General features: G+C 39.8%; 5 protein-coding genes and 1 long non-coding RNA gene across 14 annotated transcripts; 5 read left to right on the forward strand and 1 right to left on the reverse strand.

Moving 5' to 3' along the window:
- The first annotated feature begins 44,490 nt into the window (after nt 1-44,490).
- VIRMA (vir like m6A methyltransferase associated) lies at nt 44,491-100,625 on the forward strand. The gene is made up of 24 exons (XM_037504118.1): nt 44,491-44,614; nt 54,781-54,896; nt 57,020-57,106; nt 57,482-57,530; nt 59,436-59,604; nt 63,019-63,141; nt 65,141-65,413; nt 68,632-69,772; nt 75,236-75,727; nt 78,151-78,305; nt 80,566-80,648; nt 82,184-82,277; nt 82,405-82,949; nt 83,475-83,710; nt 84,168-84,420; nt 86,776-86,993; nt 90,232-90,364; nt 92,826-92,978; nt 93,450-93,610; nt 94,269-94,365; nt 97,148-97,314; nt 97,733-98,064; nt 98,907-99,050; nt 100,286-100,625. The coding sequence occupies exons 1-24, from the start codon at nt 44,552-44,554 to the stop codon at nt 100,438-100,440; spliced, it is 5,439 nt and encodes a 1,812-aa protein (XP_037360015.1). The 5' UTR covers nt 44,491-44,551; the 3' UTR covers nt 100,441-100,625.
- LOC119239499 (small nuclear ribonucleoprotein G-like) lies at nt 85,266-85,729 on the forward strand. The gene has a single exon (XM_037504121.2). It carries the CDS (start codon nt 85,345-85,347, stop codon nt 85,573-85,575), a length of 231 nt encoding a protein of 76 aa, XP_037360018.1. The 5' UTR covers nt 85,266-85,344; the 3' UTR covers nt 85,576-85,729.
- LOC119239510 (uncharacterized) lies at nt 99,050-104,049 on the reverse strand. The gene is made up of 3 exons (XR_005123864.1): nt 103,976-104,049; nt 103,243-103,343; nt 99,050-99,134 (listed from the first exon to the last, which is right to left on the reverse strand). It is a non-coding gene; the product is annotated as an uncharacterized LOC119239510 (long non-coding RNA).
- Nucleotides 104,050-104,107: 58 nt separating this feature from the next.
- On the forward strand, nt 104,108-165,312 carry RAD54B (RAD54 homolog B). 8 transcript variants are annotated; one of them, XM_037504128.2, is made up of 16 exons: nt 104,108-104,232; nt 105,323-105,382; nt 110,761-110,911; nt 114,421-114,565; nt 140,657-140,851; nt 145,403-145,681; nt 149,467-149,629; nt 150,916-151,141; nt 151,665-151,872; nt 155,337-155,476; nt 158,308-158,598; nt 160,199-160,374; nt 161,754-162,015; nt 163,002-163,068; nt 163,252-163,452; nt 164,880-165,186. In XM_037504128.2, exons 3-16 carry the CDS (start codon nt 110,777-110,779, stop codon nt 165,095-165,097), a joined length of 2,706 nt encoding a protein of 901 aa, XP_037360025.1. In that variant the 5' UTR covers nt 104,108-104,232; nt 105,323-105,382; nt 110,761-110,776; the 3' UTR covers nt 165,098-165,186. The 8 variants fall into 8 exon arrangements, with proteins under 8 accessions (XP_037360025.1, XP_037360029.1, XP_037360021.1 ...); XM_037504132.2 differs by having other exon boundaries at nt 104,108-104,210; XM_037504124.1 differs by lacking the exon at nt 105,323-105,382 and having other exon boundaries at nt 164,880-165,312.
- FSBP (fibrinogen silencer binding protein) lies at nt 123,182-132,700 on the forward strand. Its single transcript, XM_037504150.2, has 2 exons — nt 123,182-124,436; nt 128,323-132,700. Exons 1-2 carry the CDS (start codon nt 124,063-124,065, stop codon nt 128,846-128,848), a joined length of 900 nt encoding a protein of 299 aa, XP_037360047.1. The 5' UTR covers nt 123,182-124,062; the 3' UTR covers nt 128,849-132,700.
- A 66,744-nt stretch (nt 165,313-232,056) lies between the features above and the next one.
- Nucleotides 232,057-245,036, forward strand: GEM (GTP binding protein overexpressed in skeletal muscle). 2 transcript variants are annotated; one of them, XM_037504156.1, is made up of 5 exons: nt 232,057-232,120; nt 233,435-233,780; nt 240,457-240,533; nt 241,955-242,159; nt 243,686-245,036. In XM_037504156.1, the coding sequence occupies exons 2-5, from the start codon at nt 233,450-233,452 to the stop codon at nt 243,961-243,963; spliced, it is 891 nt and encodes a 296-aa protein (XP_037360053.1). In that variant the 5' UTR covers nt 232,057-232,120; nt 233,435-233,449; the 3' UTR covers nt 243,964-245,036. The 2 variants fall into 2 exon arrangements, with proteins under 2 accessions (XP_037360053.1, XP_054548083.1); XM_054692108.1 differs by having other exon boundaries at nt 240,460-240,533.
- The last annotated feature ends 30,677 nt before the right edge of the window (nt 245,037-275,713 follow it).

Genomic DNA, 275,713 nt, shown 5'->3' on the forward strand with positions numbered 1-275,713 from the left:
ATAAAGCAATCTGCAGCTACTGCAGCAGTAGTTCAATCCCTGGCCAGGAAGGTGACCCAGATAGCGCAGCAGACCTCTCCTGCTCGCCCACTGCTCCTTTCAGCAGTTTATATCAGTCAATCCACCTGTTCTACTCTCTACTCTGTCTCTGGTGAATCCTCTCACCATCCCCACCCCTGCACCTCTGCCCGGTACCCCAGCTCTTATATGCATAAGTAAATAAATCTTTAAAATATATACATATGCCATGGTATCCCACACTGGGCTAAATCATTTCTCTAGGACTATATAGTACCAGTGTTTTACAAAAGACTTTAAAAACACTCTTTCTAGTTAATGAGTGAGATTATTATCTTATATTTGACTAGAATGTATATCACATAAAATATTCATAAATATTATAATGTATATCACATAAAATATTCATTTAATATTCAAATCTATTGAAAAGAAAAAGGGTAAGGCAAGTATTATCTTCCTCTTATAAGTAAGACAAATAAAACTTGTGTAGGTTAAGTGATTCCTTTAAGCTACATGGCTAGTAAATAGCAAAGTCAACAGGGAACCCAACTTGACTACCAAATTGTTCTTTTCTCTATCTTATCAAAGAATGTTTGACTTCTTAGGGGGTTGCTTCTGTCTGTGTGTGAATAAAGCAGCAGAGAATATTATGTTTGTTCTTTTTAAAATTTTATAAAACATCAAGTGATGGGGCCTCCCTGGTAGCCTAGGGGTTAAGTCTCAGCTCTATTACTGATACTACCTGAGTTCAATCATAGGCCAGGGAGATGAGGCACATGGCACAGCAGACCTCTCCTATCTTACCTGCTGCTACCCTTAGCAGTGTATTTCAGCAAATTTGCCAGCTCTACTCCCCTCTGTCTCTGGTGAATCCTCTCACCCCCTGCACCTCTGGCATATACACCAATTCTTCTACATAAAAAAGAAATAAATACATATTTAAAAAAAAAAAACTGTGCTTATTATCAATTTGAAACTGGCAGTCAGGGCCTCCCCTAGTGGCGCAGCAGTTGAGCGCTGGGCTGCGAAGCTGCACACAGCCTCTGCAGTGCCAGTTTGATCCCCAGCCACCAGCAAGGGTCCCACATGGCACGCAGACCTCTCCTGCTGCACCGGCTTCTCCCCTCAGCAGTGTATTTTGTCCGTCTACCTGTTTCTGTTCCCCGCTCTGGCTCTGGTGAATCCTCTCACCCTCCCACTCTTCTGACTGTACCAGTGCTTGTGTAAATAAATAAATAAATCTTTAAAAAAAAAAAGGAATGTAGCTATGTAAAATCTTTATTAAAAAAATAATAAATAAAACTGGCAATCATCGGGCCTCCCTGGTGGCACAGGGGGTTAAGCACCGCACTATGAAGCAATCCGCAGCAACTGCAGCACGAGTTCCATCCCGGCCGATCAGGGAGATTCCCACATGGCGCAGCAGACCTCTACTGTTGTGTCTGCTTCTCCCCTCAGCAGTGTGTTTCAGTCAGTTTGTCTATTCTGTTCCCCACTCTGTCTCTGGTGAATCCTCTCACCCCCCACATCTCTGGCCTGTACCCCACCTGTTGTATGCACAAATAAATAAATCTTTAAAAAAAAAAAAAACAACTGACAGTCATCAAGAAGCAAAGTAATGAGCTCAGCAATTGGGACATTGGGAAAATATCTTTCTGGGAGACCTGTAAGTAAGTGCACAGTTAATGAGAAAAAAATAAAATCTTTACACTGTTAGTCTCTAGCCAAGTGTGTAGTCCCTGACCTAAGTTCTCCACTGCCAGTCTTTCTGATTGGCCTCTGCTATTGGCCTCTAGATGAATGACTTCCAAATTTAATTCAACAAATGTACAACTTATGGTCCACAAAACACCTGATGCACAAAGATCATAAATAACAGTGAAGGCCTCCATGGTGGGGTTAAGTCTCAGCGTTTTCAAGCTAAGTGCAGCACCAGTTCTATCCCCAGCCAGGGAGATAACCCACATGACTCAGTAGACCTCTCCTGTCTTGCCCACTGCTCCCCTCAGCAGTGTATTTCAGTAGATCCACCTGTTCCCTCCCCACTCTGTCTCTGATGAATCCTCTCATACACCACCAATACCAACACCCACCTCCCCCTCCCACCCCTGCACCTCTGGCCTACAACCCAGCTCTTGTATGCATAAATAAATCTTTAAAAATAAATAAATAAGAATGAGGTTTCACCCTAGTTTTCAGGGCCCCTAATCTACACTAGGAAAATAATCGAAACATAAAAATGACTACATGCTATCACAGGCAAGTGCTGTAATGATAGGAAAGTTTCCCTCAGAACCAAAATCAAGGCCTCCCTGGTGACCCTGGGTTAAGTCTCAGTGCTACCACCACAAAGACCACCTGAACTGGGTCCAGGCCAGGGAGCTAACCCACATATAGCACAGCAGATCTCTCTTATCTCGCCTGCTGCTCCCCTTAGTAGTGTGTTTCAGTAAATAGACATGCTCTGCTCCCCACTCTGTCTCTGGTGAATCCTCTCACCCCCAGCACTGCTGACCAGTACCCCAGTGCTTGTATGCATAAATAAATAAATCTTTAAAAAAAAGAAATTACAAAACTGGAAAAATTCATAGTGGACTTTACATGTGAAAAGATATTATGGGTAAAATGTGCAGTTGTAACATTCATATAATTTGACCTTGTATTATAGCACAAAGATATACACCCTTAATACCTCTAGATATTCATTCCTAGACAATAACAAAACAAAATCCCAAATTTTTAAAAATATTTATTTATTTATGCATGCAAGAGCTGGGATACAGGCCAGAGGTGCCAGGGCCGGGGTAGGGGGCATATAGGGGATGAGAAGATTCACCAGAGACAGAGTGGGGAACAGAACAGGCAGATTGACCTAAACACACTGCTGAGGGGAGCAGCGGGCGAGTCAGGAGAGGTCTGCTACGCTGTGTGGGTTTCTCCCTGGCCAGGGATCGAACTCGTGCTTCAGAGGTTGCAGACAGCTTCATTGGTTGCGTCTTAACCCCTTAAAATCCTAGTATTTTTAATGCAATGCCTTTAAAAATAAATTCATATATATATATGTATAAATATATATATTTGTGTGTTTATATGTAACCATATATTCTCTTAAATAAAACCTAAGACATAAAGCAAATCCCATTTTCTAGACAACAAAACTGAAATTAAAAGATACATACCATGATGCTGTGAAGTCAATATTTGGAGGAAAAACTGTGCTTAAAATCTTGTAGTAGTAAACTTTTTAAAAAAGAAATGCGATTATCACTTAATTCAAGTCTAAGACTACAAAAGGAAACAAAGTTTCTGTTTCCTTTACAAATTAGTTCTGCCATATTTTAATATTTTGCCACATTTTATACCAAATTGGAAATTTGAGAAATTCCTTTTGTTAATTTTAATTTTTTTAAAGTCTTTTTTTTTAAATTAATTTATTTACACAAGCACTGGGCACAGTCAGAAGTGCGGGAGGGTGAGAGAATTCACCAGAGCCAGAGCGGGGAGCAGAGCAGGCAGAAGGACTGAAGTACACTGCTGAGGGGAGCAGCAGGTGGCAGGAGAGGTCTGCGCGCCATGTGGGACCCTCCTCCGGTGGCCAGGGAACAGCCAGGGATCGAACCGGCGCTGCAGAGGCTGGGGGCAGCTTCGCAACCCAGCGCTCAACCGCTGCGCCACCGGGGAGGCCCACTTTTGTTAATTTTTAAAGAATGATATTGGTTGGCTTATCAGTTCCGTTTTATGGTTTAATCGATGACAGATCAAGTTTGGCTTGGGAAAAAATCAAGAAGCCACTAATTTAGTTAATAAAATAAAAAAGAAAATTCAAGTCAACAAACTCATTGACAGGAACAAACCCTGATATATCTCAAACATAGTTTTTAATGATAGGAATGCTATTTTAAGCCACAAACTTATAAAATGTACTTAGAAAAATGGAAAAGGATAACTACCTATAAAGTCTGATACCAAGCTCTAAGTTAACAGTAGCTTAAAAGAGATACTGTGAATATGTATACAACAGAAAAAATAGGTACTTATCAAATGATTAATAGAACAACAAGCAGAAAAGTCATCATTTCACAAACTATTGCTGGAAGGCTAAAATAGAACTTTTCTCATTTTTTTGTGGTTACCATTTGACTCAGCAATTTTACTTCAATATTCTTACTAAAGAATTGTTTAAATATGTTTTAAAAAATATATAGTTCACCTGGGGGCCTCCCAGGTGGTGCAAGGGGTTAAGCACAGCTCTGTGAAGATATCTGCCCCCTCTGCAGCACCAGTTCGATCCCTGGCCAGCCAGGGAGCTATCCACATGGCGCAGCAAACCTCTCCAGTCTTGCTGGCTCCTAACCTCAGCGATGTATTTCAGTCAGTCTGCCTGTTCTGTTCCCCACTCTGTCTCTGGTGAATCCTCTCACACACACACCGCCCCCCCCCATCTCTGGCATGTACCCCAGTTCTTGTATGCATAAATAAATATTTTAAAATATATATATATATATAGTTCACCAGATTGTTTTTAATAATAAATACTTAGAGGCAGCTCTTCTGCCTGTGACTGTGCAGGAGTTTCCTTCCACAAACCTTTCCCTTTATAAAGCAGCAGCTCTTTTTGCTAGTGTGTCTATGTAAAGTCTTCTCCTTTCCTTTTCCAAATAAATCTGTCTTCTTACAATGTAAAGGAATTTAGAAACTTACTTCAATATAGCATAGAAAGAATACAATTTTCTATTTGTTGACACAGTGATGACCAAAATCTATTGATTTTAAAAAATATAGGTCAATAAAAATGTATGGATAATCCAATTAAGAAAAGTGGAGGTGGGGTTAGACCAGAGGTTGTGAAACTGTTAACATAATTGTTTATGTCTAGTGTGAGATGTAAGGTTTTCTTTTTCTTTAAACCTAGCTAATTGATTGTTTACAGTGACTGATGTTGATAAAAATAAATATATGCCTGTTGGAGAAAATTGGTTAGTTGACTCAGACTCCCTCATATAATGCATTTTCAAAATTTCAAAAGTATATAATTCCCATATTACATTACAGTACATAATCCCCATATTACATTACAGTGCTGTATTAAAATTGTTTTGCAATTCATTTTGAGACTAATGGGTTTTTAAAATTTTTTTCAGCTGTATTGATATATGACTGATAAAATTTATAAACAGATGTTATTATTAACTTATTTACCATGGTATAAAGTATGTCCACAGAATTTATTCATCTTACAGCTGAAATCTTATACCCTTTGATAATTATGAAGCTAGTATGGTTTTGATTCTAAAAACTTGACAAGGGCCTCCCTGGTGGCACAAGGGGTTAAGACGCAACCTCTGAAGCTATCTGCAGCCACTGCAGTATGAGTTCAATCCCCAGCCAGAGAGGTGACCCATATGGTGCAGCAGAACTCTCCTGACTCGCCCACTGCGTCCCTCAACAGTGTCTTTCAGTCAATCGGCCTGTTCTGTTCCCCACTCTTTCTCTGGTGAATCCTTTCAGCCCCCACACCTCTAGCCTGTACCCCAGTCCTTATATGTATAAATGAATGAATCTTAAAAAAAAAAAAAGTTGCTAAATGTTACAGCCCTTCCTACACAGTATTTCCATGATGCATCACTTCCTACTGCATTATTTTTTAATTTTAGTATATGTGCTGCCGAAGCAAGCACATGCATTATTTTTTAAGAGAACAGTTTATCCTATTCCTCCTTCTATCTCTCTGACATACCTTTTCCATGGACTTTGTAGGTTTCTCCTCCTCTGAATACCTTCTTTCTCTCCTCCATCGCCATGGCTCCCTCCACATTTTATTTGTGTTCAAGTCCAAGTCTTAGGTCTTCTGTGCAGACTTTGCCTCCCATGCTAATATCCTTCTCTTTCAGAGCCTGGGTTTCAGTCCTAACTCTACCACCTACTTTAGACCATTTGTGGATTAATTCTTTGTCTCACCTGAAAATAATATACCTCTCCAAACGAGTAGAGAAGTCCATAAAGCAATTATAACAGTATCTATCACATTCAATCAATGTTATTTACTTGATAGATAAATCCACTCAGCTGTTCCAAACACAAAGAAACAATCCCATATATCCCAAATGAAGTTTGTTATTTTTTTCTATCTGAAAACCCACACATCTTTCCAAGCCCCCTTCTGGTCCATGCAGGATAGAATCCTGCCAAGTATTATTGTTACAGGGCAGGGAGAGGTGCACCCCAGACCCCCCAAAACCTGCCTGCTCTAAATGGGTTCTGCCATCCGCTGCATCAACACAAAACATGAGACTTCAATGGGAAGGAACTTTAATACAATTAGGAAACAGTACAGGAAAGGCAAAGAATCTAGTTTCTAAATCAAGCACCCAATGTTACCTGTCCCCTCGTGGATAAAAGTCCACCCAAGCAGGATTGGTCCAGAGCAAGGCCCCAAAGCCTGCCCCAAGTCTAAAGCATCTTCCAGTGGGGACCCACAGAAAAGGATCAGAAACTACCAGACAAGCCTGGAAGGAAAAGAGCAAAATCAAAATCAAGACAAAAACCACCATGGTCACCTCCCCATGGGTCTCTCACCCACATCGTGTCACCCAGTCCATGACCAAAAGGCAAGCGCAGTTTCTTCACATGTCTCTCCATTCCATGTGCCTCCTCCAGGTCTCCTCCTGGCTCTCCATTCTGCTTCCTTCCTTCCTCAGTCTTCTCTGCTCAGCTCCACCCTCCTTTTGGGTGGGGCAGGAAACCTGGAAACTCCCCCTTTCCTGGGGACCACCCTGTTACACTATCTCCTCCTTTCTTGTGACCCTTCACATTCATGTTTCACAAGGACCTGAAGATTCTGTTCCCTGTAACTCATGCTGTTATTGGGCAGAGAGAGGGGCAGCCCAAACCCTGCAAACCTGTCTGTTCTAAATGGGTTCTGCCATCCGCTGCATCAACACAAAACATATGAGACATTAATGGGAAGGAACTTTAATACAATTAGGAAACAATACAGGAAAGGCAAAGAATATAGTTTCTAAATCAAGCACCCAAAGTTACCCGTCCCCTCGTGGGTAAAACTCCATCCAAATGGGATTAGTCCAGAGCAAGGCCCCAAAGCCTGCCACAAATCTAAAGCACCTTCCAGTGGGGACCCACAGAAAAGGGTCAGAAACAACCAGACAAGCCCAGAAGGAAAAAAGCAAACTCAAAATCAAGATAAAAGCTGCCATTGTCACCTCCCCACGGGTCTCACCCACATCTGTGTCACCCAGTCCACGACCAAAAGACAAGTGCAGTTTCTTCACGTGTCTCTAGGCTCCATGCGCCTCCTCCAGGTCTCCTGGCTCCATCCTGCTTCCTTCCTCAGTCTCCTCTGCAGCTTCTCCTCTCCCTGCTCAGCTCCACCCTCCCTTGGGTGGGGCAGGGAACCTCCCCCTTTCCTGGGGGCCACCCTGTTACAATGCCAGTGCTTCCTCTCTGCTTCCTCTAGCTGGGTTTGGGACTCATAGGCACCCCCCCTGTAATTTACCCCCTCTTTTCACTTAACCACACTTATATCCTCTGAGCATGTCTCCCTGGCTCCAGGCTTGCTCTCTTATTTTTTTTAAAGGATTTATTTATTTATATATTTATGCAAGCACTGGGTACAGTCAGAAGCGCCAGAGGGTGAGAGAATTCACCAGAGCCAGAGCAGGGAGCAGAGCAGGCAGAAGGACCGAAGTACACTGCTGAGGGGAGCAGCGGGCGGCAGGAGAGGTCTGCGAGCCATGCAGGACCCTCCTCCAGTGCCCGGGGAGCAGCCGGGGATTGAACCAGCGCTGCAGAGGCTGCGGGCAGCTTCGCAACCCAGTGCTCAACCGCTGCGCCACCGGGGAGGCCCCAGGCTTGCTCTCTTAAATTCATCAGGCACCCACCTCTAGTAGCCTCACGAACAAACTATTCAGACTGGGTCAGTTCCTGCTTTATAAACCACACACTGCTTCTGGGTTAACAAGGAAACAGGAAAGGGAAGGAACTTGTGGGGTGGTACTTGTTGGGTGGCTCCTTGCAGAGCTCTTTCTCCATACTAAAAGGCATTTTGATTAGTCTAGATAGTTCCTTGTAATGGCAATTCAGTTCTTTGTGATTAACTTCACACTTCTATCAATCTCCTTTAAATTGCAAATATTTCAGGTAGGGCTAACTGTGCAGACTCATCTGCTTTGTTGTGCAGAGTTCAGGAGACAAAGCAGATCTTATGGGATGTCCTGAATGAGAGCCACAGAGGAAAGCTTCCCAAAGGCAGTTTTTGATTGGACTACCTCTTCTAAACATTTGGGGGCAAGGTGCTGCTTCCCGTTGGATGCCCACACAGTACCACTTGCCAGACCCTAGGCATTTTAACCATGCCTCCCAAAAACTCTGAACCAATTTATTCAACAGGTGAGAAAACCTTATTCTGCTCTTGGAAGCTAGTGGTTTGTGAATGACTCAAGGCTTAACTAAGATTCTTGAGTGTGGGATTACATATTTTTGTAAATATTTATTTATTTGTTTGTTTGTTTCTTTGTTTATGCTTATAAGAGCTGGGGTGCAGACCAGAGGTGTGGGGGGTGAGAGGATTCACCAGAGACAGAGTGGGACACAGAACAGGCAGATGGACCAAAGTACGCTGCTAAGAAGAGCAGTGGGTGAGTCAGGAGAGGTCTGCTGAGCCATGTGGGTTGCTCCCTGGCTGGCTGGGAATTGAACGTGCTGCAGTGGCTGTGGATAGCGACATAGGTTGCATTAACCCTTTCACCACCAGGGAGGCCCCTTTACACTAATGTAATTTAATAGCTATCATTTATTAGGCAGTATCATGTGCTAAGCATTGAATTTTTCATTTACATCCACAGATAATCTCCACAACAAATCTAGAACTTTAGTATTATAGATCCTACTTTAAAGAAATTAATACTGAGACTGAATGAAATTTGCACCCTACTCAGCCACCAAAATAAGTAGCAGAGCCAGTATTCAAATGCAGGACTCTCTGGGCCTCCCTGGTGGCACAAGGGGTTAAGATGCAACCTATGAAGCTAGCAGCAGCCAATGCAGCACAAGTTTGATCTCATGCCAGGGAGCCACCCACATGGCACAGCAGACCTCTCCTGACTCACCTGCTGCTCCCTGTAGCAGTGTATTTCAGTCAATCTGCCTGTTCTGTTCCCCACTCTGTCTCTGGTGAATCCTCTCACCTCCCACAACTCTGGCCTGTACCCCAAATCTTGTATGTATAAATAAATAAATCTTAATTAAAAAAACCAAATTCAGGACTTTTTGATGGATTCTGAGTCAAATTCAGGATTTTCTGACTGATTCTGAGCCACAGCTCCCTGCCCCCTGCCAGAAAATGCAGCTTTCATCAAGCTGTCATTAGCATATGTGCAGGTATAATCTGTGGCCAGGTGAGCTAGAGGTTCAGGGTACCTGGTAGCTCAGCAGCTGCTAAAAAGAACCTAAAAAGTAGACTTCTGCTCTCCTGGTGGAATTCAGGTTTAGGACACAGACAAACCCAGCTTTAATGCTGACTCTGCCCAAGGTGCTAAGCTGTGACTTAAACTCCGTGGGCATCCACTTCCTCAGGTAAAACATGGAATGATTAATACTTTATAGAATTGCTGAGATGAAATGAGGTAACACTCATGAAAGTGCTAGGCCCATATTAAGAACATAATAATTGTTTGTACATCTCACCCCAAAAGAAATTCTTTCTCTACTTTGACCCTCACCTGTTAGGGCCTAGGGATTGGGGCTCGTTATTGACGGGAGAATCAAACTTGCCATTTGAATCAACCTAGCAATTTCTCTTGATGTGTTCCACTAGTTGACTCTATTTACATTTTCAGTCATTGAATGTTTTGTTTACATTTTCTATTCTTCACTCAGGCCCTAATGAGAAGGAATTCTTCTTCCCTGCCACACCCAGACCTTTGCCTAGATGCGTGAAATGAATCACCATTCTTTTCTGGTCTGACAGATTCTGCCTAGGTCAGATGGCTCCTCTCCTGACTAACCACCCCCCTCCTTGTGGGCTGATGCCTGGAGGCCTGTCCTGTGATGAGGTCTAAAGGTAATGACAGTGTGGGCCCACACAGTCCTGGGGTGATGGCCCACAGTTGGATGATGACCTCCTGGACATCCAGCCTCTTGAAAAGGCTCCAAATGGGTGACCTTCTTATTCTTCATTCTCAGTCTCCACCTAAATTCACTGTCTTTTCCCAACATTCTACACTCCTGGCCAGAAAGATATATTTTTCTAGATACAGACAAAACTTACAGGTGTTTTAGAGAGGAAAATTTCATTTTGTTCCTTCTGTCTTTTAGTAAAGAAGCAATCTGTTCTCCATCAAGTGGCAAGTTGGTGGAGACCAGTCTGTCTTCTAGGGATTTTCTTAGATTCAACAAAGCCCTCTAGCCTCAGGAAGCTCTTTCCAGGTGGACACTGCTCTAGACTAGAGCTTTAGTCATGTGACCCTACAACAAGAAATACATGAGGGTTCAGCACATAGACATAATGGCTGTCACTTGATTAACATTTTAAATGTGCATGTTAATTAAAATGCAGTCATTAGGGCCCCTCTGGTGGCACAAGGGTTAAAGCCTCAGCACTATCAAGCCCTCCCCAACCACTGTGGCTTGAATTGGATCCTGCTCCCTCCCCTGCCAGGGTACTGACCCACCTGGCTCAGCAGACCCCTCCTGTCTCACCTCTGCTCCCAGCAGTGTTTTCCAGTAGATCTGCCTGTTCTGCTCCCCACTCTGTCTCTGATGAATCCTCTTACCCCACCTGCGCCTGCACCTCTGGCCGACACCCCTGTTCTTGTATGCATAAATAAATAAATAAAGAAAAATTGTTTTAAAAAATAAATAAAATGTGGTAATTAGAGGAAAATGTAGGAAAAAAGAAAATAAAAAAGACAAAGACAGAAAGAAGCTGGAGATAGGAAGGGGCAGGAGAGAAACAACCAAAAGAATGTGGCAGGAAAGAAGAGGAGAAAGGAAAGGACAAATAAAACTCGAGGCATGGAATAGGTGAGCATCCTGAACTGGTTTCTGGTTCTGTGGCCCACATCACTTAGAGAACATCCTTCTGCCAACCCCAATTGCCCTGCCCTACAGATCTAAGGTTCTGTTGCTCATCCCTTCTCTCCCTTCCCTTCACATTGTCTCCCTGAAGTAGCAGATCGCAAAAAAAAGTCAAGGAAAATTCAGGGTGTGTGTGTATGTGTTGCATAATTCACTCAAAAATATTAAAATGTAATGCTCACCACAGAATTTAGGTTCTCTTAGCTGTCAATATGGGGAACATTCTGAAAGCTTAATTGCTCTGGGAAACCTATTTCCATGCTTGATTTATTTTATTGTCCTTAAAGATTTATTTATTTATGTATACAAGAACTGGGGTACAGGCCAGATATGCAGGGAATGAGAGGAATCACCAGAGACTGAGTGGGGAACAGAACAGGCAGATTGACCAAAGTATACTGCTGAGGGGAGCAGCGGGTGAGACAGGAGAGGTCTGCTGCACCATGTGGGTAGCTCCCTGGCCTGGGATCAAACTCATACTTCAGTGGCTGTGGATAGTTTCATAGGATGCATCTTAACCCTTGCGCCACCAGGGAGGCCCTCCATGCCTGATTTAATAAAACCATCCAAGGTCAAAGTTAGATCTACCCCCATCTCAAGATCACTGTCTCAGAGGACATTGAGTCAAACTGGGGGTCCTAAGAGCAAGGTCACACATTTCATTCCATTCCACCTTGGTGAGATAAATGATGACTGCACAGGCAAGAATCGGGAGCCACACACACACACACCTTGATTCATTTTTTTAACTGAAGTTTTTATTGAGATGATTATAGATTCATATGCAGACAAAGAATTATACAGAGAAATCCACTGTACTCTATACAGTTTCTTCCAGTGGTAATATTTCACAAAACTAGAGTACAGTATTATAACCAGGGTGATGATGTTGATGTCATTCATTATTCACATTTCTCCAGTTTTACTTGTAGTTATTTGTGTGTGTATATATATTTACAACCACGGACTTCTGTCACATGTGGAGGTTCCTCAATCTATCATCACAGTACAGATACTGAATAGTTCCATCACTACAAAATCCCTTGTGCCTCCCTCCTGCCTCACCACCTTTTACCATACTGGCTCCTGGCTACCATTACTATGTTTCTAAAATGCCATCATTCAAAAATTTTATATACATGGAATCATAAAGTAAGTAATATTAGGGGGTTGACTTTTTTATTCCTTGGAGGGTCGATCTAATTGAGGCATGTATCATTTGTTCCTTTTCATTGTTGAGTTCATTCATTTTTAATTTTGTGATTGTGAGCAAATTTAGATGTTTGTACTTTTCTACCTGAAGGACCCTGGAGATTGTCTTAATTCTTCTAAGCCTCCATTTATTCATCTGTTATGTGTTTGTGTTTTTTTAAAAGACAGGGTGTTGATCATGCAATTTGCAGCAACATGGATGGCGCTGGAAGGGATCATGCTCAGCGAAATAAGCCAAAAAGAAAAAGAAAAATTCCGGATGGTCTCACTCATAGCAGGAATCTAGAAAACTTAAATAAGGGACCAGGAAAATGAATAACTATAAGAAAGTGAAAATCAGAATCAACAAAAAACTATGAAACAGAGACACTTTTGGGGGGTGGGGGGGCAGGAGGGGAGGGATTGGGATCAGAAAGGGGGGTTGCAATTGTATGGGGAATATAAAAATAAAATTTATTATTTAAAAAAAAAAAGACAGGGTGTTGATAAGAGGATAGTTTCTTCCAGGATTAATATAAAGATCAATTGAGTTAATAGACATAAGTATTATGAACTGTCAAGTGATGCACACACTTAAGATATTATTAAAATTGGCTTTTGAGGGAAGCACCTATTTAAAATTTTGTTTTCCTGCTTATTCCAGACATATCAAATTACTCCCATTTTGGGATTTTCTTTCAGTCAGTCGAACTCTGGGGGCACAAAGGATTTAACTTTCAAGCTTCCCTTGAGGAAATTGTTTACCAGAGCAGAGACTGGGGGGAGGGGTGGGTAGAGGGAAAGAAAAGGAGATGATGGAAGGAAATAGAAGGAGGAAGGTTGAACCACCAAAGTTTATCTTTTCACCAACCTTTTTATTATCTGTTTTCCAGTGGGTTTTCAGCCTCCTCACTCCCTGGAACTACCCTTGTCAAGGTCATCAACGCCTCTTTTTCTTTTCTTACTCAACAGCTCAGTAGCATTTGACAGGGTAGCACACCCTCTTGGCTTGAAATACTTTCAACTCTTAGTTCCACAGTATTGGACTGTCTTGCCTATTAGATCCTTTCGTCTCGGCCCTTTGCTGGCTCCACCTTCCCTGGCTTCTTCCTCAAGATCCCAAGCCTAGAGCTCTGACTAGGCTCCCTTTTCTACTGGGTCTGCAATCTGTCCTTCTGTGATTTCATTTAGCAGTTGACTTTTAATACTTTTAATATTCATATGTGAATGGCATTTATAGTTTCATGCTTACATGACATTGCAATTGGATAGCTAATAAGCATACTAAATGTAATATGTCCAAAATACAACTTTTTTTTTTTTTAAAGATTTATTTATTTATTTATACAAGCACTGGATACAGTCAGAAGCTCAGGAGGGTGAGAGAATTCACCAGAGCCAGAGCAGGGAACAGAACAGGCAGACTGACGAAATACACTGCTGAGGGGAGCAGTGGGCGTTGCAGGAGAGGTCTGCGCGCCATGTGGGACCCTCACCGGTGGCTGGGGATCGAACCGGCTGCTGTAGAGGCTGTGGGCACTGCTGAGCCACCAGGGGAGGCCCCAAAATATAACTCTTGATCCCTCATTACCAATACGACCGGCAGCTTCTGCAGTCTTTCTCCTTTTAGTTAACAGCAACAGGATTCATATAGTTGGGTTTTTTTTTTTTTTGTTTGTTTGTTTTTTGTGGGACCCTCACTGGTGGCCGGGGATTGAACTGGCCCTGCAGAGGCTGGGCAGCCTAGCAACCCAGTGCTCAACTGCTGGGCCACCAGGGGAGGCCCTGTTTTGTTTTGTTTTGAAGATTTATTTATTTATGCATACAAGAGCTGGGGCACAGGCCAGAGGTGTGGTGGGGGGTGAGAGGATTCACCAGAGACAGAGTGGGGAACAAAACAGGCAGATTGACTGAAGTACACTGCTGAGGGGAGCAGTGAGCAAGGCAGGAGAGGTCTGCTGTGCCATGTGGGTTGCTCCCTGGCTGGCCGGGCGTCGAGCTTGTGCTACAGAGGCTGTGGACAGCTTCATGGGTTGCATCTTAACCCCTTGTACCACCAGGGAGGTCCCTATATAGTTGTTTGAACTAAACATCTGGCAGTCATCTGTTATTCCCCCACCTTTACCTACAAGACATTTAAGATCCCCCCCCACCTCTCACCAACCCTCAGTTACTTCTCTAGTCCATGTCACTGTCATCTCTCATCAAAATGACTGCAGTCACTCCCAGATTGTTGTCTCAGTTTCCAATCTTGTCTCCTTAGAATTGATGTACCAGGGGGCTTCCCTGGTGGCACAAGTGGTTAAGTCATAGCACTATGAAGCTGTCTTCAGACACTGAAGCATGAGTTCAATCCCCAGCCAGAGAGCTAACCCACATGGCACGGCAGACCTCTTCTGGCTTGCCTGCTACTCCCCTCAGCAGAGTACTTCGGTCAGTCTGCCTGTTCTGTTCCCCACTCTGTCTCTGGCGAATCTTCCCACCCCCAGTACCTCTGGCCTGTATCCCAGCTCTTGTATACATAAATAAATAAATCTTTTTTTAAAAAAAGAATTGATGTACCAGTGAGTACCTTGGAAATGTAAATTAAGTGAGACTACTCTCCTCTTTGAAACTAACAACTTTAAGTAGGATAAAATCTAACTCCTTATTTTGGCGCTTACACATTCTACACAACATAGTCCTGCTCTCTCCTCTGCCTGGAATTCTTTACACAGAACTTTGCATTGCAAATTGTTAGCATTTAGGCCTTAGCTGGAATACCACCCTTTAGAGAGACTTTTCTTGAGTACCTTAGCTGAATATTAGCCCAACCTGCCCGCCCAGTCTTTCTCTTTCTCATCATCTGATTTATTTTCTCAGTTGCCCTTTCACTATCTGTAATGTTTCTGTATTTATTTTTTTGCTTATTGCTGATCTGGCTTCACTAGAATGCAAGTTGCTACTCTACAAAGCTGATGCTTCATTAACATTTGTTCAATAAATCACTCATTGACATCATAGTATAAATAACTGACAGGTACCCCACGTGTTAATTTTTTTTTGCACACTGCATTTTAATGGGGGTGAAAGCTTTAAGATCAGGAAAAAGCAAGCTGGTAAGATTTCAATCATCAATTTACTGACGAAGGAGAATTTCTTCACCACTCCCCTGAAAAATCATACCTCTATTTTAATATGCCACCCCCATTTTCTGTCTGTACTTGCTTCTGGATCCCCTCCAACTTTCCTGGGTGGGTCCCTCAGAAAACTGTTCTTACTTAGCAGGACCCCTTCCCTGTAATAATTGTTAAAGTGTCTGAGCTTACAGATTCTTGTTTGCCATCGCTACACCTTGGGTACACTTGTCAGAGGCAATGCCAGGTTCTGGGGGTGGTGGGAAAACTGTTGAGTCCTCACTCTGCATCTCAGCAGTTTTCAGCAGCCTGCTGCCACCTCAGCATTATGCTCCTGGTCTGTCCACACCCTCATACCCGCCTACCCACTCTGCTGAGACTATGTTTCCTGTACCTATTCTGGCCTATACCTTTACTTGCTTTTTTTACTGGCTGGATGCCTCATTCAGCCTCCAACTTCTCCATTTCTGGAAACATTCCACCATTACAGATGCCGCAATTCTTCCCCCTAGTGGCTGAAACTGGAGCACTCGTCTTTCTGCGTTGGTCCCTTACAGATTGTGGTCTGCCCTTCCCAGAAGGAACCTATTGCTTGTACTCAAGGGGGTTCAGAAGAACTAACCTTTCTCTGTGGCATGGTGAAGGTCAAAGTGTTAGGGGGAAAAGGATGTCCAAACCTCCATATATTCGATCTTCATCACCATGGAAATGGTGGCAAAAAGTGAAAGGGGGGAATTGTTAGGGGGAAAAGGATGTCCCAAAGCTATTTCCATATAGGCTTTGTGGACTCCATCCCCACCCCAGGTCAAAGCCAAAGACACTGGGAACTCCAAATCCCATCACCACCAAAGGGAAGGTGGCTGGGACCTGAGGGTGGGGTTAAGCAGCCAGGTGGATATAAAAGGCAGACACGTGGGCTTTGGGGATCCCCCATTTTGGTTCTCCACCAGCTCACAGCGTCCGGCCAGCTCTGAGAGTGACTTTGGGTTTCCAGGTCATCGGATCGGGTAGGACGCATTAAAGACTTTACTTCCCTATTTTCTCCCTGAGTTGTACATTTTCCTTATTTCCTTTCCTCTTGTAAATAAACCTTTTATTAACCTTTTTGTGTGTGTCTGTAGTAGAGTATTCATAAGTCCCTTTAAAGCGCGCGGGTGAGGACCCACAGCCAGGAACCCGTTTAATATCGGGGTTGCTCTATAACAAAAGTACTTCTGTAGACTAGTCACACTCTCTGTCTCTCCCCTTGAACGCCTCCCTTTCTTTTCTGTGTCCTTGTTTATGACAGGGATAGTAGTTATTTCCAGGGCTGGGTTGAGAATTGGTACCCCTTCAAATTAATAGATATTCTGTAAATATTCAACATTTATTTAGCGAAGGTGGAGAAAAACTAGTTTTTTATTAATGAAAATAATTCTAACTAAAGGACGTATAGTATATTTGTGTGTGTGTGTGTGTGTGTGTGTAGAAGAACAGGGATACAGGCCAATGGTGTGGCTGGGGTTGGGGATGTCAGAAGATTCACCAGAGACAGAGTGGGGAGCAGAACAGGTGGATTTGGATTTACTAAAATACACTGGTAAGGGGAGCAGCAGACAAGAGAGGAGAGGTCTGCTGCAGCCATGTGTGGGTTAGCTCCCTGGCCAGGGATTCAACTCAGGTTGTAGAGATGATAGCACTGAGACTTAACCCCTAGGCCACCAGGGAGGCCCCTAATATACAGTTTAATAAATTATAAAGCAAACAACCTGTAATACATCTGTACCTTATTTTCTCCTCACCAAAAATCCTAGTTCTCAGGGACACTGGCGATAAGAGAACTAGAATATTACATAATTTCTCATTTGCTTTATATTGCTTTATATTTTTAAAAGCCAGGTTTATCAAAGCATAATTGACATGCAATAAAAGTCACCCTTTTTTAGGTATAGAGTTTGACAAGTTTTGGCAAATGTTTATAGCTTTATAGTCATTGACACAATCAAGATAGAGAATATTGCAGCTCACACAAGGGAATGAATAATGGGGTCATCTTCAGACACTTGTTTCACATCAAGCTTCCATGTGGGACTCTTCCTTCCTGCTCATTCTGCATACTCTCCCAGGCAGTTTCATCTACTTCCATTCCCTTAATTACTGACTCAAGATGACTCCCACATGCTGTCTCCTGAATTGACACCTAATAGGCAGACATAGCTTGCTGGAGGTGCCACATTATCTTTTCCCAAACCTACTCCTCCTCTGTGCATCTTATCTTATTATTACCGATAACCCAGTGATCTTATTTTTTTTGAAAGATTTATTTATTTATGCATACAAGAGCTAGGTTGTAGGCCAGAGGTGTAGGGGAGTGAGAGTATTCACCAGAGACAGAGTGGGAAGCTGAACAGGCAGATCTACTGAAATACACTGCTGAGGGGAGCAGCGGGTGAGACAGGAAATGTGGGCAGCTCCCTGGAAGGCCGTGGATCAAACCTGTGCTGCAAAGACTGCAGAAAACTTCGCAGTGCTGTGTTCAACCCCTTGTGCCACCAGGGAGGCCCAGATAACCCAGTGATATATACTTAATTTTGTTTTATTTTATTTTACTTTATTTTTAAAGATTTATTTTTTATTATGCATACAAGAACTGGGGTACAGGCCAATGGGAGGGGTGAGAGGATTCACCAGAGACAGAGTGGGGAACAGAACAGGTGGATTTTGACTGACATACACTACTGAAGAGAACAGCGGGTGAGTCAGGAGAGGTCTGCTGCGCCAAGTGGGTTGCTCCCTGGCTGGGGATTGAACTTGTGCTGCAGTGGCTGCAGATAGCTTCATAGGTTGCATCTTAACCCCTTGCACCACCAGGGAGGCCTTATACTTCATTTTAGAACATGCCACCTTTCACCTCTCCCTCTACATGGGTAGCCAATAGATTTCAAGCCCATCAACTACTTTTTGAATTATCTCTGGACTCAGTCATTTCCACTAAACTTTTTAATCTCTGCCCTTGTCATCTCTCATGGAAGTAATTCCCTCTCTTCCCCCTCACACCTCAATTCCTTCCTTTCCATTGCTTGTCTTCTGTCTCTCTTCTATAGTCCACTGTTCCATTTCTTTCTTTTGTTTTTAAGATTGATTTATTTATGCATACAAGAGCTGGGGTACAGGCCAGAGGTGAGGGGAAGGGGTGAGAGGATTCACCAGAGACAGAGTGGGGAGTAGAACAAGCAGTTCTTTTTTTTTTTTTTTTAATAGAGGCATGTTTTATTTATTTATTTATTTATTCATTAGTTTGTTTTGTTTATACATGCACTGGGTACAGTCAGAAGCGCGGGAGGGTGAGAGAATTCACCAGAGCCAGAGCGGGGAGCAGAGCAGGCAGAAGGACCGAAGGACACTGCTGAGGGGAGCACCGGGCGGCAGGAGAGGTCTGCGCGCCATGTGGGACCCTCCTCCGGTGGCTGGGGAGCAGCCGGGGATCGAACCGGCGCTACAGAGGCTGCTGGCAGCTTCGCAACCCAGCGCTCAACCGCTGCGCCACCGGGGAGGCCCAGAACAAGCAGTTCTAATGAAATACACTGCTAGGGGGAGCAGCGCCCAAGACAGGAGAGAGGTCAGCTGCGCCATACGTGGGTTATCTCCCTGGCCGGGGATTGAACTCAGGCTGTAGTGGTGATAGCACTAAAATTTAACATCTTAGGCCACCAGGGAGACCCTAGGAAAACTTCTATTTAAATCTAGCAGTTTTAGGGCCTCCTTGGTGTCACAAGGGGTTAAGCACAGCTCTGTGAAGCTATCTGCCCCCTCTGCAGCACCAGTTCGATCCCTGGCCAGCCAGGGAGCTACCCACATGGTGCAGCAGACCTCTCCTGTCTCGCCTGCTGCTCCCCTCCGCAGTGTTTTTCAGTCAGTCTGCCTGTTCTGCTCCCCACTCTGTCTCTGGTGAATCCTCTCACCCCCCACACCTCTGGCCTGTACCCCAGATCTTGTATGCATAAATAAATAAATCTAGCAGTTTTAGCATAAATTAGGAAAATAGTTTTTAAAATTTCTTAAAAAAATTTCTTAAAAATGGAAAATATGTGGTTGGGCCACCAAAGGCTGTTGTGCCATGCAATGGCCTAGGAGACAAGCAAGTGTGGTAATTACCTGATTGCACACACCCAGACATCTACTTTCAAAAACTAGCGAAAGGCATTTCATTGCAGATGCCTGAATAATTTTGTGATTACGTAATGCCCAGGTTAATTTTAAAAAATCACTTAAAGCAGGGTGGGGATTAGCAAAGTAACCAGAAAAGATCAAAACGTAAAAGGGTCATGTCCAGATATGTTTTTTAACGCTTAAATCAGAAGCTTTGATTTTTACCCTCTCCTTTCTCCAAGCTGCCAAACTGGCTTTTCTGGAGGCAGGCTTGGGGTGGGTGAGTGACAGTTAGTGATATTTCTGTTTGAGTAAAGTCTCCTTTGAATTGTTAGTCTCTTACTCCTTTCTCTTAATTCTTTAATCTTTCTCTTTTTCCTTCTTTTATCTCCTTGTTGTGTCTTGTTGGCTTTGCTTGGCTTCCTCTGTGCTCTGTGCCCTAGTTTCTCCCAAAGTCTTCCTGCCCTCACTTGTCATGCTCTCCTAGGGCTGTCTCGTTCCGGGCCTTTTTTTTCTGCACAAACTGTTTGGGTGTCCTGAGGTGGGCAAGTAAACAGAGCAAACTTTGCTTTTCAGCTGCTCTGGGTCAAATATTAATTAGAGTGATAAATCTTAACAAACAAGTCTAATTGTTGGTAGTGTGCTTGCTAAGAATACATAAGACATAAAAAATGTGGGTGGCTCTCACAGCTAGTAGGGTGACTATTAGAAAACAAAACAAAACAGAAAACAAATGGCAACAGTGTGGAGAAATTGGTACACCAGCATAAAATGGTGTAGCTGGAAAACAGTTTGGCAGATCCTCAGAAAGTTAAACAGAATTATCGTGTGACCCAGCAATTTCACTTCTAGGTATCTACTCAAAAGAATTAAAATCAGGGCCTCCCTGGTGGCTCAAGGGGTTAAGCACCGCACTATGAAGCAATTCGCAGCCTCTGCAGTGCAGGCTCAATGCCCTGCCAGCCAGAGAGAAATTCACATGGCGCAGCAGTCCTCTCCTGTCTTGCCCGCTGCTGCCCTCAGCAGTGTATTTCAGTCAGTCTGCCTGTTCTGTTCCCCACTCTGTCTCTGGTGAATCCTCTCACCCCGCTGCATCTCTGGCCTGTACCCCAGCTCTTGTATGCATAAATAAATAAATTAAAAAAAAAAGAATTGAGAGCAGGGATTTGAACAGATACTTGTATACCAGTGTCCATAATTGCATGTTCACTGTGTCCCAAAAGAGGAAACAACCCATATGTGTGGCATAGTAACATATTCATATAAAAAGGAATGAAATTCTGACACATGCTGCAATGTGGATAATCTTGACACATTATGCCAAGTGAAAAATACTAGCCAGGACAAATATTGTAAGCTTCCACTTATCCAAGAGACCTGGAGTAGTTAAATTTGTGGAGGCAAAAAGTAGGAAACTGGTTGCCAGGGGCTTCAGGTAAGGGGAAATGAGGAGTTACTGTTTCATGGAAAAAGAATTTGTTTGAGATTATGAAAAAGTTCTGGAAATGAATGATGGTGATGTTTGTATTACATTGTTAATATACTTATTTAATGTCACTGAATTATATACTTAAAAATTGTTACAGGGGTCTCCCTGGTGGCACAGGGTTTAAAGTCTCAGCAGTGCCAAGCTATAACCAGCCACTGAGGCATGAGTTTGATCCCTGGCCATGGAGCCACCCACATGGCACAGCAGACCTCTCCTGTCTCACCCACTGGTCCCCTCATCAGTGTATTTCAGTAGCTTTGCCTGTTCTGTGCCCCACTCTGTCTCTGGTGAGTCTTCTCATCCCCCACCCCTGCACCAATGGCCTACACCCCAGTTCTTATATGCATAAATAAATAAAAATAAAATATTTGATAAAAGATTTTTGCAACAGTTTAATTTCCTGTTGTGTACATCATGTAACTACACGTGTAGACTATACTGTGTATATATATATATATTTTTTTTTTTAGGATTTATTTTTTTATTTATGCATACAAGAACCAGGATGTAGCCAGAGGTGCGGGGCAGTGACAGGATTCACCAGAGAGAGTGGGGAGTGGAGCAGGCAGATCTACTGAAATACGCTGCTGAGGGAAGCAACGGGCGAGGCAGGAGAGGTGTGCTGTGCCATGTGGGTTTCTCCCTGGCTGGTTGGGGCTCGAACTCATGTTGCAGTGGGGGTGATAGTTTGATGGCGCTGTCTTTAACCCCTGTGCCACCAGCGAGGCCCTATACCATGTATATTTTGCTACATACAATGTGTAGGTATGGCCAGCCCAGACTAGGTTCCACTAAAAGGACTTTTCTCTTTCTTTCTTTCTTTTTTTTAAGATTTATTTATTTATTTATTTATACAAGCACTGGGTACAGTCAGAAGCGCGGGAGGGTGAGAGAATTCACCAGACCTAGAGCAGGGAGCAGAACAGGCAGACGGACGAAGCACACTGCTGAGGGGAGCAGTGGGCGGCAGAAGAGGTCTGCGCGCCATGTGCGACCCTCGCCCAGGGGTCAGGGGATCGAACCAGCGCTGCAGAGGCTGCGGGCAGCTTCACAGCCCAGCACTCAACTGCTATGCCACCGGGGAGGCCCTATTTATTTATTTTTAAAGATTTGTTTATTTATGCATACAGAAGCTGGGATACAGGCTGGAGTTGTGTGTGTGTGTGTTGGGGTGTGTGTGTGTGTGTGTGTGTGTGAGAGAGAGAGAGGATTCACCAGTGACAGAGTGGGGAACAGAACAGGCAGATTGACTGAAGTACACTGCTGAGGAGAGCAGTGGCGAGTCAGGAGAGCTCTTCTGTGCCATGTGGGATTCTCCCTGGCTGGCCAGGGGATCGAACTTGTGCTGCAATGGCTGTGGACAGCTTCATATGTTGCGTCTTAACCCCTTGCACCACCAGGGAGGTCCTTCTTTATTTATTTGAAAAATTTATTTATTTATGCATACAAGAGCTGGGGTACAGGCCAGAGGTGCAGGGGGTGAGTGGATTCACCAGAGAAAGAGTGGGGAACAGAACAGGCAGACTGACTGAAATACACTGCTGAGGGGAGCAGTGGGAGAGACTGGAGAGCTCTGCCTCACCTGTGGGTATTTCCCTAGCAGGCTGGGGATTGAACTCGTGCTGCAGAGGCTGTGGATTGCTTCATAGTGTGGTGCTTAACCCCTTGCGCCACCAGGGAGGCCCGGGTCCCCTAATTTAGATACAGGTTTAGATAGCACCAAGTCAAAGGCAGATTAGCCTACAGAGAAAAACTGGGTGGCTGGGCTGATAAAGCATAGCTGGGCTGTTTAGAGTCCTCCTAGTGGTCACAGGGACTCAGTACTGTAATTTGGGGAATTAAATTGCTGCCCTCTTACCTGCCCTTTGTTCATTAAAGTTCCTTTAAGTAGACATTCCTGTTGAGGAATTCTTTATATCTAGAGAGACTAAAACTGTGGTTTTTAAAAAGATTTATTTTTATTAATTTATGCATACAAGAGCTGGGGTGTAGGCCAGAGGTGGGGGGGGAGGGTTGAGAGGATTCACCAGAGACAGAATAGGGAGCAGAACAGGCTGATTGATTAAAATACACTGCTGAGGGAAGCAGCAGGTGAGACAGGAGAGGTCTGCTCCAACATGTGGGTTAGCTCTCTGGCTGGGGATCAAACTGATGCTGCATACTGATAGCTTGATGGCTGCTGATAGCTTCATAGTGCTAAGACTTAAACCCTCGTGCCACCAGGGAGGCCCAAGAATAAAACTGTTTTGAAGTTTTTGTGTTCACATTAAATTCTTTCCTAAATCAAAACTAATACTGTATGATTTCACTTATATGTGGAATCTTTTTTTAAGATTTATTTATTTATGCATGTAAGAACTGGGGTACAAGCCAGAGGTGTGGGGGGTGAGAGGATTTACCAGAGAGAGCAGTGAATCAACCTAAAAAACACCTGCACTGTGAAGAAAACCATAAAATTCATCAAAATGAAAAGGCAACTGATCTTATATCAATATAGGATAACATATCTCCCTAACAGAACAGGCAGACTCACTGAAATACACTGCTGAGGGAAGTAGTGGGAGAGGCAGTAAAGGTCTGCTGAGCCACATGGGTCACCTCTCTGGTCGGGGATAGAACTTGTGCTTCTGTGGCTGCGAATTGCTTCATAGTGCTGTGTCTTAACCCAGCAGTGGCTGCTGATAGCTTCATAGGTTGCGTCTTAACCCCTTGTGTCACCAGGGAGGCCCTGTTACTTTCATTTTAAAAGCGCAGTTGGCATCCAGTCTGCCCAAGAATTTGTTAAATACATTGACGCTAGATTCATGGAGATTACTAGTTAAAAGGGCAACATTTAACACAGAAGCACTTTAACTGAGTAAAAAGGGCACAATTTGACCTGTTTGAAAGTATTGGAAAATGTGATAGCAGTAGCATTTCTGCCAGAATTGCTGTTTCTATTTTGGTTCATGTTTCATGTTTGATTAATATTGCATTATTCTTAAATGCACCAATGTCAACTACATTTTATTTAGTGGCGCTTATAATTTGTCTTTTATTATTGTCTTTTCTGCTTTCAAGTCAAGGTGTTGGGGCCTCCCTGGTGGTGCAATGGGTTAAGACACAGCTCTATGAAGCAGTTCTCAGCCACATGCATTTCGCCTATGCATTTCGCCCTGTCCTAGAGTTTTCCCACACATGGTTCATTCTCCATTACCATTTTTTTCTCACTCTTCACCTCACTGGTCTTCTATCCTTCTATCCTTCAACCAGGGCTTTCCTGTCTAAAGGACCTGAATATCATATGAAAACTGTTTTCTTCCCAGCATACCTCTTAATTTTTAATTGTATTTATTGGTTTATTTATCTGGTTAGTGTTTCTCTTCCTCCATCAATGCCGAACTCCATTAGGGTAGAATCTGTACCCATTTCCTTCAGTATTTGTCCAGCACAATACATGGCTCATAAAAAAACTTTATGTGTTGAATGATTGCATAATTTTATCATTGGCTGAGGGTATGAATATAGGTTTTAATTCCTATACTGACTCAGAGTTATTGCTATGGAGTGTTGGGAGTGAGTCTGAGACCAAGTTTGTACTCATTGAGAGTTTGAAGATTGATCATTATGGAAGGCTGAAAAATTGTTCCATGAAAATGTTCACAACCTAATTCTAGGAAGTTGTGTGTTACCTCAAGTGGCAAAATTGACTTTGTTGATGTGATTAAGTTAGGGATTTAGAGAAAGAAATATTATCCTGGATTATAAGAAAAGGAGATGTGATGATAGAAGCCGAGTTCAGAAAGAGTGAGAGAATAGAACTGAAGGTGCTATGCTGCTGGCTCTTAAGATGCGGGAAGGTAATTCCTTCTCCAGTATGTCCAGGGAATGTCAACAGTCTCCAGAAGCTAGAAAAAGCAATGAAACACATTTTCCCCTAGAGTCTTCAGAAGGAATGCATTCCTGACAACCAATTTTAGATATAACACCTGTAGAGCTGTAACATGATAATGGTGTTGTTTTTTTTTTTTTTTATAGAGGCATGTTATTTATTTATTTATTTGTTTGTTCTGTTTATACAAGCACTGGGTATAGTCAGAAGCGCGGGAGGGTGAGAGAATTCACCAGAGGCAGAGCGGGGAGCAGAGCAGGCAGAAGGACCGAAGTACACTGCTGAGGGGAGCAGCGGGCGGCAGGAGAGGTCTGCGTGCCATGTGGGACCCTCCTCCGGGGGCCGGGGAGCAGCCGGGGATCGAACTGGTGCTGCAGAGGCCGCGGGCAGCTTCGCAACCCAGCGCTCAGCCACTGCACCACCGGGGAGGCCCGATAATGGTGTTGTTTTAAAGCACTCAGCTTGTGGCAATTTTTCACAGCAGCTATAAGAAGTTAATATACTCATTGTTGCCACAATACTCTCACAATAGTCCTGAATATTAACAACAAACTTTCATGAGCTAGTACAAGCTGAGTCTAACATATCACTGTAACTGAAGTAACTTATTACTTTATTACTTATTTATTATTTTATTACTAACTCAGGCCATCTCAGGTAGACCTTCATGGTGGTAATGCTGAGACTTAACCTCTAGGACACCAGGGAGGTCCCTATCAAGTGTAAATAATGCTGTAGTTATTATAAGGGTGCATGTCTCTCTCTTTCTCTCTCTCTCTTTTTTTAAAGATTTATTTATTTATTTATACAAGCACTGGGTATAGTCAGAAGCAAGGGAGGGTGAGAGAAATCACCAGAGCCAGAGTGGGGAACAGAACAGGCAGACTGACGAAACACACTGCTGAGGGGAACAGTGGGTGTGGTTGGAGAGGTCTGCGCACCATGTGGGACCCTCCAGGTGGCTGGGGATTGAACCGGCGCTGCAGAGGCTGCGGGCAGCTTCGCAGCCAGCACTCAACAGCTGTGCCACCAGGGGAGGCCCTCTCTCTTTCTTTTGAAGGTTTACTTATCTATGGATATAAGAACTTGGGTACAGGCCAGAGGTGCAGGGGGGTTGAGAGGATTCACCAGAGACAGGGTGGGGAACAGAACAGGCAGATGACAGAAATACACTGCTAAGGGAAGTAGCGGGAGAGACAGGAGAGGTAGGCTGTGCCACATGTGGGTTACTTCCCTGGCTGGGGATCTAACTCATGTTTTTGGGGCTGCTGATAGCTTCATAGTGTTGATGCTTAACCCCTTGCACCACCAGGGAGGCCAAATCTTGTGATTTTAGATTCTAAAATTTACACTGCCACAGTGCCAGTAACAATTTGCATTCCCAGGGTAACAATTTAATGTTGATGCATTTCTTTCTAACCACAGTATTGTAGAGGAGATAGAAAAAGATTTGGCATGGCAGTCTTTGGCAGATAAAAGGCTCATGAAATTATGAAACAATAATCTCGTATTACTGAAACATTGTAAAACAGCACTAAATCTTATGGTTGCTAAATCACTCCTGGCTCTGTAATTGTTGACTTGGCAACTAAATACAAACCAGTTGCAGCCACGAAAGACAGAGCCAAGTCTGAAGATGTCAGACATTTGCATTGACAGTCTTTTCAATATGTTCCAGTGTTCCATCGTTGTTCATCAGGATTACTCAGAGTTTTCTTGGGGCCTCCCTGGTGGCACAAGGGGTTAAGATGCAGCACTCTGAAGCTACCCGCAGCCACTGCAGCATGAGTTTGATCCCTGACCAGGGAGGTGACCTACATGGAGCAGCAGACCTCTCCTGTCTCACCCGCTGCTCCCCTCAGCAGTGTATTTCAGTCAATCCACCTCTTCTGCTCCCCACTCTGTCTCTGGTAAATCTTCTCACCCTACCCCACCCCCACACCTCTGGCCTACACCCCAGCTCTTGTATGCATAAATAAATAAATCTTTTTTAAAAAATGACGTTTCTTGAGTCAAAGAAGTTTCTTAAACAATTGACTAGACAATATCCAACAGCCTCTCTGTTCAAGTATTTCTCAAAGGCATCACTGTACTAATGTAAATTGGGAATCTCTAAGAGGTTGGTGTAGTATACTATTGGCCAAATGTATTTCATTAAAGGAGCTTTTCATTTGAGGAGCATCCTCTAGGTTTAATATTAAGTATACCTGAATTTGGGATTTAGACTACAAAAATTAAGATGGATTTTATATTGTGGATCTGAGATAGATTATGTAGTAGACTTTTGTCAGTTGTTTTCCCACAACATTCCCCTTCTTTTTCTTCCTCCTGTCCTGTTTTCACTTCAGGATCCCAAAGTTCTAAAGAGGCTGATTCCATTCTTGAATCCAGGGATGAAGCCTATGAGCTAAAAACTACGTCATTCATTATGTTTCAACTAACAGGCTACAGTGATTGGATCAGAAGTAACAGAGACAGTCCAGTTAAAATTTTTCCTGGGCATGCTGATAAGAGAACTGTTTGTTTTTTTTTTCCTGCTGAATAAGAAATAATAAGAAAGTCATCTCAGAAACTTAAGGTTACCATATTGGTAGTGCCAAGAGAGCCAGATTTATTATTATTTTTTAAAGATTTATTTATTTATGCATGTAAGAGCTGGGATACAGGCCAGAGGTGTGGGAAGGGGACGGTGGGTGAGAGGATCCACCAGAGAGAGAGAGCAGGGAACAGAACAGACAGACTGACTGAAAAACTGCGGAGGGGAGCAGCAGGCGAGACAGGAGAGGTCTGCCCAGCCATGTGGGTATCTCCCTGGCCCGCCGGAGATCGAACTCATGCTGCAGAGGATGCGGACTGGTTCATAGTGCGGTGCTTAACTCCTTGCACCACCAGGGAGGCCCGAGAGCCAGATTTATAAGGAAGGCAATAACAAAGAAGGCAGTGTATAAAAATCAAGAAAATTGTCCTCAGTGGTAAACTTAGAACTAGTCCTACCTCTGGACATTTTATGTACTATCCATCAAATTCCCTATATTAAGCTAGCTGAGTTCACTTTTCTATTATTTATGAGGTTGCTTACTATAGTAAGGCATATGCTATGTAGGACTGCCTAAATATTGATTTAACCATAAAAAGATGTATTCCTCTTTTCCCTACTCTTCCAAGTGGAGTCTCATTTTTCTTGGGATCTGGTTATTTACAATTGCTATGACAATGATGTTCCAAAAGTGTGCTGGGGCCTCCCCGGTGGCGCAGCGGTTGAGCGCTGGGTTACGAAGCTGCCCACAGCCTCTGCAGCGCAGGTTTGATCCCTGGCCACCTGCGAGGGTCCCACATAGCGCGCACAAATGTCATTCTGTTACTGAAACCAGCCCCCTCAGAGGCAGGAACAGGTAGCAGCAGTTCACCCTGCTGCTCCACCTCTAGTCAGTTGTGGCAGTTGCTCCTCAGAGCCTAGCAACTGCCCTTTTACTTCTTGGATCATGAAGTGGGCCAATCAGCTCTGAGCTATTGGCTGATTGGTGCTGAAGGGTCCAGTCAGCCATAGGATTGAAAGTTGGTCCAATCAGACTTGTGAGTGTGGCACCCTGAACGAGGATATAAGCCACAGTCAGCAGGCGCTCAAAGACTGTTCCAGCCTCTGAAGAGAGAAAGTGAAGACTCCGTTTCTGGCCTCTGAAGAAAGAGGAAAGAAGGACCAGAAGCCACATGCAGTAGCCAACTTCCGAGGAGGAAAGAGAAGCCAAAGACTGTCAGAGACTGCGCCTCTGTTTCTGTCTCTGACATCACCTGAAAGGAGCACCAAAGGCTCCGGGCCTGGTGTCACAAAGAGCTGAAACACTGGGTGTCTCTGACATCACCTCAGGGCACTAGCAGTGACCATCACTACTGGGCAGTGCAAACTGGCACGCCTGGTGACAGGTGACTGGCTCTCTGCTTGTACTTCTGGTGGATACTATTTGGGTGAGATAGCCAGCCGCTTGTGGCTACAGTGAGCTCTTTGTTTCCCCTTGTTTGTAAAATAAACCCGATAGTTGTTCCCAGAGTTTGAGTTCTTTTGCAATTTCACGCACAAGGGAGAACACACAGACAGTGACTTGTCCTCTTATCAGGCCCTGTCGCTTGATTGGCTATAGCCCATAGGCCCCTATTGTATGGATGTTTTATTGCTATAGTCCTTGGTTTTGGTTTTTGACATTTTGGGTTTTGTTTTTTTTGTTTTTTTTTTTTTTGGCAGTTCTCTTGTCTTAGAGCCTGGGCAGGTGGGTAGTATTTTGGTCTATCCTGGTGTCCCATCCTCCTGCCCTTCCTGTTTCAATACAAGTCTCATGCTCCAATTTCATCTAATCAGCATTTTTTTTAATTTAAATTTATTTATTTATTTATTTATTTATTTATACAAGCACTGGGTACAGTCAGAAGCGCAGGAGGGTGAGAGAATTCACCAGAGCCAGAGCGGGAGCAGAGCAGGCAGAAGGACCGAGGTACAGTGCTGAGGGGAGCAGCGGGCGGCAGGAGAGGTCTGTGCGCCATGCGGGACCCTCCTCCAGTGCCCGGGGAGCAGCCGGGGATCGAACCAGCACTGCAGAGGCTCCGGGCAGCTTCGCAACCCAGCGCTCAACCACTGCGCCACCGGGGAGGCCCCAATCAGCATTTTCTTACCTTAAATATATTTTTCATTAATTTTTAAAAAAGATTTATTTATGCATACAAGAACTGGGGTACAGGCCAGAGGTGTGGGGGTGAGAGGGTTCACTGGAGACAGTGTGGGGAGCAGAATAGGTGGATTGACTGAAATACACTGCTGAGGGGAGCAGCGAGCGAGTCAGGAAAGGTCTGCTGCGTCATGTGGGTGGCTCCATGGCTGGGGAGGACACTTGAGCTGCAGTGGCTGTGGAGAGCTTTGTAGGTTGCATCTTAACCCCTTGCACCATCAGGGAGGCCCTCATTAAAATTTTTTTATTAAGACCTGCCTGGTGGCGCAGGGATTAAAGCCTCAGCACTATCAAGCTATTTCCAGCCACTGTGATATGAATTTGATCCCTGGGCTACACCCCAGTTCTTTTATGCATAAATAAATAAAATCTTTAAAATTTTTTTTTTTATTAAACTTAAAAAACAAACACCACTCTTCATTAGACCCCCTCAACCCATACTCTCACCTCCCCACCCTCATCCCCTTTGGTAAACTCAGTTCTGTTGTCAAAGTTTCCTTTGAAAAGAATTATCTCTTTCAGTATAGGTATTTTTCATTACTGTTGATAATTTAAACATTCTTTGAGTATATATAAAGTCACACATTTCTTGGTGTGTTCTAGGAATTCTAATTTACTGTAGGTTGAAAAGTTGATGGCTCTGTCCAATGTGTGAAGTTGTAGAACTAAGGCCTAAAAGAAGGGCTCCCCTCACCCACAACCTCATGTACCTCAGGTGGTGAGTGACTAGCCTGCAGCAGAAGGCCTGAGTGGAAGGGAGGGCACAGGGCTGCTTTAAGACCCAGGTCCAGTCCCAGGGGAGACAACTTCAGAGTTTGGCTCTTTGCTTTCTGAAAGGTTGGAAAGGCTCCTTGTGATTTGATGATTCTCATGAGCTCTTCCAGGGACTTGAGGTCTGTCAGCATCTGCATCATCTCTTCTTGTTGCTTTGAAGATGTAACTCCCTCTTCTTTTAGTTCCTGAATCAGGGCACTGAGTTCGTCCACCACAAGTGAGTTGGCTCTCATCATCATCCTGTAAGCATCTACAAGGCCGATTATACTGAATGAGACTTTCTCTAGTCTGGCATTCTCTAAAGACGTCTCGATCCCTGCATATTCCTTTTTAGCAGCATAAACCTTATCAATGAGTTGGCATTCTTCCTCGATCCGTGCGGCTAGGGTTTTTGTGAGCTGCTTTTCAAGTCTTACATAAAGTCGACTTCTAACAGACTGAACAAGTCTGAATATCAATAAGAGACCCACTATTAAGCTGATGAAGAGTGGGCACACCACTGCCTCCCACTGGAGGTGCTGGAGAATGAGCCGTGGACTCAAGTCAGTGGGCAGAAGCTCCAGTACCACCTTACTGAACTTCCCAAGAATCAGCCCAAAGCCAAGACCCACAGAGGATGGCAGCTCCTCATGGCACTGACTCACCACAGGGTTCTACCTGGTAACTGTGCATGCACCAGCCACAACAAACCCCAACATTCCACCTAGAACCCAGCCAGCAACTGGCATCCTGGATTGGTCAGTTTTACAGGGGTTGTGGGGGGAGGAGGCTTGTAAATAAAATGTAGTTCTTTCATTAATATCTAATGGTCATACATCCCCTGCTCATGGATTGGAAGAATAAACATTATTAAAATGGCCATCCTACCAAAAGCAATATACAGATTCAATGCTATTCCAATCAAAATTTCAATGTCATTCTTCAAAGAAATAGAACAATTATTGATGAAATTCATATGGAATCACAAAAAACCCCGAATAGCCAAAGCTCTACTTCAAACTATACTACAAAGCCATAATCATCAAAACTGCATGGTATTGGAACAAGAACAGACATACAGACCAATGGAATGGAATAGAAAATCCAGAAATAGGGCCTCCCCGGTGGCGCAGCGGTTGAGCGCTGGGTTGCGAAGCTGCCCGCGGCCTCTGCGGCGCCGGTTCGATCCCCGGCTGCTCCCCGGCCACCAGAGGAGGGTCCCACATGGCGTGCAGACCTCTCCTGCCGCCCGCTGCTCCCCTCAGCAGTGTACTTCGGTCCTTCTGCCTGCTCTGCTCCCCGCTCTGGCTCTGGTGAATTCTCTCACCCTCCCGCGCTTCTGACTGTACCCAGTGCATGTATAAACAAAACAAACAAACAAACCAGCAAACAAATAAATAAAGCATGCCTCTATAAAAAAAAAAAAAGAAAATCCAGAAATAAACCCACAGATTTATGGTCAACTAATCTTTGACAAAGGAGCAAAGACTATGTAATGGAGCAAAGAAAGTTTGTTCAATAAATGGTGCTGGGAAAACTGGGTTGCTACATGCAAAAGAATGAGGCTTGACCACTACCTCACACCATACACAAAAATCAACTCAAAATGGATTAAAGAACTAGACATAAGACCTGAAACCATAAAATACATAGAAGGAAATATAGGCGAAACACTACGTGATATTCACATCAAAGACATCTTTACAGACACATCACCCAAAGCAGTGATAGTGAAGGCAAAGATAAACAGCTGGGACTACATCAAATTAAAGAGCTTCTGCACAGCAAAAGAGACAATAACAAAAACAAAGAGAAACCCCACTGACTGGGAGAACATTTTTGCACACAACACTAATGATAAAGGACTGATCACAAAAATCTGCAAAGAGCTGATGAGACTCAGCAACAACAAAGAAAATAATCCAGTCAAAAAATGGGCAGAAGAGCTAAAAAGAAACTTCTCTGAAGAGGAAATGCAAATGGCCAACAGACATATGAAAAAATGTTCAACATCACTTGTCATCAGGGAAATGCAAATCAAAACTACCATGAGATACCATCTTACACCAGTGAGAATGGCACATATTAAAAAAACTAGCAACAGCAAATGTTGGCGAGGTTGTGGAGAAAAAGGAACTCTTCTACACTGTTGGTGGGAGTGCAAACTGGTCCAACCACTATGGAGAGCTGTGTGGAGATTTCTGGACCTACTAAACATTGAGCTTCCATATGATCCAGCAATTCCACTCCTAGGTATTTACCCAAAGGACACAGAAACATCAATTCCAAAGAACACCTGCACCCCTATGTTTATAGCAGCACTATTTACAATAGCTAAGCTTTGGAAACAGCCCAAATGCCCAAAAATAGATGACTGGATCAAGAAGATGTGGTACATATACACCATGGAATATTACTCAGCATTCAAAAAAGATAAACACATGCAATTTGCAGCAACATGGATGGCGCTGGAAGGGATCATGCTCAGCGAAATAAGCCAGAAAGAAAAAGAAAAATACCGGATGGTCTCACTCACAGCAGGAATCTAGAAAACTTAAATAAGGGACCAGGAAAATGAATAACTATAAGAAAGTAAAAATCAAAATCAACATAAAACTATGAACCAGAGACACTTTTTGGGGGTGGGGGGCGGCAGAGGAGGGATTCGGGTCAGAATGGGGGGTTTGCAATTGTATGGGGGAATATAAAAATAAAATTTATTATTTAAAAAAAAAAAAAAGAGAAAACTAATTAGTATGATGTTAGGTTGCTAAAATACACCAAACATACAGGAAATCAAACTCTAGGTGAATTAAAGAATTAAACTGAGTAAGTTTATAAAATAGAGGAAAAAAAAATCTAATGGTCATACTTTACCTCTTATTGTGCTTATATCAATATAAATTAAATATATTAAAATGTGATAATATGTGTATGACTTGAAAAATCTTTTAATGTTTATCAACCCTACAGAAACTAAGACCATTTTCAAATTGGAGATGATAAAAGAAATACTAACCAGGGCCTCCCCGGTGGAGCAGCGGTTGAACGCTGGGTTGCAAAGCTGCCCGCGGCCTCTGCAGCGCTGGTTCGATCCCCGGCTGCTCCCCGGCCACCAGAGGAGGGTCCCACATGGCGCGCATACCTCTCCTGCCACCTGTTGCTCCCCTCAGCAGTGTACTTTGGTCCTTCTGCCTGCTCTGCTCCCTGCTCTGGCTTTGGTGAATTCTCTCACCCTCCTGTGCTTCTGACTGTACCCAGTGCTTGTATAAATAAATAAATACATCTTAAAAAAAAAAAAATACTAACCAGCGTTGTCAAGAATGTAGTTAGGAAATTTGTTAGGTTTATTTTATCACAATAAAAAAAAGAATGTAGAATTAAGCACTCAAAGGTTAGGCTACAAAGATAATTACCAATATAATCACACAAAAATAGTGTCTAACATATAAGATTGTTTAAATTATGCCACATCCTGGAGCACCTCACTGCTGCTCCCCTCAGCAGTGTATTTCAGGAGATCCACTTGTTCTGCTCCCTACTCTGTTTCTGCTGAGTCCTCTTACCCTCTGCGCCTCTGGCCTATATCCCAGTTGTTCTCTGCATAAATAAATAAATATTCTTAAAAAATAAAGTAATTTTTGCCATATCCATTAAACAGGAGATTACATTATTCAGTCACTAGAAATATTTAGATATTTTCACTCTAGTTCCAAAGAGTTGGCCAAGATAGACTTGCCCAGGTCCCTTACCTCCTGTTTTTTTTTCTCTCCATGGAAGAAACAATTATTTTGGTTTCCTTAACATTTTTTTATTGAGGTAAGATTCACATAAGATCAATCATTTTAAGTGAACAATTCAGTGACTTGTAGTACATTCACAGTGCTGTGCAAACACATTTTCATCTCTCTCCTAAACATTTTCATCACTTCCAAAAAACCCTGTACCCATTATACAGTCATTCCCCTTCCCACTCTCCCTTCAGTCCATGGTGACTACCAATCTGCTTTCTAACTTGATGGATTTACCTATTCTGAATATTCAATATAAATAGGGTAATACAATATGTGGTCTTTTGCTCTATGACTTCTTTCACTTTAGCAGAATGCTTTCCAGGTTCACTCAAGTTGCAGTATACTCTAGTATTTTGTATGGCATACACTTTGTATTGTGTGTATGTGTATATGTGTATACCACTATTTATCATATTTCATTAATTGATGGACATTTGGGTTGTTTCCACTTTTGAATTATTGGAATAGTGCTGCTTTGAATATGTGTGTGTAAGTATTTGAACGTCTGTTTCCATTTCTTTGGAGGTATTAGGTATATCTAGAATTTCTGAGTCATATGGTAATTCTGTGTTTAACTTTTGAAGAACCACTAAACTGTTTCAGGGGAATGGTAGATTAGAATATTAAAAGTAAAAAAAAAAAGGATATCCATAGTCACACAACCATGATCCTTGGTATATTTCTTTCTATGCTTTTAATTTTTTTGTTTTTTTAAAGATTTAATTATTTATGCATGAAAGAACTGGGGTACAGGCCAGAGGTGTAGGGGGTGAGAGAATTCACCAGAGACAGTGAAGAACAGAGCACGCAGATTGACTGAAATACACTGCTGAAGGGAGCAGCTTGTGAGACAGGGGAGGTCTGCAGCAACATGTGGGTCACCTCCCTGCCCAGAGATCAAACTCTTGCTGTGGTGGCTGAGGATAGCTTGATAGTGCTGTCTTTAACCCTTGCGCCACTAGGGAGGCCCTTCTTCCAATCTTTCTTACAACATTCTTGTAAAAGCAACTGGCAAAGTATTACTGTTTCAATCTTAGAAGTGAGGAAACTGTTAACTTAAGGATGTCTTAAAACTGCTCTCTAATAGTGGAATTAAAATAGGATAAGGCAACAAGCTTGATCAACTGGTAGCAAGTCTATAGGTTCCTTTATCTGGTAGTGATACATTAATTAGAGTATATAATAAAGACTAGGACCCCCTATTACTATCCAGGTGATTGACATGTGGATGGCTACATACCATTGACCATAATTTAAATTTGTAGGTTTTGCAGTAAAAAGACTAGAGTTATTCCCCTTTTGCCAGCAGAGGGCAGTAAATATCACATCTGGGACCTCAGAGTTCAAAACAAAACCTTTGCCTGAGATTTTAATTTTCAACATGACTTTTTACATTTAAATAAAAATAAAAATTGAAAACTTTATTTTTCATTATTTTTAAAAAGGATTTATTTATTTATGCATACAAGAGCTGAGGTACAGGCCAGAGATGAGGGAGAGAGTGGGGTAAGAGGATTCACCAGAGACAGAGCGGGGAATAGAACAGGCAAACTGACTGAAATACACTGCTGAGGGTAGCAGCAGGTGAGACAGGAGAGGTCTGCCTTGCCATGTGGGTTTCTCCCTGGCCGGCTGGGGATCGAACTCGTGCTGCAGAGGCTGTGGATTGCTTCATAGTGCGGTGCCTAACCCCTTGCGCCACCAGGGAGGCCCCGAAAACTTTATTAAAACAGCTGAATTTGTTAATTCATCTTGTCCCCTCTCATCTCTGTCATTGGTATAGATCAGAACTTTAGTGTCAATAGTACATGTTGAGTTCTAGGAGCTCATGCCAGTCATTAGAAACTTTTTTTTTTTTCATAGAAGAACTAGGGTTCAAAACAAACTAGGGTGTAAGCCAGAGGTGCAGGGGTTGATAGGATTCACCAGAGACAGAGTGGTGGGGAGCAGAACAGGCAGATTTACTGAGATATACTGCTAAAGGAAGCAGCGGGTGAGATAGGAGAGGTCTACTACACCACATGTGGGTTAGCTCCCTGGCCGAGCATCTGAGAATTCAGGCCCTAGTGGTGATAGTGCTGAGAATTAAACCCTAGGCTATTAGGGAGGCCCCTGTGAATTATTTCAATAACTTTTTTCGTGACCTTTTTGCTTTTAGTCCCTATTTCAATTAACAGTAACACCACAGTGATGTCGTTTTTGGGGTTTGGAGTGTGGGAAGAAAAATCTGACACTTTTTAAAAAGATTTACTTATTTATGTATACAAGAACTGGGTACAGGCAGAGGTGTGCAGGGTGAGAGGATTCACCAGAGACAGAGTGGGTAACAGAAGAGGCAGATTGACTGAAATACAACTGCTGAGGGGAGCAGTGGGGAGACAGTAGAGATCTGCTGCACCATGTGGGTCACCTCCCTGGCGGGGATCAAACTTGTGCTGCATTTGCTACAGATAGTGCTGTGACTTAATCCCTTGAGCCACCAATGAGGGCCCCTATGCTTTCACTTTTTTTTTTTAAACTTTTTTTTTAAAGATTTTTATTTTATTTTATTTATTTATTTATACAAGCACTGGGTACAGTCAGAATCGCGGGAGGGTGAGAGAATTCACCAGAGCCAGAGCGGGGAGCAGAGCAGGCAGAAGGACCAAAGTACACTGCTGAGGGGAGCAGCGGGCGGCAGGAGAGGTCTGCGCGCCATGTGGGACCCTCCTCTGGTGGCCGGGGAGCAGTTGGGGATCGAACCGGCGCTGCAGAGGCTGCGGGCAGCTTCGCAACCCAGCGCTCAACCGCTGCGCCACGGGGGAGGCCCCTATGCTTTCATTTTTAAAGTGCTGAAAGAGTAATCCATAAGGTTTGTGTCATTAGCCCTACATAGTATAGAAATAGTAAAGTATAGAAACAAGGTTGTTAAAAGCATGTTTAGATTAAGTTACAATTGCTAGCAGTTAATTCTAAAAAGTTAAAGCTTCTATTCTATGTCTCAGAACTTATAATATGCATAGTGAAGCTCTAAGAGTGAGATAGGGTATATAGGAATCCTCACATTAATTATTATTATTTTTTAAAGATTTATTTATTTTATATAAGAACTGGGGTACAGGCCAGACGTACGGGAGGGTGTGAGGATTCACCAGAGACAGCGGGAAGTAGAACAGGCAGACAAACCAAAAACACTGCTGAGGGGAGCAGCAGGTGAGTCAGGAGAGGTCTGCTGCACCATGTGGTAGCTCCCTGGCTGGCTGGGAATCGAACCCATACTGCAGAGGCTGCAGAAAGCTTCACAGCTCTGTGCTCAACCCCCTGCACCAATGGGGAGGCCCTCCTCAAATTATTTTTGATCACAAAATCCTTTTTCCATGGGGCTGCTTGAGGGAATATGCTTTGATAGATTTGGGATCTGCTAAATACAGTAAAGCAATTACCAAATGGGAAGTACCAAATGTAAGCCTTACATAAAGTGTACGGTCTACATAGTCCAAGTTCTGTATCTGAGAGTAATACTAAGTCACAGAGTTTTGGCTGTTTGCCTCTTTAAACAGGATCGCAGAGAGGCTGGGAAAAAGCTGGGGTCATTCAATCTTTCAGAACAAGTGACACTAATTGGTGTGCTTATTTCAGGATAGATTGTGTAGGTAATACTTTTTTACATTTCTCAAATCATTTGGTTATCTCTGGACCACATTTTGAAGAATAATATTGCATGAGAACACGGAGCAGGTTTTCTATGATCCAAGCAGATGGGGTAAAAAAGGAGTACTGGAGCCCTCAGTGACTTTTGCAGGCTTTCTTTGGGATTTTACTGGGTACAGAGCAGGCAGGGGTGCTGGGGGGCCGGGAGGCTGGCAGGCCTCCCAGTCCCCAGCAAGTCTTCAGTCTGTCTGGGCTCTCCGGCATTCTCTGGTGGCCTTGTTCTCTGCTGCTCTCGTGGTTTTTCTGGTGTCCCTGTGACATCGCCCTTTTAAGTAAGTCCAGTCTCTCAGCACAGGTGTATCCACTTATTTATGCCCACATCCTCCTCCAGATGCCCACCATCAGGCATGCATTCAGGACCTCAGGTATCCATCATCAATCCTAATGGCGGGAGGGCAGAAAAGACTGATGCTTTTTTACTTATCCTACAGATGTGGAAATATTGCAGCAAACTCTTGGCCTAGGGAGTTACAATCAAGTGTCATGGAGGGAGGGTGGCAGCTGTTACTTTTAATAAGTGTGCTCAGAGAGGAAGGAAAAGGAAGGCCCTTTGTGTTCTTGCTGGTGGAAGGAACTCTTGTAGTTGGCAGTTTGCCAGGCTCCCAAACATGTTGTTTTTGACAGTACTTGGTCTCTGGAGAGGGTGAAATGCTTGGCAGTTCACTCAGACCCTCCTCCTGTTCTGTGTACTTGAATGCATGTCAGTCACCTTGGAAAGGAGCTCATCTGTTACCAAATAATTGCAACATTGCGTTGCTAGCCACTTAGCTCTCTCCCACCATCTTTGCCTTGTTATCAAATTGCTCCTGGCAAGCATTCAGATTTGCATAAATTGCTTTTCACAGTAGAGACTTTTGTTTTCTTCAAATTGCTCTTTTTATTGCAAGGTGGAGCAAATCAAAGAAGGAAAGATACTCCAGCTGAAAAAGCAGGAATACCTACTTTGTTTCTGTTTACAGATTACTGATCTGGGGGAGTTTGCAATCCAATGAGCAAAATGGACAGAAAGAAAGGCTAACAGTATAATCCAACCATCTGATACATAAAACATTCACACATATGTAATTCTTATATAAATTATTTGTCTATTATATATTGTTCTATATATTATTGGAAATAGTGGAAAAATAATTCATTCGATAAACATTTTTGAGTGTTTGTCAGTGTAACAGCGGGAAGCACAGTGCAGAGTGCAGGATCTCTATGATCCCAGGAGACAGGGTAAAGAAGGGGAGTCCTGGAGCCCTCCGGGGCTTTTCAGGGTTTTATTTGTGTTTACCAGGTACACAGCAGGGTGGGGGGGGGCAGCTTCAGGAGGCTGGTAGGCCTCCTAGCCAAACCCCCCCCCCCCCCCCCCCCCCCCCCCCGCCAATCTTTACTCTTTCTGGGCTCTCGGGCATTCTCTCGTGGCTTCTGCTTCTCTGCTGTTCTCTTCTATGGTTCTGCTCCTCTGGCATCCCGTGACACCGCTGTTATGAGCCCAGTCTCTCAGCTCAGGTGAATCCAACTGACATATGCGCACACCCTACATCAGGTGCCTGCCATCAGGCATGCATTCAGGACCACAGGGATCCATCATCAATCCTAATGGCAGGAGAGCAGAAAAGCCTGATACTTTTTTACCTTACCTTACAGTCAGGTACTGGGGAACTATTGGTGTACAAGATATAATCACCACATTGGAAGAAGCTCAAAGGCTAGAAAGGGGATACTGACAGTTAATAAATGAGGGCAATAAATTGGTTGGACACTGGAGCTTAACCTCTGCACCACTCTGAAGTCACAAATGGTAGAATATCAAAGCTACTGAGGGGTAGGCAGAGCAGGAAATATGTATTATTGACCCTTAAACAAGATGGGTTTGAACCGTGCAGGTCCACTTAAACTTGACTTTTTATCAGTATAGTTGGCTCTCTATCTTCTCAGTTCCACATTCAAGAATTCAACTGAACTCGGGATTTTGGAACCCAGAGGGCCAACTCTAAAGAATTGGTGCATCCTGGCAATTTGGTTTGGGGGAGGTGTTAGAGCCCCTAACTCTCACATTGTTCAAAGGTCAACTGTACTTACTTATCTGAAGTTGTTAGTGTGTACACTGAAGGATATTCCGGGAACCCCAGTGTGGAGGCAGGAATGGACACAGTGCAGGTTTTCTGATCCCATGCAGACCGGGTAAAGGAGGAGTCAGAGTCCTCAGTGACTTTAGCAGGTCTTTTATTGGGGTTACCAGGTACACGGCAGGCAGGGGTGCTGGGTGGCCGGGAGGCTGGCAGGTCTCCCAGCCCCCAGCAGGTCTTCACTCTGGGCTCTCAGGCCTTCTCCCGGCTTCTTTTTCTCTTGCTTCTCTCTCTCGGCTTCTCTTTCAGCTTCTCTTTCGGCTTCTCTTTCGACTTCTCATGGCTTTTTCTGGCGTCCCTGTGACACCGCCCTTAAAAGCACAGTCTTGGCCCAGGTGTACCCACTTCAGGTGCCCGCCATCAGGCATGCATTCAGGATCACAGGGTTCCCTCATCTATTCCTGATGGCGGGAGGGCAGAAAAGCCTGATTTTACCTTACCCTACACCCAGACTTGCACACTACAGGGATTCTGCCATCCACCACAAAAAGATAAAGCATATATGTTTTAAAGATTTATTTTTATTTATTTATGCATATAAGAACTGGGGTGTAGGCCAGAGGTGTGGGGCGGTAAGAAGATTGACCAGAGACAGAATGGGGTACAGAACAGGCGAATCTACTCAAATACACTGCTGAGGGGAGCAGTGGGCGAGACAGGAGAGGTCTGCTGCACCATATGTGGGTCACCTCCCTGGTGGGGGATTAAACTCAGACCATAGCAGTTATAGCATGATAGTGCTGCGACTTAACCCCTATGTCACTAGGAAAGCCTGACAGTTCAATAGGATTAGTGTGCATAGAGAGGGAAAAGAAAGGTTTATAGTTTCCCCATTAAACTCCCCCAAATTACCCATCCCCTTGTGGATAAATGTCCGGTCAGTTTGCCTGAAGCGTGACCGTTGAGGTCCGGAAGTTTGCCATAAGTCTAAAGCAACTTCTGGCAGGGAATCATAGAAAAGGGGAAAAAAGTATCAGACATGTCTAGGTAGAAAGAAGCAAAATCAAAAATCAAGATAAAGGGTTTCCATTGTCAGCCACCCCATGAGTCTCTCCCCAATGTACGAGCTCACACAGGCTCAGGTGGCAGCAGCAACCCCTCTCCTCCCCTTCCCACTCCCACCTATTTTCTGTGCCCCTCGTCTCCCCTTCCGTCTTCCTGTTCTTTTCCTGATGCTGTCCCAGTCCCCCCTTTAAGGACCTCAAATGATTAAACAAACACCCAAATTTCAAGGGGCTCAAACCCAGCTCTATGGGATTCAGTCTCATGCTCTACCAGCTATACTAAACCGCTGGCCATGATGGCAGTATTCCTGCTGAATCTGAGTAAAGCCAAGCCTCAGATCAGGGCCATACCAGGATCCAGACCAGATTATGGGCAATGGGTTTCAATAGCACATATTAAATTCCCTTTCTTTTTTTTTTTTTAATAGAGGCATGTTTTTATTTGTTTGTTTGGTTTATACATGCACTGGGTACAGTCAGAAGCACTGGAGGGAGAGAGAATTCACCAGAGCCAGAGCGGGGAGCAGAGCAGGCAGAAGGACCGAAGGACACTGCTGAGGGGAGCAGTGGGCGGCAGGAGAGGTCTGCGCACCATGTGGGACCCTCCTCCGGAGGCCGGGGAGCAGCCGGGGATCGAGCCAGTGCTGCAGAGGCTGCGGGCAGCTTCGCAACCCAGCGCTCAACCGCTGCGCCACCAGGGAGGCCCCTTAAATTCCCTTTCTTTCCTCCCTCCCCTCCCTTCCTCTGCTACACCCTCTACTGGCAATACACTGCCCAACATCAGACTCAAATCCACAACCCTGGATTAGAGTTTCATACTCTTCCAGGGAAGGTGGTCAGGAACTTCCTCATCAGAGACCCTGGCTGCCTTGCCCTGTGTCTTCATCAAATAGTTTGTGGTCACTCCTTATTTTTGAATTTATGTTTGTGTGTCCATCTGGAATTGGAATTTAAAAAATGTGTGTTCAACTGCTTTTCTCTGACAATTGAGGAAAAGAAGTTGTTGCCCTGATTTTCCCACAAGCAAGGTGATACTTCCCATTTAGTTTTCTCCATGTTTGGCCAATCTGTGTGCTAATGAGCATGATTACAAAAGTTTCCAGTCATTTGTCACGTGGCCAAAGAGTCAGCTGTAAAGTGTCCCAGAAGCTGATTTGCAGATACATTTTGTAGGGTAAATGAAGATTGGTCAGGCTTTTATGCTGCTGGCCTCTGTGGCTATCACCTGCAGCCTTGAATGCAGGAGGCATTTGGGAGCGTGGCTCCGGGTATGTATGCCTAATGGTGGACACCTGGAGTATGGTGTGGGCATGTGTAAGTATGCACACCTGTGCCTAGGAGGTCAGTGATATAAGGGCAGCATCACTCAAGAGACTGCGCAGAAAAAAAAATGGCTATTGGTGGTGTGGTGTGGGGTTTGGGGGGTGGGAGGAGCAGCTATGCGATGAAGAGACCAGTCGAGAACATCAGAGTGAGCCCAGAGAGAGTAAAGATTTTGCAGGGACTGGAGGCCTGCCAGCCTCTGGCCCAGCCCAGCTGTCTGCCCTGCACCTAGTTGCCTCTCTACAAATGATGTAGAAATGTTGGTGGGATGAAGGATGTCTTGACTAACTCCACAAACAGGTTTTAAAGACCGCCCCCAACCCAGACAGATCATTAAAAGCCTGAAAAAGCAACTGAGGGTTCCAGTGTTATAGGACAGGGAGAGGGGCACCCCAGACTCCCACAAACCTGCCTATTCTAAATGGGTTCTGCCATCCGCCGCATCAACACAAAACATATGACACTTTAATGGGAAGGAACTTTAATAAAACTAGAAAACAATACAGGTAAGGCAAAGAGTCTAGTTTTTAAATGAAGCACCCAAAGTTACCCATCCCCTCGTGGGTAAAACTCCATCCATATGGGGTCGGCCAGAGCAAGGCCCCAAAGCCTGCCACAAGTCTAAAACATCTTCCAGTGGGGACCCACAGAAAAGGGTCACAAACAACCAGACAAGCCCGGAAGGAAAAGAGCAAAATCAACATCAAGATAAAAGCTGCCATTGTCACCTCCCCACGGGTCTCACCCACATCTGTGTCACCTAGTCCACGACCAAAAGACAAGCGCAGTTTCTTCACGTGTCTCTAGGCTCCATGTGCCTCCTCCAGGTCTCCTTGCTCCATCCTGCTTCCTTCCTTAGTCTCTTCTGCAGCTTCTCCTCTTACTGCTCAGCTCCACCCTCCCTTGGGTGGGCAGGGAACTCCCCCTTTCCTGGGGACCACCCTGTTGCACCAGGACTCTCCTTTACTGATCTCTGAAATCTCCTGAATCCAGAGACTTGTCGCATGCCTTGCTGGCACTACACCTTTAAATTGCCTTCTAAAGAAATGCTACTAATACTCTGGTCTCAAATCTCATCTACCTCTTCTGCTGTCACCAATTTTAAGTGATTCAGTATGTAGAAGTATTTATGCTCCAGAGTCCCAAATTTCAGAACAAGGCATGGGAATGCCTTTGGGTATACACAATCCCAAATAGGTGCTTAAAGTAGTGACAATACCATGAAGTCCAACGTGTACTGTGTGTGGGTTGGTGGGGTACCACTCAGTCATAAATTCATCTAATCATCTTGACTCATCTGGAAAAAGGATAGGATAAACAATAGGACTTGAGCTGAACAGATGCAAAGTTTACTTAGGACTTGAGCTGAACAGATGCAAAGTTTACTTACCGCTTCCTGTTAATGACAAATGTTTAGATTTGTTTTCAACTAGAAAATGTTGCTATGAATCTATTTCTTTGAACACATGTGCAAGAATTTTTCCTAGAAACGTTGTAGGCACATTTAATTTTACAAGATATTTCATAATTGTTTTCCCAAGTGCTTATTCCAACTTGGATTACCAAATCAGCTGTGTATTATTACAGTTGCTCCAGTGCTCATCAACAAACTCACTTTTCACGCTACATTTTTACTGTTCATGGCATTCCACGTTACACCATTTCTCCAATTTGTTTTCAAATAACTCTCAAACAGACGTGTGGGCTAGGTATTACTATTGACACTTTGCAGAGAGAAACCAAAATATACCCTTGATTTAAGACAAGTTTTCTTTTTTCTTTTAAAAATATTAAAAAACGTCTTTTCAATTTTGCTCATTGCACTTATTCCTCTGCAGCCCTCGAAAGGCTGCTAACGGGAAGGTTCTCTGGGCGGGATATCCAGACTTGGCAGCGTTTTCCACCCCTCCTCCACCCTCTCCAAAGCCAGCTCAGTGCTAAGCCCCCCTGAGGCCATCGTGGCTCAGTAACGCGGGGAAACCACATGATTTGGACCCCTGGGGACTCCGTAGTCCCCCCCTGCTCTCCCTCCGCCCCTTTCCACGCTCTGAGGGCGCCCTCCGCCGCGCTGGAGAAGGCGGGGCCCGGGATTCCGGACCGCAAGACGCGTCCGGATTGGTCGAATCTTGAGGCGCATGCGCCCTGGTCACCGGAAGTGCTGTCGTCGCTCCCTTTCTCAAGCCCCTGGAGCCCAGGTTGGAGGGCTGCCCCGGAAGTCTTCCCCTGTCCCCCGCCCGCGGCAAACATGGCGGTGGACTCGGCCATGGAGCTGCTATTTTTAGATACTTTTAAACACCCGAGCGCTGAGGTAAGGCTTCCCGGTTAAGGTTCCCACTCTGCTGCTTGACTTGGGGATCCTTACAAAAATATCGCTTGGCGTGCATCGACTTTACCTTCTGCTGATTGTCTCTTTCATTCCTCTTATACACGCCCCCTCCCCCAGCTTGGGTACGGGGACGCGTCTGAGGGCAGGCGGCGGTGGCCCCCCTCCTTTTCCGACTTTCCCTGAGGTCCCTTGTTTTTGGTCGAGTTGGCTGCCGTGCTAGCATTACTTTTGTTGTTGTGATTCCTTTCATTTGAAAAGGATCAGAGTTCCAAGGTTTACTTCAGGGGGTGTTGGGGAGGAGTCTTGGGCAGGTAGTGTTTGACAGCAGTGCAGCTGACAGAGCAGCTACGTTGGTTTCGTGATGCCTGACTCTCTCTCCTTTTCTGATGGGATTTAAATTGCCAAGCTGTGACTTTTATTGGATTTGGGATTTCGGCGTTCCCTGGTTTCCCCAGAAACTTTAATGCTTACGTTTTGGAAAAGGTCTCACACATTAGGACATGCACTGCTTACACGGAACGGTCTTTGCGTGGAGTATATTTGCGAGCAGGGGAGACTAAAGAGAACTGTAGTTCAAACTGTGGTCAGAAAAGACAGATGTATCGTCGTTTTGAGGGCCAGGGGTAGGGTGTTAATAATCGTGCTGTGATAATTTGAGCGGCCCTGACCGTGTGACTGGTTCTGCTATACGTGAATTGAATAGCTAGTGATTTAGAGGTTTCCCAAAGCCGACCAAAAATGAACATGAGAAGTTCATAGAGAAATTAAAAAAAAAAAACAACAAAAACAAACCCTAACAGAATTCACACTTCTCTTTCATTGTAAGCTTAATCAGTTTAGACAACTATTTTTTTTTAAAGATTTATTTATTTATTTCTGCATATAAGAGCTGGGGTACAGACCCGAGATGGTGGAGGGTGAGAGGATTCACCAGAGACAGAATGGGGAACAGAACAGGCAGACTGAAATACACTCCTGAGGGGAGCAGCGGGAGAGTCAGGAGAGGTCTGCTTGCCATGTGGGTTGCTCCCTGGCTGGCTGGGGATCGAACTTGTGCTGCAGAGGCTGTGGATTGATTCCCAGTGCGGTGCTCAACCCCTTGCGCCACCAGGGAAGCCCTAGAGAACTATTCTTTATTCCAAGAAAGCGATGCTGTTGGATAGATAGTGGCTGTATCTTAATGACAATCTTGGTCTTGTAATTATTTTAACAAATGGTCTATATGTTTGTAAAAGTCAAAAATTCGGAAACTTTAGCATGTCTTACTAACTGAATTAATTTATGGTCTCTCATTTCATGTGAGTCAATTAGCTCTGTGTAATTACTATATTTTGTCATTCCAGCTAGGTTTTAGATAATACATAATGCAGGCAGTAGTTGGGTCAGAAGTAACCTGTGATGAATTAGTTAAATAGTATTAGTTTAGGAAAATTGGCATTCGTTCACTTATTGTATACTTAAGAATCTGGTATTTCTTAATCCATTCTTAGACAAATATTGAGGAGGAGGAGAGTAAATACCTTCTGGCAATGATTGGAGAAGACTCAAGTAGAGATGACATTTGAACTGAGACTTGGAGGAGGAGGATTAGGGGCTTCTGGGGCATTTGGAATATGGGTATGCTTTTTCTCAAGGAGTTTATAGCTAAGTATTGGAGATTGGGCCCACAAAATAATGATTTGAGTTAGGAGGTGATGAGCTTGGAGGTGGTTTCTTGGAGTTTGTCCCTTTGTTTCCAAAAATGCCCACCAGTGTCTGACATTAGGACCCCAATCAATGTTTACCACTCCTTGGTGGTACAACTGAAGACTGTGATTTCAGATGAGGGAGAGCTCACTTTTCATTTTAGGCTATCAGGGAAAACTTTAACAAGGTAGGCAGCATATGAATTGGTCTTTGGTGGAAGAAGAAATATTACACTATAGTAAACAGGAATACTACAGGTATTCTTTGGTATGCTTTCCACACCTTCAGGCTATGCCAAAACTAGGAGTGCGAAGTGGCATCCGAAGAGCAGTTTGAAGCCAAATCATGGAGTTCCTTGAATGTATAGTAAAGGCATATATACTGGGTAGTTTTTGAGCAGGCATTATATGATTTGTAAAATTTATTAAGTTGATTAATTGAGCAATAATAGCTAAAATGGTTCAGAAAAGTTTGACGTGGCAAGTCAAGAAGAAATAGTGAGACATAATGAGAAAACGGGCCTCCCTGTGGTGCAAGGAGTTAAGTGTCAGCACTGTGAAGCTGTCAGCAGCCACTGCAGCACAAGTTCAATCCCTGGCCAGGGAGCTAAGCTACATGGTACAGCAGACCTCTCCTGTCTCGTCCAATGCTCCCCTCAGCAGTATATTTCAGTTAGTCTGCCTGTTCTGTTCCCCACTCTTGTTTATGGTGAATCCTCTCACCCCCGTACAACTCTGGCCTACACCCCAGCTCTTGTATGCATAAATCAATAGAATAAATCTTAAAAAAAAAGCAAAAACCAACTCAGGTTAGCAGATGGGCAGTCATCTTTTTAGCCCTTTTTGAATGATTATTTGGTGCAAAGCACAGAGCTTTGGTAAATTAAATACATTGTCTCTAGTACTTCCATGATTTTTGAAAGATTTTTCTCCTTTTAATAGAAAAGTGAAAGGGGCATGAGAGACTAACTTTCCTAAAGTGGCAGTTGAATTAAGACTCGCCAAAACACATTGTCTAGCTCTAAAGCTGTGTCATGCCATGTTCCAGTGGGATTAAGTAGGATGGGGTAGGTATAAGGTAAACTTTGGATATAGTATTGATAGGACGACAGTTGATTGTGCCAGAAGCAGGTTTGATGGGAACAAGATAATTTTAATTTTTGATGTGTAGAGTGATACATGCTTGTGCTAAGAAGCTGGGAATGTTTTTAACATTTACGTATAAAAAATACTTTTGAAGGTGAGGTATATAGCTCTAGAGGGGCAGTACAAGTATCAGGACCAAAAAACCAAAACCCACTGTCCTTACTTTTGAAGGAATTTGTAAGCTGATGGGAAAGACAGACTTTTATTCAGCTTTCACAAGGAGAATATTTAAAGGGGCTTAAGTCGTACTAAATGAATTTTAAATTATGTTTGTGGTTTGTATGCCACTTCTTTAAAAATATAAACTAAGGAGCCTCCCCTGGTGGCGCAGGCGGTTGAGTGCAGCACTGTGAAGCTGTTGGCAGCCTTTGCAGTGCTGGGTCGATCCTAGCCGGCTGGGGAGGGTCCCACATGTCGCGGCAGACTCTCCTGTCTTGCCGGCTGCTCCCCTCAGCAGTGTTTTCAGTCTGTCTGCCTGTTCTGTTCCCCACCCTGTCTCTGGTGAATCCTCTCACCCTCCCGTGCATCTGGCTGTACTCTGGTTCTTGTATAAATAAATAAATCTTTAAAAATATATATCTATATAAACTAAGTTATTTTATTAAATTTTAAATTCATTGTAGAAAAATCAGAAAATGTTATGCAGAAAAGCAAAGGCTTTACCAGTTCCACTTTTCTTTATCTCAGCAGTCCCTAACAGCTTTCTTTAAAAAAAGTCCTTTAGGGCCTCCCTGGTGGTGCAGGGATTAAAGTCTCAGTGCTATCAAGCTAACACAAGCCACTGTAGCATGAGTTCAATCCCCAGCCAGGGAGCTAACCCATGTGGTACAGCAGACCTCTCTGTCTTGCCCCGCTGCTCCCCTCAGTGGTGTATTTCAGTAGATCTGTTCTGCTCCCCACTCTGTCTCTGGTGAATCCTCTCACACCCCCACACCTCTGGGAAAAAATCCTTTAGTACATATCTCTATCTGTTTGAATGTATACACTCATCACCACACAAATATACCCATACTGTTTTGTGATTTATTTTCTCACCTAACAATGTCTTGTACATCTTTATAAATTGGGAAGTACATTTATATACCATTTAAAAATTATGTTTCATTTTTAAACATTATCTTTTTTTTTTTGATTAGGTAAAACATGTATGAGGTACAAATTCAAAAAGTACAAAAGTGTATACAGTAAAAAGTAAGTCTGTCTCCCCTCCCTGATCATACTTTTCCTTCCCTAAATATTTTATTTAATATCATTTTATTGACTGTATAATGTTTAAGTGTGTTATATGTTGAATTCTATTTATTTAGGTTTGTGACTTTTTGCAGTGATGTGATATTCTTTTCTTTTTTTTTTAAAGACTTACTTGTTTATGCATACAAGAACTGGGGTACAGGCCAGAGGTGTGGGGGGTGAGAGGATTCACCAGAGACCATCAGGAACAGAACAGGCAGAGTAACTGAAATACACTGCTGAGGGGAGCAGCGGGCGGGCGAGTCAGGAGAGGTCTGCTGTGCCATGTGAGTAGCTCACGGGCCGGCCAGGGATAGAACTCATGCTGCAGAGGCTGAGGATAGCTTCATAGTGCTGTGCTTAACCCCTTGCACCCTCAGGGAGGCCCTTCTTTTTTTTATTTTTTCTTTTAAGATTTATTTATTTATGCATTTAAGAACTGGAATGTAGGCAGTGAGAGGATTCACCAGAGTCAGAGTGGGGAACAGAACAGGCAGACTGACCGAAACACACTGCTGAGGGGAGCAGCAGGCAAGACAGGAGAGGTCTGCTGCACCATGTGGGTTAGCTCCTTGGCCAGGGATTGAACTCTTGTTACAGCGGCAGCTGATAGCTTCATAGTGCTGAGACTTAACCCCGTGCATCACCAGCGAGGCCCGAAGATCTCTTGCATCTCAAGATAAATGTGGCTTAGTGTCCTGGAATCTGACCAGTCTATTCTTTTTATTCCTATTACTTTCTTAATCTTGATTTCCAATGATCAGTTTTGCTTCCTAGGTTTATATATTCCTTAAGCCCCACTTTCATAGTATTATGTTTAACTCTCCGAAAATACAGTTCAATCAAAAATTTTTTTTAAAAGATTTATTTATTTATGCATACAAGAGCTGGAGTGCAGGCCAGAGATGCAAGGGGTAAGAGGATTCACCAGAGACAGAGTGGGTAACAGAACAGGCAGACTGACTGAAATACACTGCTGAGGGGAGCAGCGGACGAGACAGGAGACTTCTGCCTCACCATGTGGGTTGCTCCCTGGCCGGCCGGGGATTGAACTCGTGCTGCCGAGGCTTCGGATTGCTTCATAGCGTGGTGCTTTAACCCCTTGCGCCACCAGGGAAGCCCTCAATCAACTTTTATTAAGCATCTATTACAAGTTTTTCATTCCTAAAACGAATATGCTTTGCACTCTTAACAGTAAACCGAGATTTTTGGTTTTGGTTCTCTTGAAATGCCACTCTACTGGAAGAGAGAACAGAAGCAATCACAATTTAATTGATAAGAGGTTTTGGACCCAAGGGAAAGGCACCTCTTTCAATTGATCTAATTCAGCTTTCCAGAGAAAGTTGACATGAAAAGGTGTTGGGGGCAAATGAGTGTGGGAGCAGAAACAATAGCTTGAGTTGAGGGCTTGATATGGGGTAATAAGAAGAGACAATACTTTTCGATAAGACCAAGGAATTTGGCCTGCAAACAGTAAGAAACAAGATCATTTACGTTCTAGAAAGAGACTACACTGCAATAGAATGGACTGGAGGGAGAGAGAAAGAAACATAAAAAAAACAGGAACTTACTGCTATTACTCTAATGAGAGAGAGTGCATGAGTGATACGCGGCAATACTGAGTGGTGCCCAGGGATCCCAAATTATTAAGGGTGAAAACCTATATTAGCTATTTGAAGGGTTTGTGCCTGCCTGTGTGCATAAAAGCAGTGTAATCAAACTTTGGTATGTCAGAAGATTTTTAATCAGTGAGAGATTCAAAGCAAATAGAGAGGGAAGAGTAGGGATGTAGGGGAACAGTAAAAATTCAAAATATGCATTCCTGCTCAAATCTGAAATCAGCTGTTCCTTCGTGGGCAGACATTCAACCAAACAGGCAGGGCTCAAACTGGAGCAGCCAAGGCCCAAGAATAGAGCTGCCAGGAGAACGAATCCAAGGCAACCTCTGGCAAGAAGTATAAGCAGGAGGTTGAGCAGGACCCAAAAAGCTGCAAGAGGAGGACAGAAACAAAGTTCAAAATGTACCTTTCAAGCTGAATCCACTGCAAGGTCAAGATGGCAGCTGCCATAGTTTCTGAAGAGAGCAGGATGGTGTCACCTGCTCTGAAGTGCTGAAGTTGGTGAAAGAACTGTAGGTGGGAGCCAGCTAAAGGGTAGTGCCTGGTACCTGAGCAAAAACAGGAGACACAAACACACACACATGCAAACACACATGTGCACACACATGTCCTCAGGGGCAATGAAACTGAAATGTGAGCAAGAGGGCCTGGTGAAGCAGAAGACCCATTCTGGCCCAGTAGCTCTGTCTTTTAATAGCTGCTCCATTCTTCCGTTCCAGCTGTCCTCATTCAAGAAGTAAGGGTAGAGTGACAGGACTCACAGCTCTCCTACATATTGTTTAAACTAGAGGAACTAGAGAAGTGGCTGCAGGGATGGAGGAAATACACAGATTTCAGAGCTATTTAGAGGTTTAATCAACAACTTGATATTTTGGATGAGTGATTAATTTAGGTTAGAGAGAATAAGAAGGAACCAGACCATTGTGTGGGATAGTGGTGTGATTGCTAATAATGAAAGTTCAGTTTTAGACTTGTTGAGTTCATGGTGCTGGAGAGACGTTCAAGTGGAGTTGTCCAAGGAACAGTTGGCTATAGTGGCTTGAGACTTAAGAGAGGTGCTAGACAGAGTTGAAGATTTGAAGTTGACGTCTGGCGGTATATGAAAATCTTCAACTCCATTTAATTCTGTTAATAATTGTGCTTAGTTATGTTGTTTTACTTCCCTCCCCCTTTTTACCTTCTAGCCATGGTGAACTGTACTTGCAGTTTCTTGGCCCTTCATAGTTTTGTGCCTGTTCTTCCCTTTTCCTGGAAAGTTCTTAATTCCACTGATTTTGTTTTCCCTGAAGACTTACTTAACTCTGGTACCAATTTTGGGAAACCTTCCACAGCACTCTTCTCCCACCCCCAAATATTTGCCCATAATTTGAGTTAGGTAAGTACCCTTCTGACTTTTGATAACATCATGTGTAGTCTATTTATAACATTTTATCTGGGGTATAGGCCAGAGGTGTGGAGAGTGAGAGGATTTACCAGAGACAGAGTGGAGAACAGGACATGTGGACTGACTGAAATACACTGCTGAGGGGAGCAGTGGTGAGACAGGAGAGGTTTGCAGGGCCATGTGGGTCACCTCCCTGGTCAGGGATCAAACTCATGCTGCAGTGACTGCGCATAGCTTTATAGTGCTGCGTCTTAACCCCTTGTGCCACCAGGGAGGCCTCTAAAGCTAGAAATTATGTCTGACATTTGCATCCTTAACACCTAGCGTAACTTGGAATATAAGAGACATTTAATAAATGTTTATAAATATAGACCAAAAATGGTAGCAAGTCATTGAGAAACTCTTCTACTTACAAACAAAATAGATATTGAGGGACAGTTTATAAAAAGAGTTCATTACTTAGTGTTTATAGCCTAACTACTACTAGTACCATTCATTAATTACTAGAGGATAGGATGGAAGAGGATAGACTTGATAAACTTCTGTTATAAGCTTTTTTTTTCAGATTGATTTATTTATGCATAAAAGAGCTAGGGTACAGGCCAGAGGTGTGGAAGTGTGAAAGGATTCACCAGAGACCGAGTGGGGAGCAGAACAGGCAGATCTACTGAAATACACTGCTGAGGGGAGCAGTGGGCAAGTCAGGAGAGGTCTGTTGCGCTGTGTGGGTAGCTCCTTGGACGGGGATCGAACTTGTGCTGCAGTGGCTGCGGCTAGCTTCATAGGTTGCGTCTTAACCCCTTGTGCCAACAGGGAGACCTTAAGCTTTTGTTTTCAATGAGAATTTATTACCATGTAAACTAAGGAGCTTCTATACAGAGACTTGAGTAGAAGAATTCCTTACAAGAAGGAAATATAGCACCAAAGAGTGAGGCAAAATGCTTTCATTTATGTAAATTTATTGTAGTATTTGTTGAATACCAATGGTATATTTGTAATAATTAGGATTCCAATTTGGCTGCTATAAGAAAAGTCAAAATAACATGTTAGATAAGATAGGACTTTAATAATCTGGCTGTAATATTCTTGAGCTAGTAGGACAGTTCCATAAAGTCAGAGACCCAGCTTCCTCTGTATTGTTTCCCTGCCATCTTTTGGATCTGTCCTGCATCATCGGAGAGCTCACCATAACATTGATCTTCTAGAAAGGCAGCAGAATTTTAGAATAAGAGGTAGAAGTTTCTGAAGTCTGAATCGTAAAGATATGAACTGAGAATTATGTACATCATTTCCACTTACATCCCACTGATTAGCATTTAGTAATCACATGTGCATGTTGGCTGCCTAGGAGTCTGGGAGTACAGTCTTTAGCGCATTTGTGCCCAGCTCAAACTTTTCCAGGTAGAAATGGAAAATGGGTGTTGGAAGATTGCTAGTAATGATTTTTTTTTAAAGATTTATTTATTTATTTTTACAAGCACTGGGTACAGTCAGAAGCGCGGGAGGGTGAGAGAATTCTCCAGAGCCAGAGCGGGGAACAGAACTGGCAGATGGACCGAAATACACTGCTGAGGGGAGCATTGGGCGCAGCAGGAGAGGTCTGTTGCGCCATGTGGGACCCTCTCTGGGGGCCAGGGGCGGAACCGGCGCTGCAGAGGCTGTGGATAGCTCCACAGCGCTGTGCTTAACCTGTTGCGCCACGGGGGAGGCCATGATGTTCTTTTTAAAAAAGATTTATTTATCTATGCATACAAGAACTGGGGTGTAGGCCAGAGGTGTGTGTGTCGGGGGATAAGAGGATTCACCAGAGAGCAGAGCAGGCGGGGTGATTGAAATACACTGTTTAGGGGAGCAGCGGGGTAAGGCAGGAGAGGTCTGCTGTGCCATGTGGGTGAGCTCCCTGGCCAGCGATTGAACTCATGCCGCAGTGACTGGAGATATCGTCATAATGCTGAGACTTAACCCTTTGCGCCACCAGGGAGGCCCAGGCCCCCTATTTTTAAAAGATTAATTTATACAACACTGTAAATCATATGATAACTCTTTTTTTAAAAAAAAGATTTATTGGGCCTCCCCGGTGGCGCAGCGGTTGAGCGCTGGTTTGCGAAGCTGCCCGCGGCCTCTGCGGTGCCGGTTCGATCCCCGGCTGCTCCCCGGCCACCAGAGGAGGGTCCCACATGGTGCGCAGACCTCTCCTGCCGCCCGCTGCTCCCCTCAGCAGTGTACTTCGGTCCTTCTGCCTGCTCTGCTCCCCACTCTGGCTCTGGTGAATTCTCTCACCCTCCCGCGCTTCTGACTGTACCCAGTGCATGTGTAAACAGAACAAACAAACAAACAAATAAATAAATAAACATGCCTCTATTTAAAAAAAAAAAAAAAAAAAGATTTATTTAGGGCCTTCCCGGTGGCGCAGCAGTTGAGCGCTGGGTTGCGAAGCTGCCCGCAGCCTCTGCAGTGCCGGTTTGATCCCTGGCTGTTCCCTGGTCACCAAAGGAGGGTCCCACATGGCGCGCAGACCTCTCCTGCCGCCCGCTGCTCCCCTCAGCAGTGTACTTCGGTCCTTCTGCCTGCTCTGCTCCCCGCTCTGGCTCTGGTGAATTCTCTCACCCTCCTGTGCTTCTGACTGCACCCAGTGCTTGTATAAATAAATAAATAAACAAATCTTTAAAAAAAAAAAAAAGACTTTAAATAAAAAAAAAAGATTTATTTTTATGCATACAAGAACTGGGGTACAGGTCAGAGGTGTGGGGGATGAGAGGATTCACCAGAGACAGAGTGGGGAACAGAACAGGTAGACTGACTGAAATACACTGCTGAGGGAAGCAGTGGGTGAGGCAGGAGAGGTCTGCTGTGCCACGTGGGTAGCTCCCTGGCCAGGGATCAAACTCGTGCTGCAGTGGCTGCAGGTAGCTTTATAGGTTGCATCTTAACCCCTTGCACCACCAGGGAAGCCCTGATAACACTCCTTTAATGATGTTTAATTTATTTTAAGATTGTGATTTTCTGAATAAAATGAATTAAACTGAAGATGAATAAATTTTGAATACAGTATGTCTCTCTCTTCCCCTTCCCTCCACCTTAAAGCAAAGTTCTCATATAGATGTGGTCCGTTTTCCATGCGTGGTGTATATCAATGAAGTTCGAGTCATACCCCCAGGAGTAAGGGCCCATAGCAGCCTGCCAGACAACAGAGCTTATGGGTGAGTCAACTTCCTTTTCAAAAGTATTCTTGGGTAAAGAGTTTTCTAGAAACATTCTTATGTACAAAAATTAAGGTACCTTTTTTTAAAAAAAAGATTTATGTATCTATACAAGAAGTGGGGTGTAAGCCAGAGTTGTGGGGGTGGTGAGAGGATTCACTGGAGACAGAGTGGGGAGCAGAACAGGCACATCAACTGAAATACACTGCTGAGGGGAGCTGCTGGTGAGGCAGGAGAGGTCTACTGCGCCATGTGGGAAGCTACCTGGCCAGCTGGGGCTTGAACTCATTCTGCAATGGTAAGAGATAGCTTGATGGTGTGGTCTTTAGCCCCTGAGCCACCAGGGAGGCCCCTATTTTGTTTGTTAAAAAATAAATTAAAATGTCACTCATTTATGGTTATGTTCTGTTACATTGTAATTGATGGCGATAGTTTTCTGCTTTCCACAATATTCTAGAGTGGCAACATCTAGTAGGAGTATTTTTAATCTGGCTTCCTCCTTTGAAATAAGTAAGAATGTCTGAATATTTAGAAATGATATCTGTTGTTATCATATTTTCTAATGTGTTATAGTATAAGTTTTTTTTTTTAAAGATATATTTATTTGTACAAGAGTCGCGGCAGGGTGAGAGAATTCATTAGAGACAGAGCAGGGAGCAGAACAGTCAGATGAACCAAGAACACTGCTGAGGGGAGCAGCGGGGGAGACAGGAGAGGTCTGCCACGCCATGTGGGTTTCTCCCTGGCTGGATGGGAATCGAACTTGTGCTGCAGAGGCTGTGGACAGTTTCACAGCACTGTGCTTAACCCGCTGCGCAACTGGGGAGGCCCTATACTATTAATTTCTTTTTTTTTTTTAAAGATTTATTTATTTATGCATACAGGAGCTGGGGTACAGGCCAGAGATGCTGGGGGTGAGTGGATTCACCAGAGACAGAGTGGGGAACAGAACAGGCCGACTGATTGAAATACACTGCTGAGGGGAGCAGCAGGAGCAACAGGAGAGGTCTGCTGCGCCATGTTGGATCCTCGCGGGCCGGCAGGGATCAAACACGTGCTGCAGACGCTGCGGACAGCTTCATAGTGCAGCAGATCTTTACTGTCTCATCCACTGCTCCCTTCAGCAGTGTATTTCAGTCAATCTGCCTGTTTTGTACCCAACTCTGTCTCTGGTGAATCCTCTCACACCGCGCATCTCTGGCCTACACCCCAGCTTTTGTATGCATGGTTTTTAGTTTTCGAATTACAATTAATAATATGATGAACATCCTCTTAGAGAAATTTTTTTGTTTGCATATCAGTGTTTACATAGAAAAAATATTTCTACATCTGATGATGTGAACATTTTCTCAATCTCTGGAATTTTATTGCCATATTGCCTTTGAAAATGTAACTGTTTGCACTTCTAGCAGTGCCTGAGTTAGCAAACCTCTTTTATAGTTTTCTGGACATTGTACTTTATATCACTTGGAATTTTTGTAAATAACCGAGCATATGGTGTCACAAATCAAGATTTGGTTGAGCCTAAAGAAATTAGCTAAAGGTGAAATATATATCAAGTGTAGTGAGATTTCATTCCAGTGCAAATTAAGTAAGATTTACTCTTAACTGTAAAAATGCACAAAATCGAAATATTTATGTGAATTGCTGCTATACAGCTCTAAGTCACAATTTAGGGCTCTGGTTGCTAAAATTATTACAATCTTGTTGATTAAGTTGAAATCAACTTTAGTTAACTCAATTCTCCTTGATAGTAAAAGAAAATAATAGAAAAAATTATAAAATCAGATGTCACAATTGATTAATATTTTCCTTTAAAATACATCAATGATTTAAATGTTTAGAATGTTTTTCAGAATGATCCAAGTAGCAGGGGCAGGATATTTCATGATTAATATTTGCTTTTCAGTAAAACTCAGAGTGAAAAGGTGGCTATTTGAGAATTATGTGTGAATAAAATTAAAGAAAATACTACAATTCACTATAATTTTGTTACTTAAGTCTTAGGAATATTGTATCTTGATTCTAAAATTGCTCTTAAATTTCTATTCACTTTGTTTCATGTTTTAATTTAGCAATTGATTTTTGCAAAGATTGACATTTCAACTTTGTTTCATTCACAGGGAGACTTCGCCACACACATTTCAATTAGACTTATTCTTTAACAATGTAAGCAAACCAAGTGCCCCAGTTTTCGATAGGTTGGGAAGGTATGTACCTACTACACAATTTTTCCAGAAGCTCATGCATTAGTAAGCAAAACCTTTTTAGTTTTCAGCTAAAATAACAGGATAACATAATGGTTCTCTACGTTGTCTATACATTAGAATTACTTAGGGTGCTTTAAAAAACATAATATGTTATAGATTAGTATATCTAATTAACCAATTAGAATCTCTGGACAGTTTGTTTTATACCTGTCTTGGTAACATTTGGGTGGGGACAGTAAATTAAACTCATTTTTTTGTTGTTGATCTGAACGAAAATCTACGATTTGATTTTATTAAACTATATTAACTCAGAAAAGGTCTTTTTGACCTGTGATATTCAGTGTTTGAACCTTTTTATTCCTGCTCTTTTGGCAGCCTTGAATATGATGAGAATACGTCCATCATTTTTAGACCCAACTCAAAGGTAATTGTGGAAATCAGTTTTTAAGTTGTTACTACTGTTTGTTTTCACCTCTATTTAGTGTTTTGGGTACAAATAAACAAATAAACCAATGATGTAGAATATCAGTTATATGGTTCTGGTGCTTCAGGATGTCATCATTTCTTGTCTGATTCCTTTGGTATCCAGAAACTATTTTAAGATGGTGCAAAGACATGGTAATGTCATTCTCTATCTATAAAGTCTTTTTACCCATTATTTTATATGGGAATCATCAAGAGAGAAGCATCTGTGCTTAACCTTTTTTCGTTTTCATGGGCAAGTTCAGGAGAACACAGGTAAATTATTATTAGACATCACTGTGCCTTTATTAAAGGTTTTTTTAAAAATCATTTCAAGTTTCTTTTTGTATCAGAAGTATGCTTTTTTTCTCGATAAAACAATTGCCATTCTAGATGTCTAAGGTCCAAATTATGAAAGATCTGAAATGCAAAAATTGTGTTCTGAATGAGATTTCTTAACCTCCTGTTTTGTTTTTTGAGGGGGGGAAGGAGGTGGGATGGAAGAGTGACAAATATTTAATCCTCCTTGTCCTGTTTAGACTAAAAATTATCTTGCCTCTTTTATCTTCCTTCCAATGGTACTTCTGTTAAGAGTCTTATCATATCAATCCCTGGGCATGGTTTTTGTGTGTTCTGGTCTCCAGTTTCCCTTCCCTAGAGTTTGCTAGAGTTAAAAGGGGAGGAATGTGATCCTTCCTTATTGTGCCTCTTGAAGGAACCCTATTATTACTTCATTTCTATTTCATTATAGAGTGGAAGTGGAACTCAGAAGTCCAAGGGCTTTGGTTTCTAATCCAGGTTCTTCTATTGATATTCAGGCTCTATCATAGTTTCTGTGAAGATATAGTGATTAATGTAGATAAATTCTGGAAAAAAGTTTTTATATATAAGGAAGTATTGAGGATTAATGCCATTCATAAAGTCTTTCATCTTTTTAGGAGAAAGTTTCTTTGCAAAAATAATTTCTTTTGGGGCAACTCTTCCTGCCCGCTTATGCCTGTGCAAGTGTCCTTTATTCTTCTGGCCCCTTTCCTAATAAACCCACTCTTTAAATATAAACAAACAAAAAACCAATTTTTTTGTGCTTTTGGTTACCCTTACATTTCAGGTAAAATATAGGTATATAACATACCTGAATATATGAGTTTAGATATGCCAGAATGATGTACATTCTTAGGGACAATATAATTCTTGAGATTGGTCACAATGTGTACTTTTGTGTACCTCTGTAGCCCTGATAACAATTTATTTATTTATTTATTTGTTCGTTCGTTTGTTCGTTTATTTATTTATACATACATACATACATACATACATACATACATACAAGCACTGGGTACAGTCAGAAGCTTGGGAGGGTGAGAGAATTCACCAGAGTCAGAGTGGGGAGCAGAGCAGGCAGAAGGACCAAGTACACTGCTGAGGGGAGCAGCGGGCGACAAGAGAGGTCTGCATGCCATTTGGGACCCTCGCCCAGCGGCTGGGGATCAAACCGGCGCTGTGGAGGCTGCGGGCAGCTTCGCAACCCAGCGCTCAACTGCTGCGCAACCGGGGAGGCCCCCGATAACAATTTATTACTTGGCAGTAGCTCCCACTTAATTTCATTCTCATTTCTCTTAGTTGTGCTTTATAAGAGGGTTGACATAAAGTATAGAACTGGATGGATAAAGTATTGAGTCAGGCTAGGTATAGTAACTCTGGAGGTCCATATAGAAACTATGTCTTTGGGTGACTTTCCACCAACATTGACTTTTACATTTTCAGCCTATTTTGAAATACCTTACATGAACCACAAGTAATTTGTTATCAGTTTACTTCTGGCATATTAAAACATTTATTTGAAAGATTTTTTTCCTCTAACAAATAGGTGAATACTGATGGTTTGGTATTAAGAGGCTGGTATAATTGTCTGACCCTGGCAATATATGGATCAGTGGATAGAGTGATAAGTCATGACAGAGAGTCTCCACCACCACCACCTCCACCTCCACCACCTCCGCAACCACAACCGAATTTGAAAAGGAATCCAAAACATGGTAAGAATTTTAAATTTGCCTTTGTTGTTTATTATAGTGGAAAAGTCTACTCTATAGTCCTTCTACCTTCTGAACCTTATGATCTGCCCGTCTCCTGGTTCTTGCCTATGGAGTTTCATTTTTTTTTCACCCCATGGCTTTCCTATGATTTCTTTTTATATTGATGAAGTGGTTACATTTTATTTTCTCCTGCCACTTCCTAGAATGCTTTTTAATTGACCTAAGGGTATTTTTTAATTTAAAATATGTAAATGATAATGTAATCCAGTGGTTGTCTGTGGTTTACTATCAAATTTATCTTTGAAAGAATAAATAGGAAATGAGTTTGATTTGTACTTAAAATACTCATGTTAATGGCATTTGTTTGAGAACCTTTAGCTGTTAAGTGAAGATAAGAAAAACACTTCAGTAAACTTCAGTGAGTGTTCTTTTTTTTTAAGATTTATTTATTCGTGCATACAAGAACCAGGGTACAGGCCAGATGTGTGAGAGGGTGAGAGGATTCACCAGAAACAGAGCAGGGAACAGAACAGGCAGACTGACTGAAATACACGGCTGAGGGGAGCAGCGGGACAGACAGGAGAGGTCTGCCACGCCATATGGGTATCTCGCTGGCTGGCCGAGATTGAACCTGCTCTGCAGGGGCTGCGGACAGCTTCACAGTGCTGCTCTCAACCGCCTGTGCCACCAGCGATGCCCTTCAGTGACTGTTCTTATAAGACAGGATCCATGTGTTCTAGGGTCTTTTCTCACTGCAGTATTTCTGACTGAAGGCTGTTGAAATAAGGGCTTTTAGGAATACATTTTGAAATTATAATTGAGGTGACTAGGGAAATTATTTTGCTTTTTTTTCCCCCTTCAAATTTTATTGATTTACTATTCATTTACAAAACTATAATTTTGGGAGTACAGCTTCATACCTCAACATGTGCACATGCTTTACTCTCCCTCTACCAGAGTTCCAGTGTCAGTACACTTGATCATGTTACCTCCCTTACTCTCTCTTCTTTTCCCCCACCCCTCTGGTAAACACTGTATTTTTCACAGTCTAAGAGTTATTTTTGTTGTGTTTTGCCAGTTTGTTTTCTTTGGTTATCTGTATTCCCTAAATGAGCGAAACTATCCATAAATTGTCTTTCATTTTCTGACTCAATTTCACTTAGCATAATCACTTCCAGATCCATTCATTTTGTCCCAAAATGTACTATTTCATCTTTTTAAACAGCTGAGCAGTATCTTACTGACTATGAATACCACAATTTCTTCATCCATTCAGCTTTCAGTCATCATTTAGGTAGTTTCCATGTCTTGGATATTATGACTAATGCTGCTGTAAACATAGGCATGCATAAATCTTTTCATATTAGTGTTTTCATATTTTTTGAGTAAATATTTAGGACTGTTATTGTGCATCTTACGGTGTTTCCGTCTTTATTTTTTTGTGGACTCTCTGTACCATTTTCCATAAAGACTCTAACAATTTATATTCCTACTAACAGTATATGAGGATCCCTTTTTCTCTACCTCCTTGCCAACATTTGTTGCCTCTAGTCTTTTTTTAACAATTTATATTCTACCAACGGTATATGAGGGTTCCTTTTTCTCCACCTCCTTGCCAACATTTGTTGTTTCTAGTCTTTTTTTTTTTAAAAGATTTTATTTTATTTATACAATAGCTGGGGTACAAACCAGAGGCGTGGGAGGGTGAGAGGATTCATCAGAGACAGAGCTGGGAGCAGAACAGGCAGATCTACTGAAATACACTGCTGAAGGGAGCAGCGGGCAAGACAGGAGAGGACTGCCATACCATGTGAGTCTCTTCTTGGCCAGTCGGGAATTGAACCTGCATTGCAGAGGCTGCAGACATCTTCACAGCATTGTGCTCAACTGACTGTGTAACCGAGGAGGCCCTGTTTCTAGTCTTTTTGAATAGATCATATAATGAGCAGTTTTGGGGCACAAATAAAATGAACTTTGTTTTTCTGAGTCCTGATACAATGGTATGGTGTGAACTCTTTGTCTCTGATGGTTAAACACTGTATTTTCATCTCTCATATCTTACCTACTAAGCATATTTAATCTTTTTTTTTTTTTTAAGATTTACTAATTTATTTATACAAGCACTGGGTACAGTCAGAAGCACGGGAGGGTGAGAGAATTCACCAGAGCCAGAGTGGGGAGCAGAGCAGGCAGACTGAAGTACACTGCTGAGGGGAGCAGCGGGCGGCAGGAGAGGTCTGCGCGCTATGTGGGACCCTTCTCCGGTGGCCCGGGAACAGCCGGGGATCGAACCGGCGCTGCAGAGGCTGTGGGCAGCTTTGCAACCCAGCGCTCAACCGCTGCACCACCGGGGAGGCCCTAAGCATATTTAATCTTTTACCTTTTTTATTTCCCTTTTCATTTTTCTGTGCTCATTTGTCTTTTTTTTTTTTTTTTAATGACTCTGAACTCCTTGTGGGAGTATGTTTTACTTATATTTGTGTCCCTGTTCTCTTTATAGTGCCTGCATATATGGTGGCTAATCAAAAATTTTGCTAAATTTACTGACTTGTATTAAAATCGACACTTGTACATTATATTTTTATTTTGAAATAATTGTAGATTTTCAGGAGATTGCAAAGAAATGTACAGGGAAGTCCTTTTCTCAGCTTCTCAGTTACTAGCATCTTTACAACCTGTAGACCAGAGTCAAAACAAGAAAGCTGGTAGTGGTATCATCTATAGATCTTGTTTAGATTTCATCAGCTATACATGTACTTGTGTGTGTGTGTAGGTAGCTGTCAGTAATTTTACATCATGGATATCCTTGCATAACCACTACTACAACCAAGATACTTTGTTGTACCGTCACAAGATTCTTGGTGTTACTCCTGTGTAACCACATCCATCCCTAATGTTGGCCTTCTCTATAATTATATTATTTCATGAATATTACATAAATGGAATCATGCAGTAGGTACCTTTTTAAAATTTGCTTCTTCCTTTCATTCAGTTTCTTTGAGGTTCATTCACTTTGTTGCATCAGTAGTTCATTTTTTTAAATTGCTGAGTAGTATCACATAGTATAATGATTTATTTAACCATTAAACCATTGAAGGACATATAAGTAATTCCTAGTTTTTTTACTGTGACCAGTAAAACTGTTACGAGCATTTACATACATCTTCCTGCAGGAAAATAAAACTTTATTTCTCTTGGATAATGCCTAGGTGTGTTTACATTATATTTTAATATGTGGGAAGTTAGAAATTCTAACTTTTTCAGTATAGATTAATTAGCAAAATTTGTTAGATGTCAGTAAGGAAAAGCTTATTAATAAATTCTGAATCAAATAATAAGCATTTTTGTCATGCATTAATTTTACTGTGCTTTAATAATATGAATTCTCTTTTTCTGTCTCTAATAAAACTCTAGCTGATGGGGAGAAAGAAGATCAGTTTAATGGAAGCCCTCCAAGACCGCAGCCAAGGGGACCAAGAACTCCTCCAGGTCCTCCTCCACCTGATGATGATGAAGATGATCCCATGCCTTTGCCAGGTGAAATAAAATTAGTACAAGTTCTCCCTCTATCCCCTATTAATTTTATTTATTTATTTATTTATTTATACAAGCACTAGGTATAGTCAGAAGCGCGGGAGGGTGAGAGAATTCACCAGAGCCAGAGCGGGGAACAAGACAGGCAGGCTGACGAAGAAATACACTGCTTAGGGGAGCAGCGGGCGTGGCAGGAGAGGTCTTTTGTGCCATGTGGGACCCTCGCTGGTGGCCAGGGATTGAACTGGCGCTGCAGAGGCTGTGGGCAGCTTCGTAGCCCAGCGCTCAACCACTGCGCCACCAGAGGAGGCCCTCCCCCATTAACATTAATTGTTCTTTTTTTTTTTTAAACATCCTTTCCCTTTATTCTGCACATTTGTGTACGGAATTTCCACATTATTTTTTTTTTGGAAGATTTATTTATTTTATACAAGAGCTGGGGTACAGGCCAGATGCACGGGAGGGTGAGAGGATTCACCAGAGACAGAGTGGGGAACAGAATAGGCAGACTGACGAAATACACTGCTGAGGGGAGCAGCAGGAGCAACAGGAGAGGTCTGCTGCGCCATGTGGGATCCTTGCGGGTCGGCAGGGATTGAACCGGTGCTGCAAAGACCGCGGACAGCTTCACAGCGCTGTGCTCAAACGCCTGCGCCACCAGGGGAGGCCCAAATAGTGCTTTTTGATTAAAAAAAATTAGATTCTTGGGCCTCCCTGGTGGCACAAGGGGTTAAGACACGGCACTATGAGGCTATTCGCAGCCATGGCAGCATGAGTTCCATCTCTGGCCAGAGAGGTGACCCGCATGGCCCAGCAGACCTCTCCTGACTTGCCTGCTGCTCCCTTCAGCAGTGTATTTCAGTAGATCCTCCTGTTCTGTTCCCCATTCTGTCTCTGGTGAATCCTTTCACCCTCCCCCCCACACCTCTGGTCTGTACCCCAGTTCTTGTATGCATAAATAAATATTTAAAAAAAAATTAGATTCAGCTAGTCAGAGCTTGATGACTACCCCTCTCTTATCTTTGTTTGTGTATATAATATTTCCTGTTTTAAAAAAAAAATCAGTTAATTCACTTGAAGCTGTGCTAACATTACCTTGAAAATAAATGTTTTGTACGTAAAGAAACAAAACAACTGAATGAAATAAAACAAAAATAAATTTTTATACTAAGACCAAGTTAGTGGTTACCAGGAGACGGGGTGTGTAAATTGGGTAAAAGGAGTCATTTTATGGCAAAATATGCAATAAGTCTTTCAGTGGTGAGCTTAATGGTTTGTGTGTGTGTGTGTGTGTGTGTGTGTAAATGTTGAGTTATAATGCTATATACCTGAAACCTATATATGATGTTATAATCCACTATTATGTCAATTAAAAATTAAAAAGCGTTAATATGTTATACTCATATTGGCAGAAGAGCAGTATATATGGGAAGAGATAAAAATCTGTGTTATTACTAAATAGCTAAAAAGAAAAGAATTAGTTTATGATATTAGAACATAAAATAATGCAGTTTAGTAATCTTTACTGTATAAAGTTGTGTAATATATGCTTTTTTAAAGATTTATTTTTATTTACTTATGCATAAAAGAACCGGGGTACAGGCTAAAGGTGCTGGGGGGGTGAGAGGATTCACTAGAGACACGGAGTGGGGAGCAGAATAGTTGGATCTACTGAAATACGCTGCTGAGGCGAGCGGTGGGCGAGACAGGAGAGGTCTGCTGCGCCATGTGGATTAGCTCCCTGACTGGAGATTGAACTCATGCTGCAGTAACTGAAGATAGCTTGATAGCACTGAGACTTTAATCCCTGTGCCACTAGGGAGGACTTGTAATGCATACTCTTAATAAATTTTTAAAAAATGAGTGATTCTATACTTTCTGTTAGGGTATATATGATCAAAATTTTCCAAAATGTCATTAAAGTAGTTGTGATATATCATCCTGCTACCTCATGTTATTTAAACCATTAAGATAATCTGTACCTTAAATCTCAATTTTTCAGTGTCTGGTGATAAGGAAGAGGATGCTCCTCATAGAGAAGATTACTTTGAGCCCATTTCTCCTGATCGGAATTCTGTTCCCCAGGAAGGTCAGTATTCTGATGAAGGAGAAGTAGAAGAAGAACAGCAGGAGGAAGGAGAAGATGATGAAGATGATGTTGATGTAGAGGAAGAAGAAGATGAGGATGATGATGATCGACAAACAGTAGACAGTATCCCTGATGAGGAAGAGGAAGATGAAGAGGAAGAAGGTGAAGAGGATGAAGAAGGTGAAGGTGGGTTATGTTAGGACTTTTTGATTTTAAGTTCTAGGAATTCACTTTGTGTACTTTGAGCACTGAAAGAAATTATAGGAAAGATAAATAACTTTCAAGAAACCCAATGGTCAGAACATAGCTGGGCCTTAATGCTGACTAGAGCTGGAATTCCATCTTTTTTCCTATATATATATATATTTTTTAAAGATTTATTTATTTATTTATTTATACAAGCACTGGGTACAGTCGGAAGCACGGGAGGGTGAGAGAATTCACCAGAGACAGAGTGGGGAGCAGAGCAGGCAGAGTGACGGAATACACTGCTGAGGGGAGCAGCGGGCGCGGCAGGAGAGGTCTGTCGCGCCATGTGCGACCCTCCCCGGCAGCCGGGGATCGAACCGGCGCTGCAGAGGCTGTGGGCAGCTTCTCAGCCCAGCACTCAACTACTGCGCCACCAGGGGAGCCCCCTATATATTCTTAATTAATTTTCCATTCTGTCTGCTAATAGTTGTCTCTCTATTCAGCCCACAGGTATAATCTCTTTTTAACCAGTCAGTCTAAACTACCTAGCTACATATCAGTTCCATATCCAATTTCCTCGGAGAGTGTATGGTTTGCTACTGATATCAGTTGATCCTTGATACCATCAGCTTTGACTTGGGAAGCAGGATCATGCAACAAACACATGATGATGATTAGGCATTTGGTGGACTGTTTTTATTTATTTTATTTTTATTTTTTTAAAAGATTATTTTTGCATACAAGAGCTGGGGTATAGGCCAGAAATGCGGGGGGTGAGAGGATTCATCAGAGACAGAGTGGGGAACAGAACAGGCAGATTGACCAAAGTACACTTCTTTGGGGAGCATCGGGCGAGTCAGGAGAGGTCTGTTTCGCCATGTGGGATGCTCCCTGGCCGGCCGGGGATCAAACTCATGCTGTAGAGGCTGCAGATTGCTTCATAGTGCAGTGCTTAACCCCTTGCACCGCCAGAGTCGCCCTTGGTGGACTGTTTTTAGTATAAGGAGTGGTGTTGTAATCTGAGTGGAATTCCTGAACATGTCTGCCACCCTGATCCTTTAGTGTAATGCTACATTATTTGTAGAAATTCAGGGAAAATAGTCTTAATTACTCAGGGATGTGTGGTAGCATTATGCAATACTTTAATTAGACTTTATTTTTCCTATGAAAGTAAAAATTGACATCTGTTCAGCTAATTCACTCTTCATATGCCTAAGAAATGGCATGTAATTTTAAAGTATCTGTGCAAAATGACAGATAAACTGCCTTAATATTTTCTAAAATTGTGAGGACTATTCTGCATGCATGTAAGGATCATTTCAGCATCACAGAGTCCTTTTACAAAATACAAATACTTTATCAAGTTATAATCATTTTGGCTTCCCCCATTCCCAGATTATCATATAATCCTTTTTTGAGCTGTTGTATTTGACCTGAAAATAGTACTTAGATTTCAGCCCATCTGTTTTTTTTTTAAAGATTTATTTATTTATTTAATACAAGCACTGGATACAGTCAGAAGCACGGGAGGGTGAGCGAATTCACCAGAGCCAGAGCGGGGAGCAGAACAGGCAGGAAGTACACTGCTGAGGGGAGCAGTGGGCGACAGAAGAGGTATGCGCACCATGTAGGACCCTCCTCTGGTGGCTGAGGAGCAGCCGGGAATCGAACCGGCGCTGCAGAGGCTGACGGGTAGCTTTGCAACCCAACGCTCAACCGCTGCGCAACCGGGGAGGCCCCATCTGTTTTCTTAATCAGTGGACATTTTATAGAGCAGATGAGAGAGAATGAGTCTGATAATTTTTATTTAATTATATTTTTAAATTTGATTTTTTTTTTTTTTTATATAGAAGAACTGGGGTATAGGCCAGAGTTATGGGCTGGGGGGTGAGGGGATTCATCAGAGATAAGAGTGGGGAAAAGAACAGGTGGATTTACTGAAATACATGGCTAAGGGGAGCAGTAGGCAAGACAGGAGAGGTCTCTGTGTCTCTGGGTCATGTGTGGGTTAGCTCTCTGGCCCTGGATCGAACTTAGGTCATAGAGGTGATAGCACTGAGACTGAATCCCTAGGTCATCAGGGAGGCCCCCTAAATTTGATTTTTATTAGATGATATCTGACTTCTTTGAGACCTTTGTAAGTTTTTATTGTTTCACAAATCAGCATATTGCCAGGATTAAATTTTTTTAAAAAGATTTATTTATTTATTTATTCAAGCACTGGGTACAGTCAGAAGAACAGGAGGGTGAGAGAATTCACTAGAGACAGAGCAGGGAGCAGAACAGGCAGACTGACAAAATATACCGCTGAGGGGAGCAGCGGGACGGCAGGAGAGGTCTGCGCGCCATGTGGGACCCTCGCTGGCGGCCGGGGATTGAACTGGTGCTGCAAAGGCTGCGGGCAGCTTCGCAGCCCAGTGCTCAACCACTGCGCCACCCGGGGGAGGCCCAGGATTAAATTGTTTTGAGTAAAAGAATGTCAAAAGAGGGCTGGTGCTGGAGGAATACTCTGAAAGCATTCACTTTTCTTAGACTGCTGTTACCCATCTCTATTTCACAATAGCCAGTCTATAATAGGGTTATGTGCAAAACCAACAAATATTCTGTCTTTGGTTCTGTGTTGTTTGAAATAGAGGAAAAAAACAATGTGTCATTTTATGAAAGCTGTATTTTTGCAAAGCCAGGCATTGTAAATGGAGAAATTTTCCATAGAAATACAATATAGTCGTAGGCAACTATATGACAGGTAAATTCAGGAAAGTGAAAATTCAGGAACATGAAATTAATATAAAAAGAACCTAGAATGTTTTTGGTGAAAGTATTTGGTATAACATTATAATATGTAATTATGGTATTCTTAGTTAATAGTCTTAGCTCATCAATTTTTTTTTTCCAACTTACAAATACCCTCTCAAGAGATAAAACTTAATACTCTCCTGGAAGGTATTTTTGTTATCTCGAGACATTTCCCATTTTATTTCTGTGAGGAAAAGATACTTGTGGCAGAGTTAATTGTAAAGCTAAACAGATATAGTTGAAGAATTTGCTTATGAAGCGGGTCCATAATTATCCCATTGGAAAGTACAAAATGTTGATAATTGTTAATAAGATACTGGAGAAGTTAATTTTGTTGAAATTGTTAATTTATGTTTGCCATATTATTAAATGATTAACCAGAATTTTTGCATTAAATAATAATATAATGCAATTTTCAGGAGATGATGGTTATGAACAAATATCCAGTGATGAAGATGGAATTGCTGACTTGGAACGCGAAACCTTTAAGTATCCAAATTTTGATGTTGAATACACTGCTGAAGACTTAGCTTCGGTTCCTCCTATGACGTATGATCCATATGACAGAGAGCTTGTACCATTGTTATACTTCAGCTGTCCATACAAGACTACTTTTGAAATTGAAATTAGTAGAATGAAGGATCAAGGTCCAGATAAAGAAAATTCAGGGGCAATAGAAGCTTCACTGAAGTTAACTGAACTGTTAGATTTGTATCGGGAAGATAGAGGTGCAAAATGGGTAACAGCTTTAGAAGAAATTCCAAGTTTAATAATAAAAGGATTAAGTTATTTGCAATTGAAAAACACAAAACAAGACTCCCTTGGCCAGTTGGTAGACTGGACCATGCAAGCTTTAAATTTACAAGTAGCCCTTCGCCAACCCATTGCCTTAAATGTTCGACAGCTCAAAGCTGGAACCAAATTAGTGTCCTCACTAGCAGAATGTGGGACTCAAGGAGTCATGGGACTGTTACAAGCGGGAGTGATCAATGGGTTATTTGAGCTTCTGTTTGCTGATCATGTCTCATCTTCCCTTAAGTTAAATGCTTTTAAAGCTTTGGACAGTGTCATTAGTATGACAGAAGGAATGGAAGCTTTTTTAAGAGGTAGGCAGGGTGAAAAAAGTGGCTATCAAAAACTTTTGGAGCTCATACTTTTAGATCAGACTGTGAGGGTTGTCACAGCTGGTTCAGCTATCCTTCAGAAGTGCCATTTCTATGAAATCTTGTCAGAGATTAAAAGACTTGGAGACCATTTAGCCGAGAAGACTTCTTCAGTTCCTAACCACAGTGAGCCTGATCATGACACAGATACTGGACTTGAGAGAACAAACCCTGAATATGAAAATGAGGTGGAGCCTTCAATGGATATTGATCTTTTGGAATCCTCAAATATAAGTGAAGGAGAAATAGAAAAACTTACTAACCTCCTAGAAGAAGTTTTCCATTTAATGGAAACGGCCCCTCATACAATGATCCAACCTCCTGTTAAGTCTTTTCCAACAATGGCACGTATTACTGGACCTCCAGAAAGGGATGATCCATACCCTGTTCTCTTTAGGTAAGACATTTTTGGTTTTGAGAGATATATTTTACAAATCATTGTGAAATACCAATTTTATATGGTTGATTTTTTTAATCTGAATGTAGGTATTGTATATCTGTGTAAAGATAGATTACATTTGAAAATATGCAATAGTGAAACTGACAAGTATGTTACTGTGGGTGAACTGTATTTCGTTGTATAAAGTAATAATAGCAACTGTAGTTAAAGATAGTAATAATAATAATGTTTATACAACATGTTTGTGAACCAGAACAAATGAGACTAACAATTTTGCAGCTCTGGTTAAAGATTTCTTTAAGATTCAATAACCTCTTGACATCTAGCTGTAGTTATCTATTGATACAGGTTTTGCCATTATTAAGACCATCACCATGGACCACTATTTTGATTTCATTTTTGAGACTTTCTTTTTTGGCATTTTGCCTGTAAAGAATTTCCTAACTAATGGGCAAAGTGGCGTTTTTATTGTTATCCTTCTGTGATTAATTTTTCCCTTGAATAGGGACATAGTACATTAACAGAAAAATGAGGTACTTGTCCTCTCTAAAACATGCACCTGTTTTTAGCCGAAATGATCAGATCTTGTGTTAGTTTGAGAGTACAAGTTTAGGGGTTTGGTTTTGAACAGGCGAAAGGAAACCTTCTAAACGTACAAATACATATATATTTATAGTGTGGAGACAGTGAAGGAGCCAAGGCCCTTCTTATTGATCACTTCATTTTTAATAAAGTGGGAGTGAAGTCATAATTGAGGGTAGTGAGTATAAGGAAAGAAGTGTGGTTCTCAGTCACTGAGGGTAAAGTGGGAATTGATGTCTTGCTAAGTGTTTTTTCCCCCTATAACTGGAAGAGGTATATCTTGGTATTGGGATTTAGGAAATAAAGAACTTTGAATATCATGTTAACGAATTTGGATTTTGTTTTTAGGATGTTGGGATATTTTGAATATTTTGGAATTGTGGATCTGATATGATCAAAGTGGTATTCTAAGGTTATATGTGCAAGATGTATTATAAATAAAAGGAATTGGAGTTATTAGGTAGGTAAGCCAATCTGAAGATCTAGGTACTAGGTATTAAGTACTTGGCCTAATGTAGTGGTATGTATAGGGAATGAAAAGACACACTATGTGAGAGGGTTTGTGAGAGAGCACTTACTAGGACTTGGCAACAGAACCTAGAACATAAGAGAAAATGAGGCTAAAGATCTTTTTTTTTTTTTTTGTATTTTTAATTAAAGATTTACTTTTATTTATGTATACAAGAACTGGGGTATAGGCCAGACGTGCGTGGGGTGAGAGAATTCACCAGAGACACAGTGGGGAGCAGAAAAGGCAGATCTACTGAAATACACTGCCGAGGGGAGCAGTGGGTGAGTCAGGAGAGGTCTGCTGCACTATGTGGGTTAGCTGCCTGGCCTGGGATCAACTCTTGTTGTGACTGAAGATAGCTTGATAGCACTGAAACTTTAACCCCTGCACCACCAGGGAGGCCCTAAAGATTATTTTTTTAATTGCGGTAGCCTTAGTTTACAACACTGTATATGATTTAGGAAAATAGGTTAATACCTGCTCCAATGTATGTCCACTGTGCCACACCCACCACCACAGCACCCATTTTCCTTTACCATGGACCATTGGGCTCCCTGCCCACTTTGTTTTCACCCTCACCCACCTTTCCCCTTTGTAGCCTGAATTCTGCAGTCATATTTCTAGGGTTTGTTTTGTGGGTTCCTTTGTTTTGTCTATCTGTGCACATGAGTGCAGTCATCTGGTATTTGTCGTTCTCCTGATTTATTTTGTTTTGGATAACCCCACTTTCATCCATGTTGTTGCAAGTGGCAAGAGTTCATCTTTTTTTTTTTTTTTTAAGCTGAGTAGTATTCCATTGTGTATATACACCACATCTTAATCCACTCCTCTGTCATTGAGTACTTAGGTTGTTTCCATAACTTGACTATTGTAAATAGTGCTGCACGAATAAAGTGCAGCTGTATCCCTTTGAATTAGTATTTTTTTTTTTTTAAAGATTTATTTATTTATTTATACAAGCACTGGGTTATGGTCAGAAGCATGGGAGGGTGAGAGAATTCACCAAAGCCGAGCGGGGAACAGAACAGGCAGATCCACGAAGTACACTGCTGAGGGGAGCAGCGAGTGCGGCAGGAGAGGTTGGTGTGCCATGTGGGACCCTCGCCTGGAGACCAGGGATCAAACCAGCGCTGTAGAGGCTGCGGGCAGCTTCGCAACCCAGCGCTCAACCGCTGCGCCACCAGGGAGGCCCTGAATTAGTGTTTTTGTGTTCTTTGGATTAAAGATGTTTTGAGATTTCTTATTAGGTGGTTTTATTGGCAAAAACTGGTAAATTAGGAGGGAGAGTGAATTTTGGAGGGAGAAATACTGTATTTTGGAAGGATCAGTTTAAAGTTATGCCATGGTTCTAATGTCCTATATCAGGTTCTCTATGATTACCCCACAAAATATGCTGGAAGAATTCACAGGTTCAGCATTGTACTTGCAAATATGATTTATATAACTAAAAGATAACAAAACACAATCAGGAGGGCCTCCCCGGTGGCGCAGCGGTTGAGCGCTGGGTTGCGAAGCTGCCCGTGGCCTCTGCGGCGCCGGTTCCATCCCCGGCTGCTCCCCGGCCACCGGAGGAGGATCCCACATGGCGCGCAGACCTCTCCTGTCGCCCGCTGCTCCCCTCAGCAGTGTACTTCAGTCCTTCTGCCTGCTCTGGCTCTGGTGAATTCTCTCACCCTCCCACGCTTCTGACTGTACCCAGTGCATGTATAAACAAAAAAAAACAAGCAAACAAACAAATAAATAAATAAATAAAACATGCCTCTATTAAAAAAAAAAAAAAAACACAATCAGGAAAGGAAAAAGGTACATGAATGGGGCAAAGCCTGGAGAAACCAGTTAAAAGCTTCCAGTCTTCTCCTAGTAGAGTCATACAGAATCTGCTTAATTTCCCCAGCAACAAATTGTGACATTTGTGAAATGTTGCCCATTGAGGAAACTTATTAGAATCTTAGCACCTAATCTTACCACATAGGCATCCAGTACCTGGTACATACCAGAATTCCAAACTCCCAGGTTGTTCAGTGTAAACCATATTGTTTGCATAAACAGTAAAGGCCCAGTGAGCATTCTTATCAATTGGATTGTAGGACCCCTGCCAAAATCCAGGTTTCCAGATGCCAGTCAAGCCAACCTTGCATGCAAACCTTTCTAAGAATAAAGCATTTTGAGGTCTGTCATGTTAACTCTTTTTTAAACACTGTAAGATGATTAAGGATGCTTTTAAGAGCATTGCAATTTTAGAGAAGATAGTTGTTTGCCTTTGTAGTAATAAACACCCTTTGGGGGTGTTTATTATCATGAAGTAGAAGCTTACTTCATGAAGTAGAGTTTAAGCAGTAATATAAGTGAAGAAGCAGTTACATGCTGGGTAATTCTAATTAGTATAGCCTCATTTAATTGTTGATAGGTTCTTGAAAACTGATTTTAAATGAAATGACATATAATGAAAGCAGGTCCTTGAATGATATTTATTTCAGTGTCAGTCAGGATTGTTTTTTTCTCATCAACATTATAGTGACATGATGTTGGTCAAAATAACGTATACCTGCTGTATATGACATTCTGGAAAAGGCAAAACTATGATGGCGGCAAAAAGATCAGTGTTTGGGGGACAAGGAAGTATGAATAGGTGGAGCATAATATTTTTAGGGCAATGACAATATTTCATATGGTACTACAGTGATGGTTACATGTTATTATGTATCTGTCCAGACCCATAGGATGTACAACACCAAGAATGAATTCTAGTGTAAACTATGAATTTTGGGTGGTTATGGTTGTGTAAGTAATTTAAGAGAAGAGGTTGTTTGCTTTTTTAGTAGTTATTGGGGTGTTTCCCAAAAAAGGGGCAGTTTTAATTTTTGATAAATTTTGGCCTGTATTTAGTAATATTTTGATAAGTACTTAACAGAAGCTATTGGTTATCATTTTCCATGACTACAAATGTGAAGAAATGAGTATTTTCAATAGTTTCTATTATTTATGGCACAAATTTTCTTTCTTTTTTTTTCTTAAAGATTTATTTATACAAGAACTGGGGTACAGACCAGAGGTGCAGGAGGGTGAGAGAATTCACCAGAGACAGAGCGGGGAGTAGAAAAGGCAGAACGACTGAAAACACTGCTGAGGGGAGCAGTGGTGAGGCAGGAGAGGTCTGCTGCGCCATGTGGGTTGCTCCTTGGCAGGCTAGGAATCGAACCTGTGCTGCAGAGGCTGTGGACAGCTTCACAGCACTGCACCCAACCTGCTGCACCACCAGGGAGGCCCCTAAAATTTTATTTTTCTTAACTCAAAATTAGTAAATTTACATTTAGTTTTATCTTGTAGCTAAGAGATGTTTTGACAGATTTTTTCCCCCATTTTTGTATATTTGATAAAAGTGTTTTAAAATATTTTTTCCTTATATTTGGATAAATTTCATTTTGAACAAGTTAACTTTAGAGAAAGTTTAACCTTGGCAGGGCCAGATGCAAAGAAGGAAATCCATATAGGTAAGGAACTGATGCCTAAAGTAGTTACCAGAAGTTTTGTCTATTTTGGATTAATTCAGACTTTTCCATTAAAACTATATATGCTGAAATATGGTTTTTGGATTTGATAAAAGAGTGCTATGCATGGTAGTATTAACTATTCAAATACTACAAGTCGATAATTTGGCATTTTTTTCTCTAGAGGAATTAATTCAAATATATATTACCTGTAATAAATTTGGATGTAATGATGTATTTTCCGTAGTGTATTTACTATATTTTCCCTAGATAAACTTACTCTGATATAATGATATGCCTTGAGTAGAATGGAACCATAGTGATCAAGACCCTGAATTTAAATTCAGGGTTGATTCTGGAAAAAGAAAATTTTTCGGGCCTCTGTGGTGGCTTAGGGGTTAAGTCTTACCTCTACTACAATGACAGCCTGAGTTCCATCCCAGGCCAGGCAGCTAACCCATGTATGGCACAGCAGACCTCTCTTGTCTCACCTACTACTCCCCTTTGTAGTGTATTTCAGTCAGTCCGCTTGTTTTGCTCCCTACTCTGTCTGGTGAATCCTCTCACTCACCCACCCCTACCCCTGCACTCTGGCCTGCACCCCAGTTCTACACAAAAATAAATAAAATCTTAAAATTGTTAACAGTTATTCACTGAACATCTGTTAAATGCTAGCTAAGGAAAAATACCTCACAGTCCTTTCACTTTTATTTGGCTCGTTGAAGAGAAGACTTGCTAGTCGCATTATTTTTTACTTAAAAGCAGTTAAAGCTAATAATAAAGATGATGGCTGTTAAAATTTTCACCTTGCCTGTAAGTGAATATTGAATAAAAGAATGTTTTGCACTGACTTAACATATATCAATTAATTTTTTGCAGGTATCTTCACAGTCATCACTTCTTGGAGTTGGTTACCTTGCTCCTGTCTATTCCAGTAACAAGTGCCCACCCTGGTGTGCTGCAAGCCACAAAAGATGTTTTGAAGTTTCTTGCACAGTCACAAAAGGGTCTTCTTTTTTTTATGTCAGAATATGAATCCACAAATTTATTGATCCGAGCTCTGTGTCACCTTTATGATCAAGATGAAGAGGAAGGTCTCCAATCTGATGGTGTTATTGATGATGCTTTTGCTTTGTGGCTACAGGACTCAACTCAAACACTGCAGTGTATTACAGAACTGTTCAGCCATTTTCAGCGTTGTACAGCCAGTGAAGAAACTGATCATTCAGATCTCTTGGGAACCCTTCACAACCTTTATTTGATTACTTTTAATCCTGTGGGAAGATCAGCTGTTGGCCATGTTTTCAGTCTCGAGAAAAATCTCCAAAGTCTTATTACTCTAATGGAGTACTATTCCAAAGAAGCCCTGGGGTAATTTTTTGTTCTCAAATTTTTTATTATATTGGAAAACTTCATCACTAATGGGCTAGTTTCTTTAAGGAAGGTGGGGCTTTGAAAGGAATTTTTTTTTTTTTTGAAAGGAAATCTTTACTTTTTCTTTTGATATAGCATATAACTTGTTGATTAAGGATTAGAATGATGGAAATCTCTAAGATGTGGGTTTAAAGCCGTGAAATTGATCTTTTAGCTGCTTCTTTCAGATTTCTCATGGTGTTGACAAAGATTATAGTTGTAGTACTCCTAATTTGTATGCAAGGCATTCTGACTGCATTGGAATATATCTCTTTTTTTTTTTTTAAAGATTTATTTTTTATTTATCCAATAGCTGGGATACAGGCCAGAGGCGCGGGAGGGTGAGAGGATTCACCAGAGACAGAGTGGGGAGCAGAACAGGCAGACAGACCGAAAGCACTGCTGAGGGGAGCAGTGGGCACGACAGGAGAGGTCTACCACGCCATGTGGGATTCTCCTTGGTCGGCCAGGAATTGAACCTGCGTTGCAGAGGCAGGGGACAGCTTCATAGTGCTGTGCTCAACCCCCTGTGCCACTGGGGAGACCCTGGAATATATCTCTTCTCTCTCTTTTTTTTTTTTTCCCCCAAATATTTATTTATTTATTTATACAAGCACTGGGTACAATCAGAAGTGTGGGAGGGTGAGAGAATTCACTAGAGCCAGAATAGGGAGCAGAACAGACAGACTGATGAAGTACACTGCTGAGGAGAGCAGTGGGCGGTAGGGGAGGTCTGCACGCCATATGGGATCCTCGCCCATTGCCCGGGGATTGAACTGGTGCTGCAGAGGCTGCGGGCAGCTTCGCAACCCAACGTTCAACCGCTGTGCCACCAGGGAGGCCCTGGAATATATCTCTTAAGAGTAATGAGAGCTATCTTGCTGCCATTTGCCCTTGCCTTCTAAACTTTCATCGTCTCTAATTTTAGAAGTGCTTAACTGGATTGGTGGGGTGTGTGTTGGGGGACGTGAGGATTGAGAATAATGCATCTGAAAAGCATGCTCAGTAGGGGAGTTTTAATATATGAAAAGAAAAACATGCTCCTTTTCCAGGATCATGTTACACAAATTAGTGTCATGCAAGTACCTAGTTCCACAACAGTGTGTTGACATGACTTGTTTTGGTGGTGTTTATGAAAGGCAAACAACAGTGACTTCTGTGCCTAACTATGACTTAAAATTTCTTTTTTAAAGATTTATTTTTTATTTATTTATACAAGCACTGGGAACAGTCAGAAGCGCGGGAGAGTGAGAGAATTCACCAGAGTCAGAGCGGGGAGCAGAGCAGGCAGAAGGACCGAAGTACACTGCTGAGGGGAGCAGCGGGCGGCAGGAGAGGTCTGCGTGCCATGTGGGACCCTCCTCCGGTGGCCGGGGAGCAGCCGGGGATCGAACTGGCGCTGCAGAGGCTGCGGGCAGCTTTGCAACCCAGTGCTCAACTGCTGCGCCACCGGGGAGGCCCCTGACTTAAAATTTCTATAGCGGAAGGTTGAGTGATGGTGGCAGTAGATTGATTTATCACACTTGTTCCTGTTTATCTAGAGTGGACAGATACTTTTTTTAAAGATTAATTTATTTATGCACAAGAGCTGGGGTGTAGGCCAGAGGTGCAGGGGGTGAGAGGATTCACCAGAGACAGAGTGGGAGGAGGACAGGTGGATCTATTAAATACACTGCTGAGGGGAGCAATGGATGAGACAAGAGAGTTCTGCTGCACAATGTGAGTTGCTTCCTGGCCATTGATCGAACTTGTGCTTCAGTGGCTGCCGAAAGCTTCATAGTGCTGAGACTTAGACCCTTGCACCACCAGCCACCAGGGAGACCCTGGACAAATATTTTAAAGGAGACAAAGTATACTTCCTACTCTTTCATTGCTAATGAAGTGAACTTGTTAATATTTCATGGTTCTTTTTTTTTTCAAAGATTTATTTATTTATGCATACAAGAGTTGGGTATAGGCCAGAGGTGCGGGGAGGGTGAGAGGATTCACCAGAGACAGAGTGGGGAGCAGAACAGGCAGATTGACTGAAATTCCCTACTGAGGGAAGACGAGAGGTCTGCTGCACCATGTGGGTTACCTCCCTGGCCGGGGATTGAATTCATGCTGCAATGGTTGAGGATTGCTTCATAGTGCTGAGACTTAACCCCTTGCACCACCAAGGGTTAAAGCCCCCATGATACCTGTGCTCTTATAATAAACTTTCAAGTAGTGTTTTCTGGTGAGTTAGAGGTGAACTTTAAAGTCTGATTTATTTTTAGGAAGTTAGTCATATTTCATTGTAAAATTACTTGGTCTCTTTAAAGCCATGTAGAAAAATGTTTGAATTCTTCCTGAAAAAATTGTTTTCATACCAAAAACTTTAAAACCTTGTTTTGTTTCAGGGATTCTAAGTCTAAGAAGTCAGTTGCTTATAATTATGCATGCATACTTATTTTGGTGGTGGTTCAGTCTTCCAGTGATGTCCAAATGCTAGAACAGCATGCAGCGTCTCTCTTGAAGCTGTGTAAAGCAGATGAAAATAATGCTAAATTGCAAGGTATGCTACTTGAAATTATTTTAAGCATTTATGCTATGCTAAGAAAAAAACCTTTAATGTGTGTAGGTGATCATCAAATTTTGATACATACCTAGTAATACTGTTTTTAACTTCCTGAAAGTACTTTTTATGAAGGTGTTTTATATGGTGTTCTTAAAAGGAGTTTTAGAAAATTGTTGCAAATACCTGAAAAGTCATGGAAATTGGTGGTTGGTTCGAGTTTCTAATCAAAATGAAAGTATTTTAAAGACAAACTCAAAATTTCAGCTTTCTATAATTTGCATGAGTGTGTTTTCTTCTGTGTTTGTTTCTTAGCACAACACTATTATAGTACAACTTAGAATACATTTGTGGTTAATTAACACATGTGTGCTATCCTCAAAAGTGAAAAATAATGAAATGAACATTATTTTCTAAAGTATATAAATGTCTATTGAATAAAGTTTATGGCAGATCTTTTGTGAGTAGTCTTGAAAAACTTAAAGTACCTAATTTTTTCTTTAATTTTATTTTGATTCCTTAAGTAGAAAATTTGATAATGCTGAGTAAATATTGTAAATAGTATGTGACCTCTTTTTTTAGTCCTAAATTTTATGTGTGATACCGGCAGTAAAAGTTGGGTAGTAATCGCAGCTTCCTGTGTTGGAAATATATTTTACTTTGACATGATCCTTTAATAAAAGAAGGGCACACAGCATCTTCAAAGGTATTAGTAATACTTTACTACTTAATCCTCATGACAGTTTATCATTATTTTATTCCTGATATCTGTCAGTTGAGCTCTATGTTCTGTATATTTGGAAAAATTAATTTTAAAATATATAGAAAAAATATTCAGATATGCACTTGTAATTCTCTTGGAGGGTTGTGGAACCAAGAAGAGACATGATTACCATTTTCACTTTCCTTTAGTCATTCCTATAAAATGTCTGGAACTAGTATATCACATTTTATATTAGAATGCTTTTCTAAAAACATTGTTGGTGATGAAGTATAGATATTATGGCATAGCGTCTAGGAGAATTTTGAGTTCAGTTTTGATAAATGGTATATTTGTGTTTGTCTTGACAATCAGTTTGCTGTTAATTTATTTTGGGGTGATAGTGTTACTTTTAATTTTATAAAGGAAAATCCAGCCTGGCCCCAGCGATGGTGTTGAAGGTGCCGGATTCTGGACCAAGCCAGCCTTGGAAATCCCTATCCCACTTTCAGGGCAGGATGAGTGGGAGTTACCACTCAGGGACAGACGGTGTAGCTTACTACCCATAACAGCTGCTGGGAGTTCACCTATCAATCTATCAGATAACAACCTGTGTGGCCCCTCTGATTTCGGGGGCACTGGTTGATACCTGATCAGTTTCTGCTACAGGCACCACTGCTATGGAGACAGTACTCTCACATACCCCCTACCAATACACACACACACACACACACACGTATACACACACTCATACACACACACATATATAATATGCATTTAACTTAGGAAATTGACAAAATTTAAAATTCATGTTACAGGAACAGGCACTTAGCAAATACCCCTCCCCCTCCAGTTTGATCCTTTAGAAATTGATACATTTTGTGTATGATTTTTATTTTTGGGTGTGGGAAGCAGCAGTTAGCTTAATAAACACTGTGTTATGTTAGCTTATAAATAGTTTTATAAATTTTTTAATGTTATATGTTGATTGTTGCAAAAAATTCAATTTAATTAGATGATCCTGTTTACACATATATATTTTTAAGTTTTCAGAAACTAAATAGCTAAGAGTAGTCACTTTTTTTTTTTTTAATTTATTTATGTATGCATACAAGAACTGGGGTATAGGCTGGGGTGGGTAGTGAGAGGATTCACCAGAGACAGAGTAGGGAGCAGAACAGGCAGATCCACTGAAAAACACTGCTAAAGGGAGCAGCGGGCAAGACAGGAGAGGTCTGCTGTGCCATGTGGGTCACCTCACTGGCTGGGGATCGAACTTGTGCTGCCGTAGTTGTGGATTGCTTCATAATGCTGACGCTTAACCCCTTGCACCACCAGGGAGACCCCTCACTTCTTATTTCTAAACGAGTGTAGAAAGGCACTTAGATTTCATTTGAAAGTTTGTTTAAACATTTAGAGATGAGTTCATCCTTGTATAAAATTTAGATTATTGATCTGATCTGGATCTAATAATTTTGTTTGGGAAAGAATACCTTTACTTATTTGTTATAAAGGCTTTTATTTTAAAATACATTATAAATTTCTCTTTTTGTTTTTAAGAACTTGGCAAGTGGCTTGAACCTCTGAAAAACCTTAGGTTTGAAATTAACTGCATTCCAAACCTAATTGAATATGTTAAACAGGTAAGAGAAACTTAAAAGTGTTTTTATCTTACAGAACTGCATGATAGTTTATAGTAATATTACATAAGTCACTTAAGTAGATAATGGGAGTAACTGTTAAGTGTACTTGATTTACTAAACTTTGTCGTAAAGATTATATTGTGTATAGTTGTAGAAGGATGTGTATTGTGAACACAACAATCTAAGATGAGAAACACAAAAGAAAGAAATTTTATTATTTTAAGTTTCTCCTCTGAATTTTATTTAAAAACATTAAAAAATATTTAAAGTGTTATTTCTAACTTTTTAAAATTATATGCTGCTTTGTGGAAGTTATAAAAACAAGGCAACTTAAGCATAAATGTATATTATGTAATACTAAAACATTCCCTGTTGTATTCTTAGATTTGAAAGAGGTTTAGCATCCACAGTATGTTGTAAAATCTAGTCATTGCTTCATTTTTGGGAGCGAGGATGAATAGAGTACATGAAAAGGAGCTATTTTAGTTCTTAACATAGATTATCATACATTTTATATTCTACCTTTGGTTTAGTCAATACTTTTTAATGTTCTGAATTTTATTTACTTATTTTCTTTAATCAGGTAACATTGGTTTATAATGCTGTGTATGATTTAGGGGAATAGGTTCATATCTCCTCAGATGTATGCCACACCACCCTCTCCATCAAGCCATCATAAGTGCTTCACCTTAGTTAATTGGGCCCTCTTCCCCTTTTGTCCCTGTCTTCCTCATACCTCCCCCTCTAGTACTTTTTAACACTTTACTTTGTAATTATTCATTTTATTAATTTAATATCAGTTGACTTAATCAGTGCAACATGTATTGAAGATCAAATAACCTTTATAAGGTTTGTGTTTTACAATTTAAAATTATGCAAGTTTGTAATTTGAAATTTTTCTTGAAAAGCATTTGGATTTTGATAGTTTAAATCTTTCTGAAAGTTTTAATTAAGACAAGTGCACTTGGGCCTCCCCAGTGGCGCAGCAGTTGAGCGCTGGGTTGCGAAGCTGCCCGCGGCCTCTGTGGCGCTGGTTCGATCCCCGGCTGCTCCCTGGCCACCGGAGGAGGGTCCCGCATGGCGCGCAGACCTCTCCTGCCGCCCGCTGCTCCCCTCAGCAGTGTACTTCGGTCCTTCTGCCTGCTCTGCTCCCCGCTCTGGCTCTGGTGAATTCTCTCACCCTCCCGCGCTTCTGGCTGTACCCAGTGCTTGTATAAATAAATAAATCTTAAAAAAAAAAAAAAAAAAGAAAGAATAAAATAAAAAAAAAAAAAAGACAAGTGCACTTGGATCTGGACAACAGACATGCTTTTAACATAGGACTTTTATCATAGAATTTGACTTTTTGCATAAAATACTCCATCTTAGACCTCTTGCTGCAGGAAGATTCCATGGAATGCACCAAAAGAAGCAGGGAAACTAGCCCCATGGGAGTCTCAGTTGAAATCTGTGTTTTTAACTACCCTTCTCTGAAATTTACTCTTGATCTGATTGGTACCAAGAAATTAAATTTCTGTTCATTTTTATTTTTACAGAATATCGATAACTTGATGACTCCAGAAGGAGTTGGCCTGACCACTGCCCTGCGTGTTCTCTGTAATGTGGCATGCTCACCACCCCCTGTTGAAGGTAATGTGGCCACTTATACCTTAAAAACTTTCTAAAGCCTAGTATAAATATTACTTATTAAATATTCAGAATTCTTAATTGTTTATTAACATGTAAGTAATTATTTTTCCCCTTATCCTTTATAAAGGTCAACAGAAAGACCTGAAATGGAATCTTGCTGTTATTCAGCTTTTTTCTGCTGAAGGAATGGACACCTTTATTCGGGTTCTGCAGAAATTGAACAGTATTCTGACTCAGCCTTGGAGGCTCCATGTCAACATGGGGACTACCCTTCACAGAGTTACTACTATTTCAATGGCTCGCTGCACACTCACTCTTCTTAAAACTATGTTAACGGAACTCCTGAGAGGTGGATCCTTTGAGTTTAAGGACATGCGTGTTCCTTCAGCACTTGTGACTTTACACATGCTCCTGTGCTCTATCCCCCTCTCAGGTCGTTTGGATAGTGATGAACAAAAAATTCAGAATGATATCATTGATATCTTACTGACTTTTACACAAGGAGTTAACGAAAAACTCACAATATCAGAAGAGACTCTGGCCAATAATACTTGGTCTTTAATGTTAAAAGAAGTTCTTTCTTCAATCTTAAAGGTTCCTGAGGGATTTTTTTCTGGACTCATACTCCTTTCAGAGCTGCTGCCTCTACCATTGCCCATGCAAACAACTCAGGTATCACTTCCATATCACATGCATCTTATAAATGACTGCAGTAACACATTTTTAAAATCCAGTGAATTTGTTAAAAAAAAAAAACAAAAACAAAAACCCTCATCCCTGTTCCCTAAAAAAGACATAAAATAATGAGGGTAAGATAAAACTGAAGCAAGTTGGTCAAAAGGAAATGGGGGTAACATTTTAAATAAGTTTTTGTTAATGTGAATTTTATTATGCTGTTATGTATAATTGTATTTTTGTTATTTTTAAATCTTCTCCCCCCTTTATCATGTGTTAGAATTTGCCATTAACTAGATTGTCTCACCAATGGACTCTGCTCTACTGACTGCTAATCTGAGAACAATAAGATTTTTTTAGACGTATTGAATTCAAACATGTTTATTTGTGTTATAGAAAATTAAATGTTTTAAGAGTGTGGTAAAGATGTCCTTTTCATAACATTTATTCCTGAACATTTTTTGTGATTGTAAATAAATATTAAAAAAATCTATGTACATACAAATTATACTTTTTTAACAGGTTATTGAGCCACACGATATATCAGTGGCACTCAACACCCGAAAATTGTGGAGCATGCACCTTCATGTTCAAGCAAAGTTGCTCCAAGAAATAGTTCGCTCTTTCTCTGGCACAACTTGCCAGCCCATTCAGCACATGTTACGGCGTATTTGTGTTCAATTGTGTGACCTTGCCTCACCAACTGCACTTCTGATTATGAGAACTGTGTTGGATTTGATTGTAGAAGACTTGCAAAGGTATTTTCATTTTGTATTAAAAATTTGTTCAAGTTGTTCTTGACACAGATATATATTTTTTCCACTTAGAATTTGGAAGCCAGAATTTAGACTGCTCAGATAGCATGTGTGTATTTATAGACACATACATACATACATACCTATAAATATATGCATATACATACATATGTGTTCGTAATGAATATATGTATATTTTACTAGGAAAACATTTCATGTGCAAGATATCTTGAAGGTCTTGATTTTGGGTGTTTGAAAGGTAAACTATAAAGTATTCTGATTTAAGAAGTTTATTATAAAAGCCCAAATTTATAAAATTTTATAGTAATTACAAATTCAAGAGAAGTTTCACATCCAAGCAATGAAATGTTTTAGATAACATTTGGATAAGTTGATATGTGTCAAAATAATGCTTTAAAATCAAGAACTTTGTTTACTAAATGTATTGATTTTATTTCAGCACTTCAGAAGATAAAGAAAAGCAATATACCAGCCAAACCACCAGGTTACTTGCTCTTCTTGATGCTCTGGCTTCCCACAAAGCTTGTAAATTAGCCATTTTGCATCTAATTAATGGAACTATTAAAGGTGATGAAAAATACACTGAGATATTCCAGGATCTGTTAGCTTTGGTGCGGTCTCCTGGAGATAGTGTTATTCGTCAACAGTGTGATGAATATATCACATCCATTTTGCAGTCTCTCTGTGATCAGGTATTTATAGTTATTTTATAAATTCTTTATGTGTTTATAAAAGCTTTTCTTGATGTAAACATTGACCATGAACAAGAAATCTGCTTAATTACTCCTCCTGTTGATTAGGAAGATAAAGTTGACCAGTGAGCCAACAATAACGTGGTTTGGTGCTTCCTCAAGTTTGTGCTTCACAAGTTTCTCTGAAGAGTTCTTTTCCTTTTCTTTATGGATTTTGTCCTTGGATAACTGCTTTATGTGCTAATGCATTCTTTGGGTTAGATAAGTGTAGTATTTCATTTTCTAGTTGAATACCAATTCTTTCTTGAATTTTACAGCTTTGTGATTTAAAGCAATATCCTGTTTCCTAATTAGAATAACTTTTCAAAACACTATAGACTACTGCAGTGTGTTTTTAGATGTTCACTAAAAGTAGTGGTGTTTCCCCTTGTTGTCTACATTAACTTTCAGTTTTCAGTTCCATGTTTTAGTGAGAATTTTTAAGCCTTTGTGACTAGAGATTTCTATGTTTAAAATTGTGAAAATGCTCTTGCTCTCAAATCATCAGATGTAATATGTTCTGGCAGGATATTTTTAATAGGCTCACATGTTGGAAGAGTATCTTCTAGCTAGCAGAAAACCCAGTTTGATTACATTTAACACTCAGGACTAAGAAGGAGCAGTTTTGGTGTGACTTGTTTTCACAAAAAGAGGCGCATCCTAGTTGTCCAGTTGACATATATCTCATTCTTGGTTTTACCTTGTTTTATTTCTCTTCTGATTTAAGCTTTGTTTCATTTTGTTGAACTGATTAAAGACAGTGACATCTACCTAAATTTTTTTCTGTAAAAGTCCACTGTATATGCTTCTATAAAAAGAGTGGTGGGTGGGACGGAGGCCGTGGATTTCGTGTGGTGGCAGCTCTGAGCCCGGGGAGTAGACACCATGAGCAAAGCGCACCCTCCCGAGTTGAAAAAATTTATGGACAAAAAGTTATCATTGAAATTAAATGGTGGCAGACATGTCCAAGGAATACTACGGGGATTTGATCCCTTTATGAATCTTGTGATAGATGGGTGTGTGGAGATGGCAACTAGTGGGCAACAGAACAATATTGGAATGGTGGTAATACGAGGAAATAGTATCATCATGTTAGAAGCCTTGGAACGAGTATAAGCAGTGGCTGTGTTCACCAGAGAAATCAGTTGCTTCCCCATGTCCGCTTCCACAGCATCTTTTTACAATGATATGAAAATTGGGTCGTGTACATTTTCTTACTGAACTTTTTGTTAAATAAACTTTTGAAATAGTCAAAAAAAAAAAAAAGAGTGGTGGGAGTTTTCTGTTATTAGTAGCTAAACTTATTTAGCATTAAAAACTTGAATTTTATTTTTTTTAAAGATTTATTTATATACAAGAACTGGGGTACAGGGCAGAGGTGCAGGAGTTGAGCAGACCACCAGAGACATAGTGGGGAACAGAATAGGCAGATTGAAATACAGTGCTGAGGGAGGGGAGCAGCGGGCGAGACAGGAGAGGTCTGCTGCGCCATGTGGGTAGCTCCCTGGCAGGGCAGGGATAGAACTTGTGCTGCAGAGGCTGTGGAGAGGTTCACAGTGCTGTGCTTATTAATCCTTTGTGCCACCAGGGAGCCCTTGAATTTTAAAAATACATAAAAACTAGAGGAAAATATTTAGTTGGAAGACTGCTTATCTGCTCCATTTATCCTTTTTGTGATTTTTAAATTACAATATGGATTATGTTTATTAAAATATATTTCAGGGGGGGGAAGGAGGGGCAGGGAAAGGAAGGACTAGAGTCAAAATAAGGGGGGGTGCAATTGTATGGGGAATATAACCAAAATGAAAATACATACATTGTACAAAGATAAAAAAAGATGTAAGAATTATATAAAATAAAATATTTACATGAAAAAAGAAATTCCTAGAGAAAAAATAGATTTCTTAGAGTGATTCTTTTTAAATTTAAAAATATTCACCTGAATGAATAATATAGCTATTTAAAATATTTTAGTACCTTTTAGTACCAAATATACTTAACAATTTGAAGATAAAAATTACACTCAGTCCAATACTGAAGGAAAAGTTTTAGAAGAGATGTAAAAATATTGTAAAGTAAAATATTTAAATCTTTATTTGTTAGCTGGAAAGTCTTGTTTTAATTTTTATAAAAGAGCAAAATGACTTCTTTGTTCTTCATGTATTTGATTCTATTTGGGATGGGATGTAACAAAATTTTACTGTGATAATTATGTACATTAATTGCTGTGTGTTTCTGAAATAAAAATGTTAAGTGATAGGGATAGTCATTTTTTTTTTTGATTATTTTTTCCCCTGCTCTCCTGTCCCCTCACAGGACATTGCACTCATTTTGCCAAACTCTTCTGAAGGGTCTGTTTCTGAACTGGAGCAGCTCTCCAATTCGCTACCGAACAAGGAATTGATGGCCTCAATCTGTGACTGTCTGCTGGCTTTGCTAGCTAACTCTGAGAGCACTTATAATTGTTTACTGACATGTGTCAGAACAATGATGTTTCTTGCAGAGCATGATTATGGATTATTTCATTTAAAAAGGTAATGCTTTATCTAATCTGATATACTTATGTATGTAATTTTTCACTTTGTCAACCCCCAAATTAATTAATTCATAGCTTATTGTAGAAAGTTGAAGATGGGATTTCATGTTTTTGGAAAAGATTTGTTAGTGGTGAAATGTTAGTAATAAAATCTTTATAGATTTTAATCTATATTATTAAATATTAATTTATTTAATCTATATTATTAAATATTAATTTTATTATTAATTTAATCTATATTATTAAATATTATCTATATTATTAAATATAGATTGAATAGACTAATGAAGGCATCTAATTATTTAAAAGGGACGTTTTATTGTTTCAGAGATGGTAATTCATGCTTTAATATATTTTTGTTGATGAATTTACCTGTAGTCCTTCAAAGGTGATGGTAATGTATTACAGACCCTAACCTTAAAAGTGCTGATTCTGTCTTATTTCTCTAGAGGAATGACCAAGGTGAAATAAATTTGAAATGATACAAGCCTCATACTATTTAGTCTCTCAAGGGTAATTTATGCTTCATTCTCTCTGTGCCCTCATCTTTTTTACTAAGAAGATAGCTGGCTATTTACATAGATTTCTTTGGCAATTTATAGAAGAATTTAGGATTATGAGATAGACAGAAGGGAATGTAAGTTTATACCTCATTATGTCCACAATGGTTGGAAATTTATGTTCCAGGTTCTGTGTTTGGTACTGCTTCTGCCATTTCTTTCTGCTTGTCCTGATAAACCTGTCTCCTCTCCTGTATTCTTTCATTCATTTAGTGACACCTGCTGAACATAAAAGTTTTCCTCTTCCTCCCTTCTTTCTCCTCTCTCTCACCAAAGCTTTAAAATTTCACTTCTTCACTGTACTTTTTCCCATGCTTGAATATTTATTTTATATCCTTTGGAAACTACCTTATACACCATACTTAAAAGCAAGCCAAAAAAGCTTTCCTTGGTTCTTCCATTCCTAGCTGGGTTATGTGCTCTCACAAATTTCCTTTGTATATCTCTGCTATAGTATTTTATTGATTTTGTTGGCTTAGCTAGATTCTGATCTTTTGTTTTAATCTGTAGTCTTTTCTTAAATCATGTTGACCTATTCCTTCTCCATTTAGCTCTGATTTTTCTGCTAAGCTCCAAGTAACCCATATATCTGTTTGATATTTCTACCTGGCTATGTAATGGGTGTGTCAGATTGAACAGACCCAGAGCAGAGCTCTTGATAATTTTGCTTCAAGCATGTTTCTGTCTTACTTATCCCAGTAAATCTTATCACCATCCACCTAGATGCACTATTCAGATTTCCAAGATTCTTGATTATTTTCCTCCCTATATCCATTCCATAAGTAAATTGTATAGATTATACTTCCAAAATATATATTGAATCTGTGTACTGTTTAAAATAGCCTAATCTTTGTGTCCCATTCCTTATCCTCTTCATATTTTTTCACTCTATTTATACTGTTTGCCATTACATTATTTAGATTTATTGTTTATTTGGTTGTCTGCCTCACTAAAATATAAGCTATATAAAGCCAGTGGGAACTATGTATTTTTGGTTATCCTTTCCCACCAACTAGTGTATAGTGGGCACTTATGAAGGAGTGGAAATACTTAGTTCATTTAGTCCACAAACATTTCCCAATTGCTTCTGTGGGCGAGACATTAGGTGCTAGGGATTCGTTTAAAAAAATCCTCCTTCTCAGTGCTTTTGACTAAATGTGTGAGAAACAGTTACGAGCTCATGGTGGCTGCCATTGGAGTGAGTGAACAAGGAGAAAATGATAGAACATAGGGTCAGAGAAATAATGTGGATATAATGGTGGAGGGTGACCATCAAGGGCCTTTGGGTTTATTTTAAAGGTATTGAAGGTTTCAAGAATAGCTAAAAGATTATTTGACTTTTAAAATAGATTGTTCATACTTTTTTTATGTAGCACTCACAAGAACCCTGAGGCGTATCCCACTTTATGTCTTTTATTTATTTATTTATTAATTCTTCCATAGGTTCCACCTTTTGAAAAAGGATTGGCAAACTATGGACTGCAGACTACCTGCCATCAGTTTTTGTACATAAGGTTTTATTGGAACATAGTCAGCCTTTTTATGTTGTCTTTGGCTACTTTCTTACTAAACCCAACAGTTAGTAGTTGTGACTGAGTCAGCTGCTGTGTAGTGGGAGCAGCAGACTGAATTATATATAGCCTGCAAAGCCTAGAATATTTACCATCAGGCTCTGACCCTGCTCTGTACTTACGTCAGATTACAGCATCATAAAGATAATTCTTGGACCTCCCTGGTGGTGCAAGGGGTTAAGCACTGCACTATGAAGCAATCCGTAGCCTCTGCAGCATGAGTTCGATCCCCGGCCAGGGAGGTGACCCACATGGCGCAGCAGACCTCTCCTGTCTTGCCTGCTGAGCCCCTTAGCAGTGGATTTGAGTCAGTCTGCCTCTTCTGTTCACCACTCTGTCTCTGGTAGATCCTCTCACTCCCCGCATCTCTGGCCTGTACTCCAGCACTTGTATGCATAAATAAATAAATCTTAAAAAAAAAAAGATAATTCTTATAAATTGGACTTTCTGGTTAGTCCTCTGAGACAACTATAACCTCTTTTATGTTAGAGAAATCCCTAGGGTATAAGACATGTCAAAATAGGGAACCTGCAAGTTTCATACACAAAATTTTATACCTTTATTCTTGTTTTTGTTTTTTTTTAAAGATTTATTGATTGATTTATACATACATACATACAATCACTGGGTACAGTCAGAAGCGCGGGAGGGTGAGAGAATTCACCAGAGCCTGAGCGGGGAGCAGAGCAGGCAGAAGGACCGAAGTACACTGCTGAGGGGAGCAGCGGGGCCTGCGCGCCATCTGGGACCCTCCTCCGGTGGCCGGGGATCAGCCGGGGATTGAACCGGCGAAGCAGAGTTTGCGGGCAGCTTCGCAACCCAGCGCTCAACCGCTGCGCCACCGGGGAGGCCCTATACCTTTTTTCTTTATTATTGTTATTTGGGGGAAATTTTTTTAAGATCTTGAAGATCTTAAAAGGAGATGTCATTTATAGATATTGCTTTGTTATATGGTTTATGTACACAGGAACACCAAAGTACTTTTTACATTGTTCTTAATAGTGGACTAAACTATGAAAGAATGGAACTGAGGCATTTTCATTTCTCCTACTAGTATTATATGCTCAGTATTAATACAACATCTTTCTGTCTTCTTTATTTACAGTTCTTTGAGGAAAAACAGTAATGCTCTGCATAGTTTACTGAAAAGAGTGGTCAGCACATTTAGTAAGGACACAGGTGAACTTGCATCTTCATTTTTGGAATTTATGAGACAAATTCTTAACTCTGACACAATGGTGAGTGTTGTATGTATATGTGTTTGTGTGTATATTTGGTGTTTGTTAAATTTATGAACTCACTCCAGTCTAAAATTATTTTGGAATAGTGTTCTTTGAAACTGATAATGTTCTTTGGGCGTCCCCATACCCTATATGTTTTTGATTTATAAAATACATGTTTAAGAGTGGAATGTATTATCTTTTAAATTATTACTCATTAATTTGTAAATATACTATGACTTTTCAACTTAGACAAAAAATTACAAATAGTGTCTTTATTTTTTTACGTAATTCTTTACTTTGGGCAGCCTTGCTAGGGTCACTCAGAATGGTCAAGTTTTATCTGTCTCTTAATCAGATATTTACTTACTGCCATTTAATTGAGCATTACTGATTGTGTTTTGGATCTTGTGATTTTTGGAGTAAATGTGAATTTCATTATACTAGAGTGTTTTGGATCCATAGTAGATATAAATTAAATATATTATTTCCCTGTCTAAAATCTTACTATTAAAATTTAAGAATTTCTGTCATTAGTATTTTTCAAAATCATGGTATACATTGTGTACTGAATTTCAGAAGTCATCAAGAGGCCTGTATTTAAAAGTGGTTGTGATCAAAATTTAAGTTTTGAAATATCACTCCTGATAGAGCTTAACTGTACACATTAGTATATAAAAGCTCTAAGATGCCCTGGAATGATTAGAAACTTGCTTTACTGCAACCTAATCCAGCTTTGTCCCAATGTATTACCTGTGAAATGTGTGTGTGTGCATGCACATGTGTGCAAATGTTCATTATTCTATGAGTCACTTTTAACTGCCTTAAAAATCGGCTGTGCTCCACCTGCACATTTTTCCCCCAGCCCCTGGCAACCACTAATCTTTTTACTGCTTCCTTACTTTTTTTATTTTCCAGATTATTATGTATTTGGAATCATACAGTATCAGCAATTCTTCCAAATCTTTTCACGGCTTGATAGCTCATTCCTTTTAGTGCTGAATAATATTCCATTGTCTGGATGTTACCCATTTTATTCATCCATTTACTTCATGAAGGACATAATTGTTTTCTTCCAAGTTGTGGCAGTTATGAATAAAGCTGTTACAAATTTTTGTGTATAGGTTTTTTTGTGGACATAAGTTCTCCCCCCATCCTTTTAAAAAATTCTGATTATTTTGGTCTGTTTCTAACCTTTAAAAATAATAATCATTGTAGTACTTTCTGATTCAGCTAACACTAAATTTCTGTCTTTTGGTGAAAGAGGTATGAATACCTAGGAGTGAGGAAAGAGGCCAAATTGATGCTTTATAATCTATAATTTAGTTAATATGTTTATTTCTATAAAGTATACTTACTCTCTTAATTAATTTATCGACATTTAGGGATAGTTCCTTAAAAGAGAACTCTTCACTGTCTGTTTTTGCCAGGACACTCTGATTATTTTAACTCATTTGCCTTGGTTTTTAAATACAAAACATAGACTAGACCTTTATCAACCTACTCTTCACCTCCATCTCTAAATAGAGAATATGAAACCCTTGTAGACATATTATCTTACTCAACTTCTCATTAAAATTGTCTACTTTTTTCCTTAATACTATGTAAGTGACTTCCTTATTCTAGAATTTTCTGAAAGGCACAGTAGACTAATGTGCTTCAGGCACAGTATCAGTTTTAGTGGGACTGTTAAGAATAATTTTCATTGAAATGTGTCTAGTTATAGGAAAAATGATAGGAGACCCCAACAAATTTTAATTGTTAATGCTTATTCAGAAATGCTAAATCCTGCATCATGAATTGGTGGGTATTAGTTCATAAGAGGTATTCATTTTGAATTGTATAAAATAGGATTGTGTTCTAGAGATTTGAAATTACTTAAGTGTTCTTTCATATATTACAATATGGCTGAATTATTGTTGTGAACCAATATGTTTTTTACTGAAGTTTTCTAAGGTTGAATTATCATCCTCAAATTAATTTAATTTTTTCTTTTTATTGCTTTTTTTCACCCAAATTAATTTTATCTAGCATACTTTAAAAGCAGAAAAATACTACTTTTTATATATGACAGAAAGTAGCTTTAACTATGATAGTTACTCTTTAGCTGTTTGCCTTTATTCCAGAAAGATAAATTCTGATTCCATCAATTCTTTGTTATAGTAGGCATTTTATTAACTCTTTAATATCATTAGTACGTTATATGTCCTGTAAGTGCCAGTGTTTTTGACATTGGATATTTTTGTGAGAAATGTTGGTGCCAAATCTTGGTTGAGTAACTTAAATACATGTGTTCACTTATTTTTTTGAAAACGTATGCCAGTTTTGAGCTGACTAAATCCTTCTTAAAACCATTTGTACTGATGCAAAATTGTTACATTGAGGGGAAGGTTGCAGCAAATGGCTTAAATGTGAATAATTGGAAGCATTTTTGCAAACTTCTCTGCTCTCAAATTTAACTTGTGTGTGACATTTACAGGGATGTTGTGGAGATGATAGTGGTCTCATGGAAGTAGAGGCAACTCATCCATCACGGACGATGAGTATTAATGCTGCAGAGTTAAAACAGCTTCTACAAAGCAAAGAAGAAAGTCCAGAAAATTTGTTCCTTGAACTAGAGAAGCTTGTTTTGGTAAAAAAAGTAAAACAAAAACAGAAACAAAATAAAAACACCTCATTTCCAAAAACATATTTTGTTCTCAGTTTGACTAGTACATGTTTTTCACAGTGACCTTTTTAAATAGTGTACATACACATAGTTGGGTATTTATCCTATTTGAAATAAACTCTTTGATTTAATAATTTGGAGTGAATTCCTTCATACTGCTATAAATCTTTAGGAGTAAATGAAGGCAGTACTTTTTGAAATGTCCATTATTTGCATACAGGGTCCCCCTTGCTACCATTTTTAGAAATAAAATGACAAGTATTTTTAGTATTTATTTTAATATGTTTAGTGTTATACTGGTACTTTCTTGATGGTATTCCCTATTTCTTAGTTATGCAACAATACAGCATTTTTCTTCTAAAGAGTAAGTAGATTATGGGCATAAGTGTTCAAGTTTTACCTGCAGCTTCTTACTCTGCTTGTGTTTGTATCTAGGAACACTCAAAAGATGATGACAATCTGGATTCTTTGTTGGACAATGTAGTTGGACTTAAGCAGATGTTGGAGTCATCAGGTGATCCTTTACCTCTTGGTGACCAGGATGTAGAACCAGTACTTTCAGCTCCAGAATCTCTCCAGAATCTTTTTAATAATAGGTAATACAAACAATGTTTTGTGGTTGAGTACATATTGTAAATGTAATGGTTATAGTCTAGAGAGGACCAGCAAATTTTTTTTTAGTATAGGGCCAGGTTGTAAAAATTATAGTTTTTACAGCTTATATACAGTTTCTGTTGCATATTCTTTTGTGGCTTTTGTTTCTTTAAAACAGGAACAACAAACTTTAAAATAGACTGATAATTCCTGGAAGTTCTCTTGCTTTATAATCAGTGACCAAATGGGGGCCATAATTACTGATCCCTGGTCTAGTAGATATTTGCCTCTTGATCTTTGAAGTACTGTAGTTTATGTCTGTTGTCTTTGTGGAATTATTCTCTAAATTTAGAAAAATAAAACTTGGACAGTTTGTGCATACACAGGTACTAAACTAGATTTTTTGTATATAAATCCAGTGTGCTCTTTTATTTTACTGAAAGTTTGAAAATTGTCATAACGGGGTATAAGTGTCCATAGTAGTGTTTTTAAGGATACTTAATTCTTAAATAGTCTTATAAAGGAGTCTTTTAAGAACTAACTTTACTAGTACTTTAGAGGGTACATTTTAAATTATATTTTCTTGATTTTTTACTTAGAAGATAATTAAAATATCTAATTTTGTAACTGCTTTTTTACCAAATAATTGTGCTTTTCTAGGACTGCGTATGTGCTAGCTGATGTCATGGATGATCAGTTGAAATCAATGTGGTTCACTCCCTTTCAGGCTGAAGAGATTGATACAGAACTGGATTTGGTAGGAATAATTTCATTACTATTACTTAGAAAAAATTTATTACTGATACTTAGAAAAAATGATATTTTTTTCCTTTGGTATTGCTAGCATTAAGATAACACTAAAATAGTATATGGCTGTTAAAATCTAAGATGCCAGGTGCAGAAAGGCCACTAGTATATGAATTTACTTCATGATCCTCTGTATTCTGATGTGCATAAAGAAATAGTCATTAGGATCAACACAGAACCCTGCTTTAGTTAGCCTTTTCTTTCTTACTGGACAATCCTCCTCCTCTCCCTTGTGTTTGTTTGTTTGTTTGTTTATTTATTTATTATTTATTTTATACAAGCACTGGGTACAGTCAGAATCGAGGGAGGGTGAGAGAATTCACCAGAGCCAGAGTGGGGAACAGAACAGGCAGACGGATGAAATACACTGCTGAGGGGAGCAGCGGGAGGCAGGAGAGGTCTGCGCACCATGTGGGATCCTCGCTGGCGGCCAGGGATCGAACTGGTGCTGCAGAGGCTGCGGGCAGCTTTGCAGCCCAGCGCTCATCCGCTGCACCACCAGGGGAGGCCCTTATTTATTTATTTTTTATAGATTTATTTATTTATGCATACAGTAACTGGGGTACAGGCCAGAGGTGTGGGGGTGAGAGGATTCTCCAGAGACAGAGGGGAACAGAACAGGCAGATTGACTGAAATACACTGCTGAGGGGAGCAGCGGGCAAGTCAGGAGAGGTCTGCTGTGCCATGTTGGTTGCTCCCTGTCTAGGGATCGAACTCGTGCTGCAGTGGCTGTGACCAGCTTCATAGGTTGCGTCTTAACCCCTTGGGCCACCAGGGAGTTCCCCCCTTGTGTTTATTTTTAATGGTGAATGGAAAGACATCTGCCTGCTGTGCTTTGGCCTATGCCTCTTGGGACTGTGGGGCCAGCTCCACACTGTCTGCTTTTGGCTGGAAGGCCCAGCTGGGGAAAGCCAGTGGTGGCAGCAGAAGTCTGAGCGGCCACTTGGGGAGGACACTGAGAGGCTGTCCAGGGACCATGGCCTGGGAGATGCAAAGACTGTGCCTGCACACATCCCTTCTCACCCCTACCAGGCCAAGATTTAAATTTCAACATAGTCCATTTCATGCTTCTAAGAGACATATTAGGACGGATGATTTTAGCCACATCTTATACCATATGTTGCTTCATTTCTTGATCAAAGAAATTCATTTGGATATTCTCTATTCTATAAAATGCTAGTATTTCTCATGTGCAATAAAATTAAAAGAATGATTTGCTTCACATTTAAGGGATACCTTAGGAGGTGTAATGTACCTTAGGAGGAGGACTCCTTTTCCTTCTTTAAATACCAATACAGGGCCTCCCCGGTGGCGCAGCGGTTGAGCGCTGGGTTGCGAAGCTGCCTGCAGCCTCTGCAGCGCCGGTTCGATCCCCGGCTGCTCCACGGCCACCAGAGGAGGGTCCCACATGGCGCGCAGACCTCTCCTGCCGCCTGCTGCTCCCCTCAGCAGTGTATTTCGGTCCTTCTGCCTGCTCTGCTCCCCGCTCTGGCTCTGGTGAATTCTCTCACCCTCCTGGGCTTCTGACTGTACCCAGTGCATGTATAAACAAACAAACAAACAAACAAACAAATAAATAAAAATACATGCCTCTTTTAAAAAAAAATAAATAAATAATAAATACCAATACAGGCCTCCCTGGTGGCCTAGGGGTTAAAGTCTCAGTGCTGTCATCCCTAGGGCCTGAGTTCAATCCCGGCTAGGAGGGAGCTAACCCAGATATGGTGCAGCAGACCTCTCCTGTCTTGCTCGCTGTTCCCTTTAGTGGCTTATTTCAGTAAATCTGCCTGTTCTGCTCCCCACTATGTCTCTGGTGAAACCTCTCACCCTCCACATCTCTGGCTTACATCCCAGTTTGTCTATGCAAAAATAAGTAAAACTAAGAAAAAAAATCAAATACAGTTCAACTAAGATTACATTAAAAAATTAATTTCTTTTTTAGTGTATTTTGCTTAGTAACTCTTTAAAATTACCCGTTTAACTTGATGCTGTGATAGAAATGTTCTGTATTCTTCCCTGTAGCTTTATGTGACTGTTGAGAAGTGAAATTCTGCTAATGTGATCAAAGATCTGAATTTTATTTTGATTAATTTTAATTTAAATAGTCATATATATTTAGTGACTACCATTTTTGACATCACAGGTTTCAAATATTTGTGTAGAAGTTGTGCTTTTTATAACTTAATGTTTAATCACAGCTGTGATAATGGTGACTTTACATGGCTTAGGGAAACTTAAGGTGTTTAAAATTTGCTAAATTTGGATAAAACCTAAGTAAATATAATTTTCACTTCTTTTAAAGTATACTTAGGTTGGAACCTCACTAAAGGCATAGAACCTTGAGTTGCGGCACATAATCGTTTTATAAAAGATATGTTGCTCATATAGAACATGTTGTTTTCAGATTTGTTTGGAAAGGTTCTGAAAATACTAGGTTGTTAATCCCTTGTCAGGCAGCAGAGGTCTCCCAGATTAATACCTCTTATTTGAGGAAGAATATGCCACCACCAATCCCTTCCCTTCTCAGTACAGCTGAATTCCTAAGATTTTTTTTCTTTCTTTTAACTACCAGTGAGGTTGCTTTTACAGGTGAGGGAGAGAGGCAGACCTATAATATATTTATAAGCAGAGTCAAATATAATTTATAGGAAATTAGATTTTCTGTAATCAAATTTGACATTAATAGTTCCTTGTAAGATGTATTTTTCATTTTCATTTTTTATGGTTGCAGGTAAAGGTCGACTTAATTGAACTCTCTGAAAAATGCTGTAGTGATTTTGACTTGCACTCAGAATTAGAGCGTTCATTTTTGTCAGAACCATCATCTCCAGGGAGAACCAAGACTACGAAAGGATTCAAACTTGGGAAGCACAAGCACGAAACCTTTATAACTTCAAGGTAAAATTAATTTTACTAGAGATCTTGATCATGATCATGTAAATTTATTTTAAGATAGTCACATGATATTTTAAAAAAGAAAATGGATATAATATTTGAGTCATACATGAGTATTTCAGATTTTTTTTTAAAGATAATAATTTGTCTCAGACATAACCTATGTTATATTATTCTATTTTATGAGGGTTTGAAAGGTTTGAACAAGAGGTGAACTGTATTATTTTAAGTAATTGTTAGTCATTTTAATAAAATATAGTTTGTGTATTTCTCTGGAAAGTAATAGATATATTTGCAAAGTTAACACAGTTGGAATAAGAAACAATTTAAATGTACTTTTCAGTATTGCAAAGATTGAATTTTATTTTCCCTGGAAATTCTGTGAAAAAAATATATTGATGCATTGTTTTTGTTTTAATAGTGGAAAATCTGAATACATAGAACCTGCCAAACGAGCTCATGTTGTACCACCACCAAGAGGAAGGGGCAGAGGAGGATTTGGGCAGGGTATACGACCCCATGATATTTTTCGTCAGAGAAAACAGAATACAAGTAGACCACCATCTATGCATGTGGATGACTTTGTTGCAGCTGAAAGTAAAGAAGTGGTCCCTCAAGATGGAATACCCCCACCAAAACGGCCACTCAAAGTGTCACAGAAGATTTCTTCTCGTGGTGGATTTTCAGGCAACCGAGGAGGACGGGGTGCTTTTCACAGTCAGAATAGATTTTTCACACCTCCTGCTTCAAAGGGTAACTAATTACATGTATTTTCTAATGGGTGAGAATATTGAAATATTCTAGAATATTGAATAGAAGTGATTTAGGTGGAAGTGATTCAGATAAAATGTTTTTTCTGTTAACTACAGTTAAACTGCCTCTAGGTCAATGGTGTATTTGCAGAGTACTTTGCTGGATAGCAATGAAATCTATTTTTAAGTTAATCTTGATTAGTTGCCTGTTTAGTGATGAGTTTAATAGAAGTCTTGGCTAGTTATTTTCTGAATAATACCCATGTGTTATTTTCACAATTGTGCTTCTTAGTAGTTTACTCAAGATTGGTCTGTGTAGTTTAGCATTTATTCTCTTATCTACTTCCTTCCTAATGTTATATCTAATCTGTTTAAATTGTTTCAGTGTTTTAGATACTGAGTGAACGTGTAATTGTGACATGATTTCATGCTGCTCAATCAGAATGGGAGTGAAAGAATAGGAGCTTACATTAATAGCAAACACGCAACTATGTTTGGAATTGTTATAAGCACTTTACATATAATACTGTCACATCAATCCCATGAGGCAGGTGTGAATACCCCCCTTTCCAGAAGAGAAGACCAGGACACATAAGTGGCAGACCCAGTATTTGAACCCTTGTAGTCTGCCTCCAAAATCTTTGCTCCTATCTATATATGATGCAGTTAACATTCCACATATAAGATTTCATTGTATGCATAAATAAATAAATCTTTAACTAAAAAGAAAAAAAAAGATTTCATAGTTTCTCTTCTATCACTTTTGAAGATAAAGGAAAACTGTGAAATCTTCCAATTGAAGTTATGAAAAAAGTAAATTTTGATTGTGTTGCCTTTGTTTAGGAAACTATAGTCGTCGAGAAGGAACAAGGGGCTCCAGTTGGAGTGCTCAAAATACTCCTCGAGGAACTTACAATGAAAGTCGTGGAGGCCAGAGCAATTTTAACAGGGGTCCTCTTCCACCATTACGGCCACTTAGTTCTACAGGTATACATCCTTCTTACCTGACTTTGCTGAGAGAGGAAGGTTGTTAATCCTTTTTACATTGTTGCAAGTTGTAGTACTCTCATTCTGGAAGAGAGTATTTTAAAATGCAGATTTATAATTCTGAAGTTAGTTTAGTTTTATATCTGTGAATGAATGCCCAGTGTACATCTTCTGTAGCAATAATCAAAAGTTTAGATTCTGAGCTATGTGTATAATCTGAGCAGTTTCTTGGTGATATGCTCTGTTTTCATATTTTAATAATGAAAACCATTCTTTTTGACCAAAGTATTTTAATAACAGATATCTTCATAGTATATATTCTGTTTTTGTTTACAGTATTGTCTCGTGTATATAAGCACTGACTTCTTTTTTCTAAAACATTACTATATAAAGTCTAGAATTCTGTTCAGAAGTACCTTTTGGTTTCAAATACATGTTTTTAAATAGCAGTTATATTTGAGAAATAATTGTCACCATATGCTTTACCTATTTAAAGTGATTTTCAGCACATTTGCAGAACTTGCACATGGATTTTATGTATTTTTTGTTTATGATTGTTTTTTGTTTTCATTTTACTTTATTAGGGTAACATTGGTTAACAACACTGTATATGATTTAGGGGAATTAGAGTCACAACTTCTCAGATGAATCTTATCACACCATACCCATCACCAAAGCACCCATAGTCCTTTACCATAGACCTTAGGATCCCATCCTCCCCCTTTGTTCCCACTTACACTCTTGCACATAGATTTTATTTTATTTTTTTTTTTATTTTTTTTATTTTTTTTATTTTTTTTCTTTTATAGAGGCATGTTTTATTTATTTATTTGTTTGTTTGTTCGTTTGTTTCGTTTATACATGCACTGGGTACAGTCAGAAGCGCGGGAGGGTGAGAGAATTCACCAGAGCCAGAGCGGGGAGCAAAGCAGGCAGAAGGACCGAAGTACACTGCTGAGGGGAGCAGCGGGCGGCAGGAGAGGTCTGCGCGCCATGTGGGACCCTCCTCCGGTGGCCGGGGAGCAGCCGGGGATCGAACTAGCGCTGCAGAGGCTGCGGGCAGCTTCGCAACCCAGCGCTCAACCGCTGCGCCACCTGGGAGGCCCTGCACATAGATTTTAAAGGAGCAGAGAGTAATTCCTGTCTTGATTTGAGCTCAGTGTTACAGTTAGTATTTCTATATAATGGAAAAGGAAAGAATGTTACAACTAAAAACTGTATTCTTTCTCTTACAGGTTACCGCCCAAGTCCTCGTGATCGTGCTTCCAGAGGTCGCGGGGGACTTGGACCTTCCTGGGCAAGTGCAAATAGTGGCAGTGGAGGCTCAAGAGGAAAGTTTGTTAGTGGAGGCAGTGGTAGAGGTCGTCATGTACGGTCCTTTACACGATAAAAATTCTTTTAGGAACATCCGAAGTGTATATGAACATTTCATGAGGACAATAAAAAAAGACCTTGAAGGACCAATTTAGACTTAGCAGTTATCTGGAGACATCTGAGAGAATATTTTTATCTGAAGAAAGCAGATTTTGTTTGATACCTAACAAGATTTCAATAAAAATCCAAACTTTGTATGTATGTTTGTATATATTCTTCCCTTTCTGTGATGATTTAGAAAATTTCTTAGGTCAAAAATGAACAATTTCTTGCCCATATCACAATGTTCCCTACACTTTCTCATTATATGATGCCCTTTAGAGTTTTAGTACTTTTTTCACAGCACACCTATGCTCAAAGAAATACCTAATAGTTCCATTTATTAGTAGGTTCAAATAATCTAATAAGAACTTAGGTCATAACCAGTAGTAACTGTGGACACTGTACAACTTCTCAAACTTTGTTATCAGCTTGAACACCACCAGTATATTTCCTGTTCCACTATGCTATTTTACATCATACTTTTTGTCACAACTGCTGAAAAACCATTTTTGCACTGTCATGGAAAGAAATATAGTGGTATCTAATTGTAAACTATTTCAAACTAATAGTTCATGTTGTGTCCAATAGATGTGTTTCCCTCAAAAATTTAAAATATCTTGTGGTATTCATGTTAATTCACTAGGATGTCCTGATGCAGTTTTGGGAAACTTTTGGCTGTACCAAACAAAACATGACACTTTTTATAACTAAATGCCGCAAGAAACCCAAGATAACCTAACTCCTCTCAGTCCCGAGGCCTAAAAGCTCCCCTTCTTTAAAATATATAGTCTCAAGTAGAATTTAGAGTTTGTCCCTAATGTCTGATCTGACATCAATATTTACATAGTTGCTTCTTAACTAAATTTTGCTATTAATATATAATTTTTGTTTTAATATATAGAGTGAATATTAAAAATATGTACTAGACAATGATCTCATCAAAGGTAGTAGTATTAGCTAGTAATACATCCTTCCTTCTTTCCAGTAGATAATTTGAATATGCTTTTACTCTTAGTTAATAATGCAACCTATATGTTTATTCTACTTTCCTCATTCTTTTTCTCTACCATTTTTTCTTTTCCTTTATCATAATTTTCCATCGTTAATGCATATTACCATTGTCTCATGTACAGCCTGTCTAATGTGCATCACAGTACCTGGATAGGTGGGACTGAAGGCAGGTAATGGTCAGTTTTCAGCATAAACTATACAAAAGGGGTCATGGACATGGCTGTAGGTTCTGTCAGGCACACAAAAGGCTGTCTAAGGCCAGCTTTAAGGTAAGAAAGCACAATTCAGGGAGGGCGGTGTCATTGGAAGCCAGGAGAAGTACATGAGATGCCAAAGTGCATTTCTTAATAACATAAGGCTATAAAGATAACATTGAGATATATATATATTTGAGATATATATATATATATATATATATATATATATAGACATACATACAGTTCCTTTTTTTAAAAAATGTTTATGCACACAAGAGCTGGGGTATAGGCCAGAGATGCGGGGCGGTGAGAGGATTCATCAGAGACACCAGAGACAGAGTGGGGAACAGAACAGGCAGACCGACCGAAGCACACTGCTGAGGGGAGCAGTGGGCCAGCCAGGAGAGGTCTGCCGCACCAAATGGGTTGCTCCCCTGCTGGCCAGGGATTGAACTCGGGGATCGAACTCATGCTGCAGAGGTTGCGGATTGCTTCATAGTGTGGTGCTTAACCCTTGTGCCACCAGGGAGGCCCTCCCTTGTTTTTTTTTTTTTTTTAAGCTTTCAGTTGAATATCTGAGAAATATCCATGAGCTATCTTTACTGTTTGACTTTTAGGTTAATAAGGGAACCCTTCAGGCTTCCCCATTCTTAGTGTGTTGTCATTTCCTTTGTATCACTAGGCACATTTTCTCAAGCTTCTGCAGTTTGAATCCTATGTTTTGTTGTTGGTGTCTTGGTGTCTCACGATTAAATGAGGATTTGGTGTGGGCCACTCTTGAGGTCCCTTCAGCTCCCTTGATCCCTAAAGGGAGGATGGCCACTGTTCCTCTAGATTAGGCTCAGCTGGACTCCCAAGTGACAAAAAGTAAATGCTGTCCAGCAACTTGCCCTCTGCCAGAGGCACACCTAACCACTCTGCATCCTGAAGAAGGGCCTACTACAGTGGTTTCAAAGTGTGGTCTCTGGACCAGCAGCAGCAACATCCTAGGAACTTCTTAGAAATGTGATTATCAGCTAAGTCCGAACCTACAGAACCCAAAACTCTGCTAGTGGAGTACTTATGTTTGTGCCGGTCCTCCAGGGTAATACCGATGCTTGCTTGTCTGAGTGTGTGAAAGTCTGAGTGCCAGTCTTCTTCCTCTGCTAGGGCCCAGTTGATTCTCAAAGATTCTATTCAACAAAAATGTATTAAGTGCTGGCTATGGGACAGGTAATGTTCTAGGCACATGGTCACCATAGGGAACCAAACAAAACTTGTTCTATTGTAGCTTATATTCTGAGAGGTGTAAAAAGAACAAATACCTTAGGTATGTAAAACAGCATAAAGGTTAGCGTATAAGAAGCAAGTAATGGTTGGTCAGACAAGGTCTCTGACAAGATGAAGTATAAGTAATGATCTGGATGAAGTGAGACAAGATGAAGTATAAGTAATGATCTGGATGAAGTGAGGGCGCAAACCTGGAAGAGGGATGTCTCAGAACAAATTAAGCCAAATCTAAGGTTTTAGATTTTTTGGACTTCACAGATTACATTAAGTTAGGCTGCAGACATGAGGGTCACTCTTACCCCTCCTGTGCCCAGCCCCCAAAATGCGGTGGCTTGATTTAGTAGGGTGCACAGCCTCAGCAGGTCCCAGATTCCAAGTTTTGTAACGCTGGTCCCAGGAGCTGCCAAAAGTACAAATAAACTATTATAAAGACCCTCTTTATAACTGGCAGTTTCCAGGGTAAAAGCTAGTTAAATTCATTTTTCCCTTTACAAGATAAGTCAAATTCCTCTTAAATCGCTACCTACTTAAGTTCCCACTCACATCGTCATTAAACCATCAATATTTCGGTTTTTAAATTTTTGTTAAATTGTTGGATGAAACACAGTGAATGACCTTTAACCACGCTTTCCCCCTCCACATTTCTCAGGGCTGGCAGATTGTGTCATTGCCTAGCCCTTGGTAGTACTCACTAAATACCCATTGAATCATGTCACTTCCCTGCTCAAAACCTTCAAAGCGTTTTCTTGGCCGTAAGAGGACCTTTCTAAGAGTCCAGTAATCATTCACCTGGGGATATAAACCCAGAACCTAACACAGGACTGGGGAACTATCTTGCAGGTGCCACTAAATAAATGCTTTTTGAATGAATGATGGAGAAATTACATCGGTGATACATTTCTATCATTGCAATTACCACACCAAATCATTATTTATTACATGTCCATGTAGGCTGTGAGATCTGTAGCCTCAGCACCTACATTATGTCTGACTGGAAGCCCCAAATAAAAAATTTTAAATTGAATCATATACCTGATAAAACGTGAAAACATAGTCGCACAGCAACTTGCGCCGCGGATGTGGTAAAGTCGTCCAATCAGCGTAGGGGCGGGCCAGGCACAGCGGAAGAGAGGTAATGCGCATGCGCGAGAAGCTCGCCTGCGATTGGCCGCGCCAAGGCGGGAGTCTTGAGCCGCCCTGGTGGGGCCAGAGCGACCTACCTTGCTCTCCCCTCACAGGGCGCGTGTCTTCTGCGGGATCCTCTCCGGTGCGTCTGGACGGAAAGGCTTGTAAGGCTGCGACGCCCTTTAGGCTCATGGGGGGGTCCCTGAGGGGAGAGGCGCCGGGTGAGGGCCCTGAGGGAGGTGGGAAGGAAGGCCGCGGAACGGCCGCGACGGCCTCCTACGGGCCCGGGAGCGCCGTCTGAAGTGTGAGGGGCGCCCTCGTCGCGGGTCGGGGACCACTGGTGGCGGAGGGCCGGCGGTGGGGGTGCGTTGGTGGTCGGAAGGCTTGTTGGAGGGGTGACTCCGGCTGTGGTGTCTCCTCGCCGGTCCTGCAGTGCGCCCCGCTGTGCTGGGCCTCTTGGATTTATTTCTGCCTGGGACTAATCTACATTCTCCTGCACCGTGTTAATTAATGGAAGATATTTGTAGGCAGGTATAGGGGGGGCTGTAAAAATCAAAGGAGTAACTTAAACCAGGAAATGAAAAAACTACTACCTGATGTAATTGGAAGGCAACAAGCATAAACAGCATGGAAGGTCCATTCTTGTTGGCTCTTGGTGGTAGTTTTGTGTACATGCTTATGTCCTACAGGTTGTGATGGTTACACCCCCCCCCCCAAACTTCCCAGAGTCCAAATGAATCCGTAGATTCTGGTTATGATTTCCGTTGTCAAATGACATCCTTGACTCTATCCCCTTAGGGGACCTTCATCATTTCTACTTTCATAAGAGCTTATGTATTAAAAACCCAGTATATTATAGATAGTAATATTACAGATACATTGAGTGCTTACTCTGTCCAACTTGGTTCTAAGTGCTGCATTATTTTTTAAAAAGATTTATTTATGCATAGAAGAACTGGGGTGCAGGCCAGAGGTGTGTGTGTGTGAGAGGATTCACCAGAGACAGTAGGGAGCAGAGCAGGCAGATCTACTGAGATACACTGCTGAGAGGAGCAGCGGGAGAGACAGGTGGTCTGCTGCACCATGTGGGTTAACTCCCTGGCCTAGGGATTGAACTCAGGCTGTTGGAGTGGGCAGCAGTGGGCCCAGCTGAGACTTAACCCTTAGGCCACCAGGGAGGCCCAGGTCCATCCTTCATGGAAATGTCCTTATGTGGGGCATGACTGATAACAATTGTTGTACCTCCTTTTTTAGATGGGGAAACAGAGGCACAACGAGCTTAAGTAAACTATGCAAGATCACATTACTAGGAAGGTCAGTCCAGATTTATATTCAAATATTTGCCTTTAAAACTGTGTCCCTAATTATTAGGCTATATTGCCAAGTCATTTAAATAAACTTCCTGATGTGTTGCACCTGTCAGTCTCGATTTGCCATTTTTATGGAGGACAGAAACATCAGTGTTTAGAGGCATCACAAATACTAGTTTAAGAAGTAAAACATGTTGAAAGTTCTATGGGGAAATACATTGATAAATGCACTTTATTTTTTTACATTTTTTATTGAGGTAACTTTGGTTTATAACATGTAGATTTCAGGTATATACCATTGTAAGTCAGTATCAGTACATTATGTTTGGTTTCCATCCTTCATGATATAGTGCACCTCTTGTACCATATTTTTCTGCCCCCTGCATTATACTTTGAAATGCATCAACAAATTAGATGGTTTGATGAAAGCCCAAGGTCATATGAAAGCCTAAGATCATCTAGCTTTGCTATTTAGCTTTGATCATTGGATCATTGAGCTTTGCTATTCCTGGTGGGCTGGCACAGGAATCTGGTTTCTTAACTTTGCGCTGCTTCTCATATAGCTATATTCTCAAATGCATTATTATCTTTTTAAAATTAGTTTGTAGGATAAATAAGAAGGTTGAAAAATTAAAAGATCATGTATTAGGTGTAGAAGGGCTTGTTAGGGTGGTGATTATTAGAATTTGTTGTTGAAAGAAATTTTAGCATCTAGTCCATTTTTTTGTTATAAATGAGGAAATTGGTATCCAGAGAGTTTAAAATAGCCTGTCCAAAATTAAGCATCCCTTAAATAATAGCTTATGAATGAGAATCAGGTTTTCTTCATTTTTACTGTTGATGTTTTTAGGTACTGTATTTTCCTAGTATTCCTTAGAAAAAGGTGTCAGAATTTTACAATATGGCTGGGGAGTGTTGGGGGATCGGGCGGTTAGTTCTGACTAATGCAAAGAATGGAACTTACTAATTTTCATGATGTGAATGCTGTTTTTATTCATGCTATCTAGAATTTATTATTAAGTTTATTAGGCTTGTCATCTTATTTCAGTTGAGCTATGGCCAACTAAAAGTCTTGCGTTTTCCATCTGAATTTCATTGTTTTGTTTCATTTGACCATTTTAAGTAACTGAGTCTATATGCAGGACCTAACATTTACCTGTTTTTAAATCATCTTACTGCAGTTACTTTATTTCAGTTTAAAATTTGTGTCTGTTATCTGTCTAAACCTATGCAATAATCTGGTCTATAATAGAAAGGAAATGAGGTAAATGAAGGTTATTTTAGCAAAATTTGTTTGGAGAGAATCTGAATTGACTTCTGGTATTGGTTAAAAGATTAACAGATGGTCACAAGCCATCTGTTCAATAATTTGCTCAAGATCGTGCTGATGGAGATCTATTTTGTTTTTGAGTAAGAAATAGAGTATCCTCCACTACTCCCTAAACTTTGTAAATGCTTATATTTATTAAGTATTTGTAGTTCATCATTTTAGCTGAAATTGGGAAATGTCTAGCTACCAGTGACAGCATGTCGTAGCTTAACTGGCTGCATTCTTTAATGGGTACATAAAATATAGTGCATCTTAGAATTGATGGTATCTTAGCTGTGATGAAACGTAGTAACTAAAAAACCTAGTTAATGTCTCTTTCCCTTTGCAAAGCTAACATTTTCATTATATACAAAAATATACAGAAAGAGTGCAGAGGAGAACAAAAATTACTGGTAATGCTAACATTCAAACATAATAAATGTTAATGTGGCATGTGTTTTTCTAGTCTTTTAAAAATCTACTTTATAGTTGTATAATTTACAATGTACAGTTGAGTGGTATAGTTTGATGAGTTGTTTCAAAGTACACAAACAGCCATACTATAATCTGATATAGTTCATTTCTTTTTTTTTTTTTTTTTTAAAGATTTATTTATTTATTTATACAAGCACTGGGTACAGTCAGGAGCACGGGAGGGTGAGAGAATTCACCAGAGCCAGAGCGGGAAGCAGAACAGGCAGACTGATGAAGTACACTGCTGAGGGGAGCAGTGGGCGGCAGGAGAGGTCTGTGCGCCATGTGGGACCCTCACCCGGTGGCCGGGCATCGAACTGGCACTGCAGAGGCTGCAGGCAGCTTCGCAACCCAGCGCTCAACCGCTGCACCATCGGGGAGGCCCTGATATAGTTTATTTCTGTCATCCCCAAAGATCCTCATATTCCTTTTGAGAAGTAGATACTGGGGCCTCCCTGGTGGTGCAAGGGGTTAAACATCAGCACTATGAAGCAATCTGCAGCTACTGCAGCACAAATTCCGTTCCTGGCCAGGGAGTTGACCCACATGGTGCAGCAGACCTCTCCTGTCCTGTCTTGCCTGCTGCTACCCTCAGCTATGTATTTCAGTCAGTCCACCTGTTCTGCTCCCCACTCTGTCTCTGGTGAATCCTCTCCCTCTCTCTCCCTCCCACACCTCTGGCCTGTATCCCAGCTCTTGTATGCATAAATAAGTAAATCTTTAAGAAAAAAAAAAAGTAGGCCTGCCCCTGGTGGCGCAGGCAGTTGAGCCCCACGCTGTGAAGCTGTCCTCAGCCCCTGCAGCGCTGGTTCGAATCCAGCCGGCCGTTGAGGGTCCCACATGGCGCGATAGACCTCTCCTGTCGAGCCTGCTGCTCCCCTCAGCAGTATATTTCGTCAGTCTGCCTGTTCTGTTCCCTGCTCTATCTCTAGCGAATCCTCTCTCCCTCCTGCGCATCTGGCCTGTACCCCAGTTCTTGCATAAATTTAAAATAAATAAATAAATAAATAAATAAATAAATAAATAAATAAATAAATACTTTTTTTAAAAAAGTAGATACTGGGCCTCCCCAGTGGCGCAGCGGTTGAGTGCTGGGTTGCGAAGCTGCCCGCGGCCTCTGCGGTGCCAGTTCCATCCCCAGCTGCTCCCCTGCCACCGGAGGAGGGTCCCACATGGCGCGCAGACCTCTCCTGTCGCCCGCTGCTCCCCTCAGCAGTGTACTTCAGTCCTTCTGCCTGCTCTGCTCCCCGCTCTGGCTCTGGTGAATTCTCTCACCCTCCCAGGCTTCTGACTGTACCCAGTGCATGCATAAACAAAACAAACAAACAAACAAATAAAATAAATAAAACATGCCTCTATAAAAAAAAAAATAAGTAAAAAAAAAAAAAAGTAGATACCTACCTATATACTTACATACTACTTTTGGTCTTTTTATCCCCCTTTTTATAAAATTGGAATGATGCTGAACATATTTTAAAATTTTAAAATTAACCATTTTAAAATTAAGACTTTTTTAGAGCAATTTAAAGTTCATAGCAAAATTCAGGGAAAGATATATTCCCATGTTTTCCTTGTCTCCACACATGAATGTACACCCCCATTATCCTCTCCCACTAGAGTGATACATTTGTTATAGTTGATAAACATACCTTGATATATACAATCACCTAAAGTCCATAGCTTATATTAGGGTTCACTCTTTGGGTTTGGACAAATGTATTTGGAGAGATGTATGAACATTTGTCCATCATTATAGTATCATATATGGTATCATCCGGAGTATTTTACTGCCCTAAAAAGCCTCCCTCTTTCATCCCTAAACCCTTGCAACAAATGCTCTTTTTACTATTTCCAACCCCCATAGTTTTACCTTTTCCATAATGTTATTTGGTTGTAATTAAATATATGTAGTAGGTACCCTAATCAGATTGACTGCTTTCTCTTAATAGTATATTTTTGTTTTCCTTAATATGTTTTCATGACTTGATTGCTCATTTCCTTTTATCACTGAATGATATCCCAGAATGCAGATATAAAAGTATTTGAGGTAAAAAAAAGGAAAGCGGGCCTCCCGGGTGGCGCAGCGGTTGAGCGCTGGGTTGTGAAGCTGCCCGCGGCCTCTGCAGCGCCGGTTCGATCCCTGGCTGCTCCCCGGCTACCGGAGGAGGGTCCCACATGGCGCGCAGACCTCTCCTGCCGCCCGCTGCTCCCCTCAGCAGTGTACTTCGGTCCTTCTGCCTGTTCTGCTCCCCGCTCTGGCTCTGGTGAATTCTCTCACCCTCCCGCGCTTCTGACTGTACCCAGTGCTTGTATAAATAAGTAAATAAATGAACAAACAAATAAATAAATAAACTCTTAAAAAAAAAGGAAAGAAAGCATAATATAGAGACACATATATTTGTTTTTTAGCCATTTATGGAGTTAACAGTTCTTACTGTCTGTAGGAATTTTCAGTATCTCTGTGGATGTACCACAGTTAATCCATTTACTGGTAAAGGACATTTTGGTTGTTTTTCAGTTTTGGCAGTTAAGACATTGTTTTTTTTTTTTTTTTAAGTATTTATTTATTTATTTATTTATTTATTTATTTATACAAGCACTGGGTACAGTCAGAAGCACAGGAGGGTGAGAGAATTCACCAGAGCCAGAGTGGGGAGCAGAGCAGGCAGAAGGACCGAAGAAGTACACTGCTGAGGGGAGCAGCGGGCAGCAGGAGAGGTCTGCGCGCCATGTGGGACCCTCCTCCGGTGGCCAGGGAGTGGCCAGGGAGCAGCCGGGAATCAAACCGGCGCTGCAGAGTCTGCGGACAGCTTTGCAACCCAGCGCTCAACCGCTGCACCACCGGGGAGGCCCTGGACATTGATTTTTGATTGCTTTGGGCGATAGGTGATAACCAAGGCGTCATTGCTGGACCACATTGCAGAAGTATGTTTAGTTTTGTAAGACACTGTCAGACTATCTTCCAAACTGTACTATTTTGCTTTCTTTCAAGTAATGAATGAGAGACCCTCTTGTAACACAAGAGACCCTCTTGTATTACCCTCATGACATGATGTGAAACATGGTTTCATATGCTTATTTATCATCTGTATATCTTCTTTGGTGAGGTATTAAGGTGTTTAGTCCATTTTAAAATCAGGTTGTTTGTTTTATTATTCTTGAGTTTTAAGAGTTCTTTGTATATTTTGGAGAATAACCCTTTATCGGATGTGTCTTTTGCAGATAATTTCTTCCAGTCTGTGACTTTCTTATCTTTCTCTTGACTGATTAGATAGCATTTTTATTACAGTGTGAAATGTGGTTGGGTAGTATACACATTGAAATGGTCTCTAATTTAGACTTTGGGAGGAAATGAAAAGTATTGATAATTACGAGTCCTGAAGGAAAATGTGGAATTAGCCAGGCAAAGAAAAATAAGAAAGACATTCCCAACACTATATAGAGGAAAGTTTATTCAGAGGCATAGAGGAAAAGAGAATGTAACTAGTTTGGAAAACTGTAGTTTTGACCCAGATGTTGTTGTGGTGATGTACTATTTTTTTCTGTGTGAAGGTGAAGTAATCAAACTCCTGAATGATTTTGTTTTGGTTATTTTTTAGATCAAAACTGCTGAATATGAGACGGTCAGCAGCACCAAGTCAGTTGCAGGGGAATTCCTTCAAAAAACCGAAGTTTATACCACCAGGAAGAAGTAATCCAAGCCTGAATGAAGAGATTATGAAACAGAGTGCAGATATAAAAGTATTTGAGGTAAAAAAAAAAAAGGAAAGAAAGCATAATACAGAGACACATATATTTGTTTTTTAGTCATTTAAGGAGTTAACAGTTCTTACTGTCTGTAGGAATTTTCAGTATCTCTGATAACCTTCCAAAACTTTAAAATAATGATTAAATATTTTTTTATAATTTTAATTATAATTTTATAGTTTTTTATAGTTTTTTATAAAGGGGTGATGCACAACTTGGTATATAAAATAAACTTTTTGTAACAGTAAAAATACTTCTGTGAAAGAAGAGAGATGAGGATTCTTGTAAAAATAAATTATCCTAATCAGTGTTCTTTTTATTTTTTTATATATTTTTTTTCTGGATTTTGGTTTGGTTCCATCATTTACCCATATGTTTATTTTTATGCCAATGCCATATTTTTTTAATTTATTGCTGTCTTAAAGTTGAAAATAATGTGATACTTCCTTTTTCTCTAATTTATTCCTTGGGATTGCTTTTGCTATTAGAGGACTTTTATAATTTCATGTAAACTTTAATAGTTTTATTTAAATTTCTTTGAAGAATATTGTTGGTGTCTTGAGTTGGATTATGTTAAATATATTGGATTATGTTAATATATTGCTTTTGGTAAAATAGTCATTTTGACCATATTGATTCTTCCCATCCCAGAGCATGGAATTCCTTTCCATCTCCTTATATCATGATCTAAATCTTTAATAACATCTTATATTTTTCATTGTGTAAGTCCTTCACTGCCATAGTTAGTTCTTAGGTATTTAATTTTTTTTTTGAGTAAATTGTGAATGGATTTATTTTAATTTCTTGTCCTTGTTCATTGTATATAAAAATGCCAAATTTTTGCATGTTGCTTTTGTAAACTGCCACCTCACTGATTCATTTATTGTTTTTTATAGCTTTTTGTGTTCTTTAGGGTTTTCTATATATCATTCCATCTGTAAATATTGATAGTTTTACTTCTTCATTTCCAACCTGGATTCGTTTTATTTCTTATTGTCGGATTGCTCTAGTTAAAACCTCTAATGCTGAATGAAACAGAAGTGGTGACAGCGGGCATCCTTGTTTTGTTCTTGATTGTAAAGGAAGAACTTTCAGTTTTTTACCATTAAATATGGTATTCATTCGATTCTATTCTATTTCATTTATTTCTGCCCTTGTTTTTATTACGTCTTTCCTTTTACTAACTTCAGGTCTTGTTTATTTCTGTTTTTGATACTGCTTTAGGTAAAATATTAAGTTGATTATTTGGAATTTTTTTTTTTTAATACATAAGGTATTCATTCATTTATTTATTTATCTTTTTGTGGGACCCTCCCCGGTGGCTGGGGAATGAACCGGCGCTGCAGAGGCTGTGGGCAGCCTCGCAGCCTAGCGCTCAACCGCTGCGCTACCAGGGGAGGCCCGGAATTTCTTTTTTTAAAAAAAAATATTTATCTTTGGGCCTCCCTGGTAGCGCAAGGAGTTAAGAAACAACCTATGAAGCTATCTGCAGCCACTGAAACACGAGTTCGATACCCCCTCCCCGCCCCCGGGGAGGTGACTCACATTGCACAGCAGACCTCTCCTGTCTCGCCTGCTGTTCCCCTCAGCAGTGTATTTCAGTCGATCTGCCTGTTCTGTTCCCCACTATGTCTCTGGTGAATCCTCTCACCCCCCGGCACCCCTGGCCTCTACCCCAGTTCTTGTATGCATAAATAAATAAATCTTTAAAAAAATAAATGTGTATCTTTATTCATCTATGACTAAAGGGGTTAAGACCTACCTGGCTGAGGATCGAACTCATGCCCCAGTGGCTGGTGATAGCTTTCTAGCACTGAGACTTTTACCCCTGCGGCACCAGAGAGCCCCAGCAATTATTTCTTTGTTTATTTTATTTATTTTTTTTTAAGGTTTTTTTTTTTTTATTTGTTTGTTTGTTTGTTTTGTTTATACATGCACTGGGTATAGTCAGAAGCGCGGGAGGGTGAGAGAATTCACCAGAGCCAGAGCGGGGAGCAGAGCAGGCAGAAGGACTGAAGTACACTGCTGAGGGGAGCAGCGGGCGGCAGGAGAGGTCTGCGCGCCATGTGGGACCCTCCTCCAGTGGCAGGGGAGAAGCCGGGGATCGAACCGGCGCCGCAGAAGTCGTGGGCAGCTTCGCAACCCAGCGCTCAACCGCTGCGCCACCGGGGAGGCCCAGCAATTATTTCTTTAAATAAATATTCTCTGCCTCCCTCCTTTTCTTCTTTTTGGACCACCATGATATGGATAGTATTTCTCTGTAAGTTATCCCAGAGGGCTCTTACACTCTCTTCATTTTTTAAAATTATTTTTTCTCTTTGTTGTTTCATTTATGTGTTCTTTAGCATTGTGCTTTTGATTTCATTAATACACTTCATTGCTTGCATTTGTCTGCTGCTGAGGCCCTCAATTATATTTTTTAATTTTAGTATTTTTTTTAAATCTGTCTCATATTTATTCAGTCTTTATTCCTGTTTTATATTAGCCATTGTTTTTTGGGCATTTTGAGCTCATTGAGTTTCAGTGAGCATTTTTATAATTATTACCTTGAACAACCGTTCAGGCATATTCTACCCTTTTGCTGTGCTGAGGTTCCTCTCAGGGTTTTTTTTCCTCCAGTGTTTGTGGTGTGTTCTTTTCGTCTCTTTGTTTTTTAGTTTTTATTGGTTGTAATAGGACAGTCTTTTTGACTGTTACCTTTGCACCTGCTGAATTGATAGATAACTGGTAGTGGTAAAGAGTAAGAGGTAGAATAGAAACTGGTTGGCTGGGCACTGAAGGGTTACCTCTAGTAACCATTAGGGATTCAGTCTTCTGGGGTTATGTGATGGGGATCTGCAGTGATTACCTCCTTTAGGCCAGCTTTTGTATCTAAATGTTTCTCATATAGTCTTGTGTCAGCTTCCACCTCTAGGCCATGTTTGAGCACTAGATGCCATATTGGGCATGGCTTGTAGTTGATAAGGGGTCATAAGCCAGGTGTTGATCTCTTTTCCTGTATTCCAGGGCATTTGCTCCTGTTGTTAACAGGAGTTTAAACACTGGTTAATGAAAGTGTTCATTTGTTGTCTCTGTTAGCCCTGGAATGGGGGGTGGCAGGTGTTTTGAATATCCCAGCCACAGGTTGAGGAGACATAGGTTATCCAACCAGGTTCTCCATGCTGGTCAGAGCTCTAGCTGTTCTGCAATATATTGGGAGCTTCTGGCTCAAGCCAGTGATTATCACTCTGCTTCCCTGCTCCTATAGTTCTCTAATAGTGTACCTTCTCTTCTGCATGTTATCTTTGTGCACTCCCTCATCCAGCATATTTATATATAGAGAAAGCATGTACACATATTGAGGTATGAAAATGTACCCCCAAAATGATATATCAATAGTTAAGTAAATGAGTCAAATTTGAGGGAAAACAAATAGAGAGAAACTGGTGGCTGTATTTTAAATTTGGAGTCTCTTTTGTGCAAATATGGGAAATTAGATTTAATTTCTGCATAAATTATATTTGTTCTTTTAGGTTGCTTCAAATAAGAATACCTTTCTTCAGTCACAAAATGATCCTGGAACAGGAGGTAGTAGGGAAATTAATCTTGGGGATAATTACAGTGGAAAATACTGTTTTGAAGCATCTTCAGTGGCAATAGTAGACCCACATCATACAGGTAAAACTGTTGTTTATTTTACACTTTACCAGTTGTATTTATATTACTTAAATTGACATTGATAATTGAAAATGTTGATGTAATATTGTTGCAGATTTTTTTGCTATCATAATTTATCTTTTGTAATTGGATTAACAATGGCACAATTCAAAGATTATACTTTATAATAGGTGTGTAGCCAAACTGTTCATAGTAGATTAGTCAAATATGGTCTTTTCTACAAGTACCAATAGAAATTGCATTTAAAGATTTGATTAAAAAACATGTTGACTGAAATATAAGTCTCAATGATAGTTAGACAAAGAGTTTTTTAGGTAATCAAAGTGAGGATTCAACCTGGGAAGCAGTCTGACAGATTTTATTCTGTGAGAACAGCTCCAACAATAACAAGTTTGAGTTCAGTTTATATACCATGTATAGAAGAAGAAAAGGAATGATCAGTCATTGATTGTAAAAATATAATTATTCTTGACGGGACATCTGATTTTCATTTATAAGTTTAAATCTTTAGGTTTCCTAAGTTTTCTTGAATAAACAAATGTCGATGCTATCTATGGGCAGAGGAGGGCAAAGGCTAGAGTTTTAATCATTCTCCTGACTTCTGAAGAATGTATTGTGGATAAACCCATGCCATTTGCAGCAACATGGATGGAGCTGGAAGGGACTATGCTCAGTGAAAAAAGAAGGAAAAAGAAAAATATCAGATGGTTTCACTTATAGGAGGATTTAGGGGAACCAAATAAGGGATCAGGAAAAAAAAGTAACAATAGTAATAAATAAAAAACCAAAATTAGCTGGCAACTATAAATCAGAGATATTCTGCAAGGGAGGGGGAGGCAAAGGGATCAAAACAGGGGAGGGAAGAGCACAAGGGACTGTGGTGATGGTTCACGGGTGAATTGGTGGTAGGAATTTTACGGGGAATACGCCTGAGAGAAAGCATAAAGCATACATTTACAAAAATGAACAATGATATAAAATACATATTTATAAATAAATATTAAAAAAAAGCAATGTGCTGTGGAGACCAAAGGCTAGGTACCCATTGTTTAAAGTTTAGCTGGCTCCCTGGTTGTTAGTGGTGGGTGAAGTATTGGTTTACCCCCAGGCATCAGATTCTTATATGACTTCATGAACAGTTTGTTCTGACTTTAAACTGCTATAGAGGGCTTTGCTGTCCTGCCTGCCAGGGTTGGGTATGGGGTTGGGTGTGACGGAGTGTTCCAGATTGTTCACATTGTGATCACAATGTTAACTACTCAAATTGGAAAGATGAACTTTAAATGAGTTAAATTGTTAAATTCATTATTATAGTCCATGGAATAACTTCAAATATGTTTGTCAAACATGTGGCAGATAGTAACCATTATGCCTTTTCCTTTTTATTATGGTAACTGATTTCTTCACCAGAGAATATATTTGGACTATATAATGTTATGCACTGTGTTACTAGTTTGTGACTTAATTTGTTTCCACTATACTTTCTCATTCTTTTTGTTAAAAATATAAGAAGGGAGTTATGAGTTAAAATAAATTGAAGGAGTTAATTTACTCAACTAGTCATCTCTTAATACCTTCTCTAGATTGGGGAATCTGTATAACCTCCTGGTATCCTTCTGCCTTTCATTCTGAGAAGTTGAAAGGGGAAAAGAGCATTGTGAGAAACATTTTGCTTTCTATGGTGGATTGCTAAAGGGGAATGTTGTCTATAGAAAACTATGTAGATGAGGGCCTCCCCGGTGGTGCAGAAGTTGAGTGCTGGCGCAGTGGTTGAGCGCTGGGTTGCGAAGCTGTCCACAGCCTTTACAGCACTGGTTCGTTCCCCGGCCTCCAGGCAAGGGTCCCACATGGTGCTCAGACCTCTCCTGCCGCCCGCTGCTCCCCTCAGCAGTGTACTTCATCAGTCTGCCTGTTCTGCTCTCCTCTCTGGCTCTGGTGAATTCTCTCACCCTCCTGCGCTTCTGACTGTACCCTAGTGCTTGCTAAATAAATAAATAAATCTTAAAAAAAAAAAGAAATAACACAAAACACTTGAAGGGAATATGGCAACACAAACTGAGAATAACTCATTAAAAAAAAAAAAGAAGACTATGGAGATGAAAGACCTATTTACTACACACTCACTTTTTGATATCTTTTAAATCCTAGGTCTAAGCTACTTTAAAGTGAGATGCAAGCCTATATATACCAGTTAAATATATTGTTATTTTCCTTCATCACCTTTTTATTTTGAAAAAAATCCTACATATAGAAAGCTGAAAGAATAATTCAATTATCATCCTAAATGTAACAGTTGTTAACATTTTGCCTCTTTTTTTAAATCTCAATTTTCATTTTTTAAAAAAAATATTTATTTATACAAGCACTGGGTATAATCAGAAGCACAGGAGGGTGAGAGAATTCACCAGAGCCAGAGCAGAAAGCAGAACAGGCAGACTGACTAAGTACACTGCTGAGGGGAGCAGCGGGGGGCAGGAGAGGTCTGTGCTCCATGTGGGACCCTCACCTGGCGGCCGGGGATCGAACTGGCCCTACAGAGTCTGCGGACAGCTTCGCAGCCCAGCGCTCAACTACTGCACCACGGGGGAGGCCCGACATTTTGCCTCTTTATTATCTGCTTCTCTGTGTGTGTGTGTCTGTATGTGTGTGCGAGCGTTATGTGTGTGCATGTGTGCACCCACACATGTACTTGTGTGGGCCAATGCCTTTTTTTTTTTTTTTTAATTTTATGGAAATAAGTTGAAGGTATTATGCTTCTTTACCTCTGAATACTTTGGCATGCATTTCTTAAAATAAGTGCTTTTTTTCTCCGTAAACCACAACATTATTACCACACCAAGCAAGAATAGTAATTCGTAGTGTTTAATATCAAGTTTATCAATAATACCATTATTGTTGAAGCTCATTTGTTTGGTTCCTTTCTAAAATGAGTTCTCATGAGTATGTTTTCGCTCTTTTGAACTTCACTGTGCATTTTGAATCTCTTCATAACCCTACATGCTTGCAGATAGATAATAGTCCTTCTTTGAAAATGAAGGTGTAGGTCTACCACTAATGACTGCCCATGACTTAGGGAATGTTCCTTTTTTGAGGGTTGTGGTAGAAGGGCCCATTTTTGTCCTTTTTTTTGTCTACACTATACCCTTTTCTTCATTTGAGTTTGCAAAAACTAATGCCTGGGGTGGGGGGAATGTAATGGGTCGGATTATGTCCCCTAAAAACATATATTCAATTCCTAAACCCTGGTACCTGTGAATGTGACCTTATTTATTTGGTAATATGATCTTTGTAGACAATCAAAGATGTGTGCATACTGGATTAGGGTGTACTTTAAATCCTGTGGCTGCTATGGTTATGAGGAGAGAGACATAAAAGTACAGAGTTATAAGGCCTCCCTGGTGATGCAAGGGGTTAAGATGCAAGCTATGAAGCTATCTGTAGCCACTGCAGCATGAGTTCGATCCCCAGCCAGGGAGCTACTAACATGTTACAGTAGACCTCTCCTAACTTGCCTGCTGCTCCCCTCAGCAGTGTATTTCAGTCAATCTGCCTGTTCTGTTCCCCACTCTGTCTCTGGTGAATCCTCTTGTCCCCCCTCCCCCACCTCTGGCCTGTACCCCAGTTCTTGTATGCATGAATAAATAAATATATTTTTTAAAGATTTATTTATTTATACAAGAACCGGGGTAGAGGCCAGAGGTGCGGGAGGGTGAGAGGATTCACCAGAGACAGAGCGGGGAGAAGAACAGGCAGACAACAGAATTACACTGCTGAGGGGAGCAGCGGGCGTGACAGGAGAGGTCTGCTGCGCCATGTGGGACCCTCGCTGGCCGGCTGGGATCGAACCAGCGCTGCAGAGGCTGTGAAAGCTTCACAGTATGGCTCTCAACTGCCTGCGCCACCAGGGGAGGCCCTAAATAAATCTTTAAAAAAAAGTTTGGAGTTATGGTAATGGCTATATGATGGTTGAAACAAATTGAAGTAACACAGCTGCTGCAGGCTAAAGAGCACCAAGGAATGCTGGCAACCACTAGAAGCTAGACAAATATAAGGAAGGATTCTCCCCAGAGCCTTCAGAGGAAGAATGGTCCTATTAAACACTTTGATTTGAATTTTTGGTTTCCATATTATGAGAGAAAAAATTATGTTGTTTTAAGCCATCTAGTTTGTGCTACTTGGTTACAGTAATCTTTGGACATTAAAACAGGGAACACTTGAGCTCCCAGTAGTCAGAGCCTTTTCTTTAGAAAGAGAAAGAAATATTTTTTATTCTTTCCTACTCTTTCTCATTTTGATGAACTTTTAGATAAGATCATTAATTTTTCTTCTAACAGTTCAACCAAACTATCTTGTATTATGTTTTGTTAATTTACCTGATTCTTCTTCACTAAACTGTGACAAAGACAGGTACTTTCTTTTCTCTCTAGTTCCAGACCATATTTGTCATGCCACAAGTTCGTGAATTCATATATATATATTTGGCAATGAATTGATGGCATTTCTTTGTAAGTTTGGAAATGTTTTGAGATAAAATGTGATCTAGATATTAATAGGGCAGCATATCTTATATTACAGAACTTATTTAAGTCTTTAAAAAAAAGTACTTGCAATTAGAAAAATTTAAACCAGTAGATATTTGCTATGTTAGTATTATAGTTCAAATTCTCTTAATTAAACAACTTTTTTTTTTTTAAAGGTTTATTTATTTATGCATACATGAGCTGGGTACAGGCCAGAGGTGTTGGGGGTGAGAGAATTCACCAGAGACAGAACGGGGAACAGAACAGGCAGATTGACCGAAGTACACTGCTGAGAGGAGCAGCGGGGCAAGTCAGGAGAGGTCTGCTGCACTACATGGGTTGCTGCTCCCTGGCTAGCCAGGGGATCGAACTCTGTGCTACAGTGGCTGCGGTTATCTTCATAGGTTGTGTCTTAACCCTCGTGCCACCAGGGAGGCCCTTAATTGAACAACTTTCATTTAAAAGATATATCTTTTCCCCATAATTTTCTAACAAAATTTCGATAATTAAAAGATTTTTTCCATTTAAAATTTAATTGTGTATGTGTGCGTGTGTGTGCGCTCACGCAGGAATGAAGCTATTTCTTGAAATGAAGATGACCAAAGTTGCAAAGTCAGATTTTATTACAAGTTATTTAGAAATATTTCTGGACATTTAATTCTGATTTGAAGCTACTAAACAATTCTTTTTTGACTCTTGAGATGAAACTTACCAAGTTGTAACTGAATTCAATGGTTTCGTCACTTGGTGGGTATCTGGGTCAAATAAAAGATACTACCAAGATGGGATACACAAAGGACAAGTATTTCCTTATGACAAGAAAAGGAAACAGCAAACTAGCATTTCCAAAGAAACTGTCTCAAAGAAGTGACAATTATATGTGATTATTAACTTATCTAGTTTTTATTTATGGTTAAGAAGCTTTTGTATAAAGTGACCTATGTCTGGTGACCTGGGCAGGGGAATTTCTTAACAGAGGAATTTCTTAACTCTTATTACCATGCGCTCGGAAAATTTTCCATGTATTTGTTGACATAGAATGTCTCTTAATGTTGTCCACTTTATTATCTTAAAGCTTTTTTTTTTTAATAAACAGATTATTCCGGTTTTTCTGCTGTTACATTGAATTTGGGTTTCATGAAATTTGTGATGTGCTTTACTCTGGTTTGTTTTTTTTTCTTTACTGTCCCAATAAGAGTACTAGATTCTGTATCTCTACTTGATTCTGTGTTACTAGTATACTTTTTTAATATTAAAAGCTTGCACATTTTTTAGGTAGAAATATCAATTATAATTAAAACAAGCAGTACATCAGATTAATAATTTCTGTAATTTCTACATCAGAATAATAAACCCATTACAATGTTACATTAGTGAATAGAGAAAAAATCATTCACATTGAATCCATTTGTTAAGATTGTTAAGCTGCACTTATGTGTAATGTTAGAAAAATGGTATGGGGCAAGTTAAAAATGGTATAGGGCAAGTAAAGTCAAGAAGACTTACTCAAGACTATTACAATTAGGTAAGAGAGATTGAAGTACATTTTCCAGTACAATAGGGGTTTATGACCAACTGGTAAGGTGGAGTCAAAGTGGATGAAAAAAATTGCAAAGAGGAACTTGACTAGGTATCAAGGTAGGGGGATTCTTGATAAACTGGTTTAGCAGGATTCTTGCCAATCTGGGCTTGGCAGACCTCAAAAGCCAAGGCCTAGCTGAGAAGAGAGTTCAGAGGAGCCTGGCTAAAGTTTGCTGAAAGTTTTGTCAGTAAGAGTAGAAGCAATAATATCCACATGCAATGAAAGGGTTAAGTATAATGTAATCCTACCAAAACAATAAAGTTGTCTTTAACTGAAAACTGTGCTGTTTCAGCTTAAAAATTTTAGGTTTAAGGTAATTAAAACTCAATAAAATTTAAAATTCAGTTCCTTAATTCCATTAACCACATTAAAAATGTGGCTCCTGGCTACTGTATTGAATGTGGAGTTTCAGACTTTTCTGGACTTAATTTTCATACATATATATGTACCTACATTCTGTATGTATACATGTATGTGTCTGCACCTATAGAAATTTTAACCTGCGTGTTTTTCTGGTAAGTATAATGGGATTATAAATTGATGTATTATAATTTTACTTGCCCTTTTGCTTACTGTGTGTTTTGGAACTTGTTCTATGTCAAGACACAGAAATCTGCCTCTTATTTTAGTGCTGTCTAGAGTAGACCATAGTATTGATGTATTCTAGTCATTATAATTTCTCCCCAACTGGTACGCTTTTAGATTGCCTTCTAATACTATCTCACTATGTAGAATGGTGAGATACAAGGAGAATTATTATTGTTCCTTGTGAGTATTTGAGTACTTTTCTAAGATGAATTCTGAGAAGTAAAATTACTGCAATTTTAGGTTTTATGCATGTAAAATATTAATAGATACTCCCATATCTATTAATACCACCCAAAACGCCAGTTAGACTCCCATTTGTCAATAAGGCAGATGGAGGGGTACCCTGAAATCCCCAAACCTGCCTGCTGTAAATGGGTTCTGCCATTTGCCACATAAAGACAAAACATACTGTAGTACATAAGCCCTTCAATTGAAAGGAACTGTCAAACAATTAGTGTGCAATAGAGAGAGAAAGAGAAAGAATATATTTTCCAAATCAAGCACCCAAGTTACCCATCCCCTCATGGGCAAAATGCCCAGCCAAACAGGGTTGGCCCAAAGCAGGACCACTGAGGCACAAAAGCTTGCCACAAGCCTAAGGTACCTTCTGGTGGGGACCCATAGAAAAGGGGCAAAAGTGGCCAGGCAAGTCTGGAAGGAAAGAAGCAAAATCAAAACTAAGTCAAGGCAGTTGCTCCCCACGGGTCTCTCACCCAATTCTCTGTCTCTTTCAGGTGTCTCTTTCCATGATCCCCAAGTCCCTGGTGAAAGTCCAAGGCTGAGAAGCACTCTCAGCTTCTTCACATGCCTTCTTGCTCCATGCCTTCTCCAGGCCCTCTTCTTGAGCTCCTTTCTTCCTTCTTCCTGTCTTCTCTTGGTGCTTTTTCCTGCTCATTTCCATCCTTCCTTAGGGTGGAGCAGGGAACCTGGAACCACCCCTTTCCCTGGGGACTATCCTATTATGCATCAGCCATACTTGAGTGCTGTATCCTGTACCCTCCACCTATACACTCTTGACATTTCCAATCTTTTGCCAGTATTGTGAATGAAAATAATTTTTGGTAGACATTTCCTTTATTAATCAGATTGAACAGTTTTTCATTCATGTTTTATTTCTTAACACAGTAACTATTTGCCAAATAACAATGTTATCCAAAAACTATACCACGTTTTTGCTTTCCTTGTTCTCTTTAACTATATACAAGCTCAGAAAAAATGACAATAATTTTGATTACCTATGGTCAGGGTGTTGGGGGTCAATTTAATTAGCATCTCTATGGACAAGAATCATTTGTATTACTATTTTCCACAATTTACTGAGCAATAAAACTGCTCAAAGACAATGAAAGACTAGGTTATAAAGAATTATTGATAGATTACCTAGTAGGGTAAGCCATTCCAACACCTGTCTGGCATTCTTTAGAATACCCAGCGATCTTTCACTTTTTTTCTGACGGATAACACATTTAAATTTCTAGCACATTGTCCTGCTCATAGGAGGAGCTCAATAAATTTAAATTTACAAGGTAAAACAAGGCAGTTGAAAATTTATGGCTTTTTTTTTTAAAGAACTATAGTTTTCTGGAGATATGTATATCTATATATATATATCTATATATATAAAACCTTTGTTTTCTTGCGTCTTGCACAGTGCCTGAGAGCATTTTTGATGGGTGTTCAGTAATTGTTTCATTGAAATGAACTGTTTAAGTATGTTCTAATTCATTTCCCCTATAGGGAAACACATATCAGAAGAAAATAGGTTTATTTTGCTTATATATCTTGTTTTTTAGATAAGGATTAGAAAATGTATTTTAAACACACAAAATAGCCTTGCAGCAGGCTAGGCGGCTTCCTCTCATAGTTCAAATTGCATGATATAGTTAAAAAAAATCCTATTCTATATTCATGGCAAATGCAATTTAGTTGTATTCAATTTTAAGGCATGATTATGCTGTTTCTCACTGTGACTGGTGATTTTTACAAACAATAAAAGCAGGCTAGCATTTTCACATACATTATAGCTAGAATAATCCATTGCTTTAAAAACAATTTTGGGGTCACTTTTTGGATTTGGTATTTAATAAACATGTCTTCTTAAGTAACTGAAAAAAATACGCAGTGGTTACTGTAGGCTGTAAAATGAAAGAGAAGCTTAGCTTTACTGTGGAGTCTGAATCAGGGTGTAACCTAACTAGCTAGAGGATATGCAATTCCTGATTGACAGCAGGACCAGCATTATGCAGATTTTGTGAGAGAGAACTGCAGCTCAGAAACAGTGATTAAGGGGCTCTGTTAGGAATCACTACATTCACCACTTAAATCTTTAGTTTTTCATTTCCCTGCCTACTGGATTTGTAAACAAATAGCACAAAACAGTTCCTCTTTTGTTTTTATTAAAGTGGTACTGCAGTGCAGTTTCAGTCTATCAGCTAGGCATACATGTGTGGAAATTCGATATTCTCAATAAATTAGTCAATTTTTAGATGGGTTTCATGCTTGTCTTTAGACCTTTGTATATTAAATCCTATCTCGAGCTGTTCTCTTTATACACAAGTGTGTTTTACTTGTGCCTTCCTGTCTTCTTCAGTGAGAAGCTTTATGTAGGTCAGGCTTGGCTTAAGCAGATTTCCTGAACCTGCGTCAGCTTAAGCTGGAGGAATTTTAATAAACCCTCCCCTGTAGGCGTGGGCCTAAATGAGGCTAGCCTAGTTAAGCCTGATCTTTTTCTGTTTGTGAAAAGAGCTGAGCAGAGCTGAAGACTGCTTGGTGGTTTCAGAAACTGCCTACTTAATTTGAAAAGAACAATGGTAGGAAAGGCTAGATCTTCCAATTTTACCTTATCTGAGAAGCTTGATTTGCTAAAGCTTGTGAAGCCATATGTTAAAATTCTTGAAGAACACACTAATAAACATTCAGTTATAGTGGAAAAGAATAGATGTTGGGATATCATAGCAGTTAACTATAATGCAATTGGAGTAGACCGCCCTCCTCGAACAGCGCAGGGCCTACGCACCCTTTACAAAAGGCTCAAAGAATATGCCAAACAGGAGCTATTGCAGCAAAAAGAGACCCAATCAGATTTTAAAAGCAATATTTCTGAGCCAACCAAGAAAGTTATGGAGATGATTCCCCAGATTTCCAGTTTTTGCCTGGTAAGAGACAGGAACCACATACAAAGGTAAGCTTTATTTTGTTTTGTTCTGGAAAATTATGGCGCCTCCTAGCTATTGGGCTCTGGCTTAGTTGTGATAGATGCATAGCAAGCATCCCCACAACGGGAGCAATGAATAGTGTCTTTGTTTTGCATTCTTAAAAAAGAAAAGTGAGGCTAAAAGGAAATTTTCTGCTGATTTAAGCCACTTTTTATTGTCTTCTCTCTCCTCACTCTATAATTGCTGAAAAGTACAGGTTAGCGATGAAATTTGTGACCTCACCTAAAACTTTTTAAGCTGTAAAATTAATTTAATTAGCTCTGAGAGATTTCTTTATCTTATTTCCTCTAAGTCACATTTCATTGGACTTTTCAATTTTATATAAAGGTAACAGTTTTAGGAGAAATAGGGTCCTTGCCATTTTATCAATTGTCACTGTGTACACTTATTGAATATTCATTGAGCAAAAAACTAAAGCCACTAATTAAGCTTATTAATGGCATGACTGTCTATGTTAAAAACAGTATTTTTCTAACATATTCAAAATTAAAAAGATAAATGCAAGGAAAGGAGTTAATGCCTAGTTAGCAGTTCATATTATTTAATAAAAATCAAAGTGTTGTTCTTATTCATTAATGGTCTGGTTTCACTTTGATCTTGGATCATACAATAACCCTGTTTTGCAAGGAATATTAAAATATGATTTTTAAGACACCATTAAGAGTAACTGGGTTATCACAGAGTTAGAAACAGCCTTTTGGTTAATTTTGTGTTCCATGTAACTACTTGCCTGTGATTCTTCAAGACTTACCTTACTACTAATTCAAATTTTAACCCCTGACAAAAGATAAAAGTGGCACCAACATGTTTCCTATGAACCATATTGGGTATTTTAAACAAATAGTAAACTCTTTGTTAATTGAAGGACCTTTCTAACAAAACTTTACAAGGTTCTTTCCTATTGGTAGAAGAGTCATTATATAAGCAAGATTATTGATTACCTGTGAAATCCCTTTGAAGTAAGGAGAGAAATTGGAAAAACCTTTGTGGCCTTACATATTTGCTGCTTTGGTAATTTACTATGATAATTTTTTGTGCCCAGTTTCTTGCCATAGACTGCTTACTTCTGGTTATAATGTAGTAAAAACATATTCACCTTGGGAATTTGGTACATGGATACACAGTGGGGTAACTGCATAAAATGGACAAATGATTAAATCCTAATAAGCTGGATGTCCAGAAACTCCACGGGAAGTTTTTTTTTTTTAAGATTTATTTATTTATGCATACAAGAGCTGGGGTACAGGCCAGAGATGCAGGGGGTGAGAGGATTCACCAGAGACAGAGTCGGGAGCAGAACAGGCAGAATGACTGAAATACACTGCTGAGGGGAGCAGCAGGCGAGACAGGAGAGGTCTGCTGTGCCATGTGGGTTGCTCCCTAGCTGGCTGGGGATCGAACTCGTGCTGCAGAGGCTGCAGATTGCTTCATAATGCGGTGTTTAACCCCTTGCGCCACCAGGGAGGCCCCACAGGAAGATTTTTATACTGTGCTACTCATTAAAAAAAAATTTCCCCTCAAGCCATAGAGAAATGTGGCTTTTACATTATTGGTATAAAACTCCTTTTGGGTATTAAGAATAGGCTTTCATAATTGGAAAACCACACATGGGAACTGTACTTTTAGTTATTTGCATATTTTAAAAGTACAGTGAGTAGATGACATGATATATAATATACAGATACCTGTTTACATTTTGACACCATACCTCCCCCCTACAATCTATCTTTGGGACACCAACATTTCTCTGATAAAACAAGTTAATCTAGTCACACATTTTTCTGTACCTAATATTTGAACAATAACAATTTTTCAGATTTTAAAGGGAAGAATATTAGAAATAAACCATTTAAATGCTTACTAATATTAATGTGTCTATACTGCCATTTTATCTAGTGATTTCATTTTATATGTGTCTAATGTGCTTATGCTTATTTGATTGACATCATCTTGAATCTTAATAATTATCTTAGAAGTTTATGGTTCTGTGATCTTAATTATGCTTTCATGTAAATAGGTTATTTAATTTCACCAAACCCTATTCTTAACAAGGAAAAAATTATTTAATGTATTTAAAAATATATGCATATTTTATAAGGGCATCCCTATTACCTATTGATTTGTCTTTATTTTTACTTCTCTCTAATATGAGATTATATTTTGCATTTTCGTAAACTATTTGATTCTCATAGTTCATATTCATAAATTTTAGAATTTTCTCTACTTTGTTATGCTTTACTTGTAATGTTTCAACTAAAATGGAATATTTCAGATGTAAGCATATTTTTAATTTACGTGGGCATATAATATCTAAATTATGAGTCTTATACTCTGATATATATTTATAAAATATATAAATCTGGAATAGTAATAATGTGAGTTTTTTAAAATTTGATTTTCATCTGTAGTTTCAGTCTTTTTCCATTTCAGGTTTTAGAGATGTTAATAAAAGCAAATCTTACTAATTTGAGTTACATTTATAGTCCATTTTGTTTTTGAAAATGATAAAATAACAAAAAAAGACAAGAATGAAAATGGAATTTAATCTACAAATGTATTTTTTCATAATATACTATATGTCATATCTCATATCCTTTAGCCAAATATCTGCTATTTTTGGCAATTTAATGCTTTACTAAGTAACATATGGGGACTTTAAATCCCCCCCCTTATGTTCTACTTAAACTTGTTCCGTATTTTTAAAATTCCATGTTGCTAAAAGTATAGCATTTTCCATGAATGTTCCAATAATTTCTTTCCCCTCTATAACGTTTATTTTTGTCAGATTGAAGCAAAAATGTAAAAAAACTCTCAAGAAATAAGATTATATAATCTTAATAGTTTCCTGTTATATGTGAAATGATATTTAAAAAAATGTTAGAATTTTAAAAGAACTACACTGCATTTATGTCATAACAAATATTGTTATGTCAAGGTTTAAGTCATGTAGTTGCCGCTTATAGAAATGCTTATCTTATGGAAATACGTGTAAGTTTAATAAACTTTCAATATATCCCACATAGACCATTTAAAAGGACTGCATTAAAAAAAAAAACCACATTTTTTTTCACTCATTTGACATATGAGCACTTACTAGTTTCCAAGTACATTATAATGCTAGGTGTAATAAAATAATTAAAAAAAAGACAAGAATGAAAATGAAGGAATTTAATTTGTGATAGATATAAACCTTTGCCCTTGTGAACTTTGTAGAGCAATGGTGGAAACACTAAAGGATCATCTGAGTCGTGTAGTTTAGTGTAGGTAAAGGGGAAATACCACTGCATCTGATTGAATGGTTTGGACAACTATCTTATAGTTGAACATATCCAAAGCCATGTAGAATCTTGATTTTTATTTTATTTTGCAAACATAGACATAAGTATTTACACTTCTCACAGATGACCTGCTATTATCCTCCTAGAAGTCATGGACCTTGAGGTATTTAGATCAGTCCAGGAGAGCAGGAGCAGGAGGTCAGAGGCTAAGGTGTGGGAACAACGCCTAGAATGCTTGAAGGGGCCCTTTTTAAGAACCTGAAATTTACATGAATGTTGCTGTTTCTAAATTTTTTTTTTTTTATTTACCTCATTGACCTTGTATAGTGTTTATAATTCCCTGTCCTTTCAAGAGCCCAGTTTTAAAGAATGGGAGAGAGCTATGTGTTTATATTATCGAAATCTTAAATATCACTTTTTGTTATCCAGGAGTTAAAATTTTTTTGTTTCATAATTTTTTATAGCTTTAAATATATTAAATATGAGATTATTGTGTATGTGTATATGTACATGTACACATCAACTCCTGTCTTCATTTGATTTATGTTTTATAATGCTTTTTTGTGTGCTGTAGTGCAAACTTGGATGAGGAAGCACAGGCTGGTACCAGTTCACTACAGGTAATGTTGGATCACCATCCAGTTGCTATTACTGTGGAGGTGAAGCAAGAAGAAGATATTAAGCCACCTCCTCCATTGGTTTTAAATTCTCAACAGAGTGATACTTTAGAGCAAAGAGAAGAACATGAATTAGTACATGTTATGGAAAGGTCTTTGTCACCATCACTTTCCTCAGTTGATATGAGAATGACATCGTCTCCATCTTCTATCCCAAGGAGAGATGATTTTTTTCGGCATGAGAGTGGAGAACGCTTTAGGTCACAATTAGGGTATGATCCTCAGATTCTGCAAATGCTGAAAGAGGAACATCAGATAATTTTAGAAAATCAAAAAAATTTTGGATTATATGTTCAGGAGAAGAGGGATGGATTGAAAAGAAGGCAACAGCTAGAGGAAGAACTGCTAAAAGCAAAAATTGAAGTGGAAAAGCTAAAAGCTGTTCGCTTACGGCATGATCTACCTGAGTATAATAGTCTCTAGGATTTCTTTTTTTCAATCTTGCAATTTGAGAATTTTAATTTTGAAATTAAATTGTTTTCATTCAGGAATATCCTGAACCAAAATACATATTCTTAAAAAGTATTGGTAATATCTATTATGAAAAAAACTTGACATGACTTTCTAGTTATTTCATTTGCTTTGGATCTATTAAAACTTACTGATTTGACTCCATGGTTATATGTTATTTTTGTCTTCTCTCACTTTTTTCCTAAGCTATAATTGTTAACCTTATAAAAAGTGCTTTATTTTGATCATAAAAATTAGCATACATAAATACAGGCCAAATACATATACATATTTTTTCATATTTCTTATCCTTCAAGATTTTCAATTAACACTATGAAGGCTGTAATTCAAGGTTTTTGAGTCATTCAAATTTAGAAGCAGTATTTGCCTAATAGAAACTTGTCAATATGACATTGATTTTTATGCTTTCAATATTTGAAGGAATAAGTCCTAGGACTTTAGAGATAGAAGGTATTTGGAGAAGGTATTTTCTCACCAATTAGAGGTAATGAAACTGAGTTGCAGGGGGAACTTAGTGACTTACTTGATGTAACAAAATGATTTATGGCAGAGCAAGGACCAGCATTCAGTTTTTGTTTCTCAAAATTATCTCCTGTCATTCCTTAAAAGTAAAAATCCACTAAAATAGTCTCCATATTTAAAAATTGGATCTATTTATTTTGTTAAAATTGTTTTTAAAGATTGATAGTTTATGAAATCTGGAAAATTGTATCCATTACCCAATGCTTTTTTTATCTAGTAGAACAAACAAGCTATTCTATTGGAGTTATTATATATGTTGACGGTAAGATTTAATATATCTTAATTCACTTAAAATCTTACTCTGGAAGCTACTTTCATGGTAAAAACCACAGTAAAAATTTAGGTGAATAAGACTGAAATTTTACTTAGAATAATATTGTCAAAAAATCATGTTTGTAATATGTGATAGCATCATTAGTCATGCTTTTTGGTACACATTGCTATGTTAGTATTTGTGGAAATAAATAAAAACCTTGATTTTTAAGTTATACATATTTAAATTTATGATAAATCTTCAGTTACTTAAGGATTTTAATTTTTGTTGGAGCTCTGTTGGGCAAAGATTTTTGAGCCAAACTTTAGAATGCTGTAGGTAGAATTTCAACACTATGGATAGAAAGGATGTTTAAGAGTAAATAGCTTAAAAGGCATAGAGATGGAGGAAAGCAAATCAGACTGTACAAGCATAGAAGTAGTGCTAACTCAGGTGATTTAAACGAGTGTAGAGAGAACCAATTAGGCTGTGATAACCTGGATTAGGATATCTTTTCCTTTATTAAATAGGGGTAGCTACTCTTTTACATGCAGGGATAAGCCAGAAATCTACATTTTTATTTGCTATTTTACATATTTAAAATGGTTGCGAATTAGTCAAAATGTTTCTAAAACACTAAACTTGTGAGAGGAACTCATTTACCATTGGGGTTTATAGCCTTTGGAATAGAGCAATCTTGGTCACTTCAGAATTTGTGATTCAGAAACTGGAGGCAAGAATCCAGAAATCTGCCCTTTGGAGACTCTGCTGAAACCAGAAGAGTAGTAGAGTATTTGGAAACCTAACTTGGTGACTGAACCATACTAGATTTTCAAAAAATTTTGTTGAAAAGAGGAGTTGGTGAAAGGGTATACATTTTGGAAGGTGGTTGATGCCAGATTATGGATTACATTAAATGCTTTTTTTGAGGAACGTGAATGTACAATAGGAAGCCATCGCAGGCTTTTGATTAGGGAGCTATGGCTAGAGTTCTATTTTAGTGTTGTAATATCAAGATTTAGGGGTAGTGAGAGGAAATGAAAAATTTAGGTTATGGTTATAGATACAAAAATAAAATGGACACCTTTACACCAATCAACAATAACTTGATTGCTTAATTTTATTGACGGAAATAAAAAGGCATTTTATATCTGCTAGAGTTAAATATTTATTGTAAAAATACCTTGAATGTATAATGTGATAAATCCTTTTGATAATTTCATCTTTTAGCTGTGCTGTGACTTCTTTGAATCTAATGAATCTTATAATTCTAATTTGAAGTTAATGTTTTTACAATATAATTTTAGTAAATTCATCTTTACAGTACTAAGCTTTCTGAAATTATTGAAAGCAATTACAATATGAAATTAATTCATATTACAATCTCACTGTTAATACTCAGAATTGATAATGATTTTTTAATTTGAATGTTGATTTGGTGCCACTAAATCTGAGTTCTGTGTTCAAAAGAGTGCAACATACATTTTTTTCTGTGTCGTCATTAAGTTCTAAAATCAATGTGGAAGGTAAAAATGTATATGTAGAATTGCCCTGAAAATTCTTTTGCTGCCCTTTGAATAGTGTAGACAAGGGCTACAGTCATGTTTTTCTCCAGCATTGATCAAGATAGTTGTTTCTTTGGTTCTGTCAAGTGACATTTATTAGCTTTTAGGAACTGAGTAGGATAAAAAACCCTTTTTTTAAAATATATTTCTAGAAAGACTGTACTCACTGCAGTAAGCTAGGGCAGCTGTTTTCCTGAGTTAGTCTTGTTTGATTTTAATTTGCTCTGTTGTGTAGTCACCCATGTAACAATAATTAGCATAATAAAAGTTTATGAGAATTCCTGTACAAAGGAAACTTTACTTATTTGACCACTCTTTTAGAGGATGCTTATTATCAGAGTATCTTCAAGGAAATTCTGAGCTAATGCTTTTTTGGAGGGTTGGGGGAGCACAGATAATGAAACTTTTGAGTCTTTTGACTTACCAACGATTATCAGCAATTTTTGCTGAGGACAAGTTTCACTAAAGGGAAGGTATAGGAGCAAATTCTGCTAGTACCAATGGGATACAGCTGAAGTTTCCAGATATCCTGCATAGCATAGAAAACTGTGTGGGACTATGAGATTTACCCACAAAATGTAATGCTAGAAAAACAGGGGATAATGATTTTATATTTTAAATGTAGATTTGATTCTGTACAAATACATTAAGTTTGAAAAGTATGGTAAGTCAAAAGATTATTTCAACTAATATGTTAGTAATTTAGGTAATGGATAGGTTCTTTTTCCACCTTTCAATTTTATTCATATGAAGTCAAATGAATACATTGTTACTTTCATGGCTCCTGATTTTTTAAACTTAGATATGATTTATGCATCTTGAAAGAGTTAATGAAGCCCTTTAATATCTAAGAAGTGCCAACAAATTTCTTAAAACATTCAAATGAAGTATTTTTTTGTATAATGAGACATCAACTTGGGTTACTTCATTTTTGAAAGATTCACTTTGCCCTCTTCTGTCTTTATGTGAAAATGTTTAAAATATGAATTGTTTTCCTTGTGCCTTCTTTTAATGTTAATTTTTAGATAGACATTTTAAAATTTAGATTGTAATAAATTGTGTTTAATGTACTGTAGATGATGGTGGCTATATGCTTTGTTAATATATATTCTCTTGAATACAAGGTAATACATTGTACTAATTTGTGTACTCTGTGTGTGCCATGAAACAAAGAATTAATACTACAGAGGTAAAATTTTTGATGAGGCATAACAAATTTATATAGACTGTTGTGTTGTAATAGATACCAAATGTACCATGTCTAAGTATCATAATATATTTATTTTTTCAAATGTCAAGAGACCCATAAATTCTCAAAATCAATTATTTGATGGTGAATTTGGTTGTAAATATTTAAATCATTAGATGAAATATGGTTGCAGTACTTAAGAAATAAGAGTAAATTCTTAATATGTAATCTAATTAAACATAAACATGGATGCTCAATCTTTGATTTTGAGAAACTGGTTCAATATATTTTTATATCTTTTAAATTGTTTTATTAAAATTAGTAATTTGAATTTATTATTTATTTTTAGTTTTTAATTGCTTTGTAAATAATGGAAAGGAAACTGAATAAATAAAAATACCATTCAAATTTGCTTGAATACTTTAAATTAAAGTGAATGTATCACTTAGTCTTATACTTTTTTAGTAGTCTATTGTGCTTTAAAATTGTGTGAATTTGTATCTGTTAGCAAAGACTAAAAAACCCTTCAAACACACAGAAGTTAAGAACTTTATTGTAAACTTTCATATGCTTACTACTTAAATTCTGCAATTAATGTTTTGCTGTATTTGCTTTACTACATATTTACCCATCTGTCCATCCATCAGTTCATTTTTAAAAGAAAACTTATTTCAAAACATTGCAGAATTAGTTTGAACACTTGATCCCTAAATATTTCAGCGTGAATATTATGAACTGGAGTTTATATATATATATATATATATATATATATATATAATTTTTTTTTTTTGGTGTGCCCTTTTTAGGTAAGATTTATAAACAGTGAAATGCATAAATCTTAAATGATGAATTTGAGAAATGATTACACCTTGTAGTTTAAAGCTCTATCTAGATTTAATGGTTTAAACCTCTATCAAGATTTAGATTTATCTCTACCCTAGAAATTTCGCTTCTGCCTGGTCCTAATCAATCCTCCAGTACCTCCTCAGGCAACCACTGTTCTAATTAAAAATAAAAAAACTTAGGGTCTCCCTGGTGGTGCAAGGGGTTAAGTCGCAGCCACTGCAGCACTGCATGAGTTCGATCCCTGACCAGGGAGCTGACCCATATGGCCTGGCACACCTCTCCTTTCTTGCCTGCTGCTCCCCTTACCAGTGTATTTCAGTCGGTCACTCTGTTCCCCACTCTGTCTCTGGTGAATCCTCTTACCCCCCTACCTCTGGACTGTATCCCAGTTCTTGTATACATAAGTAAATAAATCTTTTAAAAAAAAAAGTAGGTAAGTTTTATCTATTCTACAACTTCACATCATTGGAATCATATACTATGTACCTCTATTTGTTTTCTTTCATCCATCTTAATGTTCTTTTATCCACATTCATCTGTCTTAGTAGTAGTTCCTTGCTTTGTGTTACTGAAAGTTTTCCATTGTATAACTGTATTACAGTTTATTCAGCCATTATTTTTTGGTTGACTTCTGTGCTTTTTCCAGATTTTGGCTGTGATGTATAAAGATTATATAAATACTCGTGTCTGATTTTATTATGGACAGAACACTGGGCTAGGGAAGATAAACATTTAACTTTTTAAAAAGTTTTCTCAGTGTATGGATTGTTTCTAATAAAGCTTTGCATGTTCAATGATTGGGGTGACAGAATTAAAATTCATAAATAACTTTCTGGTATTTAAATGCATTAAGAATGCTGGACAGATTGTTTAGATATCTGGTAATAGTTTAATAATTTTTTAAATTTTAACACTGTATACATACTTTGACTTGCAGTATTAAGAAATATGATGGAATGTAAAATTTCTGCCATGCTTGTATCATTCTGAAAATGATCTTTAATGCAAAGAAATATCTAGGTTTATTTTATACATAACTGTACTTAGCTAACATTCAGTCTCTTATTAGATAAAACCATAGATCATTACTAGTTTGAAAGAATTTGTATATTAACGTCTGTTTTTTTTTCAGTGTAATAAAAACTGTTTTAATCTTAAATCTTTATTGCCATTATATACTTTTTTTAGGGTTCAATTGACTTTTTTTATTTTTATATTCCCCATACAATTGCAACCCCCTTATTTTGACACCAATATCTCCTTTCCCCACCCCCCCCATAGTGTGTCTCATAGTTGTTTGTTTACTTTTAATATACATTAAAAGTTCTGGTAATTTTAGAACTAAAAAATACAATTGGTGAGGGTACTTACATTCTTTTTTGAATTTAAGTATGTGAGACATTTTAAATTTTGTTTTCTCTGTTGAAAACAATGTCTATTTAGAATTGTTAGATGAAAAACAAAGAATTATTAAAGGCCTGAATTTAGGGAATGTATAATTAAGGCACCAAGATCTAGGGTGACTATGCTTAGGAGTCTGTCATTAAGATGATAATGTCCACTGTTAATATTAAGATGTCATTATCTCCCTCTTCCTCGTTTATCCAGGCATGATTTTAAGCACCCTTACCTTGTGAATCTTGCAGATAGGCATTCAAATCTCTTGTTGACCATTTTTGGTATTGACTTGGGAAGTCAGGGAAAACGGTCTAGTGGGAAATAGTTTAGAAATAAGTTTAGAAATACAGTTAGAGTACAATTGATTTGGGGGAGTCAGTTTAGGATATAAAAAATTACTATTTTATCTATTGTAGTCTAGATATTGGCAGTTATCGTCCATATATTTAAATCTTAATGATCTTCATTCTACTTTTTGCAATTTTTTTTTAAAGATTTATTTATTTGTGCATACAAGAACTGGGATACAGGCCAAAAGTGTGGATGGTGAGAGGATTCAGCAGAGACAGGGTGGGGAACAGAACAGGCAGATTGACTGAAATACACTGCTAAGGGGAGCTGTGGTGAGTCAGGAGAGGTCTGCTGAGCCATGTGGAAATCTCCCTGGTCGGCCAGGGTATTGAACTCGTGCTGCAGTGGTTGCAAATAGCTTCATAGGTTGCGTCTTAATCCCTTGCACCACCAGGGAGGCGTCTACTTTTTGGAATTTTTCAGCTTCTCTCTTCCCTCCCTGAGCCCTACATTTAAAATAGGTCTAAGTGGAAAAGGGACAATGGAAAGAAGATGATGGTATTTAACATGTATGGAGCACTTACTACATAGCATGTGACTGTTTTACATATATTAGTTAATTTAATGCTCACAACAAATCTGCAAGTAGATAATTAGTATATTCATTTACAGAGCATAAACAAGCACGGGGAGAAGGGGTAAGTAACTTGTTCAGGGTCGCATATCCAGTAAGTGGTAGATTCAAAATTCAGTCCCAGCCAATCTGACTCCATAGTTCATGTTCTTATCCTCCTGCAAGAAAAAGATATATCTGAAAGTGTTACAGTATTTCAATGTTAATTCTAAATAATTTCTGAATTCACAGAAATGAATCTGTTCTGCTCTAATAAATTCTTTGGGGGTGGAGGAGAAGGTCTTGGGCATAAGTTACTATTGTAGGCCCTGGGAATATGATGTTTGGCCCTAGAATATTTTTCCTAGCCATTTTGAGGAAGACATTTTTATCTCCCCTTTATAACAATCCCGAGGAATTGCATTTTTCACTTAGATAAACTAATAAAAACAAACATTTAAAAAAGGTACAAAGTTGTCAGTCTTTTATTCAATGCACACTGAATGCTACTGTTAGGAATAATGCAAAAAGAAAATGAGTAGAAATTGACTAAAATTTCCGAGTTCATAAACTGGTCAAAAACACTCCTGTGTTTTTTGTAAATGCTAAAAACCTGAGAACTATCTGGCAAGATTAAGATTATTGAACAAAAATAATCAATTTGTGACAACTGCCAGTATATCTAAACTCTTATGTTTCTTGACTAAAGATTTATGGAAAAATAGAATCTAGATAATAGGTATGCAAACTTTGACTCAACAAAATTGCATTTAGCAAAAATTATGATTGTAAAAGAACATGTTGGTGAAAGCTATAATCAGTAAAATATGATACATGAAAAAGTGACTGATGGATCAAACTTTTGTTATAAAGTTTACTTGGAAAATAAGCCTGAGGATAACAGTTGATTAAAATGAAAATAAAGTGGACATTGACAGAGATGAATTCACATTTAATTTTTAATGCTACAGTCTCAGAGTTAATCTTAAAATAATTCTGATTTAATTAAACAGTTTAGTAAACATGAAGTAAAAATGTACCTAGAGTCAAAATGGCATGTTGTATTTTTTCTTTTTATTTTACTTTATTTTCTTTTATATATATTTATATTAATTTTTTTTAAATGTTTTACCTCAATGTTCATTTTTTAAACAATATTTGCTTCCCCCAACCCCTCAGGTGTAATCCCTATAGAGTTTCCTTAATGGCATGTTTTAGAAGGTCCTTTCCTTCCCTTCTTCCTCCATTCCCTCTGGTTACTGCTACATTTTTCAACACAGTCTGAGAATTAATTTTGCTGTGCTTTGCCAGTATGTGTTCTTTGGTTATTATATTACACAAATAAGTGAAACCATCTGGTATTTGTCTTTCACGTTCTGGCTTATTTCATTTAGTATAATCACCTCAAGATCATCCATTTTGTCCCCAAAGGCACTATTTCACCTTTTAAAATATATTAGCAGAGTCTGTACTGCTTGTCATTTATCTATACAACTTCTGATTTTTTTTAAAGATTTATTTATTTATGCATACAAGAACTGGGGTATAGGCCAGAAGTGTGGGGGGTGAGCGGAGTCACCAGACACAGAGTGGGGCACAAAACAGGTGGATTGACTGAAATACACTGCTGAGAGAAGCAGCGGGCAAGACAGGAAAGCTCTGCTGAGCCATGTGGGTCACTTCCCTGGCCGGGGATTGAACTTGTGCTGCAGTGGCAACAGATAGCTTCATAGTGCTGTGTCTTAACCCCTGTGCCGCCAGGGAGTCTCCACAACTTCTGATTTTTTCTTCCTCCCTTTTAGTGTTTTGTCCTCTCATTCTTTTTTACAATTCTGCTTCTGTATTCCTATTTACATTGTGCTCAAAGTGTTACATTTTGTCTTGTTGTGTAGAAAATCTCCTTTCAACATTTCTTGTAGGGCAGGTCTGGTGGTGGAAAACTCCATTAGCTTTTATTTATCTGGGAAAGCTTTTATTTCACCTTCATATTTGAATGATAGTTTTGCAGAGTAGATTATGCTTGCATGGCAATTTTTGTCTTTTAGGATTGTGAACACTTCATTCCACTCTTCTACCATGGAGGGTAACTGCTGAGAAATTTGATGAGAGCCCCGTGGAGGGTTTTTTTTGTATATTACTTTCTTTTTTTTTTTCTCTAGCAATCTTTAATATTTTTCCTATGTCTTTAACTTTTGACAATTAAATAATGTGTCTTGGTGAGGTCATTTTGCATTTAAAAATTTGGCTGTATTTTTGCTTCTTGGACACACATGTTTATTTCTTTATTTAGGCTCAGGAAGTTCTTAACCATTATTCCTTTGAATGGGATCTCTTCACTTCTCTCTCTTTTCACCTTCTGTAATATACTTCATCCTTATGTTTCCTCTTCAAATAAGACTGGTATTTCTTGTAGAGTTTCTTCATTTTTCCTCAGTTTTTATTTCTTCTTCCATTGGTTTGTACATTTGTTTCTTTTATTCCTGAAGTTTTGTTTTCTACCAGCTGGATTATATTTAAAATATTTTCCATATTCCTCCTCATTTCATTTGTGTCTCTTTTTGTGATCTTCACTGACTTTAGTGAAGAACTTTTTTTTCCTGGTTCTCTTTTCTAAGATCCTGTAACTACCTTTTTGCATTTGACCTTCCGGAACCTCTTAGCATTTAAAAATTTCATATTCTAAAATCTTTGTTAGGTCCTCTATTCTTTGTCTTTTATATATGTCTCTGGACTTATGTTCTCCTACTTTTTCATCTTATTTTCATATGTTCCTTGCTTCCTTGTTATATGTGTTGCCTTTTTTGCTTTTCTCTTTGGGGTGCTGTGTGTTTGGTTTTGTCTTCTTTGTTTAACTTTTCAACAGCTAGGGAGGAAGGGAAACTGGATCTCAGTTCTAGTGGGGAGGGAGGGGCGCTGCAGGCCTATATATAGATCACCTCTGCCTCCTCTCCTGTGTCTCCAAAGCAAGCTCCACTCAGTGCTACAGGGGCCCTAAATTCCCATCTTGCTTCCTTCATGTTCATCTCTACTGCATGGGGCATATTTCACTAAGTTCGAGTCACCTGGAAAAGGACACCTGGAGTGACTGCAGGGAATGAACAGCCAGACACAGGTATCTTGCACTGCTATTCAGGGAGTGCTAGGACTGGGCTGTGGGACATGTGAGGCCCAGCAATGGTTATTGCTGCCAGGTGAGGGGCCTAGATCTCAAGGCCTCCATGGATCTCTGATGTAGGTCTCATTGCAGGGTATAAGGGTAAGCCTGCAGCCAAATTACAGAATTAGAACAGCTCCTGGTGGTGGTGATGGTATTACAGGACACGAAGGGGCACCTCTGAATCCCCAACCTGTAGTGTGGTCACTGAGCATCCCTCTTTTTCCACTGGGAGGGGAGATAGTATTGCGTCTGTCAGCAGCTGAACCCATGGCACCTTCCTGTCTGTTCCATTCTCTCTGAAAAGTCCATTATACTCCAGTGTGTAGGACTGGAGATTGGGCCCTACCTTATCTGCAGACCTGGATTTCTGCAGTAGTGTCATGACCTCCTTCACCTCTTCCCTTTCTGTACCTACAGCAAGTCACCAGCCTCTCAGCAAAATCTCCATGTGAAAGTACTTTGTCTCTGCTGATGAACCTCTAAATCTTTTGAGCAAACTTTATTCTAGTTTTATATTCCTTTAATTGTGTTTAGGGAAGAGCATGATCTGAACCTCTATTCAACCTCTATTCAACCTCTAAGTTGTGGGTCCTGAAGGGTAATTTTAAAAATGAAAAATGTAGTTAGAAAAAACATTGGTAAAGGTGATATATTGCTGATATGTGTAGTGAAGCAGGTACACTGTTCATTAGAGGGAACATCACTAGTAAAGACTTTTGGGAGTAAAATAGGCCAGTCTAAATCAAGAGTCTGAAAATCTGATCCCTTTGGACCACTAATTTCATATCCAAGGATTTTATCTTGAACAAATAACCAGATGTGCACAAAGATTGAGTATAATAGTAAAAAAACAAAACAATGTTTAACAATAGGGGACTGATTAAATAAACAACCATACTTCCTTCTAATAGGATATCATGCAGAGACCAAACACCATTTGGATTATCATGCAGAGACCAAACACCATTTAGATACTAAATCTAATCACATGGGAGATGTTCACAGTAATATAAGAAAAGTAAATTTTGAATTAATAGATAAGCTACAGTGTTTTTGCTTCAAAATGCTAAAAGATAATATTTAGAATATTATATACATACCTTCAACCTATTAGGCTATTGTTTTAAAATCTATTTTTAAGGTTGTATAGCTTTTAAATGATCAGTGATGATTTTTGTTAATTGTATATATTTGTACAACTACCATTCAACAAATTCCCTCCTAACTCTTTCCAGTCAATCCCACTTCACAGACTTCATGCACTTTGTAGTTTCTACCCCATAGATTAATTTCCTTGTTGCTCAAGAGTTTTCTGTCTTAGATTATTTTGTTGTGTTTTTGTATGTTGATACTGGAAATCTTTTCAAGAAAATCACAGACTTTTGTAAGAAGAAACTTTTTATTTCTTGGGTATATACTCAAATTCTCAATCAGTGGCCCAACCTGATTACTGCAAAACTAGGACCAAAGTATTTTAATAAAAATTAAATGTCATTCCTACCTTGTTGTTTTGCATTGTTCTCAGTTGAAAAAATTATAGGTTTTTCTTTCAGAGAATTCATGATGTTGTTTTACTTTCCCCTAGATTGTCATGTCACTGTTAATTAAATCAGTTTGTTCAAAATGTGATTTTAGAACATTTCCATGCTATGGATGCTGAAATATTTTCTTTAATTCTTAGGGTCTTAAAATGTTTGTTATGGTTATTTTATGTTATTCTACTTCAGTTGAGTAGAATATGCTTTTGGGATGGTAAGAAATTTATATTCATTGTACTCATGGTAATACTAGCACCTGATATTTGAATTTCTCAATTTTAAAATGTTAGCATGATATGATGAAATATTCTTTCATACTTCTTAATACAGCCTTATTTTCTTGTGCTTTGTTTTCGTTTGACCTCACTATTTTATTTTTTTATTCTAGTTTATTCAGTTCCTAGAGAAGTAACAGAATCTAAAGGTCAAGAAGAGGAACCTGATAACCTAGTTAAATATTTCAGTGTTGTTTGGTGTAAGGCTTCAAAGAAAAAGCACAAAAAGTGGGAAGGTGATGCAGTTCTTATTGTAAAAGGAAAGTCATTGACATTAAAGGATTTGGAAGGCAGAGACATTGGAAGAGGTATTATAATGTTACTTAATGTTTATGATTTGGCCTAAAATTAGTATATTATCTGGTAATTTAAATATATTTGGATTTTATGAAGGGGAAGATTAAGATGTTTAAATTCAGTTTTACATCTAAATTGTCTCATAAACACAAAAGTGTCTTATAATAATTAGTGTGACCATCCTAGGTATACTAGCTCAGTGAGACAAGTTCCAACCCTTTGATTCTTTTTGTCCAAAAATGGCCATCCAGGTAATTAGTTATTTTGGCATTTTTCTGAGATTAAGTAGTTGTATTAGTTTGTTTTTTTTTCTCTTTTCTGGCAGAATGCTAAGTGATTACGAGTTAAAAATTTGTTTATATCAGACATGTACAGTATGTAAACTCAATGATAATACAATTTTGAAAAAGAGCAAGGAGATAATAGCTAGGCATGACTTAGATTAATACATCTAAACTGGAAGTCACCATTACTTATACTGATATGATTTGTAGTAAATCAAGTATACTTACAAATTCAGAATGCCTAATGCCAACCATGTCTTTTTTTTTTAAATAGTCTCTTGTTCAGTGTTGAGTGTAGCCCATAATTATAAAATATGTTCTGCATATTCATTCTTTTCAAAATGTCATAGTTTATCCTTTTAGGTAATTCTTATGTGCCAAGCATTATGTAGGAGTAAACATTCAAGATGTATAGTTTAGTGGGAACAGGACAGTATAATTGACAGTTAACAAGCAGTAAGATAATTGTTTTAATGAGAATTTTTACCAAGTACTGTAGTATCATAGAAGGACCATGAAATTCCACCTAAGAGAGTAGGAGAAAACTTTGTAGAAGTCATTATTTTAGGTACTATTTGAAGGATGAGTAGTTTTGTAGGGTATGAGAAAAAAGACACACATTGGAAAGAATAGCATATGCTATGGCAAAAAGACAGGAGAGAAGTAAAACTATTTCTTGAGGTAATGTTGATTTACAACCCTGTATATGTTTTTGGGATGTAAGTTCACACCTCTCATGCCTGTTTAGTGAAATTATATTCCAAAGCCAGATAGAGAGTTAAAATATTATAAAATGGCCCTGGACTATTTTATTGATAAAGTAGAATATACATGGTTTTATATTTGGATAGTTTATAATAACATGATCTTTCACTTGCAAGAAGTAAAAAAATGCAAATTAGGGTTTAAACTGTCAATTTACACTATGTAAGTAGAATCACCTTAGGTGCTTTAAAAAAAATGCCAGTCCCAGATCAAAAAGAAGTGGTACATATACACAATGGAATATTACTTAGCAATCAAAAAATATAAACTCATGCAATTTGCAGCAACATGGATGGAGCTGGAAGATATCATGCTAAGCGAAATAAGCCAGAAAGAAAAAGAAAAATACCAGATGGTCTCACTCATAGCAGGAATTTAGAAAACTTAAATAAGGGACCAGGAAAAAGACTATAATAAAATCAAAATCAAAATCAACAAGCAACTATAAACCAGAGACACTCTATGGCGGGGGAGGGGAGGAGGGATTAGGGTCAAAATAAGGGGGGTGGGAATTGTATGGGGAATATAACCAAGATGAAAATGCATACTTATGCAAAAATGAAAAATGATGTAAAAAATATATAAAATTAAAAAAAATTATCCAAAAAAAAAAAATGCCAGTTCCTAGATCCTGCCCTCTGAGGGTGTAATTTACTTGACCTGGATATTGGGGAGAAGCACTAAGGATAAATATATTTTAGATTTCCAGTAAAAGTTGAGAACTACTGTTTTATTTTTGTTTAAATATTTATTTATTTATTTATTTATTTATTTATTTATTTATTTATTTATTTATTTATACAAGCACTGGGTACAGTCAGAAGCGTGGGAGGGTGAGAGGATTCACCAGAGCCAGAGCAGGGAGCAGAGCAGGCAGAAGGACCGAAGTACACTGCTGAGGGAGCAGCGGGCAGCAGGAGAGGTCTGCGAGCCATGTGGGACCCTCCTCCGGTGGCTGGGGAGCAGCCGGGGATCGAACCTGCGCTGCAGAGGCTGGGGGCAGCTTCGCAACCCAGCGCTCAACCGCTGCGCCACCGGGGAGGCCTGAGAACTACTGTTTTAAACATTAAAGAGGATTTTATTGACTTTCCAAATGGAAATATATGAACATAAGACTTGGTTGCTTAATTATAAAATTAATAAATGTGTCAACCTGGAGTCAATTTTGCAAGCTATTGCCTGTAATACAAGCAGTTTATCTTTTAAATAAGTTGGATATACAGAATTTAATGTTAATGCAGGGATGGAGACTCTATAAAAACTGAAGGCTGGGAACCTGCCATTTTCTAGAAAATTGGCAAAATGACCAACACAAAGAGAAAGAGGAGTGACACTTGCTATATGTTGCCTGGGCCTCTTAGAAAAATGGAGTTGTTCCATTTGCATGTAGACATGCAAATCTACAAGAAAGGTGATATTGTAGATAGTGGGGCGATGGACTCTGTCCAAAAAGGAATGACCCACAAATGTTACCATGTCAAAACTGGAAGTCTCTAATGTTACCCAGCATGCAGTTGAAATTATTGTAATACAAACAAGGATTCTTGCCAGGAGAATTAATATTGATATGGATCACATTAAGCACTCCAAGAGCTAAGATAGATTCCTGAAATGTGTGAAAGAAAATGATCAAAATTAAATTTAAGAAAAAATGGAAGGCAAAGAGAAAGGTATTTGGGTTCAACTGAAGTGCCAAGCCTGCTGCACCCACAGAAACACACTTTGTGAAAACCAGTGAAAGTGAGCCTGAGCTTCTGGAACCCATTCTCTGTGAATTCATGCCATATTAGGTGTGAAAATAAGAAAGACCTCTGGACTATAAAAAGGCAAAAAATCAAAAAGCTGAAGGCCCGGCATGCTAAAATGACTGACAGCTTTGGATAATGGACACAATTAGCTGTCATTGCACAATACTCAGCAAAAGTGTGGGGAAGAAACTATGGAGAGGTTTTTTTTTTTAAAGATTTATTTATTTATTTATACAAGCACTGGGTACAGTCAGAAGCGCGGGAGGGTGAGAGAATTCACCAGAGCCAGAGCGGGGAGCAGAGCAGGCAGAAGGACCGAAGTACACAGCTGAGGGGAGCAGCGGGCGGCAGGAGAGGTCTGCGCACCATGTGGGAGCCTCCTCCGGTGGCCGTGGAGCAGCCGGGGATCGAACCGGCGTTTGAAAGGCTGCGGGCAGCTTCGCAACCCAGCGCTCAACCGCTGCGCCACCGGGGAGGCCCACTATCGAGAGTTTTAAGGAAGTCTTCTGGAGATTTAGAGACATTTGAGAGTCATCATTATGGGTCAGGGAACTAACCCACATGGTGCAGAAGACATCTCCTGTTTTGCCCACTGCTCCCCTCAGCAGTGTATTTTCAGTAGATCAGCCTCTTCTCCCCACTCTGTCTCTGGTGAATCCTCTCACCCCCTGCACCTCTGGCCTACACCCCAGTTCTATGCAAAATAACTAAAATAAATAAAAATCTTCAAAAAGAATAATGAAAAAAAGAAGATAAAGCTATAATCTTCATTAATATGGAGAGGTCAAGATTACTTTGAATTGAGATAGTTTGGGGAGTGGAGGATTGGGTCTTTGGCATTTAGGAATATCAATTAAGCAGTTGCTTTCTGTACCGGAACATTAAATTTATAGAATGCTCCATCATAATTTAAAAAATTTATTATTAGTTATATATTTGCACAGGGTGTAAAGTTTAGTCCAGTTTTAATACTGTAAAATATTGCAATTTCCAGCCATTTTAAAAGGGTCATATTTTCTAATATACCAGTGTTATTTTTTGTTTCCTAGGGACTTGAAGAAGTTTATGGTATATAAAACTCTTGCCTCTCAACATGACATTAACTATAAATTTAATGTAAATAAGCACATGAATCACAGTCTAAAATCCCATGACTTTATCTGGTTAATGAACTCATTTTGAGCAAAGGGTGACTAACACTCATTTATATTCCATCATCAGCACCTTAGTTAATGTCCATTGAATGAATAATTATTAAAGTTTGATATAGAAAATATCCCACTATTTAGTCAAGAATTGGAGAACTTGGACTATCAGTGGCCCCTTGATACAACTGTATTTAACTTTGCTGTTTCCTGTGGGACTGCAGTACTGGTTGTAGGTGGGAGTTGATTTTATTGTTGGTTCTTCACATTTCTGGGTGTCACAAGGAAGGGGGTTGCAGATAACCAAAGCTTCTTAGCTTGCTTATCTACATGTGAGATGGCAAAATTATGACTATTTTCGATAATTAAAAGAAGTCTTGCTTTCTCTAAAATGTGGCCACTTTTTATAGCTACACTATTTATTTCTTCTGAGTTTTTAGCTTTTTTCTTACCAAAATGATAAATTATGTTTTCATTCTGGCTAGTGGATTACATTAGTTTATTTGTATTCAAAGCACTGTTTTCATTCTGCATAGTTATGGCAGATGCCCATGGTATCACTAAGTAAATTATCTAAAGCATTGGTAAATTAAACTAATGTTGTCCTTCTCAATTTAAAGGCACTGGATATAAATTGAAAGAGCTTGAAAAGATTGAAGAGGGCCAAACAATGATGATTGGTGGAAAGGAAATAGAAGTGATGGGTATAATCTCTCCAGAAGATTTCAACAGTGGCAAGTGCTTTCAGCTTGGAGGAGGAAGTCCTGCTATGTCGACTCCTCAAGCTGCCATGAAGTGTTTCTCTAACCCTTTCAAACAAGTCTGTAAACCAAGTTCAAAGGAAAATAAACAGAATGGTTTCCAAAATTGTAAGCCACGTCATGACCCACATGCACTAAGTAAGATTTAAAAAATAATTTGAATATTATATTTTTATTGTCTGAAGATTTTTGTTATATGCATTTAAAGTCTAACTCTTCAGGTTTTCAGGGGGAAGTATATATTTTTCAGATATACAATCTTACATAAAATACTATACATGTGTGAAGGAATAACATACAAATTGTAGATGAATGTACATATACGTACATCTGTATGATTTTGAATAAAATCTGACATCTTTAATAAGGAGAAAAATTGGTAATTTATAAAACAGGAATATTTTAAAACTTCTGTTTTGAAGACCATATGCCTTGATCACATGCATTAGTGTATTAACGTGCTGAATGGTGAGCTATCAAGTACAGAATTAAAATTTTACCTGTGAGAATTCAGTTTTCACATCAATAAATTTAATTTGAAATCACATTAAAAGGGGGCCTCCCTGGTGGCACAAGGGGTTGAGACACAGCACTATGAAACTATCTACCACCACTGCAGCACGAGTTCGATTCCCCGGCCAGGGAGGTGACCCACATGGCGCAGCAGACCTCTCCTGACTCGCCCTCTGCTCCCCTCAGCAGTGTATTTCAGTCAGTCCAACTGTTCTGTTCTACACTCTGTCTCTGCTGAATCCGCTCACCCCCCCCACCTCTGGCCTGTACCCCAGTTCTTGTATGCATAAATAAAATAAATCTTAAAAAAATCACATTAAAAAAAGGAATGTAGTATGTTTCTGACTTATTTCTATTGTTTACTCAGCAAGTATTTCTTTTTTTTTTTTTTTATATCAGGAGGAAATCCAGATGACTTTTTTAGTTGAGTTTTGGGGGTTTTTTTAGATTTTTTTTTTTTAAGCAGAACAAGTTTTATTTGATCACAGGTCACATGTGGGGATGTCATTTAGCGCAATGTGTTATCAGCAGTAAACAATACATTTTACATAGCCACCTAGAACTAAGATATAGCTAGCTAGCTAGCTAGCTAGCTAGCTAGATTGATAGTCACAATATAAAATGTTATGCTTAGCGTAACCAGTGGTCAAACATTTTGAAATAGACTACCCTAAATGCCAACATGGCATTTGTCTTGATTTAAAACATGCCTTAGTGTATGATGTCCAGTCAGTGCTATTCACACCGATGTATTCTCCATTTATGGCTAAATGGACTGCTTGTCTATGTGTCATGCATGCATGCTGATAAGCTGTATTCTTTTCTAGTCTGTGTCTTTTTTTTTTTAAATAATAAATTTTATTTTTATATTCCCCATACAATTGCAACGCCCCCATTTTGACCCCAATCCCTCCCCTCCCACCCCCCCACCCCCCAAAAAGTGTCTCTGGTTCATAGTTTTTTGTTGATTTTGATTTTCACTTTCTTATAGTTATTCATTTTTCTGGTCCCTTATTTAAGTTTTCTAGATTCCTGCTATGAGTGAGACCATCCGGTATTTTTCTTTTTCTTTCTGGCTTATTTCTCTGAGCATGATCCCTTCCAGCGCCATCCATGTTGCTGCAAATTGCATGTGTTTATCTTTTTTGAATGCTGAGTAATATTCCATGGTGTATATGTACCACATCTTCTTGATCCAGTCATCTATTTTTGGGCATTTGGGTTGTTTCCAAAGCTTAGCTATTGTAAATAGTGCTGCTATAAACATAGGGGTGCAGTTGTTCTTTGGAATTGATGTTTCTGTGTCAGCAAGTATTTCTTGACTGCCTTTTCTGCATTGACCCAGAGGTAAAACTGTCATCATAGGACATCCTATTTGGTGAGAAGACAGACTTGAATTACAGGGTAGTGGATATGGAAATTGGAGAATTAAGCGAGCTTATTTCTTAATAGTAGTAAAATAAAAGCATATAAAATAGCATAATTATCTATTTTCCCTTCTTGCAAGTATTATGGAAACAAATTTTGAGATAAAGGGACCTTTGAGATCATTTAGATGAGTCCTTCAGTTTGCTTATGAGGAAACAGACCCAGAATGATGAACTGACTTAACCAAATTCAAGTACTTATTTGCATAATTTGGATAAAACCCTCAAATTAGAAATTTGCAGCTCTATATTAGCAGATCAGAAATTTAATTGAAATATAGAGTAGAAACTTATCCTGATTTTGTTCCCCTAGGTTTTGTAAGAACCCTCCTCTCATCCTTATTTACCTTTCTTTTTTGCCATCATATTACTTAATAGAGGCCTGTGGGAAACTGGAAAGAATACTGTGCTTATTCAAGAACTGGATTAGTCTTGGTTTTGTCACTAAACCAACTGGTTTCTTGACCTGTTGTGGCAGTTGTTGACCTCACTAATGTTTTGCCTGCTCATGTGTAAAATGTGGGCCCTAACAGCCGTAGAGACTTAGAATCACTGGTATATACTGTGAACAATGAAAGCCCTTTGTATAAGTGGTAAATGGATGATCATTCTCGTATATTTATTTTATCTAACTAAGGGTAGAGTTAGATTGCAGAATTAAAAAACTTAAGCATGAGAGATTTTGTTAGTATTTAATGATGCCATATCATTGTGAAGGTAGAGAGGCATCTTAAACTTTGTGATGGTTTAGATTTTATCTCTTGAAGATGGGCACTTTGTTAGTTGACTTGTGGTCCTATGGCTTGAGCAGTATATGGTCTTCATCTCTATCTTCTCTTTTTTTCTCCTTGTCCTTTTGAAAAAAAAATAATGGGGTCATTTCTTGGTTGGAAACCCACAACTCTTCCTTTGTTACTGGGATATAGAAGAAAGCCAAGAACTGAATTTTCTATTTTCACTCCCTAATCCCCTACCTACCAGGAATTGACCTAAAAAGTGAGAATTCCTTTTAGTTGCTCAGAAACCTAGGAAGATCCACAAAAAACTTTCCTCTGGGTAACTGTTAATGGTAAACATGACCAGACTCTCATTACCATGACTAAATATATATGCATTTTGGATATATATTTAATCTCCTGGGACCATTTTTTTTTTTAAATCTCTCCTCTTGTTCTTGTCCTCTTTTTTTCTCCTTTTTGCTAATTTTTAAAATCTGTGTCATGATTTAGACATATAAATATATCCTTAAAGTAGTATTGATTGGTTTATTATATGAATTCAGATCTGTCAATTGAGACCTGCTTTCTATTTTGATTTAGTATATTTTGGTGATATTTTAATAAATCTTTTAAAATGTCTTGGTGTAGTTCTTGAAAATTACGTTATTCTTCAATGGTTATTTCATGCAGATTTGAAAAGATTCATGAATTTGACATTCATGAATGTAGTAATTAACTTTAAGCAAACAATGGAAAATTAGTCATTCTTTCTCACTTCTGATTAATGAGTAATGGTCATTGTTGGTGAACACAGGGCTGAAAATAATGGGTGCCTTTATGTTCAGTTTGAGAAACCTTTCCAGAATAAGGAACTAAGCATGAGCAAGTACCTCTGGGCAAAATTCCAACCTGTGCTTTCAGTTGGAGAGTTCTCTTTGCTCTGAATACTGAACTATTAAATGTTGTGGCTCACTGAATTACTCATTAGACAATAGTGGATTTCAGTGATTTTGAAGCAATTTTGGGCATATGAAGTTTAGACACTTTTGTAATTCGTTGCATGAAATCTTATATGAATAAGGCATGGGATTTTAAAATTTTTTACCATAATTTTATTAGCATAGTGTTACCAAATTCCAATTTTTTTTTTGTCACCAACAATGGCAAACAGTTTTATCTTGTGGGTATCTAAAACTAGATAATGTAGTTGCTGACAACATGAAATTGCAATACATTTATAATTATACTTAACCTTTTTCTTGAGATTCCCTTGTTATGCTACGACCCGACAATAATCACCAGCGGCTGTTCAATAAGAGCCGTTTGCCTGTTGTGGATGTAGTGATAGATCCTCACCTTGTGTATCATCTTCGACCACATCAGAAAGAAGGAATCATATTTCTTTATGAATGTGTAATGGGAATGAGGTATGAAAATAATTTGTTTAGATTAATCTGAGCTTTGTTTTTACCTTTGACATAATGGTTTTCTAGGAAGACCTTGATATGGTGAGCCTCGGAGTCTGCGTCAATTTTAGATGGTAGGAATGCTGAGTGGTATTTGATCTGTGTATTTATTCCCAAAATGGTTCTTTATGGATCCCATGTGCCAGAAAACTTGCTAAGAGCTGGGCATACAGCAGTCAGGACCATCGTCTTCACTCTGAAGTAGCTTATAAAGCATTTGAGAACATAAATACAGTCAACCTTAATGTAGTATAACAGCTCACTACTATTATGATAAAGGGTTATGGGGTGAAATGGAAGAAGTCTTTAATTTTGCTTATAAGGATTTTTGAAAAAAGGTTTTCTTCTAATTTCTAGGAATTTTCCCCCAACCTTTTTTGTAGTTTTTTGATTAAAGAATTATAGTATTCTCCGTTAAAGATACTTTGAAAAACACACACACACACATATACACACACACACTCACCAATAAGAAATAGAATGAATTGACAAACTGTACTTTCATTTTGGTGATATTCTTAATTCTTTTGGACTCTGTAACTTTATATATATATATATATATATATATATATATACACATATATATATATACACACACACACACACATATATACACACACACACGGATACCATGTGTATATATACACGTCATAGATATATATACATCATAGCTTTAAAAACTATGAGCTAGCATAAAATGGCACTTGTTAATAGTTCTTGTTATATTTAATTTTAAATTGCTTTAACTTAATAGGCTTACTAAATTATGTGTTTGAGATTAAGGTAAGCATTTAGTGTTAACTTTTTCTTACACTTATATTGAAGATGAGTTCTTTGGTTGGGAACTCTACTTCCAGAGAATCATAATTAGCTCAGTAGGTCTTTCTGGTTATTACAATATATTTTAAACAGTTTTGAGATCTATAGTGAAACTGATAAAATTTCCTTTAAATGTAGAGGTGAAATATATATGACAATAACGATAATTTAGACTAAAGTTTCTAATTTCAGATTTGTTTAAGTAATTTAATTGACAATTTATAATTATTAAAGATGCAAATGAAATGATTATTAGGATTCAGAAGAGATATATTGTAACTCAGCCAAGGGAAAAACTAGAAAAAGTGCTTGGGAGGGGGGTAGAATTTGTCCTAATTATAAAATATTTCTGATTCTCATTATTTTTGTGACGATGTTAGGGGAAAAATATATTTCTATTGTGATTGAAGTATAATTATTTCTAACAGAGTTAATGGCAGATGTGGAGCTATTCTTGCTGATGAAATGGGATTAGGGAAAACACTGCAATGTATCTCACTCATCTGGACTCTACAGTGTCAGGGGCCCTATGGAGGCAAGCCAGTTATAAAGAAGACACTTATCGTCACACCTGGAAGCTTGGTGAATAATTGGAGGAAAGAATTTCAAAAATGGTTAGGAAGTGAAAGGATCAAGATATTTACTGTTGATCAGGTAAGAAACTTAAAAGTTTAGCCTGGTCATTTTCTGAATCTCTAGCTTCTCAAATCAATATTGTAGTTTTTCCTCTCTCTCTGTATCACAGTTTTTTTTTTTAAAGATTTATTTATGTATTTATACAAGAACTGGGGTACAGACCAGATGCACGGGAGGGTGAGAGGATTCACCAGAGACAGAGCAGGGAACGAACAGGCAGATTGACAAAATACACTGCTGAGGGGAGCAGCTGGGGAGACAGGAGAAATCTGCCCTGGCATGTGGGACCCTCCCTGGCCGGCCATCATCCAACCTGCACTGCAGAGGCTGTGGACAACTTCACAGTGCTGCGTTTAACCGCCTGCACCACCAGGGGAGGCCCCATATCACAGTTTTTTAAGTATATATAGCTCTCCGACTCCTTTACAGGAAAATGGAATCTTGCATACAATTTGGTTTTGGGTTAACTTGATTATTGTTTGTCAGCTAAATACTGCTTAAATTTGATTTCACATAGTTGTGCTTTTTTTTTCTTTTTTAGAACCACAAAGTAGAAGAATTCATAAAATCTCCATTTTATTCTGTTCTTATCATTAGTTATGAAATGTTGCTTCGTTCCCTGGATCACATCAAGAATATAAAATTTGATCTTTTAATCTGTGATGAAGGGCATCGTTTGAAGAACAGTACCATTAAGACAACTACAGCCCTCATTAGTCTCTGTTGTGAGAAAAGAATAATTCTAACTGGTCAGTATTTACTTTTGGGGAGATATGAGGACATTTTTTGCTTAGTGCACATATAAGATGATGGCTGGCATCCAAAAAATTGGTGGTGTTGGATAGAGTTCATACCAACAAATGTAAGCTAATTGAGACCTGGTAAGATTCTGAATCATTAAATCCCTTTGTAATTATTTGCAATCCAGATTTTGAATTTTTTTGAGGGATAAGCACAATAGTACTGTGGAAAATAATATGGGAGATGGGACTTGACTGCCTGTGCTTGATTTTTTTTTTTTTTTAATTTATTTATTGGGCCTCCCCTGGTGGCGCAGTGATTGAGCGCTGAGCTGCGAGGCTGCTGCAGCTTCTGCAGCGCTGGTTCATTCCCTGGCCGCCAGCGAGGGTTCCACCAAAAAAAAAAAAAATTATTTATTTATGCATGTAAGAACTGGGGTACAGGCCAGAGGTGTGAGAGGTGAGAGGATTCATCAGAGATAGAATGGGGAGCAGAACAGGTAGATCTACTGAAATACACTGCTGAGGGGAGCAGTGGGCGAGTCAGAAGAGGTCTGCTGTGCCAGGTTGGTCACCTGCTTGGCCAGGGATCGAACTTGTGCTGCAGTGGCTGCAGATAGCTTCATAGTTCTGTGTCTTAACCTCTTGCGCCACCAGGGAGGCCCCTGCCTGTGCTTGATTATTGAGTTTGACATTTATAGGTGTGCAACTTTGGACCAGTTAATTTACCATCTGTTGACCTCAATGTCCTTACTTATGAAAGAGGACTAATAATATTATCTACTTCATGGAGTTGTGAAGATCAAAGGAGTTAATCCATGTAAAGTTCTTAGAAGGCTCCCTAGCACATGTATGTTTAATGAAATACCTATTATTTTTGGTATGTATGTGCTACATGCATATGGTTTATTGATGGCCAAACCTCTAGCCCAGACTATCTGGAAAGGAGGGATGAGCCATGTGTAAATACGAGAATTCTTTTCTACCTACTCCTTGTTTTTTTAAATAATTTTTAGTAAGGTATCATTGGTTTTACAACACTGTATATGATCCAGAAACATAGGATCCCACCTCTTCAGGGATATGTTATCACACTAAACCCTGCCTATTCTTTTTTTAGCTTAAGATCCGGACTAGAAGCATACCTGAGTACCTCAATATAGCTTTTCTTCCACACCTTACCTGTGGCCCTTCCATTTTACTGTTCTGGCAGCAGATGAAAGAAGAGAGTTGTATTCATTACTAATAGTTATAAACCCCCCATTTTCTATTCATAACTCCATTTCCCTACTTTGTTCAAGTGTCTTGGAAAGAATGGGCAGAACATGATTTTTCTTATTCTATCAGGTTCTCTTATGTCATTTTGTCCTTTGTGTGTCCTTACTGCCTATCAGAGCTCCTTTTTGAAGTTAAAATGAGGAGAGGAAAAGGTTGCGGCCAACAGTTTATTCCTTCATTTACATCTTTAGGGTTGAAATGTGTCCCAGGACAACAGAGAAAACTCTGTGTACTCATGTATACAGTATTGTGTATATAATAGATGTTCAAAAGTTTTCTAAGAGTCAAAGAAAAGTAATTTTGACTTTGTTTCCTGGTTTTATCTAGCCCAATGATGTGGAGAACTTTTAGTTAATATATATTGGAAAATGGTCAGGATTCTATTTGATTAATAGAGATGAATTAGACTGCTAGGACTGCAGTAACAAAATACCACAGATTGGGTAACTTAAAAACAGAAATTTGTTTTCTTACAGTTCTGGAAGCTGAAAGGTCAAGATGAGGGTATTGGCAGGTTTGGTTTCTCCTGAGGCCTCTTTCCTTGGATTGTAGATGACCGTCTCATGGTCTGTCCTCTGTCTGTGTGCATTCTTATTGTCCATTCTCCCTATATTAATCATTGTTATAGATACTTTCAAAGGTTTAACAAAATGCATGTCAATATGCCAACATAAAGAAATATTTTCTCTAATGCTTTCTATGATGTATCTAAAAATTTGGGACTGACTAGATATGTCAAAAAAATTAATAAGCATTGATCCAACCTGGTGTCAACCCATTTAGCTTTGAGAGAAGTGGTCATTAACCGCCCTGACAATTATAAAAGTCATGTTAATGAAATAAGTGCACCGTTATTTATTTATTTATATCTTTGGACAACATTTTCTAATTTGTTATTTGAGAGTTCTCTGAAATTATACTGTTGGACTATGCTGGTCTATATGTTCTTTTGCTATTATTAGAATTACTGAAACATGCTAATGCTTCTTTTTTTGTTTAGACAAAGAAAAGGTTTATCGAGGAGAAAAGGGACAGAAATAAAGTGGAACTCCTAATGCTTCTTTAAAAATTATTTAGCCAAGTTATTGAGTATGTGATTTATGTAGAATGTATTAGTCCATTACAATCTGTGTCAACTTTTAAGGTTAGTGAAGATTCCAATTTGATCTGACAGTACCTTTCATTCTCTTATTACTTTTTGAAAAGCAATAATAACTATTTACTTTTGAAAGGTAGTAATAGCTATGATCGGATACTGGTTAGTACTCAGTGTTGTGAAAGGTAATAATAATAGGTGTCATTCACTGTCTACTAAATTTCAGGCACTGTGCTGGGTACTTCACATATGTTGTCTCTATCTTTCATTGTAACACCACTGGGAAATTATTGTATTTTCAATTTTGTAAGTGAAAAAAATCCTGACTTTAAATTAATGAGCCTAAGCAACTTGTTTAGAGTTATATAGTTATAATAATATTAAGAATCACTAACACGTGTAGAACATTTATTGTGTTCTGGACACTTTATTAAAGAATAATATGATTATGGGACTCCCTGGTGGTGCAGGGTTTGAAATCTCAGTGCTATTGAGCTATTGCCAGCCACTGTGGCATGAGTTCAGTCCTCGGTAAGGGAGCTAACCCTCATGGCGTAGCAGACCTCTCCTGTCTTGTCTGCTACTCCCTTCAGCAGTGTATGTCAGTAGACCTGCCTGTTCTGCTCCCCACTCTGTCTCTGTCTCTGGTGAATCCTCTTACCCCCAGTACCTCTGGCCTACACCCCAGTTCTTCTATGCATAAATAAATAAATAAATAAATAAATAAATAAATAAATAAAATAAATCTTAAAAAAAAAGAATAACATGTGATTAACTCACTTGATCCTCACTACTCTGGGAGTTATTCCCATTTTATAGATGGTAAAATTGGAGTAATTTCAGGGTCATTCACAGAACAATTGATGCAGGTAGGATTTGAACCCAAGCAGTCAGACTCCAGAGTCTATACTAAAACATTATTATGTACTAAAGAAGAGGCTATACACAGTAAAACCAGAGTAAAAAATGTATATAATTACTAATTTTTTTTTCAACTTTGCTGCTTTTTCTCTTTGGGAAAAAAGTGCAAATTTCTTCATTGACCTGTGATTGTAAAACCATATTTTATTAGCTTTTCATCACTTTTATCTCTCTTTAGGTACTCCAGTTCAGAATGATCTCCAAGAGTTTTTTGCATTAATTGATTTTGTAAATCCGGGAGTATTAGGCTCTTTGTCATCTTATAGAAAAATATATGAGGAACCCATCATTGTATCAAGACAACCTTCTGCTTCTGAGGTAAGATTTACTTTACTAGTTTAAAAAGAGCAGCATGTCTGGGAAAATATTCATAACTTGGGTTTTATTTTAATTTAGGACAAATTAATTTAGAGAATTTTTTTTTCTCACAAGCCATCATCTCTTCTAGCATCCCTTATTTTAGAAAATGGTGAAGAAAAACATAATAAGCACATTACAAAGGATCATAAATGCCAATTGTAAACATATAAACATTTCTTAGTAGTATGGAAAAAAGTAAACTAAAATAATCATGAAGTAACTTTTTTTACTATTCTATTGATGCTTTAGTTGGTTGGGTTTGTATAGAAACAGCAAATGATGAGAGGTCTAACTTCTACTGGTTGGAAGTAAATTGGTTCCACCAGAGGATATTTTGACAATATGTACTAAAAACCTTTAAATTTTGCATATCTTATGACCTGGAAGTACCACTTGTAGGAATTTTTTTTTTTTAAGACAGTAAGTTTTTTTGTTTTTTTTTTTAAGATTTATTTATTTATACAAGCACTGGATACAGTCAGAAGCGCGGGAGGGTGAGAGAATTCACTGAGCCAGAGTGGGGAGCAGAACAGGCAGAAGGACCGAAGTACACTGCTGAGGGAAGCAGCGGACGGCAGGAGAGGTCTGCGCGCCACGTGGGATCCTCCTCCAGTGGCCGGGAAGCAGCCGGGAATCGAACCGGCGCTGCAGAGGCTGCGGGCAGCTTCGCAACCCAGCGCTCAACCGCTACGCCACTGGGGAGGTCCCTGTAGGAATTTTTTTATGAACAAAATATTTATTATAAAAGTAATCATAGTTGTACTTCTGATTGTATGGGTTAAAAATTAGAAACAACTTAACGAAAACAAGCTAATTGGAAAGAAAACATTTCTAAAGGTAGGAAAATTATTAAATAAGAGCTTACATGTTGTATAGATAATATATATAATTGAATCTAAGATAATACTAATTCTAAAATGCATCATTTTTTTATGTATCACTAAGGAAAACATACTTTCAATTATAATTGCAAGAAGTCACTGATTATGAAATAGCATCCTATTTCAGAGAAGCTAAGTGGAAATAATTTCAGAATTAATATAATCAGTCAACAAATATTGAACATTTCCCAAGGGACAAGAATTATACAAAACATTGGTTTATATAAATGTTTACTAATATTAATATAAATATATGTTGACATATAACATACTAATATAAATATTATAAAATAGCATGGAAAAAGTTCATGATATGTTATTTAAAAATAAAATCACATTCACCTTAGCTGGATGCTAAATGGTAGATAATAGATTATACAGTGAGAAGTCAAATTGACTGGTTCCTTGTCCCTATAGACCTTTATAGTTTGAGGTACTATTTTTCTTACAAATAAGATAAATATATTTGCATACTAATGCAGAGAAAAATGACTTGGAAGATATACATGTTTTGACAGCAGTGATTATTTCTCACTGACCAAAGTTGGTCTTAAATGTTATTTTTACATAACTTAATTTCTGATTTTTCTACAGTGATCCTATTTCTTTTGTAATGAAAACTGGAAACAATTTTAAAATATTATCAGAAATTTTCTGTGATTTATATAGAAATGAATCTGTACATTTAGGATTTATGTTTAAACTTCACTGTGACTCTATATGCTCAAAAGATTCTGTAGAGTATTTAAGCATATTACATTCTCATTATATTTGACTTAAAAATATACAACTATTTAATAAACCATATGGAATGATTTTGAAGGAATGGGCTATGTTTTATACAATAATTCTTTATAGGAGTAGTTTTAGGATCAATAATTTGTCAAAATATTTGCTTCCGTGAACTTGCTGTAATTAGTTCTTTGCTGATGATTTTAAGACTACGGACCAATTCGGTCTTCACATGAAAACTTACTTTTGGAATAATTTGGTTTATTGATTATTCATTTCTAATATCTCTCTATGATGCCACTAGCAAAGTAAACAAGGATTAGGAGGAGGCGGTGGTTTCATTTTATTAAATGCTTATTCTGAACATTTAAAGAGATGATAGTTTTTAATATCCCAAACTTGTATTTTATTTCTTCTGTTTTTATTTATTTATTTATTTATTTATTTATTTTTTTTTTTATAGAGGCATGCTTTATTTATTTGTTTGCTGGTTTGTTTGTTTTGTTTATACATGCACTGGGTACAGTCAGAAGCGCAGGAGGGTGAGAGAATTCACCAGAGCCAGAGCGGGGAGCAGAGCAGGCAGAAGGACCGAAGTACACTGCTGAGGGGAGCAGCGGGCGGCAGGAGAAGTCTGCACGCCATGTGGGACCCTCCTCCGGTGGCCGGGGAGCAGCCGGGGATCGAACCGGCGCCGCAGAGGCCGCGGGCAGCTTCGCAACCCAGCGCTCAACCGCTGCGCCACCGGGGAGGCCCTATTTCTTCTGTTTTTAAAAAAATCTGAAGGGAAGCAATCTGTGTGTGGTTTATCTTTATTTATTTATTTTTTATTTTTTTTAAGCATCTATTAATATTGTTTATTAACTCAAAATTCATAAAAATAAATGCAAAGAAGGGCTATCATAACTAATTTTACATAAATACAATTTATGGTTTATCTTTATAAAACACCTAATGCTGGGCCTCCCCTGGTGGTGCAGCGATTGAGTGCTGGGCTGCGAGGCTGCCCACAGCCTCTGCAGTGCGGGTTTGATCCCCGGCCGCCAACGAGGGTCACACACAAAAAAATAAATAAATAAACAAATAAACAAACAAATAAATAATAAAACACCTAATGCTCACTTTTTACTGCAAGTGTTTTTTGTCTACACTTTTAAGTCTGCCATTTTTTCATAGGAAGAAAAGGAGTTAGGAGAGAAAAGAGCAGCTGAACTTACTTGCCTCACTGGACTCTTTGTCCTTAGAAGAACTCAAGAAGTCATAAATAAATACCTTCCACCTAAAGTAGAGAATGTAGTCTTTTGCCGACCAGGAGCACTCCAGATTGAACTTTATCGAAAGCTGTTGAATTCACAGGCTGTGAGGTTCTGTCTTCAAGGGCTGTTGGAAAATAGCCCTCACCTAATATGTATAGGAGCTCTTAAAAAGCTGTGCAATCACCCCTGTCTTTTGTTCAACTCTATAAAGGTAAGTAGAACTAAGGGTTCTGTGTCTTGTGAATCTATGAGGACAGGTTGGACTGATTATCAGGGTTGCATTTGAGGGTTTTCTAAAAGCACTACAGCCTCTCCAGTATGGTTCTACATAGAACTTATCCAGCCTTCTTCGTGTTCTTCAGGCGTGTTCACATTCCTAGAGCTATAATATAGGGATAGCATAAGTGTGAGGCACCGCCTTCTAGTATTTTTGCCCCTCACTCTTTACTACCTTGTCTGATGATCTTCCTTCCTACTTTATTTTAGTAAATATTGTTTATTTGGTGCTAACAAATATAAATTTACCATGAGAAATATTTTTTCCTCATTATAGAAATGATACATGATGTTGTATGAAATTTACAAAATTTAGAAATTTACAATAATCATCAACTGGTTAGAGTTTATTTTTTTATTTTACTTTTTTAAAGTCATTTTTTTTAAGGATTTATTTATTTATGCATACAAGAACTGGGGCACCGACCAGAGGTTTGGAGGCAGGGGGAGTAAGAGGATTCACCAGAGACAAGAGTCAGGAACAGAACAGATGGATCTACTGAAATATACTGCTAAGGAGAGCAGCAGGAGAGGTCTGCTGTGCCATATGGGTTTCTCCCTGGCCAGCTGGGGATCGAACTCTTGCTGCAGAGATTGCTGATAGGTGCATCATGCTGTGCTTAACCCCTTGCACCACCAGGGAGGGCAAACCTACCCCTCCCCCTGCCCCCAGCCCCGTTAGATTTTAAATTGATGGAACTGGCAGATAGTTTGGCAATATGTATCCCAAGTCTTATATTTTTATATATCTTGTGCCCTGAAAATACCACTTTTTGTTGATTTGTGAGGTCCACAAATCAGGAGAGAAAGGTAATAGCAAGGAGGGAAGGAATAAGAACAGAGCAAGAACTATCAGTGATGAGAAACTCGGGATTTAGGAGAGGACAGAGTCTATAGCACTCTTTACCCTCAATTTTCTTTTTTTTTTTTTTAATTTTTTTTTTTATATAGAGGCATGTTTTATTTATTTATTTATTTGTTTGTTTGTTTGTTTTGTTTATACATGCACTGGGTACAGTCAGAGCGCGGGAGGGTGAGAGAATTCACCAGAGCCAGAGCGGGGAGCAGAGCAGGCAGAAGGACTGAAGTACACTGCTGAGGGGAGCAGCGGGCGGCAGGAGAGGTCTGCGCGCCATGTGGGACCCTCCTCCAGTGGCCGGGGAGCAGCCGGGGATTGAACCGGCACCGCAGAGGCCGCGGGCAGCTTTGCAACCCAGAGCTCAACCACTGCACCACCGGGGAGGCCCTACCCTCAATTTTCTTTGTTCCTCATATGTGGGCATCGAGACTGCACTTGTAGGGTGAAGGTAGCAGGTGCTTGGAGACTGCGTTAGAACTGCTCTGTGATTAACTCAGCAGGCTGCATGTTATTTTTTTAAAAAATGATCCCATCATAAACTATTACCATTTATATATTTACCTTGTTCTTTTCAGGTAGCTATTAATCTTTACTCTTTTTTTCATACCTATAGCATTTTTTTCCTGCCAATTAAAAACAAATATGAACCAGTGTTAATAATCATCCTTTTGAATAGGAAAAACAATGTAACTCAACATGGGATGAAAGTGAAGACAGGAGTCTATATGAAGGCTTGATAAATGTGTTCCCTGCTGATTACAACCCTCTCATGTTTTCTGAGAAAGAGTCAGGAAAACTGCAGGTTCTGTCAAAGCTGTTAGAGGTTATCCATGAACTTCGTCCTACTGAAAAGTAAGAGGTCAATTTAATAAACTGCTTGTAAGAGCTCATGGAATTTTAGCTTGGACTATGTCCTTATTCCTACCCTCCATTTTTTTAAAATTATTTTTATTTATTTTTTTTTTAAAGAAAAAAAATCACAAATTGTTCTCTGGGGGCGTGGTGAACTGCTATCATTTTGTAAACTTATTACTAACGATGTGTCTGTTACTTTTTATTTAAGAAAAACCATATGTAATACTGATACTAAAAAAAACCCTTATAGATGTCTTCTGATATATAACACGTAACTTGTTTTAAATCTGTCAGAGTTGTTTCTTCTTTTACTGTCCTTCAAATGTTGATACTCCTTAGGGTTTTCTCTTAGACTTCCTTCTCACTCCTCACAACCTTCTTGGATTATCTCTACTCCTTATAATTCATAATATATAATTCAACTACCATCTGAATAGTATTGATTCCATGTCTGTATCTCTAGACCAGCCCTCCCTTCTGGTTTCTATTCCTTAGTTCTATCTCAGGGACATCTAAATCTGTCTTAATTTCTGTTGAACTTTGAGCTTCATAGTTTCTTGTCCTTCTTGGTTGTTGCGTTTATTCACTAGGCTTCCTGGCTTGTAGAGCAGAGTTCCTTCTGGATTCTAGCACTTTAGCTCCAGTGATTGGTGTTCTTGTGCTGCATGCATAGTATGGTGACCCTAAAAATAATAGCCTTTTTTCAAAGTGGAATGTGTTTGGTATGTACTTTTTTCAAGTGTAAAGAGTTTTATTTGTTCACTAAGTCCCTGCCTTCTTGAGTACCCTGGTTTAAGTTTCTTTGGCTTACTTTCTCGAGACAATAAGCATTCCATCAGAAAAAAATGTCTACTGGTTACATAAGAGTAGAATCTGGATTCTACTTACCAGTTTTCTTATGATAGCTCCATTTTATACTCTTTCCATCTGAGGTGCCTTAACAAGATTCTGTAATGTGAATGCACTTCACTTGTCACCTATTGAAATTTCCCTCGTTGGGCACTTAGGTTTCATGTCTCTGTGATTCCAAAGCAGGTCATCATTTCACTATTCTCTGTTTTCATATATATGTCTCCTTGTTTTTAATCAAAGATGGAATTTTTATTTCTGTTTCTCATTCTCCTTATGTTTTTAGAGTAAAAACTTCAGAGAGGTAAAGAAGGCCGAAAGGACTATGCTATAGCACTTAAAACTGGTAGTCTCTTATGTGTTGACTTTAAAATTGCATTTGAAGGAGAACCTGTGTTTTAACTATATAAGGTCATTGTATAGGTTTGTAAATATTAGTGAGAGTATTGCTGTGGTATTTTCCTTCAATTAAAAAATATAACATTGCGTTTAAGTTGCATGTCAAGAATCTCTCTTTTTGATTTCAGGGTAGTATTGGTATCCAACTATACACAAACATTGAATATTTTACAAGAAGTGTGCAGTCGTTATGGGTATGCCTATGCAAGACTTGATGGACAAACACCAATCTCTCAAAGGCAGCAAATTGTTGATGGCTTCAATAGTAAATACTCCTCTGATTTTATTTTTTTGTTAAGTTCAAAAGCTGGTGGTGTAGGACTTAATCTTGTTGGAGGATCTCACTTAATTCTTTATGACATTGATTGGAATCCAGCCACTGATATCCAGGTAGGATTGTTTATAATCATTAAATAAGCATTATTAAATGCTTACTGGGGATACAATCCCTGTTGGAAATAAAAGATTATGATAATATATAATTGCTGCATATGGATCTCTTGTTATTAATCTGGCATTCTGTTAAGTGTTTTCCAGCTATTTAATCTTTACAATAACCCTACAAGTGTTGATATTAATAGCTCTATTTTATAGATGAAGATAGGGGAGCTTTTTCTAGCTCATGTAACTTGTAAGAGATAGAGCCAGGATTCAAACCCAAAACTGTATGTCCCTGGGAAGTTGGGTCTTCAGGATGCCCATGACCATTAGGGGAAGACAATAACATGTTAGAGATGGTATGATTAATGTTTGTACAGTACACAGTAAAGGTACAAACTTAGCTTATTTTCAAAAAAGTTTTAAATGTAGCCTTTGGTTATAGTATAGAGTTCATCTTCATGTATTTTGAGCTTATACCTATAGACTTACACCTCAGTTGGTATGTGTGTTGGGGACGCCAAAACAACTCTCAAGTTCAGTGATTCACTAGAATGACTCACAGAACAAAGAAAAACAACTATCCTTATAGTTATACTTTATTACAGTGAAAGATGCAGACTAAAATTGGCAACGGTAAAAGGAGCATAGATTCAGAAGAGACCAGACACAAGCTTTCAGTCATCTCTTCCCACTGGAATTGTATGAAACAACATTTAAGATCCAGTATTCGTGAATGACAACATATATAAAGTGTTGTCAACCAAAGAGGTTCATCAGAACTTTGGTATCCAGAGTTTTGGAAGTTGGTCATGTGGCCATTCCTTTCTTTGTCCCAGGAATAGACATGAAGTGTTTGGGCAAACCTGGGCTTGTTTTTTGAATCTCTAAGTAAAATCCTTGATTCCTCGTTTTAAATATATTAATATAAATGGCTTATGTGGAAAAGACTATTAATGTCTACTGTGCTCTCAGAATTTTCATTTATTTTTCCATAGGCAATGTCTAGAGTATGGAGAGATGGGCAGAAACATCCAGTGCATATATACAGACTCCTAACTACAGGTAATCACCTTTTAGCATGACAAGAAATGTCACGTTAAATAATTAAAAAACATTTTTTAATTGTTAATCTGTGTTTCAATGTTAGGAATATTGTTATTTTGCTAACTAGTATGCTAATAAACATCTTTAATCTGGAAAAAAAAAAAACATAGACATAAAAGAAAATGAATGTTTTCTTTTCAGGTACAATAGAAGAAAAGATCTATCAAAGGCAGATCAGCAAACAAGGTCTTTCCGGGGCAGTTGTCGATCTAGCTAAGACATCTGAACATATACAGTTTTCAGTAGAGGAACTTAAAAATTTGTTCACATTACATGAGAGTTCACATTGTATTACTCATGATTTGCTTGATTGTGAATGTACAGAAGAAAAAGGTCATCCAGGTTAGTTGTACCTTAATTCTGTTTTTATGGTAAAGATAATTTGTCTCCCTTTAATAGTTGAAAATATTTAAATATAGAATAGATAAAACACCGTTTGCATTTATTATTTTTCTTGACTTCTTAGGTCATAGGGTATTTAAGGCTATAAATTTTCCTCTAAGCTCAACTCCATAATTTTGATATATGGTCCTTTTATTGTTTAATTCTAAATCTTTTGTGTTTTCCTATATAATTTCTCCTTTAACTCATGAATTAACAATATGTCCTAAAATTAATTTAGTTTTTGTTATTGAATTCTGACTACTTTATTGTAATGAAAAATATGACCTGCATGGTATTGATTTTTTGGTAAATATAGAGACTTGGTTTGTGCCTTATGTGATCACTTTGTAAATATTTCTTTTGTGCATGAAAACCATAAATATTCTCTTCATACTGGTTTCCAGCCCTACTATTCCATGAAAAAACACCATTATTAGTTTTTATGTGTCCTTCTGGATATATTTTTATGCATATGCAAGAAATTTTAAATATATATTCTTCCCCCCAAAAAGGGTAGTGGAGTATATGTATTAGTATAGACTGTACATTTTTTATGCCATTTTTATCTTAAGATCTTTCCTTATCTTTACAATTCCCTCTTTCATTCCCCCTGTCCAGCTATATAATCCTCCATTGTATGGATATATCAGTATTTTTCAGAGGCACATTAGGTTCTTGCCAGTCAATAGATATCTTTATTCATATATCTTTTCCCATGTGTTCTGATATACTTATAAATTATCAGTGTTGTAAGGTCTGAGAATATGTGCATTTTTAGTTTTGATAGATATTGCTAAAATGTTCTTCATTGGGTGTTGTATCATTTATATCTCACCAGCAATATACTAAAGTGGCTATTTCCCCAGGGCTTTGCTAGTTTAGTGGATTACAAATGTTAGATTTTTGCCAGTCTGATAAAATAAATTAAAAAAATTAGAAAAAATGTTGACCTCATTTTAATTTGCTTTTCTCTTTTTATGAATGAAGTAGAATGTATTTCCCTATGCTTGAGAGCTGTATTTCCTTTATGTTGGTTATCTTTTGCCCATCTTTCTATTAATAATCTAGTTTTTGTTAGATACACCTGTTATTGAAAGAAATATATTAAAATATTGTAATACTTTGGATTTGTAAGGGCTCCTTGGTATTCTGTCCATTGTTTCTTTTATATGTTTTATACATTTTTGTGAAATTTTATTTCATTATCACTTATTTATTCTATTATTATATAGATTGTTTATCCCTAATGCATTTTGCATTGGTCTTAAGTTGTCTTTTTCTATTCTTTTGTCTTAAATTGCTTGGTGTTCTTATGTTTTGGGTATTTGTCTTATAAATAGTATAAAGCTAGATTTTGATTGGCTGAATTTTTATACTTATTTCAGGTGATTCATTGGAAAAATTTCCTCGCTCTAGCAATTGTCAGCTTGGTCCACATCAACAGAAGTCTAACGCTCTGAAACCTCTTTCCATGTCACAGCTGAAGCAGTGGAAACATTTTTCTGGAGATCATTTAAATCTTACAGATCCTTTTCTTGAAAGAATAAGAGAAAATGTGTCATTCTTTTTTCAGAATATAACCAATCAGACTACTGCTACATGATGAAAGTGTACTTCATGATATTCCCTTTTCCCCCCTTTTAAAATATTTATATGCTAGTTAAATGTGATTTTCGAGAATAGAATTATTTAAATTACAATGGTATATTTTGTTGCAAAATATATTATAGTTTTGACTCAATAACCAAATTGTTTGAGTTGTTTAATTTTTTGTATATATTCTTAAATGTTGAAACAATAAAGATTTATTTCTATCATATAATTTTTGTTAATAATTCCATAATTAGCATACTTTTAAGTACTAACTAAGGAATTTTCATAAAAAATATAAAAAGGTAAAATTCCTAGTTTCTATCTTTGGAAATTCCAGTCTGATTAGGAATATTTGACATGGATGTGTGAGACAATTGAAAAATTTAAACCATAGCTCAAGGAAGAAAGAGAGCCAGAGACTTAGAATTGCAGGTGGCTGAAGATGTTGAATGTAATAGTTGCTGCAGGGCAGTTTGAATGGGAACCGTCACTGGGTTTGGGTCAAAAGATGAAGGAACATGGGACACTTGAGAACACTCGCTTCTAATCTGAGACCTCAGATTCAATGGGGGTCTGGCATGCAGTCGATAAGGCATGTTTGTACATGGAATAGTGGCTCAGTTACCATCACATCAAGCAAGGGTTGTCTGTAATATTTGACATTAAAAAAGAGAGTCTTAATGTACAAAGCAAGCTTTGTAAGACTAAAGTCAGCAAAGAGAAGGGAGTCACTCATTTCACCTCTCTCTTTAATCAGCTTTTACTTCCATTTAGGAAAACTTTTTTAGACTGAATATTGCCTTGAGGTATTGACTAGCGACTGAATTATGAATCACTAAATATGAGTTCTTTAGATTTGGGATGGCTTACCTGGGCATTTGTTTATCTAGGCTTCATGAACAGCCAGTTTGGGACCATATTTGTCAGTGAGGAAGGAGTCAACAAATAATAAAACTAATAATAAGCAAAAAATGGTGTTTTTTCACCCTGTGAATAGGTCTATTTATGAAGCTTTACATATAAAACTTCTTTCAGTATATATCTTGCATCATATCTGTCTAAGGTATAATATTAAAAATAATAATAAGAGACTAGCAAGTTTATTATCTGTCTTAACAGCAGTGGATGCTAAGGTGTGCACCTAGATTCCTCTTTTAGAATGAAGGTTCTCATTTTCTCAGCAGCCAGGACATCACCTTTGACCTATGATTCATAGTCAAATCCCCACATAAGAAGAGCCTGCCTGCAAAAGGAACTGCTGCATCCGAAGTTATATTCCTTTTTCAGCGTGCCTGGCTTCTAGTCATTTGTTGATCAGGATAGACAGGTCCAGCCTCAGGACAACTCTAAAAAAATAGGAACTAAAACAGGAAAAAAGAAGATAATCACTAACATTTATTAAGTACTTATTACCATGTTGTAAATGCTAAGTGCTTTCCATGCTTTGGCAACCTCAGGAGGTAGGGTTAGTATTGTCTTAGATGACCTGAGTTTCCCCCATCTGTTCAATGATATGCCCAGAGGTAACTGAAACTTAAAGGAAATAATACGTGGGTGGTGAGAGAGAGAAATACCTTGACTGCTTTCATAGAATTCCTTCTACAGTTTATTTTCTAAGTACTGTGTAAATAACCCTCTCTTCATTTCTGTCTCTCCCTGAAATCTTGCTGAAATATCAGAAGAGTTTGAGCTTCATGAGAGAATCCATATGATGCACAGGAGCTTTGTCCTGCACAGGAACTCAGAGACAGAAGCGCAGATGATGGTAAACCTCTGGGAATTGAACTGAGGCAGTCTTTGGATTTTGGCAGGCCAGGAGTTTGTGGTGGTTCAAATTCACTTAATTCAGACATTAAAGGACCCCAAATTAATATATGGGGTGCAAATATATAAAGCACTTTTTCTATAGCAGATGCTCAATTTGTAAGAATTACCTTCTTTTTACTTTATGCTCCTAGTCCCAAGCTCTGCTTAACATATTTCAACTGTTTACCTGACTGAGAACAATAGAAGTGATATTTTCCAATTGATGCAGTTGATTAAACTATACTTTCCATTCGGCTTAGAATGCTCAGATTCCCAAACTCATGACGCAATAGGTTGCTTGCAGCTTTAGGTTTACTTTTCTTTAAGAAAACATACAGTACAGGGCCTCCCCGGTGGCGCAGCGGTTGAGCGCTGGGTTGGAAGCTGCCCGCGGCCTCTGCAGCGCCGGTTCGATCCCCGGCCACTGGAGGAGGGTCCCACATGGCGCGCAGACCTCTCCTGCCGCCCGCTGCTCCCCTCAGCAGTGTACTTCGGTCCTTCTGCTTGCTCTGCTCCCCGCTCTGGCTCGGTGAGTTTTCTCGCCCTCCCACGTTTCTGACTGTACCCAGTGCTTGTGTAGATAAATAAATAAATCTTAAAAAAGAAAAAAAAAAGAAAGAAAACATACAGTACCAGTAACAAAGAAATCGGGTATTGAAAAGCAATTTTGTGACTCCAAATGTCCCTATCCCTCTGCACTTGAGAGACATGTATGTGTTCATGGGGTACAAGGCTGATTGGGAGTGGTCACCTTAATTTATGGGAGCCATAGGCTCTGGGGTACCTTCAACCTGTATGCCTTGCTAAGGTTGGGAGATAAAATAAGAGTAAATATGGCCATCTCAATATTCCTTTCATTATTGGTAACAGCTTACTTGATGGACTTGGCTTGTATCTGTTACCCAAGTGTACTTGATGCTGAATTCTGTCCTGCCCATGAGGAAATGCTTCCTCTCTAAGCTTTATGGTATGGAGTCCCAGAGGAGAGATTGTGCATTCTATAAGCAGGCTCCAGACACCTTCCCAGGAGGAAGAAGGTGGAGAGATTGTCCTTTTGGTGTTTGCTTTTTTTTTTAAACTTTTTTTTTTTAAAGATTTATTTATTTATATAAGAACTGGGGTACAGGCCAGATGCACAGGCGTGTGAGAGGATTCACCAGACACAGAGTGGGGAACAGAACAGGCAGACTGAGTGAAATACACTGCTGAGGGGAGCAGCAGGCGAGACAGGAAAGGTCTGCTGTGCCATGTGGGACCCACACCGGCCGGCCGGGATCGAACTGGTGCTGTAGAGGCTGCGGACAGCTTCACAGTGCAGCGCTCAACCGAGGGAGGCCCCAGCAGGGGAGGCCCCTTTTGGTGTTTTTTAATTGAGGTAAAAATCATATAAAGTAGTTTTCATCATTAAAAATAATTTATTGGGGTAAAATTCATATAATGATTTCAAAGTGAACAGTTCAATGGCATTTACTATCTTTTTCCAGAACTTTTTTGTCACTCTGAAAAGAAGTCCTATGTCTTCTGTAAGCATCACTCACAGAGCTAGTGTAGAATGATACCATTATGGTCCTTTCATCTTTGGCCCTGAATCAGTATTAAGGAATGAAGGTGGCTGATGGATTGTGATCCTGCGGAAGTTATTCTTCAGGAAATAGTGTAGTCTTTCATCCTACTTCCCAGTTGTCAACAAACAGAAATTCCAGTTGCTTCTAGCACAGGTCTATTTTAACCTTCCATTTATATTAGTATTCTCCAGAGAAACAAAAGTAATAGAGAAGTCATCTGTCAGTCTATCTGCTTGCCTGCCTGTCTATCTATCTGTCAATCATCAAATCAATCCATTTATCTAGAGATTTATTTATTTTAAGGAGTTGACTCACATGGTTGTGGGCCTGGCAATCTGTATAGGGTAAGCCAGAAGCTTGGAAAAGCAGGCAGAATTTCTATGTTGCAGTTTTCAGGCAGAATTCCTTTGGGGAACCTCAGTTTTTGTTCTCAGGGCCATCAGTTCACCCACACTATCAAGTATAATCGATTTTAATTAAAGTGAACTAATTGCAAATGTTAATTATATTTTAAAACTGCCTTCACAGCATTTTGTAGACTAGTGTTTGACAAAACGACTGGGCATCATAGCCTAGCCAAATTGACACAAAATTAGCCATCATACCATCCATTCTTATTTATTTTTAGTTCATAGCACCTAGTGTTCAGTATGTGCCAGGGACTTTTCTAAGTTCTTGGTAAATAGTAACTCATTTACTGTATATATGCATATTAATGAGGATTTATTATATGTATACATGAACACAAATCTTAGTGTATGAATATAGATCATAATTTGTTAGGTTGATTCCCCCAATTCATGTTTTTCCCCTTATTTTTTTGCCTTCTGTTTCCTCTTAATTTCAATCACATCACTTTTTCATTTGACCTTATTCCTCTGGGAATCCTTTGGGCTGCTCCTCCCCTGCCCCTGCATTCCTGGACTCTACTGCCATTCTGTAACTGTGGTTGTCAGAGAATCCAAAATAACAGACGTTTAAGTGAGGCAGAAGTTTATTTCTCAAGAAGAAGACTGGTCTGGCAGTCCAGACTGGTGTGGCGTGTGGTTGTATCAGTTAGCAGGGACCCATGCTTCCAGATTGCTGCTACTCCTCTGTCTTTCCTATGCAATTTCCATCTTGCAGCCCACACTGCCCCCAGCAATTGTGTTTGCATGTCAGCAGGCAGGAAGGAAAGGAGCAAGCCCTTTTTGAACTTGCACACCCCATTTCACTTACATCCCTTTGACCAGAACTTGTCATGTGCCAAGTTAGCAATATTCTTGACAAATGTACCAATCAAGGAAGTCTCTCCTCCCAAAGGCCATGGTGAATAAATAAGCAAAGAGATGCCAGGAGTTACATTAATTTAGTTCTCTGCACCAGACAAATGGGAGAAGAAGCACATCTCCTAATAGTGGAGAGTTGGCACAATCTTATTGAACATCAACAGATGTAGAACCATTCACTAGGCAATTCCAGTAAGCTTGGAAAAAGTAGCTTATAAGAGAAGAGGGTTTTGTAAAGAAGGTTGATGTACATATAGGTTAAGATTGTTTCCAGGCATCATTTAATTTATTTATGAGTTTTAGATGGAATATTATTTATATGCCTGCTATTTAATCTGTCATAATGAGAACTGACATGAAATTGCTGAAAATGTCATTTTCTTAAAAATTGAATCTTCTCTAAGCCCAGAATTAACACAAATCATTATTTAACTGGACATTCCTCTAACACTTGATAGCAGCTTTCTTCACAATGAATGACACAGAATGTTACTTACATGGTAATAGTTCTCATAAGAAGCAAGACATATGGATTTAATCGAAGGTTGATGTGACTTTACAACTCACTTGTATGAGTCAGCTTTAAATTTACAAACTAAATGAACATTTAAGTAATATTTTGTAATATTAATCTAGCATGAAGGACTGTGTGTGTCTACCTTTTGTGCCAGGTTTTGTCTTCTCAAATTAAGATACATTTACCAGGAAAATGATCTCAAAAAAGTGAAGATTTGGAGACTTAAAGAGAAAAATGGAAGCAAGGATAGAAGACAATGAACAAGTTTAATCCTATTCCTAAAAGAAAAAAAAAGGTTAGATAGATATTTAAAAGATAATTGTTACTGAGGATACCCAAGAATAGGTTTTTTATTTTATTTAGTTATTGACCTTGATTAAAGAATTTGGGCGTCAATAATTATCTATAGAGAGTTGGAAACAAAAGGCAAGGTGAAAATATTATTTCCTAAGGATGACCTGCTGGTGGCAGCAGCAGATCACAACAAATGTACCTCATCTCCTTAGCAATTCCAGTGTGCCTTAAAGCACAGAGCTTCCTGTTTTTACAAGTTTTCAAATCACAGGCTGCTGTTATGATAGCTATAAAAATTGGCAAATCACTCTAGCTATCAATATGACTGACAGGATAATTTTCCGCCACATTTTATCAGAGTTTTATATGGGTATGAAGTTATTAATTAAAGAAAAATGAGCAAGACTTTTAAAAAGGGATAGAATATGGGTCTCCCTGGAGGCGCAAGGGGTTAAACGTCAGCACTATGAAGCTTCTGCAGCCACTGCAGCTCAAGTTCTATCCCCGGCCAGGGAGATATCTACATGGCGCAGCAGACCTCTCCTGAGTCCCCCGGTGCTCCCCTCAGCAGTGTATTTCAGTCAATCTGCCTTTTCTGTTTCCCACTCTCTGGTGAATCCTCTCACCCTCCTGCACCTCAGACCTGTACCACAGCTCTTGTATGCATAAATAAGTAAATCTTCAAAAAAAAAAAATAGGCATATTAGATTCACATGGAGAACTTGCTAGAAGTCCTCCAACGTATGGACCTGGCTACTCATTGAATTGAATGTCTTATTGGCCACGGCGATGCCTGCACAGTTCACTGCCACATCCACATGGCCAAACTTTTCTTTGCTAGATTCAGGGCTTCCTGCATGTCCTGCTCTGAGGTCACATCAGCTGGGGCAAAGGCACAGCTCTTCCCAAACTTCTCGGCCTGGGGCACCCCATCAGAGTCGGGCAGGTCCAGAAGTACAGCATTGGCCCCCTGCCCCAAAAGTCACTCTATGGTTGCCAGGCCTAGGCCCGAGGCTCCTCTGGTAATTACGGCGACCAGGCCCTTAATGCTCAGACACACAGTGACCATCTTGCCCTGGCCTTGCTGCGAGAAGAATATAACAATCATTTTTATCAACTTTTAGTTAAGGGATTCTTTAAGTATCCAAAGACTTTCAAAACGTGGAAACTTCAATGTTAATTCCATAAGTAACAGGAGATAAATGAAGATTGAGTTGCTCTATTTTGGCCTGTGGAAATGCTCATGAAGACAAATCGAACATTTCTGCAGTTTTCGAGCTTTGATGGAGGCCTACCTCAGATGACGAGCAAAAGCAGTCTTTCTTTCCCAACATCTAGGTATAGATGATTCCTGTGGTCAGTGATGTCTTCTCTATGGGTTGAGCCAGAGTCTGGTTTCTGATTCTAGAGGGCGGTTTGAGGAAGAGGAGACAGAGAAGTCACCCTTTCTAGTGCTGTGTCAAGAGACCATATCCAGGCTCATCCAACAGAAGGAACAGGTACTGAGGCTTAAAGTGTGCTTTGTACCTTGTAGGTAGAAGGGGATCTTCAAGTATTTGGACCGAGATGGAGCCCCTTTTCAGGAAAATATAATTAAACTGAAAGGACATGTTGATGAAGAATTGTCCAATACCCTGAGATGTTGAAGGCACCAAGTATGTGTACAATATATGAATTAAATGAAGAAATGAATGAATACAATAAATCATAAAATACAAGAGTATGCCTTCATTTCTTCAGAATGGAACCCAATGTCTCACTCACTGTACATTGTTTGAGAACGTATGCTATTAAGGTTTTTTTGTTAAACGCCTAAATTCAGAGATGTTTATTTTCATATATGCAGGCTCCACCTTCTCTAATTTTGGTGTGAGGAATGACAGTTGTGGGCCTCCCTGATGGCGCAGGGGGTTAAACGTCAGCACTATGAAGCAGTCCACAGCTATTGCAGCACGAGTTCGATCCCCGGCCAGGGAGGTGACCCACATGGCTCAGTGGAAGTCTCCTGTCTCGCCCACTGCTCCCCTCAGCAGTGTATTTCAGTCAATCTGCCTGCGCAGCTACCCACTCTGTCTCTGGTAAATCCTGTCACCCTCCTGCACCTCTGACCTGTACCCCAGCTCTTACATGCATAAATAAGTAAATCTTAAAAAAAAAAGGGCAGTTGTAACAACACTGAATCCATTTTTTTCCCCATTGATGTGCTATGTCACCTATATCCCATAGTTTCATTTCTGGATCTTTTATTGATTTCTATTTGTCTGTTCTTGAACTTAGACACAGTACTTTAATAACTATGGATTTACAAGATTTATTAATATTTAGCAGATCAAATTTTTCTATAGTGCCCTTTTTTCAACATTTCCTTGGTTATTCTGTATCAATTATTTTTCTGGGTGAATTTAAAAATTATTTTGTAGATTAGTTTTGAGAAAAATGATATATTTAGATATAAATATGGAATATGGGATGCCTCTGCATATTTGTATTCTTTTAAAAGGTTTCCAGTAAACATTGCTGCCTCCCTTAATTAGTTCGCAACTCTGCTCAGTATTCACTGCCTCAGAAAGGCCTTCCTAACCATGCTACTTAAATAGCATATTGCCCCCTTAACTTCTTTTTTGCTTTATTTCTCTTTATAGCATTATATGACATAGATAATAATTTTATATTTATATGATCTGTTTTTCCTCAATAGAAGTAAGCTTTGTGTGGATGGAGACTTGGATGTCCTATTCACTGCTGATCCCCAGGGCAGAACAGTGCTCAACACATATACTGTTTGTTGGATGAATTGTACCTACTACTCATCTCTTTCAAATCTTAGCATTTTGCCATAATTTTAGATTGTATAAAAGAAAGAAAATGATACAGATACAGTTGAAGCCTGCTCTGTATATCACCAATTTAGCCATTTTCCCTCTGAGTCAAAATGTGTAGTTTAACATTTTTATAAATGTTTATAAGCTTTTATTTCATATTTATGTAACATAAACACTATGTGGAACTGTTTTCTCTTAATTTGCAATTTCACAGTAACTGTAGATATAAGAGTAAGTAAATATGTATGCATATGTGTGTATTCCCACTTTTTGAAAGTTTGAGTTAGACCACCTCATTTTTACAAATGACCTACCTTAGTACCTGTTTTTGCTAACCAAAAGAAATCTGAAGAGGATTTTTATTTTTATGACAAAAGATGACAATTGAAAAGTTGTCAGTGTTTGTTTGGCAGCAGCTATTCTAGAAGTAGTGTGCACCCAGGTAGTGAGAGTGACCTTACCAAGCTCCATCTTGAGGAGTGAATTTTTACAGATGTGGATGTATCATGTCATTCCTGCTTTTCCTATATATTAGTGTTGTTTTAGGTTTTATGCGTTGTTGGTAGGTTATTTTTTATGCCTTGGAATGCTAAAATTTTTTTTTCATATAAATTCATGGTAATTGTGTCTTCACTTTATGCCATGTTTGTGTACAAAAGGTTTCATGGAATTGCATTACATTTGGGTAGTGGGGGAAACCCCAATACATGTGAGTGTGTACGTTTACAAATTGTCTTTTACTCAATGTTATATTTTAGGGATTGACCCATGCTAATGTTCGGTTAGTAAACCACAGTTTATCTATTCTCTTGTTAGTGAATACTTAGGTTTTTTTCCAATTCTTCAATTACATGCATTGTTGCACTGAAAATACCACTATATACTTAGAAGTGAATTGGCTGCACATCTTCATCTTTATTAGATGTTGCCAAATTGCTCTGCAGAGTAGGTGTACCTTAGCAAGTTAGAGAACTCTTGTTGCTACAAATCCTTGCCAATGCTTAGCACTGACAGACTGTCTTGTCCAGGCTGCTATAACAAATTACACTGGTCTGTGTGAATTATAAATAAGACTTTTATTTCTCCCAGATCTGGAGTCTAGAAGTCCAAGATCAGGGTGCCAGCATGGTTGATTACTGGTGACAGCCCACTTTGGGGTTGAGGGCTGTTGAATTCCTTCGGTATCTTCACGTGGTGGTGAACAGAGAAATCCTGGGGTCTCATTCACACTCATGATCTAATTACCTCTCAAAGCCTCCACCTAATAGGGGTGTTAGTATTTCAACTAGAATTTGGGGAAACACAGGACAAATATTCAGTCCATAGCAGAGACTTTGAAGTTTCCATTTTAATGGATGATAATGGAAATCTACATTTTTTAAAAAAGACTTATTTATTCACACATATAAGAACTGGGGTATAAGTTAGAGGTGTGGGGGGTGAGAGGATTCACCAGAGAAAGAGTGGGGAGCAGAACAGGTAGATCTACTGACATACATTGCTGAGGGGAGCAGCGGACAAGACAGGAGAGGTCTGCTGAGCCATGTAGGTTAGCTCGTTGGCTGCCTGGGGATCGAACTTGTGCTGCAGTGGCTCGCTATAGCTTGATAGCACCGTGTCTTTAACCCCTGAGACACTAGGGAGGCCCCTACTTTTTATTATAAACTTTTTTTGATTATCAGTCAGAATAGATATATTTTATAGGTATGATAGGACATTGGATTTCTTCTGTAAATTGCCTATTCATTTATGTTGTCCATTTCCTTTTTTTTCTTTCTCTTAATGATATATGATGTTTTAAATATTTAAGATGATGGAATACTAGTATTATTTAATATTAGTTTAATGCTTAATATTTTGGTTGGTTACTGTCCTTTGTTCATTGTATGAGTTACAAATGTAGCTTCTGCAATCTGTTTCTTTATGTGTAGAATCCTAATTTTTTTTAACAACTTTGCTTTTTTTTTTTTTACAGATTTATTTATTTATGCATAGAAGAACTGGGGTGTAGGCCAGATATGCGGGGGTTGAGAGGATTCACCAGAGACAGAGTGGGGAGTAGAACAGGTGGATCTACTGAAATACACTGCTGAAGGGAGCCTGGGGTGAGACAGGAGAGGTCTGATGCGCCATAAGGGTTAGCTCCCTGACTGGGGATTGCACTCAGGTGGCAGCAGTGGTAACGGTGATAGGGTGATAGCGCTGAAACTAAACCCCTATGCCACCAGGGAGTCCATTGTTTTCTTTTAGAATATGTGAATGTTTTGTTTTCTCCTTTGTTCCTTTATTGAGGAAATGCTTGCTCTGAAATCATGAAGAGATTCTATAATTTCTTATGAAAGTTTTAAGCTTTATGTCTTATGATTAAACTGGTCTTTGATTAAACTGGAATTTATTTTTGCAAGTGAGTGAGGTAGGAATCTGTGATATATATTTTTTTCTTTCATAATTAATTGTCCTAGTAGTATTTGTTGAGCAATTTTATTACTTCTGTACTGGAATGTATGTTACTTCTGTCATTGTTCAAGTTTCCACAGTTGCATGGATAAGTTCTGAGACATTTTATGTTCTTTTATGTTAGTTTGTTAGCTGAACCCTGAAGAAATACCACATTCTTTTAATTAACATAGCTTTGTAATAAGCCTTGATATATGAATGGAAAGTCTCACCCATTTGGCTTAAAATTTTTACTGACTTGTTCTTGATCTTTGCTCTTTTGAATGGATTTTAGTTTCAGCTTGTAAAGCTACACAGAGCCACTGACATTGTTTTTTGTGGTCACTTAGTCTCTATTCAGTCCATTTTTATGGTAATACAATTAATGTTGTAAAAAAATTGAAAGAAGATCTTATCATCCCAGATAACTACTATACGTTTGTGTTTTTTTTTTCTTGGATTCTGTTTTCTACGCTAAATCTTATTATTTTTAACAGTACACTTGCTTATCTCTTCTTGGCTAGATCAGTTTCTTTTTCCCCACACCCCTCCCTCCTGTACTCTTGTCCCTGACCCCTTTTTCTTTTCTTCTGCTTCAATCTTTGAACATCTTTTTACAACTTGTCTCTGTCAAGTGTTCTAAATTGTATCAAGAAATCCTACTGTGCTGCTATTAAAACATTTTATTAAGGATTTTTAAAAAATGACCCACAAAAGTCTTCAGTCTTCATCCCCACAGATGAAACCATGTTGTAAAATTTTGTTTCTTTGAACTGACCTAATTTTTATTTTTATTTATTTATTTTTGTTACATTTTAAAAAGGACAGGTTAAAGGAAAAGGAAAGAAGAGGCTTCCACAAACACACCTGGGCAGAAAGAGCTGCCGCTGCTGCTTTGCAGAGGGAAAAGGTTTGTGAAAAAAGTGCTTGCATAGTCACAGGCGGGCAGAGAGTGGCCTGAGCTGACATAATATTTAGGCTTCATGTTGTGCCTAAGTCTTTCCTGCATCTTGAGTAAGACAGTGTCGATAGTGCTGAGGTTCCTTGCATGTTGATTATTGTTTTGCTTATTTGTCTTTTTTCTGGACATTAAGGTAAGTTTCTCTTTACCCTAAGATGCTATGATTCTATTGTCTCTTTGGCTATCAGTAGTCATGCTAACTGCATCCATCCATAAAATGAAATATAAAATCTTAAAACGTCCCCTTTGCTTGAAGCACTGATGGTGTAGTTTTGTGTTCCAGGTTTTTTGGTACAGATCAGTGTTAGTATCTTTTACCGACAGTAAATAAAACAATAGTTTTAACCGATGTTTGGAATGCACTTTATAATGTGGATAAACTCCATGGAAACCTGGAAACATAAACAAGTCTTGGCAAAATGGTTTCAGGCAATACCAAATTCAAATTTGGGGGGATGCTCTGCTGGAGTTGAATGCTTCTGCTGGGAATTGCCTCCACTGAGAACTCTAAGTGCTCTGATAATTAGATTGGCTCAGATTCAGCCCCTCTCAGAGAGGATTTAGGTGTCTCCTTTGGAACAAATCCCCTTGGAGCCAGAACAAATTCCAATTTTCTTCTTCTTGTAGCAGCACCACAATGTGCTCCTTCACCACTGATTCAGGTTGGCGTTTCAGTGTGCTGTGCCTTCAACCATAGTTTGAGAAGCACTACCATGCCCCTGGGCCATGAGCACAAATCTTTGTCAACAAAGATCTTTTTATTTGGGCCCCAGTCTAGTAGAGCTGATTAACTAAAGCTTATCTGAAGACCTTGAATTGTTCTTAAACTGGAACCTTCTATGAAAGCAAAGGACTCAAATTTAAAGTGTTGATAACACTGTGCTTGCTCCTTTTACCCCAGACCCTGTGAAGCACCTGCCATTAGATGTGGTACCTTATAGCCATCTCTGTTGCTGTCACCATTCTTCCTGGTGACCTGTATTCAGTCACAAGTTTTTATGTTTTTGTTTTTTTTTTTAAAGATTTAATTTATACAAGAACTGGGGCATAGGCAAGAAGCGTGGGAGGGTGAGAGGATTCACCAGAGACAGAGTGGGGAACAGAACAGGCAGACTGATGAAATACATTGCTGAGGGGAGCAGCAGGTGAGACAGGAGAGGTCTGCTGTGCCATGTGGGTGACTTCCTGGCTGGCCAGGAATTGAACCCTCGCTGCAGAGGCTGCGGACAGCTTCACAGTGCTGTGCTTAAGCCACTGCACCACCGGGGAGGCCTCAGTCACAAGTTTTCATTCATTAATGACTTGATTGCCTAGATCACTTTTCTCCCCTGCAACACTACTTCTGTCACCAGACTAGTATTCAACATTGGTGTACACAATTTTTTCTCTTTTTAAAATTATAAAATGTTTTAAACATACAGAAAAGTACATTGTCCAAATTGTAATAACTACCTCTGTGCATATTACACTTCACGAAATCAAAACATCTTTCTGTATTTGCTTTAGATCTATTTTCATTAAGAAATAAAATCTAACTACTCTAACTTCATTCCTCCCCCCAGTAATAATGTCCCAAATTTTGTCGTTATTACCCTCAAACATATTTTTATACTTTTAAGATACATTATTCCCATGCATATTTTTATACTTTTACTATATATGTTTTTGTCCATAAAATATTTATTTTTTTATTTTTTTCATAAGGTTTTTAAAGTATTGTTTTGTAGGCTGTGAGAGCATTATATATAATGCTTTATAGATAAACATTACAATCCTGTGAGTATTCATTCCAGCTATTCTTTCTACTCTACACTTAAAAATATTAACTATGCTTACAAAAGTAACTCTAGTTTTTCATTTTAATTGCTGGCCAGTATTGTAGGAACACACCACACTTATTTTTTTCTCCTACTGATGAACATTCACATTGCTTTTAATTTTTTTTTTTTGCGTTTGCAAACAGTGTTCTCAAATTATTCTGTACATGTCTTTGTACACACGAACAATACTTTTTCTAGAAGTGACTTGTTCGTGCATAAGGTATATCCATCTTTTTGGGGAATTGCTCTCTAAAGTGGTTTTTGTCTATCTATACAGTGGTGAAATTATGACTTAATATTACCTTACTTTGCATTCCCTTAAATGCAAGTAGAACTGAGGATATTGTCATATTTTTATGACTATTTGGGCTTTTTTTTAAAAAAAGCTTTAAAGGGGATTTTACTGTACTTGAATAACTTTTGTGTCTTTCTCCTACAATTTCAAAATACTTACATGTTATGACATTTGCCATAACCTTTCATGGCAAAGCTCCCATCTCACTTTAAAATAGATTAATAAAACTTTTTCCCTCTAAAAATTGTTCACTTTAAATTTTGGACTTTAGGGGCCTCCCTGGTGGTGCAAGGGGTTGGGATGCAACCTATGAAGCTATTCGCAGGCATTGCGGCATGAGTTTGATCCCCAGCCAGGGAGCTACCCACATGGTGCTGCAGACCTCTCCTGACTCGCCCTCTCTGTCTCTGGTAAATCCTCTCACCTCCTACACCTCTGGCCTGCACCCCAGTTCTTGTATGCATAAATAAATAAATCTTTAAAAAAAATTAAAAAAAATGAATTTTGGACTTTCTCCTTTAAAATTTCTTTTGATAAATCAGAAGGCAAAAGATAAATACTGGATGGTTTCACTTGTAAGTGGAATATAGAGAAACCAAACAAGGGGTCAGGAAAAGATAACCCTTGAAAGCTGACCACAGATCTGAGTATCCAAGAGGGGAAGGGGACCAGCGCAAAGGAGAGGAGAGAAAAAAGGGACTATGGTGGAGGACTGTGGACACTTTGCTGGTGGGAGAGTTCTGGTGACCACACTTGAGAGGAGAAATTCTGTGTTGTCAAAATAATAACAAAGTTGTAAAACACTGGTTCTTCATTAAAAAATAAATTAATAAAAACTCAGGTAAAAATACTTGTATAAAAAATTTTTGGGGGGGCCTCCCCGGTGGCGCAGCTGTTGAGCGCTGGGTTGCGAAGCTGCCCGCAGCCTCTGCAGCGCAGGTTCGATGCCCGGCTGCTCCCCGGCCACCGGAGGAGGGTCCCACATGGCGCGCAGACCTCTCCTGCCGCCCGCTGCTCCCCTCAGCAGTGTACTTCGGTCCTTCTGCCTGCTCTACTCCCTGCTCTGGCTCTGGTGAATTCTCTCACCCTCCTGCGCTTCTGACTGTACGCAGTGCCTGTATAAATAAATAAATAAATCTTTAAAAAAAATTATTTTTTGGTATGAATTCTTTACATGTTCTGATTCTAACCTTTTGCCAGTTAGTTGTACAGCAAGTATCCTCTTTCAAGTGGCTTGTATTTTCATTTTGTTAATTTTTTTATCTTTTGATGTACAGCGATTTTAAAAATTTAGTCTCTCCTTATGGTAAATTCTTGTGTTTTGCTTAAAAAAATCCCTTCATGCCCTGCTAATGAAATTTCTAATATCATACCATGTTTGGATTCATTGGGTAAACGTAGTTTACTCAAGGAGGAATTTTTTTATATACCTAGATTTTAAGAAACATTTTCTTTAGACTTTCACACATTTATGTTTCAAAAATGAGATTAGTTTATAATTTTCCTTTTTGATTTTCTTCTTAAAGTTTTGATATAATGATTACATAGGCTGATTCATAAATGAACCATGGAATTTGCCTTATTTTTCTATGCTTCTAAGAGTGAGATTGTCTATTCTTTGAGTATTTGCTAGAACATTCCAGTAAAACTCTTTTTGGGATTAGTGTTAGTTGGGGGTGTGTGTGTGTATGTGTGTGTGTGTGCCTGTCTGTGTGTGTATGTATAAGGGGGTAGTTTTTAAAATACTGAAATGATCTCTTTAATGGTTATTAGTTTATGTAGTTTACAAATTCCTCCTTAAGTCAGTATTGCTAGGTAATATTTTTCAAAAAGTGTCATTTTCAAATATATTGGCATAAAGTTGCATACTTTTGATTTTTAATATTTATTTTCTTTGTAGTTATGTTCCCCTTTTTATTCTTCATATGTTTATTTTTTACTTTTCTTTCTCTTTCCTGTTAAATCTTGTCCAAGTCTATGGAAATAATCAAGATTTGTTTTTTTTTTTTTTTAAAGATTTATTTATTTTATTTATACAAGAGCTGGGTACAGTCAGAAGCGCGGGAGGGTGAGAGAATTCACCAGAGCCAGAGCGAGTAGCAGAGCAGGCAGAAGGACCGAAGTACACTGCTGAGGGGAGCAGCAGGCAGCAGGAGAGGTCTGAGTGCCTTGTGGGACCCTCCTCCAGTGGCCGGGGAGCAGCTGGGGATCGAACCGGCACTGCAGAGGCTGCGGGCAGCTTCGCAACCCAGCGCTCAACCGCTGCGCCACAGGGGAGGCCCAAGATTTGGTTTTATTGGTTGTGTATTAATTTCTGCTTTTATTTTTACTTTTTAATTCTTTTTTTTTAAGATTTATTTATTTTTATACAAGAGCTGGGGTACAGGCCAGAGATGCGGGGGGTAAGAGGATCCACCAGAGACAGACTGGGGAACAGAGCAGGCAGACTGACTGAAATACACTGCTGAGGAGAGCAGCGGGTCTGCCACACCATCTGGGAATCTCCTGGCCGGCCAGGAATCAAATCCGCGCTGCAGAGGCTGCAGACAACTTCACAGCGTTGTACTCAACCCACTGCGCCACCAGGGAGTTCAGCTTTTTAATTCTTTATGTTTTTTCCTGGGTTTGCTCAATATTTTTCCCTAACCTTTTTTTTTTCCTATTAAAACATTTTTTTATAATAAATTTTATTTTTATATTCCCCATACAATTGCAACCCCCTTATTTTGACCCCAATCCCTCCCCTCCCGTCCCCCACCCCCCATAGAGTGTCTCTGGTTCATAGTTTTTTGTTGATTTTGATTTTCACTTATAGTTATTCATTTTCCTGGTCCCTTATTTAAGTTTTCTAGATTCCTGCTATGAGTGAGACCATCCGGTATTTTTCTTTTTCTTTCTGGCTTATTTCTCTGAGCATGATCCCTTCCAGCGCCATCCATGTTGCTGCAAATTGCATGTGTTTATCTTTTTTGAATGCTGAGTAATATTCCATGGTATATATGTACCACATCTTCTTGATCCAGTCATCTATTTTTGGGCATTTGTGTTGTTTCCAAAGCTTAGCTATTGTAAATAGTGCTGCTATAAACATAGGGGTGCAGGTGCTCTTTGGAATTGATGTTTCTGTGTCCTTTGGGTAAATACCTAGGAGTGGAATTGCTGGATCATATGGAAGCTCTATGTTTAGTAGGTCCAGAAATCTCCACACAGCTCTCCATAGTGGTTGGACCAGTTTGCACTCCCACCAACAGTGCAGGAGAGTTCCTTTTTCTCCACACCCTCGCCAACATTTGTTGTTGCTAGTTTTTTTAATATATGCCATTCTCACTGGTGTAAGATGGTATCTCATGGTAGTTTTGATTTGCATTTCCCTGATGACAAGTGATGTTGAACATTTTTTCATCTGCCTGTTGGCCATTTGCATTTCCTCTTCAGAGAAGTTTCTTTTTAGCTCTTCTGCCCATTTTTTGACTAGATTATTTCCTTTGTTGTTGTGTGGTCAACTAATCTTTGACAAAGGAGCAAAGACTATGCATTGGAGCAAAGAAAGTTTCAATAAATGGTGCCGGGAAAACTGGGTCGCTACATGCGAAAGAATGAAGCTTGACCACTACCTCACACCATACACAAAAATCAATTCAAAATGGATTAAAGAAGTAGACATAAGACCTGAAACCATAAAATACATAGAAGGAAATATAGGCGAAACACTACGTGATATTCACATCAAAGACATCTTTACAGACACATCACCCAAAGCAGTGATAGTGAAGACAAAGATAAACAGCTGGGACTACATCAAATTAAAGAGCTTCTGCACAGCAAAAGAGACAATAACAAAAACAAAGAGAAACCCCACCAACTGGGAGAACATTTTTGCACACAACACTAATGATAAAGGACTGATCACAAAAATCTGCAAAGAGCTGATGAGACTCAACAACAACAAAGAAAATAATTCCCTAACCTTTTAAGATGGCCACATTGTTTATTCATTTTTTAAAAAGATTTATTTATTTATTTATACAACCACTGGGTACAGTCAGAGGCGCAGGAGGGTGAGAGAATTCACCAGAGCCAGAGCGGAGAGTAGAACAGGCAGAGTGACGAAGTGCATTGCTGAGGGGAGCAGCGGGCGGCAGGAGAGGTCTGCGTGCCATGTGGGACCCTCCTCTGGTGGCCGGGGAGCAGCTGGGCATCGAACCGGCGCTGCAGAGGCTGCGGGCAGCTTCGCAACCCAGCGCTCAACCGCTGCGCCACCTGGGAGACCCTGTTCTTTCATTTTTAATATTTCTTCTTTTTAAAGCAAATATTTAAAGGACTTCCCGACAGGAGAAATGACTCTAAATATCAAATTCTCTTCGCTGGAATTCCTTCTGCTCCTGAATCTTGTCTGTGTTATTCTGCCCTGTTCAAGTAGATTTATTTTGTTGCGGCAATTTATTGAAGTCATTGTTGTAAATATTGACATACTGAGGTAATTAGTGAGGTACAGTCCATAGTAAGTTGCACATATATAATATGTACAATTGGTGAGTTTGGATACATGTATATAGCCATGAAATGATTACCATAGTCACAGAAATGAATATGTCTATCACCTCCCAAAGTTCCTGATCCCCCTTGGTAATCGCACCTTCCCTACTCTCTGCTCCATCCCAACTCCTCCTTCTCAGGCAATCACTGATCTATCTTCTGTTTCTATAAACTGGTTTGCATATTCTAGAGTTTTATGTAAATGAAACCACATAGTCTTTACATTTTTTTTTTTTTGGTCTGGATTCATTCACTCAGTACAATTATCTTAAAAATTCACCCATGTTGTTGCATGTATGAATAGTTCACCCCTTTTAACACTGAGTAGTGCTTCATTTATACTCACCTGTTGATAGGCATTTTGATTTCCAGTTTGGCTTTCTCACAAATAAAATTGCTATGAATATTTAAGTGAAAAGCCATTGTGTGAACATAACACATTTATACCCAACGTTATTGTTTTTATTTATTTATTTATTTATTTATTTATTATTTATTTTTTTAATAGAGGCATGCTTTATTTATTTGTTTGCTGGTTTCTTTGTTTGTTTTGTTTATACATGCACTGGGTACAGTCAGAAGCGCGGGAGGGCGAGAGAATTCACCAGAGCCAGAGCGGGGAGCAGAGCAGGCAGAAGGACCGAAGTACACTGCTGAGGGGAGCAGCGGGCGGCAGGAGAGGTCTGCGCGCCATGTGGGACCCTCCTCCGGTGGCCGGGGAGCAGCCGGGGATCGAACCGGCGCCGCAGAGGCCGCGCGCAGCTTCGCAACCCAGCGCTCAACCGCTGCGCCACCGGGGAGGCCCCCCAACGTTATTGTTAAGAGTAGATATTTTCTATATTTTCTTTTTGTACTTTTGTCATTTTCCCCCCCTATTTAAGTGTGATTCCTCTGGAATTTACTTGGTATGAGGAATAAGGTAGACAATTTTTCTCCAGGTGGTCTGCCAATTGTTCCAATACCATTTACCACATAAATTTGATAGCAATGTAAATAATTGGTACTAAAAGTTACTCTGAAAGCTCATCAGAATACTGGATAAAGATCTGGAAATCTTATTAGTCTAAATAAGCAGAAACAGAGGCTTGTGGGATGCTTGCAAAGTCAACAGGAAAGTAAACCATTCCCAAATGAAACATTAATTATGGCTATTTTGAGGACATTTTTTGCCATACTTTAATGAAAGGACAGAAAACAAAGACATTTTAACCTCAAATATTTGTCTCAGACAATAATTTTAAATAGTCTGTATTTTTTCCTCAACAATAATTATGTAACTTTAAGAAAACAAATTTGTGTTATTTTGAATTTAATCATGTTAGTTAAATGTAGAATGAGGATTAAAAAATGAAATAGTCTTTCAAGTAGACTAGTGTGGAAAAATATAAAACACAGAGTCAATGTAATTCTCTCATGATTCATAGTCTAGAAATGAACATTTCTCCTCTTTTAATTTCTTGATGATTTCTTAAGTTAAAATAAATCATCCATGAATGGACAAAATTTACATTTCTCAACTGGAAAAAGAAGTTACCATTGTTAGTTCTTTTAGATGTCAGTTGATTTCCAAAGCATGTGTGGTATGACTTTTTAGTTACCATGTCAATGAAGATAATTCTTGAATATGGTTATTTTAGATCATAATGTTATTATAATTACTATGAAGAAAGGATAATAACTCCTGTTCAAGAAATGTGGATTGTACTTGGGATTTGAAACATTGAATACCTTGATAAGAAAATGCACTTAATATAATATATGATTTATTATTATATTTATATATTATATATTATATTAAGAAGATTCCCTGGACTCATAGTTTCAAATACAACACACTCTATAATAAACCTTTTCCCATACAACTTCTCTAAGCTTTGAGCTGTCTTAATTCAAAGATTTTAATTCTTTCATTGAGCTGATGTTTTTCACTTCATTTATTCAGGAGATATTCATCGATCCTATGACTGAGGCTTAGATATTGTTCTAGATGGTGAGGAGACAATGTGGAAAAAGATGGACAAGGTGTCTGATCTCAGGGAGTTTATATCTACTGTGAGCAACTGATAATAAGCATAAAAATACATAAATAAGATAATTATATGTAATAATAGCTTCTGTGAAGGAAACTCTGTAATGTGAGTGACTGATGTGGGCAGCATATGAAAGTGTGACTCCCTAATATGTACTGAGCATCATGCCAGACCTTCTGAACAGTGAAAATTCAAGATGCTCCTAAGACCTGGGCTTTGGAGAAGGGCTGATTAAATCCCATCTCTGCCCAGAAGCAGATTTAGCATCAGTTAGTGTTGCTTCAGTCTTAAGGCCCCTCTCTTGCATAGACTTGAGAATGAAGGGAATTACAGAATGTTCTAAATAATGAGGGGAAACCAGGTAGCAACAGGGACATTTCCAGGGAGATGTCCAAAGTCATCTCAGGTGAAAGGGGCTTGTATATTTAAGACTCAAGTAATTTTTTTGTGGTTTCTGTTTTCATTTTGAATGTTCACTTTCATCCTTAATTTTTAAGGTTCTTTACGAGAACCTCTCTGCTCCAGCTTGCATATGCTTTAAGCCCTGAAAAATGTGGGCTTTTTCTGTCTTGGTCAGTATGACTTTGGACAAACTATTTAAATTCTTCATACTTGTGTTTCCTTATTTGTAAAATGGGAGTAGTACCTCAATCATTGGGTTGTGTAGGATTTAATGAAATTAAATAGTAAAAATATTACAGCTTCTGGTATATAGTAAGTACTTAATAAGTGCTAGCTATTAATATAAACAATATTATAATTTTAAACTCTCAAATTGTTAATTATTTTATAGGAGAAATAAAATCAACAGGCACAGATGCTAGTATGTAAAACAGCATAGAAGTTGAGGATTTGGGCTTTAGTAATACCTATTTAAATACCACTTTAACTTATTTGCTGTGAGAACTTAAGCCAATTTCTTAAATTCTCTGAGCCTCAGACACCTCATTTGTAAAATAGGGATAATATTGGCTGCCTAAAATACTTGTTTTAGTAATATGGTGCCTAGCTCATGGAATAGCTTTAATATCATTAAGGTATTTGAATTTTGAAAAATGCTCTTACATACTCACAAGGAGACCTACATAAGAATCCAATGCTTCTTTGATTGAATAGAGAAAAATTGAAAACATTTCAATTTTTTTTTTAAAACAGTTCAATTTTTAAAGCAAGTTTTGTTACTCATACAATGGAGTATACAGTGCAGAAATTGAAATGAATGGACTAGATCAATTGGTTTAACGTCAATAAACCTAAAAGCCCAATGGTGACCAAAAAAAGCTAATTTCAGAGTGCTATGTATACGTACACCACTCATGTTAAAATTAAAAATCCCACATAAAATATTACCATATAGTATATTTTTATAATTAAATTTATTATTTTCTCACATCATTGTTCATTTCTGCACAGTGTTGTTTTTCTCCCCTCAGGTGCTGTCCCCATAGTTCTCCCACCACTCTAGCACCTGTGACCCATCACCACAGTCCCTTGTGCTCTCCCTCCCCTGTGGGAACCCCTCCTTCTACCTTTCCCCTGCTGTATGCCTCAGCTCTATGGTCAGCTTGCAAGTTTTGTCTTTTTCCTGATCCTTTGTTTGGTTTCTCTATATTCCACATATAAGTGAAACCATATGGTATTTATTTTTTTCTTCTGACTTATTTCGCTGAGCAAAATCCTTTCCAGTGCCATCCATGTGGCTGCAAATGGCATGAGTTGTCCTTTTTGATTGCTGAGTCATATTCCATTGTGTATATATACCACATCTTCTTGATCCATTCCTCTGGGGGCATCTAGGTTGTTTCCATATCTTATTATAAATAATGCTGCAATAAACATAGGAGTATAGGTTTCCTTTCAAATTAGGAACACAGAATATTCTGATGATAAGTTGCTTTACACTAAACCACCAACAAACTTTTTTTGTCTATAATTCTATAGCCTGGTCTGATCACAGTTGAGCAGTTCTGCTGGTCCTACTGGACTGGCAGATTAGCTGGAGCTGGGGCCAGTCCTGACTCAGGACCTTTGGGTTTTTCTTTCTCCTTGTAGTTTTGGGATATCTCCCTCTTGATACAGACTTTATTGTGGTCGTTTGTGTAGACTGGGCTTCTTACGAGGTAGGTCAGGGCTATTAAGGGTGCAAAAGTACAGTCAAGCATTCTTAAATCTTAGGCATGGACCTGGTCCAGTGTCAATTCTAATACTCACAGGCCAACTCAGACTCAAAGAAGCAGTGTACTGACTGGTGTGAATTCCAAAATGTATGGTTCATTGGAGGCAACTAATGTAACATATCACCATAATTGTGTGTCTGTGTGTGTGAGTGAAATGAATATGAACAACATGGTCAGAAACAAATTCATGGTACTAATTGCCAATGACTAGGGAGCAAGAGTGATGGGACTGGGAAAAAAGGATTTCCAACCCACCAGTAACATTGTATTTATCTACAAACTTCATCTAAGATCAGTATAACTTATAGCATAACATTATCCTTCATACTTTCCCTTTTAAAATTAAAAATGTCAAATAAACAGTAGCCGTTATTAACATTATTATTGTTATTATATGGAGAGGTTTAGATTACAAATCAGTAATCTGACATGCTTTGTTTCTATGAACATTGTGTTTCCCATATACCAAGGGCTTCTTGCCCTGGTAACACAGCTCCGATTTAGAAAGAAATGAGGGGCCTCCCTGGTGACACAAGGGGTTGAGACACAACCTATGAATCTATCTGCAACCACTGTAGCACGAGTTCGATCCCCGGCCAGGGAGCTACACACATGATGCAGCAGACCTCTCCTGTCTCATCCGCTGCTCCCCTCAGCAGTGTATTTCGGTTAGTCTGCCTTTTCTGTTCTCTGCTCTGTCTCTGGTGAATCCTCTCATCTCCCACACCTCTGGCCTTTACCCCAGTTCTTTAAAAAAAAAAAGAAAGGAACGCAACCTCAAGGTCAGAGTTCCAAGCATGCTGATTGAATGTAGTTTTTACAGGGCTTTCACTGTGGCGCAGCGGTTGAGCATTGGGTTGAGAAGCTGCCCGTGGCCTCTGCAGTGCTGGTTCGATGCCCGGCTGCTCCCCGGCTACCAGAGGAGGGTCCCACATGGCGCGCAGACCTCTCCTGCTGCCCGCTGCTCCCCTCAGCAGTGTACTTCAGTCCTTCTGCCTGCTCTGCTCCCCGCTCTGGCTCTGGTGAATTCTCTTACCCTCCCACACTTCTGACTATACCCAGTGCTTGTATAAATAAATAAATAAATAAATAAATAAATATTTTTTAAAAATGTAGTTTTACAAACAGTTTGATACTGAATGTTGAATATGGTGGTGTGGTGAAAGCAAATGTGCTCATAATTGTTCAACTTATCCTAGATTTCCCTGTATTGTTGAAGAACAGCACATAGTGGCACACATTGTTTGGGACTGTTTCAAATATGGGAAGAATGGAGAGATCAAAGCAGGCTGCAAACATTTGATGAAAGCTTCAGGAGGGTTTATGATATGAATTAGACCTTGATGACTGAGCAGGTTTGAGTAGGTGGATCGGAAGACTCAGCATTCAGTGTGTCAGAGGGGAACATGTTCTAGAAGAATGGAAATCCGAGTGTTTAAGGGTTGGATGGAGGAAGGCACAGAGGTTCTTAAGAAACTTAATGAAGTGTTGAAGAGTCATAAAAGCATTTAAACAACAAAATATTTGAAATTTCATTTGATTGAAAAATAATTTGTATTGAAAAATTATTTCAAAATTTGCCTCTTTCTAACTCATTTCGTATTGCAGATGGCTAAACATTTTACTTTAAATTCACAAAGAAGAGAAAACAATTTTTCCATGGAACTGACCCTTGGGTCACAAATCTGAGAAGTGAGCTAGTCACGGCTTGCTCAAACAATGGAGACTGAGATGACTCATTAGTGACTTATTTCTATTAATTATGATTATTCAGCAAATCAGGTGCATTTCCCAGTTGATAAATGTGTCTGGAAGCTAGCTTGACTGGACCTTGGGTAGTCCTGAGTGGTGAGATAAGAACTGTCCATGGGTGGGGGTTCTTCCAATGTAGGCACTTGCACACAATAGCTACAACACCCAACTCTGTGCCTATATGCTGGATAGGGGAATGACAAACTTCAGTAATAAAGTGGAGGAAGATTTAAAGCTATTTTTTTTAAAGATTTATTTATTTATTTATACAAGCACTGGGTACAGTCAGAAGCGCAGGAGGGTGAGAGAATTCACCAGAGCCAGAGCGGGGAACAGAACAGGCAGACTGACAAAATACACTGCTGAGGGGAGCAGCAGGCAAGACAGGAGAGTTCTGCGCACCATGTGGGACCCTTGCTGGTAGCTGGCGCAGCAGAGGTTGCAGGCAGCTTTGCAGCCCAGTGCTCAACCACTGCGCCACCAGGGGAGGCCCTTAAAACTGGCTCTGGTGAATTCTCTCACCCTCCTGCACTTCTGACTGTACCCAGTTCTTGTATAAATAAATAAATAAATCTTTAAAAAAAAACAAAAATAAAAACAAAAAACTATTTACTATTTAACAGAAATTCATCCTCTTAGAAGAAGTTCTCATGTTACTGCTCTAACTTTTTCAGGATTGGAATTTATGTCCTACTATTAAACACAAGCTTGGGGCAGTCTTGGGGCTGTTGGTCATGATTTAATACCTCTGCAGAAGGACCAAGCAGAGGACAGCCGGACAGATAGTTACAAAGAACCTTTGGAGCCAAGAACCAGGGACCATGTGCGGGTCAAAGTCTCTGTGAGGTCAGCAGGTAAGGGGAACAGCAAACCGGACATCAGACCACACTGAGTTTTGTGCCACTGAGGAAGAAAGCTGGTCTGTTAACTCAGTTTAGATCAAGTGTTTATGACTGTTACACATTGGCTAACAATACGTGGATTTTGTTTGTATTATTCTACATTGACAAACACTTGGGATAATAGTCATAGCAATGCTAGCAAGATGCATGAGGTGATTAAGTTATTCTCTTGAGACTTAAACATTTTAATTCCCTGCTTTCTTTCTCTTCCCTTTCACTTTTCTCTTTTCATCCTACCCCTTCCCTCTTTCCCTCCCCCCCCACACCCATAAAAAAGGTATCAGATTTAAATGCTATATACGTAAGCTTTATGTGGATAAAGTTAAATGCCAAAGTAAGTTTTGGATATAAGAATAATAGCAAACTCTGGCATTAAATACATGGCTTAAGCCCTTCATGGTTGATCTCCAAACATTTTCAATTGTGTAAGTTGTAACTTACACATCACAATTTTTGGGTATGCACCCCCAATATATAGAATTTCTTTGTATAGTAATATGCATTCACTATATACTATGTTCTAATTGAACTGAAGTTATAATCTGCCCTCTGCCCATATTCCAATGGGTTATTTTGAAATGTGTACTTTTTTGGTATGCATGAATACACCCTTCTCTTTCAACCCCACCAACTTCATATTACAATTTAAATAGTTACTAACTAGTTTAAAGAAAGAGGTTTAAAAATGCTTTCTTAATCTTAATCACAGGAAATTAAATGCTCTATAATTTTCAGAATTTAATATATTTTGTCTACGTTGTGATTTCACAATGTACCTACTATTTCATCAAGTCAATAGATCCCAGGAAATAGCATGGGGTAGAGCGGGGGCCTTTTGGGAGGTACAGGTCATGAGTCAAGGATAGAGGGGAAATTATTATTTTTATCTTATTACTTATTTTATTGTCTATCTACTATGGGCCGGGCACTAGGGACACATAATTATAGACAAAATGGTCTCCTTCCTTAAGTTGCTTGCAAAAGTCTTTGTAACTTACAGAAATTTGCCTTTTTAGAGCAAAGAGCTAGATAGTCATAACTTTGTAAACATTAGCTTAATTAATCCATACTAGAAGGAACAATGGATGGAAATGGAAAAGCTATTCCCATTGATTGAGTCCCGTTGATCCCATTAGTTGAATACCTGCTCTGTGCCAGAATATTTTTTGTTATCTCATATGATAAGCATGGATATCACTTTTGCACAGGAGATGTGGAAATCTGGATAGTTTTGTACAAAGTCAATGCTGCACATGGTGTAGCCAGGATTCCAACCTGATTTAAATAGTTATCATTTATTGAGTGTTTCTCATATGCTAGGCAGTCATAAATGCCTTATATCATCTCATAAAATTTCCAGAAAAACCCTATGAAGTACAATTACTTTGCTCAGATTACAGATAAAGAATCAGGGACTTGCAGAGTTGCTCTTGGCTTATGACTACCAAATAGCAGGTTGGTCATTTGATCCCTTTCCTTGCTTCTTTTGAACATGAGACAAGAAGCACTTAGGGGAAGGGAGAACAAACCAAGATTCCGAGGAGAAACCTCTGGCAGCCTAAATGGGAATGACTAACTTATAGGCTTTTCTTATGGCAACAGTTATTTAGGATATATGTAAATCGCTGTGTATGCTAAGCTATATGTTCCATAAATTTGCTCTTAATTTTATCCACAGATAATATTAAATCTTCCCAGGAAACTTCTAAGTATAAAGGCCCAATTTAAGAACAATAGTAAGTCACTGAATCTATTTGACATAAATCTGCAGATTCTAAGGACCATCTCAACCCAACACTGGTGCCCTGGCTGACAGAAACCCAGACTGGATCCCCTCTCACTCTTTAGAAGGTTGATGTTAAAGAGAATTTATTTCCAGCTTGTTTTTGAAACTTGTCATCCAAGTTCTTCCTCATTATCCTCTCAGCCAGTTTCTGAGTCATCTCACCTGAAGGTCTTAGAGTTCTGTTTCATTTCATTTCAGGAGCAGTGGGCAGCCACGTAGGTAAATGTTTTTATTCTTCCCATATCTCGTAAAAGTAGAATTGTGACTCAGTTACATTCTCCAGAGAACCAAAGTAATACTAATGTGTCCAGGCAAGAAGTTAGTCACACAAACAGTGAGGGGTTGCTAAGCAATATAATACACATTTCATTAGTTGCAGAGCAGTGCCGTTTGCTCTCAGTGCCTGTGATGTATGGTGGATTCCAAGCTGAAGTCCCAAGGACAAAGGTACAGTGAGGTCTGCAAGAGACCTACACAGTAACCTATGCTGTCAACTCTATATTTTCCGTTCTCCTTCCCAAGTTCTTTTGACATGATTTCACACATCATAATAAGAGTGAAATTAAGATACGAAGAGGTGGCTGATGAGTGGTTTAGCGCTGAGTATGGAGCATATCAATTAGCTGAGATGGCAACATCTGGACTTTTGTGTGTGTGTGTTTGTGTGTGTGTGGTGCGTGTGTGGTGTGTGTGTGTGTGTGTGAGAGAGAGAGAGAGAGAGAGAGAGAGAGAGAAGAATGGAGGGAGGAAGGGAGAGAGAGAGAAAGAAAGAGAGACACCCATGGTTAACTTCTACTGGTCTTTGGGTTCTTTGGGTTTCAGCTTAAATGGCACTTTTTCACAAAGGTCACCCAAAACTAGATTAGATGTCCTGTTATGGACATCTGTTGTTGTTATTATTACTGTTTCTGATTGTTAACATTCAAATCCCCTACTGAATATGGGAGCTTCCCCATATTCACACAATAAGAATTCCCATATGTGTAGTATTTGTGGGATCTTACTTTTCTTCCCATGGAGGAAGCAGAAAGAGGGAAGTTCTTTTATTTCTGCTCCCTAGCAATCCAACTCCCATCCAATCAGATTCTACTTTCTGGATTTTTGGATGGTGAATGAATGACACAAAGGCAAAAGAGATGTTAGAATTCATTTCCTGTTTCCAGTGGTGGGGTCAGTTGCCTCCTATGACTCTTACTTGGTATTTGAAGCCTTCTAGGGTCCTTCTCATTTTCTGTGCTTGCTCTTCCAGCCTCTCTAGATCCTGAAAGCCACCTATAAGAGCCTGTCCTTCCCCTATAGCCTTCCAAGGAATATTTTTATTAAATTAGCCAGACTCATGTCCCACATTTGACTGAGAAACTCTGAATGAGTCACTGACCATGAGCTCACAGAATATCTTTATTAGTTTCTATGGAAGTAGTAACAAAATATCACAAATTTTGTGGGTTAAAGGAATAGAAATGTATTCTCTCACAATTCTAGAGGCCAGAAATCTGAAATCAGTATCACAGAGCTTAAATCAGGGTGTTGGCAGGACCATGCCCCCTTCAGAAACTCCAAGGGAGAGTCCATTTCTTACCTCTTCCAGGTTCCAGTTTTTGACTTCCATTATTCTGTGGCTTATGGCTGTGGTTACATCACTTCATTCTTTGCCTTTGTGGTCACATTGCCTTCTCTTCTGTAGAGTCAAACCTCCCTCTGCTTCCCTTTTATAAGGATACATTTAGGTCCCATCCAGATAACCTAGGACAATCACCCTATCTTAAGTACTTTAAATAATATCTGCAAAGACATCCCCCCACTTTTTTTAAACATCAACAGGTTCCAGGAATTGGCTTATGGATAACTTTTGGGAGTCATTTTCCAGCTTCCCACAGTAGCCTCAATTTCCCCTTTTCTAGCTCTTGTGGTTTGTTTCCATTCTCTGTCTTCTGAACTCCTGGAGCTCAAAAGTCATATGACTTGCTTGTCATTTATTCTGGTGCCAAGTTTGTGCTTGACACACAAAAATTCTTCTTTGAATGAATCAATTAAGTTAAATCTGAGATACAATAATTGTTGCATCTTTTTTTTCAGCACAAGATTTGAAATTTAAGCATTTGGGGACAAATTTTCTCCAGCAAATTGTTAATATCAACACTCTCTGACCAAGTTAGTTTTGCTTTCAAATCTCTAATGACAGATGTTTCTCACTATAGGGCTAAGTCAGCAAACATGGAGCATGTACACGACCATCCACTTCCAGTGCAGACATAGCTAATCAGTCATGACTCTTCTCAAAAATCTAAGCACTGCCTTACAATCTTTTGATATAGTGTTCCAGGAAGCTGCTCTGTATTTTTTTTTAAAGATTTTTTTTTATTTTTATACAAGAGCTGGGGTACAGGCCAGAGGCGCAGGAGGATGAGAGGATTCACCAGAAACAGAGAGGGGAGGAGAACAGGCAGACTGACTGAAATACACTGCTGAGGGGAGCAGTGGGCGCAACAGGAGAGGTCTGCCATGCCATGTGGAATCTCCCTGGCTGGCGGGGAACGAACCCACGCTGCAGAGGCTGTGGACAGCTTCACAGCACTGCGCTCAACTGGCTGCGCCACTGGAGACGCCCAGAAGCTTCTCTGTATTGAGTGAAGTTGGCCTGCAAGATAAAGTTTGTTTTATGTAATCATAGCCAAAAGATAAAAAACGAACCTTTCAGTCTGGTCCCATCTTATTTATCCACTTTCTCATTATTTCCAACATTAACTCTACTTCAACTAGAAGCAAAATGTACCACATTCATAACGTTCTCCTCTTTCTCCTACTCAGGAAATAACCCCCCTTCAAGTTCCAATAAAGTCCCCATGTCAAAGAGAGGTGATTTTTCTTTAACCTTCACACTTAAAGTCTTCTTTTCATTGTTGCCAAATGCATTTGTTTTCTCCCCAGATCTCCAATTATAATCAGCACCTACTAACTTCAGTAAGACTCCTTTTCTTATTCTGTCATACTGGCATTTAATTCATTATCTCTCCCCAAAATACAATATTTTAAACACTTCTTTTCTCTCTCAGAGGAGACTCTCATGACCTGCCAAAAGGCTCCCTCAGTTGCCAAGTGATATCGATGCAGCCCCCAGCTACACTGTGTCTGGTTAGAGGACTCTTCCAGGTGTGACTGATTTTGCCTATCTGGAAACTGAACTCTCTTTATGTGCCAGTTAGAAGGATCCACAAGATTCTGAACTTTACCTTTCTAACAGGTAATTGCAAAGTGAATGAGAATGTTTCTAATACAAATAGTGAAGTCACCAAACAATACATTTCTACCTTGCCTTTGGCAGGGAGAATACAGAAGATGTTTCCCCTGCAATGTTTTCTGCTTCATTATGAACCATCAGACCCAGTTCACCTTGAAGAAAAACAACACTGTGCAATTAAATTATCAAGCTTTTGTCTTTCTTCAGTTATGGGTTCCAACTGTCAGATATATATTATTAAGTAGCCATAGACAACAGTGTCTTTCATACAGTCTTTCATACAAAAAGGTAAACAAAGTGGGACACATCACTAAACTTGTTTCATGAAATAAGCCTATTTAGATGGCACATGATCAAACTTTTTGAAATTACCCAAGGCTTCGCTGGTGTGGATGGAGTTATTCTTTTCTTTTTAATTGTTAAAATTGGGGTGGGGGGAAAGTGGTTAATTGTAATCTCTGGGACTGAGTCTGGTAGATTTAACATGACGAGTCATAGTGTTCATAGATGGTGATCCAGTCAGACTGTGAAAATGGCTCTCGTGGTTGGGAATGGGTAAGCTGCAAGAGCCATCATTCCTCACAGCGTGGTTGGAGTGTGAATTCCCTCAAATGTTGGGAAGTAAAAGCAGGGCCAAAAGAGGCACACCATGTACTTTTTATGGTGTGTGGAGGGCATCACAAGGGCCTTAAATCATTGGGGTGTTTTCTGCAAGCTGTAATTGGAGCAGCCTCATCTGATGTCTACAGATGGTCAGTCACGGTCAGGCTGTCCCAGCTCCAGCCCATCTCCTCCCTTTCTTCTCCTTTCCAGCTTATATCTCTACATCGCTGGACTGTGAGCCCTGAAGTTTTGAATCCATTCTTTTTTCTCCTTCCACATCAACCATAAGCAAAGCAATACATGAAAAAAAGCCCTTTTTCACTTTTGTAGAGTTGAAAAATCCTTTATACGTCTCACTCTTGGAAGGAATGAATGAATGTTGTTTTGTATTATTTTCTGAAGTTGCTGACTTTTAAAAATTTTGACTCAGCATTCATTTGTCATCTTATGTGGACTACCCTTGTGAATTTGATTTCTCACCTGAGCAGGAAACTTCACATGAGAAATGGAATTGTCCAATATATCCCCAGCCCCCCAAAGGGACAGAAACTCAGCTAAACTAGTTTTGATAAACTTTCCTTCCTCTTGCTGCTTTTTTGGAGGTAGGATAATGAGGGGAAAAAAATGATCACACTGAAGATACCCATGGCCCCACAGAAAAGCAAGTGCAAATCCAGGGATGGACCACCACCTTGAGTAACAGTGGGATAGGACACTTTAAATGTCTTGCCTAATTAGACAGGGTCCTGCTAAAAGAACAGACTGTTTTCTAAATAGTTTGTGGCTTAGAGATAGTCACAACTACAGTTGAGATATGTCTTCCAGGTTACAGAATAAAAATTGCAAGGGAATGTCTCTATCAGGTAGCTATCCGAGGTTAATGTTCAATGCCTGTATCTTTTGGGGGAAGGGACCGCCTTCAACTTCTGTAACTAGCAAGCAGATTCCAAAACCCAATTTCTGCTTGTCCTTCAGGCCAGAAGCAAATCGATTAGAAATCAGGCCCCTGCGGTATCATTCACTTTGCAGCATTAAAATAGGGAAGTGTTGCTCGTGTTTAGGTTGGTTTCCAGTGCGCAGTGCCAAAGTCTGATGTTTCTATTAAGTGGGACTGCTGAGAGAAATATCAATGGGGGCAGCTTACCAACATGACAGACTGTGGGGCGGGCTCTCAGCTATTTGCATTATCCAACCTCTACCCCTCGGATGCCAGGCATCTCAGTCTTGGTTGCAGCCTCACATAAATATCTCTGGGGAAGACTTTCAGGCAGGCAGAAAACACCGATCAGTGTTGTTTATAAACAATAAGGCTTAGTTTCAAAAGAAGCTATTTGGTTTTCTTCCTGATTACCTGGTTTTAGAAAGTCAAGAATATTCTCAGAGAAAAGGTTTTTCCTCTCAAATGTGGGATTCATAAAGGATGAAAGCATGGTAATGGGAAAGACCTCGTCAAGGGCAGGACTCATTGTATGCAGGGAGATCTAGAATGGTGCTTCTTAAACGTTAATATGCTCACTAATTGCAAACCACAATCACAGTTCTGCAGTGGCTCCTCACATCTGAATTTCCCAACGAACCCCCCAGGCGATGGGCAATACCGCTGGAAGCAGGGCCTGCCTCTTGAGGAGCTTGTTGTTAGTGATTCCTGTGCAGAGGCAAGAAAGGTATGCATAAGAATTAACTGGAGGAAATTCTTCCAGAATACACATTCTGCTCATCCCCCCAAGGACTATCAAGTTGGAGGTGATAAGAGACACATGTATATTTAAAATATTTTTTGAGACATTTTTCACGTGCCATCGAATTCACCCATCTCAATGATTATTAGTATTAGTTGTGTAACCAACATGATAATCTTATTTCAAATCATTTCCTCCCCCAAAGAAACCTTGTCCCTGTTTGCCATCATTCTCCACTCACAGCCCCCCACCCTAGGCAACCACTAATCTGTTCCCTGTCTCTATAGATTTGCTTTCTGGACCCTTCATATAATCAGAATGACCCACTGTGTGGTCTTTTGTGTCTGGAATCTTTCACTTAGCATGTTTTTGAGATTCATTCATATCATAGCATCTGTCAGCACTGTGGCTCTTTTTATGGCACGTGATTTTTAAAAGCTTCCCAGGTAATTCCATGGCCTCCTGGTTGAGGACTACCAGATATAGATTGTATCAGCTTAGAAACTGTCAGAATGAAGAGAAGAAAGAGTCAACAGCTCATTTATTTATTTAGTTTTTTATTGATTAAACTTTTTTTTATTTTCTTACATTGTTCATTTTTGTAGAATATTTGATTTCTCCCTTAGTCCCCATAAATCTCCCACTACCACATCACCTGTGAACACTCACCATGGTCTCTTCCCTCCCCTGTTTTGTCTCCTCTTCTTCCCCCTTCCATATTATATGCCTCAAATCTATAGTTTGCCTGTAAGTTTTGTCTCTCTCTCTCTCTCTCTTTATCCTTTGTTCAGTTTCCCCATATTCCTCCTATAAGTGAAACCATGTGATATTTTTCTTTTTCCTCCTGACTTATTTCACTGAGCATAATCCCTTCTACCTCCATCCATGTTGCTGCGAATGGCATGAGTTTATCTTAATTGCTGAGTTGTATTCCATTGTGTATATATACCACATTTTCTTGATCCATTCATCAGCTTTAACAATTTTTTATGTAATTAGTAATTGAAACCAGTATATTCTGACTTCCAAGGCAAGGTCCTTTATCTGATGCACACTCTATGAACTCAGCAGATAAAAGATCTGAGGTCACCTCTGACATAAATTGCTCTTCCAAAGCTCACCAGAATGCAGTTGGGATATATTTACATCAGACTTAGCAAAGTATAGCAATCAAAGAAGCATTTCCAATTTCAGTAAAACCTTGTAAAGGGATGTAAGTGTTTATTGGAATCCTTGGGAGAGGCATATTGCACTGCATGATACATAGCAAATAGTCATCCTGAGTGTCACATCTCCTAATTGCACTGCTGTGCCCTCCTCCAGGTTACCCCTCTCTCTCTGCTCCCCCTCAGTCTTCTTCGAAATCCAGCTTGTGTTGACTGGTTTGTCTTCTGCTTCCACTTCCAGAAGGGAGTTATTTGGTCTATAGCCTTTGTATTTTTAATGTGTATCAATGTAGTCATTCAGAGTTATTCTCTCCCTTCTCCATGTGTACCTTTATTAGTTTCTCAGAGTGATGCTCTAGGAATAGTTGAATGCAGAATTCAGCCCAGAGTTCATTTTGAAGAGACTTCTAGGGGCCAGGCATTACTGCTGCCTGGCTGATATCCAGTCAAAGGAGGGATCAAAGCTCCCCTTATCTTGCTGCATCCCAGGCTTCTATTTTCAATCTAAGGTCAGAGTCAACCTTGTTGGTAAAGGCCTCCCTAAGGAAACCAAAACAATTCCCTAAGGAACCTTGAGCATTTTATCATTGAAGAGTTCTTCCCCCACACCATCTAATAGTTTGTTGTTAAGGACATGGATGCACTATGCTTGGTGTCTCTTGTGATTTGGGTTGTTATATGGGCATGGAGGAAAACCACTTAGCAATTCAACAATTTTACCATCTTGAACTCTACTTTGCTGGTGACCTGGGTGCTTTCCCCTGCCTTGAGCTTCCTTTTCTCATTCAGTAAAGGCTTGCTTAGAACCTTAGAAAGACAGAAGTAGAAGAACCTCAAGAGTCTATCTTCTTCAACATCATTTTTTTTTTCAGATGAGGAGATGGAAACCCTTAGGAGTTAAGTGTTTTGCAATTGTTGTCAGTGTGTGTATGTGTAGCTTGTGTGAGCAACAGAAGGGAAGAAGGAAACCAAGATGAGAAAAGGATACATCAGAAACTAGGAAAACAATAGTATTTGAAAGGAAATTAAATCCCCAACTGTCTATCGACCTCATCTATCTGGGTCAAAGTGGTGTGGGGCTGGCATTAGGTGGATAATGCGTTAGAATTCTAAGGAAGAAAAAGATTCTGGGTAGCTCCTGGAAACACTTGTCTAACAATCCTGGCACACAGTAGGTGCTGAGTAAATATTTGTTGAAAGGAACTCAAGTAGAATTATACGAAGAGGCACACTCCAGCTTGTAAGGGCAACCTCACAAAGCATGTACAGAATGGACAGGCTACAATTTCTGCATTGGGTTTGCATGTGTCCAGGTGTACCAGTCCTGGCCATGTGTTCCAATTTTTTTCCTCCTGTTCCTCATTCTGGTCTTGAAAGCCTCTTATTAGCAAAGAGACTGTAAGTATCTACCTGCAACAAATCCAGTTAAATTCAATGCACTTTTACAACCTAGACATTCTGAGCATTCCCTCCTTATTAACACTTCCTGGAGAATAGAATTCAAAGGGAATAAAAAGGAAAGACAGGGAACCATTATATATTATAGGTCCAATGTCCAATTTTTGTTTAAATGTAGCAACTCATAGTAACGGTGCTTTTCAGCTTGCACTACCCTCGCACTCACATTTACTTATTGCGTTGCCTCCATAAGCCTGTCAAGCCTGGGCCTCTGATAATAAGCATCAGCTGCCCCTGCCCAGGCCAGAGTCTTGTTTTCTGCCTGCTCTGCTCTTAGTTATTTCAGCCCCACCCACCAATGATCTTCCCTGACACCCTGCAAGATTCAACCCAGCACCTCCAACGGTCTTTCCTGGGTGCTGCTTCTCGGTCAGGTCACCCTTGGGCAGAGCTTCTCTTGGGAGATGTTCTGTGCTCAGAGACCATGACTCATAAGCTACAGGAAGTTCTTGGCATGCTCCCCACTCGCTGAAAGAAAATTAATGACTCTAAAGCTGTGTTTGGTGAAGGAGAAGGACGTGGGAATGACAGCAAAGTTCCCAGCTAGAAAACATCTGCTGGTGCGTGAGGAGGTCAGACCCTGGCTTGGCAGAACCAGTGAGTCCTACATGGGTTGTAGGCCAGGCAGTTTTTGTGGGGGGTTTCAGGTGCTCCTACATCTCATTTTACTAACATCTCTCTAAGTGCTGAGGAATTTTATGCCTCTACTGGGCTTTTTGCCTTCACCTGTGCTCCTCAAAATGCTCTTGTGGCTTTGCTTCCTTTCCTCCTCATCAAAACACCGACAGCCCACCTTCCTCTGAGAGCTTTAGCTCAATTAGCATTGAGGGGAAGGTGGCTGGTTATACCACCTTCCTGTAGTCTCACAAGGGCTATTAGATAAGGAAGTGCTTATCTTTCTTTCATTTCCCAAACCACGAATATTTATTTAGAGCCCATCATGGAGCAGGAATATCTAATCACTTGTAGTGAAGTGAGGGTGTATTAAATTCAGAAGGGGAATTTCTGATAGTGGAATTCAGACAATGTGGCAGACTTCTGGGTGAGAGTAGTGCCATGAACTCTGGATTCCAGGCCCAGCCTGCTCTCAAGTAGTCAGTACTTTAGCAACTCAGTTAACTTCTGGAGATTTTTTCCTCCTCAGTATAATGAGGGCATTGGTTTCCAAGTTCCCCTTGAATGCTAAAAAAATTGATGGAGTCTGGCTGCATCTGATGTTTCTTTAGGAATTTGACTCATTTTCTTTTTAAATTTTATTGAGAGAAAAACAAATATAATTTTATTGAGGGAAAAACTAACAAATATAATTCAAAATATTTAAAGTGTACGTGTGATATTTGATACATTTACATGGTGTAATGATTTCTATGATCAAGATAATTAACGGGGCCTCCCCGGTGATGCAGGAGGTTGAACGCCACACTGTGAAGCTGTCCGCAGCCTCTTCAGTGCAGGTTCGATCCCTGTCACCCGGAGAGATACCCACTTCGCACGACAGACCTATCGTGTCTTGCCTGCTGCTCCCCTCTGCAGTGTATTTCAGTCAGTCTGCCTGTTCTGTTCCCCACTCTGTCTCTGGTGAATCTGCTTACCCGCCCACATATCTGGCCTGTACCCCAGTTCTTGCATAAATAAATCTTTAAAAAAATTTAATGTATCCATCACATCATGTTGTAGCAAATGATAGGCATTCCTTTTCATGGCTGAGTAGTATTCCATTTTATATATAAACACATTTTCTTTATCTATTCATCCATCAAAGGACATTTAGGTCATTCCATTGTGAATAATGATTCAGTGAACATGGATTTGAGGAGGCTGATTTATAACCTTTAAAGATAACAGATCCCTTTGAAAGTGTTGAATTTCTCCCAAGAAAAATGTTCTTAAGTCACAAAATATTTTGCATATAATTTCAGGGATCTATCTCAGTATTGAGCAACACCTAGTAAATTTCCAGTAACTCTGACACCAGGGAAGTGGAGCCCAGGGAATTTGACTGTGTTTGTGGAAGTTGACACTAACTCTTAAAACAGAGAGAGGAACATAGGACCCTTTTAGAGAGCAGATCCTTGAACATGTTTACCAGAACCTTTCCTCCTCTCTTGTTTTGGAGCTACTTTGTATTCTGGGATGTTTTTCATTTTCTGAGGAATGGAGTGGCAGTGTAGACGATTTGTTGAAGTATGGGTTCTGTTGTGACACTGTGGGTGCAAAGTCTGCCCCTGCCACCAACTAACTTAGTGATCTTGGGTAATAACTATGTCCCAGTGAAACTAAGTGACTCAGGTTACTCAGCTCATAAATGGCAGAGCTAGAAGTGCAGTGAAGCCTAACTCGAGGACTTTAAGTCCCTCAAGGAGCCTCCAGATTAACCGTATGATGTGAGCCCCTCACTCCCACACTCACAGTCATACACCTCCTCCTCAGTTTCCCAAGTGGAGATGTGGCCTCCATCTTGGAATCGCCACCACAGGGTCTCTCTTGATCTCGCATTTCGTTTCTGTTCCCTCCTATCCCCCTCAAGCTAAGACAGCCTGTGGTGTTACAGGCACCCCTGGTTTTTTTGAATTTCCCCTTATGCCATTTCACTTTTATGAAGAGACTTTCTTTATAGAGGCAGGATGTGTCCCAAGAAGTGAGAATGGCACAGTCAAACTCCATCCCTGGGAACTGCTTTCTACAGGCTGTGTATTTATCAGATCATTCTGGCTTTTATTATCTGTTAGTGTTATTTTAGGTTTTATGTGTTATTTGGTATGATTTCGTAGGTCATTTTTTTGGGCCTGGGAACACTCAAACATTTTCCATGTAAATTAATAGTAATTCCTTCTTTGCTTTATGCCACTTCAACTTATGAAAGTTTGCATAGGAATGCTCTGTTTTCAGATAGTAGGAGACCCTGTGCTCTGGTTTCACAAAGGATGTAGAGGTCTTGCACAGGCCTTTTCTGTTTGGGGTGCAGGGCAGAAGAGTCATGCTCCTCCTATCTGCAATTCTGCTGTCAGACCCCCAGAGCTTTCCTTGTCAGCCCCAGGGAAAGAAGGGCAGAGAATGAATGCTTCAACTCTGCAACCCTTTGTGTGCAAAACCACAGGTCAGGGCTGCTCCAATCAATGCATCTATTTCCATTAATTTTTACCCTTGACTTTGAGAAGAAAGGGTATTTCCAGGTAGGTGATAGGTGAAGATTTGTCAGCTCTTCTTAGAGATGCCCCTGGCTAGGTGTGGTGATTGCTCTTAGGGGACAGGATGAGAGCTGTGATCCAGAGACCTAGAACCTGCTGTAACCTGATCAGGGCCTGATCCAAGAGGTAGGGGCAGGCACAGCTGGGAAGGCCTGTTTGTTCTTTACTGACCAGAGAAGACTGCAGTGTGCATCTGGGTTCAATCAATTGTTGGGTGGTTACTAAATACTAAAGTGCCCACAGAAGATGCCTTTGACTTGCAGTTTTACAGCTGGGAAAGAGGTACATGTGTTTTGCCACCTGGATGCATGGGGTCTAATCAGAGGGGGTTTGGTTTTCATTACAGAGATGACTGGAGTTTGACTCTCCAAGGGACATTTTTTTTTTTTACTTTGAATCAACTGATTTTTTGCAAACAAATTCTTCCTCATGGCCAGGATTTCTCTCTTTGCCAAGGGAATAACTCCTCCTGGGATTCCTGACAGGCTCCTCCTGAAAGTGCTAAAGATGAGTCACTGGAGGGTCTGACCCGGGCAGGGAGGAGGGGGGTGTGGTGCGGGAACTGGGCGGGCAGCACTGGACAACAAGCCCTGCTGCACCCTCCCAGCTGCTGAGAAGGGCCTCTATGTTGTATTTTTCAGATACACTTCTTTGGTGTAGCTGAGAGTGGCCTAATTGTCCTAGAATGTGATATTTCTTTGTTGCTTTGGGGTGGATAATCTTCCTGTTAACGTTTTCTGGAGTGTGTGCTAGATGTAATGTCTTAAGCCACGGGAATACTGACAATCAGAAGAGAGAATCTCTGCCCTGTAGAATAGAATAATCCAGTTGGGAAGACAAGATGGACGCATCTATAGAGGACAAACTTAAATAATAGAGCAAGAGCCTTCTCCAGGGACATATTTAATTGTCAGAGGAAAGGCCAGTGGCTTTAGAAGGGAGGCTAAACTTTTGTGGTTGGTGGGAAGTAAGAAGGTGGAGTCAGGAGGGGAGAGAGGGCTTCTGGTAAGGGGTCAATCACTTTGGTCTGTAAGACTTACGGACTTTGGACATCTGGTAATAATCACGTAATAAAGTAATCACTTAATGATTGTTTTTATTACTATAATAATGGTGACTACTTAGTGATTACCCACAACATGCAAACACTGTGCCAAGTGGTATACAGATATTATTCATTTAACCTACAACAATTTTATGGTAGATGCTACTAAATCTATTTTATGGATGGAAATCTAGTTCAGAGAAATTAATTAATATGTTCAAAGTCACACAACAAGTTAAGAGGGTGTTTAGGAGTTGAACAGAAGTGAGTCCCTCTTCAAAGTCTCTGTTTTTGTTTTTGGGCGGCTGTTGGAAGACAATTCTCCATGTGTCTCTTGTGTTTCTGCATGTCTTGTGAGTGTGCACTAATGCTCTTTGCTTGATACTGTCTTTTCAAAGATGTTTTTACAGTGAGCAGTCTTGGAAGATAGCTATGATGTCCCCTTCTAGAACAAGGGATGGGCATCCTCAATGCTCATTGTAAAAGATTCCATTTTCCTACATTGGGTTCATCTCCTGTGTATCTCGCTGTGTGAGCAACTGGTTTTTTTCACATTGGTGGGTGGGCATTGACACTTGGAGAATTAGCACTGAATATGCTAATGCTCATGCTGCTTGCTGCACCACGAGGAATAAAATCCTTTGTTTCTGACCCAGGAGTCTCTTTCTTCTGTCAGCATCCATGAAACTGTGATAGACTCAATTATTTGTTTGCAAATAGGGCATACCTTTTATAGTTCTATACAGCAGTGTATGTGTGGGTGTGTGTGTGTGTTTGCCATGGGAACGTGACCATGAGGGAAGGAAAGGTCCTGGGTGTGGGATGTGGGTAGAATGTTGTAGGTCAAGATGTGGAGGCAGGAAATTGTAGTCAATGTTGAGGGTCATTATATATGTGGTTTTGTTTAGCATGAAGAGTTTATGTAATGGCCAAGTAAGAGACAGCACTGAAGGAACAAATTATAGATAGTTGTGAGCCTTCTACAAGCTGAAAACAAGCATTATGAGAAAAACTGCAGAGATAAGGTTGGTGTCTGGGACTATTTCTTCACTTTTATAAGGGAAAGAATTTTCACTCTGTCAGATTAGAAATGCCAAGGTATTAATGCCTTCAGGAAACATGGAGAGAAAAGAGTGTGAAAAAATGAACTGAGTATCAGAGACTTTCGATGCAGGTCAAATAGTTTATAATATATGTGTAATTGAAGTCCCTAAAAGGGACTGCACAGAAGAATATTTGAAGAAGTGGCTGAACCCTATTTCATTATATTAATGAAATATAATTTGTTTAATCATTCCCGATTGTTGGACATTATAGTTATTTTCCAATTTTGTAGCATTAGAAATATCCTAATTAATACTCTTGTACATGAACATTTTTGTATCTTTCAACTTCCTTGGGATAAATGCCTTTAAGTATGTAAGTAACAAGGATATAAACATTTTTAAAGCTTTTGAGACTTATTTACAAATAGCTCTCCAGAAACGCTGACCCAGTTTACTCTCCCACAAGTGGCCCATGATCTTCACCCATTTGGTAGAGTGATATTTTTATTATTGTAAAGATGCATTTCCTTGATTAGTACTCAAGTTGAAAATAACCTTTATTTTTCATTTACAGAGCAGTCTGCTCATGCCCATTGCTTACTTAAACATTGTGTTATCTTTTTGTCACTTATGTATATTCTTTCTTTGTATGTAACTCATCAATTTGCAAATATTCCTCTGAGTTTTTCACATTTGTCTTTGGCATTTTGGATTAATTCCCATCATGGTTCATTTCTGGTTATCTTTTGGACTGGTAGCACCAAAGCATATGTCTTCCAGCCCATAGTTCATCTATCTATTGTTCCATGCTAGTGCTACCTTTAAAGGTATTGAGACCAAAGGACCTTCATTCAATAACGACTTTGGGGGCCTCCCCGGTGGCGCAGCGGTTGAGCGCTGGGTTGCGAAGCTGCCCGCGGCCTCTGCGGCGCCGGTTTGATCCCTGGCTGCTTCCCGGCCACCGGAGGAGGGTCCCGCATGGCGCGCAGACCTCTCCTGCCGCCCGCTGCTCCCCTCAGCAGTGTACTTCGGTCCTTCTGCCTGCTCTGCTCCCCGCTCTGGCTCTGGTGAATTCTCTCACCCTCCCGTGCTTCTGACTGTACTCAGTGCATGTAGAAACAAAAAACAAACAAACAAACAAACAAACAAAGAAAACATGCCTCTATAAAAAAACAATAACGACTTTGGCATACACATGCATGGCTGTTATATGATCATAAAAGTCATGCTTGCCCAAGCATGGCAGAAGAGTCCCTTTCCCCCCAATGGGGGACAGCCTAACCTTTGGGATGTCTTCTTTTCATTCTCAGAAAGGGGGATGTTGTCATTTCTATCTCTAATATCAATAGCTATATAAACTAGAGAAAAGTGTTTTTATTCATCTCTGTATTTCTAGTACTTAGCATGGTCAGTAACAGATATTTAATAAATGGATGAAGATTCAGTGAAGATACTTAGACACTTGGGGCGCCTGAATTAGGATCAGAATTTACATCCCCTGACAAATTCCAGTTGGATTTGTCTACAACTGGGTTTACAGAGGCCATCATGAATATTGGTCCTTTCAGAAGACTCCCCAGCCCTAGGGCTGATGCCTTCTTGAACTGGCACCTGACAACAGCCAGGCTCTGTGTCCACTGTCTCCGAGCTATTTACAAAGCCAAGCAGAATAATCCCTTAAACATTCTCTTCTTTGAAAACCTTGGATAGTTGACAGTGGAGTGACTACTTCTGGGTTTTCTTTGAGGGGAGAACAAAAATCCTCAAGGGCTGTGCTTGGACTTGCCTGTTCTGAAGCCTGATGGAATAGAGAATGCCAAAAGAATACTGCCAAGACCTGGGACCAAAATCAAGGTAATTAAACAATCTCAGAATCTTCCTAAGCAACAAACAAGACTTTTCATAAGGGACTAATTGTTAGGAAATCCTAACATGTTTGCAGTCTTAGTAGCTGGTTCCCCTGCTACTAGGGTGGAGGTTTTTCCCGTCCTCTCTTCTTTCCTTCTCTATGGACATTACAGCTGTTGTAATTAACTAAATGCTTACTGAATAGTAGGTTCTTTGCAGGGACGTGAAATATAAGTTGTGGTCTCATCCTCGGTGTAATGAGGTTGATAACAGATAACCTATAATGTTCTAGTGTGCTAAGTATTTTACATGCAGTATTTAATTTCCTTCTCACATTGACCCTCGCAAGTAGGTCATAATGTTTCTACTTTGCAGATTGGAAAACTGGGTACAGACTTCCAGAACTTGCCTTGGGCAAAAGCCACTTTCAAACCCATGTTTATATGGCCTCAAAGCCTGAGGTCTTAGCTGCTGTTCGCATTCCCCTGTCATGATGTACTTTGTGATTTACACTATGAAACTCTTAGTGATATCATCTCAGAATACAAAGAAACCACACAATAAAGAGTTAAATTAACACTTCAAAGTAAAACTATGAAAAATGAACAAATCTTTACAATCACACATAGATATAGGTCTATAGAAGGTTTTCATCTACAATGATTAGTATTTTCAGAGTACTTTAGGCACATTATAGCTTTTTTCCCCTCAAATAGTCTTAAAATGAAATAGTGAAAATTAAGGGCCTCCTTGGTGGTGCAAGGGGTTAAGATGCAACCTTATGAAGATGTCCACAAGCTTTGCAGCACGAGTTTGATCCCCAGCCAGGAAGCTGCCCATATGGTGCAACAGACCTCTCCTGACTCACCCGCTGCTCCCCTCAGCAGTGTATTTCGGTCAGTCTGCCTGTTCTGTTCCCCACTCTGTCTCTGGTGAATCCTCTCACCCCCCACACCTCTGGCCTGTACCCCAGTTCTTGTATGCATAAATAAATAAATCTTAAAACAAAAAGAAAGTTAAGTTCTGCCTGTGTTGTGTAGTTACTCTATTATTGGAGACTATTCAATTCTGCTCTAGAGGGAAAGTAAACAAATAATGTGGATGCTTGTGAGACATAGGTAGAAATCATAAGATGTGTCCAATAGATAAAAAGTTAGAAAATGGTAAGACATTAATATGATGAAAAGAATGAAGCAACAAGAGTGTCAGCTCTTAGAAATACCTGTGAGCTCCCTTTCTGGCCCCATATCTGCTCTATCCTAGAAATGCAATGAAACCCTGGTCAGCAGGCCAGTTGGCAAGGAACAGCTATGACCAAGCATTCTTGTGTCTGCATCTCTCCAACAGAGTGGATGTTGGTTCCAGATCACTTCAGTCATTTGGACCCCCTTCCTGAATCAGTGAGGGAGGTCATTGTTGCAGAGAGGGAAGCACTACCTGAATCCTGGGTTACATAAGAAAGTATATATGACCTATTTTCCTCTCTGCAGAATGTCCTGATTAACCTACCCAATGTCCTGATTTTTGCTCCTGGTTGCGAGTTTTAAATTGATTTAGTTTGGTTGCTGAGTCTTTCTGTTCCAGGATCTCTGGGATAACTTGTCTGGTAGTGCTGTGGGAAGCTACAAATACTCCATCAAGCTGATTTTCTACATGACATAACTCTACTTTCCATCCCTGACTTTCTCTGTAGAGGTCCTTTTGTTTTCTATTTTTCAGCCTGTATTCTTACATTTCTCTGTATATGAACTTTAAAACATACATACTGATACTCCATTATAAAATTAACAATTATAATATTATAATAGTAACAATTTATTATTAACAAATTATAATATTAACAATTTATAATCTCCCGGATGTACTTTGCTTCTCACTGCTACATTATTTTAGAAAATGTGTCAGATCTAGTGAGTAATTTAATAACTTAAAAATGGAGTTTATTTTCAGTTCCTTGATTTATCAACTTGCTTTTGTTTTACATTTTTTTTTCATTGCAGAGTAATGGGTGCACATGATAAAACATCAAAGCAGTATGAAAGGGAATAGGATGAAATGGAATTCTTTATCCAGTCATCCTCCTTAGAGTAGCTACTGTTATAATTTATTAAACATCTATAAAATTTATTTATAAATGGAAGCACAGCTATGCATAATTTTCACTCAAGACTATCAAATATTCTCCCAAAACATTAATGAATTCATTATAAATTCAACTTTATTGTGCTATAATTTATATATATTAAAATGCACTCCTTTTCCCATCTTTATTGGGATATCATTGGTGTATAACACTGAATAAGTTATGGTATATACTTTCATGATTTGATACATATACACAACACACATGATTACCACAGTAATGTTAGTTAACACATCCATCACCATACATAACTATAACTAGTTTTATAGTGACAACATTTAAGCAACTTTAAAGTATACAATATAGTATTAACTATAGTTACGCTCTTGTAACTGGAAGTTTGTGCCCTTTGACCAATATCTCCTTATTTCACCAACCCCCAGTCCCTGGTAACCACTATCCTAGTGTGTCTATGAGTTTGGCCATTTTAGATTCCACATATAATTGAGATCATGCAATATTTGTCTTTCTCAGGCTGACATTTTAACATAATGTCCTCAAGATCCATCCATGTTGTCATAAACCCTGTCATGCAGGGTTTCCTTTTTTACAGTTAAATAATATGCCTATCTATTTATCTTTATAGCTCACATTTTCTTTATCCATCATCTGTGGACACTTAGGTTGTTTCCATGTCTTAATTATGTAAATAATGTTGCAGCGAACATGGGAGTGCAGATATCTCTTTGAGATAGAGATTTCATTTCCCTTGGATGTATACCCAGAAGTGGGATTACTGGATCATATGGTAGTTCTATTTTTAGTTGTTTAAGGAATGTCTATACTGTTTCCACAGTGGCTGTTCAATTTACATTCCCACCAACGGTAAAAATGCACTCATTTTAAGTGTGCACTTGATGAGTTTAACAAATGTAACCATCACCCTAATTTCCTTACCTCTACAAAGCATCTTATGTTCTTTAGCCTCCCATCCCTGGCTCAGGCCACCACTGACCTGATTTATGCTGTTGTTGAATCCATTTCTCAGTATTTGTTCTATCAGGAATATATTTAATGTAGGGGAAAAGGGTCCAAATCATTTTCTTCCAAATGATTAGTTGATGTTCCCAATTTTATTTATGGAATAATCTACCTTCCTCTGTTGTTTTCAAATGCTCTCTTTATTATATATAAAATTCCAATATGTATTTTAATTTATTTGTATTGATAATTCTCCCTCTTCCTGTGCTATTGCCAAACTTTCAGTTACTGTAGCTTTATATTATTGGGTTTTTAAAAATATATTTATGTATGTATGTATGTATTTATTATTTTTGTGCAGAAGAACTGGGTGCAGGCCAGAGGTGAGGGATGGGGTGAGAAGATTCACCAGAGACAGACTGGGGAGCAGAGCAGGCAAATCTACTGAAATACACTGCTGAGGGGAGTAGAAGGAGAGACAGGAGAAGTCTGCTGCGCCATGTGAATTACCTCCCTCTCCGGGAATCGAACTCAGGCCATCATGGTGAGCAGTCACTGTGGGCCTTGGCGGTGGTAGCGCTGAGATTAACCCCTAGGCCACCAGGGAGGCCCATAGTTTTATATTATTAAGAAATATATGACCAGGGCCTCCCCTGTTGGCGCAGTGATTCAGCGCTGGGTTGCGAGGCTACCTGCAGCCTCTGCAGCACCAGTTCCATCCCTGGCCACTGGCGAGGGTCCCACAAAAAAAAAAAAAAAAAAAAAAGAAAAGAAATATATGACAGACAATCCATTCCATCTCCAATGTCATTTTCTGCAATATCTTTAGGATCATGGCTTATGGTGAGTGAGGTGAGGCTTATACATACATAGAGATAAACATATATATCTGAAATAGATAATACTTTTGTAAATCATAGGTATAGCAACAAAATAAGAAAATTATGGCTTATCTTGTATGTTTATATTCCATACGAAATCTGTGCTTTTCCATTTAGAATCAATTTGTCTGGTCCTCCTATAATCTCAACTGATTTTTAAAAATTAAGATCAGGGGCCTCCCTGGTGGCACAGGCAGTTGAGCGCTGCACTGTGAAGCTGTCCACAGTTTCTGCAGCGCGGGTTCAATCCCGGCCGGACAGGGAGAAACCCACATCGTGCAACGGACCTCTCCTGTCTAGCCCGCTGCTCCCCTCAGCAGTGTATTTCATCAGTCTGCCTGTTCTGTTCCGGCTGTGTCTCTGGTGAATCCTCTCACCCTCTTGCACATCAGTCCTGTACCCCGGTTCTTGTATAAATAGATAAGCCTTTAAAAAAATAAAAAATTGAGATCAGATTAAATTTAGAGATAATTAAATTATTCTGAAATAATTTAAATAAAAGTTTAGAAATAGCTGAACTGATATTTTAACACAATTGTTTTGGCCTGTTTTAGATGGATGTATGTGATATTTATCTTGCTTTATACTTCTGCATAGAAATTTAAAATTTTCTTCACGTAGGTCTGTAAATTTCTTGTATGACTCCTAAATAGCTTGTCTTTTTGTGCTTTTATTTTTTAATTTTTAAAATTTTAACATTTATCATTTTTTACATTTTTTAGACAATATTTTCTCCCCCCCACCCCCTCAGATTGAGTCCCCTTAGAATTTCCTTCCCAAGGCACCCGTGCACCATCACCTCAGTCCCCTGTGCTCCCTCACTCCCTTTCATCCCTCTCCCTCCTCCTCCCCTGCAGTATGTCTCCACTTTATAATTGTCTGTTTTTGCTTTGTTGTGTTTTGTACTGTTATTATTTTTTTACACTGATGTCTTATTTGGTTCCTCTATATTCCTGTTATAAGTGAAACCATTCAATATTTTTCTTTTTCCTTCTGGCTTATTTCACTAAGCATGATTCTTCCAGCTCCATCCATGTTGCTGCAAATGGCATGTGTTTATCTTTTTTGAATGCTGAGTAATATTCCATGGTATATATGTACCACATCTTCTTGATCCAGTCATCTATTTTTGGGCACTTGGTTTGTTTCCAGGTTTTATCTATTGTAAATAGTGCTGCAATAAACATAGGGGTACAGGTGCTCTTTTGAATCACTGTTTTTGTGTCCTTTGGGTAGATCCCTAGGAGTGGAATTGCCGGATTGTATGGTAGCTCCATTTTTTAGTAGACTAAGGAACTTCCAGACAACTTTCCTTTTTGTGCTTTTATAGCAAGATATTTCCTTCCTTCCTTCCCTTCCTTCCTTCCTTCCTTCCTTCCTTCCTTCCTTCCTTCCTTCCTTCCTTCCTTCCTTCCTTCCTTCCTTCCTTCCTTTCTTCTTTTGTATTTCTCATGGGTGGTTGTTTCTTTTTGAAGCAGTGATATTTAGCACTGTGGCCAAAGCAGAGACTTTGGTGTCTTACTGTCTGGTTTAAATCTAATCTGCCGCTATGTGAAAAGGTCAGGTTACTGAATTTCTCTATGCACCTCATTTCCTTCTCCGCAGAATGAAGATTATAATAGTACCTACTTCATGAAATTATTTAGAAGATTAGGCAAATTATTTTTGAAAAGTACTTATATTAGTGTCTGCCACATAGTAAGCACTGAAGAGATGTTAATTATGTCATAGAGCTATTGATTTCTATCAGTTAATTTGCAATTAGCCACTTCACTGATTTTTCTTATTTTTTTCTAACTGTTTCTCAGTGGATGCTCTGAGTAATCAAGTTGTATTATCATCTGTCCATTGACTTTAGAAGTTACATCTTATTTCCCCCACTGGGTAAGATAAAGTGCTCGATTCTCTTCCTCCCATGCTCCTTCCCTGCCCCTCAGTTTCTTCCAATCAGGCCACCACATTTCTGCCATTACCTCCACCATGTTCTATAATCTAATGGAAGGGGCTTACCTACATTGGACTGTAAAAGTGGGACCTTGGGAAAGTTGGCAGTGACAAGGGCAATGACTATGAAGTAGGGTTTTATTCTCTCTGAATCCTTACATAACAGAAGGGAGAACATCTAGATAGCAAAATTAACTTATAGACAACATTTACAACCTACCTAAGTGCCACATTAACTCCAGGAACCCCAAAACACAAGCAGGGGAGGACAAACCTCTACACATACCAGGACCTATGTTGTTATCAGTATCTGTGTAGAATAAAGCAGCGGGAGGCACTGGGGGCATCTGACAGGCCTGAGACCAGTAGAAACCTGAAATACATGGATAAGCAGAGAAAGACTATCATAGTGGAACTGAACACAAAGGAATTTTATCCCCTCCATTGATGGGTGAGTGCAAGGGACACCTGCTAGATCTGAAGGAGATGGACCTGGCAAAGCTCCCCCTCAGGACAGGCAGAAACTCCAGGGGGACAAGCTGGAAATGGAATGAGAAATAAGTAGACCAGGGAGTGTAAACAGAAAGGAAAAAGAAGGCCCAGGAAAAAGTGGGAGAAGAGAACATATGGAAAACTTTAGAAATAAAGGCATCATATATATTTTTCTAGTTGAGATATAACTCTGTCAGTTTAAGGTGTGCAATGTGTTGACTTGATATATTTACAGACTGCAGTACTATCACCACTGTAGCTAGCTAAATTATCTTTTTTGTGATGAGAACAATTAAGATCTAGCCTAAGGCAACATATTTTTGGAGGACCTCCACCCTCAAAAAGGAAGAAAGAAAGAAACCCACCTTCCCCAGCATCAGAAACAGAAACAACAGATCCTGGTATTGCACAGAAGGGGCACTCTGTGAAGTTAGAAAAGCTATGCCAGATTTTCTTTCTGAAAGTTTATGAAAACTAACTTCACATGAAAATAAACAGGAAAGAATTGAGGTCAAATTCCACTATTTTCCAACAAGAATGAGACACTAATAAAAAGTGTTTACAATATTATGCTCAACGTAAACTTTGCTTTGTTAGGACAATGATGTGTAACTGGAAGGAAATGTAGTCCCTACGTCACAAAACTGAGTTTCACAAAGTAGACTGTTCCAACATCAGGCTGATGGATTGTCTTTTCAATGGACCCAAATCATCTTGCATTTTTGCTTCATGCTGGGGTTGATTTTCTTTTCTTTTTGAATTTTTTTAAAGATTTATTTTATATAAGAACTGAGATGTAGGCCAGAGGGGTGAGAGAAAGAGAGAGAGAGAGAGAGAGAGAGAGAGAGAGAGAGAGAGAGAGAGAGAGAGAGAGAGAGAGAGAGAGCACATTCACCAGAGACAGAGTGGGGAACAGAACAGGGAGACTGACTGAAATACACTGCTGAGGGGAGCAGGGGGTGAGACAGGAGAGGTCTGCTGTGCTATGTGGGTAGCTCCCTGGCCGAGGATCGAACTTGTGCTGCAGTGGCTGCTGATAGCTTCCTAGTGCTGTGCTTAACCCCTAGCGCTACCAGGGAGGCCCTTGGGTTGATTTTCTTTTTTTTTTAAAAGACTTTATTTTTTATTTATACAAGAACCGGGGTACAGGCCAGATGCGCGGAAGGGTGAGAGGATTCACCAGAGACAGAGCGGGGAACAGAACAGGCAGACTGATGAAATACACTGCTGAGGAGAGCAGCAGGCAAGACAGGAGATGTCTGCTGCACCATGTGGGTTTCTCCCAGGCCGTCCAGGATCGAACCGGCGCTGCAGAGGCTGGGACAGCTTCCCAACACTGCGCTCAACCGTCTGTGCCACCAGGGGAGGCCCTCGGGTTGATTTTCTTAATACCCTCCTCCCTCTCCTTTCCCCACTAAATGCTGCCATTTGATTTTTTTCCCCCAATCTGTGGGGCAAGGGAAGCCTGTCACCTTGGTCATGCTGTCATTAAGAATGTCCAGTAGCTTAATCACATTGTTAACGTGAATTCACATCTTGGAGACTGATTCTCAGAGCTCTTCAGTGTATTGTCCTGTTTTGTTTTGCTGTTGTTTTTTACATTGTGTTGCTGGGTTGGGTCCCTGGTTTACTGGGACCCATGTTTTTGTTTTGTTTTGTTTTTATTCTTCTTGAATTTCCCTTTAATTTGCTGGCTACTTTTTAAAAAGCATTTATTTCCAAAAAGATTGTGTGGGAGATCATATTTTTGAGTTCTTGTATGTGAGACAATGTCATGATCTTTACCTCACACTTCATTGAGAGCTTAGCTTTGGACAGAATATTCAAAATACTTTCAAAATAAATTTCCCTTACAACTTTGAGAGCTGTTTTCTAAGATCCATTGTTGCTGACGCATGTGACAACAATGTAGTTCTTATTCCTTTAGAATTAACCTTCTTCTTTTTTTGGTCTCAGAACAAAAGGATCTTCCTTTTGTCCTTGGTGTTCCAATATTTCACAATGATGTACCTTTGCTTGTGTCCTTTTTATTTCTCTGCTCTGTATTTGCTGAGTCCTTATAATCTGAAGTCATATATCTTTCTTTAGCTCTGAGCAATTTTCTTTTGTTATTTATTTTCTCTACTGTATTTTCACTGTTTTTTTCTTTCTGATACTCACATGGGGAATACTTCCTGGATAAGTCCTCTATATGACCCTTAACACTCTGCTTACATTTTCCATTTCTTTGACTTTTGCTCCCTTATTTCTTCATGACTCTTTTTTGCAGTCTTCCTAATAACTTAAAAATGTTTGGTTATCTTATTTTGATTGTTTCTTTTGTATAGAAGTCTGTCCAGGTTTCTCTAGTTTTACTGATTAAACTTAGTTTTAGGTTTCAGTCTCTTAAAAAGCTGTTGTCTTTGAAGTCAGATGTTGATCACCTAAACCCTTCTAGTCTGTGTCATTTGTTTTCCACTAGACTAGCTATGTAATATGATTATATTTTATATGCAGGCATGTCCTACTTTAGTCAAAGAAGATACATTAAAAATATGGATTAAAAAGACATATTAAATGATGCTTAATCACTTTACACAATGTTGTTTTACTCTATAAATCGTTCCTCTCAGTAAGTTCTCCTAGTTGATTTGAAACATGATTTAATTTGTATCTATTATAATTACCTATGTGATTGGGAAACTCTTACATAAAGTGAGATACACTTAGTTTACATAGGGCATTATCACTTTTTCTCAGGGACCTGTTACCTTTTCCTACCTTATAAATAGCACTACCAAAAGGCAGGAAATAACCACCCAAAACCTTAAAACTGGACCAGAGGATTGTATCAGCTAGGATACCATTTTAGTTGCTATTGCAAAGGCCAGAAATAATAGTTTTGATGAGATAGAAGTTTCTTCTACCACAGAATCATGAACTGATAAATTATAGTTGTATTAAGCCACTTAGTTCTGAGGTGTTTTGTTACATCAGAGTATATAACTGCTAAGGAGGGTCCCACTTTCTAAGGAATGCATTTCCATGATTCAACTCATTGGATTTCTTACATCCACATATTCTGTGGACTCACATGTTCTGTTTTGCCTTTTTGTCTTTCTGGTCCAGATTTTCTGCATATCAGGCACTATTTTTGGATTTTATTAATAAGGAATTTATTCCATTTTACATCTGGCATCTCAGGAGAAATTAAAGTTGCGTTTATGTTGGACTTATTCTTGGCAAAAAAAAAAAAAAAATTATTCCACAAGATGGGATCTATAGCAAGGAGGGATTTCTAATTTGGATTTGGATTTCTTTCAAGAAGCAGACCCTAGTTCTTTTTGGACAGATTGCTGTTCTTGATGCCTGAACCTCAGTGTTCTAGAGTCTTTTGTCTGGGACTGACCATGAAAATGCTTTTGACCCCTGTTCCTCCTTATGGAAAGAGTATAGGAAATTGGACCTTGCTTTTGCATTCCACTACCATTTAAAATAGAATTTTACATTGCAGGAAAGCAAATGAGTCCCCCCAAATCTCTCCTACCCACCACTTTCTTGAGTGGTTGTCAATCAGATAAAACTCACCAGACCTTGGTGGAGATTTTCCTAGTGACAAGCTCCATCTGGACTAGCACCAAGGGAGTTTGTCTCCACTTGTGGATAAGAGAACTTCCTGATGGCAAAAGATCTGTTTTTTTAGTATAGGGATGTGCTTAGCCGTGACTGGAAGTTTTAAGTCATAAGTGAATTGGAAGCTGGGCTTGTATCTAGGAGATCAAAATATTTAGGATCTTTTGTGTAACGTGATGTAGCTGTCCTTTTTCTAAACTCCCATTGGTTCTCAGTGATCTATTCTTTCCTCTTATTTGTTTGTTACATTTGGCCTGATTTATGGCAAGAATTGAGGCATTTAATATTAATTAGCTCATACTTCTCAATGCAGGGCACGATAGAGAATATACTGCTTGTCTCTACGTGTTTAAATAAGCAATTTACAGAGAATTTTTCCAAGAAGAATCACAGTCTTACCACCAGGATTGTAAGGCCTTAGTCACCAGGAAGTTATGTAGCAGTTTTAACGATTTTTCATACACGAGAAGTTCCCCCCCCACCTATATATCGCTTGCTCTATTTTACTTTAAGATTTTCAGAAGTTAGTATTTGAGAATTAAGATTTATTAAAATACCAATTGAGGCTACAAGAGTACACTGAATAGTTGAGTATTAATGTTATTAAGTATATGTAATCTGCTAAACTAGTTATTGTTTGAAAATTTAAAATGCTGTAGAGATTCCCAAGAAACTCATGGTATGTTCAGAAAATATTTGGAGACAGGACAGGTATTCTGTGCTAGGAGCTCACAGAAGTTTTTGAGAAAAACTGCCAGCCCATAGCTCTTTTCTGGGAAAAGCAGCAGCGGACAGTTTTTTCTCCTTGGTTTCTCTTGTGTAGCTTGTAATGCAACTCCATTGCCACAGCTGCTAGGACCAGAGATTAATGGATTGATGGGTTGAAGACCAGCCCAGAGAAAGCTACAGGTCAGGTGAGATTATCTGACTCATTCATGCCAATCAACTTTTGGGGAAAGTTCATTCAGATTGATGATGGCAGTAAGTGGCACAGAAGTCAAGAAACATGGGGACAGGCATGAAACAGTAGTAGTTGTAGGTAAGCAGAAGCCATGAGATAGCGAGTAAGGGGCTGGGGTGCTTGGAAGTGAGTATCAGTACCTGGGTCACTATGAAGCAGTGTCCCAGAACAGAGAGCAAGGAAAGCTGTCTGTGGAGAGCGAGCAAAAGATTAGTAGAAAAAGAAAAAGAAAATACCGGATGGTCTCACTCATAGCAGGAATCTAGAAAACTTAAATAAGGGACCAGGAAAATGAATATAAGAAAGTGAAAATCAAAATCAACAAAAAACTATGAACCAGAGACACTTTTTGGGGGGTGGGGGGCGGGAGGGGAAGGATTGGGGTCAGAATGGGGCGTTTGCAATTGTATGGGGGAATATAAAAATAAAATTTAATATTTAAAAAAAAAATAATTAAAAAAAAAAAAAAAAGATTAGTAGACACCTTTTGTGGTGTTTCTCAGTTCACAGTATCCATGTTCATCCGAGAATGTCCTTTTTTCACATGCTTAAAATGCCCCTTGGGGGCTGTGATTGTGCTGCACAGCCTTGCCTTCCAGGCCTCATTTGATTGGACCAAGGGTGACAAATTCATTCCAGCTGAACCAGTCAGATGTTCCGTCTTTGGACTTTGGAGTTGGGAATCTATCTTTGCCTAAGGCTGGAGCAAAGAGACAGGGAAGTCTGGGGTGAGAAGAAGACAAAGCTGGCATGTGGTATGTGGAGAGAAAAGAAAGAAGATGTGCAGTGAGAAGCAGACACAGAGGCCCTGTGGAGAGAGGGAGGGAAACAGTGAGAGTCTTGCCTTCTGATAGTTTTCCATTTCCTGGTTCTGATCCCTCAGAGAAGCCTCTATGGCTTCAAGCTACCTGTAATTTTAATATGATCACTAGCATGGAAAAAAAGTTAAGGTGGCTTGAGTTAATGCCTAATTTTTGCAAAATGAAGGGTCTTAATGAGAACACAGGAGCTGGCAACTTGTATGAAATTTATGTTTTTCATGAAGTCCAATAGGGAAAACTGTCAAGACGGTTTCTTGCTTCTCTTACAATAAGCTCCCAGCTGAGTATGTCTCATTTTCTTGCAATCTAGATAGGATTAACAAATACACCTGGAGACTCTGTTATGATAATGCAGAGTTGAATGAATGGAAGTGGATTTTCAAACACCAGATACCAATTTCTATTTGAGGCTTCTGCTGCAGTTTGTTCTCACTATTCTTTGCTTTACAGACATCTGTATTTTTGGAGGCTAAGGCCTAACTCGGTGTAGTAGGAGTGGGCGTGCCCCAGGTACAGGGGCTCCTTTTCCCCACGTGAAGTCTTACTATGATCCTGCCCACCTCTGCTGACAGTACTTGGCCTTCTTGGTGAATAGACACATCAGTGCTAAATGTGTGTTTGATGACTGACTGCATGGAGAGTATGGGTCATGTTGTTTGCACCTGTGTACTCTTAGCTTAGCATCTCACCCAACACCTAATAGGCCCTCTATCAAAATTTATTGAGTGAAGGAGTGAATAAATTATTTTTCTCAGTGGCAATTTGAAGATGAAGAAAGCAGAATATAAAACCTGAAGGCAAACTATATAATAAATTATATAATCTGAGCATACAAATGGGTACTTGCCTAATAAAATTCTTTAAATATTAATTATGATGATGGTATCTTCGCTATGCAATTTCTTAACTGTCAAGGTGTGAATTCCCTAGTGTGGGAAATATAGATAAGTATATTGGGGCTATGTGTCATTTTGCAAGGAATTTGCTTTTTCTCTACCCCAGATTATGCTTTAATTTTAAAAGAAAAATGGCAAAGCCAGTTGCCACTGGGTCACGCATCACTCATGCTGAATTCCTCGGGGCAGATGACTTCACAATTTCTCAGAGGCTTCTATTTATTTCTCTCGTCGGAGGAATGTTTATAGCTTTCATATAATTTTAATGGGTGGAAACATCTGTTCCCCATCCAACCACGATGTTTTGCATGGGGTATAGATGAGCCTCTCTTGGCTGAACACAAACCCCAATTGCTGTATATTGGAAGCTCAGAAAAAGGCATGAAGGAGTGAGTGGGGAGGACACGGTGGAAGTGGAAAGTCAAGGTGAGTGTTTTGGCAGGAGTCCTCCCCCACTCCACCTGGTGGCTCTAGGTGCAGTGTGTCTCACTTGGATAGTCTGTCTGGTGCTGGTGGATCCCTGGGCACCCCCACTATCTGGGAGCACAGCCAGTGGGCCTTGTGGAACCTCTTAACTCCACTTTATGGAAGTACTCCCTCATAAAAATTATGGGTGCCTCTCGCCCTTGTGTAGGAAAGGGGGAATGTGCACCCGAGTGTCCCAGCTCTGCATCCATTCAGCCCTCGAGGCTGGCAGAGCTTCTTATTTGCTTCTGTGCCTGGAGAGGCTTCTCCCTGCCTCCCATCACCTGAAGTTTGCTGGAGCCTTGAGTTCCAGGGTTGGGACTAAACACAGCATCAGACTTGGCCCCCCTCCCCATAGCTCAGAATTTGCAGACTTTTAACTACCTTTCTGTTCCATTTCTTTTTCCTTCTCTACTTTCTTCAGTCACTCCAAATTACTTGAAGTCCCCCAAATGCCCATACGGCTGAGACTTTGCATCTAGTTTTTTGTTTTGTTTTTCAACCTGCCATGTTCCTATGTCCAGCCCCTGTCCACCTGGTGGTAGTGTGTACATGCCCAGAACATGCACACAGACACACACCACTGCTGCTGACCTCTCGCCATACATCCAGACTCAGACTGAGGCCTTCTTTGTGAAGTGTTCTCCGACCACACAAGCATAGTTCATCACCCACCTCTTGCTGCCCCATGGTTCTGCCCACACTCTCTGTGACAGTGTGTCATGTCGCTTTGCAGGGGTGGTTTTGTTAATAGGGATTCTGACTTGGAAGTCGAGTTGCTTGGCTATCTCTGAGCATGTTGTCTAATATCTCTCTAAGCTTCAGTTTCCTAGTTTGTAACATGGAGATAGTATTAATACATTTTAAATATTAATGGGGATAATATTAAGAGATCTTAAATATCACGACTCCTTTAATAAAGACAACATAGATTGTTGAGAAGACTAAATGCAATGATATGGGTAAATCACTTAGCAAAATACCTGGCTCAGCAGGGAGAGGGCAGCTCTTATTAACTCCTCAGTTTTTCTTCTCTCTGTTTCATAGTACCCTGTATTCCCAGAACCTGTCATGTTACAGGTTTTTCCACATCTGTTTACTGAGTTGAATTGTTGAGCTGATGGTTTCCAGTGACCTATTGATTAACTCCATGTGTTCTGGAATGAGAAATTGGGGATCAAATCTTAACTTGACCGGTTTGTAGCTATGTAACCTCAGGCAAGTTAATTAACTTTCTTTGTTTCAGTTCCTTCATTTGTAAAATGATGGTAATTGTAATAGTACCTAGCTCACAGGGTAGCTGTGAGGATTAAAAGAAAGAATCGTGTTTACAGTTCCTGGAATATGAAAACATCTCAATAAATGCTCATTGATATAACTCCCATTAATAGTATGAGCATTATTACAGTTAGAGGTTCATCTTAAATATCACCGTTACGAAGTCTTTCTCAATCACTCTAGCCAAAAATAATCTCATTCTTTATTTAATCATCAGATTTCATTATTAAATGCTAACTGTGAGCCAGGCACCATCCTGCATGCTGGCTATATAGTGGTAAAGAAATCATATGTGATCTCCATTTGTATAGAAGATGGGTTCTGGAGGCATGATAAACCTCAACCTGTTCTCTATCCATTGAGACAGAGATTCAGGAGACAGATTCATTTCAGACAAAATGTAGGCTTTAAACTGATTTTAAACATGAGTTGCTGGACTAGAGAACATGAGGTGGTCTGCTAACCTCAGTTCCACTACTTACCCTGCAGAATTAAACTGTCCTGTCTGTTCTATTAGTTTTGACTGTGACAAATACAAAAATTAACTAATGGTGGCTTAGTTCTGCATAAAATGTCTGGAGAAAGGTGACTCAGGATTCTCCTGCAGCTCAGTGATGGTATGAATGACCCGGCTCTTGCTTTCCATCATTCCTGTGTTGTCTGTGCCCAGTAGGACAGCTCTGGCTCCAGGTTAGACCTGTCCTCATACCCGTATCCCAGGGGACGGAAGTGTTGATGGCGAAGAGACCTTTCTTTCTTTTCTTTTTTAAGATTTATTTATTTATTTATACAAGCACTGGGTACAGTCAGAAGTGCGGGAGGGTGAGAGAATTCACCAGAAGCAGAGCGGGGAACAGAACAGGCAGACTGACGAAGAAATACACTGCTGAGGGGAGCAGTGGGCGCGGCAGGAGAGGTCTGCGCGCCATGTAGGACCCTCGCCTCCCCTTCCTTGTGTATCTGCCATAGCCTCACACACATTCTGTGGCAGAACCTGCTCCAGGTCTTCCTCTCCTTGATCCTGAGCTGCTTGAGTGTGTGAACTCAAATCCTTGGCTGTGTACCTTGCATTGCCTCTAACGTACTTCCTTTCACACAAAGAGGGCCCGGCACCTGGTTGTAGGATCCTTTGGCTCCATTATCTTGGATGGGGGCCATGGCATTCAGGCTGCTGATGGAGGCCTGGCCTGTGCAGCATCATGATCAGGGAGTTTACATCACTGACTGGGCAAAGTAGTGAGTGGTACATGCTGTGTATTTATTCAGTTATTCAACAGACACACTGATTCGCCACTGTTCCTGGTTTACTCCTAGGACCTGGGATATAGAGAAGGATATCATATAGTCCCTGCCTTTGTGAAGGAGGCTGAGTTCTATGTGCAGCTTCTGTGAACACCCATGTGACATTGTTAGTTTTGTCCACTCACACCCCATTTCCCCAGGGTGTGGGAGCAGCGCCAGTTCACACACTCAAGCAGCTCAGGATCAAGGAGAGGAAGACCTGGAGCAGGTTCTGTCACAGAAGGCTATGGCAGATGCACACATGAGGAAGGGGAGGCAGGTCTTAGACTGCACAATGGGCTTTGCTACAGGAGAAACTTCTCTTCCTCTCCCTCTTTCTCCTTAAGAGTTGTGAGGAATCTCGTCACATGAACCAGAGTAGTTGACCAGAGTAGACAGAATGAATTTGCTAACTCCAAGCTCTATCATCTTTTCCATCATTTCTGTTTCCACATCTGTAAAATGGGAATAACAGCAATGCCTCCTTCATAGAATTGTTGCAATGATAGAGTTAGATAATACATTTCAGTACCTGGCACACATACTGGTCATGATTAACATGATTTCATCTATTACCTTTACCATCTTCAGTAAAAGCATCATTCTGGATAACAAATGATCTCTTGCTTATGAAGAGAACACAGCCTATGTGTGTTTGTCAAAGATATTTTTTGATCAGATTTTTAAAATAATTACTTCAAATTATAATTTTTCATTAATTAAGAGCGAAATTTATTTTTCTTGTCTTTTAAAAAAATTCTGGATAGCCATTGCAGGGGTGAGTTTGTTATGGGGCAGGGAGAGGAGCAGCCCACAAACCTGCCTACTCTAAATAGGTTCTGCCATCCGCCGCATCAACACAAAACAAATGAGACTTTAATGGGAAGGAACTTTAATACAATTAGGAAACAATACAGGAAAGGCAAAGAATCTAGTTTTTAAATCAAGCACCCAAAGTTACCTGTCTCTTCATGGGTAAAAGTCCACCTGAGCAGGATTGGCCCAGAACAAGGCCCCAAAGCCTGTCACAAGTCTAAAGCACCTTCCAGTGGAAACCCACAGAAAAGGATGAGAAACCATCAGACAAGTCTGGAGGGAAAAGAGCAAAATCAAAATCAAGACAAAAACCCCCATTGTCACCTCCCTATGGGTCTCTCACCCACATCGTGTCACCCAGTCCATGACCAAAAGACAACTGTAGTTTCTTCTCATGTCTCTCAGCTCCATATGCCTCCTCCAGGTCTCCTTCTGGCTCTCCATCCTGCTTCCTTCCTTCCTCAGTCTCCTCTGCAGCTGCTTCTCTTTCTGCTCAGCTCCACCCTCCGTTTTGAGTGGGGCAGGAAACCTGGAACTTCCCCCTTTCCTGGGGACCACCCTGTTACTGTTAGGGGGAAAAGGCAGTCCCAAAGCAAATTCCATACAGGCTTTGTGGACTCCACCCCCACCCCAGGTCAAAGCCAAAGACACTGGGAACTCCAAATCCCATCACCACCAAAGGGAAGGTGGCTGGGACCTGAGGGTGGGGTTAAGCAGCCAGGTGGATACAAAAGGCAGACACGTGGGCTTTGGGGCCTCTCTCCATTTTGGGGCCCTCGGCCAGCTTGCGGCGTCCGTCTAGCTCTGAGAGTGACTTTGGGGTTTCCAGGTCGTCGGATCGGGTAGGAGCTTCTCTTTCTGCTCAGCTCCACCCTCCGTTTTGAGTGGGGCAGGAAACCTGGAACTTCCCCCTTTCCTGGGGACCACCCTGTTACAAGTTCAATGCATCCTACCAAAGTCAAAAGATCATGCTGGCCTTTAATGTTGGAGAAACTATCCACTTGTTTAAATCAGGAAGATTATGGATGAATCAAACAAAGGTAAATGGAGATACTAATCATTAAAGATGTTAACTGAGTATATCTTTAGCTGGACTGTTCATCCTTAGGCCTTTCTAGATTTATCATTGAAGAATTCTGTCACTATCATCAGTTAAATCTAGGCATTTGCCTTAACAGGGTCATTGACCCCACAGGTTAAATAATCTCACTGCTTTTTCTATTGCTGAAGGGATAGCCCCAGGAAGAACTCCATTGCATTGGCTGGGAAACCCATTTGGTCTAAGCTTTTAATGCAGCTTGGATGATCTCATAGATTTGGTACTTTCTGGGGAGAGAACACCAGCTTCAGCTGTTTGAGGACAGAAACATGGTCTTATGCAACAGTCTCTGAGGTTTAGGATATTGCTTAGTAATCATAGATGCCTAATAAATATTTATTTAGCTCACCTTGACGAGCAACAGATTAGCTGAATATTAAATTCCAGTTTTGTAACAGGGTGGTCCCCAGGAAAGGGGGAGGTTCCCTGCCCCACCCAAGGGAGGGTGGAGCTGAGCAGGGAGAGGAGAAGCTGCAGAAGAGACTGAGGAAGGAAGCAGGATGGAGCCAGAAGACCTGGAAAAGGCGCATGGAGCCTAGAGACACGTGAAGAAACTGCGCTTGTCTTGTGGTCGTGGACTGGGTGACACAGATGTGGGTGAGACCCATGGGGAGGTGACAATGGCAGCTTTTATCTTGATGTTGATTTTGCTCTTTTCCTTCCGGGCTTGTCTGGTTGTTTCTGACCCTTTGCCTTGGGTCCCCACTGAAAGATGCTTTAGACTTGTGGCAGGCTGTGGGGCCTTGTTCTGGGCCAATCCCATATGGATGGACTTTTACCCACGAGGGGACGGGTAACTTTGGGTGCTTCATTTAGAAACTAGACTCTTTGCCTTACCTGTATTGTTTCCTAGTTTTATTAAAGTTCCTTCCCATTAAAGTCTCATGTTTTGGGGCCTCCCTGGTGGCGCAGCGGTTGAGCACTGGGTTGCGAAGCTGCCCGCAGCCTCTGCAGCACCGGTTCGATCCCCGGCTGCTCCCCGGCCACCAGAGGAGGGTCCCACATGGTGCGCAGACCTCTCCTGCCGCCCGCTGCTCCCCTCAGCAGTGTACTTCGGTCCTTCTGCCTGCTCTGCTCCCTGCTCTGGCTCTGGTGAATTCTCTCACCCTCCCACGCTTCCAACTGTACCCAGTGATTGTATAAATAAATAAATAAATCTTACCCCCCAAAAAAAAAAAAAAAGTCTCATGTTTTGTGTTGATGCGGTGGATGGCAGAACCCATTTAGAATAGGCAGGTTTGGGCCTCCCCGGTGGCGCAGCGGTTGAGCGCTGGGTTGCGAAGCTGCCCGCAGCCTCTGCAGCGCCGGTTCGATCCCCGGCTGCCCCCCGGACACCGGAGGAGGGTCCCACATGACGCTCAGACCTCTCCTGCCGCCCACTGCTCCCCTCAGCAGTGTACTTCGGTCCTTCTGCCTGCTCTGTTCCCTGCTCTGGCTCTGGTGAATTCTCTCACCCTCCCGCGCTTCTGACTGTACCCAGTGCATGTACAAACAAATAAATAAATAAAAATACATGCCTCTTTAAAAAAAAAAAAAATAGAATAGGCAGGTTTGCGGAGCATTATTCTTGAAAACCACTCTGATCTTATTATGCACATCTCACCTGACCTCTTGGTTGCTTCTGAGAAGTTTGCTGCCCATCAAATGATCATTCCCCTCTTTCCAAGGGATAATCTCTACTCTGGAGTTGTGTGTTTTTCTCATCCATGTTCTTTTACTAAATGTAAAATAGTAGTGTTTTTTTTAAAAAAAACTATATAAATTATAGATTACCTGCAGCTTGTTGTTTCAAGTCACCATTATGTTCCCAATTATCACATTGATATAAGAAGGTCTGCTTCATTCATTTTCACTGTTGTTTGATAGTTCAACATTTCATTGTAAAAATATACCACTACGTATTTATTCATCAGTGATCATAAGGTGGGCTGCTGATTGTTGCTATTACAGAGCTATTGCTTTGATGAGCATCCCCTTGTGTAATATGGAAAATGATCATTTAAAAGTGGAATTGTTGGGTCAAAAGGATATCTGTATCTTAAATATTGATGATTTATCAATATTTCCACCAATGTGGACATACCAATTTTCACCCCTACCAGCAGGGCATAAGAAACCCCTCTTCTTTATACTTTCTTTTTTTTTTTTTTTTAAAGATTTATTTATTTATTTATACAAGCACTGGATACAGTCAGAAGCGCGGGAGGGTGAGAGAATCCACCAGAGCCAGAGCAGGGAGCAGAGCAGGCAGAAGGACCGAAGTACACTGCTGAGGGGAGCAGCAGGCAGCAGGAGAGGTCTGCGCACCATGTGGGACCCTCCACTGGTGGCCGGGGAGCAGCCAGGGATCGAACTGGCACTGCAGAGGCTGCGGGCAGCTTCGCAACCCAGCGCTCAACCGCTGCGCCACCGGGGAGGCCCTTCTTTATACTTTCACTAACTTTAAAAGTATGAATTTGACTCCTACTTTATATATCCTCTCCAATATTATCATTCTCTTTATACAGATTAGAAAACTGAGACTAAAAGTGGCATGCTCAGAGAAAGAATGAGTGAATGAAAGAATGATAAATAGTGTGATACTTTATTCATTTATTTTCCCACCAGACTATAGATTCCACGGGTGTAAGTACCTTATTGCTAGCCCTTAGAACAGGTTCCAGAACAGGTAGGTGCTCCACAATTATTTGTTCTTTAATGAATGACTGAGTAAGTGAATGGGGGTACCTGGGCAGAGAATGGCTGCTTGCTTGAGCTATTGTCTGCCCTTCCCCTGCAGGATTTTAGAAGGGTGTGGGGCTCCAGCAATCTCTGCCACTGAAGCTGTAAATATCTGCAGCAGGCCAGGGCTAATGGAATGGAGGAAGGGTGACAGCTAAGAATTTTCTCAATGGAAAATTAAATCTGCTCAGCAGGAGTCTGGTGAGAAGCTGGGGCCAGCCCCCTGAAGGAGGATGCAGCTGGAGGGAGTGTCCATCTGGATCCCACAGGCTTCTCGATGTTGAGAGGTTATTCTTAGCCATCTTTTCTTTAGTCTTTCTTTTCTCTTAATCAGGGCTCTTTTGATTTTGCAATTGGAGCCTTTCCCCCCTTCTGTTAAGCAATGATTTTCCATATAGTAATTCTTTCCTTCTTTAGACTTCCCAGAGAGGGTGGGTGGTTCTTTTGTGCTCAGACACTTTGCACATTGCCTCCCACCCAGCTCCTCCCAAGTACTTCTGTGGCTGGTGCAGACCTATTATGTGTGCTGGGTATCCAACTCCCATCTCCTAGTTTGTTTACAAAGAACTTAACCATACCACTTGCCTTATTATTTTTTCCTAGTAACATCAATGTGAGTACATTTCCCTCTTACATTCTCTCCAACTCATGTGTCCTGAATTCTGCTGGATTAATTTAATTTGAACCATGAGAGGCAGCAAAACTGAGGGTAGTTGGCTGAGCTCTAGTCCTTGACTCCTGCATAATGATCACTATCACGATTGACACTGTGCTCAGGTAGACAAAGGGCTTCCACCCTTTTCAGTCTTCAGAACAATAGAAGCCAAGACCTGGGATTTGTTGACATCCCCAGCACTTTGTGCCTAAGAGGAAAGGCCTAGGTTTGAACTTGCTTTTCTGATGCTAAATCCCCTACTTTTTTTTTTTTTTTTAATCAGCCTTTGCAGGGGTCACAAAGTCAAATGCCCTTGGGGGCCAGGTATACACAAATAAGAGAAGTTATTTGGAGTAGAATCTTTAGGGAATAGTGAGGACTATGGGGAATGGGAGACCATGCCTGGCCTAATGCAAAACATTTAAAAATATCCCTTATTTTATTACCTACTCAGTGCCTAGTCTCTAATCTACCTTCCGTTTGGAGAAACAAAAGTCTGTTGGTGTCACCTTTACCACTGAGTGCATGGACTTGGGGGCTTTGGCAAACTATCTTCGTTGCAGTAAGCCTCCAAGTACCGACAAGGCTGTATGGTATGTTAAAGATTGAGTGATTGTATTGCTGTTAGGAGAGCATTACAGACCTAAGGATATAGGCAGATCCTGGGTCTACTACCCATCATCTCTCCTGCTCCAGAGTTTTCAAGGTGTGAGATTCAAAGTAATATATTTATGGTTGTGCAAGTCCCTGATGCCCTAACCCACAGCCCTAGTCAAAATTTCTACCCCACATCCCTACCTATATCCTCCCCTCTACCTCCCCTGTCGTCTCTTTTTGAAATCATGGGACTTGATAGCTCAGGTCTATGTGGAGAGAGAAAGACACACACACACACACACACACACACAGAGACAGAGAGAGACAGAGAACAATGACAGAGTGGTAGTCAAGCCCCCAAAAGAACTCCAAGTTCACTTTCTTGTCCAGGGTACAGGACCCAGAGAAAGGAGACAGAAGAGCTTGGATCCTGCCTTTAATAGAAACTCCATCTCTACTAGTACAATGTGACCCAGTGAAGGTCATGAGCTTTGACCAATCAGGTAAAAGACCTTCTTTTTTGAGGGGCGTTAGAAAGGGAGTGGGTTGATATGGGGCTAGGAGGGGATGCTAGCTGAAGTGTGTTCCTACTCTAAGCAGAATAGTGTTTCAGACTGTGGCTGAAGAGTGCAGCTCTGCTATACATGAGCTCTGTGACCTTGAACAGTTATTAACCTCATTCCTCAGCATCTTCATCAACATAGCATGGGTAACTGCAGCGGTGCCAAGGATTAACTGAGATAAAGCATATAAATTATTCAGTAAATGTTAGTTATCTTTGTTGTTTTGAGTTCTGTCTCCTAGCTTGACTCTTCTTCATGTAAGCTAGAAGCCTTCCAATGCTGGCAGAAGAAATACGGAGAGAATAATTCATAGAACAAGAAATGACAATATTCTGCCAACTTTTCCTTTTTAGATCTTGCCACTTGCCCAAATGCCCTGATGCTACCTTTTTTCCTCCTGCTCCATACCCTCAGATGGCCCTGCTAAGCTGGAATCCTGCACAAGGTAGCTGGGACTCTGCTGGATAAGATTTACCTCTCAAATGCACATTATGCAAGGTGCAACTGTGATTGTCATCTAACTATTCCCAACTTAACAGTCATTCAGTTGATAGTTTTCCTAAGTAGTTGTTTTCTCACTGGCTTTGGTGTGCCTCACATATACCAGTGAAAAACTAGTTCGTAGTTGATGTTGCTTAGGCATAGAATTAAGTTCTTATTAATGTGAAGAACTAGGTTTTGCTGAGGCATAGAATTAAGTTCTTATTAATGTGAAGAATTAGGTTTTTATCGATGGCAAAAATAGAAATGAGAGGTTATGTGATATGCTTATAAGCTCCGATTTATTCTTTGCTTTTACTCATATGTTTCTGTGAGACCAATTGAAAGAGTTGATGTTCAGCATGGAGAAAGCCTGGGTAATTCTGAAATGCAGATAATTTACAAATTACTTCATGTGTGTTTTAGCACAGAGTCAGTGATAAACCTGGGGCAAGAAACACTTGAATGATTCTCTGGCATCTTCTTTCCCCATATCTGTAGCCAGTCCCTCTTGCTTAAGCACAGAAGGGAAACTTGATGGAAGCGAAGGACCCCAATCAGGAAATCATGCTATCCAGGATCTAGTCTAGCTCTGATTTACCGAATAGTTGTCAGCCCTCTGGGTCTCAGCTTCCTTACGTAAAAAATAAGTAGGAAGTCTGAGCCTGAGTGCCTGGGACTAAAGGAGCTCTGAGTTTTCATTACTCTGTGGCTGCCAGCTTGGAGCCTATCAGGTCTCAGCAGCTGGTCACTGGGATAATCCTCAAAACAGATAACTGTGGGCAGGATCACTGAGAACGGACTCTAATCACAGCCCACACCAGCTACTCAAATAGACGCGGGTGCCTTTGGCTGTTTCCTGGTGCTACCAGCCAACGCAGAGCCGAAACTGGCTGGGAAAGTGGATGGATGTGTTGGAAAGGCCAGTGTCATCTCCAAACACAGTGTCTGGGACATGCCCATGTCCCCAGAGAGAGGTCACTGAAACCCATCAGTTGGCGTTGCAGTAGAGTCAGGAAAACCAGGTTTTGAATCCTGACTCTCCCCTTATTTGAGCTGGTGACCTTGGGTAGAATGGGGGGGGGGTATCAGTATACCTGACTAAAAGGATTGAGGTACCGTAGAGGCCCCACTGTACCTACCAAGTAGCAACTCTGAGGTACTTGGCAAATAGCAGCAGCAGTAGTAATTATTATTAATACTCTGTGCCCTTTATTCACAAGAGTCTCTCCGGGGACATAAGTCCCAGAGCATGGTTCAGGGCTCCGACCCGTGGCTGGGAGGCACTGGCTCCATGCCCAGGCCCAGCTATGCCAGGGATCCTGGGACAGAGATGCTGCTGATTGGGATGCTGATTAAATTCCCTGATTGAGGAGCCTGGGCATCCTGGCCCGGAGCAGAAGGGCCACAACATCGAGCAGTCTGCTCCGCATGGCTAATTAAGTTACTTTTCAAAACTGCCCTTTTCAAGGTCTAGGTCCCTTTCCTCACCTCTCTGGCTCCTTCTCTCTGGGGACAGAGAAGGCAGACAAAGCCTCCTGGGGCTCTCCTCTCTTCCCCTTCCAGAGAGGTGGCAGGAGGCAGGCAGAGGCTGTTTTCCTTGCAGAAGCTGCGGCCTAACACTCGCCCTGGCCACTCGGGGCGGCTGCAGCCCCATCCTAGAGCCCAAAAAACTCTCTGCGGGCCCAGCTGATTCCTGTTTTTGGCAAAGTTGGACTCACAACTCAGACCTGCCTCTTCCTCCATCCTTTATCCCGACAGCTCACAAGTGTTTTTGCTGGAAAGTGAAATTAAGTGGCATTTAGTGTATTTTTCCACCTGGTAAAAATAAAATAAAGCAAAATAAAGGAGCCAGGGATGGAGCTGGCGTTATTTTTCAAACGGGGAGAGCGGAGCCACGTGATTTGCGAGTAAACTGCTTTAGCAAAGTGGCTGCAACTCAGAGTTTGCTGCAGAGCCGCCCCCTCCCAGCGGGGGCGCTGACGTCACGGAAAAGCCCCGGCGCGGGCAGCCCGGCCCGCTATAAGCCCGGCCGCGGCGGCTGCGGGCGGCGGGCACGGACGGCGGCAGCGCTGGCACCGCGCGCGCTCCGCGGCCCCGGCAGCGCAGGGCGCAGACGCGCGGACCCACAGACACAGCGACCCACGGACGCACACCCGGCCCGGCCAAGTAAGCGGGGCGGCTCCGGAGCAGCCCTCCCGACTTCGGAGGAGAGATTGGGGAGGGAGTGGACGTTCCCAGCGCGCGCAACTTTTAAGTTCAGAGCCTTTGGAACGCGCAGTCTGCGCTGTGGTTTTCTAGTCCGGGGCTGAGTTTAAGGTGCGAAGGATGCTTTTGTCATCGGCAGCCTCCTTCGGTCAATTCTGTAGGAGCAGCACCTTGCACAGACTGTGGTTAGAGAACAGCCCTCGATGATACCGCACGCTTTTGTTGTTTGAATGCACATCGGTCAGGGGAGGCGCTGCTGTGTGATTAAAAAATCGGCCGGTCATCCTGGTTCGTGGCCGAGGTGTTGGGGTGTGGAGTGTGGGGGTGAGTGTGGGTTGGGGAGTGGCTGTGCATTTCTCACTCGCACGAAGGAGCTGCTGATTGAAATGATAACGCTTCTGTTTTATCTCTAGGCGCCTCGAAGTCCCTGCAAGGGGAGGGAGTTTTGGGAAGGGAGAGTTACAACTTTCCTTGTTGTTGAATACTATGTTAGGAGAATCTTTAGCCTTCCGTTTGCAACAGCAAGGTGAAAAACAGTTGGATCCAGGAACTCACAGTGGACAATGGTTTAATAAGAATGCAGCATTTTCTCAGCAAATATGATAGGTCTGAATGTGAGCAGGTCATTTTCCTGCCTGGAGGAAGAGGCCTGGGACAGGGATGTTTTGAAAATGATGCTGGTGGGCAGGAGGGCAGAGCTGAGGCTAGACCTCAGACAGAAATCCCCCGACCCCTCCATATGGCCTATTCAGGCAGCTGGAGAACATCAAAGCAACTTTACTAAACATGGAAGTTCCAATATGTGCTTGGCCGGTCCAGCCAGCAGGAGTGATGTCATTGCCACGTGTTCCCCACTGAGGCACAAAAGCCAGCTGGATGCTGGTGCAATTAAGAACCGGATTTAGACACCAGCAGCTAACCTGGCTGGCTGGTCCTTAGCTCCATTAACTTGTTGCTTTTCACCCGTGGAGGCAGTTGGTTCGTCCTGGCTGTCTCTGTGCCAGCTCTCAGTGGAGATCCCAAGGCTTTTTTGAGGATGGAGGAAGCCCGTGGGCAGTGGGTGATGTTAACGGTACTTTTAGCTCTTTGCAAATGACAGTCTGCCTGAGGACGGAGTTACTAAATGTGCGTGTGCGTCCCACAGAAAGCATGGGGAGTGTTTCCCTATATTAGGATTACTGGGGTGTCACCCCATGATGACTGACCTTGCGTTTGTACCCCCTGAGTCTTGCTCATGCTAAGGAATGCTAACATCTTGACCACTTTGCTCTCCAGGACCCAACCCCAACCATGACTCTGAATAATGTCACCATGCGCCAGGGCAGTGTGGGCATGCAGCCGCAGCAGCAACGCTGGAGCATCCCCGCCGATGGCAGGCACCTGATGGTCCAGAGAGAGCCGCACCATTACAGCCACCACAACCATCACTCTGCAGCCGCTCAAGACCACTGCCGCCGGAGCTGGTCCTCTGACTCCACAGACTCAGTCATCTCCTCTGAGTCGGGGAACACCTACTACCGGGTGGTTCTCATAGGGGAGCAGGGGGTGGGCAAGTCCACTCTGGCCAACATCTTTGCGGGAGTGCATGACAGTATGGACAGCGACTGCGAGGTGCTGGGAGGTAGGTGGTCCAGCCCCAGTGGGCTTCTGTCCATCACATTGGTCCTGGCAGTAAGAGTGAGTGGGTGGGTCATTTATCCGCTGAGCTGGGGATTGCCGTTATGCATTCTTCGCATTGGCGGGAGTAAAGAGTCCCGAGAAAAGCCCTGACACAGGCTTTTGGGACAGGAAAATGAAAATGTTTAGAGATAGAACCTGGACCAGAATGGGAATTTCTTTGATTCTAGCTCTGAAGGGCCTGGCAAGCAATTTGTAACACTAAATTTGGTGTTAATGACCCTGTTTTATAGGTGACTAATTAGATGTTTAGAAAATAAAGTGACTTTCTCGGGGCATAAATGCTAGTAGATTCAAGAGGCAGAACCAAGGGGTCAGGACCCCACCTCTGGCTTTTGCCAGCTCTGACCTGGACCTTTCAGAGCTACATGAAGACATTGCCTTCTTCCATGGTTATATCAAAAACCAAACCAATTTGATAAACTGCTAATGTAGACTCATTCATCACCTTGTTTCTGTCAATATTAATCTTTTGAGAGTATAAAATAGTTTAAAATTTGTGTCTCAAATAAAAATCATAATTAAAAAAAAATTTGAAGGGTAACAGCGATGATACATATGTTTGTCTAGAGTCTTCGTTTCTTAAGACAATTTTCTCTGTATTTTAAATCTCATTTAAGATATTTAAGCCTTGCTGATTTCCAAAACTGACTTGAAGTGGCATAATCTAAAAAATGCATGTATTTCTCAAATGGGTGGAAAGCCTAACAGTATATTCTGGGCAATAACGGAGGATTTTGATGTTAATGGCGTTCTTAGAGTGTCTTTCAGCCATGGCTTCCATCTTAGCAGACATAAGCAGAGTAGCTGTCTGTCCCCTTTTCAGTTGTGGAAATGAAGGAAGAATCTTCCAGTTCTTGCCTAAGTGGCATGGTCTGTGTATGTGTTGCTGGGACCCACATCCTCATTATAGAATTTCCTAAGTAGTTTTGTGGTGTCTCCTTCACCCTCCCCTTGAAGCGTAGGGGTCCTTTTCCTTCTTCACTGCCGTCGGCCCGTTTCTGTTGAACATTTTTCCTCTTTACTGTCTCCAATGTCAGGGAATTCTCTGCTTTAAGAGAAAGCTCAGAAACTGGGCTCTAAGTGATGACTCATTGATGTAACATTGATTCCGCACTTCCGGAATCTCGGGGACAATAGCTAAACAAGAGTCAAGGGGGAAATTGAACAAGAATTGTATCATTGATTTTTCTCTTTCTAAAGGCTGGTGGGTGATGTTGCTCTAGGAAAAAGGAAAGAAAGAACTAACTTGTAGAATAAACATTTATAATGGGAAAGGCACTTTATTGGGTACCTGAGATTTGCTATTATTTCAGTCCTTACAATTTCTGTGGTCTTATGAGTGAACTCAGGGAGACCAAGTGGCTTATCTAGAATCACTCAGTGGAGCAACTGGATGAGAATTTGGGATTTTATTATCTTTGTTTGGTGTTTTTCTCATTCTGTCATCGATGGGGAACCTACTGTGCCAGACACATATAAACTGATAATATTTACAAAAGTCATACCAAATTTGCTGTTCATGTCCCTGTTTTATAGTTGACTAAGTAGATGTTCGTGAAGTCAAGTGACTTACCAGGGCGTAAACGCTAGTGCCTGATGTGGTGAGGGATTCAAACTTATTTGTGGTTGAACTCAAATCCTGTGTTCTTTTAAAGTACCCTGCAGCCCCTGGGTTTAGTCCAAATGCTGTCAAGTCCTGTGGCACTTTGGGCTGTCAGCCACATGCCTGGCACTGTGCCAGTGATGGATAAGGTGGTGCAGCCTGCCCTCTTAGGAGGAAGCTGTGTCAGTGGCTGTAATTCAGAACAGGGTGAAATTAATGAACACCTTAAGAAGTAATACTAAAGTGCTTTGGGGATTGACATAAGAAAGAGAGCAACTGAAAGTTGTCTTTTTTTGTTTTGCTCTTTTTTAAGATTGAGGAATTGAAAAGTTAACAGAGTGGACTTTAGAAAATGCTTGTCGGTCAGCGTGGAGTGGTACTCATCCAGAGAAGGATGGTATCCCCACGGGTATTGCGTGGAAAGACCAAATCTCCTGGAATTTGGGAAGACAGACTTCTGTATTCAGGAAACTTCTTTGTTTAGTAGGGGGGGAATATTTTATCTCCTCAAATAGTCTTTGACAGACTCTCCTCAGCGTCTCAGGTAACCCATACTATCCAAAGTGTCCTATTTGAATAATTTAATTTATAAATTTATACCACCTAGGACTATATCCCTGATCTGAAGACAGCTTTTGCTATCACTAGTTGACTTTATATTTCCCAAAAAGGAGGATTCCCTAAGGCATACCCCTCCATTGTTGTTTAATTCAGCAGTAAACATAAGGGAAAAAAATCTACATAATATTCTCATCATTACTGCTAATAGAGATGGATGTTATGGTTATATTATAATAATCTTATACCTCTCTGGACATAGGTCATGCCATTCATTAATTTCTGAACTGTTCCTGAACATATACTGTGGGTCTTAGTGAGGCCCTGTGGGGACACACCATGCAGAGGTGCTTACAGTAAGCAGCGGAGGTCAGATCAACTATAGATCAAGATCGGATGTCAGAAGTGTTCTGAAAAGAGGAACAAGGATAGTGCTGTCAGAATTCAGAGGGGACAGGTCACTTCTGGCTGTGCAAAACAGAAAATTGTTCCCAGAAGAGCTGTCTCTGAGCTGGGGCCTTAAGACAGCTAGGACTTGTAAACTCTGACATAGGTGTGAGGGCCGTGCACACACACAGGTAGTACAGAAAAGAACCAAGCTTGCAATGTGCAGCGGGTTTGGACACCAGCTGTTAGGACTTTGCTGTGCTCGTGCATAGGTACTTAACCTCCTCAAGCTTCCTCATTAGTAAAATAGGAAACACACTACTTAGCGTAGTAGGATTAAAAAAGATATGTATTCAGCATGTAACGTATGCCTGGTAGGTCATAAGCACAGAATAGCATAAGTTAGAGCCAATTCTGAACCTTCCTTTCTGGGCTGATCTTACAAAACTGGCACTTTTATTGCCTGTGGTCTTTCCACCTGGTCCTGCTTGGCTGGGACCCAGTGAGACACTAGAGCAGACGTGAACACTATGGGAGGGAATGTTTAGAGGAGGTGTTTCTTTTAATCTTCGGGGAATCTGTTTGCCTATGAAAACTGAAATCAGTAGAGTTTTTATTCATGGGAGGGAGCCTTAGAGGGGCAACTTGTGAGAGGATTTCTGTGCCTTTTTTTTTTTTTTTTAAAGATTTATTTATTTATTTATTCATACAAGCACTGGATACAGTCAGAAGCGCGGGAGGGTGAGAGAATTCACCAGAGCCAGAGCGGGGAGCAGAGCAGGCAGAATGACAAAGTACACTGCTGAGGGGAGCAGCAGGCGGCAGGAGAGGTCTGCACACCATGTGGGACCCTCGCCCGGTGAGGGGCTGGGGATCAAACCAGTGTTGCAGAGGCTGCAGAGGCTGCGGGCAGCTTCGCAACCCAGCGCTCAACCACTGCACCACCGGGGAGGCCCTTCGCTGCCTTTTCTTTTCTTTCTTTATTTTTTTAAATAAATTTTATTTTTATATTCCCCATACAATTGCAACCCCCTTATTTTGACCCCAATCCCTCCCCTCCCCAGCCCCCATCCCCCATAGAGTGTCTCTGGTTCATAGTTGTTTGTTGATTTTGATTTTCACTTTCTTATAGTTATTCATTTTCCTGGTCCCTTATTTAAGTTTTCTAGATTCCTGCTATGAGTGAGACCATCCGGTGTTTTTCTTTTCCTTTATGGCTTATTTCACTGAGCATGATCCCTTCCAGTGCCATCCATGTTGCTGCAAATTGCATGTGTTTATCTTTTTTGATTGCTGAGTAATATTCCATGGTGTATATGTACCACATCTTCTTGAGTCAATTTTGGGGAGAAGGGACCTCCTCCATGCACAGTAGGGAGAGGGGTCAAAAGAAGAAAGAAATTAGGTGCACTAGTCCACAGAAAATGGCTACAGACCACAAGCTCCCAATCATAGTGAATAGAAACCCCACCCCACCCCATCAGGGTGGTCTTTCTTACTGTAGAGAGTATGCATATGTACCCCAGCCTTTCTCTAGAGCACTTATGAAATGAGGACTTCCTGACCTGCCTTCACAAGCCCTGTTTACAAGCCTTTCTGATGTACCTTAATCTAGGGCAAATTACAAAGGACTGTCTATCTAGAGTCTTATCTATTGTACTACTTCCCCTTTCCTCCTTTGATTAGCACTTGAAAGGGCTAAAAGATTAGCAGCCCAGGAAGAGAAACCTGAAGGTTTTGTTTACTGGCAGCCTCTCTCCTAGAATGCAGAAGGCTGCCTTGAAGAATGCTTTGTGTATTTGCAGAATCTTTGGGGTGTGTAGCCAGAGGCCATACAAAGCCAGGTGTGGGGCTTTTGCACAAAGCAGGGTAGAAAAGTATTGTCTTAGCCTCCTGGGTTTCCAACACAATTTTCAGGCAGAGGTAAGTCTAGACAGAATGATCCTGTTAGGAGCTTCATGCATAGCAAGGCATTTTGACTACTTTGCAGCTGTAATCCTCAGTTTACTTTCTCTAGCCTTGTTCTGGTAGCCCTTAAACCAAGAGTAAGTTTAAGTTTACTTTTTCCCTCTGCTATTAGGATACAGTATGTTTCCATTTGAACTACTGGTGATTCAAGCAAGTCCCACGTACCTGCTTTTGTGTGAATGGTGCATTGAGAGCAGAGACAGTGCTTTATTGAGTTTTCTGAGTGTAGAGAGAAAAGAGTAAAAACTCACAATGATAAGGGGCTGTCAGCCCTCCTTTATCTGGCTCTGATGATTACCATCTTGTATTAGGGTCCCTGTTGAAGTAGTATTGTTAGGGGGAAAGGATGTCCTGAGATAATCTCATACAGGCTTTGTGGACCCCACCCCCACTCCAGACTAAAGCCATCAGGACATTGGGAAAGACAAATCCCATCACCACCAAGGGGAGGGTGGCTGGGACCTGAGGGTGGAGTTGGGCAGCCAGGTTGTATATAAAAACCAAACACGTAGGCCTTGGGCTCTCTCTGGCTCGTGATCGCTCGCCTCCTGGCTTCACCGCTCCTGGCTGGCGGCGAACTCTGAGAGTGCCATTTTGGGATTCCTGATCGGCGGATTGGGTAGGACTCATTTAAAACTTTGTCTCCCACTTTTCTCCCAGAGCTGTACATTTCCTCATTTCCCCTTCCCTTGTAAATAAACCTTTTATTAACCTTTCACGTGTGCCTGCAGTAGAGCATTGATAAGTCCTTTTAAGCGCGCGGGTGAGGACCCACAGTCAGGCACCCCGTTTTGTATCGGGGTTGCTCTACAACAGTATGAAACTGTACTCTCCAGTAAGTCAAAGTGCACCCACTGGGATCCCATTCATGCTTCATATTGGGCATGCAAACATGATGTGCACAACAGGCCCCCAGTGGGTAACAATTACCATTGATTAAAGAATGACACCAAAGGAGGTGAGGTGGCAGAACTGACAGAAAGAACCATCTGTAGTTAACTTTTCATTTGTCCATGTTTTCCTTCCTGTCCTTCTCCTGATTCCAATTCTTTTTTTTTATTTTTTTAAAATAAATTTTATTTTTATATTCCCCATACAATTGCAATCCCCTGATTCCAATTCTTAAATGAGGAACACTAAACCTGGAACATTGCTTTTTATAAACGCTTCATTGTTATAAAACAGAAATACCCCAAAGAGATTCCAGGCAAAAGGAATAAGGAAAATGATAAAAATTATGATGAAATAATTTTTAAATGATGAAATTCACAACATATGCTATTTTGTAATTTACATATACAAAACATATACCCCATAGTGAAAATGGAAATCTTGCAAAAATCCAAGTTAAGCCCCATTTCTCTGCACACTTTTCCCCTCCCTACCATGCACTAATTTTTTTAGGCTGGAGCTGCTTTGGCCCATTCTACTGTATTTACCCTTCCCCTACACTCATCTGGGCTCAAATGCTGGGAGGAAAGTTTCCATGACCAAGCAGAGTTGGCTGTGCTTCTGTTGTGCTCAAAATGGAAAAACAAGCCCATGTATTCCTAGAAAACTGTTTTTTTTTTTTAAGGATGAAAACTAGCCCAAACAGGGGTAGTTTCAAGATTTTTTTTTCACATGTCATAAAAGAGGAGAAAAGTCACTGCACTCAAAGTTCGTGATGTTGCTGGGGGGTGTGTAGTAACCCCTGAGGGAATCGCCTTGTGAGGCTTGTGAACTGGCTTGGAGTTCCACTGGGAATGAGTGTTTTCTCATCATTATCCATTGAGTCTGAATCAAAAATCCCAGTGTGAGTTTATCTCATGAAGGGTTTTCCTAGATAAGAGTCCAGGGATGAGGAAAATGGTTGCCTTTCACTTCATGGGACTCAGTGACACACTTTCAGAAGATGCAGGCATTCTGCTCAGTAGGTGCTGGGGGTATATATACACAGAATGTGTGGGTGGTGATTTAAACGGTAATTTACCTTTGAATGTTTAGCTGAATGTTTACATAATTAATTGCATATTTAGTAAGTTTATTTTCTTAAATAATTTTCAATGTGACCTTAGAATACGGTTTATTTGCCTTACTCCAATGTTCTTTTTTTTCCTAGAAGATACTTATGAGCGGACGCTGATTGTTGATGGGGAAAGTGCCACAATTATACTCCTGGACATGTGGGAAAATAAGGTATGCAGGGCTTGTAGTTCTTTATCAGTCCTTTAGGGCTTGCCTTCCGGTGGGCTGTTCGGGGCGAGCATGACCCTGCCCTTTTTGGTGTTCCTGATAAGGTGGGCTCATTTTCCTGATTAAAAGCATTTACTTCTGAAGTATGAGAGGATTCTAAAGAATAGGTCATTCACAAATGAGCTCTGAATAACAGATAAGAAAAATACAAAAATGCACGTTTGTATTAGGCGAAGCGCCAACAAGTATGGGTGATAATTTTATTTAAAAAAATTATTTTGAAGATTTATTTATTTATTTATACAAGTACTGGGCACAGTCAGAAGCATGGGGGGGGGGTGAGAGAATCCACTAGAGCCAGAGCGGACAACAGAACAGGCAGACCGACGAAATACACTTCTGAGGGGAGCAGCGGGCGCGGCAGGCGAGGTCTGTGGCACCATGTGGGACCCTCGCCGGCGGCCGGGGATTGAACAGCTCAACCGCTGCACCGCCAGGGGAGGCCCTTATTTAAAAATATTTTTTAGACTTATTTAAATTTTCTTACATCTTTATTTTTGTACAGTATTTGATTTCTCACTGCAGGTGTAGTCCCCATAATTTTCCCACTACCATGACACCCATGAAATGTCACCATAGTGCCTTGTGCTCTTTCCTCCCCTATTTTGACCCTTCTCTCTCTCTCCCCTGCTGTATGCCTCAGATCTATAGTTTTCCTGTAAGTTTTGTCTTTTCTCCTGACCTTTTGTTTGGTTTCCCTATATTTCACCTTAAGTAGAAACTATTTGATATTTTTCTTTTTCTTTCTGACTTACTTCACTTAGCATAATCCCTTCCAGCCCATCCATGTTGCTATGAATGACAAGAGTTTATCTTTTTTTGTTTGGTGAGTGGTATTCCATAGTGTATATATACTACATCTTGATTGTGGGTGATAATTTTAAATTATATCAAATCATATTATATGAAGTTGACACTCTCAATACTAGACTTCAACATTTGCTTTTCAAAGATTTTGGGCTCCTGGTTATATATGCTAGACATTTTGTTTATTGAAAATCCTTATGAAAGGATTCATAATTTCATCACTAGGGTACACAAAAGAAGTTTTTGGAACTCAGAATTGTAATATCAATAGAAATTGGAAATGACATTTGGTAAAGTAGTTGTACAATTTATCAACTCAGAGTGTTGGAGGAATTGGAAAGATATTTTGGCCATGTAGGTCTTTATAGCCACCTGACATTTTATTGGCAGGAAAGAGCGATGCATTTTTGTGAGTTGGATTAAGTTTTCTTCTGTTCTCATATTGTCTTGGGTACTTTTGGATTTGCATATTGTTTTTTTTTTTTTTTTTTTTTGCAAATTGGGTGCTCATTTGCCAGACCAACCTGAATTCATGGAAGATCTTCTCATTTCATTAGGGGGAGAATGAATGGCTCCGAGACCACTGTATGCAAGTCGGGGATGCCTACTTGATTGTCTACTCTATCACAGACCGTGCCAGCTTCGAGAAGGCATCTGAGCTGCGAATCCAGCTCCGCAGAGCCCGACAGACAGAGGACATTCCTATAATTTTGGTCGGCAACAAAAGTGACCTGGTGCGATGCCGGGAAGTATCTGTATCAGGTAAAAGAAGTGGTGCCATTACCACAGAACCTCTATGTTCCTTCAGACAGGTACTCTTTCCTTTCTCTTTCATGAAGGTAGAATCAGACTCATTAAAATATTACTTGGAGTTTTATGTCTGCTCTAAGACTCCTGTCTTCTCAGTTGATCATCTCTGTTCTGGTTGTTGCTCTCTTGTCCATCTGGCCTACCTGCAGGATTTAATCTCTTTATTCCCAAGGGTTTCTCTTGACGATTGTGACTAGGGATTTACTGGTAGTCCCCACCCAACCTTGTTCTCTCTCTTCTTCAGAGAGATCTCAGGAGTTTAGTGAAGGTAGCATCTTCATGCTCTGGTTTCGGGGAACTCTGAGAATTTCATTGAGAATAAAAATTCTACTTGGCTGCTTCTGGTTCCTTTAGACCCTAGAGATACCCTCTTACCTCCTACTCTTTGCTTCCTAAATTTCATTCAAGGCATCAGTCTGATCCATGTATGCTTTTTCATACTTAGTTCAGGGATGATTTCTGTTTGCTGAGTGGGCGCTCAAGTGCTTGTCGGGCCCTTGAGATTTTATTTTTCTAATATAGATTTGGTGCCTATATTTGGTCCCCATAATGTATGGCAAAAAATAAAATACTGTACTGCAGACCCAGATCAAGAGAAAGGAACCTGATAAAAATGAAATGTACACAGTTAATTTGGGAATGTCTTATTCCTAGCAAATAAATACGTACAGTAATCTTTTTTCCAAACCATAACTTGGACACAAGGATGTAGAACATAATAAAACACTTGATACTGAGACTGTTCTAGAGAAACTGGTTTGTATAGTTTGCTATGACTATATTAAAAACTTTTTTTTGAAAGAGAGGAAACCAAATAGTAGAATTTTTATTTTCAATTTAGGAGACCAGGTCAGGAGACAAAGTTAAAAATGAGTTTGAACATGAAACACACCTGAAAACACACCTGCTACCGTCTTCATGAACCTCCTCAAACTTTCAGAAGAACCCCACTCCCCTCAGTTTCTTCATCTGTCTGAAAAGGACATGTGCTTTTTCAATATTGTTGTGAACATTAAAAAAAATGTTTATAAAGCATTTAACCTAGTTCCCAGCACATAGTAAGTGCAATAGGTTAAGGCTATAATTTTTATTTTATTTTATTTTATTTTTTTTTTGTGGGACCCTCACCGGTGGCCGGGGATCGAACTGGCGCTGCAGAGGCTGCGGGCAGCTTCTCAACCCAGCGCTCAACCGCAGTGCCACCAAGGGAGGCCCTGTAATTTTTATTATAATTAATACTTTCTTTGAAATTGGACCTTCATATATTATGATGCACCAGATCTAAAGCATATTTCTTCCTGGGAGACTGCTTCTATTTATGCCCAGGGAGGACATGTGTCACATGGCCTCCTACATCCACTGTGTGAATGACTTAGAGTTACCTTGAGGAAAATTTAAAATCAGGCATCATCTGTGAGCCATGTAGGACCATACTCTGCAGAGCCTCTGACTTTCATCTCCCTTCCTTTCCTTGCCAGAAGGGAGAGCGTGTGCTGTCGTGTTCGACTGCAAGTTCATTGAGACCTCTGCAGCTGTCCAACACAATGTGAAGGAGCTGTTTGAGGGCATCGTGCGACAGGTCCGCCTCCGGAGAGACAGCAAAGAGAAGAATGAGCGACGGCTGGCTTACCAGAAAAGGAGGGAGAGCATTCCCAGGAAAGCCAGGCGCTTCTGGGGCAAGATTGTTGCCAAAAACAACAAGAATATGGCCTTCAAGCTCAAATCCAAATCCTGCCATGACCTGTCAGTGCTCTAGGCACACAGTCACTGAGATGTCCTCCCGATGGACATCATTGAAGGTCATTGGGACCAGTGATCTATATTAGATTGGATCCTTACATATTGTTAGATGTGGCTTCCCCTAGTGCAGCTTTTGGAAATTGACATGTCAGCCTCAAGGACACCATAATGCATGGGAAATGAAAGATCTTTGTAAAGTGTCAATATTTATTTACAAGGGAAAGCCTGACCTTGCTACTTGAACACCCAAGACTCATCAGAGGCCATGTTTCGTGTTCACAATGTGTTTCCACTCTCCTTTGGATGGTAAAGAATTGAAACCTGCAAAAGAATGCCTAGAACAAAAACATTTCATTATTACCAGTTTTGAACAATGTTCTGATAGGTGAATTTGAGGTCAATGGGTCATAAGCAAATGTAGGAAAGCTGTGAAAAGTTTTATTCAAAGGAGAGAGAACTTCTTTCTTTGTATGTTATATTCATGGAGTGAGGATTGTAGAACTGGGCTCATCATGAGTGTCATTGCTCCATCAAGCTGTGAAAAGAAATGATGGACCTCGCTGGAAACTAAAGCTTAGAAAACAACTTTTGTTTAGAGTCTACAGTTGGGGATCCAGAAATTTGCAGAATTGGGAACTGATATACCTTTTGTGGGTTCAAAATTATATCTTCTCTGTCTTGTAATTTTTTATTTAGGGAGAAATTCTTTTAATCAGATTCTACTTAGGCAAAGCACCTTTATGTTTCATTATTTTTAAAAGCATAGAGTCATCATAAAAATATTTTTTAAATCAGAATGATTGATAACCTGGAGTGCAAGATGCCAAATTTTTAAATATAATCAAAAGAACTGAATTTTTATATAACACAAAACATGAAGACTTCCAGTGCTTTGGGTTGACCCTTGAATGTCACAGCTCTGCTCTATTTATTATTATTTTGCAAAGTAACCATTTTAACATTTGATAAAGCATATTTATGAACATATTTCTTAATAAGAAAAATGTCCATTTTATTACCATTTTCTATCTTTTTCAGAATATGCAAGTTTTTACCTATATGTCTTATATTAAAGAAATAAAATCTTTGGGGGAAAAAAGCATTCTTAAATGTTTTTTCTTTCTAAACAAGATGGCTATAACTTGTGATATAGCATTATAAATTAATATGCCTGGTCTTTTCATTCTTTTCGCCAGCAATAGCCTAGACATGATCTGTTTTAGGAGTATCTCTGACATCTCTCCTTTGGAATGATGGTCCACAGAAATGCAAAGTTATTTTTGGCTGAAAGAAGTGGAAGTATTTGGGGTCATCTAAATGCTAAGTTACAGTAAAATCCAGATTGATCTTTTACTTTGGCCTGGCAAATTCCTGACTGAACAGATGGTCCTCGATTTGTTCCCTAAAGGCTCACGGTCCTAGGCTTGACTAAAGCATTAGAGGAAATTAGAAAGGATTAAAAAAAAAAAAAAGGAAATTGGTGATTTTCAGCCTGAGATCTAGCCAGGCAGGTCTTTAACTAAATATTCCTCTCTGACATTAATGCGGTTTGATGTTAATCACGTGGCGTCAGTCCAGTGGCCGTGTGTGATGCTTTTGCTGGAATAGAACTTCGTAGTGTTCTCCCTTCACATCTCTGCCCCTGCTATACCTGCTTTCACACTTCTCTCCTTGCCTTTTTGAGTTTGTAGTCACACACTGAAAGTGACAATCGCAGGACCGCCATGTTGTGTAAAGCAACACAATTTTGAAAACCATCTCTGTTCAGGATTTTTTTCCTCTTTCTCCCTTCTCCAAGTTGAGAGTGAAGGTTCTCATCTGTTTGCACTTTACATCTTTGAAATACACAAACAAAATAAGCAAGTGATAAAAGTTTTGGGTTGCACAGGCCTGGGGTCAATACTGGCTGTGCCATCTCACATCACTGTGTGTTTGGGGTAAAGATTAAAAACCTCTCCAACCATCAGTTTTCTGTTTGGCAAAATGTTTGTACTGTGCCACTTTATGACAGACCTACTTAGTACCTGTTTTTACTAACCAATAAAACGGAAAGAGGAATTCCCTTTTTACAATAAAAGGTGAAAAGCAAAATTAGTGCTGTGTGTTTTGCTGCAGTTGTCAAAGAGGCAGCGAGCACCCTCATCAGCTAGAGTGGCCCCACCAAACCCCATCCTGGGAGCTGCTTTAACTGGCTGTGTATCATGTTGTTCTTGTTTTTACTATTTGGTAGTGTAACTTTAGGCTTTATGTGTTACTCGGGCAGGTTGTTTTTTGGATCTGGGAATGTTCAAAAATTTTTCCATATATATGAATGGTAATTACCTCTTCACTTTTTACCATTGCAGCTAACAAAAGGTTTCATAGGAATGCTCCACTTTAAGACAGCAGGGAAACCTGTATCTGCCTTGTAATGTCATGAGATTAATGTCTTTTAATCTGCTGTACTTTATTTATTTATTTTTTTTTAATAGAGGCATGTTTGTTTGTTTATTTATTTATTTGTTTGTTTGTTTGTTTTGTTTTTGTTTATACATGCACTGGGTACAGTCAGAAGCGCGGGAGGGTGAGAGAATTCACCAGAGCCAGAGTGGGGAGCAGAGCAGGCAGGCAGAAGGACCGAAGTACACTGCTGAGGGAGCAGCGGGCCGCAGGAGAGGTCTGCGCGCCATGTGGGACCTCCTCTGGTGGCCGGGGAGCAGCCGGGGATCGAACCGGCGCCTCAGAGGCTGCGGGCAGCTTCGCAACCCAGCGCTCAACCGCTGCGCCACCGGGGAGGCCCCTCTGCTGTACTTTAAAGCACACCCAAGGTTGGTTTTCATTGTCACGTGTGTTCCATTCTACATGAGGTAAGCTCGCTTATGTCTGTTCCCCCCAGTTGGAATGGAAACTCCTTAAATCACTACTTCATTTCCTTTTGATCTCTAACCTCTTCAATGCAATGCTTTGCATGTAGGGGGACTTTTGTAAGTGTTTCTTTTTGAATTTAATAGCTTCTCCCAATGGCTCTGTGAGTTTGACAGGCTCTGGGATAAGTGACTTGTACAAATTTGTTCACATATTAAGTTTCTGGGCTAGGATGGATCCCAAATGTGACTTGGAGGCCTTTGTATATTCTAGTGCCCAAAACTGTTTCTTGTGAACATGGTCCTTTCATCCTTACCTAACAATACACACCATACACATACCTACACCACACAGCATACACAAACACAACTATGTATCTCCCACACAGCACACATAACCACATACACATACAGCAAAATCACTGCTCATGACACCCACACTAGACATGCCTGCACATGCCATTTGTGCATGCCCCACACCCCTCCACACAGCATGTACATACAACACACACATGCATCATACAATGCACATACATGTCACACCCCACATACACCATACACAAACACATTTTTGTCTACACTCTTCCCTGTTCTCAGGTTCGACCTTCCTCCTGACATATTTCAGACCTTGCCAGCCAAATAGCCCCCAATTCCCAAGCCTCCCATGCTTCAGGGCGTGTTCAGGAAGATCACTCTAGGGCTCCCTCAGCGTTTGCCCGAGGTGGTCGCATTCCAGCCTAAGGCTTTCTCATGAATGACTGCGATCCTGGAGTCAGACTGACCTGGCTTTTAGTCTGGTTTCTTCACATGTGTGACAGAGTAAATTCTTGATCCTCCTACTTAGTTTTCTTATCTGTGATGTGGGGATAATAAATGCCTGCTTCACCGACCTGTGGTGAGGACTGTGTGAGACCTGCAAATGCGTATGTTGTCACCTCAGGAGATGACTTCTACTTCAAGGCAGTGCTCATGCCTTCATTCCCTCAAGCGTTCTGCACCTGGGCAATGTCATGAGCAGGGAAGATAATGATGATCAAGACTTTTGTTCTGGTCCTCAGAGCCTTTGAGAGAATATGTTTATCCCGAAAAGCCAAAGGAGGTGGCATTGGAGATAGGAAGAAAAATCAAAAGGCCATGGGAGAATTATGCCTGGAAGGGACTGGATTTGCTGCTACTAGATGAAATTCAAATAAAGGAAAATTAATATTAAAATAATTGGATTTGATGTGGAAAAGTAAAAATTGGGTTATTTTTTAAATTTTTGTTTAAGGAAACTGGAAACATTGGAGAAAGTGGTTGTTAAGCATCCTACAATTTTGCTTACTAGTACAAGAACTGTTGACCTTGAAGACGATTTGAGATTTCCACAGGTAGGGTCGGTTGAAGAAAGAAAAGGGGAGAGATTGCTCTATGTAAAGAAAATAGCATGGGTAAGGACAGAGAGGCAGGAAAGAGAAAAACCAATGCAGAATCATAAGTGAAGTCCATTTTGGTCAGGAGCTGTCTAGGAGGTGATTAAGTGGTGTTAAATCTATGAGACATGGAGTCATACAGATGCAGTTTCACATTCTTAGTTGTTGAGTGTAGTGGGTTGAATTGTGTTCCCCCAAATTCATGTTCACCTCGAATGTGACCTTATTTGGGTAAAGGATTTTTGTAGATGTCATTAGTTAAGGATCTGATGATGAAGCCATCCTGGAGTTAAGGTGAGCTCAAAGCTGGAGTGTTGTCTTTATATTTAGAGAAAGGTGAGAGATATTTGGATGCCATAGAGACACTCAGGGAAGGAGGCGATGGGAAGATGGAGGCAGAGACTGGAGAGAAGTGGGGACAAACCAAGCAAAACCAAGGGGCTGCCAAAACTAGAGAGGCAAGGAAGAATTCTCTCCTAAAACCTTCCAAGGAAGCGTGCTCCTGTTGACGTCATGATTTTAGATTTTCAGCCTCTGGAACCTCAAGTGAATAAATTTCTATTGTTTTGAAGTCACCACATTCATGGTAATGTCCTTGGCTCTAGGAAATGAAACACATTGGGTTTCATTGGGTTATTTAGGGGAAGTTACTTAATCTCTATAAGCCTCAATTTCTTCATCCAAAAAACAAGGATTACAATACCTATCTCAAAGGATTAATACGAGGATTACATGTAAAATCCTTAATCTATTGTCTGTTCAAGAGGTGGAGAGGGAATATACTGGAAACTGAGTTGGAGCAGTGTAGACTACATCAATTTCCAGGCTGAGATGTCTGGAGTTGGTTCAGAAGCTATTGCAGGTACTTGAATATTTCCAAGTGGCACCGCTTAGGACATTGCCCATGAGCGCTGATCTGGCAGGAACCAGAAGACACAAGATCCCCCAAACCCCTTCCAGCCAGTGAAGAAACCACCGGAATACCTAGTCTTGTGTACTGTGTAATACATTCCAGACAGGGGAGAAAGTCATTCATGGGGGTAGCCTCCCTCAAAACCCCATTGATGTGAACATTGACTTTACAGGGTAGATAGATCAGATGGTGTTCAAGGTTTTGCTCAAGGAGTACTCACAGAGCAGTGAGGCCTAATGTATGCAATAGCCAGACAGTGGTGCAAATGACAGAGGGGGTGGAGGAAACAGAGGGGGTGGGCCCAAATTTTTTATTTATTATTTTTTATTAATCAAAAATTTTTTTCTTATATTGTTGTATTCCCCATAGTTCTTCTGCTGCCGTATCACCCAGCAACCATCACCATATTCCCTGGTGTTCATCCCTCCTGTTTTGCCCTCCCTCCTGCCCACTCCTTTGCTTATGCCTCAGTTCTATGGTCAGATTGCTAGTTTTGACATTTTCTTGACATTTTGTTTGGTTTCTCTATATTCCACGTGTAAGTGAGGCCATCTGATATTTATCTTTTTTCTTCTGACTAATTTCAACTAGCATAATTCCTTCCAGCTCCATCCATGTTACCACAAATGACATAAGTTTTCTTTTTTGATTACTGAGTAATATTCCATCATATAAATATACAACTTTTTGATTCATTCATCTATTTTGGGGCCTTTGTTTGGGTTGTTTCCATATCTTGGTTATTGTAAATAGTGCTACAATAAACACAGGAGTGCAGGTTTCTTTTCAAATTAGTGGTGGAATCACTGGGTCATATGGAAGCTCCATTTTTAGTAGACTGAGGAACCTCCGCACAGCTTTCCATAGTGGCTGGACAAGTTTACATTCCCACCAGCAGGGTAAGAAGGTTTCTTTTTCTCTACATCCTCTCCAGCTTTGGTGCTTCAGTTTTTTTGTTTTTGTTTTTTTAAATGTGGGTCATTCTTACTGGAGTGAGGTGGTGTCTTAATGTGCTTTTGATTTGCATTTCCCTGACAACTAGTGATGTTGAACATTTTTTCATATGCCTGTTGACCATTTGCCTTTCTATTTTGGAGAAGTGTATTTTATTTTTTTTTAAACTGGGTTGTTTTCTTTGTTTTTATTGAGTTATGTAAGTTCTTTGTAGATTTTTTTTATATCAGTCCCTTATCTGTTGTATGGTGTGCAAATATTTCCTCCTATTCAGTAGAATGTCTGTTTTGATTATTGTCTCTTTTGCTGTATAGAAGCTTTTGGTTTGATGTAATCCCAGCTGTTTATCTTCTTTGTTTACCATGCTTGTGGAGAAGAATCTTCAAAGGTGTTTCTGAGGATTATGTCATGGAGTGTTTTGCCTATGTTTTCTTCTATATATTTTATAATTTCAGGTCTTACATTCAAGTCTTTTATCCATTTTGAGTTGATTTTTGTGTATGGTGTGAGTTTATTTTATTTTTTGCATGTTGCAATCCAGTTTTCCCAACACCATTTATTGAAGAGGCTTTCCTTGTTCCAATGTAAATGCTTTGCTCCCTTGTCATAGATTAATTGGCCATATATATAGTTTTATTTCTGGGCTTTCATTTTTTTTTTAAAGATTTATTTATTTATGCATACAAGAGCTGGGGTACAGGCCAGAGATGAGTGGGGTGAGAGGATTCACCAGAGACAGAATGGGGAACAGAACAGGCAGATTGACTGAAACACGCTGTTGAGGGGAGCAGCAGGCGAGACAGGAGGGGTCTGCTGCACCATGTGTGTTGCTCCCTGGCTAGCTGGGGATCGAACTCATGCTGCAGAGGCTGTGGATTGCTTCATAGTGTGGTGCTTAACCCCTTGTGCCATCAGGGAGGCCTGATTTCTGAGCTTTCAGTTTGATTTCATTGGTCTGTGTGTCTGTTTTTGTTCCAGTACTGTGCTGTTTTTATTATAATGGCTTTGTAGTATTGTTTGAAGCCTGGGAGTGTAATTCCTCCTTTCTTTCCCTTTTAGTCAAGAGAGCTTTCATTATTTGGGGTGTTTGTGGTTCCATATGAATTTCTTCAATATTTGTTCTGTTTCTTTGAAGAATGTCATTGAAATTTTTATTGGAATTGCATTGAATATATAAATTGCTTTTGGTAGGATGGCCATTTTTATGATATTTATTCTTCTGATCCATGAGGGAATATCTTTCCATCTCTTTGTGTCTTCTTCTATTTCTTTTAACAGTGTTTTGTAGTTTTCCTTGTATGGGTCTTTCACTTCCTTTGGAAGGCTTATTCCCATATATTTAATTTTGGGGGATAAAGTTGAAAATGGGATGATTTTCTTAATTTCTTCCCCTTGAGGTTATTTGCATATAGGAAGATGACTGATTTTTGTGTATTGATTTTATAACCTGCTCCTTTACTAACTTGCTTTATTGTTTTGTTTATTTATTTTTAAATTTTTTCATCATTGTTCATTTTTAAACAATATTTGCTTCACCCCACCCCCTCAGGTGTAGTCCCCAGGTGTAGTGCCTTTACCAATGCACCCATGTACTATCACCTCAGTCCCCTGTGCTCCTCCCTCCCTCCCCCATCCCTCTCCCTCCCCTCCCCTGCAGTATGTCTCTGATTTATAATTGTCTGTTTTTGCTTTGTTGTGTTTTGTACTGTTACTATTTTTTTACACTGATGTCTTATTTGGTTCCCCTATATTCCTGCCATAAGTGAAAACATCCGATATTTTTCTTTTTTCTTCTGGCTTATTTCACTGAGCATAATTCCTTCTAGTCCATCCACGTTGCTGCCAATGGCATGAGTTTATCTTTTTTGGTTGCTGAATAATATTTCATTGTGTATATATGCCACATCTTCTTGATCCAGTCATCTATTTTTGGTCATTTGGGTTGTTTCCAGGTTTTACCTACTGTAAATAGTGCTGCAATAAACATAGGGATACAGGTGTTCTTTTGAATCAGTGTTTTTGTGTCCTTTGGGTAGATCCCTAATAGTGGAATTGCCGGGTTGTATGGTAGCTCCATTTTTAGTAGACCGAGGAGCCTCTAGACAGCTTTCCATAGTGGTTGGACGTCCCTGCCAACATTTGTTGTTGCTTGTTTTTTTGATATGCACCATTCTTACTGGTGTAAGGTGGTATCTCAATGTGGTTTTGATTTGCATTTCCCTGATGATAAGGGATGTTGAACATTTTTTCATATGCCTGTTGGCCATTTGCATTTCCTCTTTGGAGAAATGTCTTTTAAGTTCTTCTGCCCATTTCTTGACTGGATTGTTTATTTTGTTTTTATTGAGTCGTGTGAGTTCTTTATATATCTTTGTGATCAGTCCCTTATCATTTTACTGGAGTGCAAAGATTTTTTTCCCAATCAGTGGGGTGTCTCACTGTTTTGGTTAATGTCTCTTTTGCTGTGCAGAAGCTTTTCAGTTTGATATAATTCCAGGTGTTTATCTTTTCCTTGACTTTCTTTGCTTCGGGTGATGAGTCTTTAAAGATGTTTCTGAGATATATGACTTGTAGTGTTTCACCTATATTTTTTTCTATATATTTTATGGTTTCAGGTCTTATGTCCAGTTCTTTTATCCATTTTGAGTTGATTTTTGTGCATGGTCAAAGGTAGTGGTCTAGTTTCATTTTTTTGCATGTGGTGGTCCAGTTTCCCAGCACCATTTATTGAACAAACAGTCTGTGTTCCATTGTATATTCTTTGCTCCTTTGTCAAAGATCAGTTGTCCATGTAAGTGTGTGGCTTTACTTCTAGGCTTTCTATTTGGTTCCATTGGTCTGTGTGTCTGTTTTTGTTCCAATACCAAACTGTTTTAATTATTATGGCTTTGTAGTATAGCTTGAAGTTTGGAAGTGTGGTACCTCCTTTCTCCTTTGTTTTCATCAGTAGGGCTTTGGCTATTCATGTTTTTTTTTGTGGTTCCATATGAATTTCATCAGTATTTGTTCTATTTCTTTGAAGACTGTCATTGAAATTTTTATTGGAATAGCATTGAATCTGTATATTGCTTTTGGTAGGATGGCCATTTTAATAATGTTAATTTTTCCCATTCATGAGCAAGGGATGTCTTTCCATTTCTTTGTGTCTTCTTCTATTTCTCTTAACACTGTTTTATAACTTTCTTTGTATATTATAAACCTCTTTTGTATATTTATAAACCTCTTTTGTTAGGTTTATTCCCAAGTATTTGATTTTTTTGTTTCAAGTATAAAAGGGATGGTTTTCTTAATTTCTTCTTCTTCAGATTGATTGTTTGTGTATAGGAAGGTTGCTGATTTTTGTGTGTTGATTTTGTATCCTGCTACTTTCCTGAACTGGCTGATTATTTTGAGGAGTTTTTCTGTGGCGTTTTTAGGGTTCTCTATGTATATCATCATATCATCTGCAAATAGTGATAGTTTTACTTCTTCTTTCCCTATTTGGATTCCTTGTATGTCTTTACTTGTCTTATTGCCCTGGCTAGGACCTCCAGTATTATATTGAAGAGCAGTGGTGAGAGAGGACATCCTTGTTTTGTTCCTGATCTTAAAGGAAAGCCTTTCAGCTTTTCACCATTGAGAATAATATTGGCGGTGGATTTGTCATATATGGCTTTTTTCATGTTAAGGTATGTTCTTTCTATCCCGAGAATTTCAAGGGCCTTCATCATAAATGGTTGTTGGACTTTGTCGAATGCTTTCTCAGCATCTATTGATATGATCATATGGTTTTTATTTTTCTTTTTGTTGATGTGTTGGGTTACACTGATCAATTTTCGTATGTTGAACCATCCTTGTGCCCCTGGGTTGAATCCCACTTGATCGTGGTGTATTATCCATTTGATGCATTGTTGGATTCTGTTGGCAAGGATTTTGTGGAGGATTTTTGCATCAGTGTTTATTAGGGAGATTGGCCTGTAATTTTCCTTTTTGTGCTATCTTTGCTTGGTTTTAGTGTTAGTCTAAAGTTGGCATGGTAGAATGTATTTGGTAATATTTCTTCTTTTTTCAAATTTTTGAAAGAGTTTGTGTAGGATAGGCACTAATACACTGCTGAATGTTTGGTAGAATTCATTTGTGAAGCCATCTGGACCTGGGCTTTTGTTTTTGGGGAGTGTTTTGATTACTGCCTAAATCTTACTTATTATTGGTCTGTTTAGGTGTTCTATTTCTTCTTTCTCCAGCTTTGGATGAGTATATCATTCTAGAAATTTGTCCATCTCTTCTAGGTTGTTGAATTTGTTTGCATATAAGTGTTCATAGTAATCTCTGATTATTCTTTTGATTTCTACTGAATCTGTTGTGATTTCTCCTCTTTCATTTATAAGCCCTGCTTTATTGTTTGAATTAATTTTTTCTGTGGTTTTTTTAGGATTCTCTCTATATATTATGATATCATCTGCATATAATGATAGTTTCATTGTTATTAATCATAATCATCTGCATGTTATGATATCATCTGCATATAATATAGTTTCATTTCTTCTTTCCCTATTTGGGTTCCTTTTATGTCTTTTTCTTACCAAATTGCCCTAGCTAGAACTTCTTGTATTGAAAAACAGTGGTGAGAGTGGCCATCCTTGTCTTGTTCCAGATATTAAATGGGAAGGTTTTGCATTTTTTACTATCAAGAATGATGTTAGCTGTGGGTTTGTCACATACAGCTTTTACTATGTTTATATATATCACTTCTATCCCGAGTTTTTTGAGAGCCTTCATCATAAATGGATGTTGGACACTATCAAATGCTTTCTTGGTGTCTATTGATATGATCATATGGTTTTTATTTTTCTTTTTGTTGATGTGGTAAATTACATTGATTGATTTTTGTATGTTGAACCATCCTTGTGTCCCTGGCATAAACCTCACTTGCTCATGATGTATAATCCTTTTGATGCATGGCTGGATTCTGTTGTTTGTCTGAAAAGGTCCTTTTTTTCCCCCTCATAAAGGAAGGAGAGCTTTGCAAGATAAAGTATTGTTGGCTGGCATTTTTTTGTCTTGGAGTTTTTTGAATATGTCATTCCATTCTCTTCTTGCCTGCAATGTTTCTTCAGAGAAGAAGTCTGATGTCAGCCTGATCGTTTTTCCTTTGTAAGTTATCTGTTAATTTCCCCTCATCAGCTTCATTATTTTTCTTCATCTTGGACTCTTGGAATCTTTACTATAATGTGTCTTGCTGTAGTTTTCTTTTCATTATGGTAGTTTGGGGTTCTTCTATCTTCCTGTATGTTTATTTTCATTTCCTTCTTCAGTTTGGGATGTTTTCTTCACTTATTTCCTTGAATTTCCTTGGCAGACCCAACTGTTAGCTGAGGCCCTGATTACAAGATTACCCTGGAGTGAGAATGTGGGTTCTACCTTTGTGACTGCCTAGAAAATAACCACAAAACAAGAGTCCCTAAACATTCAGTAATTGTCCAGTCTGACTTCTGAGCAAGTAAGGAAATATTACACACCCGTTTTTTTTTGATAATGTGGCTAGGGGAAAATGTACACAAGCCAAAAACTTGAGAGTTTGACCAAAGGAATGCTGTTGTATGCACAGGTGATTCTGCATTTGTGCATGTGAGTGTATGTGTGTGTGCGTGTGTTTACATTCTCCCATGTTTGTTGGAGAGTAATGGTGTGAATGAGAAGGCTCACAGTTAAAAGGGAAAAATAGAGTATGTCAACTAGAGTAATCGCAAATGTCAACTAGATTCTTACCTTGCTCCACTTTTCAGTATAATCCAAAAGATGGGGCTCCTGTAAGTGGGCTTATTTCAGCATATACCAAGGAAACATAGTGTTCAAGAGGGTTAAGTCCTTTCTGAAACTGAAGATGAGTTGTAATTGAAATTTGCTGGGACCATATTCAAATAAGTCAAAATAAAAATGTGCCCATGTCTTATATTTTACTGGGTTTTTTTAACAACTTGATTTGAACTGGCAAGGCTGCCCCCTTAGTGGCATGTATTTAGAAAAATTGAAGTGCAGGACAACTGAGAAGTACTCTCTCTGGTGTGACCCAAAGGTCCAAGGCAGTTGTTTTATTTGGAGAAATCTGGTTCTCTTGGGGATAATTTGAAGCAGTTTTGGAGGGCACTTTCTTGAAGGTCTTGGCAATTTTGTATACATGTACACACACATGTACACATAATACATATTTGAATATACAAATATATGTTGTATGTACATATATAAATACACACACATACATATCTATTCCAGCTTTGTTTAAGGAAGGAAAGGATTTAAGGCAGGAAAGGATTGCAATACAGATGGCAAGTATTTTAAAATAAATATCATGGAGTACCCACAGGCACAAAGGAAGAGCAAGAGCATGAAGAGCAGAAAATGGGCCAGGCACAGAGCTAGGATGAGTGCCACACAGTCAGCTTTTATTTGTCTAAAAATGCAATCAGGTATTTTATAAACATCTTTTTTTTTTTTTTTTTTTTTTTTTTTTTGGTAAGCATTAGGCTGGATAAGACAATGATGTAGGAATGGAAATCCTATTAAAAAATCCAAAGGAAATTGCCTTGTGATTCATCTATTTGATTATAAGATGGAGCTGGTAGCCTGCCATAATGTGTTTCAGTATTTGGAAACAGCAGTGTGAGGAACTTGGATTTGAGGAATAATTGGACAAAAGTAGTTCTGAGCTGCAGTGAGAAAAAATTATCAGTGAAACCAGGGCCTCCAGATGTCTTTTGGATAAGAACCACAACACCCTGTAGAGAGAACCCAAGAAAGCAGGCAGGTGGCTTAAATAATAACCCTCAAGTAGACCCTCACTTAGCACAGGGCGAGGGCACATTTTAACTGTCATGTGTGAATTACCTGAGTCATGGCCAAGATTATTGAAGATAAGGATGGTAGTAGCTAGTTGCTATGACTTTGTTAAATTAACATTTAAGTGGCACACTAGGTTCCGCATGGTGAGCTGAAGTTCAACTTCAGACAAGAAATTATGGTAGAGAAGTTTACTGCTCATAGGTCCCGGAGGAAGTACATGACTCATAGAGAGGCCACAGGAGAGGTCAAGGCAGTGTGCAGACAGAGTGGGGCAGGGCTTGGGGCACATGCCTTTATTAGGGTCTGTGTGTAGAGTGCTGTGGGGTTCCTAGGCTAAGGTGGATTGTTCAATTCAAACCAGACTGGACTCTTTTCAGTAGGCCTATGAAATCAAAAGGTACCTGTCTCAGGCTTCTACTAGGTATAAGAATTGTGTGAGCGGTGTTGTTAATTGTTAATATATTAAATATAGAGAACATTGGACTTGGAGTTAAAAGCCTTTGATACTAATCCTGGCTTTGCTAATTACTAGTGAATTTTATAATCCTCCTATATAAAATAAGAAAAGTGATCCCAACCTCCCAATGTTTTTAAGATGATAAAGTGAGATAAGTACAAGTGCTTTGGCAACTCTACAGAGCATTCATATCTCTGCAGGGTTATTCAAGTGCTTTGCACATACGAGCTGGTATTAGGACTTGTTTGCACATCAGTGGTTTTCACAGTGTGTGAGGGAGAAGTACAGGTGTGTGACTGGCAAGAGGAGAGATCTTTGGAGTAAGGGGCTCTCTCTCAATGCCCACCCCCAGCTCAACCACTGGATTCCAGCAGGTGTTTGCCCACCTACTCTGTTGATATGTTGGGCTGGCCTGTATCTCTTAGAATGTGTACAGCCAGTTAAAAGACATTAACAGTTGAAAAAATGCCAAAGTTATATCTTCTGGAAGCAGAAAAAGAAAGCTCTTAATTTGATTTTCTTTATTGAATCTTTGAGAGCCTCCATACTGAGTAGGCAATGAGAAATGCTAATTCAGGTACTGAAGATGAGCGCGTTTCAGCCATAAAAATATCAGATTGACACATTGATCTTGTCTGTTACCTTGCTTTTAAGCAGAGTAGAGCACTCTTAATAGATTAAAGGGGTGATAGGGTTTTTGTGCTTGCAGTTATAATTGTGAATATGCAAAAGAAGACAGCAGTGGACACACAGAGTACACCTCCTTGTGACTGAGAAGGAAGGTGAGGTGGTGCAGCTCAGAGGGTGGCTGAAAGTTTGCGATGAAGTGGTGTGAGGAGGTGGGCTGTGGATTCCAGTCGCCTGGGTTTTAATCCTGGCTCACTCCATCTGTTCCCATCTGGGCAAGGTGGGCAAATGACTTAATCTTCCATAGACTCAGTGCTTTCATCTGAACAAAGAAACTGAGTAAATAAAAGTTACCTGTATGTTAGGTTTTTGTGGGGAATAAATGGGAAAATGCGTGCAAACCATAGTCCCTGGCACAAGATCAAAGAGCAACGCTTTTAGCTAGACTTTATTATTTTCTTTATTCAAAAGGCTCTCCAAGAGCCTTAGAGATTAGTTCCAGGAGGAAGTCTGGAAGTAGGAAGGGGCTGTCTAACAAGAGACTCTCCTACTCTGTTATCTTAAATTTTCACCTTCCTTTTGGGTGGGCTTAGTAGTTTTCTGGTGGATAGTTCAGCCTTTATTCCCTGGTCAAAATGTGGACCAAACTCCCTGGCCAAAGGAATTCCATTAGCTGCTTTGAACAGACTAAATAGTTCAAAAGCTTTTATTAGGCTTTGAGGTTGCTAAGCAATGGGTACTCTGCATATAAACAGTATATATAATTTTGGGGGTAATTAGCCCCAGGTTGCGGGGGGTGTATGTTGCTGGAGGTTATTTCTGGTGAAAAGGGAGAATTCCATGGCCAAATATCTTCAGGGAAAATCAGGTTAAAGAAAGCGGTATCAATTTTTCTTTTTAATTTGATTTAATATTACTGATTAACATTAAATTTGTATATTTAATTGATTTAATTATATATGCATATAACAAAATTTAATATTATAACATTTTTAAGTGTACAGTTCTGTAGCACTAAGTATATCCACATTGTTGTACAACTGTTACCAACATCTACTTCCAGACTTTTCCATCTTCTCCCACTGGAACTCTGTACCCCAGCTCCTGGGAACCACCAGTGAACTTTCTGTCTAGGAACTTGATTATTCCAGGTGCCTCATATAAGTGCAATAATACACTATTTGTCCCTTTGGTGACTGGCTTATTTCACCTCGCCTGCAATCCTCAGAATTCGTCCATATTTAGTGTGTGATGTGGGGCTCTCACTGTCTCTCCTCAAATCTCTCAGCACCATGAAACCTGATCCAAACTGAAGCCCTCCTGTCTGTAGGGTCTCACAAGTGGCCACGTGGGATTAAAACTGGGTTCCCGTAGTGTGGACTGTGGGACAAGACTGGAATTTTCTCAAGCCTTTGGAGACACGTGGCGGTTTTCCCCACCTGAGCCAGAAGTTGCTGCCTCTGGGTAGCACCTCCTCTGCATGCTGGCCAGGTTTGAGTGCCAAACCCGAGTGGGAGTTTTGTGCTGGATGCTCAGAGCTGCCTCGGCCCTGTAGCCTCCAGGACAGTTACATGGATGTCCAGTGGGGCTGGGCTCAGTGGCAGCTGGAGTTAGCCTTTTATATTTGGTGTCTGGATTGTAGAATGGACCAATTATTACAGGGCAGGGAGAGGGGCAGCCCAGACCCCACAAACCTGGCTGCTCTAAATGGGTTCTGCCATCCGCCACATCAACACAAAACATATGAGACTTTAATAGGAAGGAACTTTAATCCAATTAGGAAACAATACAGGAAAGGCAAAGAATCTAGTTTCCAAATCAAGCACCCAAAGTTACCTGTCTCCTCATGGGTAAAAGTCCACCCAAACAGGATTGGCCCAGAGCAAGGCCCCAAAGCCTGCCACAAGTCTAAAGCATCTTCCAGTGGGGACCCACAGAAAAGGATCAGAAACCACCAGACAAGTCTGGAAGGAAAAGAGCAAAATCAAAATCAAGACAAAAACCGCCACTGTCACCTCCCCATGGGTCTCTCACCCACATCTGTGTCACACAGTCCACGACCAAAAGGCAAGTGTAGTTTCTTCACGTGTCTCTCTGCTCCATATGCCTCTGCCAGGTCTCCTTCTGGCTCTCCATCCTGCTTCCTTCCTTCCTCAGTCTCCTCTGCAGCTGCTTCTCTCTGTGCTTAGCTCCACCCTCCTTTTGGGTGGGGCAGGGAACCTGGAACCTCCCGCTTCCCCTGGTCCTGGGGACCACCCTATTACACAATGAGGTGCAAGTTGATGAAACGATCGTATTAATTATTCAGTGCTAGATGGGCTGATGGGTCCTAAAATGGCCCAATTGGTCACTTAGAATTGAAAATCAGGCAGGTATCAGCTATGGTGGGGAGACCCTGAAAGGGCTGGGTGGGAGCCATCTCTGGACTCTCAGATGTCCAGACTCCTTCCACTTTATTCCTGGCCTCTGAGGAAAGAAGCAGCACCTAGCAGCCAATCTCCAAGGAGAGAAGCAGCAGGGGAAGAAGTGGAGAGAGATGGAGAAAGAAGATGACTGGAGGAGGAGCATAGAGCAGAAAGACGTGAAGAAGGCATGCTTGCTTTTTTGGCCTTGGACTAGGGAGTTGGGGGACATGGAAGGAGACACTTGAAACAGATGTGGGGGAGAGGCCCACGGGGAGGTTAGCAATGGCAGCCTTTATCTTCATTTTGATTTTGATCTTTTCCTCCCAGACTTGCCTGGCTTCTTATGCCCCTTTTCTATGAAAGTGGCTTAGATTTGCGGCAAATTTTTAGGCCTCAGTGGTGTCCTGCTTTGGGCCAACACTGTTTGGCTGGGCATTTGCCCACGAGGGGATGGGTAACTTTGGGAGCTTGATTTAGAAACTATATTCTTTCTCGTCTCTCTATTGCAGACTAATCGTATTAAAGTTCTTTTCTATTGCAGGTTGTGCACACTAGAGTATGCTTTGTTTTCATATGGTGGATGGCAGGACCCACTTAAAGCAGGCAGGTTTGGGGGCCCTAGGGTGCCCCTTGTCCTCCTAACAGGATGACCCTGCAGAAGCCCCAGGCTTTCCTTAGGTTCTGGGACTCCAGCCCCATTTGACAAAAGTCATTTCTGTTTTTTGCCTCCAAGTACCAGCACCTCCACCCTCTCTCCTCTGACTTGGCTCTGGTAAGCCAGCACCAAGAAAAAGGGGGTGGAGAGACATGGGGGCTGGTCAGGGGCCCATGTTCATATGACTTGTCTTTCAAAGGGGGCAGTTGTGAATCTGTGACTGATATGGGTTATTTTGTGACTTTCAGAGTAGGGGCTTTTTTATTTCCTGTTGCCAGCTCCCCGTCTTCCTGCTTCTCCAAGCCACCCCCTGGTGTTTGCGAATTGAATGCTGTTCAGCAGGACCACAGCCACCCCACCAGCTTCAGGTAAAGTAGGTGCTTTGGGGCCTCCTGAAGATGGGTTGTGGGAGGCAGCAACTGAGACCTTGCTAGAAGCCTTTCAAGGCTCTGACCTTGAAGACCAGGCTTCCTTCTCAGGCGGCTGGTTTTGGGAAGGAAATTGCACACACAGGGTAATAAGCTGGTACTAAAGGGAACAGCAGTGGGAGTGCTGGTATAAGAACAATGTTTTCTAGAATGTGAACCAGGAAGCAGGAAACTAGAGTCTTGGGTGGGGAGACCCTGAAATCTTCAGCTCTTCCATGAATGTCTTGTGACCTCTTGGCTTCAGGATTTTTCCCTTACAAAGTGAAGGGGGTTGGATGAAATCTATTAATTCAAAAATAAACATTTACTAAGCTTTGATTAGGCACCAAGCTCAGTGCTACAGGGATATGACATTAAATAGAGCATGATGCATGTCCTTGTAAAGATGATTTCCAAGGTTTCTTCCTGTAACATTCAATGAGTCTATAAAACAGTGACTAACTTATGGCCACCTCTGAGTTACTCTCACATTCATTATCACGTCCTACTGTGTGGGTGTCCAGCGACTTTTCTAAGGGCATTTGGCTATTAAGCAGCAGCAATGGACTTGACTCCAGATCTTCTGATTCTAGGGCTGTGCTCTCTGCTCATAGCTTGCCATCTATGACTCTGTCCCCTCCTCCATATTTCCCTACCTAATGAATTCATAGTGTCCATTTGCCAGGCACTTTCTGTGGGTTGCACTACAGGCCTTATCTCATGGAAACCTCACAGTAATCTCATTAGGTATTACTATTGCCATTTTACAGAGGGCTCAGAGAGGTAGAGTGCCTTGCACACAGTTACACAGCTGGTTAGGAGGGGCATTGGATCCTGGCATTGCCTGGGGCTGCTAGGTAATTTCTGTAATTATCGAAAGAGATGACTGGGAGGAGACTGGACTCTGTCCTTTCCTGGAGAGTTGAAGGTTATACTTTGGCAGTGTCCTTTCTGTTGAGCTCCACCTAGATGAAAGAAAGAGAGCCAGACTCCAGAAAGCCAACCTTCCCTTGGCCAGAGAATGTTCCTGAGTTACAGGCCTTGAAGCTCTGGCCTTCATGGACAAATGTGACAGACTTCTAAGGCTTCAGAAACATTCCAGATCTCATACTCCTGAAGGCCCCAATAAGAACCAGTCAAAAGACACTGTCACTTTTCAGAAAGGGTTAGCTGGACTGGCTGGGGAAGCTACTTCTAGGATTGAGGCTCTTCTCTCCCTTTGTGCCTCCACCCCTGGACTCCCTTCTTCCACCTACAGGACCCCCAAAGACCTTTTCTCTTCCTAAAACCTCCCTTTGTCTAGCACAAGGAGACTCTGGGAGTGTTGTCGTTTTTGGAGTCAGTGGGTTTGGAGAGCAGGGTCCTTGGGTTCACTCTGGGAAAGGTTTCACCAGGCTCCCCTTTCAGCGACACACGGCGAGTTTCCCAGGCAAGTTTCTCCACGAGACAGAGATGTTAGTTATATTTAAAGGGCAGGTTTATGAGGGAAAGGGACAGAAGAATGAAGGACACTTGCACAGATATAAGCGGGCAGGAAGAGCTGCTCCGAAAGGGACAGGTTTGCTGAGAGAGGCCGGCATGGTTGCAGGTGGGCGGCCTTGAGGAGAGCAGCCTCCGCTGAGGGAGGTCAGTGAAAAGAAGTCCCAGCACAGGTACAGGTCACAGGCAGGCAGGAAGCTGTTGTCCTGCAGAGGGACAGTTGGTGAAAAGAAGCCCTGCATAGTCACAGGTGGGCAGCTGGAGTGCTTGCCCTGAGCCTGTGCAGACAATGAACTGCTATAGTCTTCTTCTGTTTGGGAGGGGCTCACTCCTTGTGAGCCTTCCTTAGTTGCTGATTTTGGATAATTATGCAGAATCTGAAAGGGACAGATTCCACAATGGGCTCAATCTCCATATTTTTACCTTTGGGCCTGTGCTTTAGACACTCCCTACAGCAGATGGATACCTGCTTGGATCTTATGCTTTGTAATCTGGGCATTGGCGCCTAAGGATCTTGGTTTCCATAGCTGTGTCAATGCTTATGCTAATCCTTTCCACCCCCATCTCCAGCTCTTGGCATTTTGTGAGCCAGGTTTGTGGTCTTGTGTGCACCTCCTTTTCAGTTTTTCTATTCTTGTCCCCCATCAGGAGCAAATTAACCTCTGGCTGGGCAGCGACTTGTCTAAGGGCATTTGGCATTTGGGATTTCTCCTTAGTTTTATGCCATCGTGGGAAAACTGAAAAATGGTGGGGTGTGCCCACAATACACAGGTGGGGAGCATAGTTTTAAAGGGATAGAACTAGCTCACCCACTAACCACCAGCAGAGAGCGCTGGGCCTGAAGCCCTGACAGAGCAGAGCTGACCAGCAGTATGGAGTGACTGTGGCTCACACCTGCAGTTTGTTTTTCAGCACTTCATCTCATCCGCAACAACCCCTGAGGCAGGTATTGTCATCCTACAAGTGAGTCCTCAAGTTTCAAGAGGTTAAATAACTTGCCTAAATAACAATGTCACTCAGCTAGAAGACAGGATTTCAACTCAAGACCTTCTGGATCCAAAGTAAGTGCTCCCTCCACAGTGTCACCTACTGTCCTCTGCCCCCCCCAACTCCTACTCTGTGATTTTTCCATACTTACAGAGTTCAAAGTAAGGTCAAGTTCACTGGATGTGAGTGAAGCCCAGATGGTCCCTTGGGGTGGGTGGCTGGTGATTGGTGTTCTAATTGCCTGCTGATAGCTGACCCTTGGGTCTTGAAATTTAATGTTCTTGCAGTTGGTCGTGATAAGCTTAGACTCATGTGTTAGTAACAGGAAGTGTGTGGGATGTGCTGAGGCTCTGAGGGTCCTTTTAAGGTAGCCAGCAGCTCGGGGACAGTCACTGGCAGAGTGAATCTGCAAGCTGCACGGCCCTAGGAGATAAGGCTCTGCTGACTGCTGAGCCTCCAGTGACGGATGCTAATGGACAAAGGTCACTGCCATCACCGCCTCCCTGGAGATGGGTGTGAGGTATACATCTGTGAGTCACTGCAGGAGAGACTGACATGCATGCCCTGAAGCCCAAGGAGCCTGACCAAATTGTCTACACAACTGCCCTTCTGTAAAAGGCATCATTCATTCTCATAAAAGCTTCTCACAAATGTGGGGCTGTAAACTGGCTTTGCAATTAGCAAGAGGAGAAGGTGCTTCACATTCAATTAATTTTTATCTGACCTGCCTGATCTCCTAAGGCAGCACTCTGCTCACACTGTGAGGATTAAATTCTCTGCCGCAGGGACCGAGGGAATAGCAGCTCGGGATCCTTCCAGACTGGAGCGGATATTTGTGAGATGGGCAAACCGAGCAGAAGGGGGACTCCAGAGTTTAAGTGTCCTTCCCACCCCGATACCTGGGGAGGTATATCAAACTTGCTCTTTTGGAAATCTTAAAAAACAAAACAAAACAAAAAAAAACCACAAAACTTAAAAAAAAAAACCAACCTCGCTCTTTTGAAAATTGAAAGAGAAATCAGTGGCACAGTATTTTTTCAAGCAGAATTTTAAAAGAGAACATTTCCAGTATGTACATAGGATTTGGACCCTGCGTTGGCAGAGATGGGCAGGACCACGCGCCTGGGCTCCTGTCTGTTCCTGCTGTTCCATGGGCCCCTCAGCTTTGACGTGCCCATGTCTTTGGTTCCCTTCCCGGGCAACATGCTGAAGTATCTGAGGCCAACTCCACTCTGGAGATAATAGAGGCTGTGGGGAGAAGCCCCACCTTGTGGGGTGGCACTTGATCTCAGGGAGAGCAGGCAGAGCTAATGTGATCCTGGGCTGCTTCCAGCTCCTGATCTGCGGGCGCAGCCCCACCAGTTGGGGTAGGAAAGGCAAAGCACTGGCTCTGTTGAAACTAGGTGGCCAAGGTCAGGGAAGACCATGGGATTATTCATGGCAACTGGTTGGGATGCCATTTGATGAGGATGGGAAGATTTGCATCTGGGGATTTGTGGTCACTTATTTCAGCCTTCAAATAAGACCAGGATGCAGCAGAACACCCTGCCCTGGGAGGCCTGGGAGTTTTTCAGTTTCAGGAAAAATGTTCCAAACTCTGATCTCATGATCAGGATTACTCAGGGAGCTGAGTAGACTTGGTTCCACCTCTTCCTGTTGAGTCTTCTGGGGGGAGGTTATTTAACTTTCTAGTCCTTTGGTTTTTCATTTATGACAATAATAAATTTCTCTTTGTTAGGGTTGATATGAGGACCAAATTGATAATAGCAGGATGCTCAAGCATCTGCTGTAGGGGGTTCCCAAGCCCTCCAGTCCAATAGACTCACCTGTCCTGTGATGACGTGACAGGCTTACCTGAGGCCCATTCTGTTACAGGAGTTTTCAGGCTTTGGCTACTTGCTGCTCATAAGCCAAAACTCAAAAGACAAGAATAGGGGGAATGAAATTAGGCTTAATCAGGTGCAGCAAACTGAAGATAGAGCAAATTCCTATAAAGTGTCCAGCACATGGCGGATAGCCAGTAAAGGTATGTTATTGACACTGTTAATTACTGCTGTCATGGGCAATACAGGTGGTGAGGAATGTGGGTTCTGAGGTCTGACCCGTTCACTTCTCTCTGTCTTAATTTCCTCACCTATAAAATGTGAATAATTAAAATTTCTATTTCATAAACATCTGTCTGCCTCATGCTATGGGGATTAAATATCTAAATGATTGCAGTTGGATACAAAGTAAATGTTCAGTAAATGACAGATCAAATGTAATTATTGTTTTACTTATCCAATACCCATTGTTTACTGAATTCAGCTTTGGTTTGCTTTCTCTTTGGCCCAGGTCCCATACCAAATGTGCTGACAATAGGCAGAGAGAGGTCCAGAGAGTAATTATACTGGACATGCTAGGTTGGAAGAATGCAGGAGAGAGACAGTTACATTGCTTGGGGGAGACCTCAGCTCTGCCAATTCCAGATTATTAAAAGCATTAAGAAAATTCTCTGGCAAACTTGGGTATCTTCTTTCTTTTCCAATTGGAGATTTCTTCAGCCTGGATGTTCACTTAATGGAGACTTGTGCAATTAGTTGGGTAGTGCATAATTGGCACTTTTAGCTTCATTTTGATGTTCTGGAGATTATAGAAGTGAGGGAGGTTGAAAAATATCTGGCAGGAACCTGGGTGGGGTCAGAATGCCAACCTAGGGGTGGCCAGCAGCATCCTGAGGAGTGGGGGACAGAGGGCATCTTGGAATCACAGAGCCAGCAGGACACTTTGCTATCTAGACCAACATACAGGGAGATGGAATTCTAGAAGAATTAATCCTATCCAAAGTCATAACTGGTGATTGGGGATTTGAACTACCACTGCGTCAAGCTTGTGTTGGGTCTAATCTTTATATCTCATAGCTCCTAAAAGTAGTGATTATTGGCTTCATATTGTAGTTGAGAGAACTGAGGCTTTAAAAAGCTATGATGTCACAGCAGCTTAGTGAAGGGTTAGGTCACAGCCCAGCTGTTAACCACAGAACTGTTCATGGCACTGGAATGACATTTTAAAAACTCCTATATAATATCTCTTCATCTTGAAGCAGTTTGCTCACTTACTTGCAGATGTTGTGTAAGATTATCTTCATGGTATGCTTTTAGGAAGACTGTAAAAAACCTTTCTGAAAAACAAGAATCAGATCTCTCACTTCACTTTCCTCTCATCTTACTTATTGATATGTGAGAATTAATTTGTTTTAATTTCTGATAAAATGGAATCATTCTGGAGGAAGTTAAATCTTTTTTTTAAAAAGATTTATTTATGCATACAAGAACTGGTTGCCAGAGGTATGGGAGGGGTGAGAGGATTCACCAGGGACAGAGTGGGGAACAGAACAGGCAGACTGACTGAAATACACTGCTGAGGGGGGCAGCAGGCGAGTCAGGAGAGGTCTGCTGCACCATGTGGGTAGCTCCCTGGCCAGGGATTGAATTCATGCTGCAATGGTTGCGGACAGCTTCATAGGCTGCGTCTTAACCACTTGAGCCACCATTGAGGTCCGGGAAGTTAAATATGTGACCTGAGAGAAGCACCACAGTATAGGGGAATGAACTGTGGATTAAAAATTTAGTATGCGAGGGGCCTCCTGGTGACACAGCGGTTGAGCGCTGGGTTGTGAAGCTGCCCGCAGCCTCTGCAGCGCAGGTTTGATCCCCGGTCGCTGGGTGAGGGTCCCACATGGCCCGCAGACCTCTCCTGCCGCCCGCTGCTCCCCTCAGCAGTGTACTTCTGTCCTTCTGCCTGTTCTGCTCCCCTCTCTGGCTCTGGTGAATTCTCTCACCCTCCCGTGCTTCTGACTGTACCCAGTGCTTGTATAAATAATAAATAAATCTTTTTTAAAAATTAGTATGCAATCTCTTTAAAATAACCAATTTGGGTAAAAACTTGGCCAGCCCACATATTTAGAAAATTGAGGAAAGACATAGACAAGATCTTACTGGGTAGAAAAAAATTCTAAATTATAAACTATCAGAAAACATAATTTCATTATGGTGTCTATTATAAACCAATGTATCTGAAATTATTTTGTAAAGTAAGGTGGGGGAATTAAAAAGTGATAAATCTAACAGTTCTAATAATGTCACCTAGCATGAAAAGATTACACAATTACAATGCAGTGTAGTAGAGTGGTTACAGTTTTACAACTTGGGAGTCTTGGCTTCAAGTTCTGGTAACTTTCCTAGTATCATTACTTTGTACAAGTTTACTTAACCTCTCTGGACCTGCTTCCTTACCTAGAAAATAGTGACACTGATATCCTTCAGTGCCTCATAGTGTTTTGAGATCTGAATGAGTTAATATGTTATTATTTTTGTCCTGCTGCAGGATTCTCTTTATAGGTTATTGCATTATTGCAAGTAATAATTCTTTTCGAATTAAGGCAACAACTTTCCTGGTTTCCAGTTATTATCTTTGCATTGGGCTGCCTGTGATTATCTAATTTACTAGTGCACATAGCTGCCTTGGTTTAGACTGACCGTTCTTGTGTTGTTTGTCAGATTAGCCATGATTTTCAGAGCTTCAGCAAAGGTGCACTGGCCCATTGCTTGCTGCCAGAGGTGCTCCTGAGAGCCAGATAGGTCTTAAATTGTCACTCTCACCGGATCATGGCCATGGAAGATCTGACTTGACCTGGATTTGCCTGCTGGATCACACTCCACGGACTGGTGTGTGATGTTATCATGTCGGTATCAGACATGTCTGTGGCTCAGCCAAGCAGTCAGCCTCTCACCCACTCATCGGGTCCCTGGATCTACAGAAGATCAGTCCCTGGACTAAAGCAGGGATATGTATTCTGTACCATTACCCAGAAAAAAAAAAAATATATATATAAAATATATATACACACACATTTATATATATCTACATTGTATATACATATATATATTTGACATAATTACAAGAATATATATACATTTGACATAATTACAAGAATAAGTTAATACCCTGGGATGGGATATTTGAACACATTCTCTTCATTAATGAAACACAAAGCATAATAACATAAATATACAACAGAGATGAATAACTAGGTAATAGGAACTTTCTAGAAAACAATGTAGAGAACTATGCTTCACCAAATAAATAAAGCACATTGTTTTGAAGCATATGAAAAAATGAAAGAATTCAACAGTGGGTAGTCACATATAGAATATAATAAAGCATACTGGGTTTATTGTTTAAATGGTAGTTAACTATATGAGAAAAGGCCTTCAAACTGCAAAGTATCACCACAGGTGCTTATTCAATCTTGGAAATATCCAGAAAAGAGAAAAGCATGGTCAGTGCACTATGTTTACATGAATCTTAACTCAGACTATGACCAAGCCATGTCCCACCAACCAAGTTCTATTGTAATGACCTATAAGGCAGAGGTCATGATGCTAATAATTATACTACATTAATAATAATAGCTGCTACTTAGAAGCCCATGCCAAATTGGACATATACAGGCCCTTTAAATAGTCTATTTCCCTAAATAATGTAATAGGTTTGGGAAGCTCCTCGAATGTACTGGGGAATTACTTCAGGCTGCCAGGGTGTGGTGCTTAATATCTCCTGGGAAGTCATAACTACTGAGAGGACGGTCTCCAGGCCATGTTCTATCCTATGCTTTCCAGTTCAGTTTTAAGTCTATCTTTTTCAAAATCCTCAAATGGAGTACATATGTGTGATGGAGCTCATATTTATGTAGATCCAAAAAGGCAGAACAGTGGTCAGGTAAACTTAACACAGTAAGATATATTCAATGCTCTACCTCTCTGGACATAATTGCACTCTGATGAGTTGTAAACCTATTTAGCTATCTTGCTGCCTTTGGGTCATCTTTATGCATCAGTTCTCGTTGTATTCTGCCACTGCTTTCAAATCAATAGGATGCCAAGGACATGAGTTCTTATTGCACTATTTGCAGCAGGGGAGAAAGGACTGCATTTGTCTCTAAAAATATCATTCATGATCTATTTAAAGGTATACAAGCTGATGGGGGGGAAAGGAACTATGAACTTCACTCTCTCCTTCCTTATTGTCCACACATGTGCCAGGCTTTCTGAACACTTTTGTGTTGGATTTGCAACCCATATTCAAGAGGCGTGAGTTGACTTCTGAACTCACTTGCCTTTGCTACCAAATTATTCATCCTTTCCTGGAAGGTGATGTTTTATTTCAAGGGTTAAGATTTTCACTCAGGTAATGCTCTGTGACACCAACCTGTGGTGTCAACAAAGTTCTGCTCTGTGGTCTGCCAAACTCAGTCAGTGGAGAAAGTGTTTTTTTGGTGGTTGCTGTTGTTTTAAAGAATTTTTGTTTATTCTCCAAATGAGAAGAGTCTTTAATCAAGACAGGAAATCCAGAAATCAGAAGTGTATAAATTGAGTCTCTTTAATGGCAACACATTATAAACAAAACTCAGAGACAACCAATAGTCACAGAGAAAATTAAGTATTTTCCTACATGTAACATATTCTAATGTCTCCCATATTCCCATTAGTGGAGAAAGGGTTTTCAAGCAGACTTTCCTAGGTTAGAGGACCAACTAAGTTGCTTACAGCTGTGTGACCCTGAGAATGTGACTTGATCTCTCTGAACCTGTTTTCTTATCTGTAGAATAGTGGTGATGCCTATGTCATGAGGCAGCGGGAGGCTTGTGAAGATTTATCAAGGTAATTAATATAAAATGCTGAGTACATAGTCTAGTTGGAATGATAATTTATGATTGCAGTTAGTATACTGCTTGCCACCCCATTGTCAGCTTAGATTTCCTTGAACATTGGAGATACAAAACCCAAAATTAGGTTGCAGAAGGCTAAAGATATCTGCAAATTCCTGAGGCTTGGGTCAATATGACAATCAGTCCCCTTCTCCCAGATATCCCCCATGTTCCTGGGTCACTGCTCCCGTATCTGCTCGTGCTATTTCCCGAGCACTCTGCGCTCACCTGGATTTGAATCCTAGATCATCCAAGAGCCTTTACATTGTTTAGATGTTAACAGAGGAGAACAGTTCTCATGTTTCAATACTAATATTCAATACTGTGACTTCCAAATTACCTTCTAATTCAGGAGTCTTCATTTAAATTTTCTGAAAGCCAGATCAGATCCAGAATGTGAAATAAAGGATTCAGCACATGGTGTTATGATTGAATAGTCTCTTCTCTGGCAGTTTTGAATTAGAGAGCTCATTACTTAAAGAAGCAAATGCCTTGAATGTTAAAAAAAAAAAAAAAAAAAAAACACACACCACTTATCCATCATTGACCCAGGTTGTCTGCTCAAAAGCAAAAAGGTAAGTCAGGGTGTGTGTGTATGTGTGTGTGTGTTATTTGAATATTTTCATTTTAACATTTTTTAATAGAAAATGTCCAACATAGCAGAAGTTGAGAGGAGCTGAGTTCCCATGTACCATCACCACCACATGTTTGGCAATCATTTCATCACGCTCACCTGTATCACACAGCCCCACCTCATCCCCCAGTCCAGACTGGATTCTTTTGAAGCAAATATAAGACAGCAAACCATAACTTCATCCAAAACTTTTTCCATATATGCTTGTGTAGCAGCAGGATAGCATAGAGCAGGCTCTCTATGACCCGAGCAGACAGATGAAGGAGAGAGAGTCCTGGAGCCCTCAGTGGCTTTTTCAGGCTTTTATTAAGATTTTACCAGGTACACGGCAGGCAGGGGTGCCAGGGGGCCGGGAGGCTGGCAGGCCTCCCAGCCCCCAGCAAATCTTCACTCTTTCTGGGCTCTCTGGCATTCTCTTGCTCTCGTTCTGCTGGTATCCCCATGATGCTGCCCTTATAAGCCCAGTCTCAGCCCAGGTGTACCCACCTATGCATGCCTACACCTTACTCCAGGTACCCGCCATCAGGCATGCCTTTAATCTAATGGCAGTAGGGTGTAAAAGCCTGATACTTTTTATTACCCTACAGCTTGTTATAAGGACTCTTAAGAACTGAAACCAGGGCCTCCCCGGTGGCGCAGCAGTTGAGCGCTGGGTTGCGAAGCTGCCCGCAGCCTCTGCAGCGCTGGTTCGATCCCTGGCTGCTCCCCGGCCACCAGAGGAGGGTCCCACATGGTGCGCAGACCTCTCCTGCCGCCGCTGCTCCCCTCAGCAGTGTACTTCGGTCCTTCTGCCTGCTCTGCTCCCCGCTCTGGCTCTGGTGCATTCTCTCACCCTCCTGCGCTTCTGACTGTGCCCCAGTGCTTGTATAAATAAATAAGTAAATCTTTAAAAAAAAAATTAAAAAAAAAAAAAACCTGAAACCACATCACCATGATCACATCTAAAAATGGACATTGGAAATCAACAAGCAACTATAAATCAGAGACACCCTGTGGGGGGGAGGGGAAGAGGGATTAGGGGGATGGAAATTGTATGGGGAATATAATCAAGATGAAAATGCATACCCTGTGAAAAAATGAAAAAATGATATAAATATATAAAATTAAATTAAATTAAAAAATAAAAATGGACATTGGAATTCCCCAATTATGGCATGTTTTCAAAGATTGATTTATTTCAATCAGGTCCAATTAAAGTCCAAACAATCTCTTAAATTTCTTCTAATCAGATCGTGCCTCCCCTTTCCTATTTACACATGAAAGAAGCAATCATTTAGTTTCCACATATTGTGTTTTATAACACTGAGCAGTCATGTCATCTGTAACCTGTTCTTTTGACCAGTATTTCCTTTAAATCGGTTGTTAGATTGACATTCTAGAATTGGAGGTTTGCTCTGATTCAGGTATAATTTTTTCATCAAAGATCTCTTTTCACTCCACCAAACAACACTTCTCTCTGGAGGCACATAATAACCATTTGCCTTTTTTGTTGGAGTTCTTCATTTTGGCCTAGATCCATTATTTTAGTAGGGGTTTAAAAATGATAATATCTGAGCTCTATCATGCTTCATTTATTAGTTGGCAGACTTCCATAAAAAGAAACTTTCCTTAAAAAAATTTGATTGCCCTGAGGTATAGTTTGTATAGCAAGGGCAGGTTAAATTTTTGATTCTTACCTGTTTTCAGAATAATAAATTGCTTCCCCACCATCTAACAAAGGTGATTATTGCAATTTTGTTGTAGAGTATTATTATGACCTCTTGGATTTTAATTTTGATGTGGTCTACTTTATTGCCTTCATTATTATTCTTAAAATTTCGCATCTTTTGCCTGTGAAATAGCTTTCTGTTAGCTTCTGAATCCTTTGACAGAAACCCAGTAGTTTATGATAACTTCCTTGCTGTCTGCTATGACAGATATTCTGGCACATTTTGTACATTTCCTGCTCCAGACCTAGAATCAGCAATTTCTTCCAGGAGGCTTAGTTCTTTTTGTGAAAAATATTTATAGATCACAAACTGGCTTCAGAACTGTCCCTTAAGAGTTTCTCACCATTTCTAGGCTGCTTCAGTTTGTAGTATTATATATATACAACTTATTATATATATAATAAGTACATAATAATACAACTTATTATGTATTATATATATACAATATATATATATAAACTTAGGAGAAAACATATCAAGAATACCTGCTAATATTTTGAATTTAAATTTTTTATTGCAGTTTTAAACATATAATCTTCCTGACTTTGTGTTAGTATATTTTCCCTCATTGGTCTGAAATATTGGTTCCAAACAGTATTAACATATTTGTTTTCCTTTATTATCTGTTTCAGAATAACAATGTTCATATCATTGCTAACAGTATGTTTCTGAAAATAGTTAAAATTTTTTTAAGTTGTTTTTGTCCTCAGGATCCATCCTACCAGGTCAAAATTATTGCTTTAAAATTACTTCAGTGAATAATTTCTCTTAGTGGTTATGTTGGCAACTCAACACACAATGATGTTCATTTGTTTCATTTGCTTTTAATTTTTAGGAATCGTTTCTTTTCATTTTGATTAAATGTTGTATTATAATTATGTAGAGAATTTACATGGCTACAATGCCAAATCTATGCTGTAAGTTATATTCAGAGATGTTCTGGTTTTTGTTTTTGTTCTTTCCACTATCTATTTTTTTAAAACATTTAAGTAAATGCACACATACATGTGCTTATATATTACATAATCTTATATACACACAACTATATATATTTATAAACACATATATATTTTCCCCTTCTTAGGTATTAGATTAGTGGTAATATACTATATAAACTTTTTTCTATCTTGCTTTTTTTATTTAACAGTATTTATTATAGGTTGCTCCATAATGACATGTAGAAATCATTCTCATTTATTTTCATAACTGCAAAGTATATTTTGAATGAATCTACCACATTTTATTCAACCAGAACTTTATTGGTTGGTACTTTGTTTGCTTTCAGGGTTTTTTTTTTGGGGGGGGTATAATAATTAGTGCTACAATGAATAACATTATATATATATCTTCGGGTAATTTTTCTAGGGTATCTATGCAATATATACATTGAAGTGAGATTTTTAAGACAAAGGATAAATATAATTTTGCTAATATTGTCAAATTCTGCATTCTCACTTTCAACATATGAGAGTAACTGTTTCCCCACAGCCTCTCTAACAGAGTAAGTAGGTTGGGTTTTGCTAATCTGATAGGTAAAAATCATAAAGCTTTCAATTTTTCTTATTGGTGAGGTGGTGTTTTTCACATTTAAGGACCATTTGCATTTCTTTTCTGTGAGTTGTGATTGCTGTCCATTTGTCTACTGTTGGGGTTTTTTAATTTCTATTTTCAGAAGCTTTGATGCCCCTTTTCTATTATATGCTGCATATATTTCTTCCTAGTTTATCATTTCTTTTTACTTTGATCAGTGTTCATTTCCATGCAAATTAAAAAAAATTAGGCTTATCAACCTTTTCATTATTGCTTCTGGATCTGAATTAGGAAAAATTTTTTGCTCTCTGGTTATAAAGGAATTCACTCATGTTTTCTTCTAGCACTTGTGTGGTTCCTTAAAAACAAATTGCTTATCGACTTGAAATTTATCCTGGTGTGTGGTGTGAGGACAGGAGCTTCCCTATATTCATTCAGTTTTCTGATCAGAATAGGGTAAGGCAGATGCAGCCATGTGAAGCCTTAGTTACTTGGTGGGAGCCTGGAGGGCAGTTATTCCGAGATTCAGACTAAAGGGGGAAGTGTAGCCACAGATACAATCTTCTCAACTTATGAACTTCCGTGGTTTAGTTGAAACCCACCAACTTGTGGTTAAGAATGCAAAGTTTCTCAAAATTGTTTTTCGCAAACAGGTGATAGATGCCTCTAGATGAACACAGACAGACTTGGAAAAAACTCCCCCAAATTAACCCACATATGAGTAGAAGGGCTTCTGTATTTTGGATACCAATTCAGGCACAAGGCAAAGCTGACATGATTTTATGAATTGCAAACCTGCTCTGCATTCTGCACACCTGCCGTTCTACCTCGGAAGGAGTGGACCGGAGGGCTGTTTCCAGTGGGGGACGCCAGTTTTGGTTTTGTTTTTTAAGAAGCCAATATGGATGTTCTGAGGGGTGAGTAGTGAGTTCAGAGGAAGAATAGATTCACAAGCTCAAACATAATGTGATAATTGACAAATCTGAGGGATGGGACTTGGGGGTTCATTATTATTCTCTCTACTTCTATTTATGTATGAAATTTTCTTTTCTTTTTTTTTGTTTTAAGATTTATTTATTTATACAAGCACTGGGTACATTCAGAAGCGTGGGAGGGTGAGAGAATTCGCCAGAGCCAGAGCGGGGAGCAGAGCAGGCAGAAGGACCGAAGTACACTGCTGAGGGGAG

The sequence above is a fragment of the Talpa occidentalis genome, unplaced genomic scaffold (genome assembly GCF_014898055.3).
Source record: "Talpa occidentalis isolate TD23 unplaced genomic scaffold, MPIMG_talOcc4v2.1, whole genome shotgun sequence".
Taxonomy (NCBI): Eukaryota; Metazoa; Chordata; class Mammalia; order Eulipotyphla; family Talpidae; genus Talpa; species Talpa occidentalis.

What these genes read in the sequence shown, in the direction of transcription:
- VIRMA (XM_037504118.1), top strand. Translation starts at nt 44,552, where the DNA reads ATGGCGGTGGACTCGGCCATGGAGCTGCTATTTTTAGATACTTTTAAA. An exon ending in TAATTGAATATGTTAAACAG is followed by an intron (nt 80,649 to 82,183) that starts GTAAGAGAAACT and finishes TTATTTTTACAG; the next exon opens with AATATCGATAACTTGATGAC. An exon ending in CACACCTCCTGCTTCAAAGG is followed by an intron (nt 98,065 to 98,906) that starts GTAACTAATTAC and finishes GCCTTTGTTTAG; the next exon opens with GAAACTATAGTCGTCGAGAA.
- LOC119239499 (XM_037504121.2), top strand. Translation starts at nt 85,345, where the DNA reads ATGAGCAAAGCGCACCCTCCCGAGTTGAAAAAATTTATGGACAAAAAG.
- RAD54B (XM_037504124.1), top strand. Translation starts at nt 110,777, where the DNA reads ATGAGACGGTCAGCAGCACCAAGTCAGTTGCAGGGGAATTCCTTCAAA. An exon ending in TCATGACCCACATGCACTAA is followed by an intron (nt 145,682 to 149,466) that starts GTAAGATTTAAA and finishes CTTTTTCTTGAG; the next exon opens with ATTCCCTTGTTATGCTACGA. An exon ending in GACAACCTTCTGCTTCTGAG is followed by an intron (nt 155,477 to 158,307) that starts GTAAGATTTACT and finishes ATTTTTTCATAG; the next exon opens with GAAGAAAAGGAGTTAGGAGA.
- FSBP (XM_037504150.2), top strand. Translation starts at nt 124,063, where the DNA reads ATGGTAGGAAAGGCTAGATCTTCCAATTTTACCTTATCTGAGAAGCTT. An exon ending in GACAGGAACCACATACAAAG is followed by an intron (nt 124,437 to 128,322) that starts GTAAGCTTTATT and finishes TGTGTGCTGTAG; the next exon opens with TGCAAACTTGGATGAGGAAG.
- GEM (XM_037504156.1), top strand. Translation starts at nt 233,450, where the DNA reads ATGACTCTGAATAATGTCACCATGCGCCAGGGCAGTGTGGGCATGCAG. An exon ending in CGACTGCGAGGTGCTGGGAG is followed by an intron (nt 233,781 to 240,456) that starts GTAGGTGGTCCA and finishes TTTTTTTCCTAG; the next exon opens with AAGATACTTATGAGCGGACG. An exon ending in CCGGGAAGTATCTGTATCAG is followed by an intron (nt 242,160 to 243,685) that starts GTAAAAGAAGTG and finishes TTTCCTTGCCAG; the next exon opens with AAGGGAGAGCGTGTGCTGTC.